This window comes from Hemitrygon akajei, chromosome 12, assembly GCF_048418815.1.
Source record: "Hemitrygon akajei chromosome 12, sHemAka1.3, whole genome shotgun sequence".
NCBI lineage: Eukaryota > Metazoa > Chordata > Chondrichthyes > Myliobatiformes > Dasyatidae > Hemitrygon > Hemitrygon akajei.
The window spans coordinates 112420523-112682714 of NC_133135.1; the positions used below are offsets into that span (position 1 = coordinate 112420523).

Sequence of the window (262192 nt, forward strand, 5' to 3'; positions counted from 1 at the left end):
ACATTAAGTGATATTAAAATAATAATAATAATAATTAATGAATAAAACAATGCCGATTCGTTTCTACAGCATACAAAGACAGATACACCGTTTAAAAGAGATGACACAATGTACACACCTTCACACCACCAAGAACCGAAAGCTACTGCAAAAAGCAGCATAGGCGCGACCTCGTACAAGTTTCTTTCGCGTTTGGACTTGTTCATTCGTTCCTTCCTACATCAGTCAATTCATTAATTTAATTATGAAAGCCATCTTCATCTTCAGACAGGATGAAGAGATCAATACTCCCCAATGCCATTCGGCTTTACAATTCAACCGCCAGGAGTAAGATATGTTAAAGTGCCGGGGTTAGGACTCAATGTATTTAAGTAAACTACTTAAGAACTTTTTAAAAGCTATTATTAATGCTTTTTGAGAGGGTGATTTTAGATGCATATCATATTTTTACTGAGTTAAGTATTGTATGCTGAAGATGTTCTATAGGTCAGTTGTGGAGAGCGCCCTCTTCTTTGTGGTGGCGTGTTGGGGAGGAAGCATTAAGAAGAGGGACGCCTCACGTCTTAATAAGCTGGTAAGGAAGGCGGGCTCTGTCGTGGGCAAAGTACTGGAGAGTTTAACATCGGTAGCTGAGCGAAGGGCGCTGAGTAGGCTACGGTCAATTATGGATAACTCTGAACATCCTCTACATAGCACCATCCAGAGACAGAGAAGCAGTTTCAGCGACAGGTTACTATCGATGCAATGCTCCTCAGACAGGATGAAGAGGTCAATACTCCCCAATGCCATTAGGCTTTACAATTCTACCGCCAGGACTTAAGAACTTTTTAAAAGCTATTATTAATGCTTTTTGAGATAGTGATTTAGATGCATATCATATTTTTTACTGAGTTAAGTATTGTATGTAATTAGTTTTGCTACAACAAGTGTATGGGACATTGGAAAAAAAGTTGAATTTCCCCATGGGGATGAATAAAGTATCTATCTATCTATCTATCTATGTAATTAGTTTTGCTACAATAAGTGTATGGGACATTGGAAAAAATTTTGAATTTCCCCATGGGGATGAATAAAGTATCTATCTATCTATCTATCTATCTATCTATTTGATGGTTGTAATGATGGTGATACACTATATATACAGTACATACGCAATTACACATGTACATACACACAAGTATTTTTATGTATGCATACTGTATATACACATATGTATTAACACACACACACTCATACTCACACAGACTTACTAGAAAAAATTCACTGTTAATAACTCATTCTCCAATTGCCCCCTTAAAAATCAAATTACCCCCCTGTGGGGCGTACACCCCACGTTGGGAATCATGGTGTAGAGGAACAACATCTTACATTGTTGGCATGAACATCGATTTCTCGAACTTCCAGTAACTGCCCCACCTCTCCTTCACTGCCCTTTCCTGTTTCCCTCTCACACCTTCTCTTCTTACCTACCCATTATCTCCCTCTGGTGCTCCTCGACTTCCCCTTTCATCCAAGGTCTTCTGTCCTCTCCTATTAGATTACCCCTTCTCCAGCCCTCTGTCTCTTTCACCAATCGACTTTCCAGCTCTTCACTCCACTTCCCCTCTTCCAGTTTCACCTATCACCTGTCACCTTGTAATTCTCCCTCCCCTTCCTTTCCAGTCCTGAAGAAGGGTCTCGGCCTGAAACATTGACTGTTTATTTTTTTCCATGGATGCTGCCTGGCCCACTGAGTTCCTCCAGCATTTTGTGTGTATTACCTTGTAGACTGTCTAGGTACCTTCCAGCCTGATGGCTTGAATATCAATTTGTCCGTCCAGTAAACAAATCCCCACCCCACTCTGACACTTCACTTCTTCTCACTGCCTATTACTTCCCCCGGTCCCCTCCTCCTTCCCTTTCTCCTATTGTCCAGTCTCCTCTCCTATCAGATTCCTTCCTCTCCAGCCCTTGACCTTTCCCAGCCATCTGGCTTCACCTATCGCCTTCCAGCTAACCTCCCTCCCGTCCCACCTCCACCCTTCTTTTTCTGACATCTCCCCCTTCCTTTCCAGTCCTGTTGGAGGGTCACAGCCTGAAACGTTGACTGTTCACTCATTTCCACAGATGCTGCCCGGCCTGCTGAGTTCCTCTGGCATTTTGTGTGTGTTGCTTTGGGTTTCCAGCATCCACAGACTTTCTTGTGATCTTGATGCAATACCCTCATCACAACGAGGGAGACGAAATGAGATCAAATCCTGCTCTAGATCTCCTCTGACCTGCTGGTCCTGGACGAGAGAGCAACACACGTACAAATGCTGGAGCAGGTCAGGCAGCATCTATGGAGGGGAATAAACAGTCAATGTTTTGGGCTGAGACCCTTCATCAGGACTGAAGAGGGGGTGGATGAGTGGAAGGAACCAGAATAAGAAGGTAGGACAAGCTGGCAGGGGATAGGTGAGGCCAGATGCTCCACTCTCCCCACCACCGAGCACACCTTGCAAGAAATACTGCCACAAGAAGGACTCTCCATCACCTCTCTTCTCTACTGCCATCAGGACTGACTGAGACTTCAGCAGGTTCAGGAAGTTATGACACTACAGCCACCAGGCTCCTGGACCAACATGGATACTTAACTCTAAAGCTGATTCTACAACCTACACACTCACTTTCAAAGACGCTATAACTCATGTCCTCGGTATTTTTTAATTGCACAATCTGTCTCTTGCACATTGGTCAGCTGTTTCTGTATAGTTTTTCATAAGTTTTCCATCATTAGGGTCCCCATCACCCAGGACAGGCCCTCTTCTCATTGTTACCATCAGGGAGGAGGTACAGAAGCCTGAAGACACACACTCAGCAATTCAGGAACAGCTTATTCCCCTCTGCTATCTGATTTCTGAATGGACATTGAACCCATCAACACTACCTCACAAACAAGAGAAAACCTGCAGGTGCTGGAAATCCGAGCAACACAAAATGCTGGAGGAACTCAGCAGGCCGGGCGGCCATTATGGAAAAACAGTACAGTCGACATTTCGGGCTGAAACTCTTCGGCAGAACTCAACACTATCTCACTACTCTTGTTTATATTTTTTGCACTCCATATTTAGTTTAACTACTATATATATTCTGTATTCCACATTTTTTTCCCTTTTTTTATCTATCGCGTTTAACTGCTGCCGCAAACACAACAAATTTCACGACATGTACTGGTAATATTGAACCTGATTCTGATTCCACTAGGAAACAGAGCTCAGGGTTGTAGATGCAAGATACCGTGATAGTAATCTTTACTCTGACTGTCGATGCCCTGCGTCAGTACTAATGTTTTTTTCATATGTTATGAGTAGCTACCCAGCCAGCTGACTCCCTCTGAGCAGCCCCACAAATGGGTCCGTTCAAGTGGGAGCACGGACGGACATCAGGAGGCGATGCTGCCCGTGGCTCCCGCACCCCACGAGCAAAGTGAGGGAAACATTGCCCCAGTGTGGTCGGAGGAATCACCGGCCAATGCTCCTCTTCCACTCCCTGCCGACATCTGATGCAATAGATGGGGATTAGGGTGAAACTAACAAGGGTTTAGACACAATTAATAAAGGGAAACTGGGAGAGAAGAAATCAGTTCAAAGTAACTGGTAACTCTGATAAGCCAGCACGTCTGAAAGGTTGGCGGTACCGGGCTAGATTTTCCAGCCTGTTCAAGTCAAGTCACTTTTTATTGTCATTTCGACCATAACTGCTGGTACAGTACACAGTAAAAATGAGACAATGTTTTTCAGGACCATGATGTTACATGACACAGTACAAAAACTAGACTGAACTACGTGATGCACCATCAATAACTCACGCTGAGACTTAGGAAGTGAGATATCGGCTTTTATTGACTGAAGAACAACACTACATCCTGGGAAAATGAGGGAGAGCAGCAGACCACAGTCGCCTTTATACAGGGGTCTGTGGGAGGAGCCACAGGAGCAGTCAGCAGGGTCTGTGGGAGGAGCCACAGGAGCAGTCAGACAGGTATATCTAGTTCACCACACTACGTAAAGAACAACACAGAGAAAGCTGCACTAGACTACAGACCTACACAGGACTGCATAAAGTGCACAAAACAGTGCAGGCATTACAGTAAATAATAAACAAGACAATAGGCACAGTAGAGGGCAGTAAGTTGGTGTCAGTCCAGACTCTGGGTATTGAGGAGTCTGATAGCTTGGGGGAAGAAACTGTTACATAGTCTGGTCGTGAGAGTCTGAATGCTTTGGTGCCTTTTCCCAGATGGCAGGAGGAAGAAGAGTTTGTATGAGGGGTGTGTGGGGTCCTTCATAATGCTGTTTCCTTTGCGGATGCAGCGTGTGGTGTGAATGTCTGTAATGGCGGGAAGAGAGACCCCGATGATCTTCTCAGCTGACCTCACTATCCGCTGCAGGGTCTTACAATCCGAGATGGTGCAATTCCAGAACCAGGCAGTGATGCAGCTGCTCAGGATGCTCTCTGTTATTCCTATTTTAAATTATAACACGTTAAAGTATTTACAGGGGAAAGCAAGGGATATTTACCCTTTGCTTAGTGGCATTGGTCCATGGGTTAAGCAGGCTGGTGACTCAGCACTGGACTTCAAGGTGAGTGGTGTGGGTTTGAATCCAGCCGGCTCCTTGCACGCTTTCCATCCGTGCTGGGTTGTGTCAAGCTAGCAACTCGGCCTCGGAAAAAAAGACATAATGAAACGGCAGGTTTGCCTCTGGGTGCACCACGTCGCGGAGAGGGGTAACACCGGGGACCCCGAAAAGCAACACACAAAACGCTGGAGAAATTGAGCACATTTACATGGAGCACTGCCACAAGAAAGTAAATTATCATCAGGGACCCCAACGTCCAGGCCATGACCTCTTCTCACTGCTAACATCGTGCAGGAGGTACAGGAGCCTCAGGTCCCACACCACCAGGTTCAGGAACAGTTACTACCCCACAACCAACAGGCTCCTGAACCAGTGTGGATAACTTCACTCACCACAATGAGCCTCAGGTCCCACACCACCAGGTTCAGGAACGGTTATTACCCCACAATCATCAGGCTCCTGAACCAGTGTGGATAACTTCACTCTCCACAATGAGCCTCAGGTCCCACACCACCAGGTTCAGGAACAGTTATTACCCCTCAACCATCAGGCTCCTGAACCAGTGTGGATAACTTCACTCACCACAATGAGCCTCAGGTCCCACAACACCAGGTTCAGGAACAGTTACTACCCCACAACCATCAGGCTCCTGAACCAGTGTGGATAACTTCACTCACCACAATGAGCCTCAGGTCCCACACCACCAGGTTCAGGAACAGTTATTACCCCACAACCATCAGGCTCCTGAACCAGTGTGGATAACTTCACTCACCACAATGAGCCTCAGGTCCCACACCACCAGGTTCAGGAACAGTTATTACCCCACAACCATCAGGCTCCTGAACCAGTGTGGATAACTTCACTCACCACAATGAGCCTCAGGTCCCACACCACCAGGTTCAGGAACAGTTATTACCCCACAACCATCAGGCTCCTGAACCAGTGTGGATAACTTCACTCACCACAATGAGCCTCAGGTCCCACATCACCAGGTTCAGGAACAGTTATTACCCCACAACCATCAGGTTCCTGAACCAGTGTGGATAACTTCACTCTCCACAATGAGCCTCAGGTCCCACAACACCAGGTTCAGGAACAGTTACTACCCCACAACCATCAGGCTCCTGAACCAGTGTGGATAACTTCACTCACCACAATGAGCCTCAGGTCCCACACCACCAGGTTCAGGAACAGTTATTACCCCACAACCATCAGGCTCCTGAACCAGTGTGGATAACTTCACTCACCACACTGAGCCTCAGGTCCCACACCACCAGGTTCAGGAACAGTTACTACCCCACAACCATCAGGCTCCTGAACCAGTGTGGATAACTTCACTCACCACAATGAGCCTCAGGTCCCACACCACCAGGTTCAGGAATAGTTATTACCCCACAACCATCAGGCTCCTGAACCAGTGTGGATAACTTCACTCACCACAATGAGCCTCAGGTCCCACACCACCAGGTTCAGGAATAGTTATTACCCCACAACCATCAGGCTCCTGAACCAGTGTGGATAACTTCACTCACCACAATGAGCCTCAGGTCCCACACCACCAGGTTCAGGAATAGTTATTACTCTACAACCATCAGGCTCCTGAACCAGTGTGGATAAATTCACTCACCTCAACTCTGAACAGATTCCACAAACTACGGACTCACTTTCAAGGATTCTTCTTTATCATAATCAGGTTTATATACGAACAACCTCATATACCATCTGGGTAGTCTCCAGCCCCTTGGTATGAACATCGAATTCTCCAACTTCCGGTAATTCCCTCCACCTCCCCCTTTCATTCTGCTTCCTCTTCCAGCTGCCTATCACCTCTTTCATGATTCTGCCTTCTTCTACTACCCATAGTGCTTTCCCCTTACATTCCTTCTTCACCTTTCCTGCCTATCCCCTCCCTGCTTCCCCTCCCCCACCCCTTGATCTTTCCTCTGATTGGTTTTTCACCTGGCACCTTCCCCCCTCCCCCCTCCTTCTTCAGCCCTGACAAAGGGTCTCGGCCCGAAACGTTAACTGTCCATTTCCACAGATGCTGCCCGACCTGCTGAGTTCCTCCAGCTTGTTTGTATGCGTTTATTTGACCACAGCATCTGCAGTGCACTTTGTGTTTGCACATTGTTTTTCAGTCTTTCTTTCTGTATGACTTCTTGTTTATTCTACTGTATATCTTTATTTTCCTATATTTCCCACGAAAATTAATTTCAAGGGAGTATATGGTAACATATACACTTTGATATTGAGGTGATTGAATTTGATCTTCATGTTTTGATGTTTAAAGTGAGAATAGAAGGCATTGAGCTAATATGGAGTGAAGCCTTGCTGTCTCCTATGTCGCTTGATTTAACTTTGTAAGAGGTGATAGTACTTGAGCACTGCCACAACTGTCGAGCATCCTTCGCTGATTCACGTTTAGTCCAGAATTGTCACTTTGCCTGGACCTCTTGTAACTTTCTTGGTCATCAGACTCGAATGCCTCTGATCTGACTCTCAGCGCATTGCAGAGCTCATGGTTCATCCAAAGCTTCTGACTGGTCAAGACTCTGAATGATTTTGTGGGGACAGACTCATCTAGGACTGTTTTTATAAAGTTCATGACAACCATGGTGTATTTATTCAGATCCTCAGATGAGTCCACTGACTCCTCTTTCCTTGTCCTAATCCCTGGAGTTTTGCTCTTTATCCTCTGCCTGTATGCAGGCAGGAAAAGGACAGCCAAGTGATCCAATTTACCAAAATGCTACCAAGGCATGGAATGGTAGGCATTCCTTATCTTAGTATACAGTGGTCTAGTGTGTTGGGACTTCTGGTGCTACAGGTTATATGCTGATGGTAATTGGACAGGGTTTTCTTCAAACAGACCTGGTTGAGGTGTCCAGCACTGATTTGAAATGCGATGGGATGGGCTGTTTCATGTTTGGAGACAGCCTCATGCAGTATCTCACTGGGCCGCTGGTGGTATGTAAACTGCAATCAGGATTATGGAGGAGAACTCCCTAGGTAAATAGAATTTGACCATTGTGTGTTTAAGATCAGGGGAGCATGAGTTTGACAAAACCACATCAGGGCACCATGAAAAATGTATTGTGAAACACACACCTCCGCCGTTTGCCTTCTCCGAATCAGCAGTTCAGTCCATACGGAAAATGGAGAAGCCTTCTGGTTTGACTGCTCTATCTAATGTGCTGGGAGAAAGCCACATCTCAGTCAAACATAAAACATAACAGTCCCTTATTTCCCTCCAACAGAGTAATCTAGCAGTACTCTTGCAAATCACTGTCTGTGAAAGAGACTGCCATACTCTCCATGTAGGGAAACTGTGAGAACATTCTTCTCCCAATGTTTTGCCTAAATATTTTCAATTTTCCGATAAAAGTGAACACTGCACTTTTTGCCTGGATTAAATTGAAATTCTCACCCTGCAGTTTCATATTTAGAATGTTCATTTTGTCATAGAGATCGGCTAGGTATATCAAATCTCCATTGAAGTTCAATTTTGCTTCCAGGTTCCTGTTCACTTTGAGCAAAAATTCAACCACAGTATCAAAAAAATCAAAGAAGCATTTTTAGCAGCAGCCTTTTGACAGCCAATGCCTTCAGTGTGAAGAAGCAAGCATTCAAACTCTTCATTATCTCGACATAACTGGTGGACTATTCTGCTATTTAATGGATGAGCCTGAATTTTGTTGATGGCAGATATTACAAGACTCATTCTTGAAAAAGTCGCTAGCTAAGGTTTTTGGCTGCGAGACGTTGATGATGAATTGCACGATGGATTGCTGGTAAACCAGCATGGTGACCTGTCATATACGGTGCTCCATCTATTACACAAGAAATCATGTTCCTAATCAGAATACTTTTATCCTTAATATACATTTTGAGCTCGTTGTAGATTGATTCTCTGTTGATATTTGATTTTAAACTTTTTACAAAAGAGAATCTCTTCATAAACTTTTCCATTTTTGTTCAACTGGACATATGCCACTAGCAATGCCTTGTTGTCTCACACAGTTAACTCGGAGTTGGGACCTGAATTGTGTTTTTTGTCGCTCTGTACATAGTCGGTACTCAATGTCTTCACTTATTTCATCAACATGATGAGCTACAGAGTTATTACAGAGGAATTGATTTTAAAATACTGGTATCCATTTTGAGAACAGTGGTGAGCACTCCTGACACAGCAGTCATTATTAATCTTTCACCAATTGTATGAGATTTTCCACACTTTGCTATCATTTTGGAAATGTTATAAGAAGCAATGAGACCATTATCAAAATCACTTTTAGTTTTCTTAGCAAATGACTCAAGTGTGCAACTCTTTTCCAATGTTTCTTTCATCTTCTGGAACTCAGTAATACGATAAGGACCCTTTTCAGGCTGTCTTTTACGGAAGTGTTCCTGCAATCTTTATGGTTTCATGGCTTCATTAGACAATACAGTATTACAAGTAAGACACATGGGTGTTGCTGATCTTATGGGAATGGAATAAAACCACTCCAGGTATGTAACATTGTTTTGACGCACTTTCTGTAGTTTCTGTTTCTTAGTAGGATTAGAATTCAAGGCTTCAGCACCTTCAGACACAGAGATTATGCTGTAATATTTACCCACCATTAATGGGGCTAAATTAAAATACAAAATTAACACAAACTGGGAATGCCTATTGGATGTTCATGATGGCAGCAAGTTGACATGGTTGGTCAGGCCTCGTGCCTCAAGTTAGGGTGCTGCTTACCGCCCCCTCCCCCCCAATAATCTTGAACACCCCCAACAACTTCTGTTTTTCTTAATGCCCCTTAAGGACACATAACCATCCCCTTGGGGGGGGGGGGAGAGAGAGAGAGAGGGTGCAGCACTGCCTCTATTGGGAATCACTGCCCTAGCCCAATCATGGGACAAGTTACAAGAACAAATGAACCTCCCAAGTGGTACATCTTTGGACTTTGGGAGGAAACCCGAGCATCTGGAGGAAACCCAGGTGGTCACGGGAAGGATATACAAAAACTTCTTACAGGCAGTGGCAGGATTTGAACTCTGAACTACTGACACTCCAAGCTGCAATACTGCCAGTTAACCACTGTGCTGTTTGTGCTGTGTGGTTCCTGTGACTCGATTAGCTGTGTCCAATCGCCTCGTCAATTGTCCCTCCCCACTAATCTTTCCTTCTGGCATTTATCCCTGCATGCGGCCGAAGTGCTACACCTACCCAGTCACCTCATCCCTCTCCCTCATTCAGGGCCCCAAACAGTCCTTCCAGACTTTCTCAAAATGTAATGTGTTCCTTTAACTACATCACAAAATCAGGTCATTCATATTTTGTTGGTGTTAAATATAATAATTCAGTTGATTAAGTTAGACTTGGTGTATTAGCCAACAGGATTTGTCTTGTTAACATTTCGGTCAATAAAATGCCTTGGAACATCAAGAAGAAATGGGGCAGCCACTTTCTGGAGGGCGTGCAGGAGTTTTGGAGAAAGAAGAGGAAAAAGGTGAAAGGTGGAGACAGACGACAAACATGAGTGAAGGCCATGGGGAAACCCTCAGAGCTAAATTTGGAAGGACAGACACCAGTGTGAGCAGCATGGTAGTGTAGAGTGTTAGCACAATATATTACAGTACTTGTGACCGGGGTTCAATTCCCACTGCTGTCTGTAAGGAGCTTGTACGTTCTCCCTGTGACTGTGTGGGTCCCCCCCTCCTACAGTCCATAGACATACCGGTTGGTAGGTTAATTAATCAGTGTAAATCATCCCATGATTAGGGTAGGATTAAACCAGGGGTTCCTGGGCTCAAAGGGCTGGAAATGCTTATTCTGAGCTGTAAATAAAAATCCTCTTGCAGACTTTGGTCTCACGGGAAATGTGGAGAGATAACTTTAAGTTAGCTAGTTGTCACACAACCTGGAGAAAGTTTGACGCCTTGTCCTTGGACATTGTATGGATATTTAATTATGTTTCAGTACTGTGAGTAAACTGGATTGATTATGCAACAATGAACTCCAATGATTACATGCACACTATGGTCTGATATATATGCAATGGGCCCTTTTCTAAAGAGAGGGTTACTTTATTATAACACAACATCTGTTCTAATTAATAAGAATGATTCAGCCTCTGGCAGATGGAGTTCAGTACTACAGACACAAGAGACATGCACATACAGTCAGTAGAGTTTTCATACATTTATTATTGTTGGGACATTAGAAAGATCCAAGCAACTATAGTATATAAATAACTTACTATTTGGGTGGAAAAAAACATAATCAATTTATTTTCCCTAATTGACACTGGACACACCTAATGTTGTAGAAAAATAGATTTAGAAGAAACACATATTATACACATGGGGAAATTTACAAAGGCAATGACTCTCAATGTGGCATACAGGTGAGCTGGGATTCAGTCATTAACATGTAGATTAAATGGTAAACTTCTGTTTGTTATAAAAAGTAGGACATGGCACTTACAAAAATGTGATTGACGGAATTTAATTACCATCCTTCCTTTAACATCTTTCCAAATGTAACAGTGGAGCAGTACCATTGATATAGCCTGGGACAATTATAAATTCTCTCCTGTGTAAGTGAATAGGTAAATTTTGAAACCAGCTAAGTACTTAATACTCACACAAATGCTGGAGGAACTCAGCAAGTCAAGTGACATTGATGGAGGGGAATGAATAGTCAAAAGTCTTGGCCAAAAACTTTGTTTATGGACACCTCAGTTAATGGTAGGGGTCTAAGGCATAAAGAAGGTTGGGAACCCCTGAATTAGAACACTGAACAATGCAGCGCAGTACAAGCCCTTCGGCCCTCGTTGTCGTGCTGATCTTCTAAAATCAATCCTACATAACCCCTATTTCAGTCCCTTCCACAGATGCTGCCTGACCTGATGAACTCCCCCCAGTGTTTTGAGTGCATTGCTCAAGATTTTCCGCATCAGCAGAACCTCTCCTGCTTATGAGGTGTTTAAAAAAGTTGGTGAGCAGTGGTTTAAGCAAGAACCTGCCATTGCTCTGCAGGTGAAGGAAGAAGACTGGCTTGCAGACTCTACCAATGCACACTCAAGTGGGAAATTGAAGCCGTGATGATTTTCAGTTCTTCAGTAAACCACCTCCCATTCAAATACTTTTCTGCTGATTCTGCATACGGGTTCTATAGTTCTTTGGCTTGGGCCTCGCTCGTCACACGCTAAAAATGACTAAGTCTCTGCTGAAAGGCCTACTTTCACTCCTATTGGCTGACTAGTAAGGATGTCAAAGGTTATGGGGAGAAGGCAGGAGAATGGGGATAATAAATCTGCCATGTTGGAATAGCAGAGCAGATTCGTTGGACCATATAGCCTAATTCTGTTCCTATGCCTTATGGTCTTGCAAAAGCAGATGTGGGCACCAATACAAGGGGAAACAATCAGAATTTCTGTCTTCATTTTCGTGTGCTGGCCAATGCTACTGCGGGGAGTAAACGGTCAACATTACCACCTGATGAAGGGCCTTGGCAAGAAATGAAGTATCTTAGCTCGAAATGTTGACTTGTTTATTCTCCTCCACAGATGCTGCCTGACCTTCTGAGTTCCTCCAGCATTTTGTGTGTGTTGCTTTGGGATTTCCAGCATCTGCAGAATCTCTTGTGTTTATGATTCAATGCTAATGAGAACCTCAAAGAGGAGCACAACCTTGTCTTGAGTGTTTGGAGGTCTGTGTGCCTCAATTATCCAGAGAGCTATGCTGGCTGGAGTCGAGGCTTTATGCTTTGGCTCTTGGTAGGGTCACCCATGCCAAACAGGTCAAAGGGTAGAGGCCAGATCAAGAGAGGTCCACTGGTACAGGTTCAGGGGTTCAGCTCAGGGCTAACAACTAATGAGGACCTTCATTGCTGCCCTAAATGCCAGTGGCATTACAGGCAGTAAGCAAGTAAGCTAATGAGAAGCCTGCTAACCAAGCGCTGTCAAAGAGGGCCCACTTGTAAGTGAAACAACCCCGAGGATGGAGTTTGCAACAATCCTCACCATGAACATAGCTAAATGGTGTAATGGGCTTGAGTGGTTGAAATGTAATGCTTGTGTTCCAGGTGCATTGTGCAGAACCCCAAATGTTCTTTCCAGCTGCCTTGAGTTTCCACTGCGTTTCAAGCTCAGCAGCTAAAAGCAACATCCCTACTTGCTCCGATCACACTCCTCAGACCCTGCCAACACCACTGGTGGCATCAGGGGTTGAATGACATGCAAGGCTACATGAAAGTGAGTATCCTGAGTCCTCACGCAGGATTCCCTAAGAGGTTAACTTGCAGGTTAAGTCACTGGTGAGGAAGGCAAATGCAATGTTAGCATTCTTTTCAAGAGGACTAGAATGTAAAAGAAAGGATGTAATGCTTGAGAATTTATAAGGCATTGGTTAGACTGCACTTGGAGTATTGTGAGCAGTTTTGGGCCCCTTATCTAAGAAAAGATGTATTGGCATTGGAGATGGTCCAGAGGAGGTTTACGAGAATCATCCCAGGAAAGAAAGGGTTAATATATGAGGAGTGTCTATGAAGGTTCTCAATTATCCAGATCATTGTAAAACAAGCAGTAGTGAATAAACTGGACTTGCTGGGTTGACTAGAAGACGTTTTGCCACTCATCTGAGAGGCTTCTTCAGTTCTGATCCGTGGTGGGTGGTTTTCCAGCTTATAAACTCTGCCAGTTGTTTAAAGGTATAGCAGTCACATTTGGGCCGTTAAGAGTCGCAGAGGTATTGAGAGGGTCACTAGTCTTATCTTTGCATGAATGCAGGTGTGAACTGCTGTGGAGATGCCAGAATAGAGGTGTTCGGATGGCACTGTAAGTAGCTGATAGATGGTGTTGTACCCCACACCCTCTATTTAGGGATGGGTTTTTCAGTTTGTCTCACTGGCCCAAAAATCTCATCGAAACCTATCGAATATTGAAAGGCCTGGATAGAGAGGACATGGAGAGGATGCTTCCTATAGTGGGGGATTCTAAGCCCAAGGGCACATCTTCAGAATGTTCTTTTAGAGTATGGATGAGGAGGAAGTTCTAAGCGGGGGTGGTGAATCGGTGTAATTCATTGCCACAGACGGTTGTGGAGTTTAAGTCATTGGGTTTATTTAAAGTGGAAGTTGAAAGATTAGTCAGGGCATCAAGGGTCAAAGGTTAGGGGGGAAGGCAGGAGAATGGGGTTGAGAGGGATAATAAATCAGTCATGATTGAATGGCGGAGCAGACTCGATGGGCCAAATGGCCCAATTCTGCTCCTATGTCTTATGGTCTATTTATATAAAAAGGCCTCAATGTTTTTTTTCCCTTTCCCTCAAAGTCTCAAAGAGTTTGAGACACATTTTCATTATCAGAACCAGCATGTGACCAGTTATCAACTCTGGGGTGGTTATCCACACGAACAGCACAAAGCTGTCTGCCTTGCAATGCTGATCTTGGGCTGTTGCCACGGCAAGTCTGGAGTCTTGACCAATGGCAGTCAGACTCAAGGAGCACAAGTACGATGCCATCAGGACACCGTTATCACCGTCAAACTTTTTTCTGTGAGCACAACCCTCCTCTGCCCCCTTCCCTTTAAAAGGATTTCTTTTTCAAAGTCTGCTCTGTTATTTCATCATGACTGATCCATTTCCCCTTCGGCCCCAATCTCCTGCCTTCTCCCCATATCCCTTCATGCTCTGACAATTAAGAACCTATAAACCTCTGCCTTAAATATACTCAATGACTTGGCCTCCACAGTCGCCTGTGGCAAAGAATCCCACAGATTCTCTATTCTGGCTAAAGAAATTCTTCCTCATCTCCATTCTAAATGGACACCCCTCTATTCTGCTCTCTCCTCAGGACTTAAGACTTCCCCACCATAGAAGACATCCTCTTCGTATCCACTCTGTCGAGACCTTTTCAACATTTGACAGGTGTCAGTGAGGTCACCCCTCATTCTTCTGAATTCCAGTGAGCAAAGGGCCAGAACCATCAAACGTTCTTCATATGTGCCTTTGATTCCCATAATCATTTTTGTGAACCTTCCTTGAACTCTCTCCTTTGTCAGCACATCCTTTCCTAGATAAGGGGCCCAAAACTGCTCACACTACTCCAAGTGAGGCCTCACTGGTGTGCTTCAACTGGATTCAAATGTCAGCTTTAGGTCAACTCGTAGAAATATCTGACTCAGCAAACACCACAGGAAGTGGCACAGCTGGCTTGTGTGACTTTCTGGGATATACTAATGGTGCTATCAAATAAGTTCTAAAGTACATGGAAAGCTTGACACTTATTGCAAGGAACTCGAGAGCAGGGGTTCTGAACCTTTTTCATGTTATTGAACAATACCATTAAGCAAGGTTGGGAACCCCTGCTCTGGGCCAACACACATGTAAAGTGCTGAGGAAATCGGCACGTCAGGAGAGAAATAAACAGTTGATGTTTCAGGCCAAGCCCCTTCATCAGGACTGGAAAGGGTAAGAGCCAGAATAAGGTGGGGAGAGAGAAGGCGAGGGGAAGGAGTATAGCTGATCAGTGAGAACATGTAAGGTAAAAGGCTGATAAAGAAGGAGTGACCCATGGGAGGAAGGGAAGGTGGAGGGGAACCAGAGGGAGGCGATGAAGACTTGCTGAGTTCCTCCAGCATTGTGTGTGTGTGTTGCTCAAGATTACCAGCATCTGCAGAATCATGTCTCTGCATGCAAGGAACTTATAAAAAAATGGAAGGCTACATAGGAGGGGAGGTTAGATGAATCTTAAAAGTAGGTTAAAAGATCAGTACAACATTGTGGGCCAAAGGGCATGTCTATTTTAGATGATGGAGAATTTGGTCAGACCACACTTGGGAGTATTGTGAGCAGTTTCTGGCCCACATCTCAGAAAAGATGTTCAGCCATTGGAAAGGATCCAGAGAAGATTCATAATGATCCTAAGAATGAAAGGGTTAATGTACAATATGAGGTGCGTTTGATGGTTCTGGGCCCCTACTCGCTGGAATTCAGAAGAATGAGGGGTGAACTCATTGAAACCTATTGAATATTGAAAGGCCTCGATAGAGTGGATGTGGGGAGAATGTCCTGCATGCTGGGGGAAATCTGGGATCAGAGGGCACAGCCTCAGAAATGAGGGATGTCCCTTAGAGCAAGGATTTCTTTAGCCAGAGGATGGTGAATCTTGAGGAATTCAAAACCACAGATGGTTGTGGAGGCCAAGTCATTGGGTATATTTAAAGCTGAGATTGCTAGCTTCTTGATTAATAAGGGTGTCAAAGGTTATGAGGAGAAGGCAGAAAAATAGGGCTGAGGAGGAGAAAAAAAATCAGCCATGATCAAATGGTGGAGTAGACTCGATGGGCTGCAAGGCCTAATCCTGCACCTATGTCTTATGGAAATCTCTGAAGAGGAAATTCAATGTCAAGCTGGACGGTTGAACAAGTTGCCCTTATGTTTATCCAGACATTCAGGTACTTGATAGGTTGTAAATCATTGGCCAAACAATGACTCCAAGTGGGTCAGCCTTGCAAATATGACTCGGCCTGTTAAACAAATCTGATAGAAGTTTTTTTGCTTTTCTCCAAGTAGGAAATAAAAATCAAAACTTACTCAAAGGCCTAGTAGAAAAGGGAAAGGGCTTGATCTGGTGGCTTCCCGAGTCACAAGGTTGACCATAATACTAGCGCATAAATTATTTACTGATCTGATGGTAAAGTAGATAAAAATAATACTGAAGTTGGCAGGGGGGTGGGTAAGAAAATAAGGAGACATTATCTTCTACAACACACACAAAATGCTTGAGGAACTGAGGCCAGGTGATATTGATGGAGAGGAATAAACAGTAATTCCTCCTCATAGATCAGGGGCTCCCAACCTGGGGGTCCACCGACCCCTTGTTTAATGGCATAAAATAGATTGGGAACATCTGCCTAGATGCTGCCTGACTGCTGAGATCCTTCCAGCATTTTGTGTGTGCACTGTACTGCATTTCCAGCATCTGCAGAACCTCATGGTGATCTCAAGATCTTCATTGAATAATGTTGTCTGTATATTGGACCACAAAAGGTGAGGGAAAACAGAACATTGCCAGCACTAGTCTAAGTCACAGATCACCAGTTTTGTAACTGTAGTCAAATAACTGGCAAACGGATTTTTGTAGAAGTTGTCTCCAAAGTTTCAAAGTGATAGAGAAAAGGCCAACTGCACACACGCAAACTAGCCACTTGAAAGTGATAAGAATGAACACCTCAAAATTAATGGGAGGAGAGATATTTAAACATCTACTTGCCCAATCTTAGTGGATCAGTTTATTACCGTTCTTCCAATGAAGGGAGGGACCACCATCCTGCAACTTTTTCTGTGCTCTCCATTGTTTAACTAGGAGAGTCGGGTTGAAAGGACTAATCAATTAGCCATGGTGAAATGGCAGGCTCAATGGGCTGAATGGCCTAATTCTGCTCCATATATGTTCTGATCTATTGACAATAGTTTGCTGACGAATTAGGAAAGTGAACCTCATTATTCAAGTGAGGATCCAGCCTTATGAGCTGACCCCACACACATCTGGTTTTGGTCTTGGCAGCTCCTTCAGTGGCATGCACAATCACAATCCTTTTTTTTAACCTAATTGTAGAATACTAGTGGTCCAGAAGGACTGAGAATGGACAATATGGAACATGCCTCTAATACTTGCAACAGCATCAGATTAAATCAGTTTACAGATTACGCCTAAAGCTTTGGCTAAGTTTGCGGTGGTACATGCCTCTTTAAACTGCCTTAGAACAAAACCCTGGCTCACTAGAGAGTTTCAAAATCAAATCTTTAAATAATTCATGAGTTCAATGACCATTTCAACAAGTATGGTAGAAACCAGAGGCTGGGATTTAAACAGACTAAATGTTTTAGGAAAAGGTGATACAACCTGTAGATGCGCAGTTGATAATATCATATAAAAATATATTCAAAACATAATTTTAAACTTCAAGATGTCTAAAATAGAAACAACCTCTCCAAAGCAGTTTAGAAGCAGCTTGAGACAGTTAAGGTTATGAGTAAAGGGCCTCAAAAAGAGGAGACCTGGGACAGGATAAGGGTGCGAGGGAATTTCCAGTGCCTTTACGGGTTGCATAACTAACCATGCAACAAAATAGCCCTATTATCAACTGGATCTGCCTCCTTTGCATAACACACTCCCTCTCTCGATTTCTCACAATACTTCCTGATAATCTAGCAGTTCAACCCAGATGTTTAACATCTGGGCAGAACCTGAACAGGCAGTTTAATGTCAGTGATACGAGAGACTGGTTGCTTTGCCTGTGTTACCTACAAGTAAAAGCGCATGAGCATTTCTTGAAATTGACCTCCCCCCATACCGTTTAGCTGATACAGCAAGAAGTTCCACAAACTATTGTCCAAGCTCCAGTTTTAAAGAATTCATAATTTTACTAGAAAAATCATTTCCAGCATAGTTATTTGCATCAGGCTACAGAATACCATGGTAAAATAAAGAGACAGCCCCTCCACTTGAATATTAACTCCTTTTCTCATCCACAGTGAAGCACCCTCATCCCGAGTGGATGAGGCAGCAACTCTGATCGCCTTCCCAGTGGCACTGGGCTTCAGGAGGGCTCTCCTGCCCAATCACAGGGAGGCTACCTCATCATAGGATGAGGGACAAATACAAGCGTGGGAGCACGCTCTGGTTGAAGTTGATTGATGGTGGGCACAGAGGATGGATGGCATTGCAAGAAGGATCTTGACTAATACTTCCTTCCTGCATGCAGCAATGCCCACAATTCCAAGTGGGGGGGGGGGCGAAGGGGGAACACTGCTTGCCTGACAACACGCAGCAGGAGTCAAGCTTGGGGTAAGTCTTACTTGCAATGACCCCAGTTCCATGCAGTGAGCAGCAAGCGCCCATGAGTGGAGCCGATCGTAATGACTGCCTTGTGGCGAAGCATTGACAACAAAAATATCTGTCCACTTCACTTATAACACTCCAGTTCAACAGAAATAAAATAAAAATGCGAACCCAGTCATGATTTCTGAACTAAAGTCAAAGTTTCTTTGCAGAACAACAATTCCAAAATGAAAACAAAATCATTCCCTTGTGCTTTTTGCTGAAAGTTTTCAATCTTCCTCAGCTGGTTCCTCTGTTTTGGCCCTGTTTAACTTGCATAGGACATGGGGCTCTTCTCCCTGTCAACATACAGCACATTTCAATTATGCCCTCTTGTCAAAATAAAATGGGATTGAGCAAAAAAAAAATCCATCCCCTGGAGCACATCCCTTCCTGTCCATTCTATCAGCTTGTTATGGGACTACAAGGAGAAAGTAAGCACAAAACAAGACCTCGCTGCTGTAAATATAGTCACTAGAATGGTTTGTATTGCTCAGAGACTCATCCCCCGTGATTCATCTGGATCAGAAGGAATCAAACAGCTCGGGATATAGGCATACAGTCAGTGAGGCTAACCAGCTAACCATGACTAAACTCACAAGAACTTCCGTCGCACCACATGATTTTTTGTTTGATGGGCATCCTTTGGAAGGAAAAGAGAGAGAGAAAGAGGAGAGAAAAAGAAAGGAGAGATTGAGAGAGGAGAAAGAGAGGAAAACGGGGAAAAGAAAGGGAAAATAGAGACAGAGTAAAAAAAAGAACAAAATAAGATAGAGAAAGGGAGAAAAAGGAAAGAGAAAAATGACACAAAATATCAGAAGGGAAATAACATACGCCAGATCTATAGAGCCGACTTCTTGTATAGAAAGTCTCTAGGCTCAGACTTATTTGGCTGTCTCTTGGTGTTCACGCTATGGCTGATACAACAGTTTGATGGTGAGAGGTGGCTTGCCTCGGCTAGTCTCCCAGCTGCGTCCTCAATGACAGAGATGAACGGCACACCTACACCAGGGCTGGCGGGAAGACTAGAAGTCAAGTCTGTGGTCACTGCGGTGTCAGAACCACCCCTCCGATAAAGGTAGTCGCAACAGGTAGGTGCTGGCGACGAGAAGTTGTCTGACTTTACTATGGTCTGTGGCGAGTTCCTTCGTCTCAGCTGGGATGACAGTGGCTCACAAGGGAGGAACGAACACTTGACAGGCGACACAAGCCTGGGCCTTGGCTTCGACTCTTCAGCCGGCAAGCCATGGATTAAGTCTGTCCCTATCAATGTCCCACCAGCAAAGGCTTTGTAATCAGCTGGTTCTAAAGGTGTTTGCTGGTCAGGCCTCCCGAATTGCTGAGGTACATCCAGCAGCCTTTCCTCGTGAGCTGGTAGACCATGGGTCAGATCTGTGCCAGCAGTACAATGAATAACCTCCACTGCAGGTGGTGGGTCAACACTTACAGAAGTCCTCGTAAGGTCAGCCTTCTCGTGAACATCTATTGGATCACTGTTCAAGGTCTCTTTTCTTTTTGAAAGCAATGCTGGACTTAAATGAGGTGGCTTTAAGCTCGTGGGTTGTCTGGAGTTATTTTTCGCATCTTGGCAGAATGTGTGACCCTTTGAAGGGGATGGGGCAGGGCTGGGCAACTTCTGGGATGGAGCAAAAGACTGGCAGGAATCATCCGGAGAAAAGTCATAAAAATCAGGGTAGTTCCAAAAGTCTACATGCCTGCGGGGTTTCTGTCCCCGAGAGTGTTTCTTCTTCCTCAAGCTGTACTTGCTGACACCGCGACTTGAACAGGGCAGTTCGGGAGCCTCGGTGCTCAGCTCTGTGGGTTCCTGCCCGGCTTCGGGCACAGCTTTGCAAAGCTCAGGGTCTTTGGGTGGCAAGCTTGGCTTTGATGTGGCTGCCATGGCAATGTCTGGCATCAACTCCTTCACCACACTCTTGGAAACCTGTAATAACAAAGTTAACCAAGTTGGTAATTACATATTTATGCACATTTTACTTCATATCTGTACTTTAATTTCTAACTTTTCTATTTTACATGATTCTTCATTCTCTATAATTGAGTGTTGTTTTTTTTTGTTGCATGTCAACACACCACAGCAAATTCCTAATACACACACAAAATGCTGGAGGAACTCAGCAGATCAGGCAGTGTCTACGGAGGGGAATAAACAGTCAATGTTTCGGGCTGAGGCCCTTCTTCAGGACTGGAAAGGGGGAAGAAGTTTGGTAGGGAGGCAAACAAGCAGGTACAAGGTGCAGAAGAGATCACTGAGGGGTAGCAGTGATAGAGGGTTTCACTGGACTCCCATTGTAAGGAAGATTTAAGCTTCTTCAGAGCAGGCACACCTCAGAGACTTTGTAGTGGAGTGGTCAATCACAAACACGAGAAAGTTTGCAGATGCAGGGAACACAAACATGAGAATTTACTACCCGTTGCAAAGTCTCTCCAAGTGGTGCAACTAAGGAAGACCTCCGTTTGGGACGCTTGTTTGTATCACTTGACTTGGACTTCTGAGGTCGAGAGTGGAAATGTCTCAGTGCACCGGCTTTTCCACTTTAAAAAACTCTCATACAGGTTTCCTGTCATTGTCAGATATGATGGGCAACCACCATTGGTAGCGTTCTAATTTTTTCCGTATTTCATTTAAATACATATTTTGTTACTTAGTTAAATAGTAATTTGTCTTTATTGTGCCTTTTAAATATTTCCATGAAACTTTAGCTAATTAGGACAACCTAATAGGGTCAAAATGTGCTTGTCCTAATGTGTCCCAATTAACGAGAAACCACTGTATAAGGAAATATTAAATGTTGCCTGTTTATTCATTTCCATAGATGCTACGTCTAGCATTTTGTGTGTGTTGCACTGTATTTATGAGCTGTTGTACAAATATCTCCAATCTGTAAACATGCTGAGGACCTACAGAAGAACAAGTGGCAATTTAGTAGGGTGCTGTGGCCAAACAAGCAATTGTACTTACACAGCAACACTTGCATTACAGCCAGGTATAGAAACACCAATGCCCAGAAACAGAAAAACCTATAGGGAGTGGTGGGATCAGCCCAGTCCATCACGGGCAAAGTCCTCCTCCTCACTGAGCCACAAGAAAGTAGCATCCATCAAAAACCCCCATCATCCAGGACATGTTTTCTTTTCACTACCATAAGGAAGAAGGTAGTCCCACACCACCAGGTTCAGGAACAGTTATTACCCCACAACCATCAGGCTCCTGAACCAGTGTGGATAACTTCACTCACCACAATGAGCCTCAGGTCCCACACCACCAGGTTCAGGAACAGTTATTACCCCACAACCATCAGGCTCCTGAACCAGTGTGGATAACTTCACTCACCACAATGAGCCTCAGGTCCCACACCACCAGGTTCGGGAACAGTTATTACCCCACAACCATCAGGCTCCTGAACCAGTGTGGATAACTTCACTCACCACAATGAGCCTCAGGTCCCACACCACCAGGTTCAGGAACAGTTATTACCCCACAACCATCAGATTCCTGATAACTTCACTCACCACACAGACTCCACAACCTACAGTACAGTGCAAATGTTTTAGTCACATATACATAGCTAAAGTGCCTAGACTTTGCACAGTACTCTATTTCTCAATGTGGAGAAGAGAGTGAGTTTGTATATCTGATGGGTGCAAAGGATGCTGCAAATAGTAAAGGTGGAGCCCCATGGGAGGGGTGTGGGACAGGTGGCAGAGGAGGAGTGCCAGAGGCGGGGGAGGGTGGCATGGAGTGGCAGGCATGCCCAGCGCCTGGGGCACCAGGCAAAGTCACTTGATTCTAAACAATTTGTTATTGATCATTACAGAACATCTCTCTGGTGCTTCCCTCTCTCTTCCCCTCTCCCTGCCCCTTCCCACTCTCAGTCCACAATATCAGGATCAGGTTTATCATCACTCACACATCATGAAATTTGCTTTTTTTCCCCTCGTGGTAGCAGTTACATTGCAATATATAAAATCACAACAGTACTGTGCAGAAGTCTTAGCCTCATGTGTACGTGCCCACGACTTTTGTTCAGTACTCTACAGACTCACTTTCAAGAACTCGATGTCACATTCTCAGTATTATTTATTTACTTAAAAAAATTTTATTATTGACAATTGTTCCTCTTTCGCACAATGGATATTTATCAGTGTTTGTGATTTGTTATAGTTTTTTTAAAAAATAAATTATATTGTATTTCCTTTTTTGTAAATGCCTGCAAGTGAAGATCGTGCCTCACGAGCCTGATTGAGTTTTTTGAAGAGGTAACAAAAGAAATTGATGAGGGTAGGGCAGTGGATGTGGTCTACATGGACTTTAGCAACGCATTTGACAAGGTCCCTCATGAGAGACTCATCCAGAAAGTCATGAGGCATGAGATAAGTGGAACCTTGGCTGTTTGGATAAAAAATTGGCTTAAAGGAAGAAAGCAGAGGGTAGTTGTGGAAGGAAAGTATTCTGCCTGAAGATTGGTGACTAGTGAAATGCCACAGGGATCTGTCCTGGGACCCCTGCTCTTTGTGATTTTTATAAATGACCTGGATTAGAGGCGGAAGGATGGGTGAGTAAGTTTGTGGATGACACGAAGATTGGAGGAGTTGTGGATGGAGCTGCAGGTTGTTGAAGGTTACAAGAGGATATAGACAGGCTGCAGAGTTGGGCAGAAAAATGGCAGATGGAGTTCAATCCGGATAAGCGTGAGGTGATGCATTTTGGAAGGACAAACCAGAAGACTGAGTACAGGATTAATGGTCAGTTACTTAAGAGTGTCGATGAACAAAGGGACCTTGGGGTTCAAATCCGTACATCCCTCAAGGTCGCTGCACAGGTTGATAGGGTAGTTAAGAAGGCCTATGGGAAGCTAGGCTTCATTAACAGGGGGATTGAATTCAAGAGTAGAGAGGTCATGTTGCAACTCTACAAATCTCCGGTGAGACCGCACTTAATATCTCAATATCACCAAGACCAAGGAGATGGTGGTGGACTTTAGGAGATCTAGGCCTCATATGGAGCCAGTGATCATTAATGGAGAATGTGTGGAGCAGGTTAAGACCTACAAGTATCTGGGAGTACAGTTAGACGAGAAGCTAGACTGGACTGCCAACACAGATGCCTTGTGCAGGAAGGCACAGAGTCGACTGTACTTCCTAAGAAGGTTGGCGTCATTCAATGTCTGTAGTGAGATGCTGAAGATGTTCTACAGTTGTGGAGAGCGCCCTCTTCCTTGTGGTGGCGTGTTGGGGAGGAAGCATTAAGAAGAGGGACGCCTCACGTCTTAATAAGCTGGTAAGGAAGGCGGGCTCTGTCAATTATGGATAACTCTGAACATCCTCTACATAGCACCATCCAGAGACAGAGAAGCAGTTTCAGCGACAGGTTTCTATCGATGCAATGCTCCTCAGACAGGATGAAGAGGTCAATACTCCCCAATGCCATTAGGCTTTACAATTCTACCGCCAGGACTTAAGAACTTTTTAAAAGCTATTATTAATGCTTTTTGAGATAGTGATTTAGATGCATATCATATTTTTTTACTGAGTTAAGTATTGTATGTAATTAGTTTTGCTACAACAAGTGTATGGGACATTGGAAAAAAGTTGAATTTCCCCATGGGGATGAATAAAGTATCTATCTATCTATCTATCTATCTAGAGTATTGTGTTCAATTCTGGTCACCTCATTACAGGAAGGACGTGGAAGCTATGGAGAGGGTGCAGAGGAGATTTACCAGGATGTTGCCTGGTTTGGAGAACAAGTCATATGAAGCAAGGTTAGCAGAGCTGGGACTTTTCTCTTTGGAGTATAGAAGAATGAGAGGGGACTTGATAGAGGTCTACAAGATTACGAGAGGCACAGATAGGGTGGATAGTCAGTACCTGTTTCCCAGGGCACTAATAGCAAACACCAGAGGGCATATGTACAAAATTAAGGGAGGGAAGTTTAGGGGAGACATCAGGGGGTAAGTTTTTTTTTACAGAGGGTTGTGAGTGCCTGGAATGACTTGCCAGGGATGGTGGTGGAGGCTAAAACATTAGGGGTATTTAAGAGCCTTTTGGACAGACACATGGATGAAAGAAAAATAGAGTGTTATGGGGTAGTGTGGGTTTAGTACTTTTTTTAAAAAAAAAGGATTATATGGGCCGGTACAACATGGAGGGCTGAAGGGCCTGTACTGTGCTGTAATGTTCTATGGTTCTATGAGAATGAAACTCAAGGTAGTATATGATAAGATACACTCAGTAGCCACATTATTGGGTTCACAAGGTACCTAGTAACGTAACAACTGAAGGTTTATTAGTCATCTGCTTCTGTAGCTCATCCACTTCAAGGTTCAATGTCTTTTGAGTTCAGAGGTGCTCTTCTGCATACCGCTGTTGTAACAAGTGGTTGAGTTACTGCCACCTTCCTGTCAGCTTGGACCAGTCTGGCCATTCTCCTCTGATCTCTCTCATTAACAAGGCACTTTTGCCCACAGAAATGCTGCTCACTGGATATTTTTTTGTTTCTCACACCATTCTCTGTAAACTCTGAAAATCCCAGGAGATCTGCAGTTTCTGAGATACTCAAACCACCCCATCTGGCACCAACAACATTCCACGGTTAAAACCACTTAATCATATTTCTTCCCCATTCTTCTGTTTGGTCTGAACAACTGAGCTTCTTCAAAGGCTCAAAATTCAAAGTAAATTTATTATCAAAGCACATTTATGGCACCATATACATATTTTCTTGCGGCATTCAAGAAACACAATAGAATCTATGAAGGACCACACAAAACAAGACATTAAAACAACCAATTTGCAAAAGACAACTGTACAAATACAAAAAGACAAAATAAATAAATAAGCAATAAACATTGTGGATTCTGGTTAGTTAGGACACATAGGGTCCAGTACATTTTGGCCCAATTAAATAGCTGCCCCAATTAGCCCAAATTTCATGGAAGTAGTTAAAAAGGCCAATTATCATTTAACTTGAGTGACAAATTAAGTATTTATATGAAATACAGAACAAATTAGAACCACCAGTACTACTACAGCACTCTAAAACTGTGTATTGGTTCCTAATAGTTATCAACAGAGGATTTCCTCCAGTGTAATGCCACCATGTTCTTTTCGATGGACTAAATGAACTAAGTCAGCGCAGACACCTGGTGTTATCAGCGACTGCATCCTTCAAAGCTTCATTTTTATTATAACATTCAAGATAATTTTGGTTACCTTCAAGTAATTCATAGTTCTTAACTTGGTGAAGTAGTGAAATTGATTCATTTTCACTCTTGACCATTTTTGGCATCTCTAGGCTTGAAAGCTTGAAACCACAATGACAGTACACCAGTTCTGAATGACCTTATTGCTCATTTCTCACCAACTATCAGTGACAAAAATCACTTTTTTTAAACACAAACATGTGACACTCTATTTGCTTCGAGAGTTCTCATCTGTGATTCTGACTGCATACAATTAGTGGCAGACTATAAGCAAGCACTCGCGAAACTGCACGATGCTGTCTGTAAGCAAGAAACGACCCATCCCAACACATTTCAAATTATCGTTGGCGACTTTAACCAGGCCTGTTTGAAGAAAACCCTGCCCAATTATCACCAGCATGTAACCTGTTGCACCAGAGGTCTTAACATTGCTACACTACAGGCAACACCTATCAGTCCTTCCTGAGACTGCTTTTCAGCAAGTCAGATCATTTTGCTGTACTCCTGCTAGCTGCATACAGAGAGAGCCTAAAGAGCAAGGCTCCAGAGATCAGGACACTCCAGAGGTGGTCGCAAGAGGCTGAGGAACAGTTACAGGATTGCCTTGAGTCAGTGGACTGGGCCATGTTCAAGAACTTATCTGAGGACCTGAATGACTACACCAGGGTTGTAACAAACTTTAATAAAACAGCTGTGCATTGAGTGTGCCCCCACAAAATCGTTCAGGGTTTTCCCCAGTCAGAAACCCTAGAGAAACAATGAAACTCAGAACCAGCTGAGAACCAGATCAGAGGCATTCAAGTCTGGAGATCAAGGCAGCTACCAGAGGTGCAGTATGATCTCTGGAAAGCCACCTCTAGGCCAAGTGGAGATTCCGGACTAGACCGGAATCAATGAGGGATGCTCGCCAGCTGAGGCAAGGTTTGAATGCTATAACCTCCTACTAACTAAATCTTGCGACACAGGGGACAGCAGAGCTTCGCTTCCTCTATACTCACTTTGAACACCAGAACAGAGATGAACCATCGCACACCCCCCATGTCTCCCAATGATCCTTTGGTCTCCGTATCTCAAGTGAGTGACTCAAAGGAAAGCATTTGATCTGGGTGGAGTACCTGGCTGACAGCTGGAGACCTGTGTGCTGACCATCTGGCTGGTGTATTCATGGATATCTTCAGCTTCTTGCTCCAGCAGTGTGTGGTATAGTCCTGCATAAAGGAGGCTTCAATTGTACTGGTGCCCAAGAAGAGCATGGTAACCTGTCTAAATGACTATCGCCCAGTGGCACTTATGGCTTTGAGTGGAAAAACACAAATGTCTTTGAGTGGAAAATCCTACACTGGGTAATGGATTTGGCTCAGTACATCATGGGTAAAACCCTCGCAACCATCGATCACATCCACATAAAACATTGCTGTAGAAAAACAGCATCCATCATTAAAGATCCCCACTACCCAGACCATGTTCTTCTCGCGCTGCTACTATCAGGCAGAAGTACAAAAGCCTCGGGACTCGCACCACCAGGTTCAAGGACAGTTACTAACCTTCAGCCATCAGGCTCTTGAACAAAAAGGGACAGCTACACTCATTTAAGGACACTGTTCCATTGTTAGTTCATGCTTGTTATTTATTGTTACTTATTTATAGCTGCATTTGCACAGTTTGTTTACAGTTCTTGATGTTTACAGCTACTGTTCTCTAAGTACGCCTGCAGAAAAAGAACCTTAGTGTTATATGTGGTGACATCCATGTACAGTGGCATGCAATAGTTTGGGCATGCCGGTCAAAATTTCTGTTACTGTGAATAGTTAAGTGAGTAGAAGATGAACCGATCTCCAATAGTCATAAAGTTAAAGATGAAACATTCTTTTCAAGAGATTTGAGCTCTCAGATAAATTTTACCAAGGCCTCAGACCTTAATTAGCTTGTTAGGGCTATGGCTTGTTCACAGTCATCGTTAGGAAAGGCCAGGTGATGCAAATTTCAAAGCTTTATAAATACCCTGACTCCTCAAACCTTGTCCCAACAATCAGCAGCCATGGGCTCCTCTAAGCAGCTGCCTAGCACTCTGAAAATTAAAATAAATGATGCCCACAAAGCAGGAGAAGGTTATAAGAAGACAGCAATGTGTTTTCAGGTAGCCGTTTCCTCAGTTCGTAATGTAATTAAGAAATAGCAGTTAACGGTTACGGTGGAGATCAAGTTGAGGTCTGGAAGACCAAGAAAACTTTGAGAGAACTGCTCATAGTATTGCCAGAAAGGCAAATCAAAACTCCCATTTGACTGCAAAAGACCTTCAGGAAGATTTAGCAGACTGGAGTGGTGGTGCACTGTTCCACTGCGCAGCGACACCTGCTCAGATATGATCTGCAAGTCAAGTCAAGTCCATTTTTATTGTCATTTCGACCATAACTGCTGGTACAGTACATAGTAAAAATGAGACTATGTTTTTCAGGACCATGGTGTTACATGACACAGTACAAAAACTAGACTGAACTATGTAAAAACAACACAGAGAAAAAACTACACTAGACTACAGACCTACCCAGGACTGCATAAAGTGCACAAAACAGTGCAGGCATTACAGTAAATAATAAACAGGACAATAGGGCAGTAAGGTGTCAGTCCAGGCTCTGGGTTCTGAGGAGTCTGATGGCTTGGGGGAAGAAACTGTTATAGTCTGGTCGTGAGAGCCTGAATGCTTTGGTGCCTTTTCCCAGACGGCAGGAGGGAGAAGAATTTGTATGAGGGGTGCGTGGGATCCTTCAAAATGCTGTTTGCTTTGTGGATGTAGCGTGTAGTGTAAATGTCCGTGATGGTGGGAAGAGAGACCCCGATGATCTTCTCAGCTGACCTCACTATCCGCTGCAGGAAGAGACCTGCATAGAAGAGTCATCAGAAGAAAACCTTTCCTATGTCCTCACCACAAAATTCAGCATCAAAAGTTTGCAAAGGAACATCTAAACAAGCCCAATGCATTTTGGAAACAAGTCCTGTGGACTGATGAAGTTAAAATAGAACCTTTTGGTTGCAACGAGCGAAGGTATGTTTGGAGAAAAAAGGGTGCAGAATTTCATGAAAAGAACACCTCTCCAGCCCCATGCTTAACAGTTGGATTGACCATGTTTTGGGCTTGTGTTGCAGTCAGTGGCACAGGGAACATTTCACTGGTAGAGGGAAGAATGAATTCAATTAAATACCAGCAAATTCTAGAAGCAAACATCACACCGTCTGTAAAAAAGCTGAAGATAAAAAGAGGATGGCTTCTACAACAGGATAATGATCCAAAACACACCTCAAAATCCACAATGGACTACCTCAAGAGGCACAAGCTGAAGGTTTTGCCATGGCCCTCACAGTCTCCTGACCTAAACATCATCGAAAATCTGTGGATAGATCTCAAGAGAGCAGTGCACGCAAGACGGCCCAAGAATCTCAGAGCTAGAAGCCTTTTTCAAGGAAGAATTGAAAGACTCTTAGCTGGTACAGAAAGCGTTTACAAGCTGTGATACTTGCCAAAGGGGGTATTACTGAGTACTGACCATGCAGGGTGCCCAAACTTTTGCTTCAGGCCCTTTTCCTTTTTTGTTATTTTGAAACTGTAAAAGCTGGAAATAAAAAAAAAGTAATCTTGCTTAAAATATTAAAGAAATGTGTCATCTTTAACTTAATGCCTTTTGGAAATCAGGTCATCTTTTACTCACTTAGCTATTCACAGTAACAGAAATTTTGACCAAGGATGCCCAAACTTTTGCATGTCACTGTACTTTGAACTTTGAAACTGACACTATTTAAAAGCTGTTCACTCTAAGCATGGTGTAGTGTCTAACAGCCATGCAAGCGCACGCTAGTTAGAAACTGTTCACCAACAGTCTCCTGTCCCAGTTAAACAGCATAATTTCCCAAACAGTTTTTGTTCTTTAAGAGTTGTCTTAAGAAAACAGATGCCCCAATCAACCAGAAACCATCATGCCGAGAACATGAAATGAAGAGTCCTTGAAGTTAGTTTATAGGTTGTGGAAACATTTCAGTTTTGGGGTGAGTGAAGTTGACCATGTCTGCATGCTTTTATGTATTGAGTCGCCGCCACATGATTGGCTGATTAGCTATTTGCACTGACGAGCAGGATACAGGTGTACCTAATAAAGTGAGTGTATACGTACTTAGATAATACATTTATTTTGAACTTTGAATATTTGGCGCATGGATGATAGAAAAATAGAAGGCCATGTAGGAGGGAAGGGTTAGATTGCTCTTAGAGTAGTTTAGAAGATTGGAAGTCCTGTATTATGGCTCTGTGATCTATATTTCCTGTCGCTGCATATCTTAAGTGATAGGCAGCACAGTTACTTTGAAGTGGAGAAAAGCCACTGCCAATTTGAGGAAAGTAGACAGTTAGGAGATAATCACAAAGATGATTTTTTAACAGTGACCAAGCATCCACAGGCAGCAAGAGCAAAAGAACAACACTATTGAACTTTGGACTGAAACTTGAATCAGTAGATCTATAAATCCAATGTGTGCATATCTTTCCAATGTAACATCAATCTCTAATGCCTGTCTTTCAGTCTCTTCCCTTTCGGTCCAGGATGCTTTACCAACCTTCTAACTTACAGTGGTACAGTTTGTGAACCTTGTAGAATTTTCTCTATTTCTGCAATATGACCTAAAATGTGATCAGATCTCCATGTAAATTCTAAAGCTAGATAAAGAGACCCAATTAAATAAATAACAAGGAATTATACTTGTTCATTTATTTATTGAGAAAAATGATCCAATATTACATGTATTTGTTGGAAAAGGCATGTGAACCTTTGCTTCTTGCCCAAAAGTATTTGGCTGTCCACTCCATCTATGCCACATATCATCTTGTGCACCTCTTATAAGTCACCTCTCATTCTCCTCCACTGCAGAAAGAAAAGCCCTAGCTTTCTCAACCTATCCTCATAAGACATGTTCTCTAACCCAGGCAGGCAGTATCCTGATAAATGTCCTCTGTATCCTCTCTAAAGCTTCCACATCTTCCTACAATGAGGCAACCAGAAATGAACACAATACTAAAAGTGTGGTCTAACCAGCATATTATAGACCTGTAACATAACCTCACAGACTTGAACTCAATCCTCTGATTAATTAAGGCCAACACACCTTAACGACCACATAGGACCACTAAAGGTCGCCCCTATGTCAGAATGGGAATGGAAAAAGAAAAAAAGGGGGAACAGGGAGAAATTAACAGAAGTTAGAGATAGATACTTGCGTCATCAGGCTGGATGCTACCCAGATGGAATATGAGGTGTTGCTTCTCCAACCTGACTGGGGCCTCATCGTGACCGCAGAGATTGCAGCTAAGACTAGTAGGCACAATACAAGTGTATTAGCAAAGGGCAGCACCGACACTCTGCCCAAGTCCTGTCTAACGTGAGAGGTGCTTGTAAATACCTGCTCTTCGAGTTCCAAGTGGTCGTCAGAGGGCTCCTCACAATTTGCTGCCCTGAGAGAAGCTTGAACGGCCTGTTCCAAAGTCCGAGCAGCAGAGTGTGGCTGCAGGTTAGCACGCAGAGCACGGCATGAGGTAGGCTGACTCTCTTCTTTCTTTTCACCGGCCTGCGTCTGCTCCCTCCGGGGTGACGCAGGAGGGTGGTAGGGAGGGGGGTGGCGGCGGGAGTGGGGGGCTGAAATTCCGGAAGGGATCCAAGCTCTGGACATTGGTTTCCTTCACAGGGGTGGCCCGGCGGGAATTGGCCTGGCGTTTCCCGAAGACCGGGCTGTCGATGCTCAGATGCTCATTCGGAAAATACACTGTGGGATACTGACAGGGAAAAAGAGGAAAGATGGTTAAGGAGGAGTTTTTGATTACTTAGTAAAAAGGTTGTAGCTAATGATACATCACCAATCTGAAATACACACAGAAGATAGTAAAAAAAAGCACACAGATTTTCCTACATTAGGAAAGCCACACATCCAATTCTTTCAGAGCTTAGGCAATGGGTCCACAAGTAGACAGTTTGCCTTTTTTGTCAAGAAACAATCTTCTGGAGGAACTCCTCTACATTGGTAAGACCTGACACAGATTTGGGAGGGGGGAGGGGAACTACTATGTTAAAAATCCTTCACTCTGTCTGCAGCAGGGAGGATTTCCTGGTAGCCAACCATTTTGATCCCACACCCCATTTTGACATTTGGTCCAAGGGCTCCACTACTGCAATGATGAAGCCACTCTCAAGTTGTGGGAGCGACATCTTATATTCCATCTAACCTGATGGATTGAATATTGATTTCTCCAACTTCTAGTAATTTCACCCCCTTGCCCTTTTCCCATTCCGTCTCTAGTCTTACCCCTTCTCTTCTCACCTGCTGATTACCCCTCTCTGGTTCCCTTTCTGCCATGGTCCACTCTCCACTCCCAGATACCTTCTTTCTCAGTCCTTTACTTTTTCCACCTATCACCTCCCAGCTTTTCACTTCACCTCCCCCCTCCCACGTGGCTACACATCACTCTCCAGCTTATGCTTCTTCCCCTTGACTGCTCATTCATTCCCATGGATGCTGCCTAACCTGCTGAGTTCCTCCAGCATTTCGTGTGTATTACTCCTGGAGGTGGTTGGATGGTATGGTGGAGATACGTCGCTACCACAGGAGGTGTAAGACGCTCCTTCCCTCTGTTAGCCTTGCAGGTCACCCTTGGGCAAGGTGTAGCACCTGCTTAACGCCCACCCCCCAGATCAGGGTCACATGGAGCCATGGCAGCAGGTGGGGGATGGTCGTATGAGCAGCTGGTGCATTTCACCAGTCCCGGTTATGCAACCATACTTTTTCTCGGCAAATTTTTCTACAGAAGTGGTTTGCCATTGGCTTTACAAGATGGGTGACCCCAGCCATTATTAATACTCTTCGGAGACTCTCTGCCTGGTGTCAGTGGTCACATAACCAGCATTTGTGATGCACCAACTGCTCATAGGACCATCCACCACCTGCTTCCATGGCTTCACGTGACCCTGATTGGGGGGATGTGATAATAAATGAATGTGAATCCCTGGCCTTTCACCCATTCTGCAGGCATCCCAACCCAATTCCAATACCCAACCCACCCCTGAACCCTTCTCCAGAGAAAAATGATTACCTTCAATAACTCAGTGGTAGCATCTGGGAGGCCAAACTCTCTGACCACCCGTAAATAGACTGCCTGGGTCACAGCAGCCCCTGCACCGATGTTTAGAGCATATGCCCGCTGTACCTGGTCACTGTGCCAAATCTCCCTGAGACGCCTAAACATGGACTTGGCGACATCTATTGGGGGCACTGCAGGATGAAAGATAAAAAGGGCACGGAAAGAAAATAAAACAGGATGAAAGAGTGAAAGAGAAAAAAAATTAAGAGTTGGTTAATAACAGTACTATACAATAGAGTTCACCGAACGAAACAATACACCTGATCAGTTTCTGTACATTTCTTCCCGCTGAAAGATCTTTAATTTCAAATTTCACTAATGGAGCATGGACACTGATACTCAAGCCAGTATCAATTTATCAACTTATTTATTGATATACCATCTGTAAGTTTGTTGAATGTACAACCATTGTTGATAGAATCTCAGATGGAGATGAGAGGGCATACAGGAGTGAGATATGCCAACTACTGGAATGGTGTTGCAGCAACAACCTGGCTGGCACTCAATGTCAGTAAGATAAAAGAGCTGATTGTGGACTTCAGGAAGGGTAAGATGAAGGAACACATACCAATCCTCATGGAGGGATCAGAAGCGGAGAGAGTGAGCAGTTTCAAGTTCCTGGGTGTCAAGATGTCTGAGGACCTAACCTGGTCCCGAGATATTGATGCAGTTATAAAGAAGGCAAGGCAAGACAATGACTATACTTCCTGTATACTGCCTCGTTCCTGTACCGAAGACGCCACGCCCCAGTGGCTCCAATGACTACAGACCGGTGGCATTGACCTCCCACATCATGAAGACCCTGGACAGACTTGTTCTAGAGCAGCTCCGGCCTATGGTTAGGCCAAACTTAGACCCCCTGCAGTTCGCCTATCAGCCTCGACTAGGAGTTGAGGATGCCATCGTCTACCTGCTGAACCGTGTCTACGCCCAGCTGAACAAGCTGAAGAGCGCTGTGAGGGTCATGTTTTTTTGACTTCTCCAGTGCGTTCAACACCATCCGCCCTGCTCTGCTGGGTGAGAAGCTGACAGTGATGCAGGTGGATGCTTCCCTGGTGTCATGGATTATTGATTACCTGACTGGCAGACCACAGTACGTGCGCTTGCAACACTGTTTGTGTCAGACAGTGTGGTCAGCAGCACTGGGGCTCCACAGGGGACTGTCCTGTCTCCCTTTCTCTTCACCATCTACACCTCAGACTTCAACTACAACACAGAGTCTTGTCATCTTCATAAGTTTTCTGATGACTCTGCCTTAGTTGGATGTATCAGCAAGGGAGATGAGGCTGAGTATAGGGCTACGGTGGGAAACTTTGTCACATGGTGCGAGCAGAATCATCTGCAGCTTAATGTGAAAAAGACTAAGGAGCTGGTGGTGGACTGGAGGGCTAAGGCACCTGTTTCCATCCAAGGGGTCAGCGTGGACATGGTGGAGGATTACAAGTACCTGGGGATATGAATGGACAATAAACTGGACTGGTCAAAGAACACTGAGGCTGTCTGCAAGAAGGGTCAGAGCCGTCTCTATTTCCTGAGGAGACTGAGGTCCTTTAACATCTGCCAGACGATGCTGAGGATGTTCTACAAGGCTGTGGTGGCCAGTGCTATCATGTTTGCTGTTGTGTGCTGGGGCAGCAGGCTGAGGGTAGCAGACACCAACAGAATCAACAAACTCATTCGTAAGGCCAGTGATGTGGGGGGGTGGAACTAGACTCTCTGACGGTGGTGTCTGAAAAGAGGATGCTGTCCAAGTTGCATGCCATCTTGAACAATGACTCCCATCCACTTCATAATGTACTACTTAGGCACAGGAGTACATTCAGCCAGAGACTCATTCCACCGAGATGTAACACTGAGCGTCATAGGAAGTCATTCCTACCTGTGGCCATCAAACTTTACAACTCCTCCCTCGGAGTGTCAGACATCCTGAGCCAATAGGCTGGTCCTGGACTTATTTCCACTTGGCATGATTAACTTATTATTAAATTAATTATGGTTTTATATTGCTGTATTTCTTCACTATTCTTGGTTGGTGCGGCTGTAACGAAACCCAATTTCCCTCGGGATCAATAAAGCAAGTCTGTCTGTCTTCATTAGGAGTTTGAAGGGATTTGGTATGTCAACAAAAACACTCAAAAATTTCTATAGGTATACCGTGGAGAGCATCACTGTCTAGTATAGGGGGAGGGAGGCTACTGCAAAGGACCAAAAGAAACTGCAGAGGGTCATAAATTTGGTCAGCTCCATCTTGGGTACTAGCCTACGAAGTACCCAGGACATCTTCAAGGAGCGGTGTCCCGGAAAGGCAGCATCCATTATTAAGGACCTCCAGCACCCAGGACATGCCCTTTTCTCATTGTTACCATCAGGAAGGAGGTATAGAAGCCTGAAGACACACTCAGCGATTCAGGAACAGCTTCTTCCCCTCTGCCATCCGATTCCTAAATGGACATTGAACCCGTGAACACAACCTCACTTTTTAAATATACATTATTTCTGTTTTTGCATGCTTTTTAATCTATTCAATTACTGCAATTGATTTACTTATTTATTTATTTTTACTTTTTTTCTTCTATTTTCTGTAGTGAACTGCTGCTGCTAAGTTAACAAATTTCTCTAAACATACCAGTGATAATAAACCTGATTCTGATTCTGACAGTGTGGGATAGGCCCTTCTGGCCCTACGACTCATGCTGCCCACCAATCCCCTGATTTAACCCTAGCCTAATTTACAATGATCAATTAACCTACCAACCAGTACATCTTTGGACTGAGAGGAAACCGGAGCACCCGGAGGAAACTCCTCCCAGGCAGAGATGGCAAGAATTGAACCTGGGTCACCTGTACTGTAAAGCATTGTGCCCCAAACTTATTAATCATTCCAAAATGGCCCTGTTGTTACTGGTGGTGGTGATCCACATCCATAAATCACTGTAGTCCACATGGCAAACGCAGTCCACGAGGATGGCACAGTTGCATAATGGTTTGCACAACCGCTCTACAGTACCAGTGATCAAAGATGGGATCAATTCCCCCCAAAGTTCCTTTGAACACCAGCGTCTTTGAACATTTAAAAAAAAACACTCTGCTTTTCCATTTTTTATCTATCAAAGTAAATGACCTCATTTTCCTATATCACATCATAGAAGTCTATACCATAAAAATGCTTATTTTACAGTAACATCTATACCATAGACAGTAGAGTAGCAGTTAGGGCAACACTTTAGAGCAGACAGTTCAATTCCCAATACTGTCCATAAGGAACTTCATGCATTCTCCCCATGACTGTGTGGTTTTCCTCTGGGTGCTCCAGTTCTCGCCCACATTCCAAAGACATACGGGCTAGGATTAGGAAGTTGCAAGCATGCGAAAGCCAACACTTGCGGGCTGCCCGTGTCATTCTCAGACTGTGATGGTCACTGTCGCAAAATGACACATTGCACTGTATGTTTCGATGTACCTGTGACAAATAAAGATAATATTCAACGCTGTGGGGTAGGAAATGGACCCAGTGAAGGCAAAGGATCAGCAATGTGTTTTTGACAATGATGTGCAATTTGTAAGAGAACCTGGGAGATGCTGATATTCCTATATCCCTTGTCCTTCAATGTGGCAAGAGGATGAGGGCACGTGGGGACTGCAAGTTTTGGAGATGCCACTGTGAGCTACAGGATAACCTACAGATGGCAATCACACTGCAGTCAGAACTGATAGAGGAGTAAGAAGGCCAAATGAACAAGGGCAACATTACACAAACTGGGTACCACAGTGGTGAGCACAACACTTTACAATATGGGTGAATGGGGCTCAATTCCCGCTGGTGTCTGTAAGGAGTTTGTATGTTCTCCCTGTGACTGTGTGGGTTTCCTCCAGGTGCTCCAGTTTCTCCCCACAGTCCAAAGGTGTACCGGTTGGTAGGTTAATTGGTCATTCTAAATTGTCCTGTGATTAGGCTAGGGTTAAATCGGGAATGCTGGACAACACAGCTTAAAGGACTGGAATGGCCTATTCTTTTTTTTGTAATTTATTTTTTTATTGAAGTTCATCATCAAACAAACATTTCCATAAGATGTATTTCAGACACTGTACATATATATAGATCATAGATCATAGAATAGTACAGCACATTACAGGCCCTTCGGCCCACAATGTTGTGCCGACCCTCAAACCCTGCCTCCCATATAACCCCCCACCTTAAATTCCTCCATATACCTGTCCAGTAGTCTCTTAAGCTTCACTAGTGTATCTGCCTCCACCACTGACTCAGGCAGTGCATTCCACGCACCAACCACTCTGAGTGAAAAACCTTCCTCTAATATCCCCCTTGAACTTCCCTCCCCTTACCTTAAAGCCATGTCCTCTTGTATTGAGCAGTGGTGCCCTGGGGAAGAGGCACTGGCTGTCCACTCTGTCTATTCCTCTTAATATCTTGTACACCTCTATCATGTCTCCTCTCATCCTCCTTCTTTCCAAAGAGTAAAGCCCTAGCTCCCTTAATCTCTGATCGTAATGCATACTCTCTAAACCAGGCAGCAACCTGGTAAATCTCCTCTGTACCCTTTCCAATGCTTCCACATCCTTCCTATACTGAGGTGACCAGAACGGGACACAGTACTCCAAGTGTGGCCTAACTAGAGTTTTATAGAGCTGCATCATTACATCGTGTCTCTTAAACTCTATCCCTCGACTTATGAAAGCTAACATCCCATAAGCTTTCTTAACTACCCTATCTACCTGTGAGGCAACTTTCAGGGATCTGTGAACATGTACCCCCAAATCCCTCTGATCCTCCACACTCCCAAGTATCCTGCCATTTACTTTGTACTCTGCCTTGGAGTTTGTCCTTCCAAAGTGTACCACTTCACACTTCTCCAGGTTGAACTCCATCTGCCACTTCTCAGCCCACTTCTGCATCCTATCAATGTCTCTCTGCAATCTTCGACAATCCTCTACACTATCTACAACACCACCAACCTTTGTGTTGTCTGCAAACTTGCCAACCCACCCTTCTATCCCCACATCCAGGTCGTTAATAAAAATCACAAAAAGTAGAGGTCCCAGAACAGATCCTTGTGGGACACCACTAGTCACAACCCTCCAATCTGAATGTACTCCCTCCACCATGACCCTCTGCCTTCTGCAGGCAAGCCAATTCTGAATCCACCTGGCTAAACTTCCTTGGATTCCATGCTTTCTGACTTTCTGAATAAGCCTACCATGTGGAACCTTGTCAAATGCCTTACTAAAATCCATGTAGATCACATCCACTGCACTACCCTCATCTATATGCCTGGTCACTTTCTCAAAGAACTCTATCAGGCTTGTTAGGCATGATCTGCCCTTCACAAAGTCATGCTGACTGTCCCTGATCAGACCATGATTCTATCTCTATAGATAGAATGCCCATAGATTCTATCTCTAAGAATCTTTTCCAACAGCTTTCCCACCACAGATGTAAGGCTCACTGGTCTATAATTACCCGGACTATCCCTACTACCTTTTTTGAACAAGGGGACAACATTCTCCTCCTTCCAATCCTCTGGTACCATTCCAGTGGACAACGAGGACATAAAGATCCTAGCCAGAGGTTCAGCAATCTCTTCCCTTGCCTCGTGGAGCAGCCTGGGGAATATTCCGTCAGGTTCCGGGGACTTATCCGTCCTAATGTATTTTAACAACTCCAACACCTCCTCTCCTTTAATATCAACATGCTCCAGAACATCAACCTCACTCATATTGTCCTCACCGTCATCAAGTTCCCTCTCAGTGGTGAATACCGAAGTGTTCACTGAGGACCTCGCTCACTTCTACAGCCTCCAGGCACATCTTCCCACTTTTATCTCTAATCGGTCCTACCTTCACTCCTGTCATCCTTTTGTTCTTCACATAATTGAAGAATGCCTTGGGGTTTTCCTTTACCTTACTCACCAGGGCCTTCTCATGCCCCCTTCTTGCTCTTCTCAGCCCCTTCTTAAGCTCCTTTCTTGCTACCCTATATTCCTCAATAGACCCACCTGATCCTTGCTTCCTAAACCTCATGTATGCTGCCTTCTTCCACCTGACTAGATTTTCCACTTCACTTGTCACCCATGGTTCCTTCACCCTACCATTCTTTATCTTCCTCACCGGGACAAATTTATTCCTAACATCCTGCAAGAGATCCTTAAACATCAACCACATGTCCATAGTACAAAAACATGTTTTTTCCCTGCAAAAACATCATCCCAATTCACACCCGCAAGTTCTAGCCTTATAGCCTCATAATTTGTCCTTCCCCAATTAAAAATTTTCCTGTCCTCTCTGATTCTATCCTTTTCTATGATAATGCTAAAGGTCAGGGAGCGGTGATCACTGTCCCCCAGATACTCACCCACTGACAGATCTGTGACCTGACCCGGTTCGTTACCTAATACTAGATCTAGTATGGCATTCCCCCTAGTCGGCCTGTCAACATACTGTGACAGGAATCCATCCTCGACATACTTAACAAACTCTGCCCCATCTAAACTCTTGGAACTAATCAAGTGCCAATCAATATTAGGGAAGTTAAAGTCACCCATGATAACAACCGTTATTTTTGCACCTTTCCAAAATCTGCCCCCCAATCTGCTCCTTGGTATCGCTGCTGCTACCAGGGGGCCTATAAAATACCTCCAGTAGAGTAACTGCTCCCTTCCTGTTCCTGACTTCCACCCATACTGATTCAAAAGAGGATCCTGCTACATTACCCCCTTTCTGCAGCTGTAATAGTATCCCTGACCAGTAGTGCCACCCCTCCTCCCCTTTTCCCCCCTCTCTATCCCTTTTAAAGCACTGAAATCCAGGAATATTGAGAATCCATTCCTGCCCTGGTGCCAGCCAAGTCTCCGTAATGGCCACTACATCATAATTCCATGTATGTATCCAAGCCCTCAGTTCATCACCTTTGTTCCTGATGCTTCTTGCATTGAAGTACACACACTTTAGCCATTCTATCTTACTACCTTTATACCCTTTATTCTGCTTCTCTTTCCTCAAAGCCTCTCTATATGTTACATCTGGCTTTACTTCATGCACTTCTTTCAGTGCTCTATCGCTCCGGGTCCCATCCCCCTTGCAAATTAGTTTAAACCCTCCCGAACCATGCTAGCAAACCTACCAGCAAGGATATTGCCTTCCCCTTGAGTTCAGGTGCAACCCATTATATGACATCATATAATCATATATGTCACAAATCTCCACATAATATTTATCTGAGGTATACACTTATAGAAAAGAGTGGAAAGAAAAAACAAGCAAAAGTAAAAAACTATGTACAAGTAGGGAGTGATCTTTTTTTTTACAACATATTCATTGATTTGAGAGAATAAAATGAGGCATTATATAGTTAAATCATTTTTCCCAGTATGAATCAAATTGTTCCAGCTTATGATTAACAAATGCTGTTATCTTCTCCATTTTGTGCTGTATCTCAATAAAAATATAATGATCAATCTCAGAAGATGTAGTGTGATCACTCAAGTTGAGTATTCCCCTAAAGGGTTTGGGTGGATTCCCTTACTGGAGAACACCTGTGTGTGACTGCTTAATACCACTCAGTCCTTGACAGATCGGGGTCAGGGTCCAGTGGCATGGAGTGCAAGATGACTGGGGACCCCTCACTGCTGCAGCCCTCCTCTGCCCACAGTGCTGTTGTGATGTGTCATCATCTTCCACCAGCTCCACCACTGAGGTCAGTTGGATTGCTCTTTGTCTGAAACCTCCCCCTTACATCCATTGCTGGGCTTATGGATGGTTCTAATTAGGGTCAAGGGCTCACTTGGGTCATCAGGGTTCTTGACCTCAATAGGTGTCATCCTCACAGATATATCTGGGTAAAACCTCTCCCTGAAACAGCTCCGCACTAATTCCCACGCTCCGTAAAACATAAATGATGGACACAAGTTAAACAATACATGCTTAAAACCGCAATGTATGTACTCTGCAATCTGCCACTCGTGTGTCTAAACTCATGATTCCTTTGCATCTGTTACACCAAGGCACACAAAGTCACAAAAGCATATGCTAAAATACAGTTCCCGGAACGAGTTTACACAAACTCACTGGTGTCCCGAATATTCAATAATCACCCTTCGCAACTGGCCTCACCATATTAACAGGCTTAGTCTCTTACATGCACACGCACACACACACACACAAACTTTTATATCTATTAGTTCAGTTCTCCACTGTGTAAATGATAGACACTGACATGAACAGGTCCTAGTGTGAGTGTCAATTTTAATAATGCCCGCTCACTTAGAAGACTGCTGAGACCTCCAGCCACATGAAGGGCTTCAAAGGTGTCCCGGGCAAGCCCCCAAATATGGTTGCGTTAACAAAGTTGTTGAAGTATGGGTACACATGAAGTATTCTCTTCATTGGACAAAATGAGACATAGCATGCATCATACTAAGACTCTTTCATAGCAATAGGTCTGCCTGACCCAACACTAAAAGTCAAAGTTATATGTTAAAAGTCAAAGGGCAATTCAGGCTAAAGATTCCATATTTACAATGCCTCCTTTGAACAACACACCTCCCTCTTTGCACCCACATGACAGACACCCAAATAATAAATTTAATCAGTACTGTCTGGTCTTCCAATTTAATGTGGTTCATGGTTTTGGGCACCCATTGTTCTAAGCTGCATTTTAGATTTAATCCACAATTCATATTTGCATCTAAGACTGGTGTTGAAGTTATTTACCATATGTGCTAACCGCAAAAAATGCTCTAACTGTTGACCCTACAAGAAACTAAGTTCCAGATGACTGAACTCCAGACGGCAACTTCCAAACACAGGGAAATATAAACAATGGCTTTGGTAAATTATTTAAAACAAGAGCTGCATTTCTGAAACTTAACCATCTAGTTTAACCATGCATTTTTTCCAAGTACCCTCCTGGGTACTCCTCTGCTTCTGTGTGGGAATTTTAGGTGATTGTGGTTACTGGTGCTTTACAGCTTCAGGGACCTGGTTTCAACACTGACCTCAGGGCACGGATTCTACATCCTCTCCCTGTGGCCATTATGGTTTCTGCCGTTCGCACTGGTTTCAACCTACCTATTAGTAGGTGAGTTTTTTTTTGCGTCTTTGCACTCTACTGCTGCTGCAAAACAACAATTTTCACGTCATATGTCAATGATAAGAAATACGACTCTAATGTAGCAAAGACACATTCCCAAGATGGCACTGGCAATATACCGTGACATTTTGCTGACAGCTTACAAAACAACTAGATATACTTTTTCTGAATCCGCAGCCTGTAATTTCCTTTTAAGAAACATACTTCTGAACCGTATACATGAACTAGCGATTTTACTATCTCCTGAAGGATTCAGTAAACTTGACTCTCAGGAATGTAAACATAGAAAATAGGTGCAGGAGTAGGCCATTCGGCCCTTCGAGCCTGCACTACCATTCAGTATGATCATGGCTGATCATCCAACTCAGAACCCTGTACCTGCTTTCTCTCCATACCCCCGATCACTTTAGCCACAAGGGCCATATCTAACTTACAAGGGCCATATATAACTTAATGTAGGTAGGGCCACCTTGGTGCAGACAAAGCAGGATGGACATCAAACCAGATTAAAGCATCAAGGCCTGAGAGCGGAAGACGAACCAGTGTTCAGCCCCATTATTCCATGCCAGCCAAGATCGCCCACCTGAGTTCGTCCCACCTACTTATGTTTGACCTGTCTCTCTCTTCTTGCTACTACTGTTGGGTGGGAGGTGCAAGAATATTGGGTCCCATGCCACCAGGTTCATGAACAGTTGTACCTATAACTATTAGGCACCTTCACTTGCCTGAACTGACTACACAGCATGCAGTCTCACTTTCAGGGACTCTGCCTTTGTTATGTATAGTTTTTCATGGATTCTACTGTATTTGCTTATTTTTCTGTGGGTGCCTGCAGGAAAATTAATCTCAAGGTTGTATATTGAATACATAATTTGATAATAAATTCACTTTTAACTGTGAACAACGGGTTAATGGCATATGAGAGAGAACAAGTTGTGGGGAATAGGACTAATGGCAGCCAAAGTATACTGCAGAGAGTTGTAAACTTAGCTCCATCATCAGCACTAGCTTCCATAGTATCTAAAACACCTTCAAAGAACAATGCCCCAAAAAGGCAGGATCCATTATTAAGGACCCTTATCACCCAGGTCACGGCTTGTTCTCATTGTTTCCATCAGGAAGGAGGTACTGAAGCCTGAAGGCACACACTCAACGATTCAGGAACAGCTTCTTTCCTTTTGCCATCTGATTTCTGAATGTACATTGAACCCATGAACACTACCTCACTACTTTTATATTTCTATTTTTTTCACTATTTATCTAATATATATATATATATATATATACTTACTGCAATTAACAGTTTTTTCCTCTATTATTATGTATTGCATTATAGTGCTGTTGCAAAGTCAACAAATTTCACAACACATGACAGTGACATTAAACTCAATTCTGACTCAAACACCCTCTTTCCATGTCGCAGCAAGTAAATACATATCAAATGTCCGGCATTACAGTCAAAGAGTTCAAGGGCAACTCAACACTTCTGGGAGGAATCTGATCCATTATCATTAGTCAACCTACCAGGTACTTCGTCTCGCAGAGTGGCAGAAACACTTTCATCGCATCCCTGGGGTGATCCAGAATTAAAACGAGAAAAATCTGCTACGCTGGAGTCAACCATGTAGAGTGTGTCTGGGACACTGGAGATCCGACTCATTCGAACCTTTTCCAGACTGCTCTGCTCTGACATCAGCTCATCCAGCACGATCTAAATGGAAAGAACTTGCACTTGGTTTTTCCAGTATTTTAGTTGTTTTGCTGATTCCAAGCAGACTATACCTGTGCAATTGATTGCCACAGACAGCTGTGGAGGCCAAGTCATTGGGTACATTTACAGTGGAGGTTGGTAAGTTCTTGATTAGTGGGTGTGCTGAGGGTTACAGGGACAAGACAGGAGTTAAGAGGGATAGAACAATGATGAAGAAATGGGAGAGCAGGCTCAATGGGTCGAATCCTGCTCCTATGTTTTATGCTCTAATGATCTATTAATATCATTGAGAATGTGGCTTTGATTGCACCCTGTTCATACACTTCTTTATGAAAAGCATGCAGGGTCCTTAGTATTATCAAGGATCCCACCCGTTCATCCAGCGTCCTCCTTGACATTCTACCACCAGGCAGGAGACTCCAATACATAAAGACAAGAATGGTCAAGATAGGATAGCTTCTTCCCTCAGGCCATTAGGTTCTTGAACTCTCTGCCACATCGTATTCGAAGTTTCACTAGCTAATCCATTTGTACCTTACAATATTTAATTTATGCACTTTGTTTATTTATGTGTAATTCATCTGTAGATTTTATTCTTACTTTAAGTTTTTGTGTGTTATATGTGTGTACGTGTACTTCTGTGCTTTACACCCTGGCACAGAGAAAACTTGTCTCATTTGACAATATACATGTATATAGTTAATAACAGTAAACTTGACTTGACTTGACTTATGGAAAGAGAATGAGTGGGCCAAGGACTGGCTACAGTCTCCTTTGGAAGTACAGAAGGAATCTGGTAAGGAGGTCTTATTCAAGGGAATGTCTCAGGGATTAAAGACAGCTATGACACCTTTCTGTATTGGCTGTATAATGTGACGATCTGTCACCCTACAGCCAATTGGGAAATTAACTAGGTAATTCTTCTGTCAATCAAAACATCAGGGATCACCCCAACCCTAAGCGGAACATGCAGCAGGTACGAGAGCCTAAAAACCACACCTCATGACTCAACTCCTGATGAAGGGTTTCAGCCCGAAAAGTCGTCATTACCTCCTCCCTGCTGAGTTCTGCCAGCATTTTGTGTTTTTATTCCTCAAGACTCAACTCCTGATGAAGGGTTTCGGCCTGAAACGTCATCACTACCTCCTCCCATAAATGCTGTCTGGCCTGCTGAGTTCTGCCAGCATTTTGTGTTTTTATTTGTCCTAAATATACCCGATTATGTATTTATGTGACGAGGTTTCGGGCCGAAACCATTCATCAGGAGTGAAGTAACATGGGATGGTCCACGGCCCGAAACGTCGTCACTACCTCCTCCCACAGATGCTGTCTGGCCTGCTGAGTTCTGCCAGCATTTTGTGTTTTTATTCCTCAAGACTCAACATCAGTTTTGTGAACAAACCCTAACTAACAACTATATTTCTCAAGGACTTGTTTTTAAAAAAAAAAATCAGTTTGCTGTTTCAATTGTCTTGCTTTTATTTAGATCAGTCGAGCTGGTAGTTCTTTCCTTTGAAAAGAAACCCATGGCCACTTGCCAAAATGAACATTCAACTTAAAGAGTGCAGCAGAAAAAAATCAGGATTTATGCAACATTTAATACTAGAAATTCATTTCCTTGTCTATTCTCTGCATTGTTCTGCTTTGAGGTTCAGACTTACGGAGGACTTTGATACGAGCAGAAGTCTTTATTGCCCATAGGAGGGTTAAAAGCTGGTGAAAAGGCTATAAGCTGATTGACTAAAATACAATTATAAGCATTTCAGTGTGGAGGAGCAACACCTTATATTCCACCTGGAATTAAACCCTTTCCCCCACTCAGACCTTTCACTTCTTCTCACTTGCCTATCCCACCCACCTAGCTTCACCTATCACCTCCCAGCTGGCCTGTGTCCCCCTTCCTTCACAGTCCCGAGGAAGGGTTTCAGCTCAAAGTGTCAAATGTTTACTCTTTTTCATAGATGCTGCCTGACCCGAGTTCCTCCAGCATTTTGTGTGTGTAGTCTAAGAGGAGGAATATGATAGGAAAGGACAGTGCATTCAGAAGATACATTACAATTAACCGCGCACTGATGATGTCTCCTCATACAGTGATGAAACATTGGGAATTAAATTGCCAAGATCGAAGAACACAACCCAATCATTAACCACCCAAGCTACACATCTTCTGAATTAAACTAAATGTATTCAGTGGACCAACGGACTAATTTGAGTGCTGTAAACTCTGTGGAGAGTGGGGATTGCTACTCAGTCAGTATGCTAAGTCAGCCACATTTGAGAAACACACGAGTCAAGAGGCCATTGGCCCATTGCAAATGTAACAACTCTTTGAAAGTTCTAACCAATTACGTACACTCCTCTAGGTTATCCCAAAGGCTTATACGTTCATCCTTTCCAACTCCCTCAGGTACACATTGATTTCTCTTTGAAAGTTAACAATGGATTAGTTTCCAATTCCCTTTCAGACAGTGCATTGCTTTCAGATCAGTTTTACGCTAAAAAATAATTCTTATTTACAATTTTGTCTTAGCCACTCATGTTACACCCATTTCATTGGCATTTTGTGGCTGGCATTGTTGAGTAGTGGTTAGCACAATACTTTACAGCACTAGCAACCCGAGTTCAATTCATGCAGCTGTCTGTAAGGAGTTTGTACATGCTCCCCGTGATTGCGTGGGTTTCCTCCAGGTGCTCCGGTTTCCTCCCACAGTCCAAAGTTGTATTGGTCGGTAGGTTAATCGATCACTGTAAATTGTCCTGTGATTAGGCTAGGGTTAAATCGGGGTATTGCTGGGTGGCGGGTCACGAAGGGGCGGAAGGGACAGTTCTGCACTATACTTCAATAAATAAATAAATAGGCCACATGGGTATAATTGGGTAGTGTGGGCTCAACGGGCTGGAAGGGCCTGTTGCGTTAAGACTGTAAGATATAGGAGCAGAACTGGGCCATTTGGCCCATTCAGCCTGCTCTGCCACTTTATCATGGCTGACCCATTTTCCCTCTCCCTGCCTTCTCCCCACATCTATTCATGCCTTGATTAATTAAGAATCTCTCAACCTCTGCTTTAAATATGCCCAATGATTTGGCTCCACAGCCACCTGTGGCCACAAATTCCACAGAATCTCCAAATGTGCAGTAAATAAAAATTAAATTTTATCTTCCTCTGGGCAATGGTGACCTGCTCTTATCGAAGTCCTAAATAATTCTGAACACCTCTATTAAATGCTGCATTATTAAATCAATTCTTTTTTACTGCCGCATACTTGAGTGCTCATTTTGGCAAAAGGCCATGGGTATTCACGTAGAGAAAATTCAAAATTTGGAGGCGTAAAGGAGCTTGGGTGTCCTCGTGCAGTATTCCCTAAAGGTTAATTTGCAGGTTGATGGTATCAGCATTCATTTCAAGAGGGCTAGAATATAAAAGCAAAGAGGCTTTATAAAACACTTGTAAGCAGCTTTGAGTCCCTTATCTTAGAGGGCATGTATTGACATTGAAGAGGATTCAAAGGAGGTTCATGAAAAGGATTCCAGGATTGAACTGGTTATCTTTTGATGGGTCTTTGATGAAATGGTGGAGCAGACTCGCTGAGCCAAATTCTGCTCCTATACAGTTGAAGTCAGAAGTTTGCGTACACCTTAGCCAAATACATTTAAACTCAGTTTTTCACAATTCCTGACATTTTTTTCAGTTCTGCCCACAAATTTTCTATCGGATTGAGGTCAGAAAATGATGTCAACTCTGGTTCATCCTTGGGAGCAATTTCCAAACGCCTGAAGGTACCACGTTCATCTGTACAAACAATAGTATGCAAGTATAAACACCATGGGACTACGCAGCTGTCATACCGCTCAGGAAGGAGATGCATTCTGTCTCCTAGAGATGAATATACTTTGGTGCAAAAAGAGCAAATCAATCCCAGAACAACAGCAAAGGACCTTGTGAAGATGCTGGAGGAAACAGGTACACAAGTATCTATATCCACAGTAAAATGAGTCCTATATTGACATAACCTGAAAGGCTGCTCAGCAAGGAAGAAGCCACTGCTCCAAAATCGCCATAAAAAAGCCAGACTACAGTTTGCAAGTGCACATGGGGACAAAGATCTTACTTTTTGGTGAAATGTCCTCTGGTCTGATGAAACAAAAATTGAACTGTTTGGCCATAATGACCATCGTTATGTTTGGAGGAAAAAGGGTGCGAAGAAAACCATCCCAACCGTGAAGCACGGGGGTGGCAGCATCATGTTGTGGGGGTGCTTTGCTACATGAGGGACTGGTGCACTTTTCAAAATAGATGGCATCATGAGGAAGGAAAATTATGTGGATATATTGAAGCAACATCTCAAGACATCAGCCAGGAAGTTAAAGCTCAGTCGCAAATGGGTCTTCCAAATGGACAATGACCCCAAGCATACCTCCAAAGTTGTGGCAAAATTGCTTGAGGACAACAAAGTCAAGGTATTGGAGTGGCCATCACAAAGCCCTGACATCAATCTGATAGAAAATTTGTGGGCAGAACTGAAAAAGCGTGTGCGAGCAAGGAGGCCTGCAAACCTGACTCAGTTACACCAGTTCTGTCTGGAGGAATGGAACAAAATTCCAGCAACTTACTGTGAGAAGCTTGTGGAAGACTATCCAAAATGTTTGACCCAAGTTAAACAATTTAAAGGCAATGCTACCAAATACTAACAGAATGTATGTAAACTTCTGACCCACTGGGAAAGTGATGAAAGAAATAAAAGCTGAAATAAATCATTCTCTCTACTATTATTCTGACATTTCACATTCTTAAAATAAATTAGTGATCCTAACTGACCTAAGACAGGGAATGTTTTCTAGGATTACATGTCAGGAATTGTGAAAAACTGAATTTAAATGTTTCTGGCTAAGGTGTATGTCAACTTCTGACTTCAACTGTATCTTATGGTTTCTTTTCTTAAAAGAACAGCTTGACTGTCAAAGCAAGGCAATTGCAACAGCAACCAATAAAAACAAAGCTTTGCGAAACAAAGTGAGAATAGATGCAGAGTGGAGAGCATCCTGTCTGGCTGCATCACAGCATGGTATGGAAACACCAATGCCCAAGAAAGGAAAAGCCTATAAAAAGTAGCGGATCCATCACAGGAAAAGACCTCTCAGCCACTGAGCACATCTACAAGGAGCACTGCCACAAGAAGGCAGCAACCATCATCAAGGACCCACACCATCCAGACCATGTTCTCTTCTTTTTGCTGCTGGGAAGGTGGTACAGGAGCCATAGGAACAGTTGTTAACCTTCACCCATCAGGCTCCTGAGCCAGCATGGATACCTTCAATCACCTCATCTCTGAAGTGACACCACAACCTATGGACTCCCTTTCGAAGACTCTACACGTCATGTGCCCAGTGTCATTATTATTACTATTATTTTATTTGTATTTGCACAGTTGCTTCTTTTGTACTATTGTTTGTCAGTCTTTGTTTGTGTGCAGTTTTTCATTGATTCAATCTTATTTCTTTATTCTACTGTGAATGCTTGCCAGAAAATGAATTTTAGGTGTAATGGTAGCATAGCGGTTAGCACGATGCTTTACAGTAGCAGCGACCGGGGTTCAATTCCTGCCCTGCTTGTAAGGAGTTGGCATGTTCTCCCCCGTGACCATGTGGGTTTCCTCCCTCGGTACCGGATGGTAGGTTAATTGGTCATGCAGACTGTCCCGTGACTAGGCTATGACTAAATTAGACAATTGCTGGGTGGCAAGGCTCAAAGAGCCGGAAGGACCTAGTTTGCGTTGCATCTTTAAATAAATACATAAAAATAAATATGGCGATATATACATATCTTGTTAATAAAGTTTTACTTTAAAGCAATATGCAGACTCACAGGACAAATAAAACCCACTGCTAATTAGCAAGCATTAAATCACGAGTTAAAAAACAAGGAAGCGAGGTGGAACGAGCCCTGGGTTTTAAATAATGTCACAGGCTGGATGCATTAAAGATACGGCTGTACCGACATCAAAGTAATTATCAAAATACGTGATATTGATAATATAAGATGCCACGGGGCTGTTTCTCTTGTTCGGTGGTGTGTCAGATGGCAGAGCAGCCGCGTGGCCTTGGTTGTGGCAAAGACTAGGCCTCAAGCCACGGGCGTACCTGCTGCTGCTGACCAGGAGAGGGGACGCCGAAGGTGGTGTAGTGTGGGGGCTGGCCTCTGCTGTCGAAGCTGCCTTCCAACGCCCGATCAATAGAATGGCAGGCTGGATTGTGTGCGCCTGCACACTGCTGAGAACTGTACCATCAATTTGCAGGACATGTTGCTCAGGGACTTGGCTATGTATTTATTTTTTGGTGTTACTATGTTTCGTTTTGCTTGTTATTTTGAATGTGCTGTGTATATTTTGTACCTTAGCCCCAGAGGAACGCTGTTTCATTCAGCTGTATTCATGAATGGTTGACTGATAATTAAAACTGAACTTGATTTGATTTGATTTTTGTATGTCACCATATACTACCCTGAGATTCATTTTCTTGCAGGCATTCACAGTAGAACAAAAAACACTACAAAATCAAAGAAAAGCTACAAAGACTGACAATCAATGTGCAAAAGAAGACAAACTGTGCAAATACAAAATAAATAAAATTAATAGTACATAAATAAGTAAATAAATAATACTGAGAACATGAGTTGTTGAGTCCCTGAAAATGAGTCTATAAGTTGTGGAATCAATTCAATATTGAGGTGAGTGAGGTTAACCTGATGGTTGAAGTGTAATAACTATTCCTGGCCTGCAGGTGTGGGATCTAAGGCTTCTGCCCAATGGCAACACTTAACTACAGCATTTCTCTGCAATATTCTGAACTGCTGCATTCTAATACTGGTAAGATGAACTAGTTGCTTTATGTCAGCTTGCCTTGGCTTCTTCGATGTATGGCGTAAACAGTCGAGGTCTGGCACCGATACCAGAGGCCTTGAGGCAAAACCACGCTCTGGATTTCCTTCCCTCTGGGGGTGGGAGCATGTCCAGTGGAGGAGAACTGATCAATGCTCGCTTCATCTGCAAAACAAAAAATAATTTGTCATTTCCACTCTATAACACAGTGGATGAGAAACAAAGCAAACAAACGAGGTACTTGATGCACCATCAACAACTCTCGGAGACGGGAGGCAAACGATAGGCTTTTATTAGCTGCAAGAAACCACGATTAGTAGCAAGAGACCACCACACAACATCCTGGAGACTGAGGGAGGAGCAGTGCCTCCAACCGCCTTTATACAGGGGTCTGTGGGAGGAACCACAGGAGCAGTCAGCAGAGGGGCGTGTCCAGACAGGTATCTGTAGTTCACCACAGTACTACAGGAATTCTACGGTTCAGGCAGCATCCGTGGAGGGAAACGGACAGTTGACGTCTCAGTCAGGACTGTTCTTCTGGACTGAAAGATGGGGGAGGTTGTGGGAGATGACCAGTATAAAGTTAAAGATTATAAAGATGGCTTATTTTAAAAGATTTATTGTTCACATGTATATTGAAACATAGAATAAAACACATCATATCCGATCATACTTCGCTATTTCTACCAGTTTAAAAGCAGATTTTAAGTTCAAAGTAAAGTTATTATCAAAGTACATATATGTCACCATATACATCCCTGAGATTCATTTTCTAATTAGTGGTAGAACCTGTTGGAATCTCATCCCTGCCAATGAAAAAAGTGCTACACCTGCCCGTTCACCTCTGCCATCACCACTAAGCAGGGCTTCGAACAGTCCTTCCCTATGCAACACTTCACCTGTGAGTGTTCAGGGTGGCCTTCTTTACAGTGTTTGAGACCCGATGTAGACTGGAGGATTGCTATATCCAACACTTTCACTCCCTCTGCGACCAGCAGTATTTCCTGCTGGTCAAGCATTTTAATTACAATCTGTATATCCATTCTGGCATGTTGGTCCACGGCCACCTCTACTGTCACTAAGGTCGGAGGAGCGAAACCTCAAATTCTGTCTGGGTAGCAAACCTGATGGCACAAATATTGATTGCTCTAACTTTCATACGACCATAAGACATAGGAGAAAAATTAGGCAATTAGTCCCAGCAATTCTGCTCCACAATTTCATCATGGTTGATCCACTTCTTTCTCAACCCTAGACTCCTGCCTTTTCCCCGTAACCTTTTATGCCTTGACTAATCACCATCTTAAATACACCCACTGACCTGGTCTCCATAGACACTTTCCAGTAATTTCGCCCCCCTCACACATTTCTCTTTTTCTATTCCAGCTTTGCTCTTACCCCTTATCTTCTCCTCATCTGCCTATCACCTCTCTCTGATTCCACTCCTCCTTCCCTTTCTCCTGGGGCCCACTCTCATCTCCTATCAGATTCCATATTCTTCAGCTCTTAACCTCTTCAACCTATCACCTTCCAACTTGTACTCCCTCAACTCCCCACCTTTTATTCTGGCTTCTGCTCCTTTCCTTTCCATTCCTGATGATGGGTCTTGGACCGAATTATTGACTCTTCATTCCTCTCTATAGATGCTGTCTGAACTGCTAAGATCTTTCAGCATTTTGTTTATGTTGCTCTGGATTTCCGGCATCTGCAAAATCTTGTGTTTATGAGGAAAGGGGAAGCAAAATAGTATTTAGCTACTAACATAGACATGAAATTCAATTGAGTGTACATTGAGTGTAGTTACCCCATTTGGGCCAAATGGGCCCATTAAGCCCATGTTCTCAATATTTATTGCTTACTTATTTATTATTATTATTCTTTCTTTCTGTCTGTATTTGCACAGTTTGTTGTCCTTTGCACACTGGTTGAATGCCCAGTAGTTTATCTTTTTTGTTTACCTTTTTAACTATTTCCATGAAACTCAGCTAATTGGGGCAGCTGCTTAATTGGGCCAAAATGTACTGGTCCCGATGTGTCCCAATTAACCAGAATCCACGGTACTGAGAAAGATAACTGAAAAATGCACACAGCTTTACACAGGAAACAACTCCACTCCATTCACAGATGGCCTCTGCCAGCTTTAACTGTATATAACACTGTTGTGACAAAAAATAAATAGCGGGAAGACAACGCAAGTTGGAGCAGAATCAAGGCCCACTTCTACAAAAGAACCGCGGACTCAGGTACATTATACCACCGACGATATGGAACAGGAAACTGCGGCAACATCGGCCATTCCTAAAGGAAAAGACCAACGAGAACTGCGCAAACGTGAAGGAAGGAGCACGCACAAACGGGAGCAACCAGAACTACAAAGCCCAGTTACGACTGCAACCGAAAGTGAAAGTGAATCTGAGGGAGAGTCAGATTCTCTGGAAAGATCAGACGAAGATGGAGATAAAAGTTCTTCTGGAAATATAGAAAAGACTTTGAAGCAAATAATGCGTAAATTAGGCGCATTAAAAGTAATTAAAAGTAATCAAAAAGTAATCCAAAAAAATGACAAATATGGAGATTATGCTTGATAAAATGACAAAGAGAGGAAAAAATGGAAAAGAGAATTATGGACTTGGAAACTAAAACGGAAGACATGGTTGAAAGAATGAACAAAATGGAAGATGAGAATACTGCCTGGACATCAGAAAGAAAACAATTTATGGAAAAAATTGACAAGCTTGAAAATTTTAGTAGACGAAACAATATTAAAATTGTTGGACTTAAAGAAGATATAGAAGGAGAAGATCCAATAAATTTTTTTCAAAAATGGATCCCTGAAAAATTGGAAATGGAAGGAGAAACTCCAATTGAGATTGAAAGGGCTCACAGAACCTTAAGGTCAAGACCTCAAGCTGATCAAAATCCACGATCAATTTTGATAAAGTGCTTAAGATACCAAGATAAAGAAAAGATCCTGAAGGCGGCTGTCCAAAGTGCCAAAAATAGAAACGTGTAGCGGCGTGCTACGCGCAGCGCTGAAATTACGACACGGAGTCGGTAAACTGCAACCACGGAATAAGTTTATTTCAAAAACACAGTCTTGCTTTAAAGCCTGTCTCCCCCCACTCGATACTTCGAGAGGCACGTAACTGAAACTCCTTGAGGCTATGTATCTTTGTCTCTGGCTCTGGCTAATTGTCAGCCGGTTCGAGTGTGCTAGTAATTGGGTCGCCACATAACCCCCCCCCAGAACCGGCGGTACACCCCCCAATGTCCACAGTCTGGGCCGGGCCCTGTTTGGGAGGTCGGCCTCTGCGCCGTGGTGCCGGAAACTCGACCGGTTGCGCCAAGTCCACGTGGGCCGGTTTGAGTCGGTCCACCGTGAAAACCTCCTCTCTCCCCCCAACCTCCAGCACGAACGTGGACCCGTCGTTTCTGATCACCGTAAACGGCCCCTCGTAGGGCCGTTGCAGCGGTGGCCGATGCCCGCCCCGGCGCACAAACACAAACTTACAGTTCTGCAGATCTTTGGGTACGCAGGTCGGGTGCTGCCCATGCTGCGAAGTGGGCATGGGGGCCAGGGCACCGAGTCTCTCGCGTAGTCTGCCCAGGACCGCTGCGGGTTCTTCCTCTCGCCCCCTTGGGGCTGGTATGAACTCCCCGGGAACGACCAGGGGCGCGCCGTACACCAACTCGGCCGACGAAGCGTGCAGATCGCCTTTGGGCGCCGTGCGGACGCCGAGCAGGACCCAGGGAAGCTCGTCCGCCCAGTTAGCTCCTCGCAGGCGGGCCATGAGAGCCGACTTCAGGTGGCGGTGGAAACGCTCCACCAGTCCGTTCGACTGTGGGTGGTAGGCAGTGGTGTGGTGCAGCTGAGTCCCCAACAGGTTGGCCATCGCTGACCAGAGGCTGGAGGTGAACTGGGCGCCTCTGTCGGAGGTAATGTGGGCCGGGACACCAAAGCGGGACACCCAGGTGGCGATCAGCGCCCGGGCGCAAGATTCGGAGGTGGTGTCGGTGAGCGGGACCGCCTCTGGCCATCTTGTGAACCTGTCCACGATAGTCAGGAGGTGCCGCGCCCCGCGTGACACAGGCAGGGGGCCCACGATATCCACATGAATGTGGTCGAAACGCCGGTGGGTGGGGTGGAACTCCTGCGGCGGGGCCTTGGTGTGTCGCTGCACCTTGGCCGTCTGGCAGTGCAGGCACGTTCTGGCCCAGTCATGGACCTGCTTGCGGAGTCCGTGCCAAACGAACCTGCTGGAGACCATCCGGACGGTAGTGCGGATGGAGGGGTGGGCCAAGTTATGAATGGAGTCGAACACACGTCGTCGCCAAGGTGCCGGGACGACGGGGCGGGGCTGGCCGGTGGCGACGTCACAGAGTAGGGTCCTCTCACCTGGGCCTATGGGGAGGTCCTGGAGCTGCAAACCGGAGACTGCGGTTCTGTAACACGGGATCTCCTCATCTGCCAACTGTGCCTCAGCCAGTGCCTCAAAGTCTACCCCTTGGGAAAGGGCGTGAATGTTAGGGCGAGAGTGCGCATCCGCCACGACATTGTCCTTACCCGAGACGTGCCGGACGTCTGTCGTGTATTCAGAGATGTAGGACAGATGGCGCTGCTGGCGGGACGACCAGGGATCGGACACCTTTGTGAATGTAAAGGTAAGCGGTTTGTGGTCCGTGAACGCGGTGAAGGGCCTACCTTCTAAGAAGTACCTGAAATGCCGGATTGCCAGGTATAGCGCCAACAGCTCCCGGTCGAAAGCACTGTATTTGAGCTCGGGTGGCCGCAGGTGTTTGCTGAAAAACGCCAGGGGTTGCCAGCGGCCCGCGATGAGCTGCTCCAGTACCCCACCGACTGCCGTGTTAGAGGTGTCCACCGTGAGGGCGGTAGGGACATCCATTCTGGGGTGCACTAGCATCGTGGCATTCGCCAAGGCATCCTTCGTTTGAATGAAAGCGGCGGCGGACACCTCGTCCCAGGTAATGTCCTTGCCCGGACCGGACAGCAAGGCGAACAGGGGGCGCATGATCCGGGCAGCTGAAGGGAGGAAGCAGTGGTAGAAATTGACCATACCTACGAATTCCTGGAGGCCTTTGACCGTGGTGGGTCGGGGGAAATGGCGGACCGCATCTACCTTAGCGGGCAGAGGGGTTGCCCCGTCTGTGGTAATCCTGTGGCCCAGGAAGTCAATGGTGTCGAGCCCGAACTGGCATTTGGCCAGGTTGATCGTTAGACCGGAGTCACTCAGCCGGGCAAAGAGCTGTCGGAGGTGGGACAGATGCTCCTGACGACTGCTGCTGGTTATGAGGATGTCATCCAAATAGATGAATGCGAAGTCCAGGTCGTGTCCCACCGCGTCCATCCACCGCTGGAACGTCTGTGCGGCATTCTTCAGGCCGAACGGCATGCGGAGGAACTCGAAAAGGCCGAACGGGGTGATGACAGCCGTTTTGGAGATGTCGTCTGGATGCATCGGGATTTGATGGTATCCGCAGATTAGGTCTACCTTGGAGAAGATCTGCGCGCCGTGCAGGTTGGCTGCAAAGTCCTGAATGTGCGGCACAGGGTAGCGGTCCGGTGTTGTAGCCTCGTTCAGCCTGCGGTAGTCGCCGCATGGTCTCCAGCCCCCTGTCGTCTTGGGCACCATGTGCAGGGGGGAGGCCCATGGGCTGTCGGACCGCCGAATTATCCCCAATTCCTCCATCCGCGTGAACTCCTCCTTCGCCAGTCGGAGCTTGTCCGGGGGAAGCCGCCGAGCGCGGGCATGGAGGGGTGGTCCCTGGGTCAGGATGTGGTGCTGTACACCGTGTCGGGGCATGGCTGCCGTGAACTGTGGTGCCAGAATCGATGGGAAATCCGCCAGGACCCTGGTGAAGTCGTTGCCGGACAGCGTGATGGAGCCAAGGTGAGGGGCTGACAACTGGGCTGCACCCAGGGGGAATGTCTGAAAGGTCTCGGCGTGAACCAGTCTCTTCCTGGGCAGGTCGACCAGTAGGCTGTGAGCCCGCAAGAAATCCGCACCCAGAAGCGGTTGGGCTACGGCGGCCAGTGTGAAGTCCCACGTAAACTTGCTGGAGTCGAGCCGTAGCTGCACCGGACGGGTGCCATAAGTCCTTATGGTGCTGCCGTTCGCGGCCCGTAGGGGGGGACCCGGCGCCCTGCTGCGGGTGTCGTAACTCGTCGGAGGTATGACGCTGATCTCGGCACCGGTGTCGACCAAAATCCGGCGTCCCGACTGTTTGTCCCAGACATACAGGAGGCTATCCCGATGGCCAGCCGTCGTAGCCATCAGCGACGGCTGGCCCTGGCGTTTCCCGGGAACTGGCAGGGCGGGCGACAATGGCGGGCATCTGCGCCCCACCGCTGGTGGTAGAAACACCAGTGTTCGTTGGGCTCCACACCCCGGCCTCTGGGTTTAGCGGGCTCTGCGGCCGGGCCTGGACTGGTTTGCCCCACTCACCTTCTTGGTGTTCCACAGCAAGTCCGCCCGGGCTGCTTCCGGGGGTCGCTGAAATCCGCGTCGGACAGCGGCAGGCGTATGTCCTCGGGCAGCTGCTCCAGGAAAGCCTGCTCAAACATGAGGCAGGGTGTGTGCCCGTCGGCCAGAGACAACATCTCATTCATTAAAGCCGATGGAGGTCTGTCTCCCAAACCATCCAGGTGCAGTAAACGGGCAGCTCGCTCGCGGCGGGAGAGCCCGAAAGTCCTTATGAGCAGGGCTTTGAATTCCGTGTACTAGCCGTCCGCCGGGGGAGACTGTACGAACTCCGCGACCTGGGCCGCTGTGTCCTGGTCGAGGGAGCTCACCACGTAGTAGTAACGGGTGTCCTCTGAGGTTATTTGCCGAACATGGAATTGGGCTTCTGCTTGCTGAAACCATAGGTGAGGTCGTAGCGTCCAGAAGCTTGGCAGCTTCAAGGAAACCACGTTAACAAACGCAGCGTCTGCCATCTCCGGTCCAAAAAAACGGTTGGACCGTCGGGGTCACCAATGTAGCGGTGTGCTACGCGCAGCGCTGAAATTACGACACGGAGTCGGTAAACTGCAACCACAGAATAAGTTTATTTCAAAAACACAGTCTTGCTTTAAAGCCTGTCTCCCCCCACTCGATACTTCGAGAGGCACGTAACTGAAACTCCTTGAGGCTATGTATCTTTGTCTCTGGCTCTGGCTAATTGTCAGCCGGTTCGAGTGTGCTAGTAATTGGGTTGCCACAAACGGGCCATTGATGATAGCAGGGAAAGCAGTTCTTTTTTATCCTGATATAAGTTATAACCTTTTGAAGAGAAAGAAGGAATTTAACCCAGCGAGAAAAGCCTTATGGGAAAAGGGTTATAAATTTATAATGCGTCACCCAGCAACACTGATAATTTTTTTGGAGGAGGGAAAAAGAAGAGTTTTTTCCGATTATCGAGAAGCGGAGGTGTTCGCACAAAAACTTCCATCTATTGGCTAATTACACATAGAGGCTTCCAAACGTAATGGATTAAAGATAAAGATAGAGACAGCGAACAGAAGTGATGGACATTTAAGGATAATACAGGGGAGAAAAGCAAAATTTTAGAAATACCAATTGAGAATAGTATTTTTTTCTTCTTATATATATACTTTTTTATGTTGCGGGGGGGCTGGGGAGCTTTGGATCGGTTACTGCGGGATTCACGTGTGTAATCATGGCGATCGCCATGACCCGTACAACAGAGGGGGGTAATGTTGTGTTCTTTTTTTTCACAACATTAGTAGGGGGGTATTTTGTTTTTTTCTTTATATTCTATTTTTCTTCTATCTTTCTGCCTGGATGATTGGTGGGGACACACATAGCAACATGGAGACTTTTAGAAAGATTTCCCAGGATACCACGAAAGTTGAAAGATTAGGTATTATTATAGATTGGAGTAATATAATTTTAAAAAATAATGACTAATTTACTGAATTTTTTAAGTTTTAATGTTAATGGGCTTAATGGGCCAGTAAAAAGAAAAAGAATTTTAACATACATTAAAAAAATGAAAACAGATATAGCTTTTTTACAAGAAACTCATTTAACAGACATAGAACATCAGAAATTAAAAAGAGACTGGGTTGGAAATGTTATTGCAGTTTCATTTAACTCAAAGGCGAGAGGAGTTGCAATTTTGGTTAATAAAAATTTACCAATTAAAATACAAAACGTATTAATTGATTCGGCGGGGAGATATCTAATTATACATTGTCAAAGTTTTTCAGAACTATGGACCCTTATGAATATTTATGCACCAAATGAAAATGATGTAAAATTTATACAGGAGGTCTTTTTGAATTTGGCTAACGCACATGATAAAATATTAATAGGTGGAGATTTTAACTTTTGTCTAGATCCAGTTTTAGATAGATCAACAAAGGTTGTCACAAAATCAAAAGCAGTAAAATTAACTCTATCATTGATGAAAGACTTAAATTTGATTGATATATGGAGAAGAATTAATCCAAAAGAAAGAGATTATTCATTTTATTCAAATAGACATAAAACATATTCAAGGATAGATTTTTTCCTATTATCAACGAACATTCAAGATAGAGTGAAAAATGTGGAATATAAAGCAAGAATATTGTCAGATCATTCTCCTTTAATAATGACAATGATAATGATAGATAAAGAGGAATCAATTTATAGGTGGAGATTTAATTCAATATTACTAAAACGTCAAGATTTTTGTGATTTTATGAAAAAGCAGATTCAGTTCTTTTTAGATACAAATTTACATTCAGTTGATGATAAATTTATATTGTGGGAAGCAATGAAGGCATATTTGAGAGGTCAGATAATAAGTTATACTTCTAAAATTAAGAAGGAATATATGATAGAAATAGATCAATTGGAAAAAGAGATTACAAAATTAGAAAAAGAATCTCAAAGAAATATGACAAGAAGAAAAACGAAGACAACTTATTAATAAGAAGTTACAATATAATACACTCCAAACATATCGAACAGAAAAAGCAATTATGAGAACTAAACAGAGATATTATGAACTAGGTGAAAGATCACATAAGGTCCTTGCATGGCAGTTAAAAACAGACCAGACTTCTAAAACAATAAATGCAATTCGAACAAGAGTCAATAAAATTACTTATAAACCTTTAGAAATTAATGAAGCTTTTAAGAATTTTTATTCTGAGTTGCATAAATCAGAATCACAAAATGATAATGTCAAGATAGAAAGGTTTTTATCACAAATAACTCTTCCAAAATTAAATACGGAAGAACAGAAGGGATTAGATATGCCTTTTACATTGAAAGAGGTCGAAGAAGCCCTAGGATCATTTCAAAGTAATAAATCCCCAGGAGAAGATGGTTTTCCACCTGAATTCTATAAAAAGTTTAAAGATTTATTAATTCCTCCTTTTATGGAGTTAATACACCAAGCGGAAAAAACGCATAAACTTCCAGAATCTTTTTCGACAGCTATTTTAATAGTATTGCCAAAAAAAGATAGAGATCTTTTAAAACCAGCATCATATAGACCTATTTCTTTATTAAAAACTGATTATAAAATAATAGCAAAAATCTTATCTAACAGATTATCTAAATGCTTACCAAAATTAGTACATATGGATCAAACAGGATTTATTAAAAATAGACAATCGGCAGACAATGTAACTCGGTTATTTAGTATAATTCATTTAGCGCAAAAGAGGGAGGAAATGAGTGTGGCAGTTGCTTTAGATGCAGAAAAAGCATTTGATAGATTGGAATGGGATTTTTTATTTAAGGTATTGGAAAAATATGGATTAGGAGTATGTTTTATAAAATGGATTAAAACCTTAAATACTAATCCCAAAGCTAAAGTAGTGACAAATGGTCAAATTTCAACACCATTTCAGTTAAAAAGGTCAACTAGGCAAGGTTGTCCATTATCACCTGCTTTATTTGTGTTGCTGATAGAACCATTAGCTGAATTAATTAGAATGGACCCAGACATTAAGGGTTTCAGAGTTAATCAGGAAGAATACAAGATTAACTTATTTGCTGATGATGTTCTGCTTTATCTAACAAACCCATTGCACTCGTTGCGTAAATTATCCTATAGATTAGAAGAATATGGGAAAATATCAGGTTATAAAATAAATTGGGATAAAAGTGAAATTTTACCTCTTACTAAAGAAGATTATAGTCAATGTCGATTAATAACCCAATTTAGATGGCCGGCAAATGGTATAAAATATTTAGGTATAAGAGTTGATAATGACATAAAGAACTTATATAAATTAAATTACTTACCACTATTGAAAAAAATTCAAGAAGATCTTGATAAATGGATGGTATTACCAATAACATTAGTAGGTAGAGTAAATACCATAAAAATGAATATATTCCCTAGACTACAATACTTATTTCAATCACTACCAATACAACTACCCCAGAAGTTTCTTCAAGAGCTAAATAAATATTTGAGGAAGTTTCTTTGGAAAGGTAAGATGTCAAGAATATCGTTGGAAAAATAGACATGGAAATTTGATCTAGGAGGGTTACAACTTCCAAATTTTAAGAATTATTATAAAGCAAATCAACTTAGATTTATTGCATCTTTTTTTGAGAAAGATAAACCGGCATGGATTAGAATAGAACTAGATAAAATAGGAGAAAATACACCAGAAGATTTTATATATAAATGGAAATCTAAATGGATACAGGAAAAGAAAGAATCTCCTATATTAAAACATTTGATTGACTTATGGAATAAGATAAATGTTGACGATGAGACAAAGAAATCCTTATTAGCAAAGAGATCTTTAATTCAAAATAGACTTATTCCTTTTACAATGGATAATCAACTTTTATATAATTGGTTTCAAAAAGGGATTAGATATATAGGAGATTGTTCTGAAGGAGGTATATTAATGTCATTCGATCAATTAAAGAATAAATATAAAGTATCAAACAACACTCTTTTTTGTTACTTTCAACTAAGGGCTTATTTAAGAGAAAAATTAGGTCAAACAATGTTATTGCCGAAATCTAATGAAATAGAAACTTTAATTCAAAAAGGAAAGATTAAAAAATTCATCTCTTGTATGTATAATTTGATTCAAAAACAGGCAATTAAACAAGGAGTCCATAAGTCAAGACAAAAATGGGAAAGTGACTTGAATATTAAAATTGAAGAAAAAAATTGGTCAAGACTATGTCTTGAGAGTATGACAAATACAATAAATGTCCGGTTAAGATTAGTGCAATATAATTTTTTACATCAATTATATATTACACCACAAAAAATAAATAAATTAAACCCAAATTTATCCGATCAGTGTTTCCGATGTAACCAAGAAATTGGTACTTTTTTACATTCTACTTGTCTTATTCTAAAATTCAACCTTTTTGGACAAATTTAAGAGTTTTATTGGAACAAATTATTGGAATACAACTTCCACATAATCCAATATTACTGTTACTAGGTGATATTGAAGGGATAAAACCGATACTCAAATTGAATAAATATCAGAAAGAATTTATAAAAATTGCATTGGCAGTAGCTAAAAAGGCTATTGCAGTTACTTGGAAATCGGATACATATTTAAGTATAGATCGTTGGAAGAAAGAAATTTATGGCTGTATTCCACTTGAAAAAATTACTTATAATTTAAGAGATAAATATGAAACATTTTTGAAAATTTGGCGTCCTTATTTACAAAAGACATGATTAAATATATAGGTGCTCCGAAGATGAAATAATTGGTTATTTGGGGAAAGAAATAAATATATATACTAAAGTTATTACAAACTCCATGGAGCATGTGGGGATCTTCCAATATCCAGGCACTCTTTCTTTTTCTTTCTTTCTTTTTTTTCTATAGGGATGTTAGGGGGGAGGGGGGATGGGTAATATACATTTTTTTTCATATACTTTTATTCTGTAACTACTTGAAAACACAATAAAAAAGTTTAATTTAAAAAAATAGCAACCAATTCCCATGTCGTAAGCTTGCACGAAGGCTGTAAAAGAAGTAGAGTAATCTTTCTCAACAGAAGATTACTCTAAGGTATAAACATTAGTTAGGGCACTGGGTGTCTAGTGCAGGGACTACTGGCAAGCTGCAAGGAGTTCAGCACTGAAGCACAGAGCTCCTGCTATCAGCATTAGTGTTGTAGAGGGTCAGTACTTTTGCGCATTCTCGTATGGGAGCCCAAACATTCGATAGAACAGGCCAGCTGTCCCATGCAAAATTGCTGTATGATTCCAGGAAGCTCCAGCTCAAAGCATTTCCTTTTTGTTTTTAAAAGTTGAATTGATATGCAAATACAAAAAGAAAGAATTAAATACCAGAAATACGAAAGGAAACAGGATTCTTTATTTGTAACATGTGCATTGAAACAAACAGTGACATGCGTTACTGTAGTTGTATTAAATCAAATCAGTGATGATTGCGTTGAGCAGCAGACAAGTGTCACCATGCTTCTAATAGCAACATAGCATGTCCACAACTCACTAACCCAACCATGTATCTTTGGACTGTAGGAGGAAACTGGAGCACCCGGAGGAAACCCGCATGATCACAGGGAGAATGTGCAAACTCCTTACAGACAGCAGCGGGAATCGATCTCAGAGGTGGCATTCATCAATGTAGTTAATCAAATAACCTGAATAACTTTATACTGGTGGCCGCTCCTCTCCAAACCACTTGAATACTGCAAGGCCTAGATCAAGGTTTCCCAACCTGGGATCTATGGATCACTCTGTTAATGTGCAATGCAGAAAAATAGGTTGGAAACCCCTGGCCTAGATAGACATACAGAGGATGTTTCCAATAGTGGATCAGAGTGCACAGCACATCCTTAGAATAGAAGGATGTCCTTTTAGAATAGAGATGAGGAAGAATTTCTTTACCAGAGAGTGGTGATCTGTGGAATTCAATGTCACAGATGGTTGTAGAGGCCAAGTCTGGCATCTTCCCTCTTCCTTCAGTTCTGAAGAAGGGTATCGGCCTGAAATGTCGATTATTAGTTCTTCTCATAGAAGTTGCCTGATCTGCTGAGTTCATCCTGCATTTTGTGTATGCTGCTTTGGATTTCCAGAGGAAGTTACTGACACGATGAAGGTGGCCAGAGATGAACGACCTTCATTGTTGCTCTAATGGGCATACGCCTCGCCTTTGGATTTCCAGAGGAAGTTACTGACACAATGAAGGTGGCCAGAGATGAAGCACCTTCACTGTTACCCTAATGGGCATACGCCTCGCCTTTGGATTTCCAGTGTCTGTAGACCTTCTCATGTTTATAATTAAAGAAAAAGTTGATAGGTTCTAAATTAGTCAAGTGTCAAAGGTTACAGGAAGAAGGCAGGAGAATGAGGTTGAGAGTGATGATGATAATAAATCAGCCATGACCGAATGGCGGAGCAGACCTGACAGGCTGCATGGCATTTTGCTTAGTGCCCAATGTTAGTGTTCTCAGAGTTTAGCAGCTATCTACTCTACAGTCATGAATCAGCACGCTTAGTCGATCAATGAAAGGGAAAAGAGATAATTCTCTCAAGGCACTTTCTACTCATTGAAGCAATTCAAGGTTCTTTCCAAATTTCTATTCACTTCCTTTATATTCCTGTCCCATGCAACAGAATATGATGATTAGTAATGCAGATACATATCACTAGCAAATATCTTGTGCAGGTGAAAGGAACCTTTATAAGGTTAAACATGTAATATTTTAAGTTAATATACACATTATTTCCAATAAATAATGGGATCATACAGAGGTCAATTAAGAGGCCTCTGCTGGTTAAGTAAATATTTGAAGATTGGAGACTTACACATTCAGTGGGCTAGTTGCACAGTACCCTCACCAGTGAGTCAGAGCTCATGAGTTCAAGAGACTTGAGCATATGTTGTTTATTCGTTAATGCTGGGTGGCATGACGTAGGCAATGAGGATCTTTCCATGACCATGATTGTTTATGGCAAATAGTTCTACAGAAGTGGCTGGCCATTACCTTCTTCTGGGCAGTGTCTTTAAAAGACGAGTGACCCAGCATTTATTAATACTCTTCATAGATTGTCTGCCTGGTGCTAGTGAACACATCTACATGAAACACTGTTGTAGGAAGGCAACATCCATCCTCAGAGATCCTCACCACCCAAGACACGCTCTCTTCTCACTGCTGCCATCAGGTAGAAGGTACAAGAGCCTCAGGACTCACACCACCAGGTTTCAGGAACAGTTGCTACCCCTCACCTATCAAGCTCCAAAACAAAAGGGGATAACTACATTCACTTGTCCCATCATTAAGATGTTCCAACCCACCAATGATCTCAGTTCAAGGACTCTTATCTCATGTTCTCACTATTAGACAATAGACAATAGGTGCAGAAGTAAACCATTCGGCCCTTCGAGCCTGCACCGCCATTTTGAGATCATGGCTGATCAACTACTATCAATACCCGGTTCCTGCCTTGTCCCCATATCCCTTGATTCCCCTATCCATAAGATACCTATCTAGCTCCTTCTTGAAAGCATCCAGAGAATTGGCCTCCACTACCTTCCGAGGCAGTGCATTCCAGACCCCCACAACTCTCTGGGAGAAGAAGTTTTTCCTTAACTCTGTCCTAAATGACCTACCCCTTATTCTCAAACCATGCCCTCTGGTACTGGACTCTCCCAGCATCTGGAACATATTTCCTGCCTCTATCTTGTCCAATCCCTTAATAATCTTATATGTTTCAATCAGATCCCCTCTCAATCTCCTTAACTCCAGCGTGTACAAGCCCAGTCTCTCTAACCTCTCTGCGTAAGACAGTCCAGACATCCCAGGAATTAACCTCGTGAATCTACGCTGCACTTCCTCTACAGCCAGGATGTCCTTCCTTAACCCTGGAGACCAAAACTGTACACAATACTCCAGGTGTGGTATTAATTGCTATTTATTTATATTTGCATTTGTGTAGCTTGTTGTCTTCTGCACTCTGGTTGATCTTTCATTGATCCTGTTATAGCTACTATTCTATAGATTTGTAGTATGCTACAGAAAAATGAGTCTCAGGGTTGTATATGGTGACATACAAGTACTTCGAACCAGGACTTGTGATATGGGTCAGTTGCTCATATGTCCATCCACCACCTGCTTCCATGGCTTCATGTGAACCTGATCGGGGGGGGGGGGTCTAAGGAGGTGCTACACTTTGCCCAAGGGTGACCTGCTGGCTAGCGTAGGGAAGGAGCAACTTACACCTCCTTTGGTAGAGCCGATTCTCCATACCACCACATATATAGGGTGCGAAATCTTGGTGCGATACCGAGCTAGGAACCTTTTAAATGGGCGGGGGGGGGGGGGGCACAGTAGCGTAGCAGTCAGCATCAAACAAGAGAAAATCTGCAGATGCTGGAAATCCAAGCAACACACACAAATTGGTGGAGGAACTCAGCAGGCCAGGCAGCATCTATGGAAAAAATGTACAGCTAACGCTTCAGACTGAGACCCTTCTTGGCCCAAAACAGGTCTCAGCCGGAAATGTTGACTTTACTTTTTTCCATGGATGCTGCCTGGCCTGCTGAGTTCCTCCAGCATTTTGTGTGTGTTAGCAGCTAGCATAATACTGTGGTGAGCATTTGGTCCATAATGACAAACGAGGAAGCTCGTTTATTGTGATAGACACAAAACAGATTGGGCACCATGACCTGGAGAGTGAACCCCCCCCCCCCACCCAGTCTCACACAGACATGGGAGGTGACCATCACACACCCCAGTTACAAATACGTAAGTGAATAACTGCATAACCCAAGCTAAAATGTAACAATAAATGAACTAGAACTTCCCACCATAATCCTACAAAAGCATTTTAACACATGAACAATAAACAGTACTGGTCATTAGAAATGCAGGGGTGGACTGTTGACCATGCCCCCCCCCCACCCCCCAGAGCGTCACAAAACTTTACAGTGGTAGCGACTGAAGTCCAATTCCACTGCTGTCTGCAAGGAGTTTGTACTTACACCGCATGACCACGTGGGGTTCCTCCAGGTGATCCAGTTTCCTACGCGTTCTACAGATGCATGGGTTAGGGTTCGTAAACCATGGGCATGCTATGCTGGCGCCAGAAGTGTGCTGAGAGCTGTGGGTCACCCTCAGCACAATCCTCGGACTGTGTTGTTTGTTAATGCAAACAATGCATTTCACTAGGTTTCAATGTACATGCAACAAATAAAGCTAGTATTTAAAGATCTCTTTAAAGTTGAAAGTAAATTTGTTATTAAGGTATGGATTCTATATATAGCCTTGAGATTCGTCTCCTTGTAGGCAGCCACAAAACAAAGAAATACAACAGAATCCACGAAAGCTCCACACAACTAAGAACGACAAACATTCAATGTGTGAAAAAAAACAAACTGTGCAAACAATAAAAAGTATACAAATAATACTGAGAATGTAAACTGCAGACTCCCCGAAAGTGATTCCACAGCCACGAAGCCAGTTCAGCACTGAGACAAGTAAAACCGGTCCAGGAATCCGATGGCTGCACGTATTAAAGCAAGACGCAAAACACCATCACTGTTACAGATTAATGATCCCATGGAAAGACTCGGTGGAGCGGGGACCAATCCCGTGGAATGACTCCATACAGCAGGGAAGTTAACCTCAAACTCCTGGCCCAATATTCATCCCTCAATGAACACCACTAAGACCAGGCACTGGGACTTCATCACTTAGCTCTTTCTGGAAGTCTGCAATTTAAAAACGCTTACCGCACAAGCCACAATAGTAACAATATAAAATAATTCCAGCATAACCCAGGCCCACACTTCCATATGGTATTCAGTGTATTACAGCAGGTGAGGACCCTGAGTGATGATCCACACTCAACATTTTAGAAACAGCTTCTTCCCTCTCCAGCATCAGAATTCTGTTGTGCTCACTACTTTACACAACGTTTATACACATCTTGTCATAACTCATAGTAATGTTTGCAGTGCACCGTACAGCTGCCACCAGAACACCTGTAAGTAGTTTGTACGTTCTCCCTGTGACCGCGTGGCTTTCCTCCCACGGTCCAAAGACGTGCTGGTTGGCGGTCCTGTGATTAGGCTCGGGTTAAATTGGGGGACTGCTGGGCGGTGCGGCTCGAGGGGCCTGTTCCTTGCTCTATCCCAATAAATAAATAATAAAACACTACATATATAGACCATAAGACCATAGGGCAGAGGAGCAAGATTAGACCATTCAGCCCATCAAGTCTGCTCCGCAAATCCTTCATTTATTATCCCTCTCGACTCCATTCTCTTGCTTTTGCCCTATGACCTTTGAAACTCTTACTAATCAAGAACTTATCAACCTCTGCTTTAAATATACCCAATCACTTGGCCTCCACAGCCATCTGTAGCAATGAATTCCACAGACTGTCTTCTGACTAAAGAAATTCCTCATCTCTGTTTCTAATCATATTCCATGATGATAAACCTGATTCTGTAGATTCTTAGCTTTTTGGTAGCACCCTCTTACTAGTCAGATGTCAATCTAATACGCAGCAAACATTTAACCATCACATACATCAGAACACCACCCATGAAATAGATAATCTGGCATTACATTGCATTCTTTAAGAGAGCTTGCTACACGAAATTGCCTGCTGCATTTTCTAACAACTTCTAAGAGGACCACAACCTTGTTGTGGTTTGGAGGCTTGTGTGCCTCAATGACCTGGAGAGCCATGTTGTCTGGTGTCAGGGATTTATGCTTTGGCTCCTGGTAGGGTCACACATGCCAAACAGGTGAAGGGGTAGAGACCAAATTAAGGGTCGTCCACCAGTCCTCCAGTTTTGGACGTTCAGCTCAGTACAGTAACAAGATTGTTACAGAAACAGTAATGAAGAATCCTTCTCCACCCGAGTGTGACGGTATTCCTGAGTCTCCATTCCAAACTAGTGTGACTGACAGTAGAGAAAATCGAGAGGAAGCTACTGACATGATGAAGGAAATCCTAAGCATCGCTAGTCATTGAGGACCTTCATTGCTGCCCTGATCACCAGTGGTGTAACAGGCAGTAAGTAATTTTTCAACTTACAACTATGCTGCACTAAATGGTAAAAATGCTTTACAACCTATTTAACTGCGTGTCATCTCAAAATAAAGATATTTCTATTTTTCACCTTATAAATTTACATTTTATATGGTGGCATAGTGGTTATCAGAATGCTTTACAGAGCCAGCGACCTGGGTTCAATTCTGCCAATGCCTGTTCTGCCCATGACCGCGTGGGTTTCCTCGTGGGTGCTCTGGTTTTCTCCCACAGTCCAAAGACGTACCGGTTGTTAGGTTAATTGGTCACTGTAAAATGTCCTGTGATTAGGCTAAGCTGAAATCAGGGGTTGCTGTGCAGCGAGGCTTGAAGGGCTGGAAGGGTCTATTCCATGTTGTATCTCAATAAATAATAATAATTTTTCTAACCTCCCCCCACTATTAAAAAAAAGGAAAGTAAACAGAGCCTACTTAGCCAGTTGTATAGAAAATGCTAAAAGTTCTGAGTAGAAGACACTTAGCTGAAGATGCAGACAACTGGTTAGAGAGCAGAATTCAAGCCATGGGATTTGGGCAATATCCTGGGATAGACTGAATGCTGGCTCACAGACAGCAAACTGAAGGGAAATAATGAGACCTACTCAAGGGTGGCAGGTGGTATCCAATATGGGACCATAGGCTGCCTACAACTAATATTTATAATTTTCAAAGGTGAATCATCCAGATTGGTGAAGAGTCATTCACTTGGCTCTTTACTGCCTGTGTGCCTGTCCGGCTGCTCCAGGCTTTGTGACTGTGAGCTCTGTGACATTTCGCTCTGCTCTGTATTGAACTGAGGCTGAGGCTGTGGGCCTGCTTCGGGCTTCGTGTTCAAGAACTCACTTTTGTTCTCAATGCTATTTGTTTACTTCTGTTGTTTGCACAATTTGTTTCTTTTTCTCTCTGCACATTGGGTGTTCGTCAGTCTTTAAGGTTTCTTTTGGGTTTCTTGTTTTGTGGCTATCTGTAAGGAGTCTCCAGTTAATAACAATAATAGTTGTTAGTAATATTTTTAAGTTTGCTAATGACAAAATTTAGTGGGACAGTGCATCATTCTCTGCAACTGCAAGGAGAAAGAAAAGAGCTTTCAAGGCATTTTGACTAAACTGACTGAGTGGGCAAGTACACCCAGTGGCCAGTTTATTAAGTACACCTGCTCATTAATGCAAAGATCTAATGAACTAATCATATGGCAGCAACTCAATACATAAAAGCATGCAGACCTGGGGAAGAGGTTCCGTTGTTGTTCAGACCAAACATCAGAATGGGGAAGAAATGTGGTCTGAGTGACTTTGACCATGGAATGATTGTTGGTGCCAGACAGCGTGGTTTGACAATCTCAGAAACTGCTGATCTCCTGGGATATTCATGCACAGAGAATGTTTACAGAGAATGGTGTGAACAGCAAAACAAAATCCAGTGCCTGGCAGTTCCATGGGCAAAAATGCCTTGTTAATGAGAGGTCAGAGGATAATGGCCAAAATGGTTCAAGCTGACAGAAAGGCAACAGTAGCTCAAATAACCTCTTCGGCTGATGATGACTGAGGCCTGGGCAAGGTTGATTGGGAGACCTGCAGTTGCCCCTGCTGCAAGTCTCCCTTCTCCACGCCACCGATGTTGTCCAAGGGAAGGGCATTAGGACCCATACAGCTTGGCACCAGTGTCATCGCAGAGCAATGTGTTGTTAAGTGCCTTGCTCAAGGACACAACATGCTGCCTCAGCTGAGGCTTGAACTAGCGACCTTCAGATCACTAGACGACCCCTTAACCACTTGGCTATGTGCCACACATAACGACAGAAGGGTGAAGAGGAGCATCTCTGAACACACAACAGGTCAAATGGATGGGCTACAGCAGCAGAACATCACATATATACACAGTCAGTGGCCACTTTATTAGGCACAGGATGTACCAAATGAAGGACCACTAACTGCATAAATTCCAAGAACTTGGGTAAAGTAACTAACACAATGGGGTTTCCATTCCTCCACCACTGATGCTACCCTGACTCACAGCTCCTACAATTCCCAGACATCAGCGCTCACCTCATCTTCCTGTCACCTTAACAGGGATAGAGTTCTTCTTCGCCCCATGAGCCTCCACATTCAGCGCATCACTCTCTGCAATCTCCACCATCTCCAAAAGGATCCTACTACCACAGAATACATCTTTAACTCCCCCCCCCCCCGACTATCCGCTTTCTGCGGTGATGACTCCTTCCGTGATTCGCTGCAAGCAGCCAAGGTACTACCCCTGCTCATTCATCTCCTCCTTCCTCTCCACTCAGGCACCCAAACAGTCCTGCCTGGTGATGTAGCACCACCTGGAAATCTGTTGGAGTCATCCATTGTATCTGATGGTACTCTACGTTGGTGAGACCCATCGTAAATTGGGTGACCGCTTTGACAAACGCCTCTGCTCCATCCGCAAAAGCGTAGTTTCCAACGCCAATCATTTCAATTCCTATTCGCATTCCTGTTCTAACATGTTGATCTATGGCCTCCTCTTCTTCTACAATGAGGCCACTCTCTGTGTGGAGGAGCAGCACCTTATATTCTGTCTGGATAGCCTCCAATCTGATGGCATGTACATTGATTTCTCCTTCCGGTTAAAAAAAAAGCCCTCCCCCCCACTCTTTTTCAATTGCCCACTATAGCCTCTTTTAACCTGCCTATTAATGCCATCGCCTCCCCAGTCCCCTTGTCCTTCTCATTCTCCTATGGTCCACTTTCTTCTCATATCAGATATTTTCTTCTCCAGCCCTTGACCTTTCCCACTGGTCTGGCTTCACTAATCACCTTATAGCTATCCTCCTTTTCCTCTCCTCACCTTTTATTCTGATGTTTTCCTCCTACCTTTCCAGTCCCAAAGAACTGTCTCAGCCTGAGATGTCAGCTGTTTATTCATTTCCAAAGATACTGCCTGACTTGCTGGGTTCCTTCAGTATTTTGTGTGTGTTGTTCTGGATTTCTAGCATCAGCAGAATTTCTCATGTTTATGAAATGATGATAACACTTCTAAGTTTGCTAATGACAAAACTAAGTGGCATCCTGAATTGCAAGGAAGATGCAAAGAGGTTTGACAGCAATTCGAACAAATTAAATGAAGGGCCGGTATAATATCTTCAGATGTATCGACGGGTTATCAGTGTAATGTCCAATGTGTCGGGGAGTCAGTGTGACGTCAATAGATGTGACAGGGGGTCAGTGTGACGTCAATAGATGTGACGGGGGATCAGTGTGACGTCAATAGATGTGTCGGGGGGGGGTCAGTGTGACGTCAATAGATGTGTCGGGGAGTCAGTGTGACGTCAATAGATGTGATGGGGGGGGTCAGTGTGACGTCAATAGATGTGTCGGGGAGTCAGTGTGACGTCAATAGATGTGTCGGGGAGTCAGTGTGATGTCAATAGATGTGTCGGGGAGTCAGTGTGACGTCAATAGATGTGACGGGGGGGTCAGTGTGACGTCAATAGATGTGTCGGGGAGTCAGTGTGACGTCAATAGATGTGTCGGGGAGTCAGTGTGACGTCAATAGATGTGATGGGGGGGGGTCAGTGTGACGTCAATAGATGTGTCGGGGAGTCAGTGTGATGTCAATAGATGTGACGGGGGGGTCAGTGTGACGTCAATAGATGTGACGGGGGGGGGGGGGTCAGTATAATGTCCAATGTGTCGGGGAGTCACTGTAATGTCAATAGATGTGTTGAGGCAATAGTACAATGTCCATTAAGTGTAAAGTCCGTAGATGAGATGAAGAGGCAGAATAACATCCATAGATGTGAAGTTGCTGTTTTGCTCCTTTTTTCTTTTTATATAATACAAAAGTGAGAAAACTATTTGCATCTGTATAGCATTTTTAAAACAGCAAAGATTTTAACATGCTTCAAACTGGGAAAAAGTTGTCAATTCATTAACTTGAAGCCCGATCATTTTTTTTTTACCATATGTACATCAAAACATACAGTGAAATGCATTGCTGGCATCAATAACCAACAGAACCCAAATGCGCTTGGGGGCAGCCTGCAAGCATCATCCTGCTGCTGGTGCCAACGTAACATGGCCACAACTCACTCATCCGCTAACCCGTACACCTCTGGAATGCGGGAGGACGCAGGACCACCCAGAGGAAATCCAATGTGATCCCTGGGAGAATGTACAAACTGCTCAGACTGGCATTGTTACACTTACAGCTAAGCTACCCTACATCCATCTAAAACATTTTAACACTAAAACATGTTGAGAACACATGGATAAACAATACATATCCGTAAGTATTAAACGATCTTGCTCGGCTTTGGTCTGATCAAACACATTACATCTGAAAAGACCATAAGAAAATGGAGCCGAATTAGGCCATTTGGCCCATCAAGTTTACTCCACTATTTCATCATGGCTGATCCATTTCCCCTCTCAGCCCCAATCTCCTGCCTTCTCTGTGTCCCTTCATGACCTGACCAATGAAGAATCTATCAACCTCTGTTTTAAATATACATAAAGACTTAGCCTCCACAGCTGCCTGTGGCAAAGACTTCCATCGATTCACCACTCTTTGGCTAAAGAAATCCCTCCTCATCACCGTTCCAAAGGTCGCCCCTCTATTCTGAAGCTATGTCCTCTGGTCTTTGACTCCCCCACCATGGGAAACATCCTCTTCACATCCACTTTATTGAGGCTTTTCAACATTCGATAGGTTTCAATTAGGTCACTCCTCATTCTATTAATTCCAGTGAGTATAGGCCCAGAGTCATCAAATGCTCTTCATATGACAAACTATTCAATCCTGGAAGCATTTTCATGAACCTCTTTTGAACCCTCTCCAGTGTCAGGACATCCTTTCTAAGGAGCCCAGAACTGCTCACAAGTCTCCAAGTGAGGCCTCACCAGTGCTTTATAAAGCCTCAACATTACATCCTTGCTTTTATATCATCTTGTTCAGCTTTGGTCTGGTCACACACACAGTGTTCATGATCTTATTCAGCTTTGGTCTGGTCAAACACACAGTGTACATGATCTTGTTCAGCTTTGGTCTGGTCAAACACAGTGTTCATGATCTTATTCAGCTTTGGTCTGGTCGAACACACAGTGTACATGATGTTGTTCAGCTTTGGTCTGGTCGAACACACAGTGTACATGATGTTGTTCAGCTTTGGTCTGGTCGAACACAGTGTATATGATTATGTTCAGCTTTGGTCTGGTCGAACACAGTGTATATGATTATGTTCAGCTTTGGTCTGGTCGAACACAGTGTATACAAGACACAAGGCCATTTGGACCATCAAGTCTGCTCCAATCATGGCTGATCCTTTTTCCCTTCCTCAGTCCCACTCCCGGGCCTTCTCCACATAACTTTTGATGCCATATCCAATCAAGAACCTATCAAGTTCTGCCTTAAATATACCAACAAATGGATAATAAATTTCACAAATTCACCCCCCTTTGGCTAAAAAATTTCTCCACATCTCTCTTTTAAACGGATGCCCCTCTATCCTGATGCTGTGTCCTCTTGTCCTAGACTCCCCCACCATGGGAAACATCCTTTCCATATCTGCTCTGTCTAGGCCTTTCAACATTCAAAAGGATTCAATGAGATTCCCCCACATTCTTCTGAATTCCAGCAAGTACAGAACTAGAGCCAACAAAAGTTCCTCGTATGATAACCCTTTCATTGCTGGAATCATCCTGGTGAATCTTCTCTGAACTTTCTCTAACGCCAGCACATCTTTTCTTAGATGGGGAGCCCAAAACTGTTCAAAATACTCAAGGTGAAGCCTCACCAGTGCCTCCTAAAGCCTCAGTATCACATCCCTGCTCATGTATTCTAGACCTCTTGAAATGATTGCTAACATAGCATTTGCCTTCCTCACCACTGACTCAACCTGCATGTTAACCTTTAGGGTGTTCTACACAAGGACTCCCAAGTCCCTCTGTGTCTCAGATTTTTGGATTTTCTACTTGTTTAGAAAATAGTCTGCACTTTTATTTCTACTATCAAAGTGCAAGACCATGCATTTTCCAACATGGTATTTCATTTGCCACTCTCTTGCCCATTTTTCTAATCTGTCTGTCCTTCTGCAGCCTGCCTCTTTCCTCAACATTACCTGCCCCAGCACCAATCTTTGTATCATCTGCAAACTTGGCAACAAAGCCATCTATTCCATCATCTAAATCATTTATATACAGCATAAAAAGAAGCGGTCTCAACACCGACCCCCGCAGAACATCACTAGTCACTGGCAGCCATCCAGAAAAGGATTCCTTTATTCCCCCTCGCTGCCTCCTACCAATCAGCCAATGCTCTAACCATGCAGTGACTTTCCTGTAATACCATGGACTCTTAACTTAGTAAGCAGCCTCATGTGTGGCACCTTGTCAAAAGCCTTCTGAAAGTCCAAATACACAACATCGACTGTATCCACTTTATCTAACCTGCTTGTAATCTCCTCAAAGAATTACACCAGGTTCGACAGGCAGGATTTTCCCTTAAGGAAACCATGCTGACTTTGCCCTATCTTGTCCTGTGTCACCAAGTACTCCATAACCTCATCCTTAACAACTGACTCCAATATCTTCCCAACCACTGAGGTCAGGCTAACTGGTCTATAATTTCCTTCCTGCTGCCTTCCTCCTTTCTTAAAGAGTGGAGTGACATTTGCAATTTTCCAGTCCTCTGGCACCATGCCAAAGTCAGATGATTTTTGAAAGATCATTACTAATGCTACCACAATCTCCACCGTTACCTCTTTCAGAACCCTAGGGTGCAGTTCATCTGGTCCGGGTGACTTGTGCACCCTTAGGTCTTTCAGCTTTTTTTGAGCACTTTCTCCCTTGTAACAGTAACTGCACTCACTTCTCTTCCCTCACACCCTTCAACATCAGGCACACTGCTAGTGTCTTCCACTGTGAAGACTGATGCAAAATACTCATTTAGTTCATCGGCCATCTCCTTGTACCCCATTATTATTTCTCTGGCCTCAATTTCTAGTGGTCCTATATCCACTCTCATCTCACTTTTATTTTTATAACATACTTGAAAAAGCTTTTACTATTCAACTTTGATATTATTTGCTAATGCTTTCAAATTTCATCTTTTCCCTCCTAATGATTCTTTTAGTTGCTCTCTGTAGGGTTTTAAAAGCTTCCTAATCCTCAGCCTTCTCAGTAATTGCATCTCCTTCCAATTCACTTTCCTCTCATACTACTCTAATTTCCTTTCTTCCAATGAAATACTGCTATGTCAGACTTTATCCCCATCAAATTTCAAGTTGAACTCAATCATATTGCGATCACTGTCTCCTAAGGGATCTTTTACCTTAAGCTCCCTAATCACCTCCAGTTCATTACATAACACCCAATCCAGTATAGCTAATCCCCTGGTAGGCTCAATAACCAACTGCTCTAAAAAGCCAATCCGTATGCATTCAACAACTTGACTCCCTTGAGATCCATTTCCAACCTGATTTGGCTACTTCCCTATAACTCTGATTGACTATCTCTGCACTCTCCTGTACAAGCTGAAGGTTATCCAGCTGCTGTTCCAGATCCCTAACACGGTCTTCAAGGAGCTGCAGCTGGATGCACTTCACGCAGATGCAGCTCCCTGGGTGTCTCTGGATCTCCCAGGACTCCAACATCTGGCATGAAGAACACACAACAGCCATTTATTACACTAGGTACACTGGGTATGTTCTTGTTCAGTTTGGCCTGCTCAAGGACACAGAGTATATGACCTTGCTCAGTATTGGTCTGGTCAAACACAGTTTGCTAGTGAAATTGGACTGCACTGCCATGATGGCTTAATTTAGTCACTGATGGGAGAGAGCTAGTGTTCCTCTCATGCCTAAAGCATTTACTGCACAGTGAAAGCAAACATTACTGCATTAAATTAACATTGTTGTCTATAAACACAGGATTATACCAGTTCCGGAGGAACAATGCTCCTGTTTCATAATATATTAGGCTGTGCAGTCTGAGACATACTCCCTCTCTGCTATGTCCCACAAATGCTTCAGATTTTTCTGGGAATGTTGAATTGTCTGGACATTGCAATTATGACATTGCTGACAGGGAGAGTGCTGGCAAAATTCTGGCCCATTATGGATAGGAAAGGAAAAATATACTCAGATGGTGGGGAGGGGTTGCGATCTATATGAACTTGTTTCCAGAGAGCAGACAGGCTACAGAATATCTGAAGATGTGCTCATTTGGAATTTATGCTGCATTAATACTGAAATATGAATTGCATCCCATGTTTATGCTAATCAATTCAATTCCCCAACCCTGTGGAACAGGAATAAACCAAAAAAAAGGGATGTAAAGAAAGATGAAGTAGCAGCTGGTGGCATAGTGGCATCAGCACTGGACTTTGAGGCAAATGGTCCAAAGTTCAAATCCAACCTGCTCCTCGCACGCTTTCCATCTGTGCTGGGTTGAGCGTTGAACTAGCAACATATATATAAAAAAACTACAAGAAATGCTAAAGAAACGGCAAGGTTGCCACTGAATGCGCCACAAGGTGCAGAGATCATCCACAATTAGTAACCCGTTCCTGCCTTCTCCCCATATCCCTTGACTCCGCTATCTTTAAGGGCTCTATCTAACTCTTTCTTGAAAGCATCCAGAGAATTGGCCTCCACTGCCTTCTGAGGCAGAGCATTCCATAGATCCACAACTCTCTGGGTGAAAAAGTTTTTCCTGAACTCTGTTCTAAATGGCCTACCCCTTATTCTTAAACTGTGGCCTCTGGTTCTGGACTTCCCCCAACATTGGGAACATGTTTCCTGCCTCTAGCGTGTCCAATCCCTTAATAATCTTATATGTTTCATTCCTTCTAAATTCCAGTGTATACAAACCCAGTCACTCCAGTCTTTCAAATATGACAGTCTCGCCATCCCGGGAATCAACCTCGTGAACCTACACTGCACTCCCTCAATAGCAAGAATGTCCTTCCTCAAATTTGGAGACCAAAACTGAACACAATACTCCAAGTGTGGTCTTACCAGGGCCCTGTACAACTGCAGAAGGACCTCTTTGCTCCTATACTCAACTCCCCTTGTTATGAAGGCCAACATGCCATTAGCTTTCTTCATTGCCTGCTGTACTTGCATGCTTACTTTCAGTGACTGATGTACAAGGACACCTAGATCTTGTTGTACTTCCCCTTTTCCTAACTTGACACCATTCAGATAGTAATCTGAAGCCAGTATGATTACAAATATCTCTGATGCATTCCTAGTTGTTTTATTTTAACATTGTCATGTGAAATCCCCTCCAGTAAAATGCGTAATTAGCAGGGAAGAAGTTGATATACAGCCAAGTTTTTCAGATAGAACTAATTTGGAGACATGTTCTTTTCTCTGGTAAGGGAACGTTTTGAAAACAGATACCTATATTATCTGCATGGAGCCACAGGAGATGGGCAAGGCCTTAATGAATACTTTGTCTGCATTGTAAGGACCTGGACGCCAGTGAGTTCAGAAAAGAGAACGGTGATATCCTGAAGCATACTGGCATTATGAAGGCGATATCGGCAACCTTGAAGAGCACAGAATAGAAGGACATCCCCCTAAAACAGAGCTGAGGAGGAATTCCTTTATCTAGAGAGTGGTGTACCTGTGGAATTCACTGGCATGGACGGCTATGGAAGCCGAGTCATTGGGTATATCTAAAGCGGAGATTGATTGACTCTAGATAAGTAACAATGTCTAAGGTTATGGGGAGAAGGCAGGAGAATGGGGTATAAATCAGTCATGATGGAATGGCAGGACCATATTCGATGCGCCAAATGGCCCAATTCTACTCCTATGTCTTATGAATAAATCTCTGAGGTCTAACCAGGTTATTTTAAGACATAAAGGATTCTTGAAATCCAGAGTAAAACACACAAAATGCTAGAGGAACTCAGCAGGTCAGGCAGCATCCATGGAAAGGAATAACCAGTTTCAGGCCATGATCCTTCAGCATCCTGGGACATTGTGGGAAGTAAAGGAGGATATTGCTGAAGCCCTGAGAAAGATTTTTTGTATTTTCCTTTGCCAATGGCAAAGTACCAAAGACTGAGAGGAGGCTGATGTTTAAGGAGGACTGCAAGGACAAACCAGGGAATTAGTGCTCTGAATTTTAAAAATTTTTTAGCAATACATCAGAGTAACAGCACCTTCTGGCCCAACCAATTACACTCATGTGACCAATTAAGTTACTAACCTTTGGAACGTGGGAGGAAACTGTGAGCACCCAGAGGACACAGAAGTGGTCACGGAGAGAACGTATAAACTCCTTCCAGACAGCAGCAGAACTGAACCTGCATCACTTGTGCTGTAATGGCATTACGCTAACTGTACATGGTACCATACCACCCACAGGAAAGGACTCTGTGGGCAGGCCATATTTACTTTTGGAAAGGTAAAGAGTTATTAGGGAAAATCAGAATGACTTTGTGGGAGATTATGTCTTACTTAAGTTTTTATTTTCAGAATGTGACTGATGAGGACATTGCCCACAGGATGTTAGCAACACCTTTGTCAAGCTTCTGTGGGCAAGCTCATCCGTTAAGGATCGAGGACATGGGATTCAGGGTGATACTGCAAAATGGAATCAAAGTTGACTTGCTGTTAGGAGGAAAAGGGGGTCTACAACGATGGTCTGCCGGTGACTAGTGGTGTTCCGCAGGGGTCGCTGTTGGGACCGCTGCTTTTCACATTATATGTCAATGGATTTGGATTATGGAATTGATGACTTTGAGGCCAATTCTGGATGGGCAGATAGTGTTGAGGAAATAGGAAGTTATTTCGTAAAAGGACTTACTGTAAATTAAAAGAATGGGCAAAGAAGTGGCGGATGAAATACAGTATAAGGGAGTGCACAGTCATGCACTTTAGTGGAAGGAATAAAGGTGTACACTATTTTCTGAACAGGGAGAAAATTCAAAAATCAGAGGTGCAAAGGGACTTGGGAGTCCTCATGCAAAATTCCCTAAAGGTTAACTTGCAGGTTGAATTGGCGGTATCCTCCTGACTATCAACACTGGTGCACCTCGGGGTGTGTGCTTAGTCCACTGCTCTACTCTCTGCTATATACACATGACTGTGTGGCTAGGCATAGCTTAAATACCAACTATAAATTTGGGGATGATACAACCATTGTTGGTAGAATCTCGGGGGTGACGAGAGGGCCTACAGGAGTAAGATATGCCAACTAGTAGAGTGGAGCTGCAGCAATAACCTGGTACTCAACATCAGTAAGACGAAAGAGCTGACTGTGGACTTCAGGAAGGGTAAGATGAAGGAACACATACCAATCCTCATAGAGGGATCAGAAGTGAAGAGAGTGAGCAGTTTCAAATTCCTGGGTGTCAAAATCTCAGAGGATCTAACCTGGTCCCAACATACTGATGTAGTTACAAAGAAGGCAGGACAGCATCTATACTTTATTAGGGGTTTGAAGAGATTTGGCACATCAACAAGTACACTCAAAAACTTCTATAGATGTACCGTGGAGAGCATTCTGACAGGCTGAATCATTGTCTGGAATGGAGGGGCTACTGCACAGGACCGAAAGCAGCTGCAGAAGGTTGTAAATCTAGTCAGCTCCATCTTGGGTACTGGCCTACAAAGTACCCAGGACATCTTCAAGGAGCGGTGTCTCAGAAAGGCAGCGTTCATTATTAAGGACCTCCAGCACCCAGGGCATGCCCTTTTCTCAATGTTACCATCAGGTAGGAGATACAGAAGCCTGAAGGCAAACACTCAGCGATTCAGGAACAGCTTCTTCCTCTCTGCCATCGAATTCCTAAATGGACATTGAATCTTTGGACACTACCTCACTTTTTTTAAAATATACAGAATTTCTGTTTTTGTACATTTAAAAAAATCTTTTCAATATCCGTAACTGATTTACTGTTTGTTATTATTATTTTTTTCTCTCTGCTAAATTATGTACTGCATTGAACTACTGCTGCTAAGTTAACAAATTTCACATCACATGCTGGTGATAATAAACATGATTCTGGTTCTGATTCTGAAGGAAGGCAAATGCAACGTTAGCATCATTTCGAGAGGACAGAATATAAAAGCAAGAATGTAATGCTGAGGCTGCATAAGGCATTGGTCAGTCTGCACTTGGGAGTATTGTGAATAGTTTTGGCTCAATTAGCTCAGAAAAGATGTACTGATGATATTCACAAGAATGATTTCAAGAAATGTAAGAGAAGCGTTGATAACTTTGGGCCTGTACTTACTGTTGTTTAGAAGAATGAAGCCTATTAAATATTGAAAGGCCTAGATGGAGTGGACGTGAAGAGGATGCTTCCTATAGCGGGGGGGGGGGGGGGGGAGGGGGGGGGGGGGAGTCTGGGACCAGAAGGACATCCCTTCAGAACAGAGATGAGGAGGAACTCCTTGAGCCAGATGTAGTGAATCTGTGAAATTCATTGCCACAGACAGCAGTTGAGGCCAAGTCATTTGGTATATTTTAAAGCAGAAGTTGACAGACTTATACTTAGTAAGGGCATCAAAGGTAATGGGGAGTAGGCAGGAGAATGAGGTTGAGGGTGATAATATATCAGCCGTGATAGAATGATGGAACAGATTCAATGGGTTGAATGGCCTTATTATGTATTATGGTCACCTCATACTTCACCCTCTCAATTTCCTGTTGACTGCAATGCCAGTAAGGGTAACAGGGATGAAGTTTACAACTTGGCTGGGGTAGGATTAATGAAATCTGACGGTGGCCATCACCTGTGAAAAGATTAGGGATGTTCATGCTCGTACTATCTCTCCTGCAACCTAATTCCTTGACCTGGGAATCAGCAACATGTCTCACCCTGTTAATCTGCAAAGCCACACATCACAGTGGTGATCTTCTGAGGCAGAGTAGGGTTAAGTTCAGAAATGTCCATGTACTTTTCTTCACCACCTTGCATAAATCAAGCCCACCAGTACAATACTGCAAATGATCAAGCCTGATGCAACCATTGTACTTTTTCTGTAGAGTTATAAAGAAGAACAGCACAAAAAAAGGCCCTTTGGCTCAAACTGTCTGTGCTAAACTGTTTAAACTGCCTACTCCCATCGACCTGCACCAGGACCATACCCCTCCATATTCCTACCATCCACATACCTATCCAAACTTAAATGTTGAAATTGAGCGTGCATGCACCACTTGTGCTGGCAAGTTATTCCACACTCTCACATCCCTCGTGTTCCCCTTAAATTTTTCACCTTTCACCCTTAACTCATGACTTCTGATTGTACTCCTACCCAAAATCAGCAGAAAAATCCTGCTTGCATTTACTCTATTCTATACCCCTCATAATTTTGTTTACCCCTTGGTCTCCTATGCTCTAGGGCAGGGGTTGCCAACCTGGGGTCCAAAGACCCCTCGTTAATGGTTAGGATCCATGGCATAAAAAGGGTTGGGTACTCTGCTCTAGGTAATGAAGTACTATGATTAGCAACATAAAAGGCACAAACTCTCCTTTCTAGACCAACAACAAACACAAGAGGTTCTGAATCCAGAGCAAAATGCCGGAGGAACTCAGCAGGAATCTATGGAAGGGAATGAATAATCAAGTTTTCGGCTGAAACCCTTCATTAGGACTGGAAAGGAAGGGGGAAGAAGCCAGAGTAAGTGGGGAAGTTCTTCTTTACCTCCCCCACCACCTTATTCTCATTTCCTTTCCAGTCCAATGAAGGGACTTGAACCAAAACATTAGCTATTTATCCCTTAGAGCATATATGTCAAACTCAAGGCTCACGGGCCAAATCCGGCCCGCGGTGGAATTATCTTTGGCCCGCGAGATAATATCTAATTACTATTAAAGCTGGCCCCAGTAATCGAAGCGCCTATGGCGTATGATATGGCTAATGCTGAGTTTATTCAGGTACCAGGTTTTCAGGGTTTTTAGTCTTTATTCGGCAGCCTTGCTCGGTAGTCTTCTTCATAAGAAACGGAATTTGTAAAGTGAAACACTTTGTAGTTATAGCAGAGACTGAGACACATGAGAGCAGGCTGAAAAAACAGAGGCAACGAAAGCTGCGTTCGCACGCGTCCAACTGATCCGGCCCGCATGAAGCTGCATTTTGCTCAAACCGGCCCGTGACCTAAAATGAGTTTGACACCCCTGCCTTAGAGAGATACCTACTGAGTTCATCCAGCATTTTGTGTGTGTTGCTTGGACCAGTTATCAGTTTAGACTCCAGAGTTATCCACAGACCTCTTCTACAGTGCCAGATGACATCAGCAAATGTGGCTAAAAGCATGTTTCTGAAAGATCCTGGTCAAAGTCTTCAATGATTTAGACAACTGCTGTTTATTCAAACACATGATCAGTGAATCAGGAGTCAGTTCAACAATAATTAAAACAAAAGGACAAACCAACTTGTAATTAATAGAGCTGAAGAGAATATACCAATGGTTACTCCACACCCTAAAAAAGCTAGCTATATACAGAATAGATCTGAGAATATAGAGCAGCACAGTAGCATATAGGGTGGTGGTTAGCATAAATCTATTGCAGTGCCCAGCGACTTCGGTTCAATTTTCAGCATTGATTGTAAGGAGTTTGTACATTCTCCCTATGATAGCATGGGTTTCTTCTGGGTGCTCTAATTTCTTTCCATATTCCAAAGACATATGAGTGAGTAGATTCATTTGTTACATGCATGTAAGTGGGCAGCATGGGTTGTTGGGCCAGAATAAGACCATAAGATATTGGAGCAGAATTAGACCATTTGGCCCATCAAGTCTTTGTCATTTCATCATGGCTGATCCATTTCCCTCTTAGTCCCAATCTCCTGCCTCCTCCTCGTATCCCTTCATGCCTGACTAATCAAGAAACTATCAACCTCTGCCTTAAATGCACCCAGTGACTTGGCCTCCACTGCCACCCGTGGCAACGAATTCCACAGATTCACCACTCTGATAAATTCTTCCTCATTTCCGTTCCAAAAATTCCTCCCTGTACTGTGAGGCTGTGTACTCAGGTCCTAGACTCCCCCACCATAGGAAACATCCTCCCCACCAAATGGCCAGTTACCTGCATTGCTAGAACACTGGAAAAGATTATCAGAGATGAAAGACTTAAGGTATGTGGAGTGGAGGGAGAAGAGTTGCTTATTCGCATTAAAACAGAGGAGGCCAGGCAAAATTGGAGTTGGTGGACAAGTTCAAAGTCAAATAACCAAATAAATAGTAAACCCAGTGGCAGGGTGGAGATACATCTCTTCCAGAGGAGGTGTAAGGCACTTCTTTCCTCCACTAGACTGCAGGTCACCATTGAGCAAGGTGTAGCACCTGCATAGCCCCCCACCCACCCAGATTAGGGTCACATGAAGCCATGGGTGCAGGCAGTAGATGGTCATATGAGCAGCCGGTGCATATCGCAAGTCCCGGTTATGTGACCACCGATGTCAGGGAGACAATCTCTTTAGAGTATTGATAATGGCTGTGAGTCACCCATCTTGTAAAGACACTGCCCAGAAGAAGGCAAAGGCAAAACACTTCTGTAGAAAAATTTGCCAAGGACAATCCTGGTCACAGAATGACCATGATCGCTTTAGTCATATGACATGGCATATAATAATGATGACAAAATAGATAAAATTATTTCCATCTAGGCAGGGTTCAGTTACCATTTACTGTGCATTAAGTGGGGGGGAAAGGACATCACAACCAGAGTGTGAGTCAGAGTCATAGAGCACATCAGCACAGGAGCAGCTCAGTCAGGCCCAGCTAGTCCATGTCAGCCTAGTTCCAGCTACCTGCCCCTGGAATTCCCTTTCACCTTGTCTGGAAGAGCAAATCACGTCCTCGTTTAACCCTCCTAGTTTCTCCCTTAAGTGTTCCTTTATATTTCTTAGACTCCTCAAACACCACATTTGATCCTAACTGCTTATAAGTGATATGAGGCTATTTCTTTTTCCTTACCAGGGTGGCTTAGAGCAAGGAATGAGCCAATGTTTGCCATGGCTGGGGCGGACTCGGTCCAGCAGAACCAAGTCAAGGCTCGGGCCCGAGCGAGGAAAGACCAGCGGTCTGATCGAGTTAAGCACCGGGCTGAATTATGATCACAAGATCCAAGGTGGGGCGGCACTGTAGCATCATGGTTAGCACAATGCTTCACGGTACAGGTTCAATTCCTGTCATTGCCTGTAAGTAGTTTACACATCCTCCCCGGGACCACGTGGGTTTCCTCTTGGTGCTCTGGTTTCTTCCTACAGTCCAAAGACGTACTGGTTGGTAGGTTAATTGGTCATTGTAAATTGTCCAATGATTAGGCTACGATTAAATTAGGGGTTGTTGGGTGATGTGGCTCGAAGGGCCAGAAGGGCCTATTCTGTTTTGCATCTCAATTAATTAATTAATGAATCAATGAATAAACTAATCAATAAATACAGCAATACATACACAGATACAAACATATATAAAATTAATTGGAAAGGCCAGGTATGAGCTGAATTAAGCTGGTGGGCCCGGGTCCAAGAGTGTATCAAAGTGTCAGGGCCTGGATCTGAGAACAAAGTATGACGCATAGTTTGGATGATTTAAGTGCCGGGCCGGGCCAGATTGGAAAGGTAAGTAAGTCAGGCTGGAGACGAGGACAGGCTCCGTGAGGTTTACTCATCTCTGCGCTGAACTGAGGCTGCAGCCTGCAGGTAAGGGCTCCTGAATCGGCTGCTGGCTTTGAGTCTGTTGACTTACTTTTCTGAACTTCATTTCTGAATGCTATTTTCTCACTTTGATTGTTTGCAGGATTTTTTTTTTTATGGCTGCCTGTAAGCGGATGACTCGCAAAACTCTATATGGTATGCATACTTTGATAATAAACGTACTTTTAACTTTAAATTGTGGTCTAGTTAAAGTCACTTACGGCATCAGACAGGGCCTCGCTCTTCGCTGGAAGGACATGAGCAATGCGAACGTGTGGCACCAGGTCGCAGACAATCTCGCGGAGCTGTGCAGAGTCCAAATCACGTTTCTTCACTCCACGTTTGTTAACACTGTGTGCCGTCCCATTCAACAAATTGGGCTCTGGGTAAATAAGAAAACCCAACTTTAGTTACATAACAGTTTTGCTATTTCTCCAACTGAGGTGATTTTCTGACCAAGACACCAATTGAAACAAAGCAGAACCACACATACTATATTCTTTTCTTCCCTCCGCCTCACATTTGACATCCTTTTACAACGCAGCTACCTGGATTAGAGAGCATGGCTTATAAGAAGAAGTTGAGTGAGCTAGGGCTTTATCTTTGGATGAGAGGTGACTTGATTGTTACGTACAAGATGGCAAGAGGGATGGGCAGAGTAGATACCCAGAGACTTTTTTCCCCACAGCAGAAATGGCAAACACAAAGGGGCAGCTTGTATGTGTTGCTTTGGATTTCCAGCATCTGCAGACTGTGTGTTTATAATTGTACGTTGTTTAGAGGCAAGGATTGGGGGGTGGTGGGGATGTCAGAGGTAGGTGTTCTTTTTTTACACACAGGAAGAGGTGGATGTGTGAAATGCCCTGGGATGGTGGTGATGGCAGATGCATTATGGACATTTATAAAACTCTCAGATAGGCACACGGATGATAGAAAAATGGAGTGCTATGCAGGAGGCAAGGGTCAGATTGATCCTGAAACAGGTTAAAAGGCTAGCACAAAATAATGTGCTGTTCTGTGTTTCACTGACACTGGAGTGACAAAGTGATATCACTTAATTGCAACGGTGATAAAGAGAACATTTCCTGTACAAGCTCAGGAGTCAAGGTTGCTTAATGTCACCTTCAGCACACAAGTGTAAAGGAGAACAAAATAATTGTTCTGGATCTGCTGCAGCACAAAAAATATCCAATAAGATAAAGAACACAATAATAAAAAAACACAACAAATATAAACGGACTATATAATTTATATACATAGCTTAATTGTATGTCCATAAGGTAATGCTAGGTACAGGAATATATGCACATAAAGTGACTGACAGGAAACATTAAGTAGCGGTGATTGGGGGTGTGGAGGGGTGGGTTAGTGGGTGGACGTGTTGATCAGCCTTACTGCTTGGGTAAACTAACTGTTTTGACTCTGGTGGTCCTGGTGTGCAAGCTATGTAGCATCCTCTCCGATGGGAGTGGGGCAAACAGTGCATGAGCAGATGGGTGGGATCCTTCATGATGTTGCTGGCCTTGTTCCAACATCTTTCTATACATATGTTCTGGATGATGGATAGTCCCAAGTTCCAAGCATTTGAAGTTTTAATGGGATTTTGGAGTGGGGGCAGAATGGAAAGATAGGTGGTGGAGGAAATGTAGAACGTAAACAATTTAGCAGTGAGAGGAAGGCTAGATAAGAGTGAGCATGTGGATTAACATAACAGTACACTGCAGTTGTACTGGGATTTAACAGTTACCAAACGGGCTTTCAAATTTGTTGTACTAATTATTTAAAAATGTAATTTTAAGTAGTTTACGGTGTAGTGGCCTCTCTTTTATATGCACCATTAACAATCTTGCTATGGGATAAGCTTCACAATGAGGAAGTCGATGGTCCACTGAGGAATCAGAATCAGGTTTAACACTATCGGCATACGTTGTGAAATGTGTTAACACTGCAGCAGTACAATGCAATACACGATAATAGAGAGGAAAAGAAAACAGTAATTTTTCTATATATACAGGCAGTCCCTGGGTTATGAATGAGATCCATTCCTAAGTCTGTCTTTAAGTCACATTTGTAGGTAAGTCGGAACAAGTACATTTTTTTCCAAAATAAGCCAGTCTCGTCTACTTTAAATATTTGGTCTGGCAAACAATCTCCCTCCTCAATAATTTCTTCCAACATTTCAGGAAAATCACTCGCAGCACTTATATCGGCACTCGCTGCTTCACCCTGCACTTTCATTTTATGTAAATCTGCCCTCAATTTGAAACGATTGAACTAACCCCAACTCGCAACAAATTCTTCATCACATTCACCTTCACTTGCTGCTTCACCTTGCACTTTCATATTATGTAAATTTGCCCTCAATTTGAAACGATTGAACTAACCCCAACTCGCAACAAATTCTTCATCACATTCACCTTCACTTGCTGCTTCACCCTGCACTTTCATTTTATGTAAATCTGCCCTCAATTTGAAACGATTGAACTAACCCCAACTCGCAACAAATTCTTCATCACATTCACCTTCACTTGCTGCTTCACCTTGCACTTTCATATTATGTAAATTTGCCCTCAATTTGAAACGATTGAACTAACCCCAACTCGCAACAAATTCTTCATCACATTCACCTTCACTTGCTGCACATGCAGCTTTTAAATCATTGAAAAAAGGCTTTGAGCCTATTCTTCCACTAAAATAAGGCTAAAAGGCATATTATGCTGATTTTGATCGTCTAACCAAATTATCAATAGCCTTTCCATTTCAATAATTAAACCACTGCGTTGCTTAGTAATAATTGTAGCTTTCATTGGGGCAGGGTCTTTCACACACTCCATTATTCTCACTTTATCATTTAAAATTGTTCCTATCATTGACGGACTATAGCCTAACACTTTTCCAATGACTGATGGCATCTCACCACTTTCTGATCACTTTATTTTCAATCGTGATTGTTTTCTTTTTTTTGATGCAACACCAGCACTTGCATCGGATTTACGCTTCTGAAGCCCTGCAATGTTTTCACGAGTGTCACAAAGTAGTGCTTCCGTTCATTATTACGAACCATTGTATTTAACTCAAATTTGTAATATAATAGGCTTTATGGCAGTCCATTTGTAAGTACGAGTTGTCCGTAAGTCCGACATTCTTAACCGGGGGGGGGGGGGGAGGGAGTGAGTGAGTGTATTTTTTTGCGCTGCTTACTTACTTTATTTATATATACTGCTTATTAATCTTTTAAAATAAATTATCAGTGTGCCAAAAAAATTGGAAATCACAGAGAGAGACAGACAGAGTAAGTCCCCGGGTTAAGAACGTCCAACTTACGGACAACTCGTACTTACAAATGGACTGCCATAAAGCCTATTATATTAAAAATTTGAGTTAAATAAAAATGGTTCATGGGTTCAGTGTCCATTCAGAAATCAGATGGGAGAGAGGAAGAGGCTGTTCCTGAATCATTGAGTGTGTGCCTTCAGCTTCAGTACCTCCTTCCTGATGGTAGCAATGAGAAGAGGGAATGTCCTGGGTGATGAGGTCCTTGATAATGAACACCACCTTCCTGAGGCATCACTCCTTGAACATGACCTGGATACTACAGAGGCTAATGCCCAAAATGGAGATGGTTAGTTTTACAAAATCTAAATGCAGAGGGTCTATACCTCAACCAACCTAATACTCTCTCAACTGTAAGTATGGCATCATAGAATTAAGACACTAATGAAGAGGAACAATTTCAAAAGGCCAAACCCTGTTCCCCTACTGGATCTCTAAAGAGTATTGATAAAGGCTGGGATTACTCGTCCTGCAAAGACACTGCTCAGAAGAAGGCAATGGCAAATCATTTTTGTAGACAAATTTGCCAGGAATAATCATGGTCATGGGACTACGATCACCTACGTCATATGACATGGCACATAATAAGGTATCAGAATGAGGTTTATTATCACTGGCAAATGGCATGAAACTTGAATGACATTAAATACAAGCAGCTCCTGTCAGCAAGTTTGAAGGGGAAGAAAAGTCCAAAATAGATGGTTTCAGTTATAAGTCCCCAATTGAATGTCAATACCTCTGCACATTTCTTTGGTAGGTTCTTTTCCATTTGGTTATATGAATCCAGAGGAGTTCAATGATGTATTACCTCAAACCACAACCCCATCAACTTTCTCAACCCACCATTAAAAAATACTATTACAAAAGAGGGCAGCCATTCAATCAACCCGAGATGCAAGATTGTAAATCTTTGTTTTGTCTCTCAGCATGATTTCGGTTCTGTCATGTTACAATTCTCTCAATATTTTGATAACTTTGTAAAAGGCAGGACTTCCCGGCATTTGATTTTGCTTTTTGGAAATGAGACCCTGAACTGTTTTGCTCTGCTTTTACAACTTAATGACTGGAAACTCAGAGAGAGTCCTAATGAAGGGTCCCAGGCCAGAACATCGACTGTTTATTCCTCTCTAGATGCCTGACTTGCCACATTCCTCCAGCATTTATTTCCAGTATCTGCAGCATGTTTAAAAATGGGGTAGGTCCTGTAAATCAGATGTAAAACTCAGCAGTCAGGCAGCATCTACCCGATCTGCTGAGTACTTCCACCATATATTTTATGAATACTTAAAGCAATGTGCCTTCAAATTGAACAGTACAGCACAGGAGCAGGCCTTTCAGCCCATGAAACACAGTAGATTCTGGTGAATTGGGACACATCGGGATCAGTACATTTTGCCTAATTAAGTGATTGTCCCAATTAGCTGAAGTTTCATGGAAATACTTAAAAGTTATAAAGAGACAAACTACCACTTAACTGGGTAACAAATTATGTATTTAAATGAAATACAAAATAAATTAGAACACAATTAATACTACTGCAGTACTATAAAACTGCCTCATCCTTCTGATTGACTATAAATGCCGCTCCCATGTTCTCTTGACTGTAAATGAACAAAATCAGACTACCTTTGGACTGCCTTCATAAAATGCCATCGATTGCATCCTCCAAATCTTCATTTTCATTTTAACATTCAAGATAAAAACTGATAAAATCAGAGTTTTGCAATAAAGTCTGAGACATGCATCATGGTGGACGGACAAAAATGACATTGTCAAATTCAAAGGACAAACTCAAGGCGCATGATCAGATATAGCAATAGCGTCATATTCACAGTTTTTAACATTAGGCAAAAGGCGGGGATCAATTATAATATAATCAATCCTTGAATATTTTTTGTAGACATGTGAAAAGAAGGAATATTCTCTATTATCAGGGTGTAAATGTCTCCATAATTCGATCAAAAAGGAGTTGATAACTGATGCAGAGCAGTTTGGAAGTCTCTGATTAGTTGAACTCTTATCAATCATAGGATTTAAACAACAGTTGAAATCCCCACCCATTATTAACATATTTAAATCTGGCAATAAAGCAAATCCTTTTTTTAAAAAAAGGATCATCTAAATTGGGACCATACAAATTAACTAAAACAACCTTTCTATTACAAATCACTCCTTTAACAATTAAAAATCTACCATTAGAGTCTGATTCAATATCCTCTTGAGTAAATATGTTAGATTTAATAAAGATAGATACACCCTTAGTTTTACTTTGTGAAGTAGCATGGAACTGCAGGCCATTCTACCATCTAAAAAACCGATTTTGATCTCCTGCTTTGATATGTGTCTCCTGAGCAAAAATTATATCAGGTTGGAATCAATTAATAATTTTAAAAGTCTTTTTTCATTTGATAGAATGATTCCAACCACGTATATTCCAACTTATACCTTCAAATTTTTTCGTAGTTCTTAACTTGAGGTAGTGAAGTTTTATTTTCATGCCCAGCCGTTTCTGGCATCTGCAAGCCTGACTGCTTGAAACAACAGTGAGCAAAACAGTTCTGAATTGTCTTACTGCTTATTTCTCACCAACTAGCAGTGAAAATATCACTGCTTTTTGAATACAAACATACAAAACTGACACTATTTAAAAACTGTCCTTTCTAAGTATGGTGCAAGTCTATTGGTCACACAAGCACACACATCTGAAGCTAGCTAATAATTGTTTGGCAACAGTCTCCTGCCCCAATTAGCAGCATAGCGTCCAAATAAATGAAGGAATTTCTGGCTACTTTCCCGATTAGTTTTTGGTCTTTAAGAGTTGGCCGAAATAAGCGGCTGCCCTATTAACTGATGGCCCAACCCACTGTCTGCATATGATGCACATCCCTCATGTTCATTTCTGTGTCTAAACGAATATCAATCATTCATAGCATCAGCCATTGGTTCAGTGGGCAGCATTCTTACTGGATCCACATAACCAAATGAACAGGAACTATCAAAGAATTGTGCAGAGGTATTAACATTGAATCCTCCTAGAGGACCTCCTTGTCACTGGGTTTGGAGGCTTATGTGCCTCAATGACCCAGAGAGCTATGTTGGCTTTATGCTTTGGCTCTTGGTAAGATTACCTGTCAAAGAGGTCAAAGAGTACAGGCCAGACTAAGAGTGGTCCACTGGTTGTCCAGGTTCAGGCAGTTCAGTTCAGAGCTAACAACCCTGACTGGTAAAACAAAATTGTTACTGAAACAGCAGTGAAGAATCCTTCTACATCTGAGTGCGACAGTTTTCCTGAGTCTCCATCCTGGACTTGTGTGACTGACAGTAGTGAATACAGAGAGGAAACTACTGACATGATGAAGGAAGCCCTGAACACCACCAGATGCTGCCCTATACACCAGTGGTGTAACAGGCATTAAGTATTAATACTGAATGTGGGACTTGGAACAGTTAGACTTCTCTTTTCTTTTGACTTGCTCACAGAAGCTGTGTACATTTAATGAAGCACAAAATGCTGGAGGAATGAAAAAGAGTACAGTCAACATTTCTGGCTGACCCTCCAGCACAACTGAAGAAAAAAATGAGGAGTAGAGTTAAAAGGTGGATGGAGGGAAAGGAGAAACCCCAGCTGATAGGTGAAACCAGGAGGGAGAGGGGTGAAATAAAGAGATGGAAAGTTGATTGGTGAAAGAGATACTGGGCTGGAGAAGGGGGAATCTAATAGGTGAGGACAGAATGCCATAGAAGAAAGAAATGAGGGGAGGAGCACCAGAGGAAGGCAATGGGCAGGCAAGGAGATAAGGTGAGAGGGGGAAAAAGGGATGTGGAATGGTGGGGGGGGGGGGGGGTCCATTATTTTGGAGGCTACCCAGACAGAATATAAGGTGTTGTTCCTCCAACCTGAGTGAGGCCTTATCGAGACAGTAGAGAAGGTCATGGATAAACTTATTGGAATAGGAATGGGAAGTGGAATTAAAATGGGCAGCCACTGAGAGATCCCGCTTTTTCTGGTAGACAGAGTGTAGGTGCCCGGCAAAGTGGTCTCCCAATATACACTGGATCTCACCAATATACAGAAGGCCACACCGGGAGCACCAACTCAATATATGACCCTAAAAGACAACACAGCATAGAATGTTGCCCACAGAATGGAAGCTGGTCAATGTAATAGGACTAAAGTTGGCCTCACTGGTCCTGAATGGTAGTGAGGTTGGAGGTGTAAGGGTAGGTGTAGCACTTGTTCTGCTTGCAAGGTTAAGTGCCAGCAGGAGAGATGAATGGACAACGGAGTTGCATAGGGAGCGATCCCTACGAAAAGCAGATAGTGGGGGGGGGGGGGGGGGGAGAGGGAAAGGTCCTTGGTGGTGGAATACCGTTGGAGATGGCAGATGTTGTGGAGAATTACGTGCTGGACGCAGAGGCTGGTGGGGTGGTAGGTAAGGACAAGAGGAAGCATATCCCTGTTAGGGTGGCGAGCAGACATGCGTGAAATGGAAGAGATGCACATGAGAGAGGCATTGATGGTGGAGGAAGGGAAGCCCCTTTCTTTGAAGGAGGTGGACATCTTCTTTCTGGAATTAAAAGCCTCATTCTGAGAGCAAATGTGGAGGAATTGAGAGAAGGGGGGGGGGTGTTTTTACAAGTAAACAGGGTGGGAAGAGATTCAGTCAGGTAGCTGTGGGAGTCCATGGGTTTATAACAGACATTAGTAGATAAGCTGTCTCCAGAGATAGAGACAGAGAGATTGAAAAAGGGAAGTGTTGGAAATCGAGGAAATGGACCAGGTAAATTTGAGGGCAGGGTGGTAGTTGGAGGCAAAGTGGATGAATTTGATGAGCAGGAAGCAGCATCAATGCAGTCGTCAATGTAGCATAAGAAAAGTTGGGGCAGCCACTAGTGTAGGTTTGGAAAATAGACTGTTCCACATTGCTGACAAAAAGGCAGGCATAGCTGGGAACCATGTGAATGCCCATGGCTACACCTTTTGTTTGAGGAAGTGGGAGGTGACAAAGGAGAAATTACTAAGAGTGAGGACAAGTTCCACTAGATGGAGGAGAGTGGTGGTGGAGGGGAATTGGTTAGGTCGGATGTCCAGAAAAAAACTGACGAGGGTTGAGGCCTTCCTGTTGAGGGATGAATGTGTACAGGGATGTGTACATCCATAGTTAAAAACAAGATGATGGGGGCCAAGGAATTTGAAATCATTGAAAAGATATAGAGCATGTGAAGTGCCACAGAAGTAGGTAGAAAGGGACTGAAGTAGGGGGAATAAAACAGAGTTGGGGTATGCAGATATGAGTTCAGTGGGGCAGGAACAAGCTGAGACAATGGGTCTACCTGGACAGGCAGGTTTGTGGATCTTGGGTAGGAGGTAGAAACGGGAGATGCGGGGTGCAGAAACTATGAGGTTGGTGGCAGTGGATGGGAGATCCCCAGAGTTAATAAGGTTGGTGCTGGTGTGGTAGACAATGGCCTGGCACTCCTTAGTGGGGTCATGTTTGAGGGGTCAGATGAGGTGTCTGAGAGTTGTCACTGGACCTCAGCAAGGTAGAGGTCAGTACACCAGACTGCTACAGCACCCCCTTTATCTGCAGGTTTGATGATGGGGGTTAGGACTGATGCGGAGGGAGTGGAGAGCAGAGCGTTCCGAAGTAGTGAGGTTGGAACTGAAGAGAGGAGGGTTGAAATTGAGACAGTTGATGTCCTGTTGGCAATTGGCAATGAAAAGGTCCAAAGCAGGCAGAAGACTGGGGCAGGGTGTCCAGGAAGAGAAGGAGTGTTGAAGATGGGAGAAGGAGTCATCGGTGCAGGGTGGAGATTAAGTAAGGATAACAAGATCAGGGTAGCAGAGTTTTGGATTAGTGAAAGATATGTTTGAAAATAAATTTATACTCAATTTAATAAATCTCACCTGAGGCACACATTCCTTAATTATTATACCTCTAAGCCAATATTTCCAAGGGCAATGTTAGCATTACTCATTACATCTTATAGAATCCATAAGACCATAAGATCATCATCATCAAATGCCTTTTATGCCACTGGGTGTTTAGGACATCTATGAAGATCCTCCATCTCTGTCTGCCCTTGGCCATCTACTCTATTGTGCCCCAAGTGTAGTTCAGGGTCCTCATTTCTGCCTCTATGGTATGGCACCAAGTTGTCTTTGTCTCCACTATTTCCTCCACCCTTCAGGGGTTCAATGAAGTGCTGTCTTGACGATGGAATTGGCCTCTCTTCTTATCACTTGCCTTGCCCAATCCATCTCCAACGTTTCCTCATGATGATTGTGGCCATGTCCTCTTGGAGACACTGAAGGAGCAGCAGGTGGCTGGAGAATTTTCTTGACTAGAATATATGGAGGATCTTCCGGCGGCTCATGGTGTGGAATGACAACAGCTTGGCAAGGTCACACTCTGTCATGCACCAGCATTCTGACCCGTACAAGAGTGTGGACAGAACACAGCTCCGGTACAACTTCACCTTGGTGTGGACGTTATACTTGGTTGATCCCCATATGTTGCTCATTGATCTGAATACATTTCCAGCTTTGGTGGGTCTGTCATCCTTGACAATTTAACCTTTGAATTCTATTAGCTCACATTTCTTTGGCTCTAAGGGGTTCATAGATGGCATCTATTTTGATATGTTTGTTTATGGAGTTATCAGAAGAGAACAACATTTCTAAAAATTCTTGTGCCTGCTTCGTGTTTGTCTCAGCCAGAACCTCATTACTTTCTAGATTCTGTGGTGAGAGTACAAACAATGGAAAATTCATTCGATTGGTTGAGGTATAAAGCTCTTGTTTTTGAGTTATTCTTGACAGGAGGCACGCAAGTGAATTCAAGGTGCAACATCTTTCCCGATGCTACTCATCTCAAAACTGATGGAATGCTGCTGCTTGCATGAAGCAGTGTCTTTCAGATTAGACTTTAATCCAGGGGTTCCCTACCTGGTGTTCATGGACCCCTGCTTAATGGTATTGATCCATGGTTGGGCACCACTGGCTTAATCCAAAGGTCAAGGTAGATTTACAGCATGCTGTACCATGATTTCACAGGGCAGAGTTGATATCTGTTCCTCAAAGGTCATCACCACCAGGCTATGGAATTTTGCAGGGCAAAGGCGGGCTATTGCTTGTCACATTGCAGCAAAGAGAAACAACATTGAAAAGTGATTCACTCCCTGGGAAGTGTTTTGGAATAGAAAGGGATGTGAAATGTCAAAAGAAATGCAACTTTCTTTTCCTCCTCTATCTTATATTTGGGCCTTGTTCCGACCTGCTACCTGTGGCCAGTGAGAAATAATGAAGCTACAGGAAACTGCAGTTGCTGCAGTCTGGTGCAACACACAAAATGCTGGATAAACTCAGCAAGGTCAGGCAGCATTGATGGATGATAAGACAGTCAGGTTTTGGGTTGAGACCTTTCAGCTTGATAGGAGGGCAGGTAGCCAATATAAAAATAATGGTGGGAGAGGAGTGGACCAAATGTTGGTGGCGGATAGGTGAGGGATGATAGACAGATGAAAGAGAGGGAGTGAAATGGAAATCTGCGGTTAGAGAGTACTCAATGGCATAGTAGTGTAGTGGCTAGCACAACGCTTTACACTACCAGCAACCCAGGCCATTTCCGTGCTGATTCTCCATAAATAAATACGTAATTCTGATCATACTGTACAGATACATACAGTATACTGATCAGTAGTATCCTAACTGGTTGTATCACACTCTGTTATAGAAACACCAATACCCAAGATTAGAAAAGGCTACAGAAAGTGGTGATACAGCCCAGTTCATCACAAAAAAGCCCACCCCACCATTGAGTACATTTACAAGGAGTGCTGCCACAAGAAAGGAGAATCCATCTAGGATCCCCACTAATCAGGCCAGACTCCCTTCTTGCTAATAACATTGGGAAGGAGGTACAGGAACCTTAGGTCCCACATCACCAAGTTCAGAAACGGTTATTACCTTCCAACCATCGGTTCCCTGAACCAGCATTGATAACTTTACTCACCTTAGTCCACAATGTATGGACTCACTTTCAAGGACTCTACAACTCATGTTCTCAGTATTTATTTATTTTTAATATACTTGAACAATTTGTCTTCTTTTGCACATTGGTTGCTTGTTAGTCTTTGTGTGTAGTTTTTTTATTGATTGTATTGTGTTTTTGTCCTACTGTGAATCCTGCAAGATAATGAATCTCAGGGTAGCAGTTCAAGTTTCATTGTCATTCAACCATACATGAATACCCACAAATACAGCCAAACGAAACAGCGTTACTCCAGGGCCAAGGTACAAACCACAGTACAAACAATCATACACAGCACAAGGCACATATAGCAAACACAAGACAGCAGTAAAGTCCGATCCCTGAGACTATGAATGTTGCAGTAGTCTGCAGTCGAACACAACATGCTCATCTTCAGCCAAGCAAACACAGGGTGAGGATGGAGGAGATGCAGCACCGACTCCAGCAACACTGCCTCCGACAGTCCGGTGAAGCACCTGACTCCGACACCTGCCTCGGTCAGCCTCTAAAAGGCAACATTGCAGCTAGTCCTCTGTCTGACTGCGGCCTGCAGTTTTCCAGCCGTTCACTAATAAACCAGTGAATTGAGACTTGCAACATTCCACACCACCAATCACAAGAAAAGCGACTTGCTGTTGAGACTGCACACTCCTTTGTGCACCAACGTCTTTCTGTCGCAGGCAGCATCAAGGTCTGCGCCAAGTTGCAACAGAAGCGTTCCCGCACAGGTCCGGCAAAGATTTTTAAAAACCCAGTCTCTTTAAAAGAGAAGTATTGCCTAGCAGAGCGGTCATTGTCGGAATAGTCTTGAGTCAGAATAAGGCTTTGGGCTCAACAAGGCTTCGTCGAGAACAGGCAGAGGCAAGTCAAGTAGATAGGCTCATTCCTTATTTAACTCTAGAAAGAATAGCGGACGTGTCTGCAGTGTTCTGTTCTGGGTGTCAGATGTGGGATTTCCAGGAGACTCCTAGCCTCTCCGATGGCCACATGTACACCAGTTGCATCGAGATACAGCTCCTTAGAGACCACGTTGGGGAACTACAGCTGCAGCTCGATGACCTTTGACTTGTTAGGGAAAGTGAAGCCGTTATAGACAGGAGCTACAACAGACAGGTAGTCACCCCAAGGCTACAGGAGATGGTTAAATGTGTGACTGTCAGGAGAGGGAAGAAAGAACATCAGAGAGCACCCCTGTGGCCATACCCCTCAATAACAATTACTCTGTTCTGAGTACTGTGGGGGGAGGGGGGGACCTATCTGGGGAAAACATCAGCAGCCATGCCGCTGGCACTGAGTCTGGCCCTGTTGCTCAGAACCGTAGGGGATGAAGAGGATGGCAGCAGAATAGGGGACTCTATAGTCAGGGGGACAGATAGGCGATTCTATGGACGTGAAAAGCACACCTGTCCCCCTGACTTATAGAGTCCCCCATTCTGCCACCATCCTCTTCAGTTTGCTTCCCAGGTGCCAGAGTCCATGATATTTCTGGACAAGTCCACAATATCCTGTAAAGGGAGGGTGAGCAGCCAGAAGTGGTGGTACATGTCTGTACCAATGACAGTGGTAGAAAACGGGAGAAGGTCCTGAAAACAGAATACAGGGAGTTAGGAAGGAAGCTGAGAAGCAGGACCTCAAAGGCAGTAATATCCAGATTGCTGCCTGTGCCACATGACAGTGAGGATAGGAATAGAATAAGGTGGCAGATAAATGAGTGGCTGAAGAATTGGAGCACGGGGCAGGGATTCAGATTCCTGGATAATTGGGACTTCTTCTGGGACCTGTACAAAAGAGAATCAGAGAGGGACCAATATTTTTACAGGCAGATTTACTAGAGTTGCTGGGAGTGGTTTAAACTAATATGTCAGGGGGACGGGAACCAGGATGATAGAGCTGAGGATGAGCCAACAGGTTTACAAGTAGATGATGGGTGTAACATGAATGTAAGGAAGGCCAAACCAATGACTGGATACAAATGCAGACAGAGCAAAGAGTTAAATTATACCACAGACGCAAAACTCAAAAGGGTAAAGAATGCAGGATTGAAGGTGCTGTAATTAAATGCTCATAGTATTTGGAATAAGGTGGACAAACTCGTGGCTCAATTAGAGATTGGTTGGAATGACGTTGTGGGCATCACTAAGTTGTGGCTGAAATACGGCCATAGTTGGGAGTTTAATATCAAAGGATAAACTTTGCATCGAAAGGATAGGGTCAGAGAATGTTGAATCTTTGTGGATGGAGTTAAAAAGCTGCAAGGGTAAAATATCCACTATGGGAATCATACAGGCCTCCAAATGGTAGCCAAAGTGTGGGATTGAGATTGCAAAGGGGGCTGGAAAAGACATGTAATAAGGGTGATGTAATGCGGGACATCAACATGCAAGGGGATTGGGAAAGTCAGGCTGGTGTCGGATCACAAGAGGGGGAATTTGTTGAATGGCTACGAGATGGCTTTTTAGAGCAGCTTGTGATTTGAGACTACTCAGGGAAAGGCTGTCTTAGATTGGGTGTTGTGAAATAACCCAGATCTTATTAGGGAGCTCAATGTAAAGGAACCCTGAAGAGACAGCGATCACAATATTACTGAATTCATGCTGCAATTTGAGAGGGAGAAGCACAAGTCACATGTATCAGTATCACAATGGAATAAAAGGAATTAAGGCAGAAGTGAGTGGGGAAGTTGGATGATTGGGAAGCTTTTAAAATCCAATGAAAGGCAACTGAAAAAGCTATAAGTAGGGAAAAGATGAAATATGAGGGCAAACTAGCCAATAGTACAAAGCAGGATACTAGATGTTTTTCAGTTATATAGAGTAAAAGGGAGATGATATTGGACCAATGGAAAATGATGCTGGTGAGGTAGTAATGGGGGACAAAGAAATGGCAGATGAACTTAATGGGTACTTTGCATTCGTCTTCACTGTGGAAGACACTAGCAGTGTGCCAGAGGTCTGTGAGTGTCAGGGAGCAGGAGTGAGTGCCATTGCTATTACAAAGGAAGAAGTGCTAGGCAAACTCAAAGGTCTTAAGGTGGGTAAGTCATCTGGACCAGATGGACTACATTCCAGAGTCCTGAGAGAGGTTGCTGAAGAGATATCAGATGCCTTGACCATGATCCTTCAAGAATCACTTGATTCTGGCATGGTTCTGGAGGACCGGAACATCGCAAATGTCACTCCACACTTTAAGAAGGGAGGAAGACAAAGAAAAGAAATTATAGGCCAGTTAGCCTAACCTCAGCACCTGGGAAAGTGTTGGAGTCTATTATTAAAGATGAGGTTTCAGGGTAATTGGAGACTAATGATAAAATAAGTCAAAGTCAGCATGGTTTCTGTAAAGGAAAATTTTCCCTGACAATCTGTTAGAGCTTTTTGAGGAAGTAAGAAGCACAGTGGGCAGAAGAGAGGCAGTGGATGTCATTTACTTGGATTTTCAGAAGGTGACTGATAAGGTGCCATACATAAGGCTACTTAACAAGATAAAATCCCATGACATTACAGGAAAGATACGGGCATGGATAGCAGAATAGCTGACAGGCAGGAGACAGCGCGCAGGAATAAAGTGGGCATTTTCTGGTTGGCTGCCGATGACAAGTGGTGTTCCTCATGGGCCAGTATTGGGACCGCTACTTTTCACATTGTCAGTGATTTGTTTCATGCAATTGATGGCTTTGTGGCAAAGTTTGTGGATGATACAAAGATAGGTGGAGGGGTAGGTAGTGCTGAGGAAGCAATGTGATTGCAGCAGGACTCAGACAAGTTGGAAGAATGGACAAAAAAAGTGGCAGATGGAATACAGTGTTGGGAAATGTATAATGCATTTTGGTAAAAGGAACAATAGTGCAGACTATTTTTTAAATGGGGAGAAAGCTCAAACATCAGAGGTGCAGAGGGACTTAGGAGTCCTCGTGCAAGACTCCCAGAAGGTTAATTTACAGGTTGAGTCTGTGGTAAAGGCGGCAAATGCAATGTTAGCATTTATTTCAAGGGGAATAGAATATAAAAGCAAGGAGATCATGCTGAGACTTTATAAGACACTAGTCATGCCGCACTTGGAGTATTGTCAATAGTGTTGGGCCCCATCTCTCAGAAAGGATATGTTTTCCAGAGAGTCCAGAGGAGGTTCATGAGGATGATTCCGGGAATGAAGGGGTTAAGATACGAGGAGCTTTTGGTAGCTTTGGACCTGTACTCACTGGATTTTAGAAGAATGCAGAGGATCTCATTGAAACCTATCGAATGTTTAAAGAACTAGACAGGGTTTTGTCTGTTACATAGGCAGATGTGGAGGCCAGATCATTGGGTGTATTTAAAGTGGAGACTGATAGGGTGTTGAAAGACCAGATTCAAAGGCTACGGGGAAAAGGCCGGGGAGTGGAGCTGAGTAGGGAAAAGAAGAATCAGTCATCATTGAATGGTGGAGTAGACTTGTTGTGCTAAATGGCCAAATTCTGCTCCTATGTCTCATTGTCTTAAGTCCAACTCCTTCAGTTTCTTTGCCAACGAGCAGCTCACTGATTTAGTAGATCTGCTGTCATTTCAGTTCTTAATGTCCAACAGGGTCTTGCAATCAAATAAACATTTTTAAAAAATAGTGCCTTTGGCTGACCTTGCAAAGCTGCTGTATCTGAGTGTGTCACCATCTCAGCCTTTTCAGTTAGTTATGCTTTTTTTGAAAATAAATTTACTTCGAGCTTTGAACTTACTTGGATTTGCAGTTTACACGGGAAAGGGAGTGGGTACAGGGTGGCATGGTAGCATAGTGGTCAGCACTACACTTTTCAGTACAGGCGAATTAGGTTCAATTCCTGCTGCTGCCTGTAAGGGGTTTGTATGTTCTCCCTGTGACCGCATGGGTTTCTTCTGGGCTTTCTCCCACAGTCCAAAAACGTACCGGTTGGCAGGTTAATTGGCCATTGTAAATGGGTTAGGATGAAATCGGGGGGGGGGGTCCTGTGCAGCATGGCTTGTAAGGCCTGTTCCTCGCTACATCGCAATTTAAAAAAAAGTGAGGGAGGGGATACTCTAACAGAAAAGAGTCATACACAAACCTAGAATGCAATGTAAACCAGTTAATCTGGCTCTGTTACAAATCATCTTGAGATTCACATACACAGTATTTTGCACTAATTAAACTGCAAAACATAAAAAGGCACAATTCAAAGCAGATCAGCCAATAAAGTCAAAATGAGGGATGGGGAGGTGGGGTTCGCAAGAACTGAATCGCTATTCTGCAAGAGGGGGTGTGATAAGTATTAATAAGAGTGAATTAACATGTACAAACAAACTCAGTATGTGCTCCAAAGTGTTAATCCAAACACTGCTTCTTCACAAATAAATACAATCATGATCACAGTAGGACCAGTACCAACACACATTGAATCTGGCACCATAATAATAGACATATGAAGTGATCCAGAGCTGACTACAATTTTTTTCCCTCTATTATTATGCATTGCATTGTACTGCTGCCACAAAGTTAACAAATTTCTCGACATATGCCGGTGATATTAAATCTGATTCTGGAATTATCTCACTACTTTTAACTTTTAACTATCAGAATAAGTTTAATATCAGAATTGTAATCAGGTTTATTATCACAAGCAAGATGAACTGCCGATGCCAGAAATCCGAGCAACATACACAAAATGCTGGAGGAACACAACAGGCCAGGCAGCATCAAGGAAAAGAGTAGTTGACGTTTTGGGCCGAAACCCTTCGGCAGGACTGGAGAAAAGCAAGCTGAGGAGTAGATTTAAAAGGAGGGGGGAGAGGAGGGAGAAACACAAGGTAACAGGTGAAGCCTGGAGGAGGAAGGATGAAGTGAAGGACTGGGATGTTGGTTGGTGAAAGAGACCAAAAGCCATGGAAGAAAGAAAAGGGTGTGTGGGGGGGGGGGGGGAGGCGATGGGTGGGCAAGGAGGTAAAATGAGAGAGGGAAAAGGGGATGGGAAATGGTGAACAGGGGTGGTGCAGACATTACCGGAAATTTGAGAAATTGATGTTCATGCCATCAGGTTGAAGACTGCCCAAACAGAATATAATACGTTGTTCCTCCAACCTAAGTGTGGCCTCACCACAACAGTGGAGGAGGCCATAGATGGACATATCGGAATGGGAATGGGAAGTGGAATTAAAATGGATGGCCATTGGGAGATCCCGCTTCTTCGGTGAAGCTGTCTCCCAATCCACGTCGGGTCTCACCAATGCACAGGAGACCACACCGGGAGCACTGAACACAGAATGTGACCCCAACAGGCACCACGTCTCTCCCACTTCATGCACGTCTGCTCTTATCCCATGCTCCCATCACCCTATCATCCCACCAGCATCTATGTCCAACACAATTCTCCAAAACTTCTGCCACTCCAACAAGATCCCACCACCAAGCACAACATTCCCTCCCCCCCACTTTCTGCTTTCCACAGGGCTCTCTTGTTCATTCATCCCTCCTGGTACTCATTCTTGCAAGTGGAACAAGTGCTACACCTGCCTCTATACCTCCTCCCTCACTACCACTCAGGGCCCTAAACAGTCCTTCCAGTTGAAGACCTGTGAGTCTGTTGGGTTCATATAATGTGATCAGTGCCCCCAGTGTGGCCTTCTGTATATTGGTGAGATCTGTCATAGACTGGGAGACAGCTTCGCCAGTCACCTACAATCCATCTGCCAGAAAAAAGCGGGATCTCCCAGTGGCCACCCATTTTAATTCCACTTACCATTCCTATCTGATATGTCTATCCATAGCCTCCTCCATTATCGTGATGAGGCTACACTCCAGATGGAGGAACAATACCTTATATTCTGTTTGGGTAGCCTCCAACCTGATGGCATGAACATCGATTTCTCAAACTTTTGATAATGCCCCCCCCACCCCCACTTCACCATTTCCCATCCCTTTTTCTTACTCTCACCTACCTCCTTGCCTGCCCATCGCCTCCCTCTGGTGCCCCCCCCCACCTTTTCTTTCTTCCATGGCCTTCTGTCTCTTTCACCAGTGAACTTCCCAGCTCTTTGCTTCATGCTTCCCCCTCCAGGTTTCACCTATCACCTTGATTCTCTCTCTCCTCCCCCCATCTTTTAAATCTACTCCTCAGTTTTGTCCAGTCCTGCCTAAGGGTTTCAGCCTGAAACGTCGACTGTACTCTTTTCCTAGATGCTGCCTGGCCTGCTGAGTTCCTCAACATTTTCTCTGTGTTGCTCAGGTTCATTATCACCAGCATGTGTGTGAAATCTGTTAACTTAGCAGCAGCAGTGTAATATATAATATAGAATGAAAAAATAAATCAATTACACTAATATATATATTATATATAAATAAAAGATTTAAAGTAGTACAAAAACATAAGTAATATATACTTTTTAAAAAATGAGGTAGTGTTCATGGGTTCAATGTCCATTTAGGAATTGTATGGTAGAAGGGAAGAAGCTGTTCCTGAATCACTGAATATGTGCCTTCAGGCTTCTGTACCTCCTTCCAGTCAGTAACAATGAGAAGAGGGCATGTCCTGGGTGATTTGGGGGGGGGGGGGGGTCTTTAATAATGGATGTCACCTTTCTGAGGCACTGCTCCTTGAAAATGTCTTGGATATTATGGAGGCTGGTATCCAAGATAGAGCTGACTAATTTTATAACTTTCTGTAGCTTCTTTCAATCCTGTGTAGTAGCACCCTCCCACCACCCCACCCCCATTCCAGATAATGATGCAGCCTATCAGAATTCTCTCCATGGATATCTATAGAAGTTTTCAAGTGTTTTTGCTGACAAATCAAATCTCTTCAAACTCTGAATGAAATACAGATGTTGTCTTGCCTTCTTTATAGCTGCATTAGTATGCTGGGCCCAGGTTAGATCATCAAAGTTCTTGACATGCAGGAACTTGAAATTGCTCACTCTATCCACTTCTGGTCCTTCCATGAGAATTGGTTCTTGATCCCTCGTCTCACCGTTCCTGAAGTCCAGAATCAGCTCTTTGCTCTTGCTGACATTGAGTACAAGGTTGTTGCTGCAACAACACTCAAATAACTAGTATATCTCGCTCCTGTAAGCGCTCTCATTTCCATCTGAAATTCTACCGACAATAGTCGTGTCATGAGCAAATTTATGGTATTCGAACTAAACAAAGCCCCAAAGGTCAAGGGTATAGAGTGAGCAGAGCAGTGGAAGATGCGCCAGTGTTGATCGTCAATGAGGAAGAGATATCATCACCAATTCCCACAGATTGTGGTCGAATCACTATTTTCAAAGCTGTCATAAATTGTCCCCCGAATTACAATTTTCAAAGCTGTCGATTTACATTTGTAGGAGATTATCAATGACGTTTAACAAAGAATGTAGAGAACTCAATGATGTGGTGTCAAGTGGTTAATGCTGTGTAGCTTATCCTGTGGTACTTCACTGTTCACTGCTACACTTCATATACAAAGTAGATAATGATCATCAGATTATTTCAACATTGAATTGTTAATAAAGATCTTGATTATGCCACAAGGTTTTTCACATCGCACAATACAGGCCCTTCAGCCCACAAAGCACTCTATTTTTCTAAGCTCCATGTACCTATCCAGGAGTCTCTTAGAAGACCCTAAACACAAAATACACTGCAGATGCTGTGGTCAAATCAACACGTACAACACGCTGGAGAAACTCAGCAGGTCAGGCAGAATGCATGGAAACGAGCAGTCAACGTTTCGGGCCGAGACCCTTCATCAGGATTTTGTGTCTTAAAAGACCCTATCATTTCCAACTCCACCATCATCGCCAGCAGCCCATTCCACGCTTTCAACACTCTCTGCGTAAAAATCTTACCCCTGATATCTTCTCTGTACCTACTTCCAAGCACCTTAAAACTATGCCCTCTCATGCTAGACATTTCAGCCCTGGGAAAAAGCCTCTGACTATCCACATGATCGATGCCCCTCATCATCTTGTACAGCTCTATCAGGTCACCTCTCATCCTTCGTCACTCCAAAGAAAAAAGGCTGAGTTCATTCAACCTATTCTCAAAAGGCATTCTTCCCAAACCAGGCAACATCCTCGGAAATCTCCTCTGCACTCTTTCTATGGTTTCCATATCCTTCCTGTAGTGAGGCAACCAGAACTGAGCACAGTACTCCAAGTGGAGTCTGACTAGGGTCCTATACAGCTGCAACATTACCATTCGGCTCTTAAACTCAATCCCACGATTGATGAAGGCCAATGCACCGTATGCCTTCTTAACCACAGAGTCAACCTGCGCAGCAGCTTTGAGTGTCCTATGGACTCTGACCCCAAGATCCCTCTGATCTTCCACACTGCCAAGAGTCTTACCATTAATACTATATTCTGCCATCATATTTGACCTACCAAAATGAACCACCTCACACTTATCTGGGTTGAACTCCATCTGCCACTTCTCAGCCCAGTTTTGCATCCTATCAATGTCCCACTGTAACCTCTGACAGCCCTCCACACTATCCACAACATCCCCAACATTTGTGTCATCAGCAAATTTACTAACCCATCCATCCCTCCACTTCCTCATCCAGGTCATTTATAAAAATCACAAAGAGTAGGGGTCCCAGAACAGATCCCTGAGGCATAGCACTGGTCACCGACCTCCATGCAGAATATGACCCATCTACAACCACTCATTGCCTTCTGTGGGCAAGACAGGTCTGGATCCACAAAGCAATGTCCCCTTGGATCCCATGCCTCCTTACTTTCTCAATAAGCCTTGCATGGGGTACCTTGTCAAATGCCTTGCTAAAATCCATATACAACTACATCTACTGCTCTACCTTCATCAATGCGTTTAGTCACATCCTCAAAAAATTCAAACTGACTTGTAAGGCACGACCTGCCTTTGACAAAGCCACGCTGACTATCCCTAATCAGATTATGCCTCTCCAAATGTTCCTAAATCCTGCCTCTCACGATCGTCTCCATCAACTTACCAACCACTGAAGTAAGACTCACTGGTCTATAATTTCCTGGGCTAACTCTACACCCTTTCTTGAATAAGGAAGCAACATTCGCAACCCTCCAACCCTCCAGAACCTCTCCTGTCCTCATTGATGATGCAAAGATCATTGCCAGAGGCTCAGCAATCTCCTCACTCGCCTCCCACAGCAGCCTGGGGCTACAACTCATCTGGTCCCAGTGATTTATCCAACTTGATGCTTTCTAAAAGCTCCAGCACATCCTCTTCCTTAATATCTACATGCTCAAGCTTTTCAGTCTGCTGTAAGTCATCCCTACAATCACCAAGATCCTTCTCCGTAGTGAATACTGAAGCAAAGTATTCATTAAGTACCTCTGCTATCTCCTCCGGTTCCATACACACTTTTCCACTGTCACACTTGATTGGTCCTATTCTCTCACATCTTATCCTCTTGCACTTAACATACTTGCACAATGCCTTAGGGTTTTCTTAAGCTCCTTCCTGCTAGCCTTATAATCTCCTAGACCTCTATTATTACCTAGCTTTTTGAACCTTTCGTAAGGTCTTCTTTTCTTCTTGATTAGATTTACAACAGCCTTTGTACACCACTGTTCCTGTACCCTCCCCTACTGTTCTTTCCCTTTCTCATTGGAACATACCTATGCAGAACCCCAAATATCCTCTGAACCTTTACCACATTTCTTCCGTACGTTTCCCTGAGAACATCTGTTTCCAATTTATGCTTCCAAGTTCATGCCTGATAGCCTCATATTACCCCTTAATCCAATTAAACGCCTTCTTAACGTGTCTGTTCCTATCCCCCTCCAATGCTATGGTAAAGGAGATAGAATTGTGATCACTATCTCCAAAATGCTCTCCCACTGAGAGACCTGACACCTGACCAGGTTCATTTCCCAATACCAGATCAAGTACAGCCTCTCCTCTTGTAGGCTTATCTACATATTGTGTCAAGAAACCTTCTTCAACACACCTAACAAACTCCACCCCATCTAATCCCCTCACTCTAGGGAGATGCCAATCAATATTTGGGAAATTAAAATCTCCCACCACGACAAACCTGTGATTATTACACCTTTCCAAAATCTATCTCCCTATCTGTTCTTCCATGTCCCTGTTACTATTCGATGGTCTATAAAAACACCCAGTAGAGTTATTGACACCTTCCTGTTCTTAACTTCCACCCACAGAGACTCCATAGACAATCCCTCCATAACTTCCTCCTTTTCTGCCGCCGTGACACTATCTCTGATCAACAGTGACACACCCCCACCTCTTCTGCCTCCCTCCTTGTCCTTTCTGAAACATCTGAAGCCTGGCACTCTAAGTAACCATTCCAGAGCCATTCAAGTCTCTGTAATGGCCACAACATCATAGCTCCAAGTACTGATCCATGCTCTAAGCTCATCCACTTTGTTCATAATACTGCCTTCATTAAAATAGACACATCTTACTAAACCACTGGTCTGAGTGCGTCGCTTCTCGATCACCTGCATATCCTCCCTCTCGCACTGTCTCCAAGCTTTCTCTATTTGTGAGTCAACCTCCTCCTCCCCCGTCACTTCAGTTCAGGTCCCACCCCTCAGCAATTCTAGTTTAAACTCTCCCTAATAGCCTTAGCAAACCTCCCCGCCAGGATATTGGTCCCCTTGGGATTCAAGTGCAACCCATCCTTTTTGTACAGGTCACAGAGGTCCCAATGATCCAGAAATCTGAATCCCTGCCCTCTGCTCCAATCCCTCAGCCACACATTTATCCTCCACCTCATTCTATTCCTATACTTGCTGTTAAGCGGCACAGGCAGCCACTAATTAACACCAGTACAGATTACATCAACTGAGTGAAAGTGTGGGCAAAAATTAAAGGGGCAGATGTTGCAGAGTTGGGGGAGTTGGGGAGGTGGTTGATGGGATTGCAGAATGGGCTTAGAAAGACAGGTGCATACAGTTCTATAGATCACAAACACAAGAAAGCCTGCAGAGGCTGGAAATCCAAAGCAACCCACACAAAACGCCGGAGGAACTCAGCACGTCAGGCAGCATCTATGGAAAAGAGTAAACAGTTGACTTTTCAAGCAGAGACCCTTCTTCAGGACTGAGAAGGGAGGGGGAAGATGTCTTAATAAAAAGGTTGGGGGAGGGGAGAGAAGCTAGCCAGAAGGTGATAGGTGAAGCCAGGTGTGTGGGAAAGGTCAAGGGCTGGAGAAGAAGGAATCTGATAAAATAGGAGAGTGGACAATAGGAGAAAGGGAAGGAGGGGGATCCAAGGGGAAGTGAAATGTCAGAGTGGGGAATAGAGGAAGGTGAGTGGGCACTGGGAGATTTGTTTATCTTTAGGAGACATTGATATTTATACCATCAGGTTGGAGGCTACCCAGACAGAATATAAGGTGTTGCTCCTCCACCCTGAGGTTGGCCTCATCTTGGCAGAGGAGGAGGCTATAGATTAATGTGTCAGAATGGGAATAGGAATTAAAATGTTTGGCCACTGGGAAGACCCGCTTGTGGCGGATGGTGCAGAGGCGTTTGATGAAGTCATCCTCCTATTTATAATGGGTCTTACTACTGCAGAGGAAGCCATATTGGGAGCATCAAGCACAATAGACCTTAAGACCAGCAGATTCAAAGGTGAAGTGTTGCCTCATCTGGAAGGACTGTTTGGGGCCCTAAATGGAGGTGAGGGAGGTGGTGAATGAGCAGGTGTAGCACTTTGGCCAGCTGAAAAGGACAAGTGCTGGGCAGAGATTAGTGGGGAGGGATGAACGGACAAGGGAATTATGAGGAGCAATCCCTGTGGAAAGCAGAAGGGGGCAGGTAAAGATATGTTTAGCAGTAGGATCCCTTTGCAGATAGTAGAAGTTGTGAGCGATAGTGTGCTGGATGTGGAGGCTCATGGGGTGGTAGGTAAGGACAAGAGGGACTTGATCACTATTATGGCGGCGGGAAGATGGGGAGAGCATGGATGTATGCGAAATAGAGGTGATGTGGTGAGGGCAGCATCAACAGCAGAGGGAGGGAAACCCGTTTTTTTTTTTGTTTTTTTTTAAAAAGGAGGACATCTCTGATATCCTGGATTGGAAAGCCGCATCCCAGGAAGAGATGCGGTGGAGGTGAAGGAACTAAGAATAGGGAATTACATTTTTTTTTTTGGAGATACAGTGGGAAGAGGTATAGTCGAGATAACTATTGGTATTTCACATGCAGCCACAAATTAATACTGGAACAGCTGACTGAAAACTTGGGCAAAAAAAAAACAACTGTAATGGAGCAGTGTGCCAAGGTTGGGCTTAAGGGGAACACAAAGTACAGTACAGATGCTGTGATTTGTGTTGTACGTGTTGAGCTTAAGGGGAACTGGTGTAACTGCAGAATGGGTCATGAAAGGCAGATGCTTACAATTCTATAGACGTGCAGTAGATCCATCATGGATTCTATAGATCTCTGTTGGCCTGGTATGAAAAGACCAATGCGTGTAGCTAGCGAGACTTCACCCCTCTCAATACTCCTGCACACAACTCACCCTCATCAGACAGACGTTTCGCCAGTTGGTGTTCAGCCCATTTAATCACAGCCTTCAGGATATCGTGCTCACTTGCCTACAAGGAATGAGAAACATCACATTAACAATAGTCTCACATACCTTTTTAAAAATACTGTGCCCCCTACCTTCCACTCCAAAACCGACAAGTCTGGCTGCATCACAACCTGATATGAAAACACAAATGCCCTTGAACAGAAAGTCCTACAAAAGGTAGTGGATACAGCACAGCTCATCATGGGTAAAGCCCTCCCCATTGAGCACATCTACATAAGATGCTGTCGCATGAAAGCAGCGTCTATCATCAGGGACCTCCACCATCCAGGTTGTGCTCTCTTTTCACTGCTGCCATCAGGAAGCAGGTACAAGAGCCTCAGGACTCACACCACCAGGTTCAGGAACAGTTATTACCCTTCAACCATCTAGAACCAAAGGGGACTTCACATGCCCCATCACTGAAACGTTCCCATAACCAAAGGACTTATTTTCAAGGACTCTTCATCTCATGTTCTTAATATTTAATGCTTATTTATTATTATTATTATTATTTCTTCTGTATTTTCAGTTTGTTGTTTTCTGCACACTGGCAATCTTTCATTGATTTTTTATGGTTATTATTCTATAGACTTATTGATTATGCCCACAAGAAAATGAATCTCAGGGTTGTATATGGTGACATAAATGTACTTTGATAATGTGTTTACTTTGAACTTTGAACTATGGCTCCAACAACACAAATTGTTAAATCTTTTACGTCATGAGTTTCACCTCAGTCAAAGCCAGAGAGGACAGTACACTGGTCATTCTGCTAAGTGGGCAACCTTTAAATGCCTCAGGTCATCAAATAGGTTTTTTTAAATTTAGTTTATGAAACTTAGCAAACTTTCGACAAAGTAAGACACAAAAATACAACTGCAGATGCTGTGGATCAAAGAATACGTACACAATGCTGGAAGAACTCAGGCAGCATCCATGAGAAAAGAGTAGCCAACATTTCGGGCTGAGACCCTTCATCAGGAATGGGGGGGAAGAGAGAGCCGAAGCCCAGTAATAGAGATAGGGGAGGGGGTAGGGCCTAGAGGTGCCAGGTGGAAAACCAATCAGAGGAAAGATAAAGGGGGGAGGGGGAGGGGATAAGCATGAAAGAATGGTAGAGATAAAGAAGCAGAAAGTTGAAAGGGGAGAGAGGCAGAGAGGGACCTGGGATAGGGGAAGGGGGAGGGGGAGGGAATTACTGGAAATTGGAGAATTCAATGTTCATACCACCAGGCTGGAGGCTACCCAGACGGTAGATGAGGTGTTGCTCCTCCAACCAGAGTTTGGCCTCATCATGGCAGTAGAGGAGGCCATGTATGGACATATCTAGATGGGAATGAGAGGCAGAGTTGAAGTGGGTGGCAACTGGGAGATCCTGTCTATTGTGACAGATGGAGTGTAGGTGCTCGATGAAGCGGTCCCCCAATCTGTGTTGGGTCTTGCCGATGTAGAGGAGGCCGCACCAGGAGCACTGGATGCAATAGACAACTCCAGCAGACTTGCAGGTGAAGTGTTGCCTCACCTGGAAGGACTGTCTGGGGCCCGGAATGGTGGTAGGGGGGGAGGTGTGGGGATAGGTGTAGCATTTGCGCTTGCAGGGATAAGTACCAGGTGGGAGTTCTGTGGGGAGGGACGTGTGGACCAGGTAGTCGCGGAGGGAACGATCCCTGCGAAAAGCTGAGGGGGGTAGGGAGGGAAAGATGTGCTTGGTGGTGGGGTCCTGTTGAAGGTGGCAGAAGTTGCGGAGGATTTGACAAAGTAGATAGGTGAAAAATGTAAAAGTCTCCGGGACCCAATGGTATATGGCAAACTAGATCCAAAATTGAAGCAAAGGAGAATATGGTTCATTCGACAACTGAAAAGTAGTCATCAATGGGATTTCACAGGACTGAATTCTTGGCCCTTAATGTTTGTAATACAGTAGATTCCGGTTAATTGGGACACATCAGGACCAGTACAGTTTGGCCCAATTAAATGACTGCCACAATTAGCTGAAGATCCATGCAAATAGTTTACAAGGCATTTAAAAAAAAGACAAACGACCATTTAACTGAATAATGAATTACGTACCTAAATGAACTACAGAGCAAATTAGAACATTATCAATACTACTACAGTATTATTAAACTGTTAGTTCCTAATAGCTATTGACTAAGGAATTGTTTCAGTGTACACTGCCGTGTTCATTTGACTGACTGTTCATTAAATGAACAAAATCAGTGCAGACACCTGGTGCAGATAATGGACTGCCTTCATACAATGCTCTTGACAACTGCATCCTTCCAAATCTTCATTTTCATTGTACCATTCAAGATAATTGTTGTTGTGTTCAAATTCAACATTGTTCTTAACTTGCTGATGTAATGAAAGTTTCATTTTCATTTTCAGAATTTTCTGGCATCTCCAAGCCTGAATGCTTGAAACCACAGTGAGCAAAACAGTTCTGAATTGTCTTATGGCTTATTTCTTGCCAACTATCAGTGACAAAAATCATCATTTTTTGAAGATGAATACATGCAACTTAGGATGGAGCTTAGGAGATGATGCTGCCTAACGACGATTCCTTTACTTGCATCTTCAGAAACAGCTCTATCTCTATTTTTCCCTTTTGGGGTTCTTTTAAAGACCCTGACCTGGATGACACACCAACTTCGGTATACCAAGGACATGGCCTAGAAGACTAGCGCACCTTCAGAGTTCCGGGATTTTGTGGCTCTAGAGGTGGGCGGACTCAGGGTTAACTCGCTATATCTCTAAACAAAATTTAAAAAGTCAACAGACCAATGAGAATAATAACCAAAATTAATTTAGCCTTTATATCTTCAGATAAATACAAATTATCAAATATGTATGGAATGACTGCATGTCCATAATGTATCGGTAGGCTCAAGAGAGTCTGTACATTAGGTGAGTCTGACAGGAACTGATAAAATCGTGGTGGTTGCAGGGGTGGAGGAATGGGTTAGTGGGTGGAGGTGTTGATCAGCCTTACTGGGGTTTCTAAGTCTGGTGGTCCTGGTGTGGGTGCTATGTAGCCTCCTCCCTGATGGGAGTGGAACAAGCAGTCTGTAACATCATTCTGCAAATTCTACCAAACCCTGACCAGGCATGTGATAAAGAGTCAAGACTAGAATCAGTTGGAGATAGTTTGTGTGGAAGAACAGTGGTTCAGTACTAGAGGGGATTTAGAAAGTTACGTGCGGCAGGTTGTTTGAAAGAGGTTGATCCTGATGGATCAGGAGAGCCCAACTGCTGTTCCTGGAACAACTTGGTCTAATTTCCCCAACAACGCCACTGAGTGATGAGGACATAAATTGTTGTGATAAGCCAAATCAAGCACGTCCCTGATGCAATTCCCCTCTGCCATATAATTTCTAAATGGACAATGAACCCATGAACACCACCTCAATTTTTAATATATTTCTATTTTTGCACTATTTTAATCTATTTAATACACATACTTCTTGTAGTTTATTTATTTCTATAGCATTGTACTGCTGCTGAGAAATGCTGATGATAATAAACTCGATTGTGGTTCATTACGTGCCATGTCCTGTGACTTTTGCAATCACGGGCTTTCCATGACCATGATTGTTCTTGGCAAATTTTTCTACTGAAGTGGCCTGCCATTGCCTTCTTCTGGACAGTGTCTTTACAAGACGGGTGACCCCCAGTCATTATCAATATTCTTCAGAGATTCTGCCTGGTGCTAGTGATCAGATAACCAGGCACGTGATATGTACCATCTGCCCTCATAGCTTCACGTGACTCTGATCAGTGGTGGGGGTGGGGGGAGCTAAGTAGGTGCTACACCTTACCCAAGGGCGACCTGCAGGCTAGTGGATAGAAGGACAGCCTTAGGATAGGAGTGTCAATACAAATGGACAGGAGATAAAGGGAGATGGAGGTTAAACTGACATTAGACAACACAGACATTGTGGGCTGAAGTGACCGCTCAAGAGTGATGTTCCATGTCCTACAACTTGAAGCAAAACTGCAACTCATTTCCTTCCTCAGCTTCTAATGCTCAGGCTGCTAATGGACCCATACAGCACCTTTGGTTTAAAAAACTAAATTATCAAAGCGAAAGTCAAAGAGTTCTTACTAAGTCAGGATGTCAAAGGTTAGGGGAGAATGCAGAAGAATGGGGATTGGAGATAATAAATCAGCCATGATCGAACGGCAGAGCACACTTGATGGGCCAAATGACCCAATTCTGCTCCTGTGTCTTATGAAAGTACAAGTGGGTAATGTCACAGTGACTCAAGATCTCAGGTAGCTATACCTGGAGGACACAATTTGGTGAAGGATCTAACATTTCTGAAGAAATAGCTGCATACATTTAGAAGAATGATCCCTATATGCCAAGGGTTAAACTACAAGAGATTATAAACATTCAGGTGATGGGGCAGTCACAAAAGCAGATGCCTCAAAAGGCTGTATCCATCTTTATGGGCCCCCACTACCCTGGACTACCCACTACTCTTCTCATTGCTACCATCAAGGTGGTGGCACAGAAACCTGAAGTCAGACACGCAATTTTTCAGGGACAGCTTCTTCCCCTCCACCATTCATTTATGAATGGACAATGATCCCTGGAACACTATCTCAGTAGTGTTCTACTCTCTTTGTGCACTACTTATTTCTACAGATGTACTGTGGAGAGGATTCCAGCTGGCTGCATCACCGTCTGAAATGGGGTGTGGGGTGGGGGCACTGCATAGAGTCAAAGTAAGCTGCAGAATTGCAAACTTTAGTCAGCTCCATCATAGGTACTAGCCTCCACAGCATTCAGGACAGTCTCAAGAAGCGATGCCTTAGAAGGCAATGTCCGTCATTAAATACCCCCATCACCCAGGTCTTGCTCTCTTCACATTGTACCACCAGGAAGGAGGTGCAGAAGCCTAAAGCCACACATTCAATGATTCAGGAACAAGTTTCTGCAAAACAACAAGTTTCATGATGTATGCCGGCAATATTAAACCTGATTCTGATTCAGCAGCAGATGTAGTCAATCCTGACCTTGGGTACCATTTGTGTGGAGTCTGCATACTCTCTGTGACTGGGTGGATTTCTTATTATTCTGTCGGTTGGACGGTTAATTGGCTGTTATAAATTGTCTCTTGTTTGCAAGTGAATGATAATAATGAGTTAATGAGAATAAAAACAACACACACAAAATGCTGGTGGAACACAGCAGGCCAGGCAGCATCTATAAGGAGAAGCACTGCCGACGTTTCGGGCAGGCCTGCTGTGTTCCACCAGCATTTTGTATGTGTTGTTTGAATTTCCAGCATCTGCAGATTTCCTCATGTTTGCTTAATGAGAATAAAAATCATTTAGGTTTAGTGCAAATAGGTGACCAAAGATCAGTGCAGACTCAAGATGGCGCCAGCAAACAGCAATGTCCTGCTTACAAAACTACTGCTTTTACTACTTCTTCTTTCAAATATGATTCTGCTATCAAGCTGCATGTCAGTGGAACTTGCGATTTATATTTTGATGGTGTGTTTTTGGGCTGATTGAGCGGTCTGGTGCTTTGCTGTCTCTGAGGGAGTTTGGTGAGGCCTGGAAGCCTGGAGCCCATGATCGACTCCATTGCTTCTTTCTGACTCAGGCGTCGAGCAAGGGTGAAGTCACCAAGGACAAAAGCAGAGGACAAGCAGGTGTTCAATCTGCTTGTGTTTGACTAGTCTTTCTCTCTCACCAGCTTTTGTCAGAGAAAAGTGCAGCAGTCTTGGGATCTACGTTGCCAGGATTGATTGGCAAAGGCGTGGACTCATTTCAGGGGACTTTGAGGTTCATGTTGCATGCGTCAGTATGCTGGTTGCTTTTTTTTGCTGTTTCTGAGTGGTCTGTATCGGCTAGCAGTGTGGTGCTGAACTGAACTAAATTGAATACTTAATGTTTGATATTCTGTGTGTGGTTCGCTGCTTTTTACCAATTGTGCCATTTGATCTTTTTTCGTGTTGGGTGTTTGATGTTTTCTTGAACGGATTTCATGTATCTTTGTTTAGTGGTTGCTTGCAGGAGGACGAATCTCAGAGTTGTATTCTCTATACACACTTTGATAATAAATGTACTTTCAATCTTTGACATTTTCAATAGTGCATCTGTCCACGATTCTCTTCTTGGGAATGTCAAAAGCCAAGGGGTATTTTAATTGAAGCTGAAGTGGGAATGCTTGGGTAAATAGGGAGAAATCATTTCTATGATCTAGGGGAGCTAGGACATGGAGGATGAGCCAAACAAAAAGTCTGTCATGGACTGAGTCAGGCAATACATCTAGACAGGCAGATGGGTCTCACTAACAAGAGAAAATCTGTAGATGCTGGAAATCAAATTGCTGGAGGAACTCAGCCGGCCAAGCAACATCTAAAGGAAAGAATAAACAATTGACGTTTCGGGCAGAGACCCTTCATCAGGGCTCCTGCTGAAGGAACTCCGCCTGAAACATTGACTTTTACTTTTGTCCACAGATGCTACTTGGGTGGATGAGAGTTGGGACTCACTAGCTGGGCAACACAATGAGCATGAACAAAATGATCTAAAGAGTCTGTTTCCATACTGTATGACCCTACACACAAGTATAGCAAATTTATGGAAGGAGTTATAGATACAAAACAATGGATTTCACATCATTTGTTAACTTCAAACGTGTGGTTGAGAGATTGTTGCTAGGAAGGTGGTGAATATTGGTAACTCAGTTTGAGGCATTTGATCTTGAGGTGTTTATTGAACTTGGCAATTAGCTTGCACACGTTTCATCACCAGTCGAGGCAACATCCTCAGTGTACAGTTGTTGGTGTTTCGCTCTGTTTATATAGGCCCCCCATTCGCTTACCTCGGATCTGACTGGCTACCCCTTCAGTTGACCTTTGACTTCTACTGGCTCGCATTTCTTTGGCTCTCAGGGGTTTGTAGATGTTGTCTATTTCAATATGTTTGTTTACGGAGTTAACAGAAGAGAACCATGCAAATCTGTGGTTGATATTGTCAACCAAAAGCTTTAAAGAGGACAGATAGAAAAGGAAACTATACTAAATTAGGGAACAGATTATTAGAGGTTTACTTGGGTAAAAAGATCATAAGACATGCAGTATTGTGCAAAAGTCTTAACCACACATACAGAGCAAGGGTGCCTAAGACCTTTGTACACTACTGTAGTAATTTTATGTATTGCACTGATTCTGATAGGGGTTTCTATTGTGGACTGAGAAGGGAATCATGGTTGGGAAAAGGGGAAGGGAGAGAGCAGGGAACACTGGAGAGACATTTTATAATGATCAATAAACCAACTATTTGAAATCAAATGACCTTGCCTGGTGTCTCAGGGCTTGTTTTGTCAGCACCCATGTCACCCCCCACCCCCCCCAACGTAACCAAGCACTCCTTTTCTGCTTCTTGTCCAAAGCCCTATGGATTAGGGTTAACGAGCAATGGGCATGCAATGTTGGCACCAAAGCATAGCAACACTTGCAGGTTGACTGACAGCACATCCTCCGACTGTGTTGGTCGTTGATGTAATTCACTGAATATTTCGATGGACGTGCCATAAATAAAGCTGATCCTTCTTATCAAATGATGTCAGCTGAGAAGAACCCCAAGTACTACAACACCCTGAAGAGATCAGGCAAGTTCCTTCTGGCTTGCGCAGGTAAGCGTGCTGATAAGGGCTTACAATAGAAATAAGCAGATGTCAACACTCAGTAATAAGTAGTCAAGAAGACACCGAGTTTTGGTCCCCTGTTGAGATCGTGGCTGTTGGTTGCTTTGTTGAAGTTTTAGGGACAGACATGGGAGTTAGAGGTTAGAGTTTAGGGTTAAGAATGTGGAGTAAGGGGTCAGGCCTCCACTCCATCTATGAACACCAATGATGTGGACATTGGATGACGGAGTTCCAGATTCAGAGCTTACACCTCCGCTCCATGCTCAAAGGCTAATGACGAAGGACACCTTGCACATATCGGACCGTCCCAGGTTGGTGGGCCCCGGGAATGAATGTGAGAAGGCAGGAGGGTCCGTCATTTGACACAGCCAGAGTTCTGGGTTCTGTCATCAGCTAGCCTGGGGATTGATACTGAAGGTCAATCGCAAGGGCAGGAGTCAAAGCCCAATGACTGAAACCTGGAAACCTGTCATGGAGTTGGAGGACTGTCCATATGTGCGGGTGGGAGGGAGGAAGGAAAAGGGACTTGTTTTGCTGTTGTTCTTCATTGCTTGCTGCGTTCTGTGTTGTTTGGCCAAGCATCGCAGGCATACCATCTGGTGTCAAAAGGTGTGGCAACACGTAGTGCAGCGGACAGCACCACACTATTACAGCTTGGGACGCCAGTGCTCTGAATTCAATTCCAGTATTCTCTGTAAGGACTCTCTTAAACCCTCCCAATAGAATGCGCAGATTTTCCCCCTCGGGTCCACAGGTTTCCTCCTACAGTCCGAAGACATACTGGTAGGTCAACTGGTCATTGTATATTGTCCCACGATTAGGCTAGGATTAAATTAGGGTTGTCTGGGGTCACTGAGGCAGCGCAGCTCGAAGGGCCAAAAAGGCCTATTCTGTGCTGATTCTCTAAATAAAGACACTTGCAGGATGCCTGCAGCACATCCTTAGGTGTGATAGTTAACACCAATGATGCATTTCACTGTATGTTTCAATGTACATGGAATAAATAAAAGAATCTGATAGAACGAACAATTTATTTCAGTGGTCAAAGTTCAAAGCATATTAATTATCAAAGTACATATACATTTTAGAACCTTGAGAAGGCAGCCACAAAACAAAGAAACCCAAAAGAACCCATAAAAAAGAACCGTCAATCACCCAATGTACAGAGAGAAAAAGAAACAAGCCATGCAAACGATAAAAGAAAGCCAGTAGCATTTAGTACAAGAGTGAGTCCTCAGACGTGAAGCTCGGAGCAGGGCACAGCCTCAGGCTACGTCCACACCAGACCGGATCATTTTGAAAACGCTTGTTTCGCATAAAAATGACAGGCGGCCACATTAGGCGTTTTTAAAAATACCTCTGTCCACATTAAAACGGATACTTGGGCGAATCTCCTCCTACTGGGCATGCGCAGGACACACAGAAAACAAGTGAAGAGGAAACAGTATGGTGTGCATTTGTCCAGTTACAGACTAGAAAAACTTAAAAAGCAATTGCTAAACGAAAGACTTGGTGTGCGTTTGTCCAGAAACATTTCCTACAGCCATAGTCTCTTCATCGATGAAAGGGACGACAGCTACAACTAAATGCAATAAGGTTTGTTACTGGGCAAAAGTGAAATTTGTTGTTACCTCATTTGTTTGCCTTTACTTTTGCCATGTCTTTGTGTATTATTTTGCTGTATTTAACATGCAATAAAACGAGTTACTGGGCAAAAGTGACAATTGCATCTATTGAACATTTGCACAAGCAACACATTAATAAAGCACCTTGTTAAATGTATAAAACATGTCTTCATCAGTGTTATCTTGTATTTCCATACACTGTTACATTAGGCTGTTACACATCTGTTGTCAAATATTGTTGTGGTGCTGGAGGTTGCGTTCAAGAAAACAATGAAATGCCACGGTGCCGCCACCATTTGTTCCGGCACGTCATGACAGCGGTTTTAAAAATAGCCGGTTACCCTGCACACACTATGCCGGATATTAGGTGTTTTCAGATTTATTCACTCTGGACAGTGTTTCTGAAAACCTCCATTTTTCGGGGAGGAAAATGCCATTTTAGTGTGGACAAAGGGTCAAAATGAAGAGAAAAAGCTTTGGTTACGAATTTATCTGGTCTAGTGAGGACGTAGCCTCAGTTCAGCTCATCGCAGAGTAAATATCATGGGGCCCGCAGACATGAAGCCCAGAGCAGCCAGAGCAGGCCACAGTGTCAGTTTAACTCAGAGCCGAGTAAACGTCGCAGGGCCCGCAGACACGAAGCCCAGAGCAGCCAGAGCAGGCCACAGTGTCAGTTTAACTCAGAGCCGAGTAAACGTCGCAGGGCCCGCAGACACGAAGCCCAGAGCAGCCAGAGCAGGCCACAGTGTCAGTTTAACTCAGAGCCGAGTAAACGTCGCAGGGCCCGCAGACACGAAGCCCAGAGCAGCCAGAGCAGGCCACAGTGTCAGTTTAACTCAGAGCCGAGTAAACGCCGCAGGGCCCGCAGACACGAAGCCCAGAGCAGCCAGAGCAGGCCGCAGTGTCAGTTTAACTCAGAGCCGAGTAAACGTCGCAGGGCCCGCAGACACGAAGCCCAGAGCAGCCAGAGCAGGCCACAGTGTCAGTTTAACTCAGAGCCGAGTAAACGTCGCAGGGCCCGCAGACACGAAGCCCAGAGCAGCCAGAGCAGGCCACAGTGTCAGTTTAACTCAGAGCCGAGTAAACGTCGCAGGGCCCGCAGACACGAAGCCCAGAGCAGCCAGAGCAGGCCACAGTGTCAGTTTAACTCAGAGCCGAGTAAATGTCGCAGGGCCCGCAGACACGAAGCCCAGAGCAGCCAGAGCAGGCCACAGTGTCAGTTTAACTCAGAGCCGAGTAAACGCCGCAGGGCCCGCAGACACGAAGCCCAGAGCAGCCAGAGCAGGCCACAGTGTCAGTTTAACTCAGAGCCGAGTAAACGCCGCAGGGCCCGCAGACACGAAGCCCAGAGCAGCCAGAGCAGGCCTCAGTGTCAGTTTAACTCAGAGCCGAGTAAACGTCGCAGGGCCCGCAGACACGAAGCCCAGAGCGGCGAGTAGAACTGTTCCAACCTAACTGAGAAATAGTCTCAAATTTTTACCATTGATGAACATTTCAAATCATGCACCCTGGCATCTAAGTATATCAGTCTGTTGCATTTCCTTTGTCTAAAGGGAGCAAATGCGGTTGAAGCAAGTTAGTTGGATTAGGCCTCATTCCAGCTGTTCATGACAAATAAAGATGGTTTCAAGCAATAAGAAATATGCCAAGATGATTTAGCTCAGCAGTATTTTACACATTGCTGTAACACTCAGTGACAAATACAGTCAGGCATTCAAAACAATCTTTAAAACCAACATTCAGACCAAACGATGTTAACACTGTAGAATTTAGCATTCCTCTTGCACTCCCCCTCCCCCCCAAACCACTCAGACAAAACTGCTATTACATTTGCAGGATAAAATGCCTCAGAGTAAGGAAGATTTTAAAACCTACAACACCTCCAAGAATTGCTTAATACCTCATGTAAAATTAAATCAATTACACTGCATCAAATTGGATTTTCAGGATGTGACTATTACTGGGCAAGGCATCTTGAGAAAGCTCGACTTCACAAGGCATTTAGGCTCTGTACCCAAGTCAAAGTCAGAAACTGACATAGGGAAAATGAATGTCTACCAGATCCAAGACTCGTGGAGAGAGGAGGGAAGGGGTAAGGGGGGAGGGGGTGAGGGTGAGTGGATGCAGATTATTTTGATCTCCCTGTCAGTCAGGGGCAGACCCTGTTGAACACAAGATCCCACTTGTGATCTTTCGAAAGTGACTGGTGTTCAAACATCCGTTGCACAATCTTGTTGACTTTCTACCATCATGCAGAAGGTACCGCAGGATGAGAATAAGAACCGTTAGGTTGGGTACAGCTTCCTCTCCCAGGCTGAGAGACTTCGGAACACGTTGTTACCACTCAGCACACATTATTTATGACAGTGCCATTTACTGTTGTATATTTAACCAAATGTCATATATTTATAAAATATCTGTTAGTATTATTTATTGAGATACAGTGCAGAATAGGGAGCTGCGCTGCTCAGCGAGTCCCAGATTTAACTCTAGTCTCATCACAGGACAACATACAATGACCAATGTAACCTACCAACTGGTACGTCTTTGGACTATGGGAGGAAACCAGAGCATCTGGAGAAAACCCAAGCGGTCATAGGGAAAATGTACAAACTCCTTACGGGCAGTGGTGGGAATTGAACCTGCCACCTGCACTGTAAAGCACTGTGCTAACCACTAGGCTACTAGGGAGAACATACAAACTCCTTACGGGCAGTGGTGGGAATTGAACCCAGACCACCTATAACCGTAAAGCATGCTAATCACCATGCTACCGCGCCATACTGTGTTAATATTATTATATGTGCTGTATGTAAAAATCATACAACCTTGAAATTTGTTTGCTTACAAGCAGTCACAAAGTAAAAAAAAACAAAATAACTCCAAAAAAAAGATGAACACCCAATGTGCAGAGAAAAGAAAACAAATCATATCATGCAAACATTAAAGCAAGCATCAGCATCCAGAATGAAATTGATCCATAAAGCTGAAGTCGGGAGCAGCCGGAGTAGGCCCATATTCTCAGTCTCAGTTCATCTCACAAAGAGGCAAACTGCCTCGAAGCTCACGACACTAAGACCAGAACAGTCAGGGCATGACGCAGCCTCAACATCAAGGAAAGCAAACTAAAACATCACAGAACTGAACCGGCTCAACCCTTGCCTCTGGTCTCGACACCTTGCCTTTTCAGTCCATCCAGCCAGAAGTCTAAATTATCCAAGCACTGTGTTATTCCCCGAACTTGGAGCTGAGTCCCGCCACAGTGATACGCTCTAGGCCATTTCTGATGTGTACTCAATCTTTCCAAATCATTGCAGCACTTGGATAGATCAAATCACACTGTCAGTTTAGATGGGTGGGCTCCAAAACTGTTCCACTTCAGCCTTTTTTCCCCCACTCAGATACACCTCTGATTCCATCTCCAACTCCATCTTCTCCTGAAGCATACCTCAAACTTGCTCCAGCTCTGTTTCGCACCTGCGCCTTGACCCTCAGATCAGCTTTGCCTTTGCTCGCCTCTTCATTGCTTACTGTGATCGTTTACCACAATTTTCCAAATACAATTGTTATTGCTAGTGCATAAAAAGTGCTGATAGGTGGTCTCTGTACTGCTGAAGGGTCTTAGCCTGAAACGTCGACTATACTCTTTTCCATAGATGCTGCCTGGCTTGCTGAGTTCCTCCAGCATTTTGTGTTTTCTTATGTAGTGTCTTGCACTTTGTTCCCAGAGGTGCGAATCTTAAGGTTGTTTAATTTATATTGTTATGAGTGATGAACAGACCTGATGGAAATGGGGTGCAGAGTTAACCATCCCCCCCCCCCCCCGAGAACTATGAACTATTGCTGTTGCTATGCTGCTACTGAGAGAGAGAGATAAAGCCCAGGCAAGAACATCTGCTGCAGATAAGAGGGAGAGACAGACTGTTGATCTATTGTATTTTGACTCTTCCTGGATTATTTACCTTTCACTACAAGGACTTAACTATGCTCGTTAACATTCCTCAGGAGATAGCAGGAGTGGCCTGATTTGATGGACACGGTCATTCAGAGTTAATGGATAGCTGAGACCCCGTGAGTGGGGGTAAAAGACAGGTCTGGAGAGACACCCTTCAGACACACCAGTGGACACTGACTGAGTGTTGTGAACCCACAGAAAGGTGGGGGCTTCGGAGACCGAACCAGGAGATCGGTCAGTAAAGCTCACAGTGTTACAGCAGGGCCAGTGGGGACTTGTGTGTGTCTCCACTCATGCCAGAGTGACGAGTCCACAACAGAAGAACGGTCTAGCTGAAGGACAGAGGGGTCATAACTGAATGACTACAATGATACGACTGAATCAGAAAGCAATAGAAGGTTTGCCTGCTGCAGCTGCCTAATCTCTCGCTCTCTCTCTCTCTCTCTCTCCAACGATTACAACACAACAACCATAACTACCTCAGCACGCATGAACTGAACTTTATACTTTTCTATGACAATTCATTTACCCCTAGACATCGATAGCGCTTGTTTATTATAGATTATTATTATTCCTACACTTTTAGGTTTATTATTGCTAACTTGTTTTATATGTATACTGTATTGTGTAGTTTACTAATAAACATCTTTAGTTTTGGTACCACCAGACTCCAACAGATACTTCTGTCTTTGCTGGTCTGACACCCAGTTATGGGGTACGTAACAATATGTACTTTGATAATAAAATATACTTTGAACATTATAGCACATAATAATATTTGTATACATGTGTATGGTTGAACAAACTTGAAAAGATAGTAGTTAAGACATTGTGGGACGGGAGACAATATAGGCCACAGTAGTTACGGAAAAGAGGTTTACTTTTCAAGTTAGGTATCCAGTTACACATTAAGGATCAACTTTATTCAGCATATACATTTACATGTAGTAGGAATCTGCTGTGGTGCATTGGTTAAGACACAATATGCAACATTCAACAATTATAAAGAAATATGCAAAAATCAAGTTAGAAGTATGGATTTGGAATAAATCCCAATATGTACTGACAACGTAAACAGCTTTATAAAAAGTGGTTTAAAACTACAACATAGCTCACTGGAGGTTCCAGTTTATTTTTAAATGCCAGATTGTAAAATAAAACTTAGATTCTCTTACCACCATGGCAGAATACACTATCCCTGGAAATTTAAACTCCATCTATGAATTACTGACAAAGCAGTATTTCAAAATGGGCTGCAGTAATCTTACTGCATTAGGTGGATCTGTGCACAAATACGATACATAAAATAATTGAACCACAGCTCAGGGTAGTGCAGCAATACAACTATACCATAAATCCCTCGGATTTAACATGTAAGAGATCTTGTCCTGGGACCAGCACACAAGTGTCATTACAAATCAGACAATGCAGCACCTTGACTTTCTTAGAAGTTTGCACTTTGATTCATAACCTCAGATAAAACTTTGATGAATTTCTATAGACGCACAGTGGAGAGTATCCAGACTGGTTGAGTCATGGCCAGGAATGGAAGAGGCTACAAGAAGTGAAGGATACAGCCCAATCCACAATAAAGCAGAATCTATCAGAGACCATCCAGACCAAGACCTCTTCTCACTAATATTGGGCCACAATCAGGTCCCACACCATCAGGTTCAGGAACAGTTACTAACCTTCAACCATCAGGCTCCTGAACCAACTTCACTCACCTTAGCTCTGAACAGTGGTGGATACAACCCAGTCCAACACCGGAAAAGCCCTCCCCATCATTGAGTATATTTACATGAAGTGTACACAATAAAAGAGCATCCATCAGAGATCTCCACCATCCAGGCTATCCCCTCTCCTCACTACTACCATCTGATAGAAGGTACAGAAGCCTTTGGTTCCACATAGGCAGAATTACCTTACAACTATCAGGAACCTCACCTCACCTCAGAAATGACTCAACCTATGGAGTTACCCTCAAGTAGGATATACAACTCCATAAGACCATAAGATATAGGAGCAGAATTAGGCCATTCAGGCCGTTAAGTCTGCTCTGCCGTTCAATCACAAACTGATCCAATTCTTTTAGTCATCCACACTCCCCTACTTCTCCCCATACCCTTTGATGCCCTGGCTAATCAAGAACCTATCTATCTCTGCCTTCAATGCACCCAATGACTTGGCCTCCACAGCCACTCGTGGTAACAAATTCCACAGATTTACCACTCCCTGACTAATTTCTCTGCATCTCTGTTCCAAAAGGACACCCTTCAATCCTGAAGTTGCGCCCTCTAGTCCTAGAGTCCCCTACCATGGGAAATAACTTCACCATATCTAATCTGTTCAGCCCTTTTAACATTTGGAATGTTTCAATGAGTTCCCCCTCATTCTCCCAGACTCCAGGGAATACAGCCCAAGAGCTGCAAAACAATCCTTATATGGTAACCCTTTCATTCCTGGAATCACTCCCCTGAACCTTCTCTGAATCTTCACCAATGTCAGTATATCCTTTCTAAAATTAGGAGCCCAAAACTGCACACAATACTCCAAGTGTGGTCTCATGGGTGCCTTTTACTGCCTCAACATCACATCCCTGCTCTTATATTCTACACCTCTAGAAATGAATGCCAACATTGCATTCGCCTTCTTCACAACTGACTCAACCTGGAGGTTAACCTTTAGGGTATCCTGCACAAGGACTCCCAAGTCCCTTTGCATCTCTGCATTTTGAATTCTCTCCTCATCTAAATAATAGTCTCCCCTTTTATTTCTTCCACCTAGCGCATGACCATGAGCTTTTCAACATTGTATTTCATTTGCCACTTCTTTGCCCATTCCCCTAAATTATCTAAGTCTCTCCACAGGCTCTCTGCTTCCTCAACACTATGCACTCCTCCACTTATCTTTGTATCATCGGCAAATTTAGCCACAAATCCATTAATCCCAAAGTCCAAATCATTGACATACATTGTAAAAAGCAGCGGTCCCAACACCGATCGCTATGGAACTCCACTGGTAACCGGCAGCCAGCCAGAATAGGATCCCTTTATTCCCACTCTCTGTTTTCTGCTGATCAGCCAATGCTCCACCCATGCTAGTAACTTCCCTGTAATTCCATGGGTTCTTATCTTGCTAAGCAGTCTCATGCACTGCACCTTGTTAAAGGCCTTTTCAATATCCAAGTAACCACATCTACTGCATCTCCTTTGTCTACCCTGCTTGTAATTTCCTCAAAAAATTGCAGTAGGTTTGTCAGGCAGGATTTTCCTTTCAGGAAACCATGCTGGCTTTGGCCTATCTTGTCATGTGCCTCCTGGTACTCCGTAATCTCATCCCTAACAATCGATTCCAACAACTTCCCAACCACTGATGTCAGGCGAACAGGTCTATAGTTTTCTTTCTGCTGTCTCCACTCTTCTTAAATAGTGGAGAAACATTTTCAATTTTCCAGTCATCTGCTACAATGCCAGAATCTATCGATTCTCGAAAGATCGTCGTTAATGCCTCCACAATCTCTCCAGCTACTTCATTCAGAATCTAGGTGCATTCCATCAGGTCTAGGAGATTTATCCACCCTCAGACCATCAAGCTTCCTGAGGACCTTTTCAGTAGTAATTTTCACTGCACATACTTAACTTTCCTGACACTCATGAATGTCTGCTATACTGCAGACATCTTCCACTGTGAAGACTCATGTGAAATACGCATTCAGTTCCTCTGCCATCTCTGCGTCTCTCATTACAATATCTCCAGCGTCATTTTGTATTGGTCCTATATCTACCCTCAACTCTCTTTTACCCTTTATGTACTTAAAAAAGCTTTTAGTGTCTTCTTTTGATATTAATCACCAGCTTCCTTTCATAATTCATCTTTTTCTCCCAAATGATCTCCTTAGTTTCCTTCTGCAAGTTTTTAATAGCTTCCCAATCCTCTATCTTCCCACTAGCTTTGGCTTCCTTTTATACCCTCTCTTTAGTTTTTACTTTGGCTCTGACTTCACTTGTCACCAACGGTAGTATCCTTCCTCTATTTGAAAATTTCTTCTTATTTGGAATATATCTGTCTTGCACTTCCCTCATTTTTCGCAGAAACTCCAGCCATTGCTGCTCTGCTGCCTTTCCTGCAAATATCCCTTTCCAGTCAACTTCGGCCAGTTCCCCTCTCATGCCATTGTAATTTCTTTTATTCCAATGAAATACCAACACATTGGATTTTAGTTTCTCCTTCTCAAGTTTCAAAGTGAACTCGATCATATTGTGCAAACACGAGGAAATCTGCAGATGCTGGAAATTCAAACAACACACACAAAATGCTGGTGGAACACAGCAGGCCAGGCAGCATCTATGAGGAGAAGCACTATCGACGTTTCGGGCCGAGACCCTTCATCAGTTAGTCGATCATATTGTGATCACTGTTCCCTAAGGGTTCCTTGACCTTCTCTCTTATCACCTTCGGATCATTGCACAACACCCAATCCAGCACAGCTGATCCCTTACTGCGCTCAACAACAAACTGTTCTAAAAAGCCATCCCTTAAAAATTCTACAAATTTTCTCTTGAGGTCCAGTACTGGCTTGGTTTTCCCAGTCCACTTTCATATTAATATCCCCAATGATAATCATGACATTGCCCTTTGGACACGCCTTTTCCATCTCCCGCTGCAATTTGTAATCTACATCTCGGCTGCTGTTTGGAGGCCTGTATACAACTGCCATCAGGGTCCTTTTACCCTTGCCATTTCTTAACTCATTCTATAGAGACTCTACACCTTCCAATCCTATATCACCCCTTTCTAATGATTTAATATTATTTCTTCTACACAGGGCCACACCACCCCCTCTGCCTACTAACCTATCTTTCTGATACACCATATATCCTTGGATGTTCAGCTCCCAATGGCAGCCATCCTTTAGCTAAGTTTCAGAGATGGAACTCAGGTTCTCAGTATTATGTTTTTATTTGCACAGTTTGTCTTCTTTTGCACATTGGTTGTTTGTCAGTCATTGTCTATGTAAATATAGTTTTTCGTAAATGCTATTGTATGCTTTCCCCCCTGTAATGCCCGCAAGAAAAATGAATCTCGAGGCAGTATATGGTAGCATATACATATCTTGATAATAAATTTATTTTGAACTTTGGACAAACACTTCATTTCTGCAATTCAGGAAGGAGCAATGAAACATCATTTTTGTGTTTAGTGATTGAAAAGAGAAAAGGGTGCAGACACTGAACAGGTCAAGCAGCATCTATGAAAGAGAAATATGGTTAATGTCCTAGATCCATTAGTCTCTGATATCTTCAAGGTAGCGCCAGTGAATAATGCGACCAAAGGCGAGGTCCTGCAGACAGTTTACAAACCTACTACTTCTTCTTCCACATATAATTCTGATACTAAGCTGCATGTGATTGGAACCTGCGATTTACATTTTGATGGTGCATTTTTGGACCAATTGAGCGATCTGAAAATTTGTCATCTCTGAGGGAGTTCGGTGAGGTTTGGAAAGGAGTGTGCAGACTGGAGACAGGATCAACTCCCTTGCTTCTCTCCAACTGAGACCTTGAGGGCATGAGCCCATGGTCACCTTCATTGGTTCTCTCCAAATGTGGCATCAAGGACTCAAGCCCATGTTTGACTCCATTGTTTCTCTCCAATTGAGGCAGTGAGGGCGCGAGCCCATGTTCGACTCCATGGCTTCTCTCCGACTGAGGCGGTGAGGGCACGAGCCCATGTTTGAATCCATGGCTTCTCTCCGATTGAGGCGGTGAGGGTGTGAGCCCATGTTCAACTCCATGGCTTCTCTCCGATTGAGGCGGTGAGGGCACGAGCCCATGTTCAACTCCATGGCTTCTCTCCAATTGAGGCGGTGAGGGCGTGAGTCCATGTTCGACTCCATGGCTTCTCTTCGACTGAGGCAGTAAGGGCGCGAGCCCATGTTCAACTCCATGGCTTCTCTCCAATTGAGGCAATGAGGGCGTGAGCCCATGTTCGACTCCATGGCTTCTCTCCAATTGAGGTGGTGAGGGCGTGAGCCCATGTTCGAATTCATGGCTTCTCTCCAATTGAGGCAGTGAGGGCACGAGCCCATGTTCGACTCCATGGCTTCTCTCCGATTGAGGCGGTGAGGGCACGAGCCCATGTTTGAATCCATGGCTTCTCTCTGATTGAGGTGGTGAGGGCGTGAGCCCATGTTCAACTCCATGGCTTCTCTCCAATTGAGGCGGTGAGGGTGCGAGCCCATGTTCGACTGAGGCAGTAAGGGCGTGAGCCCATGTTCAACTCCATGGCTTCTCTCCAATTGAGGCAATGAGGGCGTGAGCCCATGTTTGAATCCATGGCTTCTCTCCGATTGAGGCGGTGAGGGCGCGAGCCCATGTTCGAATTCATGGCTTCTCTCCAATTGAGGCGGTGAGGGCGCGAGCCCATGTTCGAATTCATGGCTTCTCTCCAATTGAGGCGGTGAGGGCGCGAGCCCATGTTCGAATTCATGGCTTCTCTCCGATTGAGGCGTTGAGCAAGGTTGAAGTTAACAAGAATGAAATTAAGAGGACTAGTGGGTGCTTGGCACTGCCTGCCAGCATTTGACCAACCTTCCTCTCCCTCTTGCTAGCTGCTGTCGGAGTGCAGGAGTCTTGGGATCCATGTTGTAAGAATTGATCAGAGAGATTATAGGTTCATTTTAAGGGAATTTCAGGTTTCTGTTGCACGTGTTCCTTGATTCTGGTTACTTTTTTTAAAAAAAAAAGTTGGATTAGACCATAAGACCATAAAATATAGGAGCATAATTAGACCATTTGACCCTTTGAGTTTGCTCCACCATTTTATCATAGCTGATCGAATTTCCCTCTCATCCCCAAATTTCCTGCCTTCTCCCCATTTCCCTTCATGTCCTGATCCATCAAGAATCTATCAGCCTCTGCCTTAAATATAACGGCTTGGCCTCCACAGCTCCCTGTGGCAAAGCATTCCACAGATTCACCACCGTCTGGCTAAAGAAATTCTTCCTCATCTTCATTCTAAAAGGACACCCCCCTATTCTGACGCAGCATCTTCTGGTCTTGGACCAGTCTACAATAGGAAACATCCTCTCCACATCCACTCTATCAAGCCTCGTCACGATTTGATAGGTTTCAAATAGGTCACCCTTCTTTCTTCTGAATTCCAGTGAATATAGGCCCAGAGCCATCAGACACTCTTCAAATGACAAGCCATTCAATCCTGGAATTATTTTCGGGAACCTCCTTTGAACCTTCTCCAGTTTCAGCACATCTTTTCTAAGATAAGGCACCCAAATCTGTTCACAATACTCCAAGTGGGACTTCACCAGTGCTTTATGAAGTTTTCAACATTACATCCTTGCTTTTATATTCTAGTCCTTTTGAAATAAATGCGAACACAGCATTTGCCTTCCTCAGCACAGATTCACCCTCTAAATTAACCTTTAGAGAATCCTGCACATAGACTCCCAAGTCTCTTTGTACCTCAGATTTGTGTATTTTCTCTCCACTTAGATAATAGTAAACTCTTTCATTTCTTCTACCAAAGTGTATGACCAGACACTTCCCAACACTGTTTCAGCTGTCATTTCTTTGCCCATTCTCCTAACCTGTACAAGTCCTTCTGAAGCCTCTCTTCTTCTTCAAAACTATCCGCTCCTCCACCTATCTTCATAATCACCTGCAAACTTTGCAACAAAACCATCAATTCCAACATCCAAATTATTGACATATAACGTAAAAAGAATCGATCCCAACACAGACTCCATGTAGAACACCACTAGGCACCGGCAGCCAGTCAGAAAAGGTTCGCTTTATTCCTATTCTTTGCCTCTGGACAATCAGCCGCTGCTCTATCTATGTTAGCATCTTTCCTGTAATACCATGGACTCAGCTTGTTAAGCAGCCTCATGTATGACACCTTGTCAAAGGCCTTCTGAAAATCTAAATACATAACATTAACTGGTTCTCCGTTGTCTATCCTGCTTGTTACTTCTTCAAAGAATTCCAACAGATCTGTCAGGCAAGATTGTGGTAAACACTGCAGTCTGGGACACTTCAGCCCTGTGGCCGGCAGTGGGCTAGTGGTGTGATGCTGAACTGAACCAAATCGAACACTCTTGGACTCCTGATCTGATGTTTAATATTCTATTTGTTGTTTGCTTACTTTGCCATTTGCACAATTTGGTTTTTTCCCTGCATATTGGGTGTTAAGTGCTTTCTTGAACGGCTTCCATCGTGTTCCTTTACTTTGTGGCTGCCTGCGGGAGGGCGAATCTCAAGAGTTGTATTCTGTACACACAGAGGTTTCCCCCGCCATCCGAAGGTAGAGTGTTCCTATGAAGCAATTCGTAAGCCGGAATGTCGTAAAGTGAAGAAGCAATTACCATTTATTCATATGGGAAAAATTTGTGAGCATTCCCAGACCCAAAAAATAACCTACCAAATCATGCCAAAAAACACACAAAACCTAAAATAACAGTAACATATAGTAAAAGCAGGAATGATATAAATACACAGCCTATAACAAAGTAGAAATACTTTTCTACAATTATTGCAGCACTGTCCGCCATAGCAAATATCTCACACAAGTGCTCCCGGCAGCACTCTCAGCAGAAGCATTCTCTCCAATAACCTTTAAGCTAATCAGCCGCCAAATCATACCAAATAACAAATCGTACTAAATAACACACAAAAACACAGCCTATATAAAGTAGAAAAAATGTATGTACAGTGTAGTTTCACCTACTGGAAGCGGGAAGACAGTGAGCACAGTGATGATGGTGCGTTAGGCTGAGTCGTCGGAGGTTGGGATGGTGGGAGACTGGAGTGTCATCTCATCGATGTCTGTTTCCATCAGGGCAGGCAGGTCATCTTCTTCTATGTCTGCCTGCCACGATGTTGAACGTCGAGGTTTGTCGTCTGCTGTAGCTGATGTGGAAGGCTTGAACAACGACAGTATGCTTGACTGCTTGGCCTTGCTTTGGACTGCTTTTCTATCATACAGTTTTTTGTAAGCACTCAAACCAATCTGCAAATATGCCCTAAACCTACGTAACCTTTCAAAATTAAAGTCATACTTTTCTGCAATCATTGCAGCATTGTCAATCGCAGCGAAAATCTCACACAATTGCTTCACGTACAGTTCCTGGACGTCTTCACTTTTGGTCCGTTCGCTGCTGCGTTCAGTTTCGATTGTTATCCTTTCCATCTGCAATTGCATCAGCTCTTCATCTATCAGTTCTTGGTCATGGGATGCCAAAACCTCTTCAACATCATCTTCGTCAGCTTCCACAAGCCAAACTCACTTTGTCCTTACTTCGTTCACCATGATCGAAATGCTTATGTCTAGTTTTACGCTAAGTGTAATGCCCTTACAAGCTCTATTAGGCTTTTCCGATACCTTAGAGCTCATCTTGCTAATGGGTGCACAAAATAAATCGACATAAAGCACAGATGCTCACAGGCACATGTTTAAGCAATGCCGGCTAGAATGCAGGTCCGGGGGAGGAGCCTGGCTGCTTGGGGCGCAGGCTGCCTTTTTTCGTAACAGCGAAAACACCTTCGGTTAGTGAAAACAGGTAGCTAATGTAGGTCTTTCGTAACAGCGATGTGTCGTAAAGCAAATGTTCAAAAAACGGGGTATACCTGTAAACTGTGCACTAACAGTACAATGCAATACATGATAACTATGGAAAAAACTGAATGACAGTAAATATATATGCATATTAAATAGTTAAGTAATGCAAAAACAAATAGAAACATAGAAAACCTACAGCACAATACAGGCCCTGTGCCGAACATGTCCTTACCCGAGAAATTCCCTAGGGTTACCCATAGCCCTCTATTTTCCTGAGCTCCATATACCTGTCCAGGAGTCTCTTAAAAGACCCTATTGTATCCGCCTCCATTCCACACATTCACCACTCTCTGCATAAAAAACTTAGCCCTGACATCCCCTCTGTACCTACTTCCAAGCTCCTTAAAATTGTGCCCTCTCGTGCTAGCCATTTCCACCCTGGAAAAAAGTCTTTGACTATCCACACGATCACTGCCTCTCATCTTATAGACCTCTATCAGGTCGCCTCTCATCCTCCATCGCTCCAAAGAAAAAAAGCCGAGTTCATTCAATCTATTCTCAAAAGGCATGCTTCCCAATCCAGGCAACATCCTCGGAAATCTCCTCTGCACCCTTTCTATGGTTTCCTCATTGTTTCTATAGTGAGGCGACCAAAACTGAGCACAGTACTCCAAGTGGGGTCTGACCAGAGTCCTATATAGCTGCAACATTACCTCTCGGCTCTTAAACTCAATCCCACGGTTGATGAAGGCCAATGCACCATATGCCTTCTTAACCAGAGTCAACCTGCACAGCTGCTTTGAGTGTCCCCTGGACTCGGACCCCAAGATCCCTCTGATCCTCCACACTGCCAAGAGTCTTACCATTAATACTATATTCTGCCATCATATTTGATCTACCAAAATGAACCTCCTCACACTTATCTGGGTAGAACTCCATCTGCCACTTCTCAGCCCATTTTTGCATCCTATCAATGTCCCGCTGTAACCTCTGACAGCCCTCCACACTATCCACAATACCTCCAAATTTCATCAGTGTCATCAGCAAATTTACTAACCCATCACTCGACTTCCTCATCCAGGTCATTTATGAAAATCACGAAGAGTAGGGGTCCCAGAACAGATCCCTGAGGTACACCACTGGTCCCCGACCTCCGTGCAGAATATGACCCGTCTACAACCACTCTTTGCCTTCTGTGGGCAAGCCAGTTCTGGATCCACAAAGCAAGGTCTCCTTGGATCCCATGCCTCCTTACTTTCTCAATAAGCCTTGCATAGGGTACCTTGGCAAATGCTTTGCTGAAATCCATATACAGGTTTCCCCCGCAATCCAAAGGTAGAGCGTTCCTATGAAACCGTTTGTAATTTGAAATGTCGTAAATCGAAGAAGCAATTACCATTAATTTATATGGGAAAAATTTCTGAGCGTTCCCAGACTCAAAAAACCCTACCAAATCAAAGCAAATAACACTAACATATAGTAAAAGCAGGAATAATATTATAAATTTACACCCTATATAAAGTAGAAATATTGTAGGTACGGTGTAGTTTCACTTATCAAACTCGGGAAGGCAGCGAGCCAAAATCGATTTGGAGGGAAAAAAATCAGCACGTACACGCATATGTATGCACATGTGTACACACATGCGCAAACAACTGCCTGCACAAGACTTCACGGTCATTGTAGTCTTTCTTGGGGTAAACACACGTATAAAGCCGGTGTCTTTTTTTCGTTAAAGCAAAAATCCTCTTTGGTTAGCGAAAACAGGTACTAATGTAAGTCTTTCGTAACAGCGAGTTGTCATAAGGCGAACGTTTGAAAAGTGGGGGCCACCTGTACACTACATCTACTGCTCTACCATCAATGTGCTTAGTCACATCCTCAAAAAATTCAAATCAGGCTTGTAAGGCGAGACCTGCCTTTCACAAAGCCATGCTGACTATTCCTAATCATATTATGCCTCTCCAAGTGTTCTTAAATTCTGCCTCTCACGATCTTATCCATTAACTTACAAACCACTGTAGTAAGACTCACTGGTCTACAATTCCTGGGCTATCTCTACTCCCTTTCTTGAATAATGGAACAACATCCTCAACCCTCCAATCCTGTGGAACTTCTTCCATCTCCACTGATGATGCAAAGATCACTGCCAGAGGCTCAGCAATCTCCTCCCTTGCCTCCCACAGTAGCCTGGGGTATATCTCGTCCTGTCCCGGTGACTTATCCAACTTGATGCTTTCCAAAAGCTCGAGCACATCCTCTTCCTTAATATCTACATGCTCAAGCTTTTCAGTCTGCTGTAAGTCATCCCTACAATCACCAAGATCCTTCTCCGTAGTGAATACTGAAGCAAAGTATTCATTAAGTACCTCTGCTATCTCCTCCGGTTCCATACACACTTTTCCACTGTCACACTTGATTGGTCCTATTCTCTCACATCTTATCCTCTTGCACTTAACATACTTGCACAATGCCTTAGGGTTTTCTTAAGCTCCTTCCTGCTAGCCTTATAATCTTCTAGACCTCTATTATTACCTAGCTTTTTGAACCTTTCGTAAGGTCTTCTTTTCTTCTTGACTAGATTTACAACAGCCTTCGTACACCATGGTTCCTGTCCCCTCCCCTACCGATCTTTCCCTGTCTCATTGGAACATACCTATGTAGAACTCCACACAAATATCCCCTGAACATTTACCACATTTCTTCCATACATTCTCATACCCTGAGAACATCTGCTTCCAATTTATGCTTCCAAGTTCCTGCCTGATCGCTTCATTTTTCCCCTTACTCCAATTAAACTAACTTGTCTGTTCCCATCTCTCTCCAATGCTATGGTAAGGAGCATTTACCATAGCTCCAAAATGCTCTCCCACTGAGAGATCTGACACCTGACCAGGTTCATTTCCCAATACCAGATCAAGTATAGCCTCTCCTCTTGTAGGCTTAACTACATATTGTGTCAAGAAAACTTCTTCAAACAAACCTAACAAACTCCAGCCCATCTAATCCCCTCGCTCTAGGGACATGCCAATTGATATTTGGGAAATTAAAATCTCCCACCACAATAACCCTGTTATTATTATGCCTTTCCAGAATCTGTCTCCCTATCTGCTCCTCAATGTCCTGCCATGCCCCCACCTCTTTTGCCTCCCTTCCTGAAGCATCTAAAGCCTAGCACTCCAAGTAACCATTCCTGCCCCTGAGCCATCCAAGTCTCTGTAATGGCCACAACATCACAGTTCCAAGTACTGATCCACACTCTGAACTCAAGCGCTTTGTTCATAATACTCCTTGCATTAAAATAGACACATCTCAAACCACTGGTCTGAGTATGTCGCTTCTCGATCACCTGCCTGTCTTCCCTCTCGCACTGTCTCCAAGCTTTCTCTATTTGTGAGCCAACCACTTCTTCAGTTTGGTTACCACCCCCCAGCATTCCTAGTTTAAACTCTCCCCAATAGCCTTAGCAAACCTCCCCGCCAGGATATTGGTCCCCTTCTGATTCAAATGCAACCCGTCCTTTTTGTACAGGTCACACCTGCCCCAAAAGAGGTCCCAAAGATCCAGAAATCTGAATCATTGCCCCATGCTCCAATCTCTCCGCCACTCGTTTATCTTCCACCTCACTCTATTCCTATACTCTCTATCGCGTGGCACAGGCAGTAATCCCAAGATGACTACCTTTGTGGTCCTGCTTCTCAACTTCTTTCCTAACTCCCTGTAGTCTGCTTTCAGGACCCCTTCACTTTTCCTGCCTATGTCATTGGTACCAATATGTAACACGACCTCTGGTTGTTCTCCTTCCCACTTCAGGATACCTTGGATGCGATCAGAAACATCCCAGACCCTGGCACCTGGGAGGCAAACTACCATCAGTGCTTCTTAACAGTGTGCACAGAATTGCCTGTCAGACCCCCTAACTATAGAGTCCCCTATCACAGCTGCCACTCTCTTCCTTTCCTTAGCCTTTTGAGCCACAGGGCCAGACTCTGTGCCAGAGGCGCGGCCACCGTTACTTCCCCCAGGTAGGCCATCCCCTCCAGCAGTACTTATTGTCAAGGGGTACAGCCTCTGACTCCTGGCCCTTCCCTCTCCTGTTACCCACTTATCTGTCTCCCCAGGCCCCAGTGTGACTACCTGCCTATAACTCCTCTCTATCACCTCCTCACTCTCCCTGACCAGATGAAGGTCATCAAACTGCATCTCCAGTTCCCTAATGCGGTCCTTAAGAAGCTGCAGCTCGACACACCTGGCGTAGATGTGGCCGTGCGGGAGGCTGGGAGTCTCCCGGACCTCCCACGTCTGACACCGAGCCCAGAAAACTGTCTTCACACACATTCTTCTTGTCTGTATTCTACTCGGACAACTTACCTCACCTTGACCCGTTAACGCCGAAGCCCCGTTGAGCCAAAGCCTTCCCACTCTGTTTCCCTCTACTCCATCACCCGCCCTATAAAGCTATCTCCTTTTAAACTCTTCTCGCTGTTCTCACTGGCTGACGTCCACGTGCGTGCGCAATCGTGCCCCGATCAAACCACTGAAGAAATAACCTGCTTTTAAAAAAAGTAGTAGTGTTCATGGGTTCAATGTTCATTTAGAAATTGGATGGCAGAGGGGAAGAAGCTGTCCTGAATCACTGACATGTGTCTTCAGGCTCCTGTACCTCCCTCCCATTGGTAACAATGAGGAGAGGGCATGTCCTGGGTAGAGGGTATGTCCTTAATGATGGATGCCACCCTCCTGAGGCATCACTCCTTGAGATGTCCTGGGTACTGCAGAGGCTGGTGCCCACGATGGAGCTGACTAATTTTACAACTTTTTGCAACTTACTTCGATCCTGTGCAGAGGCCCCTCTCCATACCAGATGAGTTGCAGCCAGTTAGAGTGCTCTCCATGGTACATTAATAGAAGTTTGACAAACCAAATCTCCTCAAACTCCTAATGAAATATAGTTGTTGCCATGCCTTCTTTATAGCTGCACCAATATGTTGTAACCAGGTTAGGTCATCAAGAAACATCATCTTCCCCTCCTCCATCAGATCTCTGAATCGACAATGAATACTACCTCAATTTTTTAGTGCTTTTTGTTTGCAATATTTCAATTATATATTGTTCTGCCCTTTGGGCTATTAATTTATGTCTTTATACAGTATATGACTGATCAAATGCAGCTTTTATTTTAATGAGCAGTTTCTGATGTGTACTAGATCACTGTCTGTGCAGACAGGAAGTAGGAAAGCACAGTGGTTGACGGAGGCCAGAGGTTTATGTTAGGAGTGCAAGTTTCTATCCAAAGCCATCCTGCTGTTCCCCAGCAGAAGCACTGCTTGTAAGTTGATGTTATATTGTTTAGAAGTTAATCTAAAGGTTTCAATTAGAGTTTGCTGAAATTGAATGTTATTTTCGAGTTTCATCAACACTAATCTAGATGCTAACTGGTTACCTGTAGTATGGTCAGAATCTTATATTTCGTGTGAATAAAACAACATGGTAATGTCACTGTATTTTGTTGTTTTTTCCATTTTGCTCCTTATTCACTATGTCAGATCATTGAGTCTGCAATAAACCCAAGGGGCTAGGACTCCATAAACTGACTCACATGTTATTTTTGAATGGAGTTTGGCTGACTATCTAATTGATGTGACAACACCTCAGCGAGGACAGTACATCTATATTTCTTATAAAAATTTACCTTGTGTGTGTTGCACTGCTGCTGCAAAACAACACATTTCATGATATACAAGACACCGGAACAAAATTAGCACAGTCAGCCCATCGAATCACAGGCTGGTCCATTTCTCTCTCACCCCATTCTCCTGCCCTTTCCCACCATAACCTTTCACGCCCTGATTAATCTACCAACCTCCACCGTAAATACACCAACATTACTTGGCCTCCACAGATTTACCACAATCTGGATAAAGAATTTCCGCCTCAGCTCCATTTTAAAAGGACACCCCTCTATTATGAGGCTGTGCCCTCTGGTCCTATACTCCCCACCATAAGAAACATCACCACATGCCAGTGATACAAAACCTAATTCATATTTTGTTATCTTTCATTAACAAATCCCTCAAATGCACAAGCAGGAACTCATTAACTGATGACCGAAGTCCAGTACCTGCAGGTAGTCCGACTGGATGGCTGCCATCAGGTGCTCCTTACTGAGCTCAAAGAGACTGTCTGAAGCGATGATATTACTGAACTCCTCACAGAGGAAATGCAGCATCTGCCGATGGACCCACTTGGATCCATAAGGTTGGGAACTCCACTTCAGGATAGTCACTAGCGAGTCCAGCGTAACGCTCTCAACAATCAGATCTTCACAGCCTGTATAGAAAATCATATGTGAATTAGATACAACAGCGGCAAAAAATACCATGTCCTTTATAAATCAATCTCAAACCACTGCTCCTAATTTCCACACCCCCCCCCCCCACCCCATCTGACTCCCGAAACTCTATGATTTTGGCAATGGCTTTCCCCAGGTATCTCATTTTCAAACTCAGTTATACGTGTTCAGGACAAAGAAATGGGCAGGAAAAATCATTGCAGACACTACCCACCCTGCAAACTGTCTTTTCCAAAATCTCGCTTTTAAAAGTGCTCTAGGGCTATTAAAACAAAAACCATGCCACTTTCAAATTTTCTTCCCCTAGGCAGTTAACTTGATCAAACATTCTAGTTAGTGACCTTCCCACCCCACCCCCCCTTTATCTATTAGCACCATCACTGCAGTGTGAACATTTTAAACACCTTCTATAAGGCTGTTTACATTGTAAATACTTGCTGGTATTTGTGCACATTTTATTCCATATCCATCCTTTAACTTCTTACTCTATTTTTTATATAATTCTTTCTACTTTGAATGTTGTTTTTTTGTTGTATGTTGCACCCTGACCGACACACCACCTAATACAGGTAAATAAAAAATGCTTGTTAAAAGGTTTACGTGTAGATAAAAAAAACAAATAAAAAAAAGATTATTAAAAGCTCTACAGTACACAAGCTGTCCAAACCCAATCCACTGCAACTCTTAGGGCATTTCACTCAAGAACCTATTCTCTTATTTTTGATCACAAGGCAGAAAGAAGAATTAGGCAATTCGACTCATCAAGTCTGGTCCACTAATTTCATCATTACTATTTACTAGCAATCTGTGTGTATTGCTTTGGATTTCCAGCATCTGCAGATTTTCTCATGTTTATAATTAATGTTACTTCTGATTTTTGTTTGGGGAAAGAAGTGCAACAGTTTGTGCTCCACTACAGTCACTAACTAATCTGGATCCTGCCTCCAACCGCCCCACAATTTCAGCAGATATGTATGCCAAGGAGGTGCCACATCTTACTTGTGCTTCAGGAAGACCAATCAATACACTTTAAATCATCTAAGGTGAGCCACAACTTTCTTCTTAGTTTGACTTTCCTACCTTCACTGCTTCAACCTTTAAAGTTCACTCCAAAAGTTCTGTTCACTGTCAATCTTAAAAAATGCTTGAATTTGTTTCTCATTCAATCGGTGAGTGGGAATACAGAAACAAAGTAGAATTTTAAATGAACATGTCGGGCTGCCCAATCTGCTGAGTTCCTCCAGTGTGTTGTACGCGTTGATTTGATCACAGCATCTGCAGTGTCCTTTGTGTTTAGAATTTTAAATGAATTGTTTTTATGCCATATGATGTGGTTCTGCACAAGTACAATGCATCTGAAACAATGTTGTATGAAATTAGAAACCAAATTCGAAATTAGAAAACCAATTCCCCTCTATTATAATAGTGACAGTAACATTATCATCATGTGCCGTGTCGTATGATGTGGACGATCATGGTCTTTCCAAGACAATGATTGTTCTTGGCAAATTTTTCTACAGAAGTGGTTTGCCATTGCCATCTTCTGGGCAGTGTGTTTACAAGACTGGTGATCTCCCCACCCACAATCAATACTCCTCAGAAGTTGCCTGGTGTCAGTGGTCACATAACCAGGACGTGATATGCACTGCCTGCTCCCATGGCTTCACATGACCCTGATCAGTTTGTGGGTGGGTGGGGGGGGGGGGGGGGTGCTAAGCCGGTACTACAGGATAGCACAGTGGTGCATTGCTGAGCACAATGCCTTTCAGTACCGGCAACGTGGGTTCAATTCACACCGCTGCCTGTAAGGAATCTGCAAGTTCTTCCTGTGACCATGTGGGTTTCATCCTGGTGCTCCAGTTTCCTCCCATAGTCCAAAGATATACTGGTTGATAAATTAATTGGTCACTGTTAATCATTTCGTGATTAGGCTAGGACTAAATGGGATTGCTGGGCAGCACAGCTGGAAAGATCTATTCCACACAGTGTCTCAATAAATAAAATAAAATCATTCACTCACTTTCTCCCTCTGCCCATCATCCCTCACCAATTCCCCACCAATACTTGCTCCACTCCTCTCCCACCACTGGATGATAGGGGTCCTCAGCAAGGTTCCACCACCATTTTTATGTTTGCTATCTGCCCTCCTTCCAAGCCTGAAAGGTCTCAACTCAAAACCTGACTGTCTATTTCCCTCCATCAACGCTGCCTGACCTTGCTGAGTTCATCCAGCATTTTGTGTGTTGTACCAGACTACAGCATCTGCAGTTTCCTGTAGCTCCATTACTTCTCACTGGCCAAAGGTAACAAGGCCCAAATAAAATGTGGTAATAAACATCATTTTTAAGCAATCAAATCTGCCAGAGACCAATGTTCTGCCCCCAAAGTTATTACTCCAGGTCCATATATTCAATGGCAAAGCTGGGAAAAGCCCAAAAAAGAAAAGCCTAGAAGAAGTAGTGGATACAGCCCATCACAGGCAAAGCTCTCCCCACCAAATGAGCACATTTACAAGGAGCACTGCCACAAGCAAGTAGCATCCATCATAAGGACCCCCACCATCCAGGCCATGCTCTCTTCTCGTGGCTGCTATCAGGAAGGAGGGACAGGAGCCTCAGGTCATACATAACCAGGTGCCAGCAGGCTTCTGACCTGAATGGATACTTCAGTCACCTCAAACTGAAATCATTCCACATTCCACAGCCTATGGACTCACTTTCAGGAACTCTATAGCTCATGTTCTCAATATTTTTTATTTATTTATTGTATTTGCATAGTTTGTCTTTTGCATGTTGGCTGTTTGTCCATCTTCACTTGTGTGTGGTTTTCACTGAATTTATTCTATTTCTTTATATTTACTTCAAATGCCCCCCCCCCCCCAGAAAATGAATTTCAGGGTGGTTTATGGTGACATAAGTACTTTGATAAGAAATTTACTTTGAACTTGAAAAGTTTTCTTAATGAGAGTATAAGAGCAGAATTAGGCCATTTGGCCCAGTGAGTTTGCCCCACCATTTCATCATGGCTGGTCTATTTTCTCTCTCAACCCCAATCCCTTCATGCACTGACTAATCAAGAATATATCAACCTCTGCCTTAAATATACCCAATGACTTGATCTCCACTGCTGGTTCTGGCAACAAGTTCCATAGATTTACCACCCTCTGGCTAAAGAAGTTCCTCATCTTCATTCTAAATGGACATCTCTGTATCCTGAGGCTGAGCCCTTTGGTCACAGACTCCCCCACCACAGGAAACATCCTCTCCATCTCCACTCTATCAAAGCCTTACAACATCCAAAAAAGAAGTAACCTTTAAAAGGTATTCATTGCGCATTTAGCATTTTTTGTATTTCTACAATCCAGAATGTGTCACAGAACCTCACTCAATTGAAAATTGATACTAAGCCCACTAAAGTAAGTTTTAGTGATTCAAAGGAGTTGGTAAGGAATGAGTCTTATAAAAAAGGACAGAATGAACTAAAAAGCAGAGAAGTCAGGGAATTTCCAAACTACAAGGCCTTGGCTACTGAAGGAATAGCCACCGACCAATTCCAATTGATTAGCGTAGGGAAGGAATCAAGGATGCTGAGAAACTAAATTTGAGATTTCAGAGCACTGCTGGACAATGGAAAGATAGGACACACCTTAAGTATTTAATGCTCTCTACTCTACTGCCCGTTATGCTGCTGACATTTAGGGCAACAATGAAGATCCTCCATTTCTGGTGGTCAGGGCATCCTTCATCGTGTCAGTAGTTTTCTCTCCATTTCAACTACTGCCAGTTATGCAAGTCCAAGAGGTGACTCAGGATTACCATCGTACTCACATGTAGAAGGATACTTCATTGCTGTTTCTGTAACCATTTTGTTTGTCCTGAGATGAACCCCCCCCCCCCCCCAAACAGAGGACAGATGGACCACTCTTGTCTGGGCCTCTACCCTTGGGTGATCCTACCAAGAGCTAAAGCATAAAGCCCTGACTCCAGCCAACATAGCTCTTCAGGTTGAGGCATGTCAGCCTCCAACAAGGTTCTGGTCCTCTTGGAGGAAGTATTGGACACAGTCAAACCTAACATACATTCATAGAAGAGATTAAAGATTTTGGCAGCTAACCAAAATTCATTAAGGCTCACACAACCAAGTGAACATTTAACATAAACAGACATGGTAATGTACGGAAAATCAAGTACCTCAGTGAAGTGATTGGCTGTAGGTATTAAACTCTGTACAGGAGTGATTACTGGGAAATTGAATAACACGATGATTTTTTTCAAAGTATTAAGTCATGCACAAACCCATAATTCCATCTGAACTTTTGCACGTGACCAGAATTGACAAGTCAATTCAACTCAAGTTTAGTATCATTTAACTATATACAGGTATATAATGTATACACCTGAACAACTTTTACTCTCGTTTTGAGGCGGAAAATGACGTGGAAGTTTACCCCTCCTCCAAACGACCAGGTGCTGTGTCTCACCGTGGCCAATACAAGGAGAACCCTGTGTAGGGTCAATCCACAGAAGGCTGCTGGACCAGACAATATACCTGGCAGAGTGCTTAGAGGATGTGCAGACCAGCTAGCAGATGTTCTCACTGACATGTTCAACATCTCCCTGAGCAGTGCCGTCATTCCAACATGCTTCAAGGCCGCCACCATCGTCCCCGTGCCAAAGAAGTCTTCAGTGTCCTGCCTCAATGACTACCGTCCCGTTGCACTCACATCCATCATCATGAAGTGTTTCAAGAGGCTCATCATGAGGCACATCAAGACCCTGCTGACCCCCCCCCCTCACTGGACCCCCTGCAGTTCGCGTACCGTCCCAACCATTCAACAGATGACGCCATTGCCATCACCCTCCACCTGGCTCTAACACACCTGGACAAAAAAGATATGTATGTTCAAATGCTGCTCATAGACTTCAGTTCAGCATTCAACAAAATCATCCCTCAGAAACTGATTGGAAAGCTGAGCCTACTGGGCATGAATACCTCCCTCTGCAACTGGATCCTAGACTTCCTGACTGGGAGACCTCAGTCAGTCCGGATTGGGAGCAGCATCTCCAACACCGTTACACTGAGCACGGGGCTCCCCAGGGATGCATGCTCAGTCCACTGCTGTTCACTCTGCTGACCCACGACTGTGCTGCAACACACAACTCGAACCACATCACCAAGTTCGCCGATGACACGACCGTGGTGGGTCTCATCAGCAAGAACGACGAGTCAGCTTACAGAGAGGAGGTGCAGCGGCTAACGGACTGGTGCAGAGCCAACAACCTGTCTCTTAATGTGAACAAAACAAAAGAGATGGTTGTTGACTTCAGGAGGGCACGGAGTGACCACTCTCCGCTGAGCATCACCAGCTCCTCAGTAGAGATCGTTAAGAGCACCAAATTTCTTGGTGTTCACCTGGCGGAGAATCTCACCTGGTCCCTCAACACCAGCTCCATAGCAAAGAAAGCCCAGCAGCGTCTCTACTTTCTGCAAAGGCTGAGGAAAGTCCATTTCCCAACCCCCATCCTCAAGTTGCACCATCTCGGATTGCAAGATCCTACAGTGGATAGTAAGGTCAGCTGAGAAGATCATTAGGGTCTCTCTTCCCGCCATTACAGACACTTACACTACACGCTGCATCCGCAAAGCAAACAGCATTATGAAGCACCCCACGCACCCGTCATACAAACTCTTCTCCCTCCTGCCATCTGGGAAAAGGCAACGAAGCATTCGGGCACTTACGACCAGACTATGTAACAGTTTCTTCCCCCAAGCCATCAGACTCCTCAATACCCAGAGCCTGGATTGACACCAACTTACTGTCCTCTACCTATTGTCTTGTTTATTATTTATTGTAATGCCTGCACTGCTTTGTGCACTTTATGCAGTCCTGTGTAGGTCTGTAGTCTAGTGTAGTTTTTGTACTGTCTCATGTAACACCATGGTCTTGAAAAACGTTGTCTCATCTTTACTGTGTACTGTACCAGCAGTTATGGTTGGAATGACAATAAAAGTGACTTGACTTGATATAAAATGAGACATTTCTACAAATCAGGTAGTACATGTAACACATGAAGGTAAGGATAAAATCTACAGATGAATCATGCATAAATAACAAACTGAAGTGTATAAATTAACTATTGTAAGGTATGGAACAGATTAACCAGTGACACTTCAAATACGATGCAGCAGAGAGTTCAGTAGCCTAATGGCCTGGGGGAAGCAGCTGTCTCTCATCCTGACTGTTCTTGTCTTTCTACATCGGAGTCTCCTGCCTGATGGCAGAATGTCAAAGAGGATGCTGGTTGGATGGGTGTTAGGGCCCTGCACACGCAGCGCTCCTGATAAACGTCTCCGATGAATGTCAGAGAGATCCCTATGATCCTCTCAGCCCATTGCAGGGACTTCCAGTCCGACGCTCTGCTGTTCCCATACCAGATGGAGCTGCAGCTTGTCAGGACCCTCTCAAAGGTGCTTCTGTAAAATGCAGTTAATATTGGGGGAGGGGGGAGCCTTGCCTCAGTCTCCTCAGGAAGTGCCTTCTTGTTCAGGGAGGTGATATTGAAGAACCATGCAAGGTCATCCATGATGACAACTCCCAGGAACTTGGTGCACTTAACTCTCTCTATGGAACAGGGTGAAACTGGGACACCTCTTTTTCCCTTATTAGGGAGAAAGCCTGTGGTATGGCGAATTACCGGGTAAACAAGTAGTCTTTGGGGTACTGAAAATCTATGACTTTTTTGATGCTTTGCTGCACGTTTGAGTGCTTGGCAGGGGGGGGGGGGGGCACCAATGATTTTTGCTGGTGGTGGTGGGGGGAAGAGTCGCTGATTTGCTGACCTTATGCATGGGAGGGGGAGAGTTGTGGGGGATTTGGGGTTTTAACATTTAAACGTCATTCATTCTTTGGGGCACTCCTCTGTTTCCTTGGATGTTTGCAGAGAAAAAGTATTTCAGAGTGTATATTATATACATCTCACTGACATGAAATGTACCTATTGAAACCATGTATTTGCAGAGGAGGATGGTATGGACACTTTTATCCATCACAGATCAGCTTCTTTTATAAAATGGAGTGAGAACATGTTTAGGAAGGCAACCACCACGTCATCACAAAGCACAGAATAAATCTAGTTCCCTCAATCAGTCAGGGAAACAATATGATTATGATCACAATATGATTTGAGTTCAACTTGAAAATTCATATGGAGAAAGTAAAGTGTGACATAGCAGTATTTCCATGGAGTAAAGGAAATTCCAGTAATAAAGAGGAGTTGGTCAAAGGAAATTGGAGGGAGATGCTGGCAGGGATAACAGCATGGGTGTAATCCAAAAACAAGAAATACTTAGAATGGCAAAATAGTACAACTGTAGCTGACAAGAAATGTCGAAGTAAATGTAAAACACAAAACAGAGGGCATACAAATTAGCAGGAAGACAGAGGGTTGGGTAGCTTTTAAAAACCTACAGAGAGCAACTAAAAGAATTATTAAGAGAGAAAGTAAGCTAACAAACAATATCAAAGTGTAAAAGTGTATCAATATCAAATAGTAAAAGCTTTTTCAAGTATGTAAAAAAAATAAGAGAGAGATGAGACTGGATATAGGACCTCTAGAAAATGAGGTCAGAGAAACAATAACGGGGAACAAGGAGATGGCAAGTGAACTAAGTCAGTCTGCATCAGTCTTCACTGTGGAGGACACTAGCAGTATGCCAGATGTTGAAGGTGTGAGAGAAGAGAAGTGAGTGCAGTTACTGTTACAAGGGAGAAGGTGCTCAAAAAGCTGAAAGACCTAAGGGTACATAAGTCACCTGAACCAGATGAACTGCACCCTAGGATACTGAAAGAGGTAACAGTAGAGATTGTGGAGGCATTAGTAACGATCTTTCAAAACTCATTGGACTCTGGCATAGTGCCAGAGGACTAGAAAATTACACGTCACTCCACTTTTTAAGTAAGGAGGAAGGCAGCAGAAAGGAAGTTATAGATCATTTAGCCTGACCTCAGTGCTTCGGAAGGTGTTGGGAGTCAGTTGGTAAGGATGAGGTTATGGAGTACTTGGTGACACAGGACAAGATTGGTCAAAGTCAGCATGGCTTCCTTAAGAAAAAACTTGCCTGATAAACCCGTTGGAATTCCTTGAGAAGATTACACATTGGATACAGTGGATGTTGTATATTTGGACTTTCAGAAGGCCTTCGACAAGGTGCCACACATGAGGCCGCTTACCAAGCTAAAAGCCCATGATATTAAAGGAAAGTTATTCACATGGCTAGAGCACTGGCTGATTGGTAGGAGGAAGCGAATGGGAATAAAAGGATCTTTTCTGGTTGGCTGCCAGTGACTAGTGGTGTTCCACAGGGGTCAGTGTTGGGACCATTTCTTTTTATGCTGTATATCAATGATTTATGTGATGGAACAGATGGCTTTTATTTTGCCAAGTTTGCAGATGATATGATGATTGGGGGAGGGGCAGGTAGTACTGAAGAAACAGTTTTTTAGACAGATTAGGAGAATAGACAAAGTAGCGAATGAAGTACAATGTTGGTAAATACATGGTCATGCACTTTGGCAATAGAAATAAATGTGCAGAATATTTTCTAAATGGGAAGAAAATCCAAAATCTGAGATGCAAAGAGACTTGGGAGTCCTTGTGCAGAACAACCTAAAGGTTAATTTGCAGGTTGAGGTGATGGCGAGGAAGGCAAATGCAATGTTAGCACTCATTTCAAGAGGTCTAGAACAGAATAGCAGGGATGTGATGCTGGTGCTTTAGAAGGCACTGGTGAGGCCTTGCCTTGAGTATTGTGAACAATTTTGGGCTCCTCATCTCAAAAACAATGTGCTGGCATTGGAGAGGGTTCAGAGGAGGTTCACAAGGATGATTCCAGGAATGAAAGGGTTATCATACGAGGAATGTTTGACAGCTCTGGGTCTGTACTTGATGGAAGTTAGAGGTATGAGGGAGGAATCTCATTGAAACCTTTCGAATGTTGAAAGGCCTAGACAGAGCAGATGTGGAAAGGATGTTTCCCATGGTGGGAGAGTCTAGGACAAGAGGGCACAGCCTCAGGATAGAGGAGCGTCCACTTAAAACAGTGGATGTGGAGAAATTTCTTTAGGCATAAGGTGGTGAATTTGTAACCGCAGGCAGCTTCCAAGAGTGTCTTGAGTATGATGCCTGCTTGTGTGCTGAATAAAGACTTCTATATCACCAGGTTCAGTGTCTTCCGGTGACTTTGTTCGCAGTCAAAACAGAAAGCTTAGTGAATTGATGAAAAAGGGCCACCAATATCATAAATGATTGCAACCATATTGCACATAGGCTGTTTGTCTCACTCACATTAGGGAGGAGGCTACGTAGCATCCTCGCCAGGACCAACAGACTCAAAAATAGTTACGTTTGCAAAACAGTAAGGCTGATCACTAACCCACCCACATCAGAGTCACCTGACACTCCTGTGTCTAGCATCACTTTATGGACTTACAATCAATCTGGTTGGTTTGAGCTGTACTCCAATCTTGGCAATGCAATTGATAACGTTTCACCACCATACAAAGACACATCATCAGTGCGCTGTTGACTTGTGGTGTGTCCTCTGGTCATCATTACCGAAACTCAATTGGGGCGTAGGGAGGGGAGTCTCGTTGCTCATTGTTTGCTCGGCAAACTGTGCGTTGTCTAGAATTGCCCACGCAATCCCATTTATGGGATAGAGGTCTACATGTCTGTTTTTAGAGTGGTTTGCAGAAAACCATGCTTCTAGAAATTTTCTTGCAAACCACATGGTTGCTTGCGCCCTGACTTTCTCTGATGCCCAGTCGAATTTGTGCTCCTCTCGATCTTCATGGGTAGAGACAAGGGAGAGTGGTCATGCCACTTTGCAGCCAGTTGATATTCACGGATCCTTAACATAGAAACATAGAAAGTAGGTGCAGGAGTAGGCCCTTCGAGCCTGCACCGCCATTCAGTATGATCATGGCTGATCATCCAACTCAGAACCCTGTACCTGCTTTCTCTCCATACCCCCTGATCCCTTTAGCCACAAGGGCCATATCTAACTTCCTCTTAAATATAGCCAATGAACCAGCCTCAACTGTTTCCTGTGGCAGAGAATTCCACAGATTCACCACTCTGTGTGTGAAGAAGTTTTTCCTCATCTCGGACCTAAAAAGCTTCCCCTTTATCCTTAAACTGTGACCCCTCGTTCTGGACTTCCCCAACATCGGAAACAATCTTCTTGCATCTAGCCTGTCCAATCCCTTTAGAATTTTATACGTTTCAATAAGATCCCCCCTCAATCTTCTAAATTCTAGTGAGTATAAACCTAGTCGATCCAGTCTTTCATCATATGAAAGTCCTGCCGTCCCAGGAATCAATCTGGTGAACCTTCTGTGTACTCCCTCTATGGCAAGAATGTCTTTCCTTAGATTAGGGGACCAAAACTGCACACAATACTCTAGGTGCGGTCTCACCAAGGCCCTGTACAACTGCAGTAGAACCTCCCTGCTCCTGTACTCAAATCCTTTTGCTATGAATGCCAACATACCATTTGCCTTTTTCACCGCCTGCTGTACCTGCATGCCCACCTTCAATGACTGGTGTACAATAACACCCAGGTCTCGTTGCACCTCCCCTTTTCCTAATCGGCCACCGTTCAGATAATAATCTGTTTTCCTGTTCTTGCAACCAAAGTGAATAACCTCACATTTATCCACATTAAATTGCATCTGCCATGAATTTGCCCACTCACCTAACCTATCCAAGTCACCCTGCATCCTCTTAGCATCCTCCTCACAGCTAACACTACCGCCCAGCTTCGTGTCATCCGCAAACTTGGAGATGCTGCATTTAATTCCCTCGTCTAAATCATTAATATATATTGTAAACAACTGGGGTCCCAGCACTGAGCCTTGCGGTACCCCACTAGTCACTGCCTGCCATTCTGAAAAGGTCCAGTTTACTCCCACTCTTTGCTTCCTGTCTGCCAACCAATTCTCTATCCACATCAATACCATACCCCCAATACCGTGTGCTTTAAGTTTGCACACTAATCTCCTGTGTGGGACCTTGTCAAAAGCTTTTTGAAAATCTAAATATACCACATCCTCTGGCTCTCCCCTATCCACTCTACTAGTTACATCTTCAAAAAATTCTATAAGATTCGTCAGACATGATTTTCCTTTCACAAATCCATGCTGACTTTGTCCGATGATTTCACCTCTTTCCAAATGTGCTGTTATCACATCTTTGATAACCGACTCTAGCATTTTCCCCACCACCGATGTCAGACTCACCAGTCTATAATTCCCCGGTTTTTCTCTCCCTCCTTTTTTAAAAAATGGGGTTACATTAGCCACCCTCCAATCCTCAGGAACTAATCCAGAATCTAAGGAGTTTTGAAAAATTATCACTAATGCATCCACTATTTCTTGGGCTACTTCCTTAAGCACTCTGGGATGCAGACCATCTGGCCCTGGGGATTTATCTGCCTTTAATCCCTTCAATTTACCTAACACCACTTCCCTACTAACATGCATTTCCCTCAGTTCCTCCATTTCACTAGACCCTCAGTCCCTTACTATTTCTGGAAGATTATTTATGTCCTCCTTAGTGAAGACAGAACCAAAGTAGTTATTCAATTGGTCTGCCATGTCTTTGTTCCCCTATGATCAATTCACCTGTTTCTGATTGTAAGGGACCTACATTTGTCTTGACCAATCTTTTTCTTTTCACATATCTATAAAAGCTTTTACAGTCAGTTTTTATGTTCCCTGCCAACTTTTTCTCATAATCTTTTTTCCCTTTCCTAATTAAGCCCTTTGTCCTCCTCTGCTGGTCTCTGAATTTCTCCCAGTCCTCAGGTGCGCCGCTTTTTTTGCTAATTTATATGTTTCTTCTTTGGACTTGATACTATCCCTAATTTCCCTCGTCAGCCACGGGTGCACTACCTTCCCTGGTTTATTCTTTTGCCAAACTGGGATGAACAACTGTTGTAGCTCATCCATGCGATCTTTAAATGCTTGCCATTGCATATCCACTGTCAACCCTTGAAGTATCATTTGCCAGTCTATCTTAGCTAATTCACGTCTCATACCTTCAAAGTTACCCTTCTTTAAGTTCAGAACCCTTGCTTCTGAATTAACTATGTCACTCTCCATCTTAATGAAGAATTCCACCATATCATGGTCACTCTTACCCAAGGGGCCTCGCATGACAAGATTGCTAACTAACCCTTCCTCATTGCTCAATACCCAATCTAAAATGGCCTGCTCTCTAGTTGGTTCCTCGACATGTTGGTTCAGAAAACCATCCCGCATTCATTCCAAGAAATCCTCTTCCTCAGCACCCTTACCAATTTGGTTCACCCAATCTATATGTAGATTGAAGTCACCCATTATAACTACTGTTCCTTTATTGCACACATTTCTAATTTCCTGTTTAATGCCATCCCCAACCTCACTACTACTGTTAGGTGGCCTGTACACAACTCCCACCAGTGTTTTCTGCCCCTTAGTGTTATGCAGCTCTGCCCATATCGATTCCACATCCTCCAGGCTAATCTCTTTCCTTTCTATTGCGTTAATCTCCTCTCTAACCAGCAATGCTACCCCACCTCCTTTTCTATCATGTCTATCCCTCCTGAATATTGAATATCCCTGAATGTTGAGCTCCCATCCTTGGTCACCCTGGAGCCATGTCTCTGTGATCCCAACTATATCATATTCATTCATAACTATCTGCACATTCAATTCATCCACCTTATTACGAATGCTCCTCGCATTGACACACAAAGCCTTCAGGCTTGTTTTTACAACACTCTTAGCCCTTATACAATTATGTTGAAAGGTGGCCCTTTTTGCTTTTTGCCCTGGATTTGCCTGCCTGCCACTTTTACTTTTCACCTTATTACTTTTTGCTTCTACCCTCATTTTACACCCCTCTGTCTCTCTGCACTTGTTCCCATCCCCCTGCCACATTAGTTTAAATCCTCCTGAACAGCAGTAGCAAACGCTCCCCCTAGGACATTGGTTCCAGTCCAGCCCAGGTGCAGACCGTCCTGTTTATACCGGTCCCACCTCCCCCAGAACTGGTTCCAATGCCCCAGAAATTTGAATCCCTCCCCTTTGCACCATTTTTCAAGCCACGTATTCAACTGAAATATCCTCCTATTTCTACTCTGACTAGCACGTGGCACTGGTAGTAATCCAGAGATTATTACCTTTGTGGTCCTACTTTTTAGTTTATCTCCTAACTCCTTAAATTCACCTTGTAGAACCTCACCCAGTTTTTTACCTATATTGTTGGTACCTATGTGCACCACGACCACTGGCTGTTCACCCTCCCATTCCAGAATGTCCTGCAGCCGCTCAGAGACATCCTTGACCCTTGCACCAGGGAGGCAACATACCATCCTGGAGTCTCGTTTGTGGCCGCAGAAACGCCTACCTATTCCCCTTACAATCGAATCCCCTATCACTATAGCTCTCCCACTCCTTTTCTTTCCCTCCTGTGCCGCAGAGCCACCCATGGTGCAATGAACTCAGTTGCTGCTGCCTTCCCCTGATGAGACATCTCCCCCAACAGTATCCAAAACAGTATATCTGTTTAGGAGGGAGATGACCTCAGGGGACTCCTGCACTACCTGCCTACTGCTACGCTGTCTAGTGGCCACCCCTTCCCTTTCTGCCTGTGTAGCCTTTACCTGCGGTGTGGCCAACTCACAAATCATGCTATTCACGACTTTCTCAGCATCGCGGATGCTCCGGTATGAATCCAATCGCAGCTCCAGAAGCTCAATGCGGTCTGCCAGAAGCTGCAGCTGGACACACTTCCTGCACACATAGTCGTCAGGGACACTGGAAGTATCCCTGATTTCCCACATGCTGCAGGATGAACAAACCACGGGGCCGATCTCAGCTGCCATGACCTACCCAATACTTGCCTCAACTTTTGAAACTTTCTCCTTTGAAAGGAACTTACCCGGCCTTACCTCACTTGGAGTGAAGCTCGTCCTCAGCCTCTACTCGCCGAAGCCTCTCGAGACAAAGCCTTTCTACTCTGTCTCCCTCTACTCCATCGCCCGCTCCGTCTACTGTTCTCTTTAAATACTCCCGCTGCCTCACAGTCCTTATGGATAGTTTTCTCCCAGTTTGGCCACGGTATTAATTCCTGCAGTGCCTGCACTGGATTTTGTGGACCACCTTGGCCTTGTCCATTAGCTTGGTTTGTTCTTCAGGCCTGCAGAGCACTCTTCTCAATGTTGCTGTTGGCTTGTGCGTGACTGAAATTCTATGTTCCTGGAGTAGACGGACCATCATTTCTGAGATATTTTGAATGTATGGAAGGACAACCCGTTTGGTCGCTTCTTGGTTGGTGCGACGAGACTCCCCCCTTCCCTATGTCAATTAATTTTCTGTAATGACTGCCAATAATCAACTCATTAATAAGTATATATAAGTGCAGCGTTCAGAGGACACACCACAAGTGAACAGCTCACTGATGATGTATGGTGACGAAACGTTTACAAATGGATTGCCAAGACTGGAGAATAACTCAACTCAACCATCAACCACCCGAGCTACACATTTTCCAAGTTATTTTATATATATATATATATATATATATATATATATATATATACACACACACACACACACACACACATACATACACACACACACACATATACATACCCACACACACACACACACACACACACACACACACACACACACACACACATACATACCCACACACACACACACATAACTTCTCACTTTTAAGATTACAGTTGATCACTTTAGTAAGTCCACCTGACATTAATAAAAATATTTAATTTCCCATCCACTGCCACCAACCTCATAGTTCCCACACCCTGCACTTCCCATTTCTACCTCCTACCCAAGATCCACAAACCTGCCTGTCCAAGTAGACCCACTGTCTCAACTTGCTCCTGCCCCACCGAACTCATTTCTGCATACTTTTTTTTTAACTTTTTTTATTGTGTTTTCAAATAGTTACAGAATAAAAGTATGTGAAAAAGAAAATATGTGTTACCCAATTATTTCATCTTCGGAGCGCCTATATATTTAATCCTGTCTTTTGTAAATAAGGGCGCCAAATTTTCAAAAATGTTTCATATTTATCAATTTTTTCAAGTGGAATACAGCCATAAATTTCTTTCTTCCAACAATCTATACTTAAATATGTATCCGATTTCCAAGTAACTGCAATAGCTTTTTTGGCTACTGCCAATGCAATTTTTATAAATTCTTTCTGATATTTATTCAATTTGGATATCGGTTTTATCCCTTCGATATCACCTAGTAAAAGTAATATTGGATTATGTGGAAGTTGTATTCCAATAATTTGTTCCAGTAAAACTCTTAAATTTGTCCAAAAAGGTTGAATTTTAGAACAAGACCAAGTAGAATGTAAAAAAGTACCAATTTCTTGGTTACATCGGAAACACTGATCAGATAAATTTGGGTTTAATTTATTTATTTTTTGTGGTGTAATATATAGTTGATGTAAAAAATTGTATTGCACTAATCTTAATCGGACATTTATTGTATTTGTCATACTCTCAAGACATAGTCTTGACCAATTTTTTTCTTCAATTTTAATATTCAAATCACTTTCCCATTTTTGTCTTGACATGGACTCCTTGTTTAATTGCCTGTTTTTGAATCAAATTATACATACAAGAGATAAATTTTTTAGTCTTTCCTTTTTGAATTAAAGTTTCTATTTCATTGGGTTTCGGTAATAACATTGTTTGACCTAACTTTTCTCTTAAAAAAGCCCTTAGTTGAAAGTAACAAAAAAAGAGTGTTGTTTGATACTTTATATTTATTCTTTAATTGATCGAATGACATTAATATACCTCCTTCAAAACAGTCTCCTATATATCTAATCCCTTTTTGAAACCAATTATATAGAAGTTGATTATCCATTGTAAAAGGAATAAGTCTATTTTGAATTAAAGATCTCTTTGCTAATAAGGATTTCTTTGTCTCATCGTCAACATTTATCTTATTCCATAAATCAATCAAATGTTTTAATATAGAAGATTCTTTCTTTTCCCGTATCCATTTAGATTCCCATTTATATATAAAGTCTTCTGGTATGTTTTCTCCTATTTTATCTAGTTCTATTCTGATCCATGCCGGTTTATCTTTCTCAAAAAAAGATGCAATAAATCTAAGTTGATTTGCTTTATAATAATTCTTAAAATTTGGAAATTGTAACCCTCCAAGCTCAAATTTCCATGTCAATTTCTGCATACCTTGACACTGTTTTATCCCCCCTTGTTCAATCCCTTCCAACCTATGTTCGTAACACTTCTCACGCTTTGAATTTTTTCAATGATTTTAAGTTCCCTGGCTTCCACCGCCTTATTTTCACCATGGACATCCAATCCCTATATACCTCCATCCCCCACCGGGAAGGTCTCAAAGCTCTCCACTTCTTTTTGGATTCCAGACCTAACCAATTCCCCTCTACCACCACTCTCCTCCGTCTAGCGGAATTAGTTCTTACTCTTAATAATTTCTCCTTTGGCTCCTCCCACTTCCTCCAAACCAAAGGTGTAGCCATGGACACCCACATGGGTCCCAGTTATACCTGCCTTTTTGTTGGCTTTGTGGAACAGTCCATGTTCCAAGCCTATATGGGTATCCGTCCCCCTCTTTTTCTTCGCTACATCGACGACTGCATTGGCGCTGCCTCCTGCACGCATGCTGAGCTCGTTGACTTCATTAATTTTGCCTCCAACTTTCACCCTGCCCTCAAATTTACCTGGTCCATTTTTGACACCTCCCTCCCATTTCTTGATCTTTCTGTCTCCATCTCTGCAGACAGCTTATCTACTGATATCTACTATAAGCTCACAGACTCTCACAGCTACCTGGACTATTCCTCTTCCCACCCTATCTCTTGCAAAAATGCCACACCCTTCTCTCAATTCCTCCGTCTCCGCCACATCTGCTCTCAGGATGAGGCGTTTCATTTCAGGACAAAGGAGATGTCTTCCTTTTTTAAACAAAGGGGCTTCCCTTCTTCCACCATCAACTCTGCTCTCAAACGCATCTCTCCCATTTCCCGCACATCTGCCCTCACCCCATCCGCCCACCACCCCACTCGGGATAGGGTTCCCCTGGTCTTCACCTACCACCCCACCAGCCTCCGGGTCCAACGTATAATTCTCCATAACTTCCGCCACCTCCAATGGGATCCCACTACCAAGCACATCTTTCCCTCCCCCCCTTCTGCTTTCCACAGGGATCGCTCCCTACATGACTCCCTTGTCCATTCGTCCCCCCCATCCCTTCCCACCGATCTCCCTCCTGGCACTTATCCTTGTAAGCGGAACAAGTGCTACACCTGCCCTTACACTTCCTCCCTCATCACCATTCAGGGCCCCAGACAGTCCTTCCAGGTGAGGCAACACTTCACCTGTGAGTCGGCTGGTGTGGTATACTGTGTCCGGTGCTCCCGGTGTGGCCTTTTATATATTGGTGAGAGCCAACACAGACTGGGAGACTGTTTTGCTGAACACCTATGCTCTGTTTGCCAGAGAAAGCAGGATCTCCCAGTGGCCACACATTTTAATTCCACGTCCCATTCACATTCTGATATGTCTATCCATTGCCTCCTCTACTGTCAAGATGAAGCCACACTCAGGTTGGAGGAACAACACCTTATATACTGGCTAGGTAGCCTCCAACCTGATAGCATGAACACTGACTTCTTTAACTTCCGTTAATGCCCCTCCTCCCCTTCTTACCCCATCCCTGATATATTTAGTATTTTTCCCCCCTCTTTTTTTCTCTCTCTTTCTGCCCATCACTCTGCCTGTTCTCCATCTCCCTCTGGTGCTGCCCTCTCCCCTTCTTTCTCCCTAGGCCTCTGGTCCCATGATCCTTTCCCTTCTCCAGCTCTGTATCCCTTTTGCCAATCACCTTTCCGGCTCCCAGCTCCATCCCACCCCCTCCGATCTTCTCCTATCATTTTGCATTTCCCCCTCCCCCTCTTACTTTCAAATCTCTTACTATCTTTCCTTTCAGTTAGTCCTGACGAAGGGTCTCAGCCCGAAACATCGACAGTGCTTCTCCTTATAGATGCTGCCTGGCCTGCTGTGTTCCACCAGCATTTTGTGTGTGTTATCTAATCATCTGGCACCAATTCAATGCATAAAAACATGCAGACATGGTCAAGAGGTTCAGTTGATGTTCAGACTAAACATCAGAATGGGGAATGAAATGTGACCCAGGTAACTTTAACCGTGGAATGATTGTTGGTACCAGGTGGGGTGGTTTGAATATCTCAGAAACTGCTAATCTCCTAGAATTTTCCCGCACAACAGTCTCTAGAGTAGAGGTTCCCAACCTTTTTTATGCCATGGGCCAATACCATTAAGCAAGGGATTGTGGACCTCAGGTTGGGTATCCTGCTCTACAGTTTTAGCAGAAAATAATGCATACAAAAAAAATTTAATGTGTGGCAGTTCTGTGGCACACACAAAAAAAACTTTGTTAATGAGAGAGGTGAATGGCCAGACTGGTTGAAGCTGATAGGAAGGTGACAATAACTCACATACTACGTGTTACAGAGTGATGTGCAGGAAAGCAGCATCCCCCACCAAGAACGCCCACCATCCAATTTTAGTACAGCACAGTACAGACCCTTTGGTCCAAGATGTTATGCTGATCTTTTAATCCAAGATCAATCTTACCCCTCCCTCCTAAGTATCTCCCCACATGTTTCTGTCATTCATGTGTCTATTTGCCAATTCAGTGGATGCAATAGATTGCAGAAGCATTAATGAACTCCAGCTGACTTCACAGGATGATGGAGATGGAAGGTCATCGATGGTCTATGCTTCACCTAGGAGCTAAGGGCCCAAGTTAGTAGGTATGTACCTATCTAAGAGTTTCTTAAATGCCCCTAATGCTTCCATCATCACCCAATAGTGTTCCATGCACCCACCATTCTGCTTAAAAAAACCTTACCTTTATCATATCCCCCAAACTTTCCTCCAATCGCCATAAAATATGCCCCTTCATATTTGCCTTTCCTGCCCTAGCAAAAAAAATTCTGACTGTCCACTCAATCTATGCCTCTCATCACCTTGCACATCTCTATCAAATCACCGCTCATCCTCCTCCTCTCTAAAGTGGAAAGCCCTAGCTCGCTCAACCAATCCACATAAGATCTCTAATAAAGGCATCTTTCAGGTAAATCTCTCTCTAAAGCTTCCATGTCCTTCCTGTAAAATGAGGCAGTCAGAACTGAATGCAATACTCCAAATTTGGTCTAACTAGAGTTTAACAGAGCTGCAACATTACCCCACAGCTCTAATAATTTCATTAACAATTTCATCATCCAATCCAAACAAGCTCTACTGAGTTTGAGTAATGCCTGCACCATTCTAGAGAATGGAACTTTTAAACAAAACCTTTAAATGAAGAGTAACACACAAAATGCTGAAGGAACTGAGCAGGTGATGCAGGATCTATGGAGGGGAACATTTCAGGCTGAGACCCTTCATCAGGATTTGAAAGGAAGGGGTAGAAGACAAAGTAAAAAAGTGGTGCAAGGGGAAGGAGTACAAGCTGGCAGGTGATAAGTGAAACCAGGTGAGGGGTGAAGGTAGTAATGATAACTTCACTGAACCATGCAATACAAGGGGTCTACCAGGGGTTCCCAACCTATTTTATGTCATTGAGTCTTACCATTAACCAAGGGGTTCTGTGGACTCCAGGTTGGGAACCTCTACATTTGAACAATTAAGGAGGGAGGGGGTGAAATGTTATAAATCATCTGCAGCTGATGAACTACACCTTAGGGCAGGGATTCCCAACATTTCTTATGCCATGGAAAGTTGGAGTTAGGGCTTTACACTTTGGGTCCTGGTGGAGTCACACATGCCAAACAGGTCAAAGGGTAGAGGCCAGACTAAGAGTGATCCACCAGCCCTCTAGATTCCGGCGGTTCAGCTCAGAGCTAACAACCCTGACTGCTGTTTCCTCGACAACTTTGTTTGACCAATGAAAAATCCTTCTACTATTCCTGAATCTCCACCCAGAACTTGCATGCCTGACAGCAGTGAAAACCGAGAAGAAGCTACTGACACAATGAAGGAAGCCCTGAAATGGAGGATCCTCACTGTGGCCCTAAACGCCAATGGTAGTAAGTACTCCTTACATTAAACAAAGGTCTGTGGAACCCAGGTTGAGAATCCATAGACTAGGGGTTTGAATGAGCTGGCTACATGGATACCAGATGCATTGGCTGTCAGCTCCAAAATATTCACAGAGCAGTAGATAGCACATGCAACTATTTAGAAACAACAAAATGGGGGAAAAAAATTAACAGCTAACCCTTCACTAGTAGGGAAAACAAGAATCTAATCATTAAGTAACAACAGATAGTTAAAGGATAATAATAGGATTGAGCAGAGACAACATGGACTGATTAAAAGCAAAGCAGATTTAGCAATTTTTTTGAAGGCTATAACTGGTACAGTAACTGGGGAACCAGATGTAGTTATGAAACAAAACAAGAGGACAGGGATTGAGGAAAGAGAAGGTCAGTGAAAATATACTGAGGTGCATATTGAGGAATGAACTGTAACAGTAGGAATGCACAGAGATTTTCAGGTTTGGAGGCAATAACTGGTGGAGTGCCATTGGAAATCAGTGCTAGGACATCATTTAATGATATCAGAGGATTGCTCTGTGTGCTTCAGTAATTTGGATATTATACTTAATCCATTGGTCCAACTTTGGCAATGGTTTGCAGGGAACGATAGGGCACTGAGAAGTGGGACAGAACAGAGGGATTGGGGACTGCAGATCCATAATTTCTCAGAAGTGGAGTCACAGGTAGTCATTCATTATGTGCCATGTCATATGACAGAGGCAATCATGGTCTATCCATGACCATGATTGTTCTTGGCAATTTTTTCTATAAAAGTGATTTGCCATTGCCTTCTTCTGGGCAGTGTCTTTACAAGACGGGTGGCCCCCAGGCATTGTCAATACTCTTCAGAGATTACCTGATGATAGTGGTCACATCACCAGGACCAGGACTCGTGATATGCACCAGCTACTCATATGACATCCATCACCCACTCCCATGGCTTCACTGCCCCTTACCGGGGGGGGGTTTAAGCAGGTGCTACATCTTGCCAAGATTGACCTACAGGCTAGTGGAGGAAAAGAACGCCTTACACCTCTTTTGGTAGAGACATATCACCACCCTGCCATGCTAGGTCACAGATAGGGAGGATTGTAAAGAGAGCTCTTGGGCTTGTTGGCTATCAGAGTATTGAGTACAAGAGTTGGGATGTTATGTTGAAGTTGTTTAAGATGGTGGTAAGGCCCAATTTGAAGCATTATGGTCACCTACCCACAGAAAAGATTAAGATTGAAAAAATACAGAGAAGATTTATAAGAATATTGCTGGGACTTGAGGACCTGAGCTCTAGGGAAAGGTTGCATTGGTTAGAACTTTAGCCCCTAGAGTGCAGGAGAGAGAAGAGGGTACAGATAGAGGTAAAAAGAGAAGGTACAGATAGGGTAAATGCAAGCAGGGCTTTTCCCCATTGAGGTTGGGTGAGTAGTGGGTGCGGGATCAATTCTAATATTTAAGAGGAGTTTGGATAAGTACATGAATGGCAGGAGTATGGTCCAAGTCAATGGGAATAGACAGAATAATGGTTCAACACAGACTAGATGGGCCTATGCCACAAAGCTAGACGGCAGTGTAGGCTATGAAGAGGATCCGTAGAAGTGTCAGAGGGATATGGACAGGATAAGTGAAATGGCGAGGAATATGATGAATATGATGTAGAAAAATAAAGTCGTTCACTTTGGCAGGTAACAAAGTACTTTTTCTTTAAAATGTTGAGAGATGTTGGTGTTCAAAGGTACTTTAGAGTCTTGCTACATGAATCAGTTAAAGCTAATTTGTAGCAAGAGCAAACAATCAGGAAATGAAGAAGAACAGGGCTTCAGCGAGACCACACCTGCAACATTGTGTGCAGATCAATTCTCCTGATCTTGGGAAGGATACACTCAGAACAGAGGGATAGCAAAGGTTCTGTGGATTGATTCCTGGAACGGGGGGAAATTTGACCTACAAAGAATCACAAAGACTTGGCTGAAACTCTCCAGGACTTTAGAAAAACAAGGGCATATAGAGTTCGATCCCTGAGCTGTCTGTAAGGAGCTTGTATGTTCTTCCCGTAAACTGTGGGGCTTTCCTCTGATGCTCTGATTTCCTCTCACAGTTCAAAGACATACTGGTTTGTAGGTAAATAGGTCATTGCAAATTGTCCTGTGATTTCTCCTCACTGTGCTTTCTAGGATCCCACCATCTCAAAACAAGGCATCTGCACATCAGGACTTAGACTTGAGTAAGTTCTTCACTGAGGCAGTAGGGAATCCCACAATGAGGCCACCCTCAGCATGCAGGAGCAACTCCTTATATTTAGTCTGGGAAGCCTCCAACCTGATGGCATGAATATCAATTCCTCCTTCCAGTTTAAAAAAAATTGCCTCCCTCTCTGCCTTCTTCTATTCCCCATTCTGCCCTCTTACTTCTTCTCACTTATCCATCACCTCTTCTTGGTAACCTTCCTCCTTCCCTTTCCCTTATGGTCCATTCTCCTCTCCAGCCCTTTACTTTTTCTACCCCTTCTAACACCTTCTAGCTGTACTGGCATTTGAGTGCAAGGTTCTGGATCTCAGGAAGGGGAAGTTGGGAGAACACATACTAGTCTTCATCAAGGAAGATGTCAGCAGAGGAAAAGATGAGCAGCTTCAAGTTCCTGGGTGTCAACATCTCAGAGGATCTATCTTGGGCCCAACATACTAATGCAATCATGAAGGAGACATGACAGCAGCTATGCTTCATTAGGAAAGAATTTGAGGAGATTTGGTACGTCACTGACTCCAGCACATTTCTACAGAAATGGAGAGCACTCTGACTGGTTGCATCACCAGCTGGTATGGAGGATCCAATGGCAGAATCAAAAAGAATTGCAGAGGGTTGCAGTCAAATTAATCATGAGCAGTAGCCTCCCCATTATCGAGGATATCTTCAAAAGACTGTGCATCAAGAAAGAGGCACCCATCATTAAGGACCCTCACTATCCAATACATGCATCTGAAAGATGGTAAAAGAGCCTGAAAACACACATATAGTGTTTTAGGAACAGCTTTTCTCATCCACCATCAGATTTCTGAACGGTCCATGAACACTACCTCATTACTATTTTGTGTTATTTATTTTACATTTCTTACTGTAACTCAGTAATTGTTTGTGTTTGGCACTGTACTGTTAGCACAAAACAAGTTCACAACATGTCAGTGAACTGAAGAGAGGTTAAGAAAATTCTAAGTTCAAAGGTTCATTTATTATCAAAGCATGTATCCATATCCAACTCTGAAATCTGTATTCTCCAGATTGCCACAAAATAAAGAACATGAAAGATGTTCAGAAAACCCACCCCACCCAGTACAAAAAAAATTACATCCCAATCATCAACCCTCCCAAAAACTCCCCTCCCCCCCCACACTGATAACTAACAGAATATCAACCCCCGAACACGCTCCCCCTGCACAACAAAACCGAAAAGGAATGGAAAAAAGTCTAAAAAAGTCTGAAAAAGTCCACAGTCCATGCAATAGTCCAATTCATAAACGCAGAACCACAATACCATTCTACAATATCACCGACATTCGTTGAGAGGGACACCAAACGAGGCAGAGATGCCTGCTTACCTGCCTGCCACAGCAATAGGCCGCACACATACTCCTCCAGCAGCACTCAAAAGGCAGGCAGTCAGCGCTGAAACTCTCGCTTGCTTCCGCATTTGCCTCGATGTCTCAATTTTCCTCCACACTTTAATCAGCGATTAATGGATGTTTTAAATGACAAAGTGGAGTTAAACATCGGTTTCTATAGCATCTCAAAATTTCTTTGCGTCAAGTACATGCTCGTTTCCCAGAATCTTCCCGGATCTCAAAACTGTAAATTGCAAGCTCTGACAGTCCCAGAAATATATTTAAGGTGAACAACAGACACAAAAGTAGTACAAGAGATATTTTCGTGAGCTATCTGGAAGATGTTGATCAAGGGAGTGTTGTACGCTGACACCATCTTGACTACAAAGTTTAGCAATCATAAACATGAAAGTCTGCAGATGCTTGAAATCCAAAGCAACACACACACACACGCATGCAATGCTGGAGGAACTCAGGCGGTCAGGCAACATATATGGAGAGGAATAAACAGTCGACATTTCGGGCCAAGGTCCTTCGTCAGGAGAAGGAAGGGGAGAAGACACCAAAAGGGAAAAGAGGCTAGTTGGAAGGTGATTGGTAAAGCCAAGTAGATGGGAAAAGTCTGGGGCTGGTGAAGGAGGAATCTGATAGGAGAGGAGAGAGTGGACAATAGGAGAAAGGGAAGGAGGAAGGGACCCAGGGGAAGTAAGAGGCAGTGAGAAAAACTGAGTGGGGAATGGGGGGGTTGTGATAGAATTTGTTTATCAGATGGAGAAGTCAATATTCATGCCATCAGGTTGGAGGAAACCCATAATATAAGGAACTGCTTCTCCAGCAAGGGAGGCCTCAACTTGACACCAGAGGAAGCCATGGACTGACATGTCAGAATGGGATTGGGAATAGGAATTGGAATTAAAATATTTGGCCACTGGGAAGATGGTATACTAAGGGAATGAGGTACATGGGATTGGTACACTAACAGAACAAATAAATATTAGACACATCCTTAATGAGTGGCAGAGCACTCAAATGGCTTAGCCCAGTTTCGATCTTCTTTAATCATTACAAGTAATCAGCAGCTGTTACTTTCATCCTCATTTTATCAAGTCTCCTTTTGAAAGTTAACATTCAATTTCTTCAACTGACATTTCCTCAAGAGGATCACACCTTGTCACTGGATTTGGAGGCTTGCGTGTCTCAATGACCAACAGCTATGTTGGCTGGAGTCAAAGGTTTATTTTCTGACTCTTGGCAGGGTCACCCATGCCAAGCAGGTTAAAGAGTAGAGGCCAAACTAAGAGTGGTCCACCGTCCTCTGGGTCCGGGGGGTTCAGCTCAGGGCTAACAACCATGACTGGTAAAATTGTTACGGAAACAGCAATGAAGAATCCTTCTTTATCAGAGTCAGGACGGTATTCCTGAGTCGCCACCTGAAATATGCAGACTGCCAGTCAGCTGAACTGCTGACATGATGAAGGAAGCTGTGAATGACACCAGAGATGGAGAATCTTCGTTGCTGTCATAAATCAGACAGACAGATTTTATTGATCCCGAGGGAAACTGGGTTTCGTTACAGCCGCGCCAACCACGAATAGTGTAGAAATATAGCAATATAAAACCATAAATAATTAAATAATAATAAGTAAATAATACCAAGTGGAAGTTAGTCCAGGACCAGCCTATTGGCTCAGGGTGTCTGACACTCCGAGGGAGGAGTTGTAAAGTTTGATGGCCACAGGTAGGAATGACTTACTATGACGCTCAGTGTTGCATCTCGGTGGAATGAGTCTCTGGCTGAATGTACTCCTGTGCCTAACCAGTACATTACGGAGTGGATGGGAGACATTGTTCAAGATGGCTTGCAACTTGGACAGCATCCTCTTTTCAGACACCACCATCAGAGAGTCCAGTTCCACCCCCACGACATCACTGGCCTTACGAATGAGTTTGTTGATTCTGTTGGTGTCTGCTACCCTCAGCCTGCTGCCCCAGCACATAACAGCAAACATGATAGCACTGGCCACCACAGACTCGTAGAACATCCTCAGCATTGTCCGGCAGATGTTAAAGGACCTCAGTCTCCTCAGGAAATAGAGACAGCTCTGACCCTTCTTGTAGACAGCCTCAGTGTTCTTTGACCAGTCCAGTTTACTGTCAATTCGTATCCCCAGGTATTTGTAACCCTCCACTATGTCCACACTGACCCCTTGGATGGAAACAGGGGTCACCGGTGCCTTAGCCCTCCTCAGGTCCACCACCAGCTCCTTAGTCTTTTTCACATTAAGCTGCAGATGATTCTGCTCACACCATGTGATAAAGTTTCCCACCGTAGCCCTGTACTCAGCCTCATCTCCCTTGCTGATACATCCAACTATGGCAGAGTCATCAGAAAACTTCTGAAGATGGCAAGACTCTGTGTTGTAGTTGAAGTCCGAGGTGTAGATGGTGAAGAGAAAGGGAGACAGGACAGTCCCCTTTGGAGCCCCAGTGCTGCTGACCACTCTGTCTGACACAAACAGTGTTGCAAGCGCACGTACTATCGTCTGCCAGTCAGGTAATCAATAATCCATGACACCAGGGAAGCATCCACCTGCATCACTGTCAGCTTCTCACCCAGCAGAGCAGGGTGGGTGGTGTTGAACGCACTGGAGAAGTCAAAAAACATGACCCTCACAGTGCTCGCCTGCTTGTCCAGGTGGGCGTAGACACGGTTCAGCAGGTAGATGATGGCATCCTCAACTCCTAGTCGGGGCTGGTAGGCGAACTGGAGGGGGGTCTAAGTGCGGCCTAACCATAGGCCGGTGCTGCTCTAGATCAAGTCTCTCCAGGGTCTTCATGATGTGGGAGGTCAATGCCACCGGTCTGAAGTCATTGGAGCCACTGGGGAGCGGCGTCTTCAGTACAACTGCATTACAGGCAAAAGAAAAACTGACATTTCTGAGACAGACGTACTCTATCGCAATCACTCTGCCAATGGTACCACTCCACAAATTATGGTCATAGAGTAATAAAGCACAGAAATGGGCCATTTGGCCCATCTAGTCCATGCCAAACTGTTATTCTGCCTAGTCCCATTGACCTGAATTTGGACAACAGCCCTCCGTGTGCTTCCCATCCATGGATTTTTTCAAACTTTTCTTAAATGTTGCAATCAAACAAGCATCCACCACTTCCACTGGAAGCTCATTCCACACTCACCTTGCCCTCTGAGTAAAGAAGTTCAATGGTTTAATTTAATGTCAAAGAATGTATATGGTACACAACCTGAAATCCTCACTTTTCTCAGATATCCACAAAACAGAAGACACCACAAAAATGAACGACAGAAAAAAACATTAGAACTCCAAAGCTCCCACCAGTCAACAGCAAAGCATCAACCTCCCCCCCACCACACAATAACAAGTTCCCAAAGACCATAATCTATCGCCAGTCAAAAACTACTGTCCATCCAGACAGACAGACAGACAGATCTCCCACAACACTTCAGTCCGTGACGTCAATGAGGAATCACTTTGTCCTCAGGGCCACACCCCAATAGCACGCTTCTTCCAAGTTGTTCCTGGAGATCCTGTGTGTCACCTTCAATACCTTAAGGGCGTGCTTTCAGGCTCCTTCAGCTTTCACCCTGAACCCATGACCCCTAGTTCTACTCAAACCCAACCTCAGTGGGAAAAAGCCTGCTTGTACTTACCCTGTCTATATCCCTCCATTTTGTACGGCATTCCATTTTTTTGATAACACTACAAATGTGTGCTCTTTGGTTACCAACAATTGTACACTTGAAACAATTTCCTACTTATAAAATACTTTTCTGATTTTGAATATCAAATCACCCCAAAACTTTCTTTGATCCTCAGTGAATACTTCCAACTTTCCTGCTCTTTCTGCAACCACAATTACTGACTTTCGGTACCATTCTAGTAAATCACATCAACTTCCCAAGGCACATCCTTTGTAGAAAGAATAATGGCCAGAAGTGGCTTCTTAAAGTTGTTATAACCAGGGGTAGTAATGAGGATAAGCGCCCACTACCTTTTAAATGCTCTCAATGATATGCCCCTCAAATAGCCTCTGACAACCACATCCACCTCCCGGCCTTGACGTGCGACTTAGCTACTAAACCTGGCAGAACAGTTTCTACTGATAGGAGAGGAGACAAAGGTGGGTTACTGTTCCTTAGAACCAGTCGCTTCAGGCAGATGGCTCTTGTCGGCCGTGGTTGGCAGCTGATCTAAGAGAAGGAAAACTCTGATATCAAACATTTGCTGCCTTGTGGCTATATTCACTCATGGGGGAGGCTTTGGGAGTACACTCCCGAGGGGAAAAACATGGAGTTGGAGGCCTAAGGCAGACTTGCGTTCAGCTCAATGCTGACTGGCAGCTCCCAAAATACATCAGTCTTGGCCATTCCTTTGGGCTGGCCAGATGTATGGAGTGGGGAAGCCCGTTACGTGGGCAACAGCTTGCTCTCCATATTATACTGGCATATCTCGACTGCTAGGATGTAAAATCCAACAATTTAACTGGAGCCTGAACATTGTTTTATGAACAGTTTAGCCTAGGATGCAAAAGTTAGTTTTAAACAATTTCAAAAGCTGTTGAAGAATCCCTTTCACATCCTCAGTTCAGATGTCAGCGGGACGGGAAGCTCATGCTTCAGAAACTTGTATGGGTGGCCACCCATAGCAGAGTAGAGATCAATGGTTCAATTTTACGTCAGAGAATATACACAGTATACAACCTGTAATTCTTACTCTTCACAGACATCCTCAAAACAGGAAAAAACTCTTAAGAATGAATGAAACATCATAACCCCAAACCCCCATCTCCACCATGCACAAGCAGCAGCATAAGCACTGACTCTCTCCCAGCAAATCAGAGACCCTCCTCCCCCCACCATGCCAGCAACAGCAAGCCCCCAAAGAGAGCTAGATCTAAAGTCCATCAAAAACTACAGTTCATAACCCAACACTTCAGTATCTCAGACAAACTCACTCTCACTAGGGAAAGAGAGATCACTCCTGCAACAACGAGAGCGGGAGACTAGCAGCTCACTGTTCCGATGTTAATCTTCAGCTTCGCTTCTCTGAGCCAACTGACTCGAAGACTGACAGGCCCTAACTCTTCATCAAAAAGAGAGCGAGAAGATCACTCTGGTACAGCACACTGCCAATCAAGCACCCACTCTCACTTTGTCCCCCTGAGCATGTATGACCTGGATGAAAATGTAGATGGGTGGGTTAGTAAATTTGCCGATGATACCAAGATTGGTGTAGTTGTGGATAGTGTAGAAGACTGGCAAAGAATAGATCAAAAGTAGATATGGGCTGAGAAATGGTAGATGACATTTAACCTAGATAAATGTGAGGTGTTGCATCTTGGGAGAGCGAATTCAAGGAGACAGCACACTGTTAAGGGCAAGATCCTTAACAGTGTTGCTGAGCAGGGAGATCTTGGGATCCAAGTTCATAGCCCTTTGAAAGTGGCTTCACAGGTCACTAAGGTGGTTAAGGCCATTTATGGAATGCTTGCTTTTACTAGTTCAGGCATTGAGTTCAAAAGTCAAGAGGTCATGTTGCAACTTCACAAATCTCTGATTAGGCCACATCTGGTTTTAGTTGCCCCAATATAGGAAGGATGTTAAGGTTTCTGAGAAGGTGCAGAAGAGGTTTATGAGGATGTTGCCTGGTTTAGATGGCATATCCTATCACATGAGGCTGGATAAACTTGGGCTGTTTTCTCCAGAGTGGTGGATGCTGAAGGAAGATCTGACAGAGGTTTACAAAATTATGGGAGGCATAGATAGAGTGAACAGAGAGTATCTCTATCCCAGGGCTGAAGTGTCTAATAACAGAGGGCATGCACTGAAGGTGAGAGAGGGTAGGTTTAAGGGGGATGTGAGGGGTAAGTTTATTTACTCAGAGTGGTGGATGCGCTGCCCAGTATGGTGGTAGAGGCAAATATTTTAGAGGCTTTGAAGAGACCTTTGGAAAGGCACGTGGATGTGAGGAAGACAGAGGGATACAGACATGGTGCAGGTAGGAGGGTGAAGATTTTGGGGAGACGGTTTGATTGACTTTTTAGTTGGTTCGGCACCACAGGGCCTGTTCCTGTACTGTACTCTTCTATGTTCTATGTTTTCCTTACCTTGGGCCAACATGTCGAATTCAATGAAGAGTGCAATATGGAACAGTTCCATTGCGTTCTCCAACCGGGTTTCGCTGTCCTTCCCTGATTCATCCTGCACTTCCCTCAAACTCCCTGTAGACGGGCTGAATGGTAGGACCAAATCCAGGTCCACCAGGTCCGTGTACATGCAATGCAAAATAACCTTTGCATACTTCTTTGGAATGATTGCCTCGTTCAGAACAATTCTGGCTGGGGTCTGCAGGGTCCGATCTGTGGTTTCCTCCCCGCTGCGGATCCGCTTCTGGAGGAGGTTGCGGAAGAACGGCGAGCGGGCGCAGAGGATGGCCTTGTGGCAGCAGAAGTCACCTTCCAGGCGGCACCCTTCGAAGCCGTCGGAGGCCTCAGGGCTGGAGGTAAAGCTGAGGACCGCATCGTAATAGCAGCAACTCTCCAGGAGGCTGTAGATGTCAAAGTGAAGGGCATTGGGCATGCCAAACTCCTCACTGAGACGGACTAGGACGTCAACGTTCTTGATCTGGGAATCCCGCACGCCAAACTCCCCACTGTATAAGTAGTGCAATAGCGAAGATAATATCGGTATGTCTATGCCAACAGTGCTGATATCCATAACCAACTCCGCACGGTCCAGGTTAGACAAGAGGAGGGTTTTGAAGAAAGGGCACCGCGCTGCCAGGATGGCACGATGGACAGGAAAGCACGTACCCTGGAATATCAGGTCCACATCGGTACAGTACTTGAACTGGTACAACTTGGCCAAATCCTCATTTAAGCGGCTGGCCTCTGGCCTGGCCACACACGCTTGAATTGCCAGTTCCTTCACGGCCAGAGCCGCTTCATATTGCTTCACCAGCAGGCCCACGTCTCGCACGTCCCAGCTGCAGAGCAGCTCACGCATGTGCTTGGCATGGTCAGCCGACTTGGCCGACTTGCGCCGCCTGAACAGCTTCTTCTTCAGCAAGGCAAGGTTGGAGCTCCTCTTCTTCTCACGCTTGTCCTGGCCCAGCCCAGAGACACAGAGCTTCCCGTCCAGCTGACATCCAAACTGAGGATGCGAAGGGGATTCTGTCCAAAGACAAATAAATCGCAGGTTACATCATTTCTTGTCAGAGTGAAGCAAACTTTGTGACAACAGAGTTTAAAAGTAACTTTGCGGGGCGACACAGTAGCGTAGTGGTTAGCACAACACTTTACAGTACAGGTGGAGGAGGGGGGTTGGTGGTGAGAGGATGGTATGTACATGAAGCAAACTGCCAGAGGAAGAGGTCGAGGCAGGTATAATTACGACATTTAATAGACAGATAATGCCAGAATTAGGGAGCATGTCTTATGAGGATAGGTTGAGTGAGCTAGGATGCTTCTCTTTGGGTTGAAGGACGAGAGGTGACTTGATAGCAGTGAACAAGATGATAAGAGGAAGAAATTAAGTGGATAGCCAGTGACTTTTTCCCCCAGAGTAGAAATGGCTAAAACAAGGGCACAATTTTTTTCAAGGAGTTGGGAGAAAAGTATTGTTGGGGGAAAGAAATGTCAGAGGAAGGGCTTTGTGTTCTCTTTTTATACACAGTTCTCTTTTTGATAGATGCATGGTTTAGTTGGGCCAAATGGCCCACTCCCACACTGTACAACTCTAGGTGTCAGCACTGGGGAATGAAAGACCTTTTTAGAAACACATTATGAACTAAAGATTATCATACTGAATACCGTGACAAAAAAAATTTACTTATACCTTAAAAAAAAAGGCAGATTTAAAAAAAAAATCCATCTGATTGGATGAACAGGGCCTCAAATTAGTATTTAATCCAAAATTGTACATCTCTAACAGTACAGCATTTCCTTCGTCCTCCAGAACATCAACCTATTCTTGCAGAATCTCTGGAATTCACTACCTGCAGCGCCATGGAGATCAAATCACTAAAATATAGATAATCAGGAAATAGATAAGTTTTTGAAAGGTCACAGGATAGTGTGCTTTTGGGAACGGGGGGGCATTTTCAAACAGGATCAGGCTGAATGTCAGGGTAGAACTGAGGGGCCGAGTGGCCTACTCAACTCTAATTGCCTTAAGTTTGTAGCTTCGACCTCTAGGTCTGGGATTCACAAGATTTCTAATGTGAGAGATGGGAATTCCAGAGGGCATACATTGAAGGTGAGAGGGGGTAGATTTGAAAGGGGACGTGAGGGGTAATTTTTTTTCCCCTCAGTGAGTGGTGAATGCCTAGAATGTGCTGCGTGGTATGATGGTAGAGGCAAATATATTCGAAGTTTTTAAGAGCCATTTAGATAGGCACAAGAATACAAGGAAGATGGAGGGATATGGACATTATGCAGATAGGAGGGATTAGTTTTTGTTTTTTTGTTAATTTACTTTTTAAGCTTATTCAGCAAAACATTGTGGGCTGAAGGGTCTGTTCCTGTGCTATACTGTTCTATGTTCTAAAAGACAAGTACATACTAATTAATGCCAGGCTCCCCCACTCAGTGTTCGCTCGGTGGGAGACCGACTCTGTTGTGGTCCACTGTGGATTGATGGTGAGATTCTTTGACTCTTATTGCGTAATTGTGATACCACTTGTGCTTGCTACCTTGTATATGACTACTGGTACTGTGTTTTGCACTTTGACCTCAGGGTAATGCTGTCTCATTTGGCTGTATTCATGAGTATTCATGTATGGCTGAATGACAATTAAATTTGAATTGAACTGAATTCTGGCAAAACTGCATTGTATCAAAAGAGGTTCTTGTGATATTCAGCAAAGTGGCTTATTTTGCAAACCTGCTGACAAGAGAAACAAAGCAGCAGAATAACAATTAACACAATGACAGGTAGGGAACAATATTCTGGCAAGATAGAACAACAGCAACATGAAAAATTACACAGTTCAAGTAATTCATTGGCTACAAATTGCCTCTGATGAGCTTGCAACATTCCAAATGTGAGTGCCAGGACAGTTCCTAACCTTGCGTTGCCTATTTGGAAATGTGGCTGGAAGATGGAGAATTAAGGGGAAGAGTATCAGGTTTATTACCACTGACATATGTTGGGAAATTTGTCGTTTAATGTATATAGAAACTGTGTCATTGAGCTTCTTCACTGGCAGGGTGGAGATATGGCACTACTAAAGGAGGAGTAAGGTGCTCCTTCCCTCCGCTAGCCTGCGGGTCACCCTTGGACAAGGTGTCGCACCTGCTTAGCCCCACCGCCATGGTCAGGGTCACATGAAGCCACGGGAGCAGGTGGTGGATGTTTGTACATATCACAAGTCCCAGTTATGTGTCCACTGACACCAGGCAAACAATCTCTGAAGTATTGAGAATGACTGGGGTCACCTGTCTTATAAAGGTACTGCCCAGAAAAAAGCAAAGGCAAACTGCTTCCGTCGAAAAATTTGCCAAGAACAATCATGGTCAGGGAAAGACCATGATCACACACATCATACAACAGAGCACAGAGTGAACAAACAGTGTATGTGACACATGTGGATATCATGGAAATACACAGAGCATTAGAAGGTAACTTTTACTACTCAGTCAAATGAAAAAAAGCTAGTTTAACAAGAGCTAGTTTAAGGTATGAAAAGATATCTCAGTTGGTTATCCACTCATTAATAGTAGGGTGACCAAAATTGGGAAACTTAAGATAAAAGGAACAGAATTATTAGAATAGAATTCAGAGAGACTGTAGGGCTGAACAAGATTATAAGAGAATCCCCTGAAACTATTTATTGAGATACAGCGCAGAACAGGCCCTTTCATCCCTTCAAGCCGTGCTGCCCAGCAACCACCCACTTTAATCCTAGACTAATCATAAGATGATTTAAAATGACAAATTAACCTACCAACCGGTATGTCTTCAAACTGTGGGAGGAAAGCAGAGCACCTGCAGGAAACCCACGTGGCTATGAGGGAGAATGTAGACTGGGGAATTGAACCCAGATCGCCAGTACTGTAATGCGGTGTGCTCATTAATACACAATTGTGCTGCCCCAAATTATCCAACACCACAAATTTATGTGTCAGCCTTGCGCAGGGGCCATGCTAATATTCTCTGCATCATTCCAATTTTAGTATATGTGCTGTCAAAGCGAACACATCTATTTTTGCCCATCTAAAGCATTCCCAAAAACATAAGGTGCCATTATAATCTGGATTTGCTCAAAGTATATGTGGGATGCGGGAAAAGTATTAAAACCAATAACTTAAATGAGAAGGATGCAATTTAAAAAAAAATACATCTTGAGGATTTAAAGATCAAAGAGCATTCAAAATTTCCACAACGCAAGTTGTGCTAACAAAGAAAGACAAAGATCTCTCCACAAGCTTTGCAAGTCCCTCTAGAAATGGAAAGAAAATAAATTCCTCCCACATTGCCATACACAGCTCTCAGTTCTGTTAAGATTTGTAATCAAAGACATGCTGAAGTTTCTGGCAGAGGAACAAACCTTCCATCTGTAGTTTCTATATTCAGCACTCAATAACATTAACTTTCGTTTGCAGTGTGCACAAGTCAATTGTTACAGCACTTGGTGCCACGTCGATATCCAGATCTCACATTCAAGAAATGGGGTCAGACTGGCAATCCTTCACTGAGGCACTAATGTAGGAATTGCATGAATTTGCTTTGGCAGGATGTCCCTCTGCAACCTCTACACTCTGCTTCTTAAAGGAAGGAAAATGCACAAACTAGCTGCCTGATAGCTTCCCTTGAGCAAAGCTTAGAGATTAGAGTCAAATTAAAAGGTGCACAGTACTGGGCTGCTTTTAAGGAATAAAATTTGGAGTACTAATTGAAAGTCATGCACGAGGCAATCCTACCAGACGAACCCCTCCCATCTGTCTGAACTGGATTTGAAACAGATTAAAGAATTAAATCATAGTACCACAATGCCAGAAAGCTCTTTTTTTTTAAAAAAAAGGGAACACACGCAAAGTATATTTTAAAGGCTAATAAACCAAGCTCACAAAGCCCAACATGAAAATAAAGCATTACAAAACTTAAAAGGGCAATGTACACACTTTAAGAGCGTACAAGCTGAAACATTGCACAAAAGATCAGAGACATGTCATGAAGAACAAACAATGGTTAAGGTTTCTAATGTTTTATGTCAAGCAGAATTTTTTATTTGCTTTGATAACTTGGTACAGCACTCTGAACCAAGAGTTCAGCTTAACATGAATCAAGTCTTGTTACACACTGAATCAATGTCATACATAAATTTCTCAAACATTATAAGACAGTAAGATATAGGAGCAGAATTGGGCCATAGAGTGCTCCACCATTTCATCATGGCTGATCCATTTCCCTCTCGGCCCCAATCTCCTGCCTTCTCCCCATATCCCTTTATGTCCTGACTAATTAAGAACCTATCAACCTCCGCCTTAAATATACTCAAATTCCAGATTCACCACCCACAGCCTAAAGAAATTCCTCTTCATCTCCATTCTAAAAGGACGCTCCTTTATTATGAAGGCTGTGCCCTCTGGTCCTAGACTCTCCCACCATAGGAAACATCCTCTCCACATCCACTCTATCTGTGTCCTCTGGTCCTAGACCCTCCCACCATAGGAAACATCCTCTCCACATCCACTCTATCTGTGTCCTCTGGTCCTAGACTCTCCCACCATAGGAAACATCCTCTCCACATCCACTCCATCAAGGCTTAAAACATTAGATGGGTTTCAATGAGGTCACCCCTCATTCTTTGAAGATAAGGGGCCCACTGCTCACAATACTCTGTGAGGCCTCACCAGTGCCTTACAAAGACCTTGGTTATTCTTATTATTCCAGTCCTCATCAAGGGATCACAAGTGGAAAGTGAGTAATTTCAGGTTCCTGGGAGACAGCATCTCTGAGGATCTGACCTAGACTCAGTTACAAAGAAGATAAGATAGCAGCTATATTTCATTAGGAGTTTGAAAAGATTTGGAATGCCACCAAAAGCACTCACATTTCTGCAGATGTACCATGAAGAGCATTTTAACTGGCTGCATCATCGCCTGTTATGGGGGCAAGGGCACGCTACAGGATCAAAATAAGCTGCAGAAAATTGTAAACTCAGTCAGCTCCATCATGGGCACTAGACTCAGTAGTATCTAGGACACATTCAAGGAGTGGTACTTCAGAAAGGCAACATCCATTACCCAGCACATGCCCTCTTCTCATTGCTACCAATGGGAAGGAGGTACAAAAGCCTGAAGGCACCCACTCAATGATTCAGGAACAGCTTCTTCCACTCTGCCATCTGATTTCTGGATGGACATTGAACCTCACTATATTTTTATTTCTATTTTTTGCACTACTTGTTTAATTTAACCATTTAATGTATATATTTTCCATAATTCTGTTTTGCCTCTCTATTATCATGTATTACATTGTACTGCTGCTCCAAAATTAACAAATTTCAGGACATACGTCAGTGATATTAAACATGATTCTGATAGGCTAGCGTTCCTGACACACTGGAGTGCTTGTGAGTTTCCTTAGTGTGCAGGAACAGAGGGATCTCGGAGTCCACATTTATAGATCCCTCTAACCTACTGTGCAAGTTGAGAGGTAAGTTACAAAGGTATATGGTGTGTTGGCCATTATTAGTTAGGGTCCAAATTCAAGTACCATGAGATAATGTTGCAGCCCAAAGAATCCTGGCTAAAACCACAGTTGGTATATTGTGTCTTGGCGCGAAACATCGACTGTTTATTCATTTCCTTGGATGTTGCCCGATCTGCTGAGTTCCTCCATGATTGTGTATGTGTTGCTTTGGATTTTCAGCATCTGCAAAATTTCTCAGGTTTCTGTTATAGTGTTCAGTTCCGGTTGCCGAATTGTTGGAAGGATGTAGAAGCTTTAGAGCGGGTGCAGAGGAGATTTACCAGGACGCTTCCTGAATCGGAAAGTGTGCCTTGTAAGGACAGGTTGAGTGAGTTAAGGCTTATCTCTTTGGAGCGAAGAAGGATGAGAGGTGGCGTAAAGGATGATAAGAAGCACAGATTGAGTAGACAGTCACAGAATTTTTCTTCAGGATGGAAATATGTAATATGGGGGGTGGGGAGGGAAGACATAATTTTAAGGTGATTGGAGGAAATTGTAGGGGGTGGGGATGTCAGAATCAGCTTTAATATCATTGGAATATGACATGAAATTTGTTAACTTTGCTGCAGCAGTACAATGCAATACATGCTAAAGAGAGAAAAAACTGAATTACAGTACATATATTAAATAGTTAAATTAAATAAGGAGTGCAAAAAAAGAAAATAAAAAAAGTAGAGATAGTGTTCATGGGTTCAATGCCCATTCAGAAAAATCGGACAGCAGAGGGGAAGAAGCTGTTCCTGAATCAGAGGTGGCGTTTTTTTTTAAAAAGCCCAGAGTAGTGGGGACATGAAGCGCACTGCTGGGGTGGTGGCAGGGCAGACACTTTACGGACACTGCGGAGACTTTTAGAGAGGCACATGATGAAGGAGGGTCATGTAGTAGGAGAGAAGAGTTAGATTGATTTTAGAGTAGGTTAAAAGGTCAGCACAAGATTATGGGCCAAAGCCCCTGTACTGTGCTGTTCTATGTTCTATTGACCAGTTAACCATAAGGAAACAAATACTAATTCACATTCAGTTATTCATGCACCACAAGTTTTACTTTGTTCACTCATCGGCAAGATCAACAGTTCTGCCCATCCGTGGTTCCCACTGAACCGTCTAGCCTCAGCCCGAAACTTCGACTGTACTTCTCCCTATAGATGCTGCCTGGCCTGCTGCGTTCCACCAGCATTTTGTGTGTGTTGCTTGAACCGTCTAGCATGTTGGGATGATTCACAGGGCAGTAAGTCTAGGGTCAGCATGGAAGCGAAGTTAGCATTATGCATTACAATGCCAGTGATTATCGATTGGGGTTCAATTCCCATCATTGCTTGAACCGTCTAGCATGTTGGATGATTCACAGGGCATTAAGTCTAGGGTCAGCATGGAAGCAAAGTTAGCATTATGCATTACAATGCCAGTGATTATCGATTGGGGTTCAATTCCCATCATTGCTTGGCTGCATCAATTTCCTCCCACAGTCCAAAATTCAAAAACAAAGTAAAATTTATTATCGGAGTACATACATGGTACCACATATAATTCTGACATTCATTTTCCTGCAGTATACTCAGCAAATCAATAGAATGGTAACTGTAAACAGCATTAATGAAAGAGCAAGAGCATAGAAGATGACAAACTGCAAATGCAAATATAAATAGCAATAAATAACAAGATAAAGAATCCTTAAAGGGAAATCATTGATTGTGGGAACATCTGAATAGATGAGTGTAGTTATCATCTTTTGTTCAAGAGCCTGATGGTTGAGGGTTGTGCCCCCAGCACAATCCTCACTGATACGATTTGACACTAATGACATATTTCACTGTCTGCTTTGATATACATGTAACAAATAAAACTAATCTTTTGAAGAGGCAAACACAGGGAAGTGGATGCACAGTTCCAAGCAGGCTAGACTTGCTCTCCTGAGGGACATGAGCTGGCTCACTGGTGTTTTACAATAACTGAATACAAGTGTAATGTCCTGGTTAAAATTTTTACTGCTATGCTTTAGGTATTTCAGTTCTGCTGTGCTTTCAGTCTGTTTGGGTTTGAGATAAGATAAGTGGCTTTGTTGCTCAACTTGGGAATGCTGTGTCAGCCAATCAGGGTGGTGGAATTGCGAGATGGTTCTAGAGAATGCTGGGCAGAGAGGTGTTTGTGATGAACACTGGTGAGTGTTGAGGTCTTTTTGGTGGGAGCTGGGAGAAGACAGGAGGGAAGATGGCCGAGGATACGGTCCCTTTTGCACAAGGTGTTTTGTGCAGATGAATGGCTTCAAGGAGGAAGGACCAATCCTCCTGTGGGGGACCCCATTTGTTTGAGATGGATTTCGAGCAACATTCGTGAGGTGGTGTGTGCTTTCATGCACACTGAGGGGCCAGCGCTCCAGTTAAAGAAGCTTCAAGATGAGCTCCAACTTAATGTGCACGTTTGACTGCTGGATTATGATGAGCCCTTTTGTTTTTTCTTTCTTTTCTTTAATAACTGTTTGGTTAAGTTAATATTCATAAATATTCTTTATAATTGTATGCAGTGTACGGTCTACTATGTCTTGCTGTTGGGCAATTGCAGGGGAGCAGCAAGTTACACAGTATTCACACATATTGGGGTTTGGACATTCCAACCTCATGGGTTTCGTGGTACCCAAGAAATATCTATCCTAGATATATGGAGTCTGAAAAATAGTGTTAATGTCAAATTGTATTTTATTCTGCAATAACTTTAAAATCAAATTAGATTGTTCTCTTCAGAGCAAAACTTCTTTAGGATTTTTATAAGTGACATAGACAAACTCCATTCAAAGTAAATTTATTATCTAAGTGTGTATATGTCACCAGATACAACTCTGGGATTCATTTTCTTGTGGAAAATCACAGTAGAAAAAAAATTACAATATTATCAATGAAAAACTACACATAATGACTGATAAACAGCCAATGTGCAAAAGACAAACTGTGCAAATGAAAACAGATGCATACATGCATGCATACCTATCTGAGAACATGAGTTAATGAGTCCATAGCTTGTGTAATCTGTTCAGTGTTGTGGTGAGTGAAGTTATCCATGCTGTTTCAGGAGTCTGACGGTTGTAGGGTAATAACTGTTCCTGCAACTGCTGGTATGGAAACTAAGACTCCTGTACCTCCTGCCTGATGGCAGCAGCGAGAAAAGTGCATGGTCTACATCAGGGGTTCCCAACCATTTTATGCCATGGACACCTACCATTAACCGAGGGTTCTGTGGACCCCAGGTTGGGAACCTCCTGGTCAGTGGGGTCCCTTGATGGTGGATGCTGCTTTCTTGTGCACCACTCCTTGTAGATGTGCTCAGAATCACCGGCATATGTCATGAAATGTGTTGTCTCTGCAACAGGCTTTAAGTATATAATGCAGTTTCTTAAGAATACAGGATTTTTTTTTAATAGATCTTGATACAAATACAAACTCAACTTCACTCACCCCATCACTGAACTGTTCCAATAACCAATGGATTTACCTTCAAGCACTTTTCATCTCACGTCCTTGATAGTTATTATTTATTTATTATTATTTCTACCTTCTGTATTTGCAGTTTGTTACCTTCTGCACTCTGGTTAAACGCCCTAGTTGGACAGTCTTTCATTGATTTTGTTATGATTATTCTACATGTTTATTGAATATGGTCACAAGAAAATGAATCTCAGGACTGTATATGGTGACATATGTATACTTGGATTATAAATTTACTTTGAACTTTGAAATGTAAATATATAGGATTGAGATAGCCTGATGCACAGTGCAGTTCAGAAGGTGGCAGTAACGCTAAAGATGTTTGCCAAACACCCTAAAACCCAAGAACAACAATCCTAATTTCACTTTAAAAAAAAGCAGGAAGATACCATAAAAATCAAATTATCTGCAAAATAACCATTTCAGAAGTCATTTCAAAACAACAAGTACTACCATGCAGAAAAGATACTGGCTGATTCCTGGCAAGGATGCAAAATAGCACACAGAAAATGCCGGAGGAACTCAGCAGGTCAGGCAGATTCTACGGAAATGAAGAAACAGTCGACATTTTGGGCCAAGACCATTCTTCAGGGCTGAGAAGGAAGGGGAAAGATGCCAGAATAAAAAAGGTGGGGGGAGGGGAAGGAGGTGGAAGTGATAGGCTGGGTGAGAAGAGGCAAAAGGCCAGAGTGGAGATTGGAAGAGAGGGGAGGAAAAAAAACTTTTTTTACCAGAAGGAGTTATCAATATTTATGCCCTCAGGTTGGAGGATACTCAGATGTAATACAAGGTGTTTCTCCTCCATCCTGAGGGTGGCCACTTCCCCTTGGGTCCCCTCCTTTTCTTTCTCCTGTGGTCCACTCTCCTCTTCTATCAGACTCCTCCTTCTCCAGCACTTAATTTTTCCCACCCACCTGGCTTCACCCATCACCTTCTTGCTTGCCTCCTTCCCCTCCCAACCACCCCACCTTTTTATTAATTATTATTATTATTCCTTCACCTTATTATTATTGTGCCTTCTCCCTTCCTTTCCAGCCCTGAAGGGTCTCAGCCTGAAACATCAGCTGTTTTCCCATTTCCATAGCAGGTCAGGCAGCATCTGAGTCCCGCCAGCACTTTGTGCATGTTGCTTTGGACTTTTTCGTATTTATGATACAGAATAAAATTCTTACCACCGATTGCATTTGAAGACTGTGTTTTCACCCCAGCTGTCTGACATGAGGGATACGGGTAGGTAGAAGCATTAACACCCATCTTCTTGGAACACACATGGCAAGAATCTCTTTAAGATAGTCTTCTTCCACTAGGCAAGGAACTTCAGCTGTCTACTGACAACCTGAAGAACAGTTCCTGAGGGGAAAATTAATGAAGATTTAATTGCTTCCTTTACATACAAGGTTCTGCTTTATGTTATTCAGACTCTTTAGTAACCACATGACTCAGAATGCAAACAATGAACAGACTCAGTTTCAATGGAACACAGCAAGAAGAAATGTGGTACTTGGTACAAGGTTAGACATTATGATTTTGCTTAATTCTTTTAAAAGTCAAAACAAATCAGCATATATGCTGTTAAATAAAACTGCAGATTAAAAATGGAATTCTACCACTAAACACATCACTCCCTTCCAAACAGGGATCATTTTCTAGATGGCTCCTTTGTCCACTTGTCTCTCCCCATAGGTCTCCCTCCTGGCACTATCCCTGCCAGTGGGACAAGTGCTACACTTGCCCCTACACCTCCTGCCTCAGCACCATTCAGGCCGCAAACAGTCCCACCAGGTTAAGAGACACTTCACACGTAAAAAGTGCCAGGGTAATCTACTATAACCACTGCACCTACTCTATATTGATGAGACTCCACACGGACTGCTTTGTCAAGTATCTTCGCCCCATCCGCCACAAAAGGTGGGGTTTTTGGTGGCCACCCATTTCAATTTGATTTCCCATTGCCATTCTGACATGTTTGTCCAAAGCCTCCTCTATGGTCACAATGGGGCCACTTCCAGGTTGGAGGAGCAACACCTCATATTCCGTATGGGTAGCCTTCATCCTGACGGCATGAACATCGATATCTCTAACTTTTGGTAATTTCTCCCATCTCCCTTCTCTTCCCCCCCCCCCCCCCCCCATTCTCCATTATGACTCTCATGACTCTCCCTTAAACATTCTCTTGTCCTCAACTGTCCATTACTCCCCTCCCATGTTGCTCCTGCTCCTCCCCATTCTCCCATAGTCCAATGCCCCCTCCTATCAGATTCCTCCTTCTTCGGCTCACATCTTCTATTTATTCCCTCCCAGATTATTACTTCAGCCTTCATCCCCTGGCCAACTTCCCTCTTTCCTTCCAGTTTGTACACCCTCAACTCCCCCCCCCTTATTCTAAAGGCACACACTCAGTGATTCAGGAACAGCTTCTTCCCCTCGGCCATCCGATTCCTAAATGGACATTGAATCTTTGGACACTACCTCACTTTTTAAAAAAATATACAGTATTTCTGTTTTGGCACTTTTTAAAAATTCTATTCAATATATGTAATTGATTTACTTGTTTATTTATTATCTTTTATTTTTTCTCTCTGCTAGATTATGTATTGCATTGAACTGCTGCTGCTGTTAACTAATTTCACGGCACATGCCAGTGATAATAAAACTGATTCTGATTCTCATCACCACCATTGCAACAGAAAAAAGACCTTTCAAAATAAAAGTATTGCCTGTACAATGGATTTGCTCCGTACTAACAATCACTTATTTTTTGAGATACTACACAGAAAAAGCCCTTCCGGCCCTTCAGGCTGTGCCGCCCAGCAATCCCCCAATTTAATCCTAGCCTAATCACGGGACAATTTCTAATGTCCAATTAACCTACCGAACAGTATGTCTTTGGAATATGGGAAGAAACCCATGCAGTCATGAGGAGAACATACGAACTCCTAAAAGACAGCTGCGGGCACCCGGGTCACCGATGCTGTATGCTCCCGGACATACATTCAAGCAAGCTCATTTCCTTCACATTCATCATCATGGATTTCTATCGCAAAGCTTCCCTCCCACCACATGCAGATCTTCCCATCCTCACCTACTTTTTCCACTGTTTCTTCCACATAGTAATTTAAACACCAGATTAAAATGAAACAAACATTTGCTGCAAAAATGTATATCTTGTCAAAAAGAAACTGGAAAAAAAAACACATTTGGCCCTTGGTTGTGTGGAAACGATGATGGGAGTGAGGCAGGGGTGAGCGGAGGTAACTCCAGATGCAGCAAGCAGATGTCTAAGCATTCAAACCAACACAGTAAGGAATGATGATTGCTCTGCTGAAGGGTATGAATGGTAGGCAGTCAGGATAATCATCATTCTGTGCCATGTTATATGACTTGGGCAATCATAGTCTAATGACCATGACTGTTCTTGACAAATTTTCCTACAGAATTGTTTTGCCATTGCTGCCTTCTTGGCAGTATCTTTTCAGGATGGGTGACCCTAGCTATTCTCAATACTCAACAGAGATTGTCTGCCTAGCTGTAGTGGTCACTTAACCAGGACTTGTGATATGCATGACCATCCACCACCTGCTCCAATGACTACACGTGACCCTGATCTGGGGGGAGGGTGCTAAGCAGGTGCTACACCTTGTCCAAGGGTGACTCGCAGACTGGCTCACCTTGTACCTCCTTTGGTATAGTCCCATCCCCACCCCATCACCCAGCTCAACACAGTGGTGCAGTGCTTAAAAAAATATATTACAGCATTACTGCAAGACCATGATTTAGTTCCTGCCACTGTCCTGTAAGGAGTTTGTACGTTCTCCCGATAACCACCTGGTTTTCCCCTGGATGCTCCAGTTTCCTCCCACATTCAAAGATATGCCAACCTTTTACCCTACTCTGAGATCAATCCAAACCCTACCCTCCCATGTATATCTCCATTTTTCTATTATCTATGGGCCTACCTGAGTGTATCTTAAATGTTCCTAATTTATCTGCCTCTATGAGATAAAATAGAGACATATTGGGTAGGATCTTCCAGGCACCCATCACACTGCCTTTGAACAGTAAATCCTACAAGAGGTAGTGGATTCAGCCCAGTACATCATGGGTAAAGCCTTCTGAGCACATCTACGTGAAACACTTATGGGAAAGCAGCATCGCACCCATCACCAGAGATCCTCACCTCCCAGGACCTACTTGCTCTTTTTTTGCTGCCACAATCAGGTAGAAGGTACAAGAGCCTCAGGACTCACACCACCAGGTTCAAGAACAGTTACTACCCCTCAACCATCAGGCTCTTGAACAAAAGGGGATAATTACACTCACTTGCCCATTCATTGAAATGTTCTTACCATCAAAGATCTCACTACAAGGACTCGTGTTATTATCTTGTTCTCATTATTTATTACTATTTGTTTATATTTGCATTTGTACAGTTTGTCATCTTCTGCACTCTGGTTGATCTGGTCTGGTTATGGTTACTATTCTATAGATTATCTGGGTATACCCACAGGAAAATGAATCTTGGGGTTGTAAGTGGTGACATACAGTTACAAGAAAAAGTTTATGAACCCTTTGCAATTACTGGTTTTCTGCATTAATTACTCATAAAATATGATCTGATCTTCATCTAAGTCACTGCAATAGAAAAACACAATCTGCCTAAACTAATAACGTACAAACAATTGTACTTCTTGTCAGTACTGAGTACACCATTTAAACAATCACAGTCTAGGTATGGGAACCTCTGGGGTAATGCCTTCTACAAAAGCTATTTGGAGTCAGGTGTGGGTTGAGATGAGATGAGATTGGAAGTGTGGATTGTTCAGGTGCCCTGCCCTATTAAAAAGTCAGCTTACTGACTGAGCCTGATCTTAAAGAAAGATTTTGTTCTGTGCACCATGCCTCAATCCAAACAAATTTCAGAGGACCTCAGAAGAGCTGTAGACATGGATGAAGTTGGAAAAGGCTACAAAATCATTTCTAAAGATCTGAGTGTTCATCAGTCCACAGCAAGAGAAATTGTCTACAAAAGTTGGAAATTCAGTACTGCTGCTACTCTTCCTAGGAGGGGGCATCCAGCAAAGATCACACCAAGAGCACAATGTACAATGCTGAAGGGGGTGAAAAAGAACCCAAGAGTAACAGCAAAAGACCAGCAGAAATCTCTAGAATTTGCTGACGTCTCTGTTCATGTGTCCACTACAAGAAAAACACTGAACATAGAAAGACACCATGGAGGAAGCCACTGATTTTCTTAAAAAAAACACATCGCTGCATGCCTCAAGTTTGCAGAAAGTTCCACAATGCTTCTGGGGCAATGTTCTGTGGACAAATAAGACAAAAGTTGATCTTTTTGGCAGAAACATACACTGCTATGTTTGGAGGAAAAAGGGCACTGCACACCAACACCAAAACCTCATTCCAACTGTGAAGCATGGTGGAAGGAGCATCATGGTTTGGGACTGCTTTGCTACCTCAGGGCCTGGACAGCTTGCAATCATTGAGAGAATGATTCATTCAAAATTGCATCAAGATATTTTACATGAGAATGTCAGGGTTGGGGTCCATCACCTGAAGCTTAATAGAAGTTTAATGATGCAATAAGACAATGATCCAAAACACAAGAGTAAATCAACAATAATGGTTTAAAAAGAAGAAAATTCATGCTTTGGAAGAACCAAGTCAAGAGTCCAGACCTTAACCCAACTGAAATGCTGTATCATGGTCTGAACAGGGTCATTCATGCAAGGCACCCCAGAAATATTGCTGCACTGAAATATTGCTGCACTGAAATAGTCTTGCATGGAGGAATGGTCTAAATTTCCTCCTCACTATTGTACAAGTCTGATCAGCAGCTACAGGAAACGTTTGGTGGAGGTTACTATTGCTAAAGCCCTCAAGGGTTCACATATTTTTTCACCCTAGACTGTGAATGAATAAACAATACGTTCAATAAAGACATGAAAAGTATAATTGTCTGTGTTATTAGATCAGGCAGATTGTATTAGTCTATTATTGGGATTGAGATGAAGATGAGTCCACATCTTATGAGTAACTAATGCAGAAAAACAGAAAATTGCAAAGAGTTCACAAGCCTTTTCTTGCAACTGTATTTGCACTCTGATAATAAAACTTACTTTGAACTTTGGACTCTGTGTAGAGAACCTAACTCTAACATCTCCCCTATACTTTCCTCTAGTCACCTTAAAGTTATGCCACTTTGTCTGTCCTGGGAAAATGTCGCTGGCTGTGCACTCAATCAATCTATGTTTCTTTCTTGTACAGCGCGCAGTTCAGTATCCCACAGGCAGCGTCAGTAAGCTATTCAGAGACGGTACCTGTGCATTAAATCAATTCAGACATCACCAGTCCTAATCTTTCAAACAAGAGAAGTCTGTTGATCCTGACAAATCCAAACTATAAACACGGGCAGTCCGGTGTTCCCAACAAATTCAAACTGCCTTTTGCTACTATTTAAAAAGGGAGAGAAAAGCAGCAAAGAACTGGTTTCACTCAACTTTGCAGCTGACGAATGAGGTGCTCTAGTTCAATCACAGACTCTCACAAGATTAATTTATAATAGCACCTCTTTGGCGCCAGCATTTAAATATAAGAGGTGGAAAACCAAAGTACGACAATATAGAATATGAAAAGCATTCCTTTGACCAGGGACTTTTTAAAAACATGCAGGTGTCCATTTTCACATCTGGCTTGGCTCTGTGCCCATGATATACAATAAAAATGCAATTTTCAGTTGTTAGGGGCAAGATTACATTACCAAGGCACAGTACTGCCAAGAGCTTAATTGTTTTCAAAACAACCCCATGGGTTTACTATACCTTCTGTTATGACAGGTGACTAGCAATTCCCCCTTACCATTTTGTTGTGCAATTCTTTCTCAGTAAACCCGGTTAACTGTCAGGGTGAAGCTACAAGATTCGGTCTCAAGGAGAAACTAAAAATAGCCAGTATACACTGTAGCCATAGAATTGTCCTGCTGCTACCTTTGATCGTTAGCATTTAAAACTGGCAGCAATTTTGGGTCGAACAAGCCTCTTCTTCCAGGAGTGTCTCAATATGATACCTGTTGCTTGTTTCTGTTGAATAAAACACTTCTATAACCACTAACTTCAGTGCCTCTCTGGTGACTTTGATCACATCACAACTACGTCACTTGCATTCGTTTGTGCTCAAAAAACAGTGATTTTGTCACTGTTTTTGCCGAGTAATTAGCAGTAGGACTATTCAGAACTGTTTTGCTCACTGTGGTTTCAAGCATTCAGGCTTGGAGATGCCAGAAACAGCCGGGAGTGAAAAATAAAACAATTTCACTACTTCAAGTTAGGAACGATGAAGAATTTTAAGATATCAACAATCGTCTTGAATGGCACAATGAGAATAAAGATTTGGAGGATGCAATTTTCAAAAGCATTATCTGTACTAGGTTGCTGCACTTTTGTTTAATTACAGTCAAAAGAACATGGAAACATACACCTGATAATTCCCCGTCAATAACTAATAGGAACTAATACAGTCTTATAGTACCATATTGGCAGTGTTCTAATTTGATCTGTATTTCATAATTTGTTATTAGGTTAAGTAGTAGTTCACCTTATACAGTCGGCCCTCTTTATCCGCGGGGGATTGGTTCCAGGACCCCCAGCGGATACCAAAAAACGCAGATGCTCAAGTCCCTTATTTAACCTGTCTCACTGAGGTGGACTTTAGGACCCAGCAGAGCTCCAGACCTTATTTAACCAGTCTCAGTGAGGTGGACTTTAGGACCCAGCAGAGCTCTGAATCCGCAGTATTTCTATTCACAAAAATAATCACGATCACAATTGAAAATAAAGTGGAAATAATAAAGCCATTGGAAAGAGGTGAAACGCCATCGGTCATTGGAAAAGCGTTAGGCTACAGTCGGTCAACGATCAGAACAATTTTAAAGGATAAAGTGAGAAAGGCCCTGCCTTGATGAAAGCTACAATTATTACTGAGCAATGCAGTGGTTTAATTATTGAAATACATATGTTTCTTAAGTGTTTTATATGCATAGAAAGGTAAAATATATACTATATACTAAGACAAACGTTTGACTAACTGACGCTAAATAATACCGGATGTACCTGTTCCGACTTACTTAGTAAGAGAACTTCCGGTTTTTTATTCCAATCCCAATCCGCGGTAACCTATGCACATCCTCCTGTATACTTTAAATCATCTCTAGATTACTTATAATACCTAATACAATGTAAATGCTATGTAAATAGTTGTTATACTGCATTGTTTAGGGAATAATGACAAGAGAAAAAAGTCTGTACATGCTCAAACAACAGGTGCTGGAGAGAGAACTTCCGGGTTTTCCCAATCCGTGGTTGGTTGAATCTGCGCATGTGGAACCTGCGGATAAGGAGGGCCGACTGTATATACATTTTTAACTAGTTTGGTGGCCGCCGCTTAATTGGGCCAAAATATACTAGTCCAGGTGTGCCCCAAATAACTTGAATCCACAGTATGTGAGGAAAAAGGCTAGCTATATTTCCGAATGAGAATTAGGTTCAGTATCACCTATGTCGTGAAATTTGTTAACTTTGCAGCTGCAGTACAATGAAATAATTGAAAACATATTAAAAAGTTCAGTAAATTACAGTAAATATAAACATATATTAAATAGTTAAATCAATAGTGCAAAATCAGAAATAAAAAGTAGTGAGGTAGTGTTGATGGGTTCAATGTCCATTCAGAAATGTGGTGGCTGGGGGGTGGGGGGGGAAGAAGCTGTCCTGAATCATTGAGTGCGTGCCTTCAGGCTTCTGTACCTCCTCCCTGATGGTAGCAATGAAAAGGGGGCCATCACCTGGGTGATGGGATCTTTCATAACTGACTTGTGCATTTGAGGTGCCGCTCCTTGAAGATGACCTGCATATTCTGGAGGCTAGTACACAATTTTATAGTACTTAGGTAGTATTAGTGTTTAATTTGTTCTGCATTTCATTTAAATGCATAATTTATTTGCTTAAATGGTAGTTTGCCTTTTTTGCAATACAGGTGGCCCCCGCTTTTTGAATGTTCACTTTACGACAACTCGCTGTTAACGAAAGACTTACATTAGTACCTGTTTTCGCTAACCAAAGAGGATTTTCCTTTTTACAAAAAAAAGACGCCCGCCTTATACGTATGTTTACACCGAAAAAGGCTACAATGACCGTGAAGCCTTGTGCAGGCAGTTGTTTGCGCATGCGTGTACGTGCTGATTTTTTTTTCTCCAAATCGATTTTGGCTCACTGTCTTCCTGAGTTTGATAAGTGAAACTACACCATACCTACAATATTTATATTTTATACAGGGTATAAATTTATCATATCATTCCTGCTTTTATTATATGTTAGTGTTATTTTAGGTTTTATGTGTTATTTGTTTTGATTTGGTAGGCTTTTTTTGGGTCTGGGAACGCTCAAAGATTTTTCCCATATAAATTAATGGCAATTGCTTCTTCGATTTACGACATTTCGGATTACAAACGGTTTCATAGGAACGCTCTACCTTCAGATTGCGGGGGAAACCTGTACCTCTTTATCTATTTCCATGAAACTTTAGCTAATTGGACCAAAACATACTCGTTCTGATGTGTCTCAACCCGAATCCACAGTTTTTGAGGAAAAGAAACAATGCCATTTCTCCTCTGAGTAACAGCAATTGGCCTGCCAATTAAATACCACACGTGATCAAGATCAATCTTATCCCTATTATTGAATGTTGCTATCCTCCACTCATCTCCTTTGAAAGAAATGCCCTTTATCTGGAGAAGTTCTGCAGTCTGTCATGTTTCACTTCCTTTGCTCTCTGAAAACACTGAGTAAGTTATTTCATTGCTTCCAGTGAAACATCCCACCCACCATCAACTCCTGAACCATCACCAACGGGGAATGCCAAGGGAAATTCTACAGTGCATATTATAAACCCTCAACCAGGGACAAGAAGAGGCCTTGAAGTGATGCTGTAAAGGCTGGGAACTAAATTAAAAGGAAAGTAAAAACAACTGAAATTCTCATCAGGCAGTAAGAGAACTGAGAATGATAAACAGGGTCTATGAAAGATCTATACTGTGAATCCCATCCATTCTTTTTGCCATAACCCTGAACTCATTTCTTAATGTTCTATTTCCTTTGTGGAAAATAAATTATTAAGACTGCTTATAGCAGAAACTTTTCAGAAACTGCTCTGAATCATAAAAGTTCTAAGTTAAAAACTCACTACTGTGTCTTGAAATTGGTATGTAAACACCAATGCCTTTGAATGGGCTCAGTCCATCACGGTTAAAGCCCTCCCAACTATTAAGCACATCTACATAAAATGCTGCTGTAGGAAAGCAGCATCCATAATCAGAGATCCCCACCACCCAGATGCTCTCTTCTTGCTGCTGCCATCAGGTAGAAGGTACAAGAGCGTCAGGACTCACACCACCAGGTTCAAGTACCCCTCAACCATCAGACTTTTGAATATAAGGAGATAACCACACTCACTTGCCCCATCACTGAAATTTTCCTACAAACAATGATCTCACTTTAAGGACTTTTTATCTGTTATTTATTTATATTTGCATTTGCACAGTTTGTTGTCTTCTGCACTCGGTTGATCTTTCATTGATCCTGTTATAGTTACTTTGGATTTCCCAAGTATGCCCACAGAAAAATGAATCTCAAGGTTGTATATGGTGACATATACGTACTTTGATAATTATATTTACTTTGAACTTTGTATGTCTGCCTACCGCCAACTGAAGCCTTTTCTCCCAGTTTCCTGCTTCATTGAGAGAAAAATGACCCAAATGTAAAAGGTTCTAACCTGCACCTATCTGAACAGTGAAATCATATACCACAAGCAGGCTTGCCCTTCAAAAGGAGATGGCATCCAGAAAGGATATTTTAAACTCTGCCCCATGATTGAGTGGCACCAGTTGCTACACATTTGACACATATGAGTGACGTATGAGCCATAAACAATCTGAAAAACCTCATACTGTGATTGGCTTTCACTGGCCCTTCCCTCTGTGGACACTCAGTAAAAACATCAAATGACAAAGCTGTCTAATAAATCAAAGACCCATCGTACACTAGCTTTAGCACTAGAATTAACTTACCTGATCCAAAATTGAAGTGTACAACCATTTACTCAAACCATTGGATACTGCTTGATGTTGTGGTGTTTGCTGAGCTTGGCAATCAGCTTGTAGGCATTTCATCACTGGTCAAGGTGATGTCCTCAGTATGGAGTTTTTGGTGTTTCTCTCTGGGAATACTCGCATTTATCTGGCGCTACCCCCCCCCCCCCCCCGTTCACTTCCCTTGGTCCTGATTGCCTACTTCATGCTTGCCTGCACCAGAAACTCCGCAGTGTCCCGTGAAAATCATGTCCTTCTCAGTTATCGTGTATCGAGATCAGTGACACGTCTCTGTACCACCAGTTTGTGCTCCTGTAAACAATCTGAGAGCTCACATCCTGCCTGGCTGACGTAGTACTTGTTGCAGTTTCCACACATGATCCTGTATTCCACATTGCTTTTGTCAGTTGCCTTTACTGGTATCTCGATTCGAGGCAGGCTTCCTTTACGTCACCGTTGGTTTGTGAGCGATTGTGATGTCATGATGTTTGAGCAGTCTGCGATATTCTTGACGTACGGCAAGGGAGCCTCTCGAGCTCTCCTGTAGAGAAACACCAACAACTGCACACTGAGAATGTTACCTTGACTGGTGATGAAACGTCTGCAAGATAATTTCCAAGCTCGGAAAAATACGCAACATCAAATGCCCGTACCCGAGCTTCCAATATTCATCATCCTATATTGGACACTGTGTGCCTGGCATATTAGATACACACCCGATTTTCAATTCCAACGAGGGACATTGAAACATCGAGGTGAATGCAGGAATATGGAGATCTTTTGGGTGCTTCAGTGCTCTGCATGTTCCAGGAGGCAGAGGCAGAGTACACGAACCTCACAGCAGGCAGGCTATGGGACAGGTCACAAACCAATGTATGACTACTTTTCGTCGATTGAAGTGACGAGGGCCACTGAAGTATTGAGGTGAGTGCAGAGGTTGAGCACTGGCTGCTTGTCTTTTGATTGCTCTGTACTGGAAAGGAAGAACCTACCGCTGTACCTGAAGTGTTTCCCAGGTTTTCTGCATTGTGGATGTGGATTTGGACGACAGACCTTTTTCCCCCCCAGTCTTATAGATTTTTTAAATATTCTGTGTTTTTCCAGGGTAGATGTGCCTGTTCTGTTTTTGTTCTTTTTTTTGGGGTGAGATTCAGGGTTTGACGTGCCTGTTCTGTTTTTGTTTTTTTTTGTGCAAGAAGGGGAATTTGGGGGGTGGGTCACCATGTCTATTCTGTTTTTGTTAGTTTTTCCATGTGTGGGGAAGTAGGATTTGGGTGTTGATGATTGTGCTGCCTCTCTTTTCTTTCTTGGCTACCCGGAGAAGATGAATTTCAGAGTTGCACACTGATCATAAATGAACCTTTGACAAGGTTGACAGGGAAAAGTACCGTACATGTCAAGCTAATTGTCTGAGTGTTATTCAATATTCATCTGACAGTGTCAAATTATTAAATGCTCTACTTTTGAAAGACAAGCATACTAAACTTTAGACCATAAGACAGAGAAGAATTATGCCATCTGGCCCATCGAATCTGCTCTACCATTCAATCATGGCTGATTCTTTTTTCCCCTCCTCAGCCCCACTCCCTGGCCTTCTCCCCATAACCGTTGATGCTGTGGCCAATCAAAAACCTATCAATCTCCACCTTAAATACACCCAATAACCTGGCCTCCACAGCTCCCTGTGGTAACAAATTCCACAAATTCAGCACCTTCTGGCAAAAGAAATTTCTCAGCATCTCCGTTTTAAGTGTATGCTCCTCTATTCTGAGGCTGTGTCCTCTTGCCCTAGACTCTCCCCCCCCCCCCCATCTTTCCACATCTACTTTGTCTAGGCTTTTCAGCAATCAAAACCCCCCCCCACCCTTCTAGATTCCAGTGGGTATAGATCCAGAGCTATCAAACATTCCTTATATGATAACTCTTTCATTCCCAGAATAATCTTTGTGAACCTCCTCTGAACCCTCTCCAATGCCAGCACATCTTTTCTTCGATGAAGAGCTCAAAACTGTTCACAATACTCAAGGTGAAACCTCACCAGTGCTTTATAACACCTCAGCATCACAACTCTGCTCTTATATTTTAGACCTCTTGAAACAAATACTAACATTGCATTCCCCTTCCTCACCATTGACTCTGCCTGCTAGTTAACCTTTAGGGTGTTCTGCACAAGGACTCCCAAACTTTTGGATTTTCTCTCCACTTAGAAAATAGTCTGCACATGTATTTCTTCTATCAAAGTGCATGACCATGTATTTTCCAACATTGTATTTCATTTGCTACTTTCTTGCCCATTCTCCTAATCTGTCTAAATCCTTCTGCAGCTTACCTCTTTCCTCAACACTACCTGCCCCCACCAATTTTCGTATCATCTGCAAACTGGGCAACAAAGCCAACTATTCCATCAAAATCATTGATATACAAGCAATAAAAGAAGTGGTCCTAACACCGACATCAATAGAACACCACTAATGACTGGCAGCCAACCAGAAAAGGATCACTCGCAGCCTTATACCAATCAGCCAATGCTCTAATCAAGGCCATTAACTTTCCTGTAATACCACGGGCTCTTAACTTGATAATCAGCCTCACGTGTGGCACCTTGTCAAAGGCATTCTGAAAACCCAAATATACAACATCCACTGCATTCCCTTTAACTATCCTATGCATAATCTCCTCAAAGAATTCCAACAGGTTTGTCAGGCAATTTCCCTTAAGGAAACCATCTTGTCCTGTGTCAACAAGTTTCCTTTCTGCTGCCTCCCTCAAAGAGTGGAGTGACATTTATAATTTTTAAAAATCCTTAGAACCATACCAGAATCCAATGATTCTTGAAAGATCATTACTAATGCCTCCACAATCTCTACCGTTACCTCTTTCAGAACCCTTGGGTGCAGTTCATCTATTCCGAGTGACTGATGCACTCTTAGGTCTTTGCTTTTTGAGCACCTTCTCCCTTGTAATAGTAACCACACTCACTTCTCTTCCCTCACACCATTCAACATCTGTCACAGTGCTAGTGTCTTTCACAGTGAAGACTGATGCAAAATACTCACTTAGTTCATCTGCCATCTTCTTGTCCCTTGTTATTATTGCTATATCCACTCTCATCTCTTTTTTATGTACTTGAAAGGGTTTTTTTCTATCTAACTTGATATTGTTTGTTAGCTCACCTAGCATGTACCTTCAACCTTCAGAATCTTATTTGGAGAATGATCTTTCACTGACATCGAGGAAGAAAATTATTGGCAAATGTATAGCTTTCACAAAGGATTTCTTCTTTAAAAAACAGACAAAATTCAAAACACCATGCTTTTTTGTAGCAGTAGGTGAGTCTAGAATGAAAGGTCATGGGTTAAGAGTGAAAGGTGAAATGTTGAAGGAAACCATGAGGGGGAGATTCTTCAATCAGACGGTGGTGAGAGTGTTATGATCTGCCGGCGGAAATTATGAATAAGAGTTTTGATTTCAACACATAAGAGAAGCTTGGATAGGTATGTGGATGGGAGGACATGGAGGTGGGGGCTATGGTTCAGGTGCAGGTCGATGGAACTGGGCAGAATAATAGATTGGCATGGACAACACAGGCTAAAGGGCCTGTTTCTGTGCTGTATTGCTCTAAAACCACCTATCCATCACGCTACTTTCAGATTAAGCCTGATTGATGATGACATTCTGGGAATCTTGTACTATCTTTGAACAGCAACAGCACTACACCTCAAGTAAAGTTTATTGTCATTTAACTATATACAGTGTCATGCAAAAGTTTGGGCACCCCTGGTCAAAATCTCTGTTACTGTGAATAGCTAAATGAGTAAAAGATGACCTGATTTCCAAAAGACGTAAAGTTAAAGATGACACATTTCTTAAATATTTTAAGCAAGATTACTTTTTTATTTCCATCTTCTACAGTTTCAAAAAAGGAAAAGGGCCCGAAGCAAAAGTTTGGGCACCCTGCATGGTCAGTACTTAGTAGCACCCCCTCTGGCAAGTATCACAGCTTGTAAATGTTTTCTGTACCAGCTAAGAGTCTTTCAATTCTTGTTTGGGGGATTTTCGCCCATTCTTCCTAGCAAAAGGCTTCTAGTTCTGTGAGATTAATGGGCCGTCTTGCCTGCACTGCTCTTTTGAGGTCTATCCACAGATTTTCGATGATGTTTAGGCCAGGGAATGGTAAAGGCCATTGCAAAACCTTCAGCTTGCACCTCGAGTTAGTCCATTGTGGATTTTGAGGTGTGTTTAGGATCATTATCCTGTTGTAGAAGCCATCCTCTTTTCATCTTCAGTTTTTTTTTACAGACGGTGTGATGTTTGCTTCCAGAATTTGCTGGTATTTAATTGAATTCATTCTTCCCTCTGCCAGTGAAATGTTCCCCGTGCCACTGACTGCAACACAAGCCCAAAGCATGATCAATCCACCCTTAATCTTAACAGCTGGAGAGGTGTTCTTTTCATGAAATTCTGCACCTTTTTTTCCTCCAAACATACCTTTGCTCACTGCGGCCAAATGGTTCTACTTTAACTTCATCAGTCCATAGGACATGTTTTCAAAATACATTAGGCTTGTTTAGATGTTCCCTTGCAAACTTCTGATGCTGAATTTTGTGGTGAGGACTCAGGAAAGGTTTTCTTCTGATGACTCTTCCATGAAGGTCATATCTGTGAAGGTATCACTGCACAGTAGAACAGTGCACCATCACTCCAGAGTCTGCTAAATCATCCTAAAGGTCTTTTGCAGCCAAACGAGGGTTTTGATTTGCCTTTCTAGCAATCCTACGAGCAGTTCTCTCGGAAAGTTTTCTTAGTCTTCCAGACCTCAACTTGACCTCCACTGTTCCTGTTAACTGCCATTTCTTAATTACATTACAAACTGAGGAAACAGTTACCTGAAAACACTTTGCTATCTTCTTATAACCTTCTCCTGCTTTGTGGGCATCATTTATTTTAATTTTCAGAATGCTAAGTAGCTGCTTAGAGGAGCCCATGGCTGCTGATTGTTGGGACAAGGTTTGAGTCAGGGTATTTATAAAGCTTTGAAATTTTCTTCACCTGGCTTTTCCTAACAATGACTGTGAACAAGCCATAGCCTTAACAAGCTAATTAAGGTCTGGGACCTTGGTAAAAGTTATCTGAGAGCTCAAATCTCTTGGGGTGCCCAAACTTTTGCATGGTGCTCCTTTCCTTTCACTCTAAAATTGTACAAAACAAAAAAAATACACTAATCTTGCTTAAAGTGTTGAAAAGAATGTTTCATCTTTAACTTTATGACTTTTGGAGATCAGTTCATCTTCTACTCATTTAACTATTCACAGTAACAGAAATTTTGACCAAGGGTGCCCAAACTTTTTTGCATGCCACTGTACATGAATAAAACATATAACCATATAATAAATATAGAACAAGACAACATTTCTCCAAACCTGGGTGTAAAGCACAGTAGTACACATAACACAGAATAACTTATAAAGGCAAGGATAAAATCTACAGATGAAATTTGTTTTAATAACAAAGTAACGTGCATAAATTAAATATTGTAAGGTACAGATTAGATTAACCAGTGACACTTTCAATATGATGTGGCAGAGAGATCAGGTGCCTAATGGCCTGAGGGAAGAAGCTGTTTCCCATCCTGACCGTTCTTGTCTTTATGCATCGGAGTCTCCTGCCTGATGGTAGAATGTCAAAAACGCTGGATGAACGGGTGGGATCCTTGATAATACTAAGGAATATGCAGCGCTGATAAATGCCCCTGATGGATGGTACTGAGACCCGTATGATCCTCTCAGCTTGATAAATATTTAAAATCTGCACAGCTGACAAATAAATATTCGAGGCTGGATGATTCAGAGGGGACAATAACGCGCACAGAAGGGACAGCACACACAAGGCAACAAGGGAAACTATTTAATATTTAGGGGTTTAATGGAATTCAATAAATTCAGGTTCTCATGCGTTATGATGTCACCTATTTTACCAGATGACTACAAATCTTATGATTAAACTGTTGTCTACTACTGACAGAAGATCAGCTCCAAAGCTGAAGGAAAGAATTTTTTTGTGGGGAGTTGGAGGGGATAAGCAGTCTAGACAGTATCTGACTCAGCCAAGGATCCTATTGGTAACAAGAATCAACATTTGCTACAAAATTGATAGTCCAAAAAAACAATGTTTTGCATCCCTAGTAGTTTTAGGTATTTTCCATGTATTTAGAGATACAGCTCGGTAGCAGGCCCTTTGGACACAAATAAGTCCCTGCTGCTGGTTCCATTGATTTACTGCCTGTTACGCTGCTGGCGTTTAGGGAAGCAATGACAGCCCTCCATCTCTGGTGGTGTTCAGGGCTTCCTTCATCATCTCAGTAGCTTCCTCTCTGTTTTCACTCCTTTCAGTCCCAAGTAGAGACTCAGGAATTCTGTCGCACTCAAATGTAGGATTCTTCACTGCTGCTTCCGTAACAGTTTTGTTTGACCAGACAGGGTTGTTAACCTTCAGCTACACCCCCTCATCCTGGTGGCTTGGTGGACCACTCTTAATCTGGCCTCTACCCTTGGGTGATCCTACCAAGATCCAAAGCATAAAGCCCCATGAACACATGGTCCTCTGGTTTCCTCTCACATTTCAAAGGCGTACATGTCAGTAGGTTAATTAGTCACATGGGTGTAACTGGGCCCTCCAAGAGGAGCTCAACCTTGTCGTTGGGTTTGGAGGCTTGTGCTCCTCAATGACCCGGAGAGCTATGTTGGCTAGAGTCGGGGCTTTATGCTTTGGTTCTTGGTAGGGTCACCTTGCATAAACAGGTCAAAGAGTAGAGACCAGACTACAAGCGGTCCACCTTTTCGAGGTTCAGCTCAGGGCTAACAATCTTGACTGGCAAAAACAAAAGTACTATGGAAACAGCAATAAAGAATCCTCCTACTTCTGAAGCCCTGAACACTGCCAGAGATGAAAGACCTTCATTGCTGCCCTTAAACAGTAGTGGTGTAACAGGAAGTAAGTACATAATACAATAGAAATATATTTTTCAAAGTTTTAAACTGCAAGTCAAAACAAATTGCTCAACTTTTCATCTGTTGGATCAGCTGAAAGTCACCCATTCGCAAGCCACTGACAAACAGAAACAGCTAAAAGGATGTGTACTAGACTGTAACATTGCAAAAGTGTTGAAAAATAATCTATTGCGAGTAATGTTTAACATTCCACATCCACAGCAACACACTCAAAATACCGTAGGGACTCAGCAGGTTAGGCAACATCCATGGAAATACATAAACAGTCGACGTTTTGGCCCGAAACCCTTCTTCAGGTCTGGAAAGGAAAAGAAGTCAGAGCAAGAAAGTGGAAAAAGTACAAGGTGACAGGTGAAACAGGGAGATGGGGAAGAGGTCAAGTAAAGGACTGGCAAGTTGATTGGTGAAAGAGATAAAGAGCTGGAGATAAGAGAGGACAAAAGACCATGGGAGGGGGGGGGGGGGGAGCACCAGGGGAAGGTGATGGGCAGGTAAGAAGATAAGATGAGAGTGAGAAAACAGGAATAGGGAGTGAAGGGGGAAGGGCATTTACCAGAAGTTCGAGAAATCAATGCTCATACCATCAGGTGTGTACTGTACCAGCAGTTATGGTCGAAATGACAATAAAAAGTGACTTGAAAAGGTTCTGCAGAGGCCCACATCCATTGTTCTTCACTGGTAATAGCTGTGTCAGGTGCCGTCACACCCATTCATATTGAATGGCTTACTGAATATAGGTATCTTTTCCTCGCCACCACCAAGCATTCAAATTGATGAGCGCAAAAATCCACCAAGATGACAGATAAACCCACTGCCAGTATTTTTTTTAATCGAAATTCAGCTTGGGCTAATAGGTAAAGGCTCATCTGAGCTATCAAATGTTAATCTTGTCCTTGAAGAATACTTGAATTATACCCATTTTCCTATCACTTTTCTGAAACAGGAAACAGTCTGTGAACTTTGGAATCATCCCTCCCACCCTTTTAACCTCCATTCACTGAACTCCACGTTCTTCAGAGCACATTCATCTCCCGAATCACCTACCCTAGGAAATGTGTCATCCGACACACATTAACCCCCCCCCCCCCCCCCCACCGCTGTGCCAAGGACGGGATGTTATTTCATCTCCACAGAGCATCAAACCTGTAACTCACCACTGAAGAACTTTTGCCAAAGACTGAAACCTCCTGTCACCGAGTCACTCCTTTATACTTTTCATTTTATTTTTCGCTTTATACAACTCATGCTCACGGTATTTTTTTTCTGTTTGCACAGTTTGTCTTCTTTCACACACTGGATAAAGCCACAGAAAAGTACAGCAAAGAAACAGGTCATCCGGCCCATCTAAACCATGCTGAAAACATTTAAACTGCCCACTCCTATCGACATGCACTGGGATCATATCCCTCCATCCCCCTACCATCCACATACCTACCCAAACTTCTCTCAAACGTTGAAATGGAGCTAGTGTGCACCACGCACTGGCAACTTGTTCCACACTTGCACCACCCTGCGAGTGAAGAAGTGCTCTTCATATTCCCCTTAAACTTTTCACCTTCCACCCTAACCCATGACCTCTATTCATAATCCCACCCAAACACATTGATAAAAAGTCTGCTTGCATTTACCCTATCTATACCCCTCATAATTTTATATACCTTTATCAAACCTCCCCTCAATCTTTTACATTCTAAGGAATAAAATCCTAATCTACTCAAATTTTCCTTTTCACTCAGGTCCTCCGGTCCCGGCAACATCCTTGTAAATTTTCTCTGTACTCTTTCAACTTTATTTACATCTTTCCTGTAGGTAGGTGACCAAATCTGCACACAATACTCCAAATTAGGCCTCATCAATGTCTCGTACAACTTCAACATAACATCCCATCTCCTGTACTCAATACATTGATTTATGAAAGCCATTGTGGATGCTTGTTTGTTTTTAAATATTCATTTCCCCCCATAAATTAGAGCATAGAACAGTACAATATAGTACAAACTTTTTGGCCCACAATGTTGTGCCAATCTTTTAACCTACTCTAAAATCAGTCAACTCTTCCCTCCATTTTTACATAGTCTTCCATTTTTCTGTCATCCATGTGCCTATCAGATATATCTGTTTCTAACCACCTCTGGCTGGGCATTCCATGCACCCACCACTCAGTTTAAAAAAAAATCATCTGACATTCCCGCTACACTTTCCTCCAATCACATTAAAATTTTAATTCCCATTGCCATTCCAACATGTCACACCGTGGCCTCCTCGTGCCAAAAGAAGGCCACCTTCAGGGTGGAGGAGCAACACCTTACATTCCGTCTGGGTAGCCTCCAAACTGATGGCACAAATACAGGTTTCTCCTTCCTCTACACAATATTTTTCCCTTCCCTCTTCCTCTATTCTCCACTATGATTTTTTATCTTTTCACACCTGCCTATTATCCAAGCAGCATCTTCATAAATCTGCTCTGCACCCTCTCTAAAGTTTCTACATCCTTCCTATCATGAGGCGACCATAAACGAACACAATATTCCAGGAGTGGTCTAACCAGGGTTTCATAGAGCTATAAAATTACCTTGCAGCTCTTGAACTCAATCCCACTAATCTATTTCTTTATTTTCCTGTAGATGACTGAAAAAAAATGAATCTCAACTTGGTATATGGTAACATATGTAATTTATTATTATTTTCCCTTTGACTTTATTTTGTTCTTTTTAAACTTCGGTGTGTTGCACTGTAACCATTAGCTTTACTGTTTAATAAAAATCAATTTCCATCTGACAACTCCAGAGAGGAGGGCAAATCAAAAGCTCAAAATACTACTTCAGCATTCTTGCCTGAAAAAAGCCACTGGGTGGTCAAACAGCATCGATGGAAAGGAATGAACAGTTGAAGTTTCAGGACATGATGAAGAGTCTCAACCAGAAACGTTGACTGTTTATTCCTTTTCATTGAAGTGTCGTGTGCCATTCAGCTAAGTCTTCTAACACACAGTAATAAACTACATCAAATTCTCAGTGGATCAAATTATTGACTTACAAAGGAAGCTACATCTCCACATGTTATGTTGGTGAATAGCTTCAACCTTTTCGCTCAAATAAACCACTTCGATATGTTTTACAGAAAACAGTAATTAGGTTGTTCCTAACATAACATTCCTCCGTTACCTGCAACTGTGTCTAGTTCCTATCATTTGTTCTTTGATTTGTATTTTAAAGCTGTGTCCCATTTTTCCACTATTGTCAAAACATTCCCCCCCCCCCCGGCCATAAAACACACACAGCCCCTGTCATACAACACAAACATCTTCCTATAAGCCAGCAAACTAGCACTCTGGGAGCTCATAGGTTCTATTCTGTCACATTACATTTTACAAAAGTTACAAATTCATGAAGGCTTCAGAGTTACAGATATACTTCCACAGATGCTTCCTGACCTGCTGAGTTCCTCCAGCATTTTGTCTGTGTTGTTCTGCAGTTCCAGCATCTACAGAATCTCTTGTTTTTTTTTTAAAAAAAGTCACTTGTACCACACTATTTCATTACTGCTGGCAGGCAAGTTGTTACACACACACACACAAAAAAGGGCTTGGTCAGTCTGAAAGTTCTGGGTAACAGTCCAAATTGGTGGTCTAACTCAGATACCACAGCTGGCTGAGAAAATGCACATCTGTACACAGCAGATGTTCTGATTGGGTTAATTGCAGAGCATGCCAGCATGAAAGGAAGGTGCCCACTTGCACGCTGCATCTAACCCCTGCTATGCAAGCTCGACGCAGAAAGAGAGAAATCTGCTTTCTCCACTCAGAAGTGATTTACAACGAGTGTCGAAGAGCGAGGCCAAGAAATTCAACTAATAATTTCAGTGAAGTGAAGCAAGACTAAATATAAATTTTGCTTGAAACATATACACTGACAACACAGAACTGAACACAAGAGATCTTTATGCTGTAACTATTCTTTGAAAAATACCCTGCTATACAAATTCTACACTGTCTCACATCAGCAACACCTGGAGAAAGCATCAAGTTACCTAACACAGGCTAAAGTGGTAATGATGCCACATTTGGCAATGGTGATGGAAATAATGAAACCACTCCAGTTCATTATATTCATTCTAAAAAAAAAATTCCTTGCATTTGATATACAGTGCAAACCACGGACTAGAATGATAAAGGCACCTTTATGAAGATTTTATTGATCAGAATCAGATATAGTACCAGAAATAATTTGGAAGATGGGTAGCTCAGGTAGCTGATGGCTGTATTGAGTGGTTCTCTGATCTTGGCAATCCATTTGCAAAAGTTTTGTCACCATACAAAGAAACATCACTTGTAGTGTGTTCTCCGAATGCTGGACCTTTATATACTTATCAATCAGCTGATTGGTCATTATGGAACTCAATTACTCATGAAGATTGAGAGGGGCACAAATTTGACTAGGCATCAGTGAAAAGCATGGCACAAGCAAACACAGGAGATTTCTTAGAGGCACGGTTTTCCACAAACAATTCTGTAAACAGACATGTAGACCTCAATCGCATTTATAAGCCAACACTGGCAAAATTTCAGACTGTGTACAGAGTTCACCACGCAACTAATCAGCAACAAAACCCCCTCCCTATGTCACGACAGAGTTTTTGTAATGATGACCAACCAACTGATTGATAAGTATATAAAGGCCAAGCATTCAGAGGACACACAAGTGAACAATGCACAGATGATGTCTCCTCGTATGGTGACGAAACTTTTGCAATTGGATTGCCAAGATCGGAGAACTATTCAACCCAATCAGGTTTAATATCACTGGCTTATGTCGCGAAGTTTGTTAACTTTGCTTTTTGCCTTTATTAGTCAAAGCTTTGATCCTCAAAGTCAGGAAGTTAAGTTGCAGCTTTATAAAACTCTAATTAGGCCGTATCTGCAGTATTGAATTTAGTCCTCGTTGCCCCATTACAGGAAGGCTGTCGAGGCTTTGGAGAGGGTGCAGAAGAGATGTACCAGGATGCTGCCTGAATTAGAAGACATGCTATAACGAGAGGTTAGACAAACTTTGGTTGTTTTCCCTGGAGTGGTGGAGGCTGCGGGGAGTTCTGATAGAGGTTTGTAAGATTATGAGTGGCATAGAGAGAGATGATAGACCATATCTCCTAAAGGTTCAAATGTGTAATACCCTCAGGCATGCATTTAAGATGGGAGACAATTTCCAAAGGAGATGTGAGGGGCAAGTTGTTTTTTTTTTACATAAAGTGGTGGGTGCCTGGTGTGGTGGTGGAGGCAGAAACATTACAATTTTAAGAGTTAGGAATATGAGGAAAATGGAAGGATATGGATGAGCACTGTGCAGGTGAAAGAGATTAGTTTAGTTTCCATTTGATTGGTCCAGCACAACACAGTGGGCTGAAGGGCCTGTTCCTGTGGGATTTGTATAAATGGGATGGGATGTGATGGTTGCCGTGATACAGTAAGCCAAAGTGCTCATGTCTGTGCTTACTCTCTTTAACTTTGAAGTCAGAACACAAGTATATGTTCAAAAATTATTCTTAACTTCATTTTCACCTGGCCCCACCCAGAGTGCTTTAATTAAAGTTTCTAAAAATATTAAAAAGACACTTTGGGGGAAGCACAGCCTATAACTTAGAACAAGACTGAGAAGGAAAAGAGCTGGGAAATATTTCCACACAAGTACCGCTGGTTTATAATATACTTCAGTAAACATAAAATGATCCAAAAGTTTAGATCTGAGGTAAGGTCGCATCTACATGAAACGCTGTTGTAGGAAAGCATCCACCAACAGAGATCCTCACCACCCAGGCCACGCTCTCTTCTCACTGCAGCCATCAGGTAGAAGGTACAAGAGCCTCAGGACTCGCAGCACCAAGTTCAAGAACAGTTCGTACCGCACAACCATCAGGCTCTTGAACAAAAGGGGATAACTACATTCAGTTCTCCCGTCATTGAGATGTTCTCACAACCAATGATCTCACATTAAGGACTCTTTATCTCATGTTCTCGTTATTAATTGCTATTTATTTATATTTGCATTTGCACAATTTTTGTCTTCTGCACTCTGGTTGATCTTTCATTGATCCTGTTAGAGTTACTATTCTATAGATTTGCTGAGTATGCCCGCAGGAAAATAAATCTCAGGCTTGTATGTGGTGACATATATCTACTTTGATAATAAAATTTACTTTGAACTTTGACAGTTCAAACCAAGAGTATCAAAGGACAGCGGACAAAGCAAGCAAGGTGAACAGGTTTTGAGGGGCTGAATTACCCATTCTAGCTTACTCTTTTGCATCAGTTTTTAAGTTGGGGAGAGAAGAGGGGGCAGGATAAAGAGGGTAGATTAAAACACAGTAGGATGGCAAACTGCAAAGGAAGAATTGGTTTCTATGACAGGCCTTCAATTTTTTGATTTTACAGTGGCACAAAGCTCACAATGTTCTCATTGGAAGCACAGTCAGCACTGGGCAAAATCTTTTTTTTTATATATATATAAAACTGGCTTTTCTCACCCGCTCCAACATGCAGATGTAGAGCAAAGGAGGAGGGAAAATACGGCAGCTCAGTCAATTCATGACAACACAGGCAAAGTCTTAACACATTTATGCAAAAAAGTTAAAGAACAAGAGTTTAAAGTGGGACCTTCAAGATTCTGTGGCATGTATTTTTAAATTGAAAGAGTCTTGCTTGCTGGCTTGGGTGTTTGATCAGCCTTCCAGGGATAAATTAAAGGGGGTTGGTCCAAAGGAAAGAATGTGTAGCCACAAGTATGCCAACACTTGCCATCCAGAATGACCTTAGAATTCTACAAAGACTGTACATGACACCCTAGAGCTTAAGTGTCTAACGGCAAAGAGTCAGGCCAATCTGACTGGAGGAAAGTGTGCTCCACTTACTGACCATGGCACTGTCACGGAGTGATAGAGTATGGACAGACCCTTGTGTCCAACTTGCCCAATGCCCTCTAACCCCTCTTATGTACTTTTAAATACTGCTAATGTGCTTGCTCAAACACCATTTCTGGCAGCTCTTTTCAAATGTGTGTTAAGAATTTGCCCCCGATGATCATTTTAAATCTCTCATTGCTGACTTAAACTTACACTCTCAGTTTTAGCACACCCCCCCCCCCCCCAATGCCTGAATGTAGAGGGGATTCTCAATGAAGCTGATCATTCATCATAACTGTCCCAAGACTGAAGAATTAAGCAAGAGTCAATCATAATGTCAGTGAGACCAGAGGGAACACACACCAATCCTCATAGAGGGATCAGAAGTGGGGAGAGTGAGCAATTTCAAGTTCCTGGGTGTCAGGATCTCTGAGGATCTATCCTGGGCCTTACGTATCGATCCAGCTACAAAGAAGCAAGACAGCGGCTATATTTCATTAGGAGTTTGAGGATATTTGGTATGTCACCAAAGGCACTCGCAAATTTCTACGTATGTACCACTGAGAGCATTCTGACAGGCTGCATCATTGTCAGATATTGGGGGTCTGGGGTGGCACCGCATGGGATCAAAATAAGCTGCAGAAAGTTGTAAACTTAGTCAACTCCATTGTGCACCCTAATCTCCATGGTATCAAGGAGTGATGCCTCAAAAAGGCGGCGTCCATCATTAAGGACTCCCAACACCCAGGACATGCCCCCTTCTCATTGTTACCACCAGGAAGGAGGTACAGAATCCTGAAGACACACATTCAACGATTCAGGAACAGCTTTTTCCCCTCTGCCATCTATTTATGAATGGGGACATTGAACCCATGAACACCAACTTACTACTTTTATCTGCACTACTTACTTAACTATTTTATATACTGTATATTTATTGTAATTCAGTTTTTCTCTACGATTGTGTACTGGATTGTACTGCTGCCACAAAAACAAACTGCTGGTGATATTAAACCTGATAATGATTCTGACAATATATGATTGTAGAAAGCCAAACTATCCTCCTCTAAAGGATATCAGCAAACCTGGCTCAGTTTCAAATAACCTAATCTTTACCACCAAAAATTCAAAGTACTCTTAGTGTCATTATCCAACCCTGCAATTCATCTTCCTAAAGATAAACCATGAAACAAAAACACCATGGAAGAGGTTCAAACACCCAACATGCAAAAATACAAAGAATAAATCATGCAAACTGCAAAAACAAGAGAAAAGCACAAAACATCAAACCACAGAGTCATTGAAACAGACTGGGAATGTTCAGTTCGATTTAGCGCTGCATGGCTCATTGACTGCAGGCTGCAGCTTTTTGTTCTAATCTCCAACTCAACATTCTCTGGGTACTTCTTCTAGTATCTCCATATGGCCCAGCATCAAAACGTCTCTAATACCTGGCCCATAAAACACCTTATGACTACTTGTTTTCAGAAATGCAAAGTAAAAGCAGATGTTGGAATTTCTCTGGAAGGCTTGAAGTTAGAGCCAGGTCATAAACCTTGCATCAGAACTGGGAAAAGTAAGACTAAGTACTGAGGATGGAGGAACTCAGCTGGTCAGGCAGCATCTATGGAGCAGTTTGAAGAGTTGATATTTCAGGCCAAGCCCCTTCACCAGATTCACACGAGTCTTAAAGGGTCTTTTTATTCCTTCCCATCAATGCTGCCTGAGCTGCTGAGTTCCTCCAGCATTTTGTGTGTGTTGCTCAAGATTTCCAGCATCTACAGAATCGCTTGTGAAGCAAAGGATTTTTAAAAAATGACATACAGAAAGAAGAAAGCCTTCCCTTCATTTTAAAAGGCTTACCTTCCTTTGTCTCATTCAATTTTTGCAGCTAAAAAAAAATTCCAACTCTTTCCAGCTCACACAAAAAAGCCATCTGACCTCCTTACACGGACCAGATAAGTACAAACCACAATGCAACTGAAAGCCTGTTGCTGTGATTTTGCAAAAAATAAAATCTCATTACCCTTTCCACCCCTTTTTGACAATGATAAATCTTCCTGGCTTACATTAAGCTGATAACTTATAACCATTGACATTACTGCTGAAATTTTGGTTCCAGTCTCCTCTGGATACTGACACTCCAGCTAAAAGTTGCTCAAAAGTTTTAAGTATTGCAATTTAAATAACAAGGACTACCCTCTTAGCCGCCTCATTTCACGATACCACAAGCTGATGCAAAACAACCCTGCGGACTAAATTAAAGCACAGCTGTATAATAACCTTCAGTCTTGTTAGTGACTTGAATGTTTACACACAAACACATACCAAGGCTCGACAGGACTGTCAATCAAACAATGTGCCTACTCAGCCGCTCGCCCATTGGTCACCCAATAACCAAGTTGCCCTCTGATTGGCAAACACACCCGTCATTCAGTCACAACCCCGCCACTTCCGGTCCGGTGTGGCTCCCACTCCAATTGCGCTCCTGATTCACAACTTTCCACCGGCAAACCTAAATTTATATATAAATTTGTAAAATAAGACACCCTACATGTCTAGACACACAGAGAGAAAGAGCGTTGATTATCTGCTCAAAGAAAGGTGAAAGTGGCGCCTGCTGCGGGGATTTAAAAACACAAATTAATTTCTCCACATCCATTATTAGGCCTCACTGTTTTACCTGAAGTGTTTATCTCCGCGCTCAATCTCCACCAATGATCAACCGACTCGGTGACCGCCACAGACTAACTCCACATGAGAAGAAAGGAAAAAACCGATGGCTTTCCCTTTTAAATCTTTCTTTCTTCTTTTAATCGCCCTCACCCGCTCGCTCTCGCGCGCGCGCGCTCTCGCTCTGTACACGGCGACGCGACGACACCGGAAGCCAGCCTCCCCCCACGCCTTGATGGACGTTCCGCGCCAGCAATCAAATGAGCGAAGAGGGGCGGGTCCTGCTGCCTTAAAGCCAAACTATCCCAGGCTGGAGAGAGAAGTTTCTGAAGTGCCTGGGAGGTCCCTTACGATTAAATATTCCGCTGACCATTTAAAACTCACGAATTTAAAGCAGAAAGTTTAGAGAGGCGTGGTAAGTAGTTGTCCCCAGAAGGTAGACATATTATAGCAAACACGATAAAAATCTTCAAATGCTGGAAATCTAAAGCAACACCCACAGACACAAACCCAGCATCGACGATCCAGGCCGAGACCCTTCGGCAGGACTGGGGAGGAAAGGGAAAATAAATCAGGTGGAGAGCAAGAAGTACAAGCTGGTAGGTGACAGGTGAACCCGGGAGAGTTGGGAAGGTAATTGGTGAAAGAGATAAAGGGCTGGAGGAGGGGAAATCTTACAGAAGCCCAGGGAAGGAGAAGCACCAGACAGAGGTGAGAGACAGGTGAGGTGAAAGACGAAAACGGGAGTGGTGAGGGCGGAGGAGTGGAGGGGGTGGGACAGTTCCTTGTAGTTAGAAAAAAGATCACTCTTTAGGCCATCAGGTTAGAGGCTACCCAGACGGAATGAAAGGTGTTGCTCCTTGAACCAGTGTGGTGTCATCGTGGCAGTGGACAAGGCCATGGACTGACAGGTCGGAATAGGAACGGGAAATGGGATTGACATGGGTGGCTGTCGGGAGATCCTGCTTTTTGTGGTGGACGGATTGGAGGTGCTCAGCTCCGATCCCATCCTGGAAACTGTTCGATCTCCTGCCCTCTGGTAGGAGACACAGAAACATCTTAGCCAAGACAGTAAGACTGAAATTCAGCTTCTTCCCTAGGGCTGTTGGGCAGCTGAATACTACTACACCCCGGCTTGCCAATGGCCTTTGTGTGTTACAGACTACCAGAGTCACTTGTTGCAAGTACAGTAAATTTGTTCAGGTGCCTTGCCGTTCGGCGTGAGCGATCATGTCTCTCCATCCATCACGGTCCCTGACCCTCCGAATTGTAGTTGTTGCCTCCCGTTTCTAACCATGATGTTAATCCATCTCTCATTTTCATTGTCTATCTGCCTCTGCTTCTCTTCCGGCTTTCCAGTTGTAACTAAATGTTCTAATGTCTCTCTTTGCATGCTGTGTCCAAAGAATTTTGATTGCTGTTTTCTCTTTTTTTTAAGTAATGTACGTTTTGTTTTCGTTCTCTGTAGAACCTCTTCGTTGGTGATCCTGTCCGTATACGATATGCATAGCATTCTTCTGGGGAACCACATCTCTGCTGCATTGATTCTTTTTCCATTGCATTTGTGATGGTCCATGACTCGCTGCCATACATCAATATAGGAAGAATGTAGCAGCTCAGAGTTCTAAGGCGGATGTCAATTGCTGTTTTCTTGTTCGTTAGGATGTTTCTCATTTCTGTAAATGCTGTTCTTGCCATTGCTATTCTTGCTTTTATGTCTATTTCACATTTGCCATCAGTTGTTACCCATGATCCAAGGTACTTGAAGTTGTGAACTTGTTTCAGGATTTCTTTTCCCAATACGATCCTACAGTCTGGGATATCAGGTTTCTTTGATATTCCCATTACTTCAGTTTTCTTTTTGTTTAAGGTTAGGCCAAGTCTTTCGCTCTCTGTGTTGTGAAATACGAGGGAAGAGCAAGACAGATTTATTCCAAATAAGAAGAAATTTTCAAAGGGAAGAAGGACACTACCGTGGCTGACAAGTGAAGTCAGAGCCAAAGTAAAAGCAAAAGAGAGGCCATACAGGGAAGCCAGAGCTAGTGGGAAGATAGAGGACTGGGGAGCTTTTAAAAACTTGCAGAAGGAAACTAAGAAGGTCATTAGGAAGGAAAAGATGAATTATGAAAGGAAGCTAGTGACTAATACCAAAGAAGATATTAAAAGCTTTTTTAAGTATATAAAGGGTAAAAGAGAATCGAGGATATATATAGGACCAATACAAAATGATGCTGGAGATATTGTAATGAGAGATGCAGAGATGGCAGAGGAACTGAATGCGTAGTCTTCACAGTGGAAGACATCTGCAGTACTCCGGACATTCAGGAGTGTCAGGGAAGTGAAGTTTGTGCAGTGAAAATTACAACTGAGAAGGTGCTCAGGAAGCTCAATGGTCTGAGGGTGAATAAATCTCCTGGACCTGATGGAATGCACCCTCAGGTTCTGAAGGAAGTAGCTGGAGAGATTGTGGAGGCATTAACAATGATCTTTCAAGAATCAATAGATTCTGGCATTGTACCGGATGATGGAAAATTGCAAATGTTACTCCGCTATTTAAGAAGGGTGGGAGGCAGCAGAAAGGAAACTATAGACCTGTTAGTCTGACATCAGTGGTTGGGAAGGTGTTGGAATCGATTGTTAGGGATGAGATTACGGAGTACCTGGAGGCACAGGACAAGATAGGCCAAAACCAGCATGGTTTCCTGAAAGGAAAATCTTGCCCGACAAACCTTCTGCAATTTTTTGAGGAAATTACGAGCAGGGTAGACAAAGGAGATGCAGTAGACATGGTATGCTTGGATTTTCAGAAGGCCTTTGACAAGGTGCCACACATGAGGGTGCTTAGCAAGGTAAGAGTCCTTGGAACTACAGGGAAGTTACTAGCGTGGGTGGAACATTGGCTGATCAGCAGAAAACAGAGAGTGGGAATAAAGGGATCCTATTCTGGCTGGCTGCCGGTTACCAGTGGAGTTCCATAGCGATCGGTGTTGGGACCGCTGCTTTTTACAATGGATGTCAATGGTTTGGATTACAGTATTAAGGAATTTGTGGCTAAATTTGCTGATGATACAAAGATAGGTGGAGGAGTGGGCAGTGTTGAGGAAACAGAGACTTAGATAGTTCAGGGGAATGGGCAAAGAAGTGGCAAACGAAATACAATGTTGGAAAGTGTATGGTCATGCACTTTGGTGGAAGAAATAAACGGGCAGACTATTATCTAGATGGGGAGAGAATTCAAAATGCAGAGATGCAAACGGATTTGGGACTCCTTGTGCAGGATACCCTAAAGGTTAACCTCCAGGTTGAGTCGGTGGTGAAGAAGGCAAATGGAATGTTGGCATTCATTTCTAGAAGTATAGAATATAAGAGCAGGGATGTGATGTTGAGGTTCTATAAGGCACTCATGAGACCCACTTGGAGTATTGTGTGCAGTTTTGGGCTCATTTTAGAAAGGATATACTGACATTGGTGAGGATTCAGAGAAGATTCACAAGAATGATTCCAGGAATGAGAGGGTTACCATAAAAGGAATGTCTGGCAGCTCTTGGGCTGTATTCCCTGGAGTTCAGGAGAATGAGGGGGATCTTATAGAAACATTCAGAATGTTAAAGGGCTGAACAGATTAGATATGGCAAAGTTATTTCCCATGGTAGGGGAATCTGGGACAAGAGGGCACAACTTCAGGATTGAAGGACGTCCATTCATGAGTAGCTGTGGAGGCCAAGTCATTGGGTGTAATTAAGGCAGAGATAGATAGGTTCTTGATTAGCCAGGGCATCAAAGGGTATGGGGTGAAAGCAAGGGAGTGGGGATGACTGGAAGTGTTGGATCAGCCCATGATTGAATGGCAGAACAGTCTCAATGGGCCAAATGGCCTACTTCTGCTCCAATATCTTATATAATGAAATAAATAAACAGTCAACATTTCAGGTCAAGACACTTCATCAGGACTGAGAAGGAAGAGGAATAAATGGTGGGGGTTGGGGGAAAGGAGGCTAGCTGGAAAGCAATAGGTGAAGCCAGGTGAACGTCAAGAGCTGCAGAGGAAGGAAAGGAGAGGGGACCATAGGAGAAGGGGAAGGGGAGACCCAGGGGAAAATGATAGGCAGGTGAGAAGAGGTAGATGGACAGAGTGGGGAATACAGGAAGGGGGGGGGGATTAGGTTCATTGGTCACATGAGTGTAATTGGGAACAGTACGGGCTCACTGGGTCGGTGGGTCCTGTTACTGTGCCGTATCCATAAATAAATAAACAGCATCTGATGGTAGAGGGGAAGAAGCCTTTCCAAAATGTTGAATGTGTGTCTTCAGGCTCTTGTACCTCCTACTTGATGGTAGCAATGAAAAGGCGGTGTGTTATGAATGCTGAGGATGTGCTGACATTGGAAACAGTTCATAGGAAGTTAACAAAAATGATTCTAAGATTGAATATGAGGAGTATTTGACGGCTCTGGGCCTGTACTCGCTGAAATTCAGAAGAATGAGGAATGACCTCTTTGAAATCTATCAAAAACTGAAAGGCCTCAATAGAGTAGGTGTGGAGAGGACGTTCCCTACGGACAACAGGACACAACCTCAGGACAGAGAGGCATCCTTTTAGAACAGAGGAGGAATTTCTTTAGCCTGAGGGTGATGAATCTGTGGAATTCGTTGCCACAGACGGCTTTGGAGGCCCAAGTCATTGGGTATATTTAAGGCAGAGGCTGATATATTCCTGATTAGTCAGGGCATGAAGGGATACAGGGAGGAGGCAGGAGTTTGAGGCTGAGAGGGAAAATAGATCAGCCATAATGAAATGGTGGAGCAGACTCAATGGGCCAAATGGCCTAATTCTGCTCCTCTACCTTATGGTGTTATGATAGGTGCTGCCTTTTTAAAGCAGCATGAAGATATCCTCGATGTTTTATCCTGTACTACTCAACGTCTTGGTTAATCATTTTAAGGCAAGAATTTCACTGCATGTAGCAATAATGAATCAATTCCAATTCCAAGGGAGGGGCAAATTAAATTCAGTGTGAAGATATGAGAGGTGGTTTTGGTCCTGATGAGGGCTTCAGCCCGAAAAATCAACTGTTCATTCATTTCCATGGATGCTGCCTGACCTGCTGAGTTCCTCCAGCATTTTGTGTGTGTTGCTCTGGATTTCCAGCATCCGTAGAATCTCTTGTGTTTATGTGAACTGATGCATTGTGCTCAGTATAATAATAGAGGCATTGATTAATATAGGTCATTCCTTGGTCCCCTTACCTAGCTGATCAAAATCCCCTTGTAGTTTTTTTAAATTACTTTCTTCACTATCTGCAATAACTTCTATTTGAGTGTCATCTGATATAAGGTATGGAAGGATAGAGGGGATACAGTACTAAATGATGCAGGAGCAGAGGGATGTGCAAGTATTGGAGAGACAATTGTTTAAAAACATGGCCTACGATACTGGAACAATAGATCTTGGGAATCAACAGAATTGGAGTAAATCAGAATCAGGTTTAATATCACTGGCATTTTGTGAAATTTGTGTTTATGCAACAGCCTGTACGTTGCAATACATACTAAGAACTAGATTAAAGTAAATTTATATACTTAGTGTATGTTATATTTATACACTGTTCATGAGTTCAATGTCCATTTTGAAATCGGATGGCAGAGGGAAGAAGCTGTTCCTGAATCGTTGAGTGTGTGTCTTCAGGCTCCTGTACCTCCTCCCTGATGGCAGAGGGAAGAAGCTGTTCCTGAATCGTTGAGTGTGTGCCTTCAGGCTCCTGTACCTCCTCCCTGATGGTAGCAATGAGAAGGGGGCACGTCCTGGGTGCTGGGGGTCCTTAATGACAGATGCCACCTTTTTGAGGCATTACTCCTTGAAAATGTCCTGAATGCTGGGGAAGCTAGTGCCCATAATGGAGCTGACTAATTTTTACAACTTTCTATAGCTTATTTCAATCCTGAGCAGTGACTCCCCCCCCCCCCATACCAGATGGTGATGCAGCCAGTTAGAATACTCTAATGGTATATCCGTTTTAAAAAAATTGAGCGTCTTTGGTGACATACCAAATCTCCTCAAACTCACAGCAGTGATATTGGAGGGAGAAGATCATGGTACGATTTGGAAACGAGGAAGAAAATTTGCAAATTGAGGCATTGCTTAAACAGGGTTAGGCCAGTAAGCACTAGTAGCAATAAGTTAAAGATATGATGTAAGTGGGATGCGTTCAGACGAACTCCAAATGACCTCATGTTTACAGAGAGGAGGCTGGCTGGGAAGAGTCCGACCAGGCTAATGATTACGGAGGAAGACTTGAGCAGCAGATGAACTATTCTGCGGCTGAGTTGATTCCTCCAATACACTCTCGTACCTCCCATGTCAATAATTTGCCTTGCTCAATAAGAATTGGGCTGCTACTACAGCAGTTGTCTCAGAGATTGGGACTAAGGACTTTGTCCTGGGATTGGAGACCCGTATGTGTGCATATGGGTGGGATGTTGTTGCTTGTGAATGTTGTGGGCATGCTATGCTGTGTGGTGGCACTCCTACCGCCAGCACATCCTTAGAGTGAAGTGCATCGTTTGCATTAACAGCCAGCACAGCCCATGTACAAGTGATCAGTAATTTAATCTGTATACGATGTAAATCTGCTATGACCGCATTGCCACTGACAGGAAAAGCTGCACTGTCACACACTGTCCACTGGGTGTCACCCACTGCTACAAGAAGCCAGCCTCCTACTCCACAGGGGCATTCCAACAACCCAGTAATCCCCGAGATCCCCACTTAGTGGTAACCAGAACTAAATGTTCCCCTTACTTAAAGATTAGTTTATTTGTCAGACGCATTTCAAAGTAGACAGCGAAATACGCTGTATGAGTCAACAACCATCTTAGGATGGCCGGGTAGCATAGTGGTTAGCACAACGCCAGTGACTCAGGTTCAATTCCCACCGCTGTCTGTAAGGAATTTGTACGTTCTCCCGGTGACCGTGTGGGTTTCCTCTCACCGTCCCAAAACCTACTGTTCTTTGATTAAACCTTGCCTAAAACCCAGAACTCTGGCACTATCCTCCGATGGGGGAGAAACTTTGAACACAGGACCCGTGGTGGAGAGAAAGAGAGAGAGAGACAGTCATTTGCAGACATCTTCCTCCAGCAGCAGCAAGTGAGAAGTTGGTGATTGCAAATTGTCCCGTAGTCAGGCTAGGGTTTAATCAGCTCAAACAGCCAGAAAGGCCTACGCCGTGATGTATCTCCAGAAACATGCCACCACAGTGAGAATATAGTGGCAGCAGCAGCAAGTGTCACCAAACCTCCAGCACTAACAGCATGTTCACAAATCACCCATTCAGATATGGGAGGCGACCACAGGGAGAATTACAAACTTATTACATACAGTGGGGGGAATTGAACCCAGATCACTGGTGTTGTAAAACATTATGCTAACCGCGATGCTACCATGGCACGGCGAAAGGAGGAGCCCAGCGGCCCGGTTATAAATGCATATTCGATTTCCTTTGGAAATTGGTATTTATCTCGAAGATGTGAATTATCACAGTGTAAGCAGGTTATGACTTCCAAGCGGACCGCAATCCTGTCCTAGGATTTGGAGACTTGCATGCCTTACTGACTCAGAGAGCTATGCTGGCTGTAGTCGGGTCTTGGTAAGGTCACAGATGCCAAGCAAGTCGAAGGGTAGAGGCCAGACTCAAAGTGATCCACTGGTCCTCCAGGCTCAGAGGTTCAGCTCAGGGCCGACAAAATTGTTACGGAGACAGCAATGAAGAATCCTTCTACACCCGAGTGTGACGGTATTCCTGAGTCTCCACCCGGGACTTTATTTATTAAAAAGTCCTTCTGGTCCTTTGAGCCGCATTACCCAACAATCCTCCGATTTTTAACCCTAGCCTAATCACAGTACAATTTGCACTGACCAATTAACCTACTAACTGGTACATCTCTGTACCGTGTGAAACCCACGCGGTCACGGGGAGAACATGGAAACTCCTTACGGGCAGTGACGGGAATTGAGCACGGGTCACCCGTACTGCAGACTACACTACCGTGCCGACGATGGTGAAAACCGAGAGGAGGCTGCTGTCACGATTGAAGACATGGGAGGGGTATGGAGAGCTATGGAAATAGGCAAGTTAGCAGTTTGACAAAGTCACCCGTACTGCAGACTACACAACCGTGCCGACGATGGCGTCACGATTGAAGGAAGCCCTGACCATCGTCAGAGATGGAAGATCTTCATTGCTGGCCCCGAACGCCAGCGGCGTAACAGGCAGTAAGAAAGTAAGCAGGTTGTGACTTAACAATCAAACACCTGATAAAGACTGATATTTCCAATACAGCAATGGGCAGTGCAGCACAGTTAGATGCACCCATTCTCAGACATGATCCAAACAGAGATGCTTCTGAAATTTATGGCAGATTTAAAGGATCCCACAAGCACAGTTAGACCATAAGACACAGGAGCAAAATTAGGCCACTCAGCTCCGAGTCTAATCTACCATTCCATCATGGCTGATTTATTACAGTATCTGTCAATCCTATTCTCCTGCCTTCTCCCAATTACATTTGACACCCCTACTAATCAAGAACCTACCAACTCCCACTTTAAATACACCCAATGATTTGGTCTCTACAACCATCTCTGGCAATGAATTCCACAGATTTACCACCCTTTGGATAAAGAAATTTCTCATCTTTTTTCTAAAAGAATGTTCCACCATTTAGATGCTGTGCCCTCTATTGGAAACATCCTCTCCACATTCCACTCTATCTAGGCCTTCCAATACTTGATAGGTTTCAATGAGACTTTCCCCCTTCATTCTTCTAAACTCCAGCGAGTACAGGCCCAGAGTCAAGCACTCGTTATATGTTAGCCCTTTCATTCCTGGAATCATACTCATGAACTTCCTCTGGACCCTCTCCAAAGCCAGCACATTATTTCTCAGATAAGGCACCCAAAACTGCTCACCAGTCATATTGATTCAGTCATCCAAATCGTTGACATTCAACCTGAAAAGTAGGGGATTCAACTCTGACCCCTATGGAACACCACTAGTCACTGGCTGCCAACCAGAAAAGACTCCCTTTATTCCAGCTAGATCCAGGTTGGTATCTTTCTTTTAATACCATGGGCTCTTGTGCAGCACCTTGTCAAAGACCTTCTGAAAATCCAAGTAAACAACTTCTACTGACTCTAGTTTGTCTTTCATGGAGCCCTGGTCAACACTCTAAATACCTCTGAAACTGATTGTCCAACCCTGGCTCATCTGGGGGAGCTTGCAGTCAGCAGGCTGAAGTTCAAGGTAAATTTATTATCAAAGTACATACATATACATCTCACCATATACTACCCCAAGATTCATTTTCTTGTTGGTATACTCAGTAAATCTATAGAATAATAGCCATAAGAGTCAATGAAAGACCGCCTAACCAGAGTGCAGAAAACAAGCTACAAATACAAAAAGTAATAATAAATAAATAGAGGATATGAGATAAAAGAGTCCTTCAGTTGTGGGAACATTTCAATGATGGAGTGAGAGAAGTTATCCCCTCTGGTTCCGGAGTCTGAATGTTGAGGTATTGTAACAGTTCCTGAACATGGTGGTGCGAGTCCTGAGGCTCCTGAACCTTCTTCCCAGTGAGAAGAGAGCACGTTCTGGACGGTAGGGGTCCCTGATGATGGATGCTCCTTTCCTGTGACAGAGTTTCGCGTAGATGTGCTCAATGGTGGGGTTTTACCCTGTTGTGACGTTGCCAACATTACAGTTCAAGAGGTACCTGAGAGACGACAAAGCTGAGGTTCTCACGAGGATGTGTGTGGCACAGTCTCAGTCATTTGGAAAGACTCTGATTTTCGGTAACTCGTGATAAGGCACGAGAGTGTGTGAGTGCACGTCAGTGAACTCCTTCTGCTCCATGATGCATCATTTTATTAAAACCATGAATGGTTGGCCGCTCTCAGTTCGAGTATGAGTCACCTAACTGCGGGTGATATCTTTATTCCTCCAGCGAGTCGCTCCTGTTCTCTGAGTCCGATAACACACTCAGTCTGTTCCTACTCTATGGTAAAGATTCAAAGTACATTTAATATAAAAAGAATCTATAAATTATACCACCTTGAGATTTGTCTACTTAAAGACAGCCATGAAGCAAGAAAGCCCAAAAGAACCCTATTAAAGAAAAAAGGCCAAAACCTAGTGCACAGAGAGAAAGAATTAAAACACAACTCATGCGAACAGCAGAGGCAAGCCACGACTGCATTCCGAACCAAAAACACAACTCATGCGAACAGCAGAGGCAAGCCACGACTGCATTCCGAACCAAATGCAGTCCTTAGATTTGAATCTCCAGAGCAGCCTGCAGTAGGCCCAAAGCCTGGGTCTCAGTTCCTCACATTAGCGGGGTAAATCGCCGCAAAGCTCACAACATGAAGCGTAGCAATCGGAGCAGTCTCACAGCCTCAGTGGGGAATAATAATGACCCATCCATCACCTCCTGTCCCGACACCCTGCCTTTCCAGTCTATCTGGGCCAGCATTTACGTGGTGCCCCACATTAGGACCAGGGCCCCACTGCAGTGATACGCTCTGGGCCTAGACCTTGGTGCCCAGCCCAAAGCCGTTCTCAAGTGAGCTTAGAGTTAGCTGGGCACCAAATGTCCTCTCTGAATTGCTCACTCCAATCCCATATGCCAAGTACCAGCACGGCTCATCTCCCGAATGCTCTTTGCCTCTGTTCACAGCGATGGCCTACCACAATTTACTTCAGGAAAGGTGTTATTATTTATGTTTTTAGTCAAATTTCTTACCTTTCGAACAACCAGTGAGCTATCGCCTGCCTTCAGTAGTGCCATCCTAAGCGGGAAGCTGTACGGATCGACCCATTCCCCCCATTTCTTTTCTCATAGGCCTTTGACTTGCTACAATTGCACTCGGTGGCCACATTATCAGGTGCCACCTTTAAATAATAACGTGGCCACTGAGTGTTTGTTCTGCTGCCGTAGCCCGTCCACTTCAAGGTTCACTGTGTTGTGCATTCAGAGATACTCTTCTGCACACCACTGTTGTAACATAGACGAGCAAAGGAACAGGCCCTTCAGCCCACAATGTTGTGCCAGACAATTAAATTAGTAATCAAATAGGCAACTAAACTAACCCCTTCTGCTTACACTATGTCCATATCCTTCCATTTTATTCATGCTTTTTTTGGGTTACTGTCAGCTTGAACCAGTTTGGCCATTCTTCTCTGACCTCTCTCATTAACAGGGCATTTACAATAGAGCAATATTGTATCTGCTATCCAATGCAGTGAGAACGGCACTGATCTGAATATCGGTGAGACAAAACAACCACTTCACAAACCGATGGCCCAACGTAGGAGGGCTAACACCTCAGGTCAAGACCCATCTGTATATCTACACCTAGAGGATAAGGGACACTCCTTTGATGATAACAATGTGCGCATTTTGGACAGGGAGCACAGATGGTTTGAAAGAGGGGCTAAAGAAGCCAGCTTTGTCAAACTGGAAAACCCACCCCTGAGCAGAGGGTGTGGGGTACGACACCACCTATCAGCTACTTACAGTGCAGTCCTAACATCTCCACCCGGCCACCTCCACAACAGTTCACACCTCCATTCACGCAGAGAAAGTCTAGTGACTCTCTCATTACCTCTACAACTCTTAACAGCCCAAATGTGATTGCTATACCCTTAAACAACTCAGTTCATAAACCAGAAAACTACCACCACGGATCAGAACTGAAGAAGCCTTTCAGATGAGTGGCAAAACTTCTTCTAGATAACACAGCAAGTCCAGTTGCCCTGATTTACTATTGGTTGATATTTATCCAGTTCCTTTCTGAAAACTAAGGTTGACCTTTCTTTCATCATAATTTCAGACAGTGTCAGGTCACTGGAACCGTTGAGAGATTGAATCATCAATACAGCAGGCACAGCTGTTGGAGGTCTCTGTACCGGAGTGATCTCTCTCTATAGTGAGAGAGTTTGTCATTCTCAAGCCAGCTGAGCTGAAAACAGCCCCCCCACCCCCCCAATGTGGCAGGAGAGATATCTCGTTCTCCCTCACTAGTGACAGAGGGCCTGTCTGAGCTGTTGGGATGGACAGTAATTTTTGATGGACTCTAGATCACGGTCTCTGGGCTTTGCTATTGCTTGCTTGGCAGTGGGGGGGGGGGAGTTGGTGCTTTTGCTGGAGCAAGTGGCAGTGTGGGGGGGGAGTTGATGCTTTTCCTGGAGCAAGTGGCAGTGTGGGGGGGGAGTTGGTGCTTTTCCTGGAGCAAGTGGCAGTGTGTGGGGGGAGTTGGTGCTTTTCCTGGAGCAAGTGGCAGTGTGGGGGGGGAGTTGGTGCTTTTCCTGGAGCAAGTGGCAGTGTGGGGGGGGGGAGTTGGTGCTTTTCCTGGAGCAAGTGGCAGTGTGGGGGGGGGAGTTGATGCTTTTGCTGGAGCAAGTGGCAGTGTGGGGGGGGAGTTGGTGCTTTTGCTGGAGCAAGTGACAGTGTGGGGGGGGGAGTTGATGCTTTTGCTGGAGCAAGTGACAGTGTGGGGGGGGGAGTTGGTGCTTTTGCTGGAGCAAGTGACAGTGTGGGGGGGGGAGTTGGTGCTTTTGCTGGAGCAAGTGGCAGTGTGGGGGGGGGAGTTGATGCTTTTACTGGAGCAAGTGGCAGTGTGGGGGGGGGGAGTTGGTGCTTTTGCTGGAGCAAGTGGCAGTGTGGGGGGGGAGTTGATGCTTTTGCTGGAGCAAGTGGCAGTGTGGGGGGGGAGTTGATGCTTTTGCTGGAGCAAGTGGCAGTGTGTGGGGGGGAGTTGATGCTTTTACTGGAGCAAGTGGCAGTGTGGGGGGGGAGTTGATGCTTTTGCTGGAGCAAGTGGCAGTGTGGGCGGGGAGTTGATGCTTTTACTGGAGCAAGTGACAGTGTGGGGGGGGAGTTGATGCTTTTGCTGGAGCAAGTGGCAGTGTGGGGGGGGAGTTGATGCTTTTGCTGGAGCAAGTGGCAGTGTGGGGGGGGAGTTGATGCTTTTGCTGGAGCAAGTGTCAGTGTGGGGGGGGGAGTTGATGCTTTTCCTGGAGCAAGTGGCAGTGAGGGGGGGGGAGTTGATGCTTTTCCTGGAGCAAGTGGCAGTGTGGGGGGGGGGAGTTGATGCTTTTACTGGAGCAAGTGACAGTGTGGGGGGGGAGTTGATGCTTTTCCTGGAGCAAGTGGCAGTGTGGGGGGGGAGTTGGTGCTTTTACTGGAGCAAGTGGCAGTGTGGGGGGGGAGTTGGTGCTTTTACTGGAGCAAGTGACAGTGTGGGGGGGGGAGTTGATGCTTTTACTGGAGCAAGTGGCAGTGTGGGGGGGGGGGAGTTGATGCTTTTACTGGAACAAGTGACAGTGTGGGGGGGGAGTTGGTGCTTTTCCTGGAGCAAGTGGCAGTGTGGGGGGGGGAGTTGGTGCTTTTCCTGAAGCAAGTGGCAGTGTGGGGGGGGGAGTTGGTGCTTTTACTGGAGCAAGTGGCAGTGTGGGGGGGGGAGTTGATGCTTTTACTGGAGCAAGTGACAGTGTGGGGGGGGGAGTGGTGCTTTTCCTGGAGCAAGTGGCAGTGTGGGGGGGGGAGTTGGTGCTTTTCCTGGAACAAGTGACAGTGTGGGGGGGGGAGTTGGTGCTTTTGCTGGAGCAAGTGGCAGTGTGGGGGGGGAGTTGGTGCTTTTACTGGAGCAAGTGACAGTGTGGGGGGGGAGTTGGTGCTTTTCCTGGAACAAGTGACAGTGTGGGGGGGGAGTTGGTGCTTTTGCTGGAGCAAGTGGCAGTGTGGGGGGGGAGTTGATGCTTTTGCTGGAGCAAGTGGCAGTGTGGGGGGGGAGTTGATGCTTTTGCTGGAGCAAGTGGCAGTGTGGGGGGGGAGTTGATGCTTTTGCTGGAGCAAGTGGCAGTGTGGGGGGGGGGGAGTTGATGCTTTTGCTGGAGCAAGTGGCAGTGTGGGGGGGGAGTTGATGCTTTTGCTGGAGCAAGTGGCAGTGTGGGGGGGGAGTTGGTGCTTTTCCTGGAGCAAGTGGCAGTGTGGGGGGGGGGGAGTTGGTGCTTTTACTGGAACAAGTGGCAGTGTGGGGGGGGAGTTGATGCTTTTACTGGAACAAGTGACAGTGTGGGGGGGGAGTTGATGCTTTTGCTGGAGCAAGTGGCAGTGTGGGGGGGGAGTTGGTGCTTTTCCTGGAGCAAGTGGCAGTGTGGGGGGGGGGAGTTGGTGCTTTTACTGGAACAAGTGACAGTGTGGGGGGGGAGTTGATGCTTTTGCTGGAACAAGTGACAGTGTGGGGGGGGGAGTTGATGCTTTTGCTGGAGCAAGTGGCAGTGTGGGGGGGGAGTTGATGCTTTTACTGCAGCAAGTGGCAGTGTGGGGGGGGAGTTGGTGCTTTTGCTGGAGCAAGTGTCAGTGTGGGGGGGGAGTTGATGCTTTTGCTGGAGCAAGTGGCAGTGTGGGGGGGGGAGTTTGATGCTTTTGCTGGAACAAGTGTCAGAGTGGGGGGGGAGTTGATGCTTTTGCTGGAACAAGTGTCAGAGTGGGGGGGGAGTTGATGCTTTTGCTGGAGTAAGTGTCAGTGTGGGGGGGGGAGTTGATGCTTTTACTGGAGCAAGTGGCAGTGTGGGGGGGGAGTTGATGCTTTTGCTGGAGCAAGTGGCAGTGTGGGGGGGGAGTTGATGCTTTTGCTGGAGCAAGTGGCAGTGTGGGGGGGGGGAGTTGATGCTTTTGCTGGAGCAAGTGGCAGTGTGGGGGGGGGAGTTGATGCTTTTGCTGGAGCAAGTGGCAGTGTGGGGGGGGAGTTGATGCTTTTGCTGGAGCAAGTGGCAGTGTGGGGGGGGGAGTTGATGCTTTTACTGGAGCAAGTGGCAGTGTGGGGGGGGGAGTTGATGCTTTTACTGGAGCAAGTGGCAGTGTGGGGGGGGGAGTTGATGCTTTTGCTGGAGCAAGTGGCAGTGTGGGGGGGGGGAGTTGATGCTTTTACTGGAGCAAGTGGCAGTGTGGGGGGGGGAGTTGATGCTTTTACTGGAGCAAGTGGCAGTGTGGGGGGGAGTTGATGCTTTTCCTGGAGCAAGTGGCAGTGTGGGGGGGGGGGAGTTGATGCTTTTGCTGGAGCAAGTGGCAGTGTGGGGGGGGGGGAGTTGATGCTTTTGCTGGAGCAAGTGGCAGTGTGGGGGGGGGAGTTGATGCTTTTGCTGGAGCAAGTGGCAGTGTGGGGGGGGGAGTTGATGCTTTTACTGAAGCAAGTGACAGTGTGGGGGGGGGAGTTGATGCTTTTCCTGGAGCAAGTGGCAGTGTGGGGGGGGGAGTTGATGCTTTTGCTGGAGCAAGTGGCAGTGTGGGGGGGGGAGTTGATGCTTTTACTGGAGCAAGTGGCAGTGTGGGGGGGGGGAGTTGATGCTTTTCCTGGAGCAAGTGTCAGTGTGGGGGGGAGTTGATGCTTTTGCTGGAGCAAGTGGCAGTGTGGGGGGGGGAGTTGATGCTTTTGCTGGAGCAAGTGGCAGTGTGGGGGGGGGAGTTGGTGCTTTTACGGAACAAGTGGCAGTGTGGGGGGGGGGAGTTGATGCTTTTACTGAAGCAAGTGACAGTGTGGGGGGGGGGAGTTGATGCTTTTCCTGGAGCAAGTGGCAGTGTGGGGGGGGGGAGTTGATGCTTTTGCTGGAGCAAGTGGCAGTGTGGGGGGGAGTTGATGCTTTTGCTGGAGCAAGTGGCAGTGTGGGGGGGGGAGTTGATGCTTTTACTGGAGCAAGTGGCAGTGTGGGGGGGGGAGTTGATGCTTTTACTGGAGCAAGTGGCAGTGTGGGGGGGAGTTGATGCTTTTCCTGGAGCAAGTGGCAGTGTGGGGGGGGGGAGTTGATGCTTTTGCTGGAGCAAGTGGCAGTGTGTGGGGGGGGAGTAGTTGGTGCTTTTGCTGGAACAAGTGGCAGTGTGGGGGGGGGAGTTGCTGCTTTTGCTGGAGCAAGTGGCAGTGTGGGGGGGGGAGTTGATGCTTTTGCTGGAACAAGTGGCAGTGTGGGGGGGGGAGTTGATGCTTTTTACTGGAGCAAGTGGCAGTGTGGGGGGGGGAGTTGATGCTTTTGCTGGAGCAAGTGGCAGTGTGGGGGGGGAGTTGATGCTTTTGCTGGAGCAAGTGGCAGTGTGGGGGGGGAGTTGATGCTTTTGCTGGAGCAAGTGGCAGTGTGGGGGGGGGGGAGTTGATGCTTTTGCTGGAACAAGTGACAGTGTGGGGGGGGGAGTTGATGCTTTTGCTGGAACAAGTGGCAGTGTGGGGGGGGAGTTGATGCTTTTACTGGAACAAGTGGCAGTGTGGGGGGGGAGTTGATGCTTTTCCTGGAGCAAGTGGCAGTGTGGGGGGGGGAGTTGATGCTTTTGCTGGAACAAGTGACAGTGTGGGGGGGGGAGTTGATGCTTTTGCTGGAACAAGTGGCAGTGTGGGGGGGGAGTTGATGCTTTTACTGGAACAAGTGGCAGTGTGGGGGGGGAGTTGATGCTTTTCCTGGAGCAAGTGGCAGTGTGGGGGGGGAGTTGGTGCTTTTACTGGAACAAGTGGCAGTGTGGGGGGGGGAGTTGGTGCTTTTCCTGGAGCAAGTGGCAGTGTGGGGGGGGGAGTTGGTGCTTTTCCTGGAACAAGTGGCAGGTGTGGGGGGGGAGTTGGTGCTTTTACTGGAACAAGTGGCAGTGTGGGGGGGGGAGTTGATGCTTTTGCTGGAGCAAGTGGCAGTGTGGGGGGGGGGAGTTGATGCTTTTGCTGGAGCAAGTGGCAGTGTGGGGGGGGAGTTGATGCTTTTGCTGGAACAAGTGGCAGTGTGGGGGGGGAGTTGATGCTTTTCCCTGGAACAAGTGGCAGTGTGGGGGGGGAGTTGATGCTTTTGCTGGAGCAAGTGGCAGTGTGGGGGGGGGAGTTGATGCTTTTCCTGGAGCAAGTGACAGTGTGGGGGGGGAGTTGATGCTTTTCCTGGAGCAAGTGGCAGTGTGGGGGGGAGTTGGTGCTTTTACTGGAGCAAGTGACAGTGTGGGGGGGGAGTTGATGCTTTTGCTGGAACAAGTGGCAGTGTGGGGGGGGGAGTTGATGCTTTTGCTGGAACAAGTGGCAGTGTGGGGGGGGGGAGTTGATGCTTTTCCTGGAGCAAGTGGCAGTGTGGGGGGGGGAGTTGGTGCTTTTCCTGGAACAAGTGGCAGTGTGGGGGGGGGTTGGGAGTTGGTGCTTTTGCTGGAACAAGTGGCAGTGTGGGGGGGGGAGTTGATGCTTTTCCTGGAGCAAGTGGCAGTGTGGGGGGGGGGAGTTGGTGCTTTTCCTGGAACAAGTGGCAGTGTGGGGGGGGGAGTTGATGCTTTTACTGAACAAGTGGCAGTGTGGGGGGGGGAGTTGGTGCTTTTCCTGGAACAAGTGGCAGTGTGGGGGGGGGAGTTGGTGCTTTTACTGGAGCAAGTGGCAGTGTGTGGGGGGGGAGTTGGTGCTTTTACTGGAGCAAGTGGCAGTGTGGGGGGGGGGAGTTGGTGCTTTTACTGGAACAAGTGGCAGTGTGGGGGGGGGAGTTGATGCTTTTGCTGGAGCAAGTGGCAGGTGTGGGGGGGGGAGTTGATGCTTTTGCTGGAGCAAGTGGCAGTGTGGGGGGGGGAGTTGATGCTTTTGCTGGAACAAGTGGCAGTGTGGGGGGGGAGTTGATGCTTTTCCTGGAACAAGTGGCAGTGTGGGGGGGGAGTTGATGCTTTTGCTGGAGCAAGTGGCAGTGTGGGGGGGGGAGTTGATGCTTTTGCTGGAGCAAGTGGCAGTGTGGGGGGGGGGAGTTGATGCTTTTACTGGAACAAGTGGCAGTGGTGGGGGGGGGAGTTGATGCTTTTGCTGGAAACAAGTGGCAGTGTGGGGGGTGGAGTTGATGCTTTTGCTGGAACAAGTGACAGTGTGGGGGGGGGGAGTTGATGCTTTTACTGGAACAAGTGGCAGTGTGGGGGGGGGAGTTGGTGCTTTTGCTGGAGCAAGTGCAGTGTGGGGGGGGGAGTTGGTGCTTTTCCTGGAACAAGTGGCAGTGTGGGGGGGGGAGTTGGTGCTTTTCCTGGAACAAGTGGCAGTGTGGGGGGGGAGTTGGTGCTTTTCCTGGAACAAGTGTCAGTGTGGGGGGGGAGTTGGTGCTTTTACTGGAGCAAGTGTCAGTGTGGGGGGGGAGTTGGTGCTTTTCCTGGAACAAGTGGCAGTGTGGGGGGGGAGTTGGTGCTTTTCCTGGAACAAGTGGCAGTGTGGGGGGGGAGTTGGTGCTTTTACTGGAGCAAGTGTCAGTGTGGGGGGGGAGTTGGTGCTTTTGCTGTAACAAGTGGCAGTGTGGGGGGGGGAGTTGGTGCTTTTCCTGGAACAAGTGGCAGTGTGGGGGGGGAGTTGGTGCTTTTACTGGAGCAAGTGTCAGTGTGGGGGGGGGAGTTGGTGCTTTTGCTGTAACAAGTGGCAGTGTGGGGGGGGGGAGTTGGTGCTTTTCCTGGAGCAAGTGGCAGTGTGGGGGGGGGAGTTGGTGCTTTTACTGGAGCAAGTGTCAGTGTGGGGGGGGAGTTGGTGCTTTTGCTGTAACAAGTGCAGTGTGGGGGGGAGTTGGTGCTTTTACTGGAACAAGTGGCAGTGTGGGGGGGGGAGTTGGTGCTTTTGCTGGAACAAGTGGCAGTGTGGGGGGGGGAGTTGATGCTTTTGCTGGAGCAAGTGACAGTGTGGGGGGGGAGTTGGTGCTTTTGCTGGAGCAAGTGACAGTGTGGGGGGGGGAGTTGGTGCTTTTGCTGGAACAAGTGGCAGTGTGGGGGGGGAGTTGGTGCTTTTCCTGGAACAAGTGGCAGTGTGGGGGGGGGGAGTTGGTGCTTTTGCTGGAGCAAGTGACAGTGTGGGGGGGGGAGTTGGTGCTTTTACTGGAGCAAGTGGCAGTGTGGGGGGGGGGAGTTGATGCTTTTACTGGAACAAGTGGCAGTGTGGGGGGGGGGAGTTGGTGCTTTTGCTGGAGCAAGTGGCAGTGTGTGGGGGGGGAGTTGGTGCTTTTACTGGAGCAAGTGACAGTGTGGGGGGGGAGTTGGTGCTTTTAAGTGGCAGTGTGGGGGGGGAGTTGATGCTTTTCCTGGAGCAAGTGACAGTGTGGGGGGGGAGTTGGTGCTTTTGCTGGAGCAAGTGGCAGTGTGGGGGGGGAGTTGGTGCTTTTGCTGGAACAAGTGACAGTGTGGGGGGGGGGAGTTGGTGCTTTTGCTGGAGCAAGTGGCAGTGTGGGGGGGGAGTTGGTGCTTTTCCTGGAACAAGTGGCAGTGTGGGGGGGGGGGAGTTGGTGCTTTTCCTGGAACAAGTGGCAGTGTGGGGGGGGGGAGTTGGTGCTTTTGCTGGAGCAAGTGGCAGTGTGGGGGGGGGAGTTGGTGCTTTTCCTGGAACAAGTGGCAGTGTGGGGGGGGAGTTGGTGCTTTTGCTGGAGCAAGTGGCAGTGTGGGGGGGGAGTTGGTGCTTTTGCTGGAGCAAGTGGCAGTGTGGGGGGGGGGGAGTTGGTGCTTTTCCTGGAACAAGTGGCAGTGTGGGGGGGGAAGTTGGTGCTTTTGCTGGAGCAAGTGGCAGTGTGGGGGGGGAGTTGATGCTTTTGCTGGAACAAGTGACAGTGTGGGGGGGGAGTTGGTGCTTTTGCTGGAGTAAGTGACAGTGTGTGGGGGGGGAGTTGGTGCTTTTCCTGGAGCAAGTGGCAGTGTGGGGGGGGAGTTGGTGCTTTTGCTGGAGCAAGTGGCAGTGTGGGGGGGGTAGTTGGTGCTTTTGCTGGAGCAAGTGTCAGTGTGGGGGGGGGAGTTGATGCTTTTGCTGGAGCAAGTGGCAGTGTGGGGGGGGAGTTGGTGCTTTTGCTGGAGCAAGTGGCAGTGTGGGGGGGGGAAGTTGGTGCTTTTGCTGGAGCAAGTGGCAGTGTGGGGGGGGAGTTGGTGCTTTTGCTGGAGCAAGTGGCAGTGTGGGGGGGGGAGTTGGTGCTTTTGCTGGAACAAGTGTCAGTGTGGGGGGGGGAGTTGGTGCTTTTGCTGGAGCAAGTGACAGTGTGGGGGGGGGGAGTTGATGCTTTTGCTGGAGCAAGTGGCAGTGTGGGGGGGGAGTTGATGCTTTTACTGGAGCAAGTGGCAGTGTGGGGGGGGAGTTGATGCTTTTACTGGAACAAGTGTCAGTGTGGGGGGGGGAGTTGGTGCTTTTGCTGGAGCAAGTGGCAGTGTGGGGGGGGGAGTTGGTGCTTTTGCTGGAGCAAGTGGCAGTGTGGGGGGGGGGAGTTGGTGCTTTTCCTGGAACAAGTGGCAGTGTGGGGGGGGGAGTTGGTGCTTTTGCTGGAGCAAGTGGCAGTGTGGGGGGGGAGTTGGTGCTTTTGCTGGAACAAGTGGCAGTGTGGGGGGGGGAGTTGGTGCTTTTCCTGGAGCAAGTGGCAGTGTGGGGGGGGAGTTGATGCTTTTGCTGGAGCAAGTGACAGTGTGGGGGGGGAGTTGGTGCTTTTGCTGGAGCAAGTGACAGTGTGGGGGGGGAGTTGATGCTTTTGCTGGAACAAGTGGCAGTGTGGGGGGGGGGGAGTTGATGCTTTTGCTGGAGCAAGTGGCAGTGTGGGGGGGGAGTTGATGCTTTTGCTGGAACAAGTGACAGTGTGGGGGGGGGAGTTGGTGCTTTTACTGGAACAAGTGACAGTGTGGGGGGTGGAGTTGGTGCTTTTGCTGGAGCAAGTGGCAGTGTGGGGGGGAGTTGGTGCTTTTGCTGGAGCAAGTGGCAGTGTGGGGGGGGAGTTGGTGCTTTTCCTGGAACAAGTGGCAGTGTGGGGGGGGAGTTGGTGCTTTTACTGGAACAAGTGGCAGTGTGGGGGGGGGAGTTGATGCTTTTACTGGAACAAGTGGCAGTGTGGGGGGGGAGTTGGTGCTTTTCCTGGAGCAAGTGGCAGTGTGGGGGGGAGTTGATGCTTTTACTGGAACAAGTGGCAGTGTGGGGGGGGAGTTGGTGCTTTTGCTGGAACAAGTGACAGTGTGGGGGGGGAGTTGATGCTTTTCCTGGAGCAAGTGGCAGTGTGGGGGGGGAGTTGATGCTTTTGCTGGAACAAGTGGCAGTGTGGGGGGGGAGTTGATGCTTTTACTGGAACAAGTGGCAGTGTGTGGGGGGGGAGTTGATGCTTTTACTGGAGCAAGTGGCAGTGTGGGGGGGGAGTTGGTGCTTTTGCTGGAACAAGTGACAGTGTGGGGGGGGAGTTGATGCTTTTCCTGGAGCAAGTGGCAGTGTGGGGGGGGGAGTTGATGCTTTTGCTGGAACAAGTGTCAGTGTGGGGGGGGGAGTTGATGCTTTTCCTGGAGCAAGTGACAGTGTGGGGGGGGGGAGTTGATGCTTTTGCTGGAACAAGTGGCAGTGTGGGGGGGGAGTTGATGCTTTTGCTGGAACAAGTGACAGTGTGGGGGGGGGAGTTGGTGCTTTTCCTGGAACAAGTGGCAGTGTGGGGGGGGAGTTGGTGCTTTTACTGGAACAAGTGGCAGTGTGGGGGGGGGGAGTTGGTGCTTTTGCTGGAACAAGTGACAGTGTGGGGGGGGGAGTTGATGCTTTTACTGGAACAAGTGGCAGTGTGGGGGGGGGAGTTGATGCTTTTACTGGAGCAAGTGGCAGTGTGGGGGGGGAGTTGATGCTTTTCCTGGAGCAAGTGGCAGTGTGGGGGGGGAGTTGATGCTTTTGCTGGAACAAGTGGCAGTGTGGGGGGGGAGTTGATGCTTTTGCTGGAACAAGTGGCAGTGTGGGGGGGGAGTTGGTGCTTTTGCTGGAACAAGTGACAGTGTGGGGGGGGAGTTGATGCTTTTGCTGGAGCAAGTGGCAGTGTGGGGGGGGAGTTGGTGCTTTTGCTGGAGCAAGTGGCAGTGTGGGGGGGGGAGTTGGTGCTTTTACTGGAGCAAGTGACAGTGTGGGGGGGGAGTTGATGCTTTTACTGGAGCAAGTGGCAGTGTGGGGGGGGGAGTTGATGCTTTTACTGGAGCAAGTGACAGTGTGGGGGGGGAGTTGATGCTTTTACTGGAGCAAGTGGCAGTGTGGGGGGGGAGTTGATGCTTTTCCTGGAGCAAGTGGCAGTGTGGGGGGGGAGTTGATGCTTTTGCTGGAACAAGTGGCAGTGTGGGGGGGGAGTTGATGCTTTTGCTGGAACAAGTGGCAGTGTGGGGGGGGAGTTGATGCTTTTGCTGGAGCAAGTGGCAGTGTGGGGGGGGAGTTGGTGCTTTTGCTGGAGCAAGTGGCAGTGTGGGGGGGGGAGTTGATGCTTTTGCTGGAGCAAGTGGCAGTGTGGGGGGGGAGTTGATGCTTTTACTGGAACAAGTGGCAGTGTGGGGGGGGGAGTTGGTGCTTTTACTGGAACAAGTGACAGTGTGGGGGGGGAGTTGGTGCTTTTGCTGGAGCAAGTGGCAGTGTGGGGGGGAGTTGGTGCTTTTGCTGGAACAAGTGGCAGTGTGGGGGGGGAGTTGATGCTTTTGCTGGAGCAAGTGGCAGTGTGGGGGGGGAGTTGGTGCTTTTGCTGGAGCAAGTGGCAGTGTGGGGGGGGAGTTGATGCTTTTGCTGGAGCAAGTGGCAGTGTGGGGGGGGGGAGTTGATGCTTTTGCTGGAGCAAGTGGCAGTGTGGGGGGGGGGAGTTGGTGCTTTTGCTGGAACAAGTGGCAGTGTGGGGGGGGAGTTGATGCTTTTGCGGGAGCAAGTGGCAGTGTGGGGGGGGGGGGAGTTGATGCTTTTGCTGGAGCAAGTGGCAGTGTGGGGGGGGAGTTGATGCTTTTGCTGGAGCAAGTGGCAGTGTGGGGGGGGAGTTGGTGCTTTTGCTGGAGCAAGTGACAGTGTGGGGGGGGAGTTGATGCTTTTACTGGAGCAAGTGGCAGTGTGGGGGGGGAGTTGATGCTTTTACTGAAGCAAGTGGCAGTGTGGGGGGGGGAGTTGATGCTTTTGCTGGAACAAGTGACAGTGTGGGGGGGGAGTTGATGCTTTTCCTGGAGCAAGTGGCAGTGTGGGGGGGGGAGTTGATGCTTTTGCTGGAGCAAGTGGCAGTGTGGGGGGGGGAGTTGATGCTTTTACTGGAACAAGTGACAGTGTGGGGGGGGAGTTGATGCTTTTGCTGGAGCAAGTGGCAGTGTGGGGGGGGGGAGTTGATGCTTTTACTGGAACAAGTGACAGTGTGGGGGGGGAGTTGATGCTTTTACTGGAGCAAGTGGCAGTGTGGGGGGGGAGTTGATGCTTTTACTGGAACAAGTGTCAGTGTGGGGGGGGAGTTGGTGCTTTTACTGGAGCAAGTGGCAGTGTGGGGGGGGGGAGTTGATGCTTTTACTGGAACAAGTGACAGTGTGGGGGGGGAGTTGATGCTTTTACTGGAGCAAGTGGCAGTGTGGGGGGGGAGTTGATGCTTTTACTGGAACAAGTGTCAGTGTGGGGGGGGAGTTGGTGCTTTTACTGGAGCAAGTGGCAGTGGGGGGGGGGGAGTTGATGCTTTTACTGGAACAAGTGGCAGTGTGGGGGGGAGTTGATGCTTTTGCTGGAGCAAGTGGCAGTGTGGGGGGGGGAGTTGATGCTTTTACTGGAACAAGTGGCAGTGTGGGGGGGAGTTGATGCTTTTGCTGGAGCAAGTGGCAGTGTGGGGGGGGGGAGTTGATGCTTTTACTGGAACAAGTGGCAGTGTGGGGGGGAGTTGATGCTTTTACTGGAGCAAGTGGCAGTGTGGGGGGGGGAGTTGGTGCTTTTGCTGGAACAAGTGACAGTGTGGGGGGGAGTTGATGCTTTTACTGGAACAAGTGGCAGTGTGGGGGGGGAGTTGATGCTTTTACTGGAACAAGTGGCAGTGTGGGGGGGGAGTTGATGCTTTTACTGGAGCAAGTGGCAGTGTGGGGGGGGGGGGTTGGTGCTTTTGCTGGAACAAGTGGCAGTGTGGGGGGGGGGAGTTGATGCTTTTACTGGAACAAGTGGCAGTGTGGGGGGGAGTTGATGCTTTTGCTGGAGCAAGTGGCAGTGTGGGGGGGGGGAGTTGATGCTTTTGCTGGAGCAAGTGGCAGTGTGGGGGGGGGGAGTTGATGCTTTTACTGGAACAAGTGGCAGTGTGGGGGGGGGGAGTTGATGCTTTTACTGGAACAAGTGACAGTGTGGGGGGGGGGGAGTTGATGCTTTTACTGGAACAAGTGACAGTGTGGGGGGGGGAGTTGATGCTTTTACTGGAGCAAGTGGCAGTGTGGGGGGGGAGTTGATGCTTTTGCTGGAACAAGTGGCAGTGTGGGGGGGGGGAGTTGATGCTTTTGCTGGAGCAAGTGGCAGTGTGGGGGGGGGGAGTTGATGCTTTTACTGGAACAAGTGACAGTGTGGGGGGGGGAGTTGATGCTTTTACTGGAGCAAGTGGCAGTGTGGGGGGGGAGTTGATGCTTTTACTGGAACAAGTGTCAGTGTGGGGGGGGGAGTTGATGCTTTTGCTGGAGCAAGTGGCAGTGTGGGGGGGGGAGTTGATGCTTTTACTGGAACAAGTGACAGTGTGGGGGGGGAGTTGATGCTTTTACTGGAGCAAGTGGCAGTGTGGGGGGGGAGTTGATGCTTTTACTGGAACAAGTGTCAGTGTGGGGGGGGAGTTGGTGCTTTTACTGGAGCAAGTGGCAGTGGGGGGGGAGTTGATGCTTTTGCTGGAACAAGTGGCAGTGTGGGGGGGGGAGTTGATGCTTTTGCTGGAGCAAGTGGCAGTGTGGGGGGGGAGTTGATGCTTTTGCTGGAACAAGTGGCAGTGTGTGGGGGGGAGTTGGTGCTTTTACTGGAACAAGTGGCAGTGTGGGGGGGGGAGTTGGTGCTTTTACTGGAGCAAGTGGCAGTGTGGGGGGGGAGTTGATGCTTTTGCTGGAACAAGTGGCAGTGTGGGGGGGGGAGTTGATGCTTTTGCTGGAGCAAGTGGCAGTGTGGGGGGGGGAGTTGATGCTTTTACTGGAACAAGTGGCAGTGTGGGGGGGGGAGTTGATGCTTTTGCTGGAGCAAGTGGCAGTGTGGGGGGGGGAGTTGATGCTTTTACTGGAGCAAGTGACAGTGTGGGGGGGGGTGTTGGTGCTTTTGCTGGAGCAAGTGACAGTGTGGGGGGGGAGTTGGTGCTTTTCCTGGAGCAAGTGACAGTGTGGGGGGGGAGTTGGTGCTTTTGCTGGAGCAAGTGACAGTGTGGGGGGGGGAGTTGATGCTTTTACTGGAACAAGTGGCAGTGTGGGGGGGGAGTTGGTGCTTTTGCTGGAGCAAGTGTCAGTGTGGGGGGGGGAGTTGATGCTTTTACTGGAGCAAGTGGCTGTGTGGGGGGAGTTGGTGCTTTTACTGGAGCAAGTGTCAGTGTGGGGGGGGGAGTTGATGCTTTTACTGGAACAAGTGGCAGTGTGGGGGGGGAGTTGGTGCTTTTGCTGGAGCAAGTGGCAGTGTGGGGGGGGGAGTTGATGCTTTTACTGGAACAAGTGGCAGTGTGGGGGGGGGGAGTTGATGCTTTTACTGGAGCAAGTGGCAGTGTGGGGGGGAGTTGATGCTTTTACTGGAGCAAGTGGCAGTGTGGGGGGGGGAGTTGGTGCTTTTACTGGAGCAAGTGGCAGTGTGGGGGGGGGAGTTGATGCTTTTGCTGGAACAAGTGGCAGTGTGGGGGGGGGAGTTGATGCTTTTACTGGAGCAAGTGGCAGTGTGGGGGGGAGTTGATGCTTTTACTGGAGCAAGTGGCAGTGTGGGGGGGGGAGTTGGTGCTTTTACTGGAGCAAGTGGCAGTGTGGGGGGGGGGAGTTGATGCTTTTGCTGGAACAAGTGGCAGTGTGGGGGGGGGGAGTTGATGCTTTTACTGGAGCAAGTGACAGTGTGGGGGGGGAGTTGATGCTTTTACTGGAGCAAGTGGCAGTGTGGGGGGGGAGTTGATGCTTTTACTGGAACAAGTGACAGTGTGGGGGGGGGGAGTTGATGCTTTTGCTGGAGCAAGTGGAAGTGTGGGGGGGGAGTTGGTGCTTTTCCTGGAGCAAGTGACAGTGTGGGGGGGGAGTTGATGCTTTTACTGGAGCAAGTGACAGTGTGGGGGGGAGTTGGTGCTTTTGCTGGAGCAAGTGACAGTGTGGGGGGGGAGTTGATGCTTTTGCTGGAGCAAGTGGCAGTGTGGGGGGGGAGTTGATGCTTTTCCTGGAGCAAGTGGCAGTGTGGGGGGGGGGAGAGTTGATGCTTTTGCTGGAGCAAGTGACAGTGTGGGGGGGGAGTTGATGCTTTTGCTGGAGCAAGTGGCAGTGTGGGGGGGGAGTTGATGCTTTTCCTGGAGCAAGTGGCAGTGTGGGGGGGGGAGAGTTGATGCTTTTGCTGGAGCAAGTGACAGTGTGGGGGGGGAGTTGATGCTTTTGCTGGAGCAAATGGCAGTGTGGGGGGGGGGGAGTTGATGCTTTTGCTGGAGCAAGTGACAGTGTGGGGGGGGAGTTGATGCTTTTGCTGGAGCAAGTGGCAGTGTGGGGGGGGAGTTGATGCTTTTGCTGGAGCAAGTGGCAGTGTGGGGGGGGGGAGTTGATGCTTTTGCTGGAGCAAGTGGCAGTGTGGGGGGGGAGTTGATGCTTTTGCTGGAGCAAGTGGCAGTTTTGGGGGGGGAGTTGGTGCTTTTCCTGGAGCAAGTGACAGTGTGGGGGGGGGAGTTGATGCTTTTGCTGGAGCAAGTGACAGTGTGGGGGGGGAGTTGATGCTTTTGCTGGAGCAAGTGGCAGTGTGGGGGGGGGAGTTGGTGCTTTTCCTGGAACAAGTGGCAGTGTGGGGGGGGGGAGTTGATGCTTTTCCTGGAACAAGTGGCAGTGTGGGGGGGGAGTTGGTGCTTTTACTGGAGCAAGTGGCAGTGTGGGGGGGGGGGAGTTGATGCTTTTCCTGGAACAAGTGGCAGTGTGGGGGGGGAGTTGATGCTTTTCCTGGAACAAGTGGCAGTGTGGGGGGGGGAGTTGGTGCTTTTACTGGAGCAAGTGGCAGTGTGGGGGGGGGAGTTGATGCTTTTCCTGGAGCAAGTGGCAGTGTGGGGGGGGAGTTGATGCTTTTCCTGGAACAAGTGGCAGTGTGGGGGGGGGAGTTGATGCTTTTGCTGGAACAAGTGTCAGTGTGGGGGGGGGGAGTTGATGCTTTTCCTGGAGCAAGTGGCAGGTGTGGGGGGGGAGTTGGTGCTTTTACTGGAGCAAGTGGCAGTGTGGGGGGGGGAGTTGATGCTTTTGCTGGAGCAAGTGTCAGTGTGGGGGGGGGGAGTTGGTGCTTTTGCTGGAACAAGTGTCAGTGTGGGGGGGGGAGTTGATGCTTTTGCTGGAGCAAGTGGCAGTGTGGGGGGGGAGTTGATGCTTTTACTGGAGCAAGTGGCAGTGTGGGGGGGGGAGTTGATGCTTTTGCTGGAGCAAGTGACAGTGTGGGGGGGGAGTTGGTACTTTTACTGGAGCAAGTGACAGTGTGGGGGGGGGGGAGTTGATGCTTTTGCTGGAGCAAGTGACAGTGTGGGGGGGGAGTTGGTGCTTTTACTGGAGCAAGTGACAGTGTGGGGGGGGAGTTGATGCTTTTGCTGGAGCAAGTGTCAGTGTGGGGGGGGGGGAGTTGGTGCTTTTACTGGAGCAAGTGTCAGTGTGGGGGGGGGAGTTGGTGCTTTTACTGGAGCAAGTGTCAGTGTGGGGGGGGAGTTGGTGCTTTTGCTGGAGCAAGTGTCAGTGTGGGGGGGGGGAGTTGGTGCTTTTACTGGAGCAAGTGTCAGTGTGGGGGGGGGAGTTGGTGCTTTTACTGGAGCAAGTGACAGTGTGGGGGGGGGGAGTTGGTGCTTTTGCTGCAGCAAGTGTCAGTGTGGGGGGGGAGTTGGTGCTTTTGCGGGAGCAAGTGTCAGTGTGGGGGGGGGAGTTGGTGCTTTTGCTGCAGCAAGTGGCAGTGTGGGGGGGGGAGTTGGTGCTTTTGCTGGAGCAAGTGGCAGTGTGGGGGGGGAGTTGATGCTTTTGCTGGAACAAGTGTCAGTGTGGGGGGGAGTTGATGCTTTTGCTGGAGCAAGTGGCAGTGTGGGGGGGGGGAGTTGATGCTTTTGCTGGAGCAAGTGTCAGTGTGGGGGGGAGTTGATGCTTTTGCTGGAGCAAGTGGCAGTGTGGGGGGGGAGTTGATGCTTTTCCTGGAGCAAGTGGCAGTGGTGGGGGGGGAGTTGATGCTTTTGCTGGAGCAAGTGGCAGTGTGGGGGGGGAGTTGATGCTTTTACTGGAGCAAGTGGCAGTGTGGGGGGGGGAGTTGATGCTTTTACTGGAGCAAGTGGCAGTGTGGGGGGGGAGTTGATGCTTTTACTGGAACAAGTGGCAGTGTGGGGGGGGAGTTGATGCTTTTGCTGGAGCAAGTGGCAGTGTGGGGGGGGGAGTTGATGCTTTTCCTGGAGCAAGTGGCAGTGTGGGGGGGGAGTTGATGCTTTTGCTGGAGCAAGTGGCAGTGTGGGGGGGGAGTTGATGCTTTTGCTGGAACAAGTGACAGTGTGGGGGGGGGGAGTTGGTGCTTTTGCTGGAGCAAGTGACAGTGTGGGGGGGAGTTGATGCTTTTGCTGGAGCAAGTGGCAGTGTGGGGGGGGGAGTTGATGCTTTTGCTGGAGCAAGTGGCAGTGTGGGGGGGGAGTTGATGCTTTTGCTGGAACAAGTGACAGTGTGGGGGGGGGGAGTTGATGCTTTTGCTGGAGCAAGTGGCAGTGTGGGGGGGGAGTTGATGCTTTTGCTGGAACAAGTGGCAGTGTGGGGGGGAGTTGATGCTTTTGCTGGAACAAGTGGCAGTGTGGGGGGGGAGTTGATGCTTTTGCTGGAGCAAGTGACAGTGTGGGGGGGGGGAGTTGATGCTTTTGCTGCAGCAAGTGACAGTGTGGGGAGGGAGTTGATGCTTTTCCTGGAGCAAGTGACAGTGTGGGGGGGGGGAGTTGATGCTTTTGCTGCAGCAAGTGGCAGTGTGGGGGGGGGGAGTTGATGCTTTTCCTGGAGCAAGTGACAGTGTGGGGGGGGGAGTTGATGCTTTTCCTGGAGCAAGTGGCAGTGTGGGGGGGGGGAGTTGATGCTTTTGCTGGAACAAGTGGCAGTGTGGGGGGGGGGAGTTGATGCTTTTCCTGGAGCAAGTGACAGTGTGGGGGGGGGGAGTTGATGCTTTTGCTGGAGCAAGTGGCAGTGTGGGGGGGGGAGTTGATGCTTTTGCTGGAGCAAGTGGCAGTGTGGGGGGGGAGTTGATGCTTTTGCTGGAGCAAGTGGCAGTGTGGGGGGGGAGTTGATGCTTTTGCTGGAACAAGTGACAGTGTGGGGGGGGGGAGTTGATGCTTTTGCTGGAGCAAGTGACAGTGTGGGGGGGGGAGTTGATGCTTTTGCTGGAGCAAGTGGCAGTGTGGGGGGGAGTTGATGCTTTTGCTGGAGCAAGTGACAGTGTGGGGGGGGGAGTTGATGCTTTTGCTGGAGCAAGTGACAGTGTGGGGGGGGAGTTGATGCTTTTGCTGGAGCAAGTGACAGTGTGGGGGGGGGGAGTTGATGCTTTTGCTGGAGCAAGTGGCAGTGTGGGGGGGGAGTTGATGCTTTTGCTGGAACAAGTGACAGTGTGGGGGGGGGGGAGTTGATGCTTTTGCTGGAGCAAGTGACAGTGTGGGGGGGGGAGTTGTTGCTTTTGCTGGAACAAGTGTCAGTGTGGGGGGGGGAGTTGGTGCTTTTACTGGAGCAAGTGGCAGTGTGGGGGGGGGGAGTTGGTGCTTTTACTGGAGCAAGTGGCAGTGTGGGGGGGGGGAGTTGATGCTTTTGCTGGAGCAAGTGGCAGTGTGGGGGGGAGTTGGTGCTTTTGCTGGAACAAGTGGCAGTGTGGGGGGGGGAGTTGATGCTTTTGCTGGAGCAAGTGTCAGTGTGGGGGGGGAGTTGGTGCTTTTACTGGAGCAAGTGACAGTGTGGGGGGGGGGAGTTGATGCTTTTGCTGGAGCAAGTGGCAGTGTGGGGGGGGGAGTTGGTGCTTTTGCTGGAACAAGTGTCAGTGTGGGGGGGGGAGTTGGTGCTTTTACTGGAGCAAGTGTCAGTGTGGGGGGGGAGTTGGTGCTTTTACTGGAGCAAGTGGCAGTGTGGGGGGGGGAGTTGGTGCTTTTACTGGAGCAAGTGACAGTGTGGGGGGGGGGAGTTGATGCTTTTGCTGGAGCAAGTGGCAGTGTGGGGGGGGGGAGTTGATGCTTTTACTGGAGCAAGTGACAGTGTGGGGGGGGGGGAGTTGATGCTTTTGCTGGAGCAAGTGGCAGTGTGGGGGGGGGGAGTTGGTGCTTTTGCTGGAACAAGTGACAGTGTGGGGGGGGGAGTTGATGCTTTTGCTGGAGCAAGTGACAGTGTGGGGGGGGGAGTTGATGCTTTTGCTGGAGCAAGTGACAGTGTGGGGGGGGGGAGTTGATGCTTTTGCTGGAGCAAGTGGCAGTGTGGGGGGGGGGGAGTTGGTGCTTTTGCTGGAACAAGTGACAGTGTGGGGGGGGGGAGTTGATGCTTTTGCTGGAGCAAGTGACAGTGTGGGGGGGGAGTTGGTGCTTTTGCTGGAGCAAGTGGCAGTGTGGGGGGGGGGGAGTTGGTGCTTTTGCTGGAACAAGTGACAGTGTGGGGGGGGGAGTTGATGCTTTTGCTGGAACAAGTGACAGTGTGGGGGGGGGAGTTGATGCTTTTGCTGGAGCAAGTGACAGTGTGGGGGGGGGAGTTGATGCTTTTGCTGGAGCAAGTGGCAGTGTGGGGGGGGGGGAGTTGGTGCTTTTGCTGGAACAAGTGACAGTGTGGGGGGGGGAGTTGATGCTTTTACTGGAACAAGTGACAGTGTGGGGGGGGGAGTTGATGCTTTTGCTGGAGCAAGTGACAGTGTGGGGGGGGGGAGTTGATGCTTTTGCTGGAGCAAGTGGCAGTGTGGGGGGGGGGGAGTTGGTGCTTTTGCTGGAACAAGTGACAGTGTGGGGGGGGGGAGTTGATGCTTTTGCTGGAACAAGTGACAGTGTGGGGGGGGAGTTGGTGCTTTTGCTGGAGCAAGTGACAGTGTGGGGGGGGAGTTGGTGCTTTTGCTGGAACAAGTGACAGTGTGGGGGGGGAGTTGGTGCTTTTGCTGGAACAAGTGGCAGTGTGGGGGGGGGGGAGTTGATGCTTTTGCTGGAGCAAGTGGCAGTGTGGGGGGGGGGAGTTGGTGCTTTTGCTGGAACAAGTGTCAGTGTGGGGGGGGGAGTTGGTGCTTTTGCTGGAACAAGTGTCAGTGTGGGGGGGGAGTTGGTGCTTTTGCTGGAGCAAGTGGCAGTGAGGGGGGGGGGGAGTTGATGCTTTTGCTGGAGCAAGTGGCAGTGTGGGGGGGGGGGAGTTGGTGCTTTTGCTGGAACAAGTGTCAGTGTGGGGGGGGAGTTGGTGCTTTTGCTGGAGCAAGTGGCAGTGAGGGGGGGGAGTTGATGCTTTTGCTGGAGCAAGTGGCAGTGTGGGGGGGGAGTTGATGCTTTTCCTGGAGCAAGTGGCAGTGTGGGGGGGGGGGAGTTGATGCTTTTGCTGGAGCAAGTGGCAGTGTGGGGGGGGAGTTGGTGCTTTTACTGGAGCAAGTGACAGTGTGGGGGGGGGAGTTGATGCTTTTGCTGGAACAAGTGTCAGTGTGGGGGGGGAGTTGGTGCTTTTACTGGAGCAAGTGGCAGTGTGGGGGGGGGAGTTGGTGCTTTTACTGGAGCAAGTGGCAGTGTGGGGGGGGGAGTTGATGCTTTTACTGGAACAAGTGACAGTGTGGGGGGGGAGTTGATGCTTTTACTGGAGCAAGTGGCAGTGTGGGGGGGGGAGTTGATGCTTTTACTGGAACAAGTGTCAGTGTGGGGGGGGAGTTGGTGCTTTTACTGGAGCAAGTGACAGTGTGGGGGGGGGGGAGTTGATGCTTTTGCTGGAGCAAGTGGCAGTGTGGGGGGGGGAGTTGGTGCTTTTGCTGGAACAAGTGTCAGTGTGGGGGGGGGAGTTGGTGCTTTTGCTGGAGCAAGTGACAGTGTGGGGGGGGGAGTTGATGCTTTTGCTGGAGCAAGTGACAGTGTGGGGGGGGAGTTGGTGCTTTTACTGGAGCAAGTGGCAGTGTGGGGGGGGGGAGTTGGTGCTTTTGCTGGAGCAAGTGGCAGTGTGGGGGGGGGGAGTTGGTGCTTTTGCTGGAACAAGTGGCAGTGTGGGGGGGAGTTGGTGCTTTTGCTGGAGCAAGTGGCAGTGTGGGGGGGGGAGTTGGTGCTTTTCCTGGAGCAAGTGTCAGTGTGGGGGGGGAGTTGATGCTTTTGCAGGAGCAAGTGTCAGTGTGGGGGGGGAGTTGGTGCTTTTCCTGGAGCAAGTGTCAGTGTGGGGGGGGAGTTGATGCTTTTACTGGAGCAAGTGGCAGTGTGGGGGGGGGGAGTTGATGCTTTTGCAGGAGCAAGTGTCAGTGTGGGGGGGGAGTTGGTGCTTTTCCTGGAGCAAGTGTCAGTGTGGGGGGGGGAGTTGGTGCTTTTGCTGGAGCAAGTGGCAGTGTGGGGGGGGGAGTTGGTGCTTTTCCTGGAGCAAGTGTCAGTGTGGGGGGGGGAGTTGATGCTTTTGCAGGAGCAAGTGTCAGTGTGGGGGGGGAGTTGGTGCTTTTCCTGGAGCAAGTGTCAGTGTGGGGGGGGAGTTGATGCTTTTACTGGAGCAAGTGGCAGTGTGGGGGGGGGAGTTGATGCTTTTACTGGAACAAGTGACAGTGTGGGGGGGAGTTGGTGCTTTTACTGGAGCAAGTGGCAGTGTGGGGGGGGGAGTTGGTGCTTTTACTGGAGCAAGTGACAGTGTGGGGGGGAGTTGATGCTTTTGCTGGAACAAGTGGCAGTGTGGGGGGGGAGTTGATGCTTTTGCTGGAGCAAGTGGCAGTGTGGGGGGGGAGTTGATGCTTTTACTGGAGCAAGTGGCAGTGTGGGGGGGGGAGTTGATGCTTTTGCTGGAGCAAGTGGCAGTGTGGGGGGGGGGAGTTGGTGCTTTTGCTGGAGCAAGTGGCAGTGTGGGGGGGGGGAGTTGGTGCTTTTACTGGAGCAAGTGGCAGTGTGGGGGGGGGAGTTGATGCTTTTGCTGGAGCAAGTGTCAGTGTGGGGGGGGGAGTTGATGCTTTTGCTGGAGCAAGTGGCAGTGTGGGGGGGAGTTGGTGCTTTTACTGGAGCAAGTGACAGTGTGGGGGGGGGGGAGTTGATGCTTTTGCTGGAGCAAGTGGCAGTGTGGGGGGGGAGTTGGTGCTTTTGCTGGAGCAAGTGTCAGTGTGTGGGGGGGGAGTTGATGCTTTTGCTGGAACAAGTGACAGTGTGGGGGGGGGAGTTGATGCTTTTGCTGGAACAAGTGGCAGTGTGGGGGGGGGAGTTGATGCTTTTGCTGGAACAAGTGTCAGTGTGGGGGGGGGGGAGTTGGTGCTTTTCCTGGAGCAAGTGACAGTGTGGGGGGGGGGAGTTGATGCTTTTGCTGGAGCAAGTGGCAGTGTGGGGGGGAGTTGGTGCTTTTACTGGAGCAAGTGACAGTGTGGGGGGGGGGAGTTGATGCTTTTGCTGGAACAAGTGGCAGTGTGGGGGGGGAGTTGGTGCTTTTGCTGGAGCAAGTGGCAGTGTGGGGGGGAGTTGGTGCTTTTGCTGGAGCAAGTGGCAGTGTGGGGGGGGGAGTTGATGCTTTTACTGGAGCAAGTGGCAGTGTGGGGGGGAGTTGGTGCTTTTGCTGGAACAAGTGTCAGTGTGGGGGGGGAGTTGATGCTTTTACTGGAACAAGTGGCAGTGTGGGGGGGGGAGTTGATGCTTTTGCTGGAACAAGTGTCAGTGTGGGGGGGAGTTGATGCTTTTACTGGAACAAGTGGCAGTGTGGGGGGGGGAGTTGATGCTTTTGCTGGAACAAGTGTCAGTGTGGGGGGGGGAGTTGATGCTTTTGCTGGAGCAAGTGTCAGTGTGGGGGGGGAGTTGATGCTTTTACTGGAACAAGTGGCAGTGTGGGGGGGGGAGTTGATGCTTTTACTGGAGCAAGTGACAGTGTGGGGGGGGAGTTGATGCTTTTACTGGAGCAAGTGGCAGTGTGGGGGGGAGTTGGTGCTTTTGCTGGAGCAAGTGGCAGTGTGGGGGGGAGTTGGTGCTTTTGCTGGAGCAAGTGACAGTGTGGGGGGGAGTTGGTGCTTTTGCTGGAACAAGTGTCAGTGTGGGGGGGGGAGTTGGTGCTTTTGCTGGAACAAGTGACAGTGTGGGGGGGGAGTTGATGCTTTTACTGGAACAAGTGTCAGTGTGGGGGGGGAGTTGATGCTTTTACTGGAGCAAGTGACAGTGTGGGGGGGGGGGGAGTTGGTGCTTTTGCTGGAACAAGTGTCAGTGTGGGGGGGGGGAGTTGGTGCTTTTACTGGAGCAAGTGACAGTGTGGGGGGGGAGTTGGTGCTTTTGCTGGAGCAAGTGGCAGTGTGGGGGGGGGGAGTTGATGCTTTTGCTGGAGCAAGTGGCAGTGTGGGGGGGAGTTGGTGCTTTTGCTGGAACAAGTGGCAGTGTGGGGGGGGGGAGTTGGTGCTTTTACTGGAGCAAGTGACAGTGTGGGGGGGGAGTTGATGCTTTTGCTGGAGCAAGTGACAGTGTGGGGGGGGAGTTGATGCTTTTGCTGGAGCAAGTGGCAGTGTGTGGGGGGGGGAGTTGGTGCTTTTCCTGGAACAAGTGGCAGTGTGGGGGGGGGGAGTTGATGCTTTTCCTGGAACAAGTGGCAGTGTGGGGGGGGAGTTGGTGCTTTTACTGGAGCAAGTGGCAGTGTGGGGGGGGGGAGTTGATGCTTTTCCTGGAACAAGTGGCAGTGTGGGGGGGGGAGTTGATGCTTTTCCTGGAACAAGTGGCAGTGTGGGGGGGGGGAGTTGATGCTTTTACTGGAGCAAGTGACAGTGTGGGGGGGGAGTTGGTGCTTTTACTGGAGCAAGTGGCAGTGTGGGGGGGGGAGTTGATGCTTTTCCTGGAGCAAGTGGCAGTGTGGGGGGGGAGTTGATGCTTTTCCTGGAACAAGTGGCAGTGTGGGGGGGGGAGTTGATGCTTTTGCTGGAACAAGTGTCAGTGTGGGGGGGGGAGTTGATGCTTTTCCTGGAGCAAGTGGCAGTGTGGGGGGGAGTTGGTGCTTTTACTGGAGCAAGTGGCAGTGTGGGGGGGGGAGTTGATGCTTTTGCTGGAGCAAGTGTCAGTGTGGGGGGGGGGAGTTGGTGCTTTTGCTGGAACAAGTGTCAGTGTGGGGGGGGGAGTTGATGCTTTTGCTGGAGCAAGTGGCAGTGTGGGGGGGGAGTTGATGCTTTTACTGGAGCAAGTGGCAGTGTGGGGGGGGGAGTTGATGCTTTTGCTGGAGCAAGTGACAGTGTGGGGGGGGAGTTGGTACTTTTACTGGAGCAAGTGACAGTGTGGGGGGGGGGAGTTGATGCTTTTGCTGGAGCAAGTGACAGTGTGGGGGGGGAGTTGGTGCTTTTACTGGAGCAAGTGACAGTGTGGGGGGGGAGTTGATGCTTTTGCTGGAGCAAGTGTCAGTGTGGGGGGGGGGAGTTGGTGCTTTTACTGGAGCAAGTGTCAGTGTGGGGGGGGAGTTGGTGCTTTTACTGGAGCAAGTGTCAGTGTGGGGGGGGAGTTGGTGCTTTTGCTGGAGCAAGTGTCAGTGTGGGGGGGGGAGTTGGTGCTTTTACTGGAGCAAGTGTCAGTGTGGGGGGGGGAGTTGGTGCTTTTACTGGAGCAAGTGACAGTGTGGGGGGGGGAGTTGGTGCTTTTGCTGCAGCAAGTGTCAGTGTGGGGGGGGAGTTGGTGCTTTTGCGGGAGCAAGTGTCAGTGTGGGGGGGGGAGTTGGTGCTTTTGCTGCAGCAAGTGGCAGTGTGGGGGGGGGAGTTGGTGCTTTTGCTGGAGCAAGTGGCAGTGTGGGGGGGGGAGTTGATGCTTTTGCTGGAACAAGTGTCAGTGTGGGGGGGAGTTGATGCTTTTGCTGGAGCAAGTGGCAGTGTGGGGGGGGGAGTTGATGCTTTTGCTGGAGCAAGTGTCAGTGTGGGGGGGAGTTGATGCTTTTGCTGGAGCAAGTGTCAGTGTGGGGGGGGAGTTGATGCTTTTGCTGGAGCAAGTGTCAGTGTGGGGGGGAGTTGATGCTTTTGCTGGAGCAAGTGTCAGTGTGGGGGGGAGTTGATGCTTTTGCTGGAGCAAGTGGCAGTGTGGGGGGGGGAGTTGATGCTTTTGCTGGAGCAAGTGTCAGTGTGGGGGGGGAGTTGATGCTTTTGCTGGAGCAAGTGTCAGTGTGGGGGGGGAGTTGATGCTTTTGCTGGAGCAAGTGGCAGTGTGGGGGGGGGAGTTGATGCTTTTGCTGGAGCAAGTGTCAGTGTGGGGGGGAGTTGATGCTTTTGCTGGAGCAAGTGTCAGTGTGGGGGGGGAGTTGATGCTTTTGCTGGAGCAAGTGACAGTGTGGGGGGGGAGTTGATGCTTTTGCTGGAGCAAGTGTCAGTGTGGGGGGGGGGAGTTGATGCTTTTGCTGGAGCAAGTGGCAGTGTGGGGGGGGGAGTTGATGCTTTTCCTGGAGCAAGTGGCAGTGTGGGGGGGGGAGTTGATGCTTTTGCTGGAGCAAGTGGCAGTGTGGGGGGGGGAGTTGATGCTTTTGCTGGAACAAGTGACAGTGTGGGGGGGGGGAGTTGGTGCTTTTGCTGGAGCAAGTGACAGTGTGGGGGGGAGTTGATGCTTTTGCTGGAGCAAGTGGCAGTGTGGGGGGGGGAGTTGATGCTTTTGCTGGAGCAAGTGGCAGTGTGGGGGGGGAGTTGATGCTTTTGCTGGAACAAGTGACAGTGTGGGGGGGGGGAGTTGATGCTTTTGCTGGAGCAAGTGGCAGTGTGGGGGGGGAGTTGATGCTTTTGCTGGAACAAGTGGCAGTGTGGGGGGGAGTTGATGCTTTTGCTGGAACAAGTGGCAGTGTGGGGGGGGAGTTGATGCTTTTGCTGGAGCAAGTGACAGTGTGGGGGGGGGGAGTTGATGCTTTTGCTGCAGCAAGTGACAGTGTGGGGGGGGAGTTGATGCTTTTCCTGGAGCAAGTGACAGTGTGGGGGGGGGGAGTTGATGCTTTTGCTGCAGCAAGTGGCAGTGTGGGGGGGGGGAGTTGATGCTTTTCCTGGAGCAAGTGACAGTGTGGGGGGGGGAGTTGATGCTTTTCCTGGAGCAAGTGGCAGTGTGGGGGGGGGGGAGTTGATGCTTTTGCTGGAACAAGTGGCAGTGTGGGGGGGGGGGAGTTGATGCTTTTCCTGGAGCAAGTGACAGTGTGGGGGGGGGGAGTTGATGCTTTTGCTGGAGCAAGTGGCAGTGTGGGGGGGGGAGTTGATGCTTTTGCTGGAGCAAGTGGCAGTGTGGGGGGGGAGTTGATGCTTTTGCTGGAGCAAGTGGCAGTGTGGGGGGGGAGTTGATGCTTTTGCTGGAACAAGTGACAGTGTGGGGGGGGGGAGTTGATGCTTTTGCTGGAGCAAGTGACAGTGTGGGGGGGGGAGTTGATGCTTTTGCTGGAGCAAGTGGCAGTGTGGGGGGGAGTTGATGCTTTTGCTGGAGCAAGTGACAGTGTGGGGGGGGGAGTTGATGCTTTTGCTGGAGCAAGTGGACAGTGTGGGGGGGGAGTTGATGCTTTTGCTGGAGCAAGTGACAGTGTGGGGGGGGAGTTGATGCTTTTGCTGGAGCAAGTGGCAGTGTGGGGGGGGAGTTGATGCTTTTGCTGGAACAAGTGACAGTGTGGGGGGGGGGAGTTGATGCTTTTGCTGGAGCAAGTGACAGTGTGGGGGGGGGAGTTGTTGCTTTTGCTGGAACAAGTGTCAGTGTGGGGGGGGGAGTTGGGTGCTTTTACTGGAGCAAGTGGCAGTGTGGGGGGGGGGAGTTGGTGCTTTTACTGGAGCAAGTGGCAGTGTGGGGGGGGGGAGTTGATGCTTTTGCTGGAGCAAGTGGCAGTGTGGGGGGGAGTTGGTGCTTTTGCTGGAACAAGTGGCAGTGTGGGGGGGGGAGTTGATGCTTTTGCTGGAGCAAGTGTCAGTGTGGGGGGGGAGTTGGTGCTTTTACTGGAGCAAGTGACAGTGTGGGGGGGGGAGTTGATGCTTTTGCTGGAGCAAGTGGCAGTGTGGGGGGGGGAGTTGGTGCTTTTGCTGGAACAAGTGTCAGTGTGGGGGGGGGGAGTTGGTGCTTTTACTGGAGCAAGTGTCAGTGTGGGGGGGGAGTTGGTGCTTTTACTGGAGCAAGTGGCAGTGTGGGGGGGGGAGTTGGTGCTTTTACTGGAGCAAGTGACAGTGTGGGGGGGGGGAAGTTGATGCTTTTGCTGGAGCAAGTGGCAGTGTGGGGGGGGGGAGTTGATGCTTTTACTGGAGCAAGTGACAGTGTGGGGGGGGGGAGTTGATGCTTTTGCTGGAGCAAGTGGCAGTGTGGGGGGGGGAGTTGGTGCTTTTGCTGGAACAAGTGACAGTGTGGGGGGGGGAGTTGATGCTTTTGCTGGAGCAAGTGACAGTGTGGGGGGGGGAGTTGATGCTTTTGCTGGAGCAAGTGACAGTGTGGGGGGGGGGGAGTTGATGCTTTTGCTGGAGCAAGTGGCAGTGTGGGGGGGGGGAGTTGGTGCTTTTGCTGGAACAAGTGACAGTGTGGGGGGGGGAGTTGATGCTTTTGCTGGAGCAAGTGACAGTGTGGGGGGGGGGAGTTGATGCTTTTGCTGGAGCAAGTGGCAGTGTGGGGGGGGGGAGTTGGTGCTTTTGCTGGAACAAGTGTCAGTGTGGGGGGGGGAGTTGGTGCTTTTGCTGGAACAAGTGTCAGTGTGGGGGGGGGAGTTGGTGCTTTTGCTGGAGCAAGTGGCAGTGAGGGGGGGGGGGGGTTGATGCTTTTGCTGGAGCAAGTGGCAGTGTGGGGGGGGGGAGTTGGTGCTTTTGCTGGAACAAGTGTCAGTGTGGGGGGGGAGTTGGTGCTTTTGCTGGAGCAAGTGGCAGTGAGGGGGGGGAGTTGATGCTTTTGCTGGAGCAAGTGGCAGTGTGGGGGGGGGAGTTGATGCTTTTCCTGGAGCAAGTGGCAGTGTGGGGGGGGGAGTTGATGCTTTTGCTGGAGCAAGTGGCAGTGTGGGGGGGGAGTTGGTGCTTTTACTGGAGCAAGTGACAGTGTGGGGGGGGGGAGTTGATGCTTTTGCTGGAACAAGTGTCAGTGTGGGGGGGGGAGTTGGTGCTTTTACTGGAGCAAGTGGCAGTGTGGGGGGGGGAGTTGGTGCTTTTACTGGAGCAAGTGGCAGTGTGGGGGGGGGAGTTGATGCTTTTACTGGAACAAGTGACAGTGTGGGGGGGGAGTTGATGCTTTTACTGGAGCAAGTGGCAGTGTGGGGGGGGGAGTTGATGCTTTTACTGGAACAAGTGTCAGTGTGGGGGGGGAGTTGGTGCTTTTACTGGAGCAAGTGACAGTGTGGGGGGGGGGAGTTGATGCTTTTGCTGGAGCAAGTGGCAGTGTGGGGGGGGGAGTTGGTGCTTTTGCTGGAACAAGTGTCAGTGTGGGGGGGGAGTTGGTGCTTTTGCTGGAGCAAGTGACAGTGTGGGGGGGGGAGTTGATGCTTTTGCTGGAGCAAGTGACAGTGTGGGGGGGGAGTTGGTGCTTTTACTGGAGCAAGTGGCAGTGTGGGGGGGGAGTTGGTGCTTTTGCTGGAGCAAGTGGCAGTGTGGGGGGGGGAGTTGGTGCTTTTGCTGGAACAAGTGGCAGTGTGGGGGGGAGTTGGTGCTTTTGCTGGAGCAAGTGGCAGTGTGGGGGGGGGAGTTGGTGCTTTTCCTGGAGCAAGTGTCAGTGTGGGGGGGGAGTTGATGCTTTTGCAGGAGCAAGTGTCAGTGTGGGGGGGAGTTGGTGCTTTTCCTGGAGCAAGTGGCAGTGTGGGGGGGGAGTTGATGCTTTTACTGGAGCAAGTGGCAGTGTGGGGGGGGGAGTTGATGCTTTTACTGGAACAAGTGACAGTGTGGGGGGGAGTTGGTGCTTTTACTGGAGCAAGTGGCAGTGTGGGGGGGGGAGTTGGTGCTTTTACTGGAGCAAGTGACAGTGTGGGGGGGAGTTGATGCTTTTGCTGGAACAAGTGGCAGTGTGGGGGGGAGTTGATGCTTTTGCTGGAGCAAGTGGCAGTGTGGGGGGGGGAGTTGATGCTTTTACTGGAGCAAGTGGCAGTGTGGGGGGGGGAGTTGATGCTTTTGCTGGAGCAAGTGGCAGTGTGGGGGGGGGAGTTGGTGCTTTTGCTGGAGCAGTGGCAGTGTGGGGGGGGGAGTTGGTGCTTTTACTGGAGCAAGTGACAGTGTGGGGGGGGGAGTTGATGCTTTTACTGGAGTAAGTGGCAGTGTGGGGGGGGAGTTGATGCTTTTCCTGGAGCAAGTGGCAGTGTGGGGGGGGGAGTTGATGCTTTTGCTGGAGCAAGTGTCAGTGTGGGGGGGGGAGTTGATGCTTTTGCTGGAGCAAGTGGCAGTGTGGGGGGAGTTGGTGCTTTTACTGGAGCAAGTGACAGTGTGGGGGGGGGGGAGTTGATGCTTTTGCTGGAGCAAGTGGCAGTGTGGGGGGGGAGTTGGTGCTTTTGCTGGAGCAAGTGTCAGTGTGTGGGGGGGGAGTTGATGCTTTTGCTGGAACAAGTGACAGTGTGGGGGGGGGAGTTGATGCTTTTGCTGGAACAAGTGGCAGTGTGGGGGGGGGAGTTGATGCTTTTGCTGGAACAAGTGTCAGTGTGGGGGGGGGGAGTTGGTGCTTTTCCTGGAGCAAGTGACAGTGTGGGGGGGGGGAGTTGATGCTTTTGCTGGAGCAAGTGGCAGTGTGGGGGGGAGTTGGTGCTTTTACTGGAGCAAGTGACAGTGTGGGGGGGGGAGTTGATGCTTTTGCTGGAACAAGTGGCAGTGTGGGGGGGAGTTGGTGCTTTTGCTGGAGCAAGTGGCAGTGTGGGGGGGAGTTGGTGCTTTTGCTGGAGCAAGTGGCAGTGTGGGGGGGGAGTTGATGCTTTTACTGGAGCAAGTGGCAGTGTGGGGGGAGTTGGTGCTTTTGCTGGAACAAGTGTCAGTGTGGGGGGGGAGTTGATGCTTTTACTGGAACAAGTGGCAGTGTGGGGGGGGGGGAGTTGATGCTTTTGCTGGAACAAGTGTCAGTGTGGGGGGGAGTTGATGCTTTTACTGGAACAAGTGGCAGTGTGGGGGGGGGAGTTGATGCTTTTGCTGGAACAAGTGTCAGTGTGGGGGGGGGAGTTGATGCTTTTGCTGGAGCAAGTGTCAGTGTGGGGGGGGAGTTGATGCTTTTACTGGAACAAGTGGCAGTGTGGGGGGGGGAGTTGATGCTTTTACTGGAGCAAGTGACAGTGTGGGGGGGGAGTTGATGCTTTTACTGGAGCAAGTGGCAGTGTGGGGGGGGAGTTGGTGCTTTTGCTGGAGCAAGTGGCAGTGTGGGGGGGAGTTGGTGCTTTTGCTGGAGCAAGTGACAGTGTGGGGGGGAGTTGGTGCTTTTGCTGGAACAAGTGTCAGTGTGGGGGGGGGAGTTGGTGCTTTTGCTGGAACAAGTGACAGTGTGGGGGGGGAGTTGATGCTTTTACTGGAACAAGTGTCAGTGTGGGGGGGGAGTTGATGCTTTTACTGGAGCAAGTGACAGTGTGGGGGGGGGGGAGTTGGTGCTTTTGCTGGAACAAGTGTCAGTGTGGGGGGGGGGGAGTTGGTGCTTTTACTGGAGCAAGTGACAGTGTGGGGGGGGAGTTGGTGCTTTTGCTGGAGCAAGTGGCAGTGTGGGGGGGGGAGTTGATGCTTTTGCTGGAGCAAGTGGCAGTGTGGGGGGGGAGTTGGTGCTTTTGCTGGAACAAGTGGCAGTGTGGGGGGGGGAGTTGGTGCTTTTTACTGGAGCAAGTGGCAGTGTGGGGGGGGGGAGTTGGTGCTTTTGCTGGAGCAAGTGACAGTGTGGGGGGGGAGTTGGTGCTTTTACTGGAGCAAGTGACAGTGTGGGGGGGGGAGTTGGTGCTTTTGCTGGAGCAAGTGACAGTGTGGGGGGGGAGTTGGTGCTTTTACTGGAGCAAGTGACAGTGTGGGGGGGGGAGTTGGTGCTTTTTGCTGGAGCATGTGGCAGTGTGGGGGGGGGAGTTGGTGCTTTTGCTGGAGCAAGTGACAGTGTGGGGGGGGAGTTGGTGCTTTTACTGGAGCAAGTGTCAGTGTGGGGGGGGGGAGTTGGTGCTTTTGCTGGAGCAAGTGTCAGTGTGGGGGGGGAGTTGATGCTTTTGCTGGAGCAAGTGGCAGTGTGGGGGGGGGAGTTGGTGCTTTTGCTGGAGCAAGTGGCAGTGTGGGGGGGAGTTGATGCTTTTACTGGAGCAAGTGTCAGTGTGGGGGGGGGGAGTTGATGCTTTTGCTGGAGCAAGTGGCAGTGTGGGGGGGGGAGTTGGTGCTTTTGCTGGAGCAAGTGACAGTGTGGGGGGGGGAGTTGGTGCTTTTGCTGGAGCAAGTGACAGTGTGGGGGGGGAGTTGGTGCTTTTACTGGAGCAAGTGACAGTGTGGGGGGGGAGTTGGTGCTTTTGCTGGAGCATGTGACAGTGTGGGGGGGGAGTTGGTGCTTTTCCTGGAGCAAGTGGCAGTGTGGGGGGGTGAGTTGATGCTTTTGCTGGAGCAAGTGACAGTGTGGGGGGGGAGTTGATGCTTTTACTGGAGCAAGTGGCAGTGTGGGGGGGTGGAGTTGATGCTTTTGCTGGAGCAAGTGACAGTGTGGGGGGGGGAGTTGATGCTTTTGCTGGAACAAGTGGCAGTGTGGGGGGGGGAGTTGATGCTTTTGCTGGAGCAAGTGGCAGTGTGGGGGGGGGAGTTGATGCTTTTGCTGGAGCAAGTGGCAGTGTGGGGGGGGGAGTTGATGCTTTTACTGGAGCAAGTGGCAGTGTGGGGGGGGAGTTGGTGCTTTTACTGGAGCAAGTGGCAGTGTGGGGGGGGGAGTTGGTGCTTTTACTGGAGCAAGTGACAGTGTGGGGGGGGAGTTGATGCTTTTACTGGAGCAAGTGGCAGTGTGGGGGGGGGGAGTTGATGCTTTTGCTGGAGCAAGTGACAGTGTGAGGGGGGGAGTTGATGCTTTTCCTGGAGCAAGTGGCAGTGTGGGGGGGGAGTTGGTGCTTTTACTGGAGCAAGTGGCAGTGTGGGGGGGGGAGTTGATGCTTTTGCTGGAGCAAGTGGCAGTGTGGGGGGGGGGAGTTGGTGCTTTTGCTGGAGCAAGTGACAGTGTGGGGGGGGAGTTGGTGCTTTTGCTGGAGCAAGTGACAGTGTGGGGGGGGAGTTGGTGCTTTTGCTGGAGCAAGTGACAGTGTGGGGGGGGAGTTGGTGCTTTTGCTGGAGCAAGTGACAGTGTGGGGGGGGGGAGTTGGTGCTTTTGCTGGAGCAAGTGACAGTGTGGGGGGGGGGAGTTGGTGCTTTTGCTGGAGCAAGTGGCAGTGTGGGGGGGGGAGTTGATGCTTTTGCTGGAACAAGTGTCAGTGTGGGGGGGGAGTTGATGCTTTTCCTGGAACAAGTGTCAGTGTGGGGGGGGAGTTGATGCTTTTGCTGGAGCAAGTGACAGTGTGGGGGGGGGGAGTTGGTGCTTTTGCTGGAGCAAGTGACAGTGTGGGGGGGGAGTTGGTGCTTTTGCTGGAGCAAGTGACAGTGTGGGGGGGGGAGTTGGTGCTTTTGCTGGAGCAAGTGACAGTGTGGGGGGGAGTTGATGCTTTTGCTGGAGCAAGTGACAGTGTGGGGGGGGAGTTGGTGCTTTTGCTGGAGCAAGTGACAGTGTGGGGGGGGAGTTGATGCTTTTACTGGAGCAAGTGGCAGTGTGGGGGGGGAGTTGATGCTTTTGCTGGAGCAAGTGACAGTGTGGGGGGGGGAGTTGGTGCTTTTACTGGAGCAAGTGGCAGTGTGGGGGGGGGAGTTGGTGCTTTTACTGGAGCAAGTGTCAGTGTGGGGGGGGGGAGTTGATGCTTTTGCTGGAGCAAGTGACAGTGTGGGGGGGGGAGTTGGTGCTTTTACTGGAGCAAGTGTCAGTGTGGGGGGGGGGAGTTGATGCTTTTGCTGGAACAAGTGACAGTGTGGGGGGGGAGTTGGTGCTTTTACTGGAGCAAGTGTCAGTGTGGGGGGGGGAGTTGATGCTTTTGCTGGAGCAAGTGGCAGTGTGGGGGGGGGAGTTGGTGCTTTTACTGGAGCAAGTGGCAGTGTGGGGGGGGAGTTGGTGCTTTTACTGGAGCAAGTGTCAGTGTGGGGGGGGGGAGTTGGTGCTTTTCCTGGAGCAAGTGGCAGTGGGGGGGGGGAGTTGATGCTTTTGCTGGAGCAAGTGGCAGTGTGGGGGGGGAGTTGATGCTTTTGCTGGAGCAAGTGGCAGTGTGGGGGGGGGGAGTTGGTGCTTTTCCTGGAGCAAGTGGCAGTGTGGGGGGGGGGGAGTTGATGCTTTTCCTGGAACAAGTGGCAGTGTGGGGGGGGAGTTGATGCTTTTGCTGGAGCAAGTGGCAGTGTGTGGGGGGGAGTTGATGCTTTTGCTGGAGCAAGTGGCAGTGTGGGGGGGGGAGTTGATGCTTTTGCTGGAGCAAGTGACAGTGGGGGGGGGGAGTTGATGCTTTTGCTGGAGCAAGTGGCAGTGTGTGGGGGGGAGTTGATGCTTTTGCTGGAGCAAGTGGCAGTGTGGGGGGGGGAGTTGGTGCTTTTGCTGGAGCAAGTGGCAGTGTGGGGGGGGAGTTGATGCTTTTACTGGAGCAAGTGTCAGTGTGGGGGGGGGGAGTTGATGCTTTTACTGGAGCAAGTGGCAGTGTGGGGGGGGGTTGATGCTTTTGCTGGAACAAGTGGCAGTGTGGGGGGGGGGGTTGATGCTTTTACTGGAGCAAGTGGGCAGTGTGGGGGGGGGTTGATGCTTTTGCTGGAACAAGTGGCAGTGTGGGGGGGGGTTGATGCTTTTGCTGGAACAAGTGGCAGTGTGGGGGGGGGGGGTTGATGCTTTTACTGGAGCAAGTGGCAGTGTGGGGGGGGAGTTGATGCTTTTACTGGAGCAAGTGTCAGTGTGGGGGGGGGAGTTGGTGCTTTTACTGGAGCAAGTGGCAGTGTGGGGGGGGGAGTTGATGCTTTTACTGGAGCAAGTGTCAGTGTGGGGGGGGGAGTTGGTGCTTTTACTGGAGCAAGTGGCAGTGTGGGGGGGGGTTGATGCTTTTGCTGGAACAAGTGGCAGTGTGGGGGGGGGGGGTTGATGCTTTTACTGGAACAAGTGGCAGTGTGGGGGGGGGGGTTGATGCTTTTACTGGAGCAAGTGTCAGTGTGGGGGGGGAGTTGATGCTTTACTGGAGCAAGTGTCAGTGTGGGGGGGGGAGTTGGTGCTTTTACTGGAGCAAGTGGCAGTGTGGGGGGGGTTGATGCTTTTGCTGGAACAAGTGGCAGTGTGGGGGGGGGGGGTTGATGCTTTTACTGGAGCAAGTGGCAGTGTGGGGGGGGAGTTGATGCTTTTACTGGAGCAAGTGTCAGTGTGGGGGGGGGAGGTTGATGCTTTTACTGGAGCAAGTGGCAGTGTGGGGGGGGGTTGATGCTTTTGCTGGAACAAGTGGCAGTGTGGGGGGGGGAGTTGATGCTTTTGCTGGAGCAAGTGGCAGTGTGGGGGGGGGTTGATGCTTTTGCTGGAACAAGTGGCAGTGTGGGGGGGGGGGGTTGATGCTTTTACTGGAACAAGTGACAGTGTGGGGGGGGAGTTGGTGCTTTTGCTGGAGCAAGTGGCAGTGTGGGGGGGAGTTGGTGCTTTTGCTGGAGCAAGTGGCAGTGTGGGGGGGGGGAGTTGATGCTTTTGCTGGAACAAGTGACAGTGTGGGGGGGGAGTTGGTGCTTTTGCTGGAGCAAGTGGCAGTGTGGGGGGGGGAGTTGATGCTTTTGCTGGAGCAAGTGGCAGTGTGGGGGGGGAGTTGATGCTTTTACTGGAGCAAGTGGGAGTGTGGGGGGGGAGTTGATGCTTTTGCTGGAGCAAGTGGCAGAGTGGGGGGGGGAGTTGATGCTTTTGCTGGAGCAAGTGGCAGTGTGGGGGGGGAGTTGGTGCTTTTGCTGGAGCAAGTGGCAGAGTGGGGGGGGGAGTTGGTGCTTTTACTGGAGCAAGTGGCAGTGTGGGGGGGGGAGTTGATGCTTTTGCTGGAGCAAGTGACAGTGTGGGGGGGGGGAGTTGATGCTTTTGCTGGAGCAAGTGGCAGTGTGGGGGGGAGTTGGTGCTTTTACTGGAGCAAGTGGCAGTGTGGGGGGGGAGTTGATGCTTTTGCTGGAGCAAGTGGCAGTGTGGGGGGGAGTTGGTGCTTTTACTGGAGCAAGTGGCAGTGTGGGGGGGGAGTTGATGCTTTTACTGGAGCAAGTGACAGTGTGGGGGGGGAGTTGGTGCTTTTACTGGAGCAAGTGGCAGTGTGGGGGGGGAGTTGATGCTTTTGCTGGAGCAAGTGACAGTGTGGGGGGGGGGAGTTGATGCTTTTGCTGGAACAAGTGACAGTGTGGGGGGGGAGTTGATGCTTTTGCTGGAGCAAGTGACAGTGTGGGGGGGGGGAGTTGATGCTTTTGCTGGAACAAGTGACAGTGTGGGGGGGGAGTTGATGCTTTTGCTGGAGCAAGTGACAGTGTGGGGGGGGGAGTTGATGCTTTTGCTGGAACAAGTGACAGTGTGGGGGGGGAGTTGATGCTTTTACTGGAACAAGTGGCAGTGTGGGGGGGGGAGTTGGTGCTTTTCCTGGAACAAGTGACAGTGTGGGGGGGGGGAGTTGATGCTTTTCCTGGAACAAGTGACAGTGTGGGGGGGGAGTTGATGCTTTTCCTGGAACAAGTGGCAGTGTGGGGGGGGAGTTGGTGCTTTTCCTGGAACAAGTGGCAGTGTGGGGGGGGGAGTTGGTGCTTTTCCTGGAACAAGTGACAGTGTGGGGGGGGGGAGTTGATGCTTTTGCTGGAGCAAGTGGCAGTGTGGGGGGGGAGTTGGTGCTTTTCCTGGAACAAGTGGCAGTGTGGGGGGGGGGAGTTGGTGCTTTTGCTGGAGGAAGTGACAGTGTGGGGGGGGAGTTGGTGCTTTTGCTGGAGCAAGTGGCAGTGTGGGGGGGGAGTTGGTGCTTTTCCTGGAACAAGTGGCAGTGTGGGGGGGGAGTTGGTGCTTTTGCTGGAGCAAGTGGCAGTGTGGGGGGGGAGTTGGTGCTTTTGCTGGAACAAGTGGCAGTGTGGGGGGGGGAGTTGGTGCTTTTCCTGGAACAAGTGGCAGTGTGGGGGGGGAGTTGATGCTTTTGCTGGAGCAAGTGGCAGTGTGGGGGGGGAGTTGGTGCTTTTGCTGGAACAAGTGGCAGTGTGGGGGGGGGAGTTGGTGCTTTTGCTGGAGCAAGTGACAGTGTGGGGGGGGAGTTGGTGCTTTTGCTGGAACAAGTGGCAGTGTGGGGGGGGGAGTTGGTGCTTTTGCTGGAGCAAGTGGCAGTGTGGGGGGGGAGTTGGTGCTTTTGCTGGAACAAGTGGCAGTGTGGGGGGGGGAGTTGGTGCTTTTGCTGGAGCAAGTGGCAGTGTGGGGGGGGGAGTTGGTGCTTTTGCTGGAGCAAGTGACAGTGTGGGGGGGGAGTTGGTGCTTTTCCTGGAACAAGTGGCAGTGTGGGGGGGGGGAGTTGGTGCTTTTGCTGGAACAAGTGGCAGTGTGGGGGGGGAGTTGGTGCTTTTGCTGGAGCAAGTGACAGTGTGGGGGGGGGAGTTGGTGCTTTTCCTGGAACAAGTGGCAGTGTGGGGGGGGAGTTGGTGCTTTTGCTGGAGCAAGTGACAGTGTGGGGGGGGGAGTTGGTGCTTTTCCTGGAGCAAGTGACAGTGTGGGGGGGGGAGTTGGTGCTTTTGCTGGAGCAAGTGTCAGTGTGGGGGGGGGAGTTGGTGCTTTTGCTGGAGCAAGTGACAGTGTGGGGGGGGGGAGTTGGTGCTTTTGCTGGAGCAAGTGACAGTGTGGGGGGGGGAGTTGGTGCTTTTGCTGGAGCAAGTGACAGTGTGGGGGGGGGAGTTGGTGCTTTTCCTGGAGCAAGTGACAGTGTGGGGGGGGGGAGTTGGTGCTTTTGCTGGAGCAAGTGTCAGTGTGGGGGGGGGAGTTGATGCTTTTGCTGGAGCAAGTGGCAGTGTGGGGGGGGAGTTGGTGCTTTTGCTGGAGCAAGTGGCAGTGTGGGGGGGGGAGTTGGTGCTTTGCTGGAGCAAGTGGCAGTGTGGGGGGGGAGTTGGTGCTTTTGCTGGAGCAAGTGCAGTGTGGGGGGGGGAGTTGGTGCTTTTGCTGGAACAAGTGTCAGTGTGGGGGGGGAGTTGATGCTTTTGCTGGAGCAAGTGGCAGTGTGGGGGGGGAGTTGGTGCTTTTGCTGGAGCAAGTGGCAGTGTGGGGGGGGGAGTTGGTGCTTTTGCTGGAGCAAGTGGCAGTGTGGGGGGGGGAGTTGGTGCTTTTCCTGGAACAAGTGGCAGTGTGGGGGGGGAGTTGGTGCTTTTGCTGGAACAAGTGGCAGTGTGGGGGGGGAGTTGGTGCTTTTCCTGGAACAAGTGGCAGTGTGGGGGGGGGAGTTGGTGCTTTTGCTGGAGCAAGTGGCAGTGTGGGGGGGGGAGTTGGTGCTTTTCCTGGAACAAGTGGCAGTGTGGGGGGGGGGAGTTGATGCTTTTACTGGAGCAAGTGTCAGTGTGGGGGGGGAGTTGATGCTTTTGCTGGAGCAAGTGGCAGTGTGGGGGGGGAGTTGGTGCTTTTGCTGGAGCAAGTGGCAGTGTGGGGGGGGAGTTGGTGCTTTTGCTGGAGCAAGTGGCAGTGTGGGGGGGGAGTTGGTGCTTTTGCTGGAACAAGTGGCAGTGTGGGGGGGGGGAGTTGGTGCTTTTCCTGGAGCAAGTGGCAGTGTGGGGGGGGAGTTGGTGCTTTTGCTGGAACAAGTGGCAGTGTGGGGGGGGGAGTTGGTGCTTTTGCTGGAGCAAGTGGCAGTGTGGGGGGGGAGTTGATGCTTTTGCTGGAGCAAGTGACAGTGTGGGGGGGGAGTTGGTGCTTTTGCTGGAGCAAGTGGCAGTGTGGGGGGGGGAGTTGATGCTTTTGCTGGAGCAAGTGGCAGTGTGGGGGGGGGAGTTGATGCTTTTGCTGGAGCAAGTGACAGTGTGGGGGGGGGAGTTGGTGCTTTTGCTGGAACAAGTGACAGTGTGGGGGGGAGTTGATGCTTTTACTGGAGCAAGTGGCAGTGTGGGGGGGGGAGTTGATGCTTTTGCTGGAACAAGTGACAGTGTGGGGGGGGAGTTGATGCTTTTGCTGGAACAAGTGACAGTGTGGGGGGGGGGAGTTGGTGCTTTTCCTGGAACAAGTGGCAGTGTGGGGGGGGAGTTGGTGCTTTTACTGGAACAAGTGGCAGTGTGGGGGGGGGAGTTGATGCTTTTACTGGAACAAGTGGCAGTGTGGGGGGGGGAGTTGATGCTTTTCCTGGAGCAAGTGGCAGTGTGGGGGGGGAGTTGATGCTTTTGCTGGAACAAGTGGCAGTGTGGGGGGGGAGTTGATGCTTTTGCTGGAACAAGTGGCAGTGTGGGGGGGGAGTTGATGCTTTTCCTGGAGCAAGTGGCAGTGTGGGGGGGGAGTTGATGCTTTTGCTGGAACAAGTGGCAGTGTGGGGGGGGAGTTGATGCTTTTGCTGGAACAAGTGGCAGTGTGGGGGGGGAGTTGATGCTTTTGCTGGAACAAGTGACAGTGTGGGGGGGGGAGTTGGTGCTTTTCCTGGAACAAGTGGCAGTGTGGGGGGGGAGTTGGTGCTTTTACTGGAACAAGTGGCAGTGTGGGGGGGGGAGTTGATGCTTTTACTGGAGCAAGTGGCAGTGTGGGGGGGGAGTTGATGCTTTTCCTGGAGCAAGTGGCAGTGTGGGGGGGGAGTTGATGCTTTTGCTGGAACAAGTGGCAGTGTGGGGGGGGGAGTTGATGCTTTTGCTGGAACAAGTGGCAGTGTGGGGGGGGAGTTGATGCTTTTGCTGGAGCAAGTGGCAGTGTGGGGGGGGAGTTGGTGCTTTTGCTGGAGCAAGTGGCAGTGTGGGGGGGGGGAGTTGATGCTTTTGCTGGAGCAAGTGGCAGTGTGGGGGGGGAGTTGGTGCTTTTACTGGAACAAGTGGCAGTGTGGGGGGGGGGGGAGTTGATGCTTTTACTGGAACAAGTGGCAGTGTGGGGGGGGAGTTGGTGCTTTTACTGGAACAAGTGACAGTGTGGGGGGGGAGTTGGTGCTTTTGCTGGAGCAAGTGGCAGTGTGGGGGGGGAGTTGGTGCTTTTGCTGGAGCAAGTGGCAGTGTGGGGGGGGAGTTGATGCTTTTGCTGGAGCAAGTGGCAGTGTGGGGGGGGGAGTTGATGCTTTTGCTGGAGCAAGTGGCAGTGTGGGGGGGGGGAGTTGGTGCTTTTGCTGGAACAAGTGGCAGTGTGGGGGGGGAGTTGATGCTTTTGCGGGAGCAAGTGGCAGTGTGGGGGGGGAGTTGATGCTTTTGCTGGAGCAAGTGGCAGTGTGGGGGGGGAGTTGGTGCTTTTGCTGGAGCAAGTGACAGTGTGGGGGGGGAGTTGATGCTTTTACTGGAACAAGTGGCAGTGTGGGGGGGGGAGTTGATGCTTTTACTGGAGCAAGTGGCAGTGTGGGGGGGGAGTTGATGCTTTTACTGAAGCAAGTGGCAGTGTGGGGGGGGGAGTTGATGCTTTTGCTGGAACAAGTGACAGTGTGGGGGGGGAGTTGATGCTTTTCCTGGAGCAAGTGGCAGTGTGGGGGGGGGAGTTGATGCTTTTGCTGGAGCAAGTGGCAGTGTGGGGGGGGGAGTTGATGCTTTTACTGGAACAAGTGACAGTGTGGGGGGGGAGTTGATGCTTTTGCTGGAGCAAGTGGCAGTGTGGGGGGGGGAGTTGATGCTTTTACTGGAACAAGTGACAGTGTGGGGGGGGAGTTGATGCTTTTACTGGAGCAAGTGGCAGTGTGGGGGGGGAGTTGATGCTTTTACTGGAACAAGTGTCAGTGTGGGGGGGGAGTTGGTGCTTTTACTGGAGCAAGTGGCAGTGTGGGGGGGGGGGAGTTGATGCTTTTACTGGAACAAGTGACAGTGTGGGGGGGGAGTTGATGCTTTTACTGGAGCAAGTGGCAGTGTGGGGGGGGGAGTTGATGCTTTTACTGGAACAAGTGTCAGTGTGGGGGGGGAGTTGGTGCTTTTACTGGAGCAAGTGGCAGTGGGGGGGGAGTTGATGCTTTTGCTGGAACAAGTGGCAGTGTGGGGGGGGGAGTTGATGCTTTTACTGGAACAAGTGGCAGTGTGGGGGGGAGTTGATGCTTTTGCTGGAGCAAGTGGCAGTGTGGGGGGGGGGGGAGTTGATGCTTTTACTGGAACAAGTGGCAGTGTGGGGGGGAGTTGATGCTTTTGCTGGAGCAAGTGGCAGTGTGGGGGGGGGGAGTTGATGCTTTTACTGGAACAAGTGACAGTGTGGGGGGGGAGTTGATGCTTTTACTGGAGCAAGTGGCAGTGTGGGGGGGGAGTTGATGCTTTTGCTGGAACAAGTGGCAGTGTGGGGGGGGAGTTGATGCTTTTACTGGAACAAGTGGCAGTGTGGGGGGGAGTTGATGCTTTTGCTGGAGCAAGTGGCAGTGTGGGGGGGGGGAGTTGATGCTTTTACTGGAACAAGTGACAGTGTGGGGGGGGAGTTGATGCTTTTACTGGAGCAAGTGGCAGTGTGGGGGGGGAGTTGATGCTTTTACAGGAACAAGTGTCAGTGTGGGGGGGGAGTTGGTGCTTTTACTGGAGCAAGTGGCAGTGGGGGGGGAGTTGATGCTTTTGCTGGAACAAGTGGCAGTGTGGGGGGGGGAGTTGATGCTTTTGCTGGAGCAAGTGGCAGTGTGGGGGGGGAGTTGATGCTTTTGCTGGAACAAGTGGCAGTGTGTGGGGGGGAGTTGGTGCTTTTACTGGAACAAGTGGCAGTGTGGGGGGGGGGAGTTGGTGCTTTTACTGGAGCAAGTGGCAGTGTGGGGGGGGAGTTGATGCTTTTGCTGGAACAAGTGGCAGTGTGGGGGGGGGAGTTGATGCTTTTGCTGGAGCAAGTGGCAGTGTGGGGGGGGGAGTTGATGCTTTTGCTGGAACAAGTGGCAGTGTGGGGGGGGGAGTTGATGCTTTTACTGGAACAAGTGGCAGTGTGGGGGGGGAGTTGGTGCTTTTGCTGAGCAAGTGTCAGTGTGGGGGGGGGAGTTGATGCTTTTACTGGAGCAAGTGGCTGTGTGGGGGGAGTTGGTGCTTTTACTGGAGCAAGTGTCAGTGTGGGGGGGGAGTTGATGCTTTTACTGGAACAAGTGGCAGTGTGGGGGGGAGTTGGTGCTTTTGCTGGAGCAAGTGGCAGTGTGGGGGGGGGAGTTGATGCTTTTACTGGAACAAGTGGCAGTGTGGGGGGGGGAGTTGATGCTTTTGCTGGAGCAAGTGGCAGTGTGGGGGGGGGAGTTGATGCTTTTCCTGGAACAAGTGGCAGTGTGGGGGGGGGAGTTGATGCTTTTACTGGAACAAGTGGCAGTGTGGGGGGGGAGTTGGTGCTTTTGCTGGAGCAAGTGGCAGTGTGGGGGGGGGGAGTTGATGCTTTTACTGGAACAAGTGTCAATGTGGGGGGGGAGTTGATGCTTTTGCTGGAGCAAGTGGCAGTGTGGGGGGGGGAGTTGATGCTTTTACTGGAACAAGTGGCAGTGTGGGGGGGGAGTTGGTGCTTTTGCTGGAGCAAGTGGCAGTGTGGGGGGGGGAGTTGATGCTTTTACTGGAACAAGTGACAGTGTGGGGGGGGGAGTTGATGCTTTTACTGGAGCAAGTGGCAGTGTGGGGGGGAGTTGATGCTTTTACTGGAGCAAGTGGCAGTGTGGGGGGGGGAGTTGGTGCTTTTACTGGAGCAAGTGGCAGTGTGGGGGGGGGAGTTGATGCTTTTGCTGGAACAAGTGGCAGTGTGGGGGGGGGAGTTGATGCTTTTACTGGAGCAAGTGGCAGTGTGGGGGGGAGTTGATGCTTTTTACTGGAGCAAGTGGCAGTGTGGGGGGGGGAGTTGGTGCTTTTACTGGAGCAAGTGGCAGTGTGGGGGGGGGAGTTGATGCTTTTGCTGGAACAAGTGGCAGTGTGGGGGGGGGGAGTTGATGCTTTTACTGGAGCAAGTGACAGTGTGGGGGGGGAGTTGATGCTTTTACTGGAGCAAGTGGCAGTGTGGGGGGGGAGTTGATGCTTTTACTGAACAAGTGACAGTGTGGGGGGGGGAGTTGATGCTTTTGCTGGAGCAAGTGGCAGTGTGGGGGGGGAGTTGGTGCTTTTCCTGGAGCAAGTGACAGTGTGGGGGGGGAGTTGATGCTTTTACTGGAGCAAGTGACAGTGTGGGGGGGAGTTGGTGCTTTTGCTGGAGCAAGTGACAGTGTGGGGGGGGAGTTGATGCTTTTGCTGGAGCAAGTGGCAGTGTGGGGGGGGAGTTGATGCTTTTCCTGGAGCAAGTGGCAGTGTGGGGGGGGGAGAGTTGATGCTTTTGCTGGAGCAAGTGACAGTGTGGGGGGGAGTTGATGCTTTTGCTGGAGCAAGTGGCAGTGTGGGGGGGGAGTTGATGCTTTTCCTGGAGCAAGTGGCAGTGTGGGGGGGGGAGAGTTGATGCTTTTGCTGGAGCAAGTGACAGTGTGGGGGGGGAGTTGATGCTTTTGCTGGAGCAAATGGCAGTGTGGGGGGGGGGAGTTGATGCTTTTGCTGGAGCAAGTGACAGTGTGGGGGGGGGAGTTGATGCTTTTGCTGGAGCAAGTGGCAGTGTGGGGGGGGGAGTTGATGCTTTTGCTGGAGCAAGTGGCAGTGTGGGGGGGGGGAGTTGATGCTTTTGCTGGAGCAAGTGGCAGTGTGGGGGGGGGAGTTGATGCTTTTGCTGAGCAAGTGGCAGTTTTGGGGGGGGAGTTGGTGCTTTTCCTGGAGCAAGTGACAGTGTGGGGGGGGAGTTGATGCTTTTTGCTGGAGCAAGTGGCAGGTGGGGGGGGGGAGTTGGTGCTTTTCCTGGAACAAGTGGCAGTGTGGGGGGGGGGAGTTGATGCTTTTCCTGGAACAAGTGGCAGTTGTGGGGGGGGGAGTTGGTGCTTTTACTGGAGCAAGTGGCAGTGTGGGGGGGGGGGAGTTGATGCTTTTCCTGGAACAAGTGGCAGTGTGGGGGGGGGGAGTTGATGCTTTTCCTGGAGCAAGTGGCAGTGTGGGGGGGAGTTGATGCTTTTCCTGGAACAAGTGGCAGTGTGGGGGGGGGAGTTGATGCTTTTGCTGGAACAAGTGTCAGTGTGGGGGGGGGGAGTTGATGCTTTTCCTGGAGCAAGTGGCAGTGTGGGGGGGAGTTGGTGCTTTTACTGGAGCAAGTGGCAGTGTGGGGGGGGAGTTGGTGCTTTTACTGGAGCAAGTGGCAGTGTGGGGGGGGGGAGTTGGTGCTTTTCCTGGAACAAGTGTCAGTGTGGGGGGGGGAGTTGGTGCTTTTGCTGGAACAAGTGTCAGTGTGGGGGGGGGGAGTTGATGCTTTTGCTGGAGCAAGTGGCAGTGTGGGGGGGGGAGTTGATGCTTTTACTGGAGCAAGTGGCAGTGTGGGGGGGGGAGTTGATGCTTTTGCTGGAGCAAGTGACAGTGTGGGGGGGGAGTTGGTGCTTTTACTGGAGCAAGTGACAGTGTGGGGGGGGGGGAGTTGATGCTTTTGCTGGAGCAAGTGACAGTGTGGGGGGGGAGTTGGTGCTTTTACTGGAGCAAGTGACAGTGTGGGGGGGGAGTTGATGCTTTTGCTGGAGCAAGTGTCAGTGTGGGGGGGGGAGTTGGTGCTTTTACTGGAGCAAGTGTCAGTGTGGGGGGGGAGTTGGTGCTTTTACTGGAGCAAGTGTCAGTGTGGGGGGGGAGTTGGTGCTTTTGCTGGAGCAAGTGTCAGTGTGGGGGGGGGAGTTGGTGCTTTTACTGGAGCAAGTGTCAGTGTGGGGGGGGAGTTGGTGCTTTTACTGGAGCAAGTGACAGTGTGGGGGGGGGAGTTGGTGCTTTTGCTGCAGCAAGTGTCAGTGTGGGGGGGGAGTTGGTGCTTTTGCGGGAGCAAGTGTCAGTGTGGGGGGGGGAGTTGGTGCTTTTGCTGCAGCAAGTGGCAGTGTGGGGGGGGAGTTGGTGCTTTTGCTGGAGCAAGTGGCAGTGTGGGGGGGGAGTTGATGCTTTTGCTGGAACAAGTGTCAGTGTGGGGGGGAGTTGATGCTTTTGCTGGAGCAAGTGGCAGTGTGGGGGGGGGGGGAGTTGATGCTTTTGCTGGAGCAAGTGTCAGTGTGGGGG

General features: G+C 45.8%; 1 protein-coding gene and 1 non-coding gene across 2 annotated transcripts; both read right to left on the reverse strand.

Annotated features, from left to right (window-relative positions):
• Nucleotides 1-10776: 10776 nt before the first annotated feature.
• LOC140737391 (BTB/POZ domain-containing protein 7-like) lies at nt 10777-207219 on the reverse strand. The gene is given in 12 exon segments (XM_073063872.1): nt 10777-20419; nt 31143-31355; nt 31357-31512; nt 32824-33002; nt 43502-43688; nt 50586-50729; nt 85460-85620; nt 110063-110138; nt 139066-139274; nt 169244-170308; nt 180480-180657; nt 207047-207219. Coding segments are annotated over 11 exon segments (3573 nt in total). The 5' UTR covers nt 180562-180657; nt 207047-207219; the 3' UTR covers nt 10777-19318.
• LOC140737443 (U6 spliceosomal RNA) lies at nt 173231-173335 on the reverse strand. The gene has a single exon (XR_012101146.1). It is a non-coding gene; the product is annotated as a U6 spliceosomal RNA (small nuclear RNA).
• Nucleotides 207220-262192: the final 54973 nt, after the last annotated feature.